This window comes from Pagrus major, chromosome 10, assembly GCF_040436345.1.
Source record: "Pagrus major chromosome 10, Pma_NU_1.0".
NCBI lineage: Eukaryota > Metazoa > Chordata > Actinopteri > Spariformes > Sparidae > Pagrus > Pagrus major.
The window spans coordinates 8,471,601-8,680,373 of NC_133224.1; the positions used below are offsets into that span (position 1 = coordinate 8,471,601).

The 208,773-nt window shown below is 43.1% G+C and overlaps 27 protein-coding genes across 28 annotated transcripts; 9 read left to right on the forward strand and 18 right to left on the reverse strand.

Annotated features, from left to right (window-relative positions):
- Positions 1-753: 753 nt before the first annotated feature.
- Positions 754-22,771, forward strand: slc7a8a (solute carrier family 7 member 8a). The gene is made up of 11 exons (XM_073475159.1): positions 754-1,551; positions 7,564-7,768; positions 11,541-11,692; positions 16,825-16,950; positions 17,890-18,043; positions 18,458-18,581; positions 18,790-18,893; positions 19,738-19,834; positions 19,969-20,118; positions 20,448-20,625; positions 20,780-22,771. Exons 1-11 carry the CDS (start codon positions 1,425-1,427, stop codon positions 20,932-20,934), a joined length of 1,572 nt encoding a protein of 523 aa, XP_073331260.1. The 5' UTR covers positions 754-1,424; the 3' UTR covers positions 20,935-22,771.
- A 1,347-nt stretch (positions 22,772-24,118) lies between these two features.
- On the reverse strand, positions 24,119-27,529 carry nedd8 (NEDD8 ubiquitin like modifier). The gene is made up of 4 exons (XM_073474950.1): positions 27,167-27,529; positions 27,009-27,056; positions 26,830-26,912; positions 24,119-25,935 (listed from the first exon to the last, which is right to left on the reverse strand). The coding sequence occupies exons 1-4, from the start codon at positions 27,182-27,184 to the stop codon at positions 25,809-25,811; spliced, it is 276 nt and encodes a 91-aa protein (XP_073331051.1). The 5' UTR covers positions 27,185-27,529; the 3' UTR covers positions 24,119-25,808.
- A 110-nt stretch (positions 27,530-27,639) lies between these two features.
- On the forward strand, positions 27,640-32,420 carry gmpr2 (guanosine monophosphate reductase 2). The gene is made up of 10 exons (XM_073475171.1): positions 27,640-27,698; positions 28,165-28,302; positions 28,553-28,672; positions 29,210-29,293; positions 29,399-29,572; positions 29,677-29,758; positions 30,053-30,159; positions 30,719-30,761; positions 30,849-31,008; positions 31,122-32,420. Exons 2-10 carry the CDS (start codon positions 28,216-28,218, stop codon positions 31,309-31,311), a joined length of 1,047 nt encoding a protein of 348 aa, XP_073331272.1. The 5' UTR covers positions 27,640-27,698; positions 28,165-28,215; the 3' UTR covers positions 31,312-32,420.
- On the reverse strand, positions 32,417-35,285 carry LOC141003729 (tripartite motif-containing protein 16-like). The gene has a single exon (XM_073475170.1). It carries the CDS (start codon positions 35,086-35,088, stop codon positions 33,502-33,504), a length of 1,587 nt encoding a protein of 528 aa, XP_073331271.1. The 5' UTR covers positions 35,089-35,285; the 3' UTR covers positions 32,417-33,501.
- Positions 35,286-38,603: 3,318 nt separating this feature from the next.
- Positions 38,604-41,405, reverse strand: LOC141003847 (uncharacterized). Its single transcript, XM_073475322.1, has one exon. It carries the CDS (start codon positions 41,248-41,250, stop codon positions 39,703-39,705), a length of 1,548 nt encoding a protein of 515 aa, XP_073331423.1. The 5' UTR covers positions 41,251-41,405; the 3' UTR covers positions 38,604-39,702.
- A 603-nt stretch (positions 41,406-42,008) lies between these two features.
- LOC141003848 (uncharacterized) lies at positions 42,009-44,182 on the reverse strand. The gene has a single exon (XM_073475323.1). It carries the CDS (start codon positions 44,033-44,035, stop codon positions 42,494-42,496), a length of 1,542 nt encoding a protein of 513 aa, XP_073331424.1. The 5' UTR covers positions 44,036-44,182; the 3' UTR covers positions 42,009-42,493.
- Positions 44,183-45,227: 1,045 nt separating this feature from the next.
- On the reverse strand, positions 45,228-46,962 carry LOC141003832 (uncharacterized). The gene has a single exon (XM_073475303.1). It carries the CDS (start codon positions 46,812-46,814, stop codon positions 45,273-45,275), a length of 1,542 nt encoding a protein of 513 aa, XP_073331404.1. The 5' UTR covers positions 46,815-46,962; the 3' UTR covers positions 45,228-45,272.
- A 1,355-nt stretch (positions 46,963-48,317) lies between these two features.
- On the reverse strand, positions 48,318-50,212 carry LOC141003859 (uncharacterized). The gene has a single exon (XM_073475336.1). It carries the CDS (start codon positions 50,107-50,109, stop codon positions 48,568-48,570), a length of 1,542 nt encoding a protein of 513 aa, XP_073331437.1. The 5' UTR covers positions 50,110-50,212; the 3' UTR covers positions 48,318-48,567.
- A 1,690-nt stretch (positions 50,213-51,902) lies between these two features.
- Positions 51,903-53,616, reverse strand: LOC141003308 (uncharacterized). Its single transcript, XM_073474634.1, has one exon. It carries the CDS (start codon positions 53,442-53,444, stop codon positions 51,903-51,905), a length of 1,542 nt encoding a protein of 513 aa, XP_073330735.1. The 5' UTR covers positions 53,445-53,616.
- Positions 53,617-54,342: 726 nt separating this feature from the next.
- On the reverse strand, positions 54,343-55,978 carry LOC141003849 (uncharacterized). The gene has a single exon (XM_073475324.1). It carries the CDS (start codon positions 55,976-55,978, stop codon positions 54,389-54,391), a length of 1,590 nt encoding a protein of 529 aa, XP_073331425.1. The 3' UTR covers positions 54,343-54,388.
- A 1,754-nt stretch (positions 55,979-57,732) lies between these two features.
- LOC141003309 (uncharacterized) lies at positions 57,733-59,446 on the reverse strand. Its single transcript, XM_073474635.1, has one exon. It carries the CDS (start codon positions 59,272-59,274, stop codon positions 57,733-57,735), a length of 1,542 nt encoding a protein of 513 aa, XP_073330736.1. The 5' UTR covers positions 59,275-59,446.
- A 724-nt stretch (positions 59,447-60,170) lies between these two features.
- On the reverse strand, positions 60,171-61,808 carry LOC141003823 (uncharacterized). The gene has a single exon (XM_073475290.1). The coding sequence runs from the start codon at positions 61,806-61,808 to the stop codon at positions 60,219-60,221; it is 1,590 nt and encodes a 529-aa protein (XP_073331391.1). The 3' UTR covers positions 60,171-60,218.
- A 1,310-nt stretch (positions 61,809-63,118) lies between these two features.
- Positions 63,119-65,304, reverse strand: LOC141003753 (uncharacterized). Its single transcript, XM_073475196.1, has one exon. It carries the CDS (start codon positions 65,152-65,154, stop codon positions 63,613-63,615), a length of 1,542 nt encoding a protein of 513 aa, XP_073331297.1. The 5' UTR covers positions 65,155-65,304; the 3' UTR covers positions 63,119-63,612.
- Positions 65,305-65,935: 631 nt separating this feature from the next.
- On the reverse strand, positions 65,936-67,696 carry LOC141003839 (uncharacterized). The gene has a single exon (XM_073475310.1). It carries the CDS (start codon positions 67,684-67,686, stop codon positions 66,094-66,096), a length of 1,593 nt encoding a protein of 530 aa, XP_073331411.1. The 5' UTR covers positions 67,687-67,696; the 3' UTR covers positions 65,936-66,093.
- Positions 67,697-68,976: 1,280 nt separating this feature from the next.
- On the reverse strand, positions 68,977-71,162 carry LOC141003762 (uncharacterized). The gene has a single exon (XM_073475205.1). It carries the CDS (start codon positions 71,012-71,014, stop codon positions 69,473-69,475), a length of 1,542 nt encoding a protein of 513 aa, XP_073331306.1. The 5' UTR covers positions 71,015-71,162; the 3' UTR covers positions 68,977-69,472.
- A 791-nt stretch (positions 71,163-71,953) lies between these two features.
- LOC141003311 (tripartite motif-containing protein 16-like) lies at positions 71,954-73,552 on the reverse strand. Its single transcript, XM_073474636.1, has one exon. It carries the CDS (start codon positions 73,550-73,552, stop codon positions 71,954-71,956), a length of 1,599 nt encoding a protein of 532 aa, XP_073330737.1.
- A 678-nt stretch (positions 73,553-74,230) lies between these two features.
- On the forward strand, positions 74,231-76,802 carry homezb (homeobox and leucine zipper encoding b). Its single transcript, XM_073475108.1, has 2 exons — positions 74,231-74,296; positions 75,270-76,802. Exon 2 carries the CDS (start codon positions 75,285-75,287, stop codon positions 76,563-76,565), a length of 1,281 nt encoding a protein of 426 aa, XP_073331209.1. The 5' UTR covers positions 74,231-74,296; positions 75,270-75,284; the 3' UTR covers positions 76,566-76,802.
- A 14-nt stretch (positions 76,803-76,816) lies between these two features.
- Positions 76,817-80,189, reverse strand: cideb (cell death inducing DFFA like effector b). The gene is made up of 5 exons (XM_073475109.1): positions 80,085-80,189; positions 79,557-79,671; positions 78,251-78,409; positions 77,971-78,161; positions 76,817-77,572 (listed from the first exon to the last, which is right to left on the reverse strand). The coding sequence occupies exons 1-5, from the start codon at positions 80,108-80,110 to the stop codon at positions 77,431-77,433; spliced, it is 633 nt and encodes a 210-aa protein (XP_073331210.1). The 5' UTR covers positions 80,111-80,189; the 3' UTR covers positions 76,817-77,430.
- A 1,333-nt stretch (positions 80,190-81,522) lies between these two features.
- tinf2 (TERF1 (TRF1)-interacting nuclear factor 2) lies at positions 81,523-85,905 on the forward strand. Its single transcript, XM_073474410.1, has 10 exons — positions 81,523-81,837; positions 82,179-82,381; positions 82,510-82,617; positions 83,032-83,127; positions 83,270-83,380; positions 83,496-83,619; positions 83,700-84,531; positions 85,122-85,180; positions 85,278-85,357; positions 85,447-85,905. The coding sequence occupies exons 1-10, from the start codon at positions 81,810-81,812 to the stop codon at positions 85,564-85,566; spliced, it is 1,761 nt and encodes a 586-aa protein (XP_073330511.1). The 5' UTR covers positions 81,523-81,809; the 3' UTR covers positions 85,567-85,905.
- A 510-nt stretch (positions 85,906-86,415) lies between these two features.
- Positions 86,416-90,316, reverse strand: dhrs4 (dehydrogenase/reductase (SDR family) member 4). Its single transcript, XM_073475272.1, has 9 exons — positions 90,215-90,316; positions 89,795-89,910; positions 88,494-88,671; positions 88,295-88,396; positions 88,044-88,114; positions 87,905-87,956; positions 87,230-87,364; positions 87,049-87,104; positions 86,416-86,962 (listed from the first exon to the last, which is right to left on the reverse strand). Exons 1-9 carry the CDS (start codon positions 90,224-90,226, stop codon positions 86,848-86,850), a joined length of 837 nt encoding a protein of 278 aa, XP_073331373.1. The 5' UTR covers positions 90,227-90,316; the 3' UTR covers positions 86,416-86,847.
- Positions 90,317-90,772: 456 nt separating this feature from the next.
- On the forward strand, positions 90,773-100,472 carry efs (embryonal Fyn-associated substrate). The gene is made up of 8 exons (XM_073475256.1): positions 90,773-90,860; positions 91,342-91,554; positions 92,378-93,700; positions 93,936-94,055; positions 94,845-95,789; positions 96,537-96,602; positions 97,814-98,068; positions 98,194-100,472. Exons 2-8 carry the CDS (start codon positions 91,543-91,545, stop codon positions 98,377-98,379), a joined length of 2,907 nt encoding a protein of 968 aa, XP_073331357.1. The 5' UTR covers positions 90,773-90,860; positions 91,342-91,542; the 3' UTR covers positions 98,380-100,472.
- Positions 100,473-100,702: 230 nt separating this feature from the next.
- Positions 100,703-122,188, forward strand: acin1b (apoptotic chromatin condensation inducer 1b). Of its 2 annotated transcripts, none has more exons than XM_073475189.1 (17): positions 100,703-100,873; positions 102,502-102,567; positions 102,789-102,900; positions 103,140-103,213; positions 103,455-104,882; positions 105,213-105,295; positions 110,303-110,423; positions 115,211-115,256; positions 116,018-116,163; positions 116,631-116,777; positions 116,878-117,055; positions 117,239-117,384; positions 118,308-118,415; positions 118,832-118,939; positions 119,580-119,961; positions 120,484-120,581; positions 120,669-122,188. In XM_073475189.1, exons 1-17 carry the CDS (start codon positions 100,739-100,741, stop codon positions 120,987-120,989), a joined length of 3,699 nt encoding a protein of 1,232 aa, XP_073331290.1. In that variant the 5' UTR covers positions 100,703-100,738; the 3' UTR covers positions 120,990-122,188. The 2 variants fall into 2 exon arrangements, with proteins under 2 accessions (XP_073331290.1, XP_073331289.1); XM_073475188.1 differs by having other exon boundaries at positions 100,739-100,873; positions 103,452-104,882.
- Positions 122,189-122,233: 45 nt separating this feature from the next.
- ajuba (ajuba LIM protein) lies at positions 122,234-131,200 on the reverse strand. Its single transcript, XM_073475644.1, has 8 exons — positions 128,554-131,200; positions 125,726-125,827; positions 125,494-125,561; positions 125,328-125,390; positions 124,332-124,462; positions 124,054-124,105; positions 123,767-123,835; positions 122,234-122,799 (listed from the first exon to the last, which is right to left on the reverse strand). The coding sequence occupies exons 1-8, from the start codon at positions 130,115-130,117 to the stop codon at positions 122,668-122,670; spliced, it is 2,181 nt and encodes a 726-aa protein (XP_073331745.1). The 5' UTR covers positions 130,118-131,200; the 3' UTR covers positions 122,234-122,667.
- Positions 131,201-135,532: 4,332 nt separating this feature from the next.
- Positions 135,533-137,864, forward strand: mrpl52 (mitochondrial ribosomal protein L52). Its single transcript, XM_073475216.1, has 5 exons — positions 135,533-135,610; positions 135,979-136,048; positions 137,081-137,148; positions 137,386-137,450; positions 137,551-137,864. Exons 1-5 carry the CDS (start codon positions 135,577-135,579, stop codon positions 137,701-137,703), a joined length of 390 nt encoding a protein of 129 aa, XP_073331317.1. The 5' UTR covers positions 135,533-135,576; the 3' UTR covers positions 137,704-137,864.
- Positions 137,865-147,622: 9,758 nt separating this feature from the next.
- mmp14a (matrix metallopeptidase 14a (membrane-inserted)) lies at positions 147,623-164,197 on the reverse strand. The gene is made up of 10 exons (XM_073474927.1): positions 163,780-164,197; positions 154,190-154,338; positions 153,878-154,000; positions 153,363-153,670; positions 153,118-153,279; positions 152,617-152,756; positions 152,018-152,156; positions 151,709-151,859; positions 150,451-150,566; positions 147,623-150,066 (listed from the first exon to the last, which is right to left on the reverse strand). Exons 1-10 carry the CDS (start codon positions 163,861-163,863, stop codon positions 149,747-149,749), a joined length of 1,692 nt encoding a protein of 563 aa, XP_073331028.1. The 5' UTR covers positions 163,864-164,197; the 3' UTR covers positions 147,623-149,746.
- A 2,114-nt stretch (positions 164,198-166,311) lies between these two features.
- Positions 166,312-175,610, forward strand: lrp10 (low density lipoprotein receptor-related protein 10). The gene is made up of 10 exons (XM_073474938.1): positions 166,312-166,349; positions 167,870-168,032; positions 168,193-168,225; positions 168,490-168,634; positions 169,149-169,342; positions 169,468-170,057; positions 170,174-170,610; positions 171,973-172,167; positions 172,687-172,816; positions 173,684-175,610. The coding sequence occupies exons 2-10, from the start codon at positions 167,984-167,986 to the stop codon at positions 174,326-174,328; spliced, it is 2,418 nt and encodes an 805-aa protein (XP_073331039.1). The 5' UTR covers positions 166,312-166,349; positions 167,870-167,983; the 3' UTR covers positions 174,329-175,610.
- A 1,727-nt stretch (positions 175,611-177,337) lies between these two features.
- LOC141003312 (ciliated left-right organizer metallopeptidase) lies at positions 177,338-181,835 on the forward strand. Its single transcript, XM_073474637.1, has 14 exons — positions 177,338-177,746; positions 177,861-177,954; positions 178,243-178,294; positions 178,383-178,532; positions 178,644-178,769; positions 178,858-178,924; positions 179,840-179,961; positions 180,046-180,223; positions 180,374-180,443; positions 180,557-180,653; positions 180,898-181,005; positions 181,090-181,227; positions 181,449-181,558; positions 181,637-181,835. Exons 1-14 carry the CDS (start codon positions 177,338-177,340, stop codon positions 181,833-181,835), a joined length of 1,920 nt encoding a protein of 639 aa, XP_073330738.1.
- The last annotated feature ends 26,938 nt before the right edge of the window (positions 181,836-208,773 follow it).

Consider the following 208,773-nt stretch of genomic DNA (forward strand, 5'->3'; position numbering starts at 1 on the left):
GCTGTCCCTTTTGGTATAAGGAAATTACTTATCCTCTCTCACAACATATCCTGATTGGAAGGCAAATCCACTTTGACACTTATTTCAGGGAGTCACAAGGGCTTAAGTTTCCGCCAGAAGATGGTGTCGCGTAATTTCTGCATGGAAACAAAAACACACCTGCAGGCATAGCAGGGAGATAACGAAGGACACACTCAGTATCTCCAGGGATACCCAAAACATTTGTGTGCAGACAATGCAGATAGAAGACTCTGTCACTTTGACACTGAACAGGCTGGAATGCTCCTATTGACTGTCAAATCCTTATTAAAGCTCACGGCAAAGGGTCACAGAGGAAGGTATAGAGCTTATTTGTAAAAGCGACCTATTTATAGCAGCAATAGGCGCAGCTATAGGACTGTGTGCATGCATGACAGAGACACCAGCAGCATGCACAGTGAGGGGGAGGGCTAAATTTAGACTTCTGCATTTTGAATACTAAGTGTGAAGCAAGGCAAGAAGAAAGGCAGTGATAGTTGCAGGAAGTGGTGAGGAGAGTAGAAGACAGAAATGAAGGCAAAGTCAGGCTGCTGCAACCCTCTAAGCTGCCTTGTTTGGGTTTCTGGGGGTGCACGGACTGAATTTGGAGGAACAGCTGATGGAAGTAAAGATGGGAGTGTCCTGGAGAGGCTGAGCGAGGAAAAACAAGGAGGAGGAGGAAGAGGAGGAGGAGGAGGAGATAGGGGGGAGACAGGAAAGGGGCGGGCTTACTGTACTCATATGAAGGACACCGCGTATATTTACTCAAATGCAACCTCCCCGGTCCAAACCAAACACAGGTCGGATGTTTGTGAGGCAGACCTGAACGACTTTACTCTACGAGACGTCTCTGTTGTGCTGGTGCCGGGAGCAGCGTCTGGTGTTTGGAGAGAGGATGCTTTTGTCTCTTCAGCTCACACCTGGACCACGGAAACAGTGAGAGCTTGTTTTGGTCTCGGAAGGACGAAGTTATTTCATTGGAATATGCGCTTTTCGCTCGGTTACAGGACTAGTTTGTGAGCAGCTGTGACAGCAGCACAAGAGACAGTTCGGTCGCCAGCTGCGGTGAATCCTTGAAGAAACGTCACAGTCGCAGCTGCAGCAGGATTTTGCGCTCCGGACGCAGGAAGCTGCACTTATCCTTCGCTTTTTTTTTGTATTTTCCTAATCTTTTTCTAAGTTTTTTTTTTAAACATCCGACATCGTCACAAGTTGCTGACCGTGCAACGACAATCAACTTTCCCCATCAGATAAGCGCGGCACGTTTCAGCGAACGTGGTTTTACGCACAAGGGTGACGCACAAGCTCGAGGCGAGACAAGCCGGCATCAGGTGCTGCGAGGCGGAGAAGAAGATAAAAAAGGACAAAACCAAAACAAAGAAATAAACACAAGTCCAGACATCACAATGACGGACGGTCCGAGACAACGGGGCAGCACGTCGGGCTCTGCCAAGGATGCCGGCGAGGAGTCAGGAGAGGGAGTCGCGCTCAAGAAGTCGATCGGGCTTGTGAGCGCCTGCGGGATTATTGTTGGTAGGTGAAACTGTCATTTAGACACATATCTTCCATATTATGAAACTATTTAAACCCACAGCTCAGTGTGCGTCTGAGAATGTGGAAAAAAGAAGTGTATTTGTGAGTGTGAGCAATGAGGAGCATATGGAGGAGAAAGAGTACCACCTGTGTTTCAGAAGTCACTCAAGGCTGCACTGGGATCAGATCCCATCATTAAGAGAGGAGCATTAAGTTTATGATGATCATGTGGGTGTTTAAAGATGAGGGCACGCAGTAAAAAGGCGTATGCTGCCCCTAAAGTCTGTAACAGTAACTTAGTGCCACGAGCCCTCTCGGCCACAGCCTCGTGCCTGCACCCTTTAATGCCTGCTGCCTTTCATCAGTGATGATGATGGTGATGTCATCACCCTCACTCGTCTCTCATGCTTCATTCAGACCAATCTATAGGCTCACATGACTTGGCAGGATAGTCATAAATGAGCCCTGCAGCTCTTATATTTGTCTAATATGTAAGAATAGTTGAAAGAGAGATGCAACTTTAAAGGAGCAAAGCTGTTTGACATGTCTTTCTTTTTTATATCTCTTGCAAGCCCCTCAATTTCAGATCTAAACCACTTTGACTAACTCACTTGAGTAACCCTTCATACACAGAGTGCCACCATTAGTATATTTGCTTTCTATGCTTGTATACTTTTAGATTTTTATGATTCGCTGATAAGATTCAACAGTTGCTTACATGTATGGAAAGGGTATAATAGGAACTTACATTAGGTGCATGAGGTTAGGCTTAACATGAATGAAAAGTGTTTTTTTTTTTATTCTCCATATAAAGAAGTTATTTTCACACATAATAAGACAACAGATGCAAACAGATGTAGCAGGAAAGGTCAAGAAGCCATGTGTCTTAATACCAGGGCTGCACCTAACAACTATTTTCATTATCATTTAATCTCAGAGTAAGAATCAGCTTTATTTGCCAAGTATATGTTCACATACTCCCAGTGTATTTGCACAGAAAGAGACATACAGTTCGGAACAAGGACTAATAAGTCAAAGAATGGTAATGAATGATGGATGGTCAGGACCGCAAAGTTCGGTTGATTATTTTCTTGATAAATGATTAATCGCAAATGCCTTCAACAATTTCCAAAAGCCCAAGGTCACAACTTTAAATGTCTTGCTTTGCCCAACCAGCCCCCCAAAAACTTAAATATATTCAGTTTATTATCACAGAAGACACCGAAAAGCAGCAAATCATAACAACAGAGAAGCTTAATTTTAAGAATTTTTAGGTATTTTAGCTTTAAAAAACATTTAAATGAAAAACCAGCTATCAAAATAGTTGCACTAATGAATTAATCAACTATAACGGCTCAGCTTTATAAAATACTATTAGTGTTAAAGGTGCAATATGAAGAAATACAGCTTATTGAGCTAACTAGCTAACCTTGACTTGAGTATGAATTAGATAGATGGCAAATTCTTACATATTGCACCTTTAAACTCACCAGCCTATCAGCTAAGTCAAAGCTTAAAGCATGCTTGACCATATCTACATAATAATGGGGGCAATTGTCACAAATGCAGTGGCAGGGCTGCTCAGAGGCCAGTCGAAGGCGGCGAAAGAGGTCATTTTCATTCAATACAGGCAACAAACAAGCCGAGATAAACCCATCAGACGACACATCGATCGGTGCGAACACAGCGGCGGTGGCGAAATACGGCCCGGGTTGTCCAAGACAGACAGGTTGTGGGTGTGTGTGGTCTTCGTGTTGACCTTGACAGGTTGAGGAGAAGTGACTCATTCGTTCATGTGTTTCCACGGTAACGGGAGGGAAGAGTGAGTGAGAGTGTGAAAATTGCCATGAGAGAGAGAGAGAGAGAGAGAGAGAGAGAGAGAACAGGGAGATGAAGATCAACCTTAGCATTATTTTAGAGAAGGCTGTGTTCTTTGTCTTTGTCAATGTGTAACTTACTCCCTAAATCCTTGAGGTTTTAACTGGAAGGACCTAATCTCCAGCACAGAAGAAGCTTAGGCCAAGAAGAAGGAATTTATTGATAGAATACTGTTTATTGCACCTTTCCAGGGCAACAATCACAAAATGCGTCGTAGCAACTAATCCCTGTGCACACTGACATCTTTTCTCTTCAGCCTGATAGTGCAGCACAATCGTTTTTATCTCTCCATTCATCGGCTGATTATAATGAAATAAGTTGGCAGCGTTCTCGTGCCATCTGAGAGGATTTTTATGGTCGTCCGGAGTCCATGCGCCTCTGCGTAAAGAGTCACCAGACTGTTCTCTGCTGGCGGCTTTTCGTCCCTGATTCCATCAGCTCACACTATCATGCGCTGGGGGGACGTGGGCTCAGGTGACTCGTCTGATCCTTTTCTTATTGTGAGCGCGCCCCCGCTGGGTTTCCATGAAAAAGGGGAGTAAGGAGGAGGGAGGAAGGGGGGGTTGTGTGCACGAGGACATCAAATGGTTTTACGGCCTATTGTGCAGTACAGGCATTTATCACTCACACAAGTACAGGAACGTGCAAAGCCAGGAATTGGGATTAGAAGTGAACTTTTGGCCACTTGGAAGAAGGCCCCACCCTGATTATGCTGTTTTATTAGCTCGCCTGGCTTAGCCCTGTCTGAGCTGGACTCCAATCTCTGTGTTTTCTAATTGAATAGACTCAAATTCACTTCACTTTGATGCAATATCGAACTCGGTTTGATCCAATCACAGCAGCTTTTTCTCTTAAAATTGAGCCCCAAAATCTTTGGCTTGCAGGCACAATCATGACACAAAACACATTCGCAAAATATCTTCAGTGTAATGAATTGCTAATAATAACTCACACGCATGCATGTACACAAGCACACGGGCCTGCAGGGTCTGCGAGGGTCTGGCTTAGGGCCAAGCAGCAGGTTGCCTCAGCTTGGTGGCTGTTTGAACAGGGGATTTAACACTGGGAGGAAATGCAAGAACTAATCCTACAGGGCTTTATAAAGGCTGATTAGGGTTATGTCATAATGCTGCACAAATACACACATGCTCGTTAATATTCATCATCTGCTGCTGCTGGTAGTGGTGTTCAGTCAGGTGTCATGGAGGCCCAAACAAAAGTCAATTTCTTCAATTGCCGTCTTGACTTTTTTATGAATCTCTATTGTGTGTCTCCATGTAGACCTGTGAGTTCAGATGTTAGAAATGTCTTGGTTTTGTATACAGTATTTTAAGTAGAAATGTTCTAATGTGCCAATAATCGTTCACTGCAAACGTCAAAATCGAAATGATTGATTTTTCTCGACCTTCAAGCCTCATAAAAATCTCGTTGTCAAGAGTATCCTGCCCAAGATAGCTGTCAAAACGTTAAGTCTATATATAAATTCCTGGACAGATAAATGTATTATCATATAAATTAATCAATGAATCATTCAGGGAATTTTTCCAGCGTCTCACTTTGGGAAAATGTGCCTGTTTTTCTTTGTCTTAAGCGACAGGAAATTGATATTGTTTTACATTTCTGGACTAGAAGTCGGACATTTGAGCATCAACTTCAAATTGAGATGACTGTAACTATTCTCTGACATTTTACAGATTATCTAGATTATAATCAGCAGTTTAAAGCAACAAAATGTAACTTCCTGCAGAAAGATAGTTGGTGTTGGAGTCTCATCCCCAGGTCGTCAATTACTGATGATTTGGCCTGACGCCTTGGGTTGATGTCCGACACAAGGCGTCAGTATTTCACGACGTAGCGATGAGACTCGACAATCAACCATCTTTCTCCAGAAAGTTAAATAAAAAATATCTGATACAATCAAATAAAAGAGAACCAATCTCAACGAGATCGTAAAAGAACCTCATAGTTGTCTAAGACCATATGATCCTAAATAAACTCAACCAGTTGCTGTCAGAGGACATCAAACAGAGTCCAAGAGGATCAGTAATGTGCTCACAGAGCATGTCGGAGACCAGGCCTCTTCCTCTGTGAAACAACAATCCAACAACAGAGCATATCAAAATATCCTGTTCTAAAAGAGGCCGAGGCCTGCAGAGATTTGTTACAAGAGTCAGATTTGGTCCGGAAACAACAGTTCAGACTTTTTCTCCACTTGATCCAAAAGAGTAGATCAAGGTCAAGAGACCAGCCAGCTGTTTTTTTGGGTTTTTTTAAAACCTCTCTTCCCCTTTGGCCTGTTTGGAGGCAAAAGGATGTAAAATCCACCAGAAGAACAGGAAACTTGAAGAGATTCCATGTAGTCAGCATGTCTCACACACTGCAAAGATGCACGTGACGCGAACATGCAAGCGTGCACATTTGCTCTCGCCTGTAAATCAGCATTTCACCCTTATTTGCCTATTGAAACTTTAGAGGAGTGTCAGGGAGTCAATGCATGTCGAAGATGTCAAAGGTCACGCACCGAAGACCTCTGCAGCCATAAAGATGTCCACATAATCAGCTCTGTGATGTTTCTTTGTCGTCTTTTTAACCTCTCACCTGCAACTGGAGTTACATAAGTGGGCGACCGTCCTGACCACTCGCACGTGATGCATATGGAATCTGTTAAAGTTGAACTAATATGCATGTCCTTGGCTTTACGTTGAGCACGTGGTTTGGCATATGGTCAGATTTGCTTCAGATTTAAGTGATCGGAGAAGCATGCACGATATTTTTATGAAGTTTTGAGCTTTTTCCTTTAAATGTTGGATGATGCAATATCAAGATAACCTCCATCGACTGCTGAGAGAGAACAGCATGATGTGTTTAAGCCTTCAGTTAAACATTACTTTTATCAAGTTTATTGTTTATATTCGTTTGGTCCAGTGGTTCCCAACCTTTTTTTGTTTCGACCCCTTAAAATGAAGCTACTTCTGCCCCCTCATCCCAGGTTATGACCTCAGTATGGACATGAGTTTTGAGGATTTTGAGAGACGTGAACGATATTCAATTTTAAAGGATGTAAAACTGAGAAAAGCAGCACATAATCAATTTGAGAAGCTAGAACCAAGAAATATTTGAATGTTTTACACAATAAAAGATCTGGATTGTCACTTGTGCACCTGGCTGAATTACCTACAAGCTATATATTGTAGTTCATTGGCAGTTCATTCATACCTTTGACTTTTGTACTGTAAAATGCCACTCAGCCTATCATTCAGTCAGCCAGTTATGATTCAAAAACCTTCAACCTTTGAACCTGACGCCTTTTTTTATTCAAGCACAGTCAGCTAAATCTGATCGGAGGCTCCTGACCTCTGACCTCGGCTTTGTCACAGAGCGAATCCGTCCGGGCGGCCTCTTTCATGTCAGACCAGAACCCGGTCATCTTTCAGCTCCTGTGTAAACTGCCAGGCACGCTGATGCTCATTGAACCTGTCAGGGCATTACTCTGCCCCCCCATCCCCACCTCTCATCCCTCCTCCTTCTTTGCACTCTGTTACCCCGCTCTCTGTCTTGCTCCATCTCCTCATAACTCTGTGCAAAGTCAGCACATTACAGGTTCCCCCTCCATCGCTCTTCTGCTCTCGCTCACTCTCATTTTTTTCCTCTTTGTCGCTCACTTTCTACTCATGACCTCATTCCTTTTCCTGCTCATTTTGTCGGTCTGCCCTCAATGCTGTTCATGGAAATCACCCAGCGACTATGACAAGTGACATTTCACTCACAGTGAAAGCACTACAGACTAAGCAGCTGCACACTTAAAGGACCATGTGAGTGTGTTTTAGCTCAGTTAGCATGTTACTGCATACACAAACAGAAATGTAAAAAAAAGAGCTATAGAAGATAAAGATGACATTATAACTGTTATCTCAGGCTGACTTGTACTTCTCAGGACAACTAAGCTGATCTTGGTGCATAAAAATGGTGTAATGCCCCTTTAAATGCACTCAAAAAGCACATTCAAACCTGTTTGCTTTCACCTCTGCTGCGTCACTCAAGTAAACACCAGAATTTGTGACTACAATGCTGACAATAACTCCTTTTTCAATCTGAAACCTGACTCCTCGCCTCTCCTCTCTCCCTCCCCACCAGGTAACATCATCGGCTCAGGTATCTTCGTCAGTCCCAAGGGAGTGATGGAGAACGCCAGCTCCGTGGGCGTGGCCCTGGTCGTCTGGATCATCACAGGCATCATCACTGCCATCGGAGCGCTGTGCTACGCCGAGCTGGGCGTCACCATCCCCAAGTCGGGGGGAGACTACTCCTACGTTAAGGACATTTTCGGAGGGCTGGCTGGGTGAGTGAACACGAGACAGAAACTCCAGTCAGCTTGAAACAATCAGTGGGGCGTTTAGGTGTACATTTATACATTTGAATGGGTGATTTGAGTCACTGTTACATCATACAAGAGACTGACATGACAACGGAGGCGTTGAAATATGTGCCATGTGCAGGAAACCACGAGTTTGTGTTTTTTTCCGGTTAGGTTGGGTTTTTTCTTAGAGTGACATTTAGAAAGTCAATATTGTTTGTCTTCACTCCTGATCTGAAACATGATTTTGAGTTTGGCTCAGATATTTCTTCTTAATGTCTCAAGTTTACACAGCAAGAAGGAAATGCCTGTGTTTTTAAGATTTAAAGGACTGACTTATTATTTTGTTGATGAGAGACGTTAAAGGAGACATATTATGCTTAACTCAGGTACATGATTTTATCTTGGGTTACAAATAGAGTAGGTTTACATGCTTTAATGCTCAAAAATCACATACATTTTCTCATACAGCAGCACTGTATTCCCCCTCTGTCTGAAGCTCCTGTCTCTTTAAGGCCCCGCCCCCCTGGAATACCCAGTCTGCTCTGATTGGTCAGCTCACACACGCCTGAGCCAGCACTGCTCACCTTGTCTCCGGTCGGTTCTGTTGTGTTTTCAGCTTCCAGTTAGCCTCACTTCTACTATGAACATAGGCATAAATTATGCAGATGTGTGACACTGTGATGTAGTCTACGTCAGGAAGTCCTGGAATTAAAGGCGGGACTACTGACGAGGCGTTTCAGGAGCAGTGTTTTCTGTGGGAGAGAGGAACTCCCGTTGGCGCTGACTTTGGGCTTCTTAACTTTCAAGACCTTTCACATGCACAAGAACATATATAATACACTGGTGGAAAGGAGGAAACCGAAAGAGTTTGTTGAGGCATCATATTTTTATTAGATGGACTTATTTATGGTCAGATCTGTCACTTTTGAGGACAGGCATTTTTCTCAGGTCACTAAGGTCCGATAAACCTCCAGCTGACCCTGCTCAAAAGTATTGTCTTTAAAGCGTATGACCCAGTTTTCAAGAAGAAGGGGGCCTCCTGAACAATTAAAGTGAATTTGACATGGATTTAGGTGAGCATACCAACATGTCTAGATTCTTCTCTTTATCCTGGTGGATGAGCTCGCCGATGTAGGTCAGACATCTTGATCCAAAGCAGGGGGTCTTTTTGCTGGTAGTACTTTTGCTCGCAAAGTTACAAATGTCAGGCTGCTGTGGGTTTTTTGGATTTGTTCTACGCCCCCCCGCCTTCTTCCATTCATCCATAAATGGTTAGCTTTAAGGTGTCGCCTCTTACAGTAAACGCATGGGAACCAGGCTAGGTGTATTTCCGAGCAAAACAATATCGTTTGTTAGCGTAGATTTCACACACACTGTGCCTTTGCTCGGAATGTAAACACAGATTAGACCATTGTTTATTTTCAACTATCCCGAGGATACATATCGGGGGGTATTTTGAGAGAGGAATTCAACCAGACATAACAGCCAATGATTGTTTTTGTCCCTTTGTACAGGAGCTATCAATACACTTCAATGAACTGTTGGGTTTGAAGTGTTGGGGCCACGCTGTTTCCCTGCGCCCTCGCTGTTCAACTGGTGTTTGTTGTTGTTGTCCTGCTCCTTTTATCCCAGTGTGTGTGTAGGTGGGCGTGAAGGGGCGCAGCTTGCGTTTGCATGTGACGGAAAATACTTATGTTAGCGAGCTCGTGGAAAGAGTGGGAAGAGCTCGTAAAGTTGTACGCTCAGACACAACTTGAATGGACAATGTAATCCGAGCACAAAGGCTCTTTGTTATGTCAGACTAATGATGGTTGTGTTACACCCATATTGTGCGGTTTATAGACTAACGGATACTACAGGGGATCATTGTATACAACTGGTTAGGGCGGTGTTGTGATATTTGGGCAAATAAAGTTAAATACAGTGGAATTTATTTAGTTGGCCAATCCAAACGTGGAGTTACTCGTGTGTCTACCAGTGGTTGAAAGTAACATTCATCACTTACAAGATACATCTGCGATAATTTTCAGAATTAATTCATAATTTAAGCCAATTTTTTGAGGAAAAATGCCTTTCAAATGTGAATATTTGCTGGTTTTCTTTGTCTTCCATGAGACTTAACTGAATATCTTCAGTTTTGGACTGTAGGTCATGCAAAACATCAAAGTAAATATGACTTCAAGAAAGTGGAATATTGTTTTTATGGTAAACAAATAGCTTTAAAAAAGTAATTATTTGCAGCCCTTAAAAGAAGTAATGCCACCAAATCCTCTATTTGTCCTCCATGAGTGTTTAAGTCAAAGTAAAGAAGTATTATCAGCCATATTTAATGTACTACATCTACTCTGATTCTGCCTCAGTGTATAGCAGCACATCATATCATATGCTAAGCATGTGAGACATAATCTGCAAAGTAACTAGTAGCCATACTTAAGCTTTCGGGTTGATATACTGAAGTAAAAACTTCAATATTTCCCCTGAGAAATGTAGTGGTGTAAAATACAAAGTAAAGTAGAAGTACTTGAGGGAATCTTACTTTCTACATCGAGGTTTCACGCAGCATCGTCCTGCATTTGAATCTACATTTTTTTTTACATTAAACACACACACACATTCCAGCGAGACACAATCCGGTTAACGCAGTCAGCTGTAATGATCCCTCTATAAGCTCCCAGAGAATTTCACTCAGTATGTACTCAGTTCAACCCTCCTGCTCTCATTCAACCCCTCGCCTGCTCCCTCTGTAAATTAGTGCAGTATGTGGCTCATCCTGTCAGCTTCTAACACATTAAACATCCTCAGTGTTTCAGTGCAAGGCTGACATTAAGTTCTGAGTGTGTTTTTTTAGCAGTATAATCAGGTTCAAGCTCATATTGAGCCTTTATTAAAAATGATCCATCAGTGTCAGCTACTGTCTGGAAGCATTGATAGGTTTTTTTAAGCTTACCGATACTTAAATATGAGTTTTTCCTTATGTAACTGTTTAGTTTTTAAATGTTGTATTAAAAAAAGTCTCTTATAGGGAAAAAGATTGCATGCAGTAGAAAAGCCAAAGTCATTATAGTGCAATCAGTAATATTTGGCGATATTGCATCAGGATGTTCCTGCGTGACTAGGGCTGTCCGTTTGAAAGGTTGCATGAGTCATCCCGGTGTAACAAGCCGCCAAACTGAAGTTTCAATTGTCTGGGAGGTTCCAGTGGAGGTGTTACAGAAAAATGTTTCAGTGGCTTTGGGGGAAATCACAGATGTTTGTAACTAAACATAACAGAAGTGAAACTTTGGTGTGAGCCATCAAGTTTCCATATCAGTCACCACGTACAGCATGGCCTTTCCCCTTTGCTTTGTCTGAAGGGATGTTGCAAGGAATTACTTGTATTGCCTCAATCTGTCGAGTCTTTTTTATCTATTGTTTAACCTGTAAAACCTTACAAATAGGAAAAAATGCCCAATGTGACACATTGTTTCAGCATTACATTACAAACAAAAGCAGTAAAGTTGTTATTCTATAACCAGACGACAGTGGATTTAACACTATGAGAGGCTGAGCATGGTAAAAAGTTGAGTTTACATTTCAACCAAAAATAGCCTGCTTTTGAATGGGACTCTGCAAATGAAAGGATGTATATGTACCATGTACCTTTGTGATGTACTTCCTCCTGTTTGGGCCCACCTGTGTGTGCTCCTGACACCCTACTGTGTCTCTCATGCCACTGTGATTGTAACCGTGTCACCCTCCCTCCTGTTCGCCTCAGGTTCCTGCGTTTGTGGATCGCCGTGCTGGTGATCTACCCGACCAACCAGGCTGTGATCGCGCTGACCTTTTCCAACTACGTCCTGCAGCCTCTGTTCCCCACCTGCTTCCCGCCGGAGGGTGGCCTGCGTCTGCTGGCTGCCGTCTGCCTCTGTGAGTAACAGTAACTTAAACTGGCTTAAAGCACAGTATAGTTTAAGAGTACGACTTCACAAACTAGGTCAGATTCATCAGGACCTGCAAGGTCACAGACAAAAAAGAAATACCTGTTAGGTTAAACACCTCCGTCTGCTGTGTGTCATGATGGTGATGAAAAGAATATTAATCCTCATAATCTTTGCGTCTGCTCAAGAGACAACTCATCCGCTTCAACTGTTCCCCCTCAAGAGAAACTGGTTTATCTTTGTTGATTTTAATGTTTGGTACTCAACGTGCTATGACAACACTCTGACTCAGGTCTGTCTAAAGTAGAAGCCGGTCAGCTTAGCTCTGCCCAAAGCTAACAAATAATCCACCCTCCAGCGCCTCACTATTTAACACAATATCTAAATTATTAATGATTGAATATCTGAAGTTTTAATAATTTACGTGCAATCATTTTTGACAGGAAGTTAGCTTACTGGTTGCAGCCCAGAAAAAGTCCAACAAGCACACAGAAAAGCAAATTGTTGTTTTTACACTTTATACTTTGCAGAAATTAAACAAGTAAGATATAAAATGTTAGCTAGTGAGCTTTAGAGGTGCTGGTAGGTGGGTTTTGTCAATTCAGACAGAGCAAGGCTAGCTAACAGTTGCACTAGCCTAGCTCTGTCCAAAATCCACCTACCAGCACCTCTAAAGGTCAGTAATGAACACAATATATCTCATTTGTTTAACCCGTGGAAACATTCAATTGTGAAAGCAGCAATTCACTGTTTTACAGGCTTTATTTGTGATATTTTTTGACAGGAAGTTTAACTATTGAGCTTAAGAAATCCTGGTAGGTTGATTTTGTCATCTTTGGACAGAGCCAGGCTAGCTATTTGCGCTAAGCTAATCTAAGCCAAGCAGGTTGTAGCTTCATATTGACCGTACAGACATAAGAGTGGTATTTTCTTGTCTAATTCTGGGCAAGAAAACAAAAAATTACTCAAATAAGTTAAATTTCCAGGATTTCTGCCAGTTTTCCCAACTCATCGTGGAGCAGTGGTTTCTTTTTAGCGATGCCTACTAGCTGTAAGCAGTCTCTTAGCATTGTCACAGTTCGTGTAAGAGCAAAAACATGTCCATCTCCAAATTTGGTGATATTGAATTTATCATTCAAATGTCTGCTGACAGCGGCTACAGCATTATTCAACTTTTTACAGTCATGATTAAACAAATCAGTGCCGTATGAGCGTGATATCCTGGAGACAGTGGAATGAAACATCCTACATGAGAAACATTTTACAAATTGAACTCTCTGTACTTTCCTGTTGAAGCAGCCCACAGCTCAGACTCGACACTGATTCAGTTTTGCAGAGATAAAAGAGTGCAGATAGCCTAAAGAAATGGAGCGAAAAGGACTCAAAGTTCTTTCCGAGGGTGCTTGTTGAGACAGGCTCAAATTTGACAGAAAACTGCCACAAACTCCACTGTCAAAAGACTTAAAACAAATGAGAAACATTGTAATTCAACAAAAGCAATGGGTACATGAATGCTGACACAGTTACAAGACCGTTGAACATTCTGTGAGATACAAGTTTCAGGACAAAATGTAAAAGACGCTCGCATACTTTGTCGTGCAAAGGCTGAATAACAGCTTGATTTATCCAGTGTATGTCACCCTCTGTCCCAGTTTTCCGTCTTTTTTCTCTGAAGCTCCTCTGCTCTTTCACCCTCAGCCAGAGGTCATCTAAGAGAAGGACGAAAACAAGAGATAGCAATGCAACTAGAGGAGTGTAGCACTGAGCAGCGAACGTGTGAAGACGAATGGATAAATGCGTTGCCGCAGACATGACAGCGGTTGATTTGAATCCCTCAGCAAAGTTCACACACACAGGCCAAATACTACAGGCAGCCTTCAGACAGACAGACCGGCATGGGCAGCGGAGAAGAGTGTGTGTATTGTATGTGTATGAAGCGACAAAACAAAATCTGTCAACACCTTAATCTGACCTGTCAAGTAAACATCCAACCTTGTGATTCACAAAAGTATGCCACAATCACTGCAACTTCCTGCAACATAGTGAGATTTAGAAGGGAGTAAACATTATTCTAGTCAACCTTTTAAATTGCAGCTAGAGAAGGGAGAAAGAAAAATACTTTTTTTAGCGCACAACAGTCAATTTTTCTGTATTTCCACTCCCTGGAACTGAACTCCAAAGGGTTTTTCTTTCCTAGAGGACGTCCTGTGACATGCTGTTCAGTGGCAGATGGGCACAGTTGGCTGCCCTGTTTGGCTTGACAATGTGGAAACCTCCCGCTCCCAAAAGGCATGCGCGATAACAGGCAACACATTTGTACCCGGTGAACCAAGAGGGCCACTCCATAATTACCTCTGCCAAAGAAATCATGTCGGTCGGTCAGCGGGATATCAGAGAAACATTTCCACAAATTTCACGTGTCATTCGAACGCGGCTGCAGTTACTCTAGTTTATGCAGATTAGCTGTGCCCTGAAGGTCTTCTTTTTCGGGCTTCTCCAACTGTCTTATGCACCAAATTTGGTCATGTTAAGATGAAAGTTTGACAAAAACTGCAAAGAGACAGAACATCTGTCTAGGTGGATATGAGTGAGGTGTACTCTGATAGTTCCAGCTCCAGGATAACGCAAGAAATGTAGAAAACAAAAACAGAAAATCTCTTCCATTCCTCATGTAACATCCTTCATAAATGACCACATGTTAGAGTCTACACCACCTGCCCTAACATTCTCCCACTTCTTTCTTTGGGATGATCTATTAACCAATGCACAAACTAAAAGAACATATTGTACAACCTCGGCAGAGGCCTGCGCTCTCTTAAGGCTCTGCAGCATTTTTTTGGGGGGATTACAGGCACATTGACCTACATTTACCTGTCCCTCTCGTCCCACTTCCACGAACGCCCTGAAGCAATATGAACTCAGTCCAGACAAGAACTGCTAGCAAACATAACTCGTTTCGTGTTAATTGGACAGATGTTGTCAGGCAGTTTTCAATGACGAAAACCAGACTGAGTGGAGTTTATAGATGTTTTGTCCTCGTTTTTCTGTTTTTGTTGTTGAGGGAAGTGGGTGAAAGATGAGCTGTTTCCCCTAAACTTTGATGTCATCCTTGTTGTTTATGAGAGCATGTGTTTATATGCTTACACATTTCCCCTGCCAGAACATTGTATAATAGTGTGCAGGATATACCCTTTCTTATTTCTAGAAAGTCCAGTCATGATGACAATATGTGACAGTGAAACCAGACGCCGCCAGATCTGGTCTTAAAGGTTTTCCAAGGTGTACCGTTTCAAAAAACACGCGATCCTCCCCTGGGTCCGTCTCTTCTTCCTACATATGGCGGACTGCGAGGTCATAACTCCGTCGTGTTTTCCAGGCGGCCTCGCGCTTAACTCAGCAAGTTTCCACACACCCGTTTTGTATACTCAGCTTACGGACAGCTGAGCGGCCCCACAGCTCCGTGTCTCTGAGAATGTGGCCTCAGGTGTTTATTCGTAGCCTCTGCCTGTCAACAAGAGGGAGAAGGAGGGGAGTGGACGCGTTGGCGAAAGATCATTTTGTTCCTTAAACAACTTTGTTTACCGGTGGTTGTGTTAAGAGGTTTAAGATGTATATAGTCAGGGCTGCGTGAGGAAAAGTCTTTTGTGTGCAACTGTGAATGCAAAGTTTCTCATTTCCTGTTTTTTTGTGGAGGGAGTAGCAGCAGCAGCAGCTCCGTGGCTCTCCCCCTGACCACAACTCCTTTTCTATCTGCTGCAGGAACACACGCCTCGAACACACCCACTCACCTCCTCAGAACATCATAAACTCTGCGCACCTTTGAGCCTCTCATGTTTGCATCCAGCGCACACATCTCTATAGTGAGTGCGAATTAGTGCAGACCCTGTTCAAGTGCATCTGCCTTCGTCCCCCGCGGTGGCAGCTCAGCTCAGAGTTATTTAATGTGATGAACTTAATCCCACAGAGTCAAACAGGCCGATTATTTAATGGCACCCTATTGGCCTGAACCCGCTGGCCCGTTGTACCCAGCAGTACAGATCAAATCCATTATCTTTGTCCATGTTATGTCAGCCTCAAGTCGAAGTGAGTCGAGTAGCATTTTCCAAATAGTTTTTAACGGATGTTTGAGGGCAGTCCGCTATAAAACATGACAAAAAAACGATCCGTTTATCTGCCGCCTTTATCCGTCACTGTCAAACTCAGTGAGCTTGTGATTTCTAAAAGTATTATCTGTTTATTATCTTATCACGGCAACAAACCCGGACATGAAATTACAACCCTGATTACAAGAAAGTTGGGGCGCCGAGGTTCTTCTCACTTTGCATCAAATGAATAATGAGTGTACATTTACAAAAAACAATAAAGTTGATTTGTTTGAACATTAAAGGTGCAATAAGTAAGAATTGTAAGATGCATTGATGAGATTATTATTATATTTACAGACGCTAACTTGAAGCTCGAATACCAGCAGTGCTTAGGTAGAACACAGAAGTACAGCAGGTATAGTAAGACATGAGGTGTACAAGATAACGGGTGAAGTTCAACGCGACGATGCGGCGGCAGAGTCAAAGGTCGCTGCCATGTTAGATGTTCAGACACGTCAAAAATGCTCAAGTGTGCAGCTTTTAATCTTTCCCCACTCGCTGACCTCAGATCAGTTCACTTTCTATCAAGTAAAACTTCAAGGCCCGGGTTATCAGCGGCAGTAACCGGTGTCGTAACTTTTCCTTCCCTTGGGAAATAATCTTAGTGCTACTACTACTCCAAATGACATAATGGCAGTTCATTTACAAGACCAATAAAACAGTCACACATAAACCTTTATCTACTAAATTCACTCCTTATTTCCCAACCTTTCAGCACAGTCAGCACAAGCCCATCATGTGCTGCCATACAGAGTTCAGATTTTGCTTTAAATCAATTGCAAAACCACTAAAGATTTCTATATTTCAACTATATTTAAGTGGAAATTTGTATGAAATGATGCACATGACATCTGATAAGATGGTTTTGGTTTGCATATTGGTTTGTCTAAACATTAAAGAGCTTAAATAAAGAGTTGAAACTTGATTTTAAGGGGTAAAATAAGCTCTAACTCGTTGTTCTCCTGTGTTTCTCTAGTGCTGCTGACATGGGTGAACTGCTCCAGCGTCAGGTGGGCCACCAGGGTGCAGGACATATTCACCGCCGGCAAGCTGCTGGCCCTCGCCCTCATCATCGTCATGGGCATCGTGCAGATCTGCAAGGGTGAGCGACGCCATCTGTGCTCCCAGAATGCCTCAGTCCATAGCACCTTTGTCTGTGTGTGAAAGGATAAACCCGCTCGCGGTCACTGGGGACATCTTCAGTCGCTCGGGACAGTATAGACTCCCCGTGGATACCGCGGGGGTCAGCGAGGCGCTGGGGCCCTCACATAGCTAATATCAGCACGCCTGTGTGCTCTCACAACATGGCTGAGGGCCAGTTATTACAGGGGCCACAGAGAGTAGGCCCCTGAAACAACAAAAGGGGGGGATGTCTGTGCGAGCGTTTGAAGATAAATGAAGAGTCCGGTGGCTGATTTGATGGGACTTTAGGTCATATATGAGGGGTGGGGGGGGACAGTATGTGAGCGCAGAAATACTTTAATGCTCTCTGAAAACATGCCTGAAGAGGGGATTTCACGAACCAGATTCCTAAAAATCATGGATTATTTAGATGTTACCCCGAGCAGCATTTGATGGTTTCTCGGTGGGAACGCAGGGATCGCAGTCACTCTACAGAACTCCTTTTACAACTTGTTTTACACACACTGATTGCATTGGATAATGGTTTTCAGATGCAGACTGTAGCGGAAAGCTTGTTTACGCTCACAGCCAAACAACATTAGGTAACCTCAGAGAAATGCTCAGGAACAGGTCGTACAGATTTACGTAAGGAGCGCAGTAAACCCTGAACAAATGAGACGGTTTTAAGTAGGGCAGTCGAAAAAGGAGTATTTTGATAATTCTGGTTATTTTTCAAGCAAAGATGTCAAACATGTGTTGCTTACAGCTTCTTAAATGTAAGGATTTGCTGCTTTTCTTTGTCATTTATGACAGTAAATGAAGAATCTTCTTCAAAAAGAAGCAATTTGAAGATGTGAAAAGCATTTATTATGATTAAACTACAACTTAAACTTCCTTTTGCATTCTTCCCCACCTGTAGGAGAGTACTACTGGCTGGAGCCAGCCAACGCCTTCGAGCCCTTCAAGGAGTACGATGTGGGTTTGATAGCCTTATCGTTCCTACAAGGCTCCTTCGCCTACGGAGGCTGGAACTTCCTCAACTATGTCACGGAGGAGCTGGTGGACCCCTACGTGTAAGACTCTTTATTCTGCCTCTCATATCTCTGGAGATACTGGTGCCATAGGAATATATAGCTAATGTTAAAGCTACCTGCAGCTATTTGAGTGATTAGTCTAATCCCTGATCCTTTCTCTTAAAGCTCTCTAAAATTTGATAACATAGCATGGGAGAAATTCTCACCATCATCCCCAGTGTCTGGTCACTGACTTAGAAACATCTCTGGTAGAATAAAACGGTTTATTTCTTCATTTCCGCTGCATTTTCTGTCTTTTTAACAATCCCACATTTTTAATAACCTTAGTATCCATTAATACACCTCCCCTAAGGTACAAGCTTTAATTTCCTACCTTAAATCCCCCCCCTCCCCCCAACCTCCTTCTCTTTAGCTTCTCTGTCTCCTAAACATTGCTGTTTTTATCGTCTCCAGGAACCTCCCTCGTGCCATCTTCATCTCCATCCCCCTCGTCACCTTCGTGTACGTCTTCGCCAACATCGCCTACGTCACGGCCATGAGTCCCCAGGAGCTGCTGGCCTCTAACGCTGTTGCCGTGGTGAGTAGCTCGGAGCATGACACAGGGTGGTCCCGCGACGTCATTCATCACACACACACACCTCAGATAGCAGAATGTCTCCCTTTAGTGGAAGACAGACATGTTTGTTGTACCTAATTCATTGCATTGCACATTAAAAAACATGATGAAGTGAGCATCTAACCATCATCCGACCTCTAACCTTCATCCTCCCACTCCTCCATCCCAGACGTTCGGTGAGAAGCTGCTGGGAGTCATGTCGTGGATCATGCCCATCTCTGTGGCTCTCTCCACCTTCGGGGGAGTCAACGGCTCACTCTTCACCTCCTCACGGTTAGTTGGCTTAACAAGAAAAAATGTTTTTATGTTATGAGAAGTTTGTTGCTTTGTATTTTGACTCTTTTAGACATTTTTTTTTATGTTTACCCCCCTCGTCTGTCTAATATAACACTTTCTGTTGGATTCTTGTCTGTATTCCAACAAATGGGGCCTTACAAGGGGTCAGGGAAAAATTGGAGGGTATCTCAAATATTGATGTATTTTTGTGAAACAATGGAGGTTTTTCCATCTGAAAGGTGCATTATTTAGTACTACTTTAATTGTATTTGGCGGACCCTGCCACCTTTCTAGCTTCAAACAGTGTTCTGGGGACCTTATTTTCCTCTGAGAGCAGCTTGTTTATTCAGTTATGGTTTGTGTTATTACCTCATTAATAATGTAAATATTAAAAATTCTGAGTTTGAAAACTACATAGTGCTCCTTTAAGGTAAAAAAAAATTGTTAAGTAGGAAACATCACTACTTGATCAAACTCCTAAAAGCTCACAGACATGCAATCTGTCACAAAAATCATAATGTATCACAAGAAGCTGTGCGTTACCTTTTCAGCATGTTAAACTCACAATAAATCATACTGTTATCTCTTTTATGACTGACTTTCACTTTTTAACACACTGGCTATGCTTTACAATCTTTAATCGAGGTCTGAACATGTGTATGATTATACATTTCCACTTCCTTTGTGCTCTAAATTTAACTCTCTTCCCTCTCTGCCATCCTCATCTTAACCCTCACAAATCCACTACAAGCCTTTCCTTTATTCTTGAATAACATGTGGAAATACTGTAGACTTACACGCATTAACTGTTGTTTTGCTGCTTTGCCTCTGCCTCTCACAGATTGTTCTTTGCTGGAGCCAGAGAGGGCCACCTCCCCAGTCTGCTGGCCATGATTCACGTCAAACGCTGCACTCCCATCCCCGCTCTGCTCTTCACTGTGAGTCCTGCTCTCACCACACTCATTTATATTATCTCCTTTAGATAAGTCATTCTCTTGACACTGAGTCAAACCTCAGAGCAAGACAAGAAGCCGCAGACGAACCGCTAACTCCTTTTCTTCTCGTTCCTCAGTGCCTGTCCACCCTGCTCATGCTGTGCACCAGCGACATGTACACTCTCATCAACTACGTGGGCTTCATCAACTACCTCTTCTATGGAGTCACTGTCGCCGGGCAGATTGTGCTGCGTTTTAAACAGCCCGACATGCACCGACCAATCAAGGTGTGTTTTGTGGTATACGTACTCAAGAAGTGCAAGAAAATGTGTTTTTCTTGCATCAAATCCGTTGTTTATCACTTTGAGGAGAGCTAAACATGTTTCAAAAATGGAAATCCAACGGAAAAACAGACATGATGTGCAGTAATGCTACCTTCAAGCAGCCACAAACCTTCGGAAAGCTGCTCTCTTGTGGTGTAAAAGGTGTACTATCACAGACTGATGTCAGAAAAATATTGCAAAAATATGCAAAAATGATCAGTCAAATCATATTTGAAAGAGAGAAACTGTCTCTGTGTGGGTGTACTAAGTCGTTGCTTTGTTCTGTCTTACAGATCAGCCTGATATGGCCGGTCATTTACCTCCTCTTCTGGGCCTTCCTGCTCATCTTCTCCCTTTACTCCGAGCCTGTGGTGTGTGGCATCGGCCTGGCCATCATGCTGACTGGCGTCCCCGTCTATTTCCTGGGAGTCTACTGGGACAATAAGCCACAGTGCTTCGACGCCTTCGTTAGTAAGTTCGCTTGACGTGGGCTGGGTCACGTTTTGTCAAGAGAGTTGTTTGACAGTTTTGTTTTATCTTATTTTATCTGTTTGTACCATGTCATATATCATTTGAAAGGCCATTACTGCACATGTCCTGAAACTTTGTTGCTCTCTTCTTCCAGATAAGATGACCTACGTGGGCCAGAAGTTCTGCATGGTGGTTTATCCAGGCGTCAGCAGCAGCAGCGGGAGCTCAGAGGAAGGAGAGGAGATGAAGGAGGCCAGGTCTCCTCTGTCCAAGGAGGACGGGGACAACCACAAGTCAGCGGACTGCTAGAGCGTCCTCGCCTCCCACCCGCCCCACAAATAAACAGACATGTGCGAACCGAACGTGGGTGCGCAAAACAAACAAACAAGGCAGTTTGTAGTGGATTTCACTGATCAACACTCGTGCCCCCACACTTCCTGTTTTTAATATTTTTATTTGGTTTTAGCAATGTTTCAATCAATATCTCCTGTGCCAAATATAGTATGAGATGTTTAGAGTAACATGACCTCAAACTTGTCGGACTGGGGTCCTTCAAAAGTGCAATAAAGAAAGGTTAGCGCCTTCCAGCTCCTCAATACACACGCTTAAACACACACTTACGACTCATCGTCATCATCATCCTGCTTCTCCTCCTCCACATACTCCCTGCACAGTCCTACTGTAAGAGCGTCTTTTGTTTCTTTATTTTTTTTTTCTAATGTTTTATCAAAAGACTCTTACTGTGCCGTGATACGCAAACACTTTTTTTGGTTCTTTTTTCGTTTCTTTTTGTAAATTTTGTTCATCCATTCAACACACCAAAGCTGTATTTGATTGTCAGATAAATCAGTTTCAGATCAAGTCATTTCATGTCCTGACGTACACTAAGTACTGTGTGTTGTTTTTAACAGTGACTGTGATTCCGAAATGTTCCTCTCTTTTTTTGTAATTGTGATAATTGTTTATAACATTTGCCTTTGTCGTTATTTTAGTTCGACTATGTTAATTTTTAGTTTTGTTGATATTCTTTTTTCTATTCGACATCATTTACATCTGGGCCTATTTTTTTTTTTACTCTTGCAACCCTGGAGGTGTACACCTGAAAGCTGATGTGTGATCTGTGCTTTGTATTGGTAGATGTGCTGGAAAATGGTGCACAGTTCTTTATTAATTGCCTTAATTAGATTATATTCTGTGTTCGGGTGCCATTGCAGCTCTGCTCTGACTGATGTGGATATTTGGTTGGGGTAGTTTTTAATGTTTATGGAAGCAACAAAAAAAAAAGGTGTCAGTTTTTTAAATTTGAGAGCTTTGGATTCTTGTATGGACGCTACACAGATAGACATAGATGACTAGAAAGAATAACTAGGCCAGACTTGATAGTTTCCACCGCCACATTTGCATCGTTATTGTGCAAATCCCAACACCGACACATGTGAATGCCTGTGTGAAAAACAGTTAACGGCAGAAGTATTTTTTTGTAGCCTACCATCTAGTTGTGCTTAAATATTATTTGTTCTTTATTTAGCGTGTAGAAATGAGAGCTTTACACACACAAAAACTACTAGTGCAATATTAGTGCAGGCACCAGCAAAAGAAACTAAACGCTCACCCCTGAATGAACCCATTCTGTGTCGTCTGGTAATCGTTATGTATCTATACTTATGCTGTATATTATAGTAACAACACTCCTGCACACATAAAACACACATTGTGTACTTCTGTGTCTTTCTATATAATCTATTAGTGTCTCAGGGCATCCCCACTGCCTTCTCCTTACATACACACTGCCGAAAAAAGCAACAGTTCTGACTAATTGCCTCTTTGCTACATGCCTGTACTGGTGCTTTTAGAGATTTATTTCCTCAGGAAGCTCAATCTTACGAGATATCCCAAAAGAAAAATACAGGCATTGGCAGACATGCATAAATAATTATATCAATAAAGTAAAGTTGGGCCAGTATTGTAAAGGTTTCTCTTGTTAAACTGTAAGGGGAACAGGGTGTCTTGGATGTCTTTACAAGTACAATGATTGTGTTTTGTGCCTGTACGGTTATTGTGTATTTACAGTATACACAGGTGTCATGACAGTCTGTATATTGTCTCTTAGTAAATAAAAACCACTGACTAATGTTTGAACTTGTAATTCAGGGCCTCATTTATATATCTTTATCTTTATTCCAATGTGTGATCATTTCGAAGAACGTGATTCGATTCTTATCAGAAGACATTTCCCTCCATTTTTAACACATTTCTCATCAACACCCTGACTGTACATAAATGAGGCCTGAATGTTTCCACCTCAGAAATCAAATGCTGCAACTTTATAAATGTGATAAGCCAACTGAAACTTCACAAGTTCAGCGTATTTCAAATTGTGCTTGTTTACTGCTTAAAATCTTCTTCTTTTTTTTTTTTAACTCTTGTCTTACTTTCTTGCTGCTCAGTGTTCCCTAATAAGCTGCAACCCTATTCAGACCAAAACAGGCCTTCAATGTGGTGGAAATATGAAGTTTTCTATGTGTGCTGATAATCTAAGCAATACATCATGGCACTACAATACTCTCCCTGATGTTGTTTCTAAATCATTTTGTGTACACATTGGTCTCTAATTTAAGTTGCCGTTTGCAGTCCACCGAGAGCCATTTTTGACTGACGCGGCTCTCGAACTTAAGTCTATTTTTGTGTCAAAACTGTAAATGTACATACTGGTTGAGAGTGTGTGACGACAATAAAAAAAATGTCCATAAGTGATAAAACTTTTCACGTCTCTTTTGTACGGCTGTTTGGAAAAAAATTATCCTCTTCACACATGTATTAAAGGTGCATTATGTAAGAATTGGACACCAAATATTGGCTGAATGTCACCAAAGTAACTGCTAATGGATGCTAACTTTAGCAGCTAGTGCATTAGCTGACTGCCCGGACTGGAGCGTCTGTGATGTTTACCATCGGACTACCACCTCTTGAGGTACAAACTAGCCGTGGGCTAACTGGTTAGCATGCTAACTCCAGTCAATATCTCTGCAATGCCATACAAATATGTCTTACATCAAAACTGCTATTTCTTCACATTCTGTTTAAACTAAAATTCTTACATATTGCACCTTTACGGACGGCATACAAAACCGTGTGTTTGACATGGTTTAACCGCTGGACACAAAATGTCTCCTACTCCACTGTGAGGTCCATTCTCAGAGTATGAGCACTGGAGAATTCAAGTTTTCACACAATGGACCAGGATTGGCTTTCAAACTATTTATGATGTCATAAGTCACACTGCATTTAGATTCTCAGTGAGCACAGAGTAAATTCACACTGTGAGCATATGAATGTGAAAACAGCCCTCTAGTGTCAAACTCTGCACATACATCATCCCACACAGTGAAGCTTCAAACATTCAACTGCAGGAGCAAGAAGGAAGACACATTTTAGACGAGAGGGGGACTTAACTAAATTAATTTATGAAGAAGGCAGAATGGGAGAAGTGAGGCATTTTTCAACACAAGTTTATTCTACAGACAAAGTATTTGGCAGAATAGGTTAACTGGGACATATGTGAACTGACGTATCATCTCAAACGTCTCTGAACATACAAACAACCTAAATAATCCATGTAAACTGAATCCATTGTCAGACAAACAGCCTTATTTGGTGTCTTCTTAACCAAAAAACATTTACTGGATGTATTCGGCATGTATAAAGCAATCTCTGCTATATGATTTAGGATTATTAACACATTTTTCCTCATAGAGATGGTTTGACATTTCAGGAAAACCACGTATTTGCTTTCTGGCAGAGCGTTAGATGAGGAGATCAACACCTACGTTTCACCACTATGTCCTTTAGAGGTAAGGCTGCAACCAGAAGACGGTTCGCTTAGTTTAGCTTACTACAAAAAGTAAAAACAGTTAGCCTGGCTCTGTCCAGCGCCGGTAATAACGCCTCTCCAAAGCTCATTAACTAACACGTTACATCTTGATAACAATATTGTTTTCTTACTCTGACTGTGTTGCGCTCCACTTATTGCATGTCTTGCTCTTAATTGTCACATTACTGGTGTTTTTACTGATCCTTTGTTGTTTAAATATTTGATTTTTATAAATGAATGTGACCTTAAGTGCCATGAAAGACGCCATTACATGACATGTATTGTCATTGTTCAATCTGTACAAACACCGAAGTGTATTACCCACAATTCCATATTTTAGAGGCTGTTATGTAGCCGATTATTTCTTGGCTGTGATCAGTAACTTCTTAGGGTCTCCATTTGTTTCCTGCCTTAGAAGCATTCAAGAATCCAGCATATAAACTCTGGAAACCTGCAAATTGTCATTTTAAAAACTGTTTTTTTGGACAGATTATAAAAACAAGATATAAGTTGTTAATAAGTGAAGCTTAGAGGTGCTGGTTGTTTCCCTTGATCAGAGCTAAAATAGCTGTTTCCTCCTCTTTCTTTGTGCTAAGCTAAGCTAACTGGCTGCTGGCTGGCTGTTGCTTTACATTTAACAGACAAATATGAAAGTGGTATCAATCTTCTCACTTAACTTTCTGCCAGAAGGTGAAAAGATGTGTTCAACACACTGTTCTCAACATTGGTGCTCCTCAAGAGGAGTTTTGTAACACCCAGTAGCCTCAAATAATTATACTAAGTGAGTTGGGGAGAAAAGTTCTGTGTCACATTGTGAAGGCAAAGACTGTAATCCAGGGATGGGTTCCCCTGAAGCATCTTTAAGATACAGTCGTCTCTGTTTTACCAGCAGAGGAACAAAGAAGACGTCTGTGGTTTCACACAGAGCCGCGGAAAGAGACCGGGAACTGCTTGAACACTGTACAGTAGTTTTCTGTAATGTAGCAGCCAAATTAGCTTTGGGCTGTAAATCTTTAGCCAAAGCTTTGTTTAATTCTGAGAAAAGTAAGCCTTTTCAGCTAGAGCAGCTTTAATATGTGGAGTGTATTGCTGTGGCAATGAAATAACATGGAGGAAGTGTTTGCAGCCAGCACATTTTTGGCTGCAGGGAAATAGCTGCCACAAGTAGAACCTGATCTAACTCTTTCTACCAATGGCTCTGTGTTGCCTACAATGCTGCGAGGTGACTCTGCAACCCCTGGCTATGTGTCTTCTTCAGTGTATCCGCTCAGCGTAGGCATCGCAAAGGTTAAGGCTTGTCTCCGAGTGATTGCTACAATGCAGGCTTGGAGCGTTGGCTTCTGGGAGAGTGGAGCGCTTGTCCTCCTCGCAGAGCAAGGACCAGATGGAGAACAGAGCCTCCCTGGATTTTGTAGTCTGCCGCTGTTTTCTCATCGTTCCTGAGAAGAAAGACAAAGGGAAAGCAGGAAAAAAGGCGTCAGATAGTGGAAATACCTCTATTGAAAAATTTCATGGAGTTTTTTTTTTTTATGACAGAACAGTTGTACTGACATTGCCTGACACGCTGACACAAACATAAGCTGTTTCTACAGAGCTAAAGATAAGCAATTTCTTCCTAAACTAGTTTAAGCATACTGTATATTTTTCCATATAAACCTGGTGGATGATGATTGGGTTGGATGATGATGGCCGGGTGTGCTTTTCATATTTTTATACATGTTTTCAGTATTTTTTGAGCCTTTATGAATCTCATGTTTAGGTGAGGTAAAAGATACATTTCAATTTTACAATAAAGTTGATGTTGAGATTGATTATTTTTCAAATTCCCTTCCCTGCCTGTCTGTGGCATTTTCCCCCAGCATACTCGTTCTTTATAACCTTCCAAACCAGCCTTGAATACCCAGTTTTATTTTATTAAAGGTTGAGTAATTTCCAAAAACAGCTGGGTGGTGTAGTGTGTAACAAACCCTACTAAAACAAGGAGCACAAGTCACAATTGTTTGGGACTATTTTCAGCTGTATATTAATACGCATTTGGGGGAATAGTCAGTATTTACGCCATCAGGATGGTCTACAGTGTGTTGGATCGACTCAAAATAAACCACAGTGCCTCTGTTCATCATAATAAATGAATGTACGACAGTATGGTTTACTGATTTTTGAGTTTTAAAACAACAACGGAGAGGTCAATGTCACAGAAGAATAATCTGCATCAGGTTTGGATACAAAAATGCAGAATATCCCACAGATTAACAACACATCACGTCTACAACATCCCTCTTTTATCCATTTAAAGAAAGATAAAGAAGACAAAAGAGCATTTTTAATCTCACATCTGTTTCCCACTGTAGATCAACCTCTGCTGCTGCGGAGGGATCCCTTCTTTCTCCTCCACCCTTTCTTTAATCCGCTCCACCTGTTTGAGAACAAAGATAAAAACATATGGGTCAATTCTCAAACGCACACTGAAAAAACACACAGAACAAATGAGGAATTAATGGTGATTATATACCTTATCTGTGGGCTCTATGTCGATCTCTATCTCCTTGCCTGTGAGTGTCTTGAGATTAAAGGAAATGTGGTCATTGAAACTGGACAACAACTCAGTAATAACTGTTCAAACACTTGGCTAACTGTGAACCGAGCTAATTGCTGCTTGCTTTGCCTTACCTTCACTTTAATGAGCATCTTTGTTGACTTGTTTTTTTTATCAAATAAACTATAGTATAATTAAACGCTTACCGATCTATGATTTCACAATGATACTACGTTATTTTGGAGAGAGAACTCGAAATTCAATGGTTACTTCCTGTGTTCCTCGGTGAATCCTACCGCCTCATTCCCTGCGTGTCAAAGGTTCCGCTTCGACTTAACTTCGGACTTCGCATTTGCTTCACTCACCGTCGAGAAAAAACACTAAAATGCCTCACATATTCTCTTACAGCAGCGTGAACATCGCCGCCACATTAGTAAATCAAAAGGTGTGTCATGAATACCTAAAACCGCCCTTGCGACACTAGCGCAACGTGGCGTAAAGCGAGTCTCGCATTTGTAGTTTTTTGCTGCGTGTCGCCCCACTCGCTGAAGCCCTTAAAGAACTACAAAACGTCTGTTAGTTGGTGTCCGCCCCCGTAACGCTTCCCGCGCACGCAGTGGATAAGGAAACAGCGGCACAGACAAAATCAGTCAGACTTTCCATAAGGTAATACATACTGTCTTTTGCTAAATATACAAGATGATTAATGTCGTTAGCTAGTTAGTAGCTCATGCTTAGGTAACCGGTTTGCTATGCTAATCAAATGTCTTCAGTTTTGGTACTTTCAACCGATGTAACCTTGAATTATGACATCGTAGTTAAATAAGCAACGCTGCTCATATCTTTGTGGTATGGTTTGTTTTGTTTAGCTGCAGAAATAGCATTTTTCAGCCGGCTAGCTAGGTAGCTAGCTAAGGATATGCTTATTACAATTCCACATTGTAGTAATTACAGTTCTGGCTAAATCTGATTTATCTTTTTAATGCATGTTTTTGGGTTCCTTCCTCACCCCACAGCACACCAGCTCATAGTTGCTGACCATATGTGTGTGTGAGTGTATTAAGGGGTTATTAAAAAAAACGAGAAAAGTCACAAAAACACCCATCCTGAAATGTGATCTTCTGTTTCACAGGTTCCTTTCAAGTTTTTTTTTGTTACACTACCTGTTCATCCTGTTTCCAAAATGCCTCGCATTGAGAATGACATCAAGCTGGACTTCAAGGATGTCCTCCTCCGTCCAAAGCGGAGCACACTCAAGTCTAGGAGCGAGGTGGGTAAACAGCTGTGGGTTTGATTTTCCACGTGAAACCTGACTGACCTGAGTACAGATGTTTTCACTATCTGGACCTTAAGGTATTTTAGCATGTGGTTGGAGAACTGAAGCCACAAAATATAGGCTCCTGCTGCCCTATGACTGTAGTTATACACTGTGCACCACGAAGAAGACTTGAATTGGCTAAAATAATCCTTTATAATTGAACAAATCTATAAAACTGTCTCACTGTCTTTGCCTCGCTCAGGTGGACCTCATGAGAAGCTACACCTTCAGGAACTCCAAGGGCACTTACAGAGGGATCCCCATCATCGCTGCAAACATGGACACTGTCGGGACATTTGAGATGGCTCTGGCTTTGCACCAGGTAGATTATGCACTACATGGGATGCGTATAAATCACTTTTGCTTCATTGAGGACTTAGGGTTTGAATCTATTATATGTTATTTTTTATTTTCTCTTAAGTTAATTGTTTTGTCAGAAGGAAAGGTGACTGAACAAAACTGGGTGTACCTGAATTTAATCTAAGCAGTGACCACTTTAATGCTTTATAATCCCTATGTTACCTACCAGACTGATACATGAGGACAGGGCCTACTTTCCTTGTCTCCTTCGCCAAAGACAAGATTAAAAACAAGATGTGATTAAGACTTTTCAGTTGTGGTTCCCTTACTCCACTGTTGGTGGCTAATAAGTAGCATCTTTTAATATACCCTTGTAATGATAATGAATGACTTAGTTCAGGATCCTCTCGGCCTTTTAAGACAGGAAAAGATAAGAAACTAAACATCAATCAAAAATGTGACCTTTGTATTGTTTAGTTTATTGTTTTCTCCATTAGATGCCATTGTGTTACCCACAGGTGACGTTTTGTAAACCAGAATGTGTTGTCTCTTCCACTAGTTCACTCTCTTCACCACGATTCACAAGCACTACTCTGTCGACGACTGGGTGGAGTTTGCGACCAAGCATCCCGAATGTGTAAAGGTACTTGGAGTGTTTATTATTAAGTAACCCTTTATTTCAGGGAGTTTATTAATTGTTCTATTTGTTGAAACACAACTCCCTCTCTCTTCCCTGTTTATCTCGCAGAGTGTAGCAGTCAGCACAGGCACCGGTGAAAGTGACTTTGACAGGATTTCAGCCATCTTGGCGGCGGTGCCAGAGCTGCAGTATATCTGCGTCGACGTGGCCAACGGCTACTCCGAACACTTTGTTCACTTTGTCAAAGACGTCAGGGAGAAGTTCTCCTCTCACACTATAATGGTCGGTAAATGTCTGTCTTTAAACTGCCAGTATGTTGGTCTGAAAAAGGAATGGATGCTCACAGGTTAACATTGACTGAAATGCGTTACTTTTATTTTGCTCAGGCAGGAAACGTCGTGACAGGGGAGATGGTAGAGGAGCTGATCCTCGCTGGCGCTGACATCATCAAAGTCGGCATCGGACCAGGTGATCACAGTGCAACACATTTCTACGTCTATACAGAGCATTCTCATATCTTCACCTCAAACAGATGTCCACTTTAATGTTTTAAATACACCTCAAAGTTATCGAATACTCTTTCACTATTGTATACATTATTCACACCGTGTATAAGAACCAAAATTTACAGAGCTGTGTTTGAAAATAACTTAGCTGCACATACAGAACAAACGGATCACACACGATGCTTTCAAATGCGGCTTTCTGCAGGCTAGAAGAAATCTTAACACTCATTCCCTGCCCCTGTGTCTTCCTCCACAGGCTCTGTGTGTACCACCCGCAAGAAGACAGGGGTGGGGTACCCTCAGCTCAGCGCTGTGATTGAGTGTGCAGATGCAGCCCATGGCTTGGGCGGTCACATCATCTCTGTGAGTGACCCTTAATAGCATGTCCACCTGGGTGTCATATTTCCTCACTGCTGATCGAAGCTAAAGTCAAAAGCCAGATGTTAGTGGGTGTTAGTGTTTTTTTTATCTAGTGTTAAAGGACTTTAAATGAGCTTAAGAGGTGCTGGTGGATGAAATGTGTTACCTTCAGACACAGGCCAGCTGTTTTTCTCTGTTTCCAGTGTTTATGCTGAGCTAAGCTAACCAGCTAATGGCTCCAGCTTGATATTGATTAGACAGTCTAGAATTGATCTTCTTAACTAACTCTAGGCAAAAGGGACTATTTCTTTACACTGATACCTAAAATAGCAGCTATTGATTATTCATCTATCTTTAATTTCTTTGGTTAGCTCGTAAGATGGTTCATAGCCTTTCTTCCCCTCTTCTCTGCCCAGGGTCAGTGTGATTTGTTGTTGTGTATTTCCTGACAAAGTACAGCTTTATCTTTTATCTCCAGGCTGTATATGTACATGCAGCTGTGATAAACACTCACAATACGGGGCTCTGTTTTGTCTTTCCTCCTCTCGTCTCTTTCACACAGGACGGGGGGTGCACTTGCCCAGGAGATGTCTCAAAGGCATTTGGTAGGTTTGAATGTTCTCTTTGAGCGATTTCTTTCTGTTCAAACAAGTCCTCTCACTGTTTTTTTGGCTCCTTCTGTGTGCACTCAGGTGCTGGAGCAGACTTTGTGATGCTGGGCGGTATGCTTGCTGGCCACTCGGAAAGCGGAGGCGAGATTATTGAGAAAAACGGCAAGAAATACAAGCTGTTCTACGGAATGAGCTCCGACACGGCGATGAAGAGACATGCAGGAGGCGTGGCTGAGTACAGGTCAGATTCAGTTATGTTTATGGGTGTCTGTATTAACCGCCAAGCTTATAATGCAGAGTGGTGATTGGTGTTTTCATACTATACCACGTTTAAACCACCTCCTCTGACTCCAGAGCGTCGGAGGGGAAGACAGTCGAAGTTCTTTACAAAGGCCCGGTGGATGTGACAATACGGGACGTCCTGGGCGGGGTCCGATCCACCTGTACCTATGTTGGGGCCGGCAAACTGAAGGAGCTAAGCCGCAGGACCACCTTCATCAGGGTCACCCAACAGCTCAACACTGTCTTCGGCAACGACAGCTGAGTGTAGCGCGGTCGATGCATAAGTCTGCAACACTGCCTGTCGGACTCCCAGATCCCGTTTGTGCATTGACGATGTGTAAACACAAGTGACCAGACATATACTTAAATACTTCCCTTTTCCTATCCTTATTAGTTATTTTTGGGACTTAGGGTTCCTTGACTTGTAATTTTGACTGACATTAACAGAAATACTTTTCTGAGTCGCTTTTGACTCTGAATGTCACTTCTTTCATATAAGCCACAAAGTGTTTCAGGGGTCAGTGTGTCTCTAGACAGAAAGATGTGAGCCAGAGGAGTAAGGCGTGTCTGCTGTCGCATCATTCCAACGCAAGGTCCTTAGTTATTCTTTTAAAATGTATGCAAATCTGTGGCTGTCTATGAAACAGTATCTACAACATGGTCTATGCTCTGTGCCGACATTTTACTGTAAGCCTTTCTATAAAAGTATAGCTAATGTCTTAAATTATTTAAAAACCCTACATATATATGCAGCAGCTGTGGCTAATCAGAAAACTAAACAATTTTTAGAAATACAATCATTCCGTTACTTGGTAAGTTTTGCACTTTAATGATTTGTAATTTGATCTAATAATTAGTTTCTGTTATTGTCTCATAGATATGTTTTGTCACACAGTCATTACATAGTAGGTGAATTAGATTTGGGAGAATTTATAAATGGACCAGTATATGCTGAATGCTAGAATTCAGTGCCAGAGCACAGACAGTACATAGTAAGCAAGTGCTGAATTCATAGCAGAGGTGTTACTCAGTATGGACGTATATGCAGCTTTTCTCTGTTCCTGACCAATACCAAAGTCTGTGTGGGTTAATGTTGGTGATGTGCATATTTAAATAAATTCATGATTTGTGATCGCCTTTAAATAAAGTGGTGATTCCTTGGAATTAGCCTTGGAAGTTTTACAGCCTCAGTCTCGGGTTTCACTTCACACAGTATCTGTTGTTACTCCATTTCAAGCTGACTTGTCTTATTTCATGTTTTACCGTCACTTTGGTGTGAAAATGGCCAAATGTAAAATCAGAATGCAGTTTTTAAATTCATTTTTCTTTCTTCATGTGTTAGCCAGTCAATAAAAACATTCCACAACTTAACATTTTTCTGGCTTTATTATTAAGCGGATCATTTAAAATGTATGTACAATACCAAAGACACAAATTCCTTGTTGCCTTTCTGACCTTATAAGACCACAAACTGTACGACATTGGAGCAATTACCCATTCACCACCAGTAGATGGAGACAAACACCTTTCAGTGTTGTGCCATAAAAAGTAGAAACATTCAAATTAAAACAAAATGACCTGTCGTGTATATTAGAAGCAATATAAGCAACTCCCAAAAAGATATTCACTTGAAGATATTACATTGCCTATAGTGTGTATGATGTGTATTATGAACATTTGCCCATTACTGATATTTGCTGTAATAGTACTATAATTGCAGAAGGTATGTGTAGCCATGCACTTCTTAACACTTTAACACTTTTGTCACATAATCCAATAGTCCAGTCAGAGTCTTGGGAAAGACTGACCATCCACCTCTGGAAGTTAGGAACTGACTCCGACAGCTACGAGCTCCTGATGGTTCTCTGGGTCAACCAGAGTCAACTGGGATCCCCAGAAGGGGCCTTCTTGCTCCACCATCTTTTCACCCTTCTCTCTTAACTCCTGAATCAGCTTGTCACGATCACTGCCAAGGTCCAGCCCTTTTCTCAGATCCACAGCCTCATTTTTTTGGCCATATGTGAGCGGACTGTAAGGTGACGTGAAAAATGAGACCTTCCCTGTCTCTCTCAGTTGCCTATACAAGCCTGTGGACGATATGTTTACATTGTTTAATGCCGCTGGAAGGTGAATTTCTTTGCGAAGGAATCGGGTGGGATTTTCCACAACAGTCCAAAGGGAGAGAGCAAAACCAAGGAAGTCCCATAAGCCCCTTTAAACTTTCTCTGCATTATGAATATTATTGAGATCTTTGCTGTGACAGCACTATATATCTAATTTACTGTAACTTAGCACTAGTCAATGTCATTTATACTCACCGAATAACACAAGAAAAAACATATTCTGGGACTGATTCATAGGCATTGACATTCATATATATATTCACATATGATTCCCAATGTGTCAGCAGGTACATGGTGATGTGGGCTACAGACAACAACATGGCTGACGACTACAGAAGTTCACAGAGCACCTTTGTGATGCGCAAGGCACCGAGAACTTTTCCACAAGAACAGGTGACTCGAGAAGACTTTTGGTAAGAGCACCCTCCATAACTGTATGCATTACTGGTCTCAAAGTAAACTATCCCACATGAGCATTTCCATTGATCCTGGCTCTGTTGGTGACTTCCACCTCCAAATGTGAATCCACCTGAGTTATATGGGCTCGTCTCTGTTCCTTCCTCTTCCAAGCAAACAAAAGGAGTTGGGTTCCAGTTTTTGGAGCTGATCGTTATTGTGACTATTTTTCTTCTCTGGTGCTGGCCAGTCACACTGAAGAACGATAATGAGTAAGGAAAGCTCCATACCACTTCCACTTTCTGTGGTTGTGCCACATTTTCACCTGGATGGTTGATCACCTGAGACCTAACACTCCTCCTTTTCTCTAGTCCAGGCTGATTAGCCATCTGCCCCCAGCCAAATACAGTTTGAGCTACAGGAACCTCTTGATACTCTGTTGTGAGAGAGCTGAGCTGGTTACCTTTGCAGCAAAGACCATAGACATCTCCCTCTATCAACCCCTTCACATAGTTTTTGTCACATAAACCAATGGTCCAGTCACAGTCGCTGGAGAGGCTGATCATCCATTTATGGAAGTCAGGAACAGACTGTGAAGGGTCAGAGCTCTTAATGTAAAACGTGTGAGCAGAACTTTTCCCCAGCCAACTATTGTAGACCTTCCTGTTGTCATCGGACAGTGACATCTTGGGGTCCAAAGTCTGTGGGTCAAAGATCAGGTTTGGATTAGTAGCAAAAAGCTCCTGGTGGTTCTCTGGGTCAACCAGGGTCGACAGGGAACCCCAGAAGTGGCCTGCTTGCTCCACCATCTTTTCACCCTTCTCTCTTATCTCCTGAACCAGTTTGTCACGATCACTGCCAGGCTCCAACCCTTTTCTCAGGTCCACAGCCTTGGCCTTCTCCACATCCTGATGCACCTGAGAATACATCTGCAGGAATCTGAAGGTGTCCTTCTCGTTCTGTGCTGCTTGCATGCTGGTCTTGCTGGTTTTGATGGACACCATACGAGCAGAGACTGAACTCTGGACGCTGGTCAGGGCAATGTCACGCAGGTTCGTCACAGCTTCAATGAGACGCACACTAGAGCGACCCAGCTTCTCTCTTTCACTCTTCTCCCACTTTTCCAGACTCACATTGTCACCATCAGTTTTCACCAGTAAGGCCTGCTCAGTGTTGAGCTTTTCCATGAGCTCTTTGTGGGCTGTGGAGAAGGTCTTCATATTGTGAAGGCGGTGCTGGTCTTCAATGGCGCAGGAAACACACACACAGATCATGTCATCCAGGCAGTAGTACTCCAGGAGTTTGCCATGTTGGGGGCATTTAGTGATGGCACATAAATCCATGGGTTCAGACAGAGGATGAGTTTTTAGTAACACAGGAGTGGTCAGGTGGGCCTGGAGGTGCTGGACGCACATGGAGATCTCACATTTCATGCAGGTCTTCCGGGCTGGTTTCCTGTCCTCCTCTGTACACATGTCGCAGAGGATAAGTTGCAGCTCCTTTGGTGTTTTGTCAGACATGTTTTCAGAAGCAGGCAGTCCTGTTTGGATCTTTCTTGAATATAACTGGACAAATGATCTTCCTTCTGTCTCTTGCTCTTATTTTGCTAAGTTGTTCTGGTCCCTCAGTCTCTCCTCTGAATGTCTCGCCACATCAACATTGCACAACAGATTTGTTGTCTGCTAAAATTCAGGGAGTGGCGTCGGACAGATCTGACTGCAGCCCTGTGGTTTGGTTTCCTGATACGTTTCATTTCACAGATCATTCGAGACACATCCACCAGGGCAGTGATCGTGTGTGTATCACTTGACTGCAAATGCACTGTGAAATATCTCTTGGTGTGTAAAAAGCAATAGAACTTACAATTAAATGCAAGGAAATTAGGAATCAACTGCTCTTGTCTTTCTGCGTAATAAACTCCTTAAAGCTGGGGTCGGTAAGTTGGAAAAACCGTCCAGCCCAGGCCAGATATGAAAGTATCCGGGCAGTAAACTCCGCCTCCTGCACTCAGGCCTCTCTCCACCGCCGCTCCCCACAGACCCTGAACGCACCATCCGACAACTGCTGGATACCGGAGTCTGAGTCACATTCATCACAACATCTAACAACAAGGAGCTACCTCATGTCTCATTCACCTGTAAGTAAACCCCTAATATCATCAAACTACACGTAAACAACCACTGCTAGCACTGATAGCTGTCAGGCTAGCTTTTTTTAGCATTCAGACATTGTTTTGAAAGTGTATGTTGATGTTGTAGCTCATTGCTGGTTAGCTAGCAGCAGGTCGCTATGGTAACATTAGAAATGGAAAAGCTAAAATATGAAGATGAGTGGTGGGCCTGCTACATGTTTTATGTTTTTGTTTCAGACGAACGTGAATATTGTATTGGACTCACGATGATATGATGTTTTGTTTGACAGCATCGTTGACTCTGATGATGGAGACACGCCAGAGCGACGCACATCATCCCGGCAGAGGACGACACGAGTGGAGGCGGAGGCCGTGGACGTGAGGGCGACAGGTCGAGAGGCAGGTGTTCATAGGTCGAGGAGAAGATGTTCAAGCTCAAAGGACTGCACATGAGCAGGTCAGCATCTAAAGTGGAAACATTACTGGTGCTTTTATCCTGATCAACACCACCCACAACTGTTTGTGTTTGTACAGTATATTGATCAGGCATCATGTAACTCGCCCTAATCAGAATCACATGTTTTTGCCAAGTAGTTTTTCACCATTTGAATTTGTGTTTTGGTGCATAACAATAAACACAGTAAGTAGAAAAATGTAAAGATAAAGGGCTGGTAATTTTTTGTTTATATAAACTGGGACATCTGTACAGTTTTGTCCAGGAATGTCTAAAGTATTGACCATTGAAAGTGTATATGTTCACAGTATGCTGAGGACAGTCGAGCTCTGTTCCATAAAAATATCTGATCATGTTAATGCCTTTTCTTTACACTTCCAGCATAAACAACCAACCCATTACAGTTCTCACACTTTACATGATGCACTGATAATAACAACTGAATTAGGCAAGACTCTTGTTTATTCCATTTCTTGGAACACATGTAAATAAATAACACTACAAAAACATACCTTTTATCGTTTAGACAATATACAGTACAATTAGCATAGACAACTATATACAGGAAGGACGTCCGGAGGTTTCTTGACTGGTTATGCTGTTGATGTCGGTGCTGTCTCAATCCTCTACTGTTGTGGCAGTGATTGTCCTGTAAAAAGAACAGCACAATTACTTATCTGACAGTAAATGCAGCTTTTCGAGGACTTTGAAATTACTTTCAATTTATTATAACACCACAACTTGAGTTGCATTTTATGCAGTGACAAATATTCCTGAAAACAACCAGAATTAGCCTCTGTTACATCAGAATTGTGCCATTTACAGTCATTTCATAATAACCAATTCTGTTTGGGGGGCTAGCAAAATGTCACTTTCAGAGTTATTTACATAGTTTCATTTTCTCATTATTTTTTCTATGCATTTTGACAGTAGTGTGTACAAGCTCTACTTGCTGGACTTTTTGAAACACATATTACAGAAATAACAGTGGTCTGATCCATGTTGCGATCAGCATCAAGTTACACTCACCTGTCAGAGAGAGAGACTGCAGAAATAGTGGAAACATCAGGGCATGGTCCTGCTGTGAACTGAAGGCTGGAAGTTGATGCGTCCCTCTCATAACTATAGGACACGGACATAGGCAACATCAGCACATTTGTAAAACATCTAGCTCAAAGTCTATATGAATGAAGTCACATAAATACCATCTAACAACATTGGCTCACAAATACAATGCAAACCATATCCACAGACAGACAGTGGCCCTGACCAATTTGGTGCCCTAGGCAAGATTTTAGTTGCATCGCAGTCAATTTCACAATCAATTTTCAAACACTCGCACGGAAACTGCATGTATGTATTCAAGATCTTATTTCTTTTAAGTCAAAAATATCACACGAAATAAAAACTGAAGAAAGAAACAAGTGATCAATGAAAAATACATTATAAATAAGGCATTGCACAAACATGAAAGAATATTCTATTTACATACAACATAAAAACAGTGAACATGAAAACAAGTGACATAAAATGAATTCAAAATACAATATAAAGAAGGTATTGCACAAACATATTAAAGAATATTGTCACTCTGCTGTGCTGAGGTGGAGGGGAGGAGCACCTGATGCTGTGTCACTGGCGGTGGTGGTGAAATATTTTAAAAGTGCATCTGAAGAGATAAGAGAAGTATATGTGACCACTGGATGTTACATTTTAATAAAAAAACATGCTTGGTGTGTGCTATACATAAGACTAATATAGACTAATAATGAAAATACGATAATATTCATTCAACTTTATCGTCATTGCAATGCAATTCAGTCTAACCAGAGTGCAAAACCAGAAAACAAAATCAGAAAGCTAAACATTTTTTTAGAAATTCAATCATTCTGTTACTCGGTAAGTTTTGCACTTTAATGATTTGTAATTTGAGATTTAAAATCTAATATTTAGTTTCTGTTATTGTCTCATAGATATGTTTTGTCACACACTGTCATTACATAGTTGGTGAATTAGATTTGGGAGAATTTATAAATGGACCAGTATATGCTGAATGCTAGAATACAGTAGTAGTAGTAAGCAAGTGCTAAATTCATAGCAAAGGTGTTACTCAATATGGACGTATATGCAGCTTTTCTCTGTTCCTGACCAGTACCAAAGTCTGTGTGGGTTAATGTTGGTGATGTGCATATTTAAATAAATTCATGATTTGTGATCGCCTTTAAATAAAGTGGTGATTCCTTGGAATTAGCCTTGGAAGTTTTACAGCTTCAGTCTCGGGTTTCACTTCACACAGTATCTGTTGTTACTCCATTTCAAGCTGACTTGTCTTATTTCATGTTTTACCGTCACTTTGGTGTGAAAATGGCCAAATGTAAAATCAGAATGCAGTTTTTAAATTCATTTTTCTTTCTTCATGTGTTAGCCAGTCAATAAAAACATTCCACAACTTAACATTTTTCTGGCTTTATTATTAAGCGGATCATTTAAAATGTATGTACAATACCAAAGACACAAATTCCTTGTTGCCTTTCTGACCTAATAAGACCATAAACTGTACGACATTGGAGCAATTACCCATTCACCACCAGTAGATGGAGACAAACACCTTTCAGCGTTGTGCCATAAAAAGTAGAAACATTAAAATGAAAACAAAATGACCTGTCATGTATATTAGAAGCAATATAAGCAACTCCCAAAAAGATATTCACTTGAAGATATTACATTGCCTATAGTGTGTATGATATGTATTATGAACATTTGCCCATTAGTGATATTTGCTGTAAGAGCACTATATTTTTGCCATTATTGCAGAAGGTATGTGTAGCCATGCACTTCTTAACACATTAACACATGTTTGTCACATAATCCAATAGTCCAGTCAGAGTCTTGGGAAAGACTGACCATCCACCTCTGGAAGTTAGGAACTGACTCCGACAGCTACGAGCTCCTGATGGTTCTCTGGGTCAACCAGAGTCAACTGGGATCCCCAGAAGGGGCCTTCTTGCTCCACCATCTTTTCACCCTTCTCTCTTATCTCCTGAACCAGCTTGTCACGATCACTGCCAAGGTCCACCCCTTTTCTCAGATCCACAGCCTCATTTTTTTGGCCATATGTGAGCAGATTATAAGGTGACGTGAAAAATGAGACCTTCCCCGTCTCTCTCGGTTGCCTATACAAGCCTGTGGACGATATGTTTACGTTGTTTAATGCCGCTGGAAGGTGAATTTCTTTGTGAAGGAATCGGGGGGGGATTTTCCACAACAGTCCAAAGGGAGAGAGCAAAACCAAAGAAGTCCCACGAGCCCCTTTTAAACTTTCTTTGCGTTATGAATATTATTGAGATCTTTGCTGTGACAGCACTATCTATCAAATTTACTGTAACTTAGCACTATCAATAACATTTAAACTCACCAAATAACACAAGAAAAAACACATTCTGGGACTGATTCATAGGCATTGACATTCATATATATATTCACATATGATTCCCAATGTGTCAGCGGGTACATGGTGATGTGGGCTACAGACAACAACATGGCTGACAACTACAGAAGTTCACAGATCACCTTTGTGATGCGCAAGGCACCATCTTTTCCACAAGAACAGGTGGCTCGAGAAGACTTTTGGTAAAAGCCCCCTCCTAACATGACTGCTTTCCTGGTCTCAAAGTTAACCTTCCCACATGAGCATTTCCATTGATCCTGGCTCTGTTGGTGACTTCCACCTCCAAATGTGAATCCACCTGAGTTATATGAGCTCTTCTCTGTTCCTTTCTCTTCCAAGCAAACAAAAGGGGTTAGGCACCAGTTATTGGAGCTGATCGTTATTGTGACTATTTTTCTTCTCTGGTGCTGGCCAGTCACATTGAAAAACGATAATGAGTCAGGAAAGCTACATACCACTTCCACTCTTTGCAGTTGTGGCACATTTTCACCTGGATGGTTGATCACCTGAGACTTAACACTGCCAAATACAGGTTGACCTACAAAAATGTCATGATACTCTGTTGTGAGAGAGCTGAGCTGGTTACCTTTGCAGCAAAGACCATAGACATCTCCCTCTTTCAACCCCTTCACATAGTTTTTGTCACATAAACCAATGGTCCAGTCACAGTCGTTGGAGAGGCTGATCATCCAATTATGGAAGTAAGGAACAAACTGTGAAGGGTCAGAGCTCTGAATGTAAAACATGTGAGCAGAACTTTTCCCCATCCAACTATGGTAGAAAACCTTCCTGTTGTCATCGGACAGCGACATCTTGGGGTCCAAAGTCTGTGGGTCAAAGATCAGGTCTGGACTAGTTGCAACAAGCTCCTGGTGGTTCTCTGGGTCAACCAGAGTCAACAGAGATCCCCAGAAGTGGCCTGCTTGCTCCACCATCTTTTCACCCTTCTCTCTTATCTCCTGAACCAGTTTGTCACGATCACTGCCAGGCTCCAACCCTTTTCTCAGGTCCACAGCCTTGGCCTTCTCCACATCCTGATGCACCTGAGAATACATCTGCAGGAATCTGAAGGTGTCCTTCTCGTTCTGTGCTGCTTGCATGCTGCTCCTGCTGGTTTTGATAGACACCATACGAGCAGAGACTGAACTCTGGACGCTGGTCAGGGCAATGTCACGCAGGTTCGTCACAGCTTCAATGAGACGCACCCTAGAGCGACCCAGCTTCTCTCTTTCACTCTTCTCCCACTTTTCCAGACTCACATTGTCATCATCAGTTTTCACCAGTAAGGCCTGCTGCTCAGTGTTGAGCTTTTCCATGAGCTCTTTGTGAGCTGTGGAGAAGGTCTTCATATTGTGTAGGCAGTGCTGGTCTTCAATGGCGCAGGAAACACACACACAGATCATGTCATCCAGGCAGTAGTACTCCAGGAGTTTGCCATGTTGTTGGCATTTAGTGTTGCCACATAATTCCATGGGTTCAGTCAGAGGATGAGTTTGTAGTAACACAGGACTGGTCAGGTGGGCCTGGAGGTGCTGGATGCACATGGAGATCTCACATTTCATGCAGGTCTTCCGGGCTGGTTTCCTGTCCTCTCCTGTGCACATGTCGCAGAGGATAAGTTGCAGCTCCTTTGGTGTTTTGTCAGACATGTTTTCAGAAGCAAGCAGTCCTGATTGAATCTTTCTTGAATATAATTGGACAAATGATCTTCCTTCTTGCTCTTGCTCTGATTTTGCTAAGTTGTTCTGGTCCCTCAGTCTCTTGTCTGAATGTCTTACCACATCAACATTGCACAACAGGTTTGTTTTCTGCTAAAATTCAGGAATTGGTGTCGGACAGATCTGACTGCAGCCGTGTGGTTTGGTTCACTGATAAGTTTAATTTCACAGATCATACAGGACACACCCACCATGGGAGTGATCATGTGTGTATTACTTGGCTGCAAATACACTGTAAAATCTTTTAGCGTGTAAAATGCATTACAACTAGCAATAAAATTCAAGGAAATTAGGAATCAACTGCTCTTGTCTTTCTGTGTAATAAACTCCTTAAGTTTCCCTTGTTAGCAAAAGATTGATTCTGAATCAAGTATTATGAAATGGCCTTGGTTTTTGCCTGTCACTGGTCACTCAGAGTCTGCAGCGATAGCTTTTAGCTGTACTCAGTAGTACCATTTACTTGGAAATAAACTGTCCACAGTGTACACATAAACTAGTCTTTTATAGCTATACAACAGTCTCACTTATCTTCTTACTGCTCATAAAAAAGTCTTAGTCACCAAATGGTTTTGAAATTGTATTTTTGCCAATAAGCTCTCCTGTTTATTCAGATAAAGCAGATGTGGACGTCCCACTTCATAGATAAACCAGGGATGATTTACTTTCAGTCAATAACAACATTCCACACCTTCAAATTCAACTGGATTTATTACTGATCTGAGCAATTACAATGTATGTTCAATACGGAAGACACAAATTCCCTCTTGCCAATCTGACTTTATGAGTCCATGAACAGTAAGATAACTGTATTATTTGACTGTAGTGACACATTTACCACCAGTAGATGGAGACAAACACCTTAAACTCTCAAGCAGAAATAAGTAGAAATGTTACAGTTACACTAAATGATCTTGTTGTGTATGGTAGAGGTAAATCCCAAAACAAAATAATTAGAATTAATACAATAAAAAGACATTCAGAACACAACAAATAACAACTTTTGCCAGTATTAATAATTGCAAAACCAACACTACAACTTCATTTGCAAGGAACTTAACATTAATCAATGAGATTTAAAATCATCCAAAGAAAGCAAAAGACATCATTACTGTGGATATTTGTATGCAGCTTTGAATAATCATTAGCAATGATCAGTGGGGTTAAATACTACCAATTATATAAGTTCACAAAACACCTCTGTGATGCGTAAACCACCAATAAATGCTCCACAGGAACAATTAGCCTGGCGAGAGTACTGGCCCCTATAATCATTGAATTCAAAGTCACTATTGTAGTAAGTCTTCCCACAGGTGCAATTCCATTGCTGCTGGGTCGTATTTTGTGTATTTTCCTTTTGTAGCTGAACAAAGGGGGTCAAATCCCAGTTGTTGAGGCTCGTCTTAATTGTGGTTATTTCTTCCCTCTGGTGCTGTCCGGTTCTGCTGAAGAAGGACAGCGAGGAAGCAACAAAGTTCCAAAACACTTCCACCATTTCAAATTCTGGTACTGTCTCGTCTCCATTTTCATCCAGATATGTGAGTGACTCAGAGGAAACCCTGCGCTGCTTCTCTTTATTGTCAGTTTTCTTCTTGCCAACACCTTTTGGATTGGTTGATGCATCACAACAATCATCATACTCTGTTGTGAGAGAGCTGAGTTTGTTACCTTTGAAGGACAGGCCGTAGACGTGTCCCTTCTTCAAGTTCTTTGCAGACTTTTTGTCACACAATCCAATGGTCCAGTCAGAGTCTGCGGAAAGTCTGACCATCCACCTCTGGAAATTTGGAACTGACTTGGTACTACTGATGAGAAGAGTGGCAGAACACTGACCCATCCAACTATTGTAGAAAACCATCCTCTTGTCTTGGGACAGTGATATGCTGGGGCCCAAAGCCTGTGGGTCAAAGATCAGGTCTGGACTAGTTGCAACAAGCTCCTGGTGGTTCTCTGGGTCAACCAGGGTCAACAGGGAACCCCAGAAGTGGCCTGCTTGCTCCACCATCTTTTCACCCTTCTCTCTTATCTCCTGAACCAGTTTGTCACGATCCCTGCCAGGCTCCAACCCTTTCCTCAGATCCACAGCCTTGGCCTTCTCCACATCCTGTTGCACCTGAGAACACATCTGCAGGAATCTGAAGGTGTCCTTCTCGTTCTGTGCTGCTTGCATGCTGCTCCTGCTGGTTTTGATGGACACCATACGAGCAGAGACTGAACTCTGGACACTGGTCAGGGCAATGTCACGCAGGTTCGTCACAGCTTCAATGAGACGCACACTAGAGCGACCCAGCTTCTCTCTTTCACTCTTCTCCCACTTTTCCAGACTCACATTGTCACCATCAGTTTTCACCAGTAAGGCACGCTGCTTAGTGTTGAGCTTTTCCATGAGCTCTTTGTGGGCTGTGGAGAAGGTCTTCATATTGTGAAGGCGGTGCTGGTCTTCAATGGCGCAGGAAACACACACACAGATCATGTCATCCAGGCAGTAGTACTCCAGGAGTTTGCCATGTTGTGGGCATTTAGTGATGGCACATAAATCCATGGGTTCAGTCAGAGGATGAGTTTGTAGTAACACAGGAGTGGTCAGGTGGGCCTGGAGGTGCTGGACACACATGGAGATCTCACATTTCATGCAGGTCTTCTGTGCTGGTTTCCTGTCCTCCTCTGTACACATGTCGCAGAAGATAACTGGCAGCTCCGTTGGTGTTTTGTCAGACATGTTTTCAGAAGCAGGCAGTCCTGATTGGATCTTTCTTGAATATAATTGGACAAATGATCTTCCTTCTGTCTCTTGCTCTGATTTTGCTAAGTTTTTCTGGTCTCTCAGTCTCTCCTCTGAATGTCTTGTCACATCAACATTGCACAACAGAGTGGTGGTGTGGTGTCGGACAGATCTGACTGCAGCCGTGTGGTTTGGTTCACTGATAAGTTTAATTTCACAGATCATACAGGACACACCCACCATGGGAGTGATCATGTGTGTATCACTTGGCTGCAAATACACTGTAAAATCTTTTAGCGTGTAAAATGCATTACAACTAGCAATAAAATTCAAGGGAATTAGGAATCAACTGCTCTTGTCTTTCTGTTAAATAAACTCCTTAAGTTTCCCTTGTAAACAAAAGATTGATTCTGAATCAAGTATTATGAAATGGCCTTGGTTTTTGCCTGTCACTGGTCACTCAGAGTCTGCAGCGATAGCTTTTAGCTGTACTCAGTAGTACCATTTGCTGGGTAATAAACTGTCCACAGTGTACACATAAACTAGTCTTTTACAGCTATACAACAGTGTCACTTATTCTCCTACTGCTCATAAAAAAGTCTTAGTCACCAAATGGTTTTGAAATTGTATTTTTGCCAATAAGCTCTCCTGTTTATTCAGATAAAGCAGCTGTGGACGTCCCACTTCATAGATAAACCAGGGATGATTTACTTTCAGTCAATAACAACATTCCACACCTTCAAATTCAACTGGATTTATTACTGATCTGAGCAATTACAATGTATGTTCAATATGGAAGACACAAATTCCCTCTTGCCATTCTGACTTTATGAGTCCATGAACAGTAAGATAACTGTATTATTTGACTATAGTGACACATTTACCACCAGTAGATGGAGACAAACACCTTAAACTCTCAAGCGGAAATAAGTAGAAATGTTACAGTTGCACTAAATGATCTTGTTGCGTATGGTAGAGGTAAATCCCAAAACAAAATAATTAGAATTAATACAATAAAAAGACATTCAGAACACAACAAATAACAACTTTTGCCAGTATTAATAATTGCAAAACCAACACTACAACTTCATTTGCAAGGAACTTAACATTAATCAATGAGATTTAAAATCATCCAAAGAAAGCAAAAGACATCATTACTGTGGATATTTGTATGCATGAACTTCTCAGCTTTGAATCAACATTAGCAATGATCAGTGGGGTAAATAACTATCAATTATATAAGTTCACAAAACACTTCTGTGATGCATAAACCACCAATAAATGCTCCACAGGAACAACTAGCCTGACGAGAGTACTGGCCCCTATTAGCCCTGTATCCATACTCGTTCTTGTAGTAAGTTATCCCACAGGTGCAATTCCATTGCTGCTGGGTCGTATTCTGTGTATTTTCCTTTTGTAGCTGAACAAAGGGGGTCAAATCCCAGTTGTTGAGGCTCATCTTAATTGTGGTTATTTCTTCCCTCTGGTGCTGTCCGGTTCTGCTGAAGAAGGACAGCGAGGAAGCAACAAAGTTCCAAAACACTTCCACCGTTTCAAGTTCTGGTACTTCCTCATCTCCATTTTCATCCAGATATGTGAGTGACTCCGAGGAAACCCTGCGCTGCTTCCCTTTGTTGTCAGTTTTCTTCTTGCCAACACCTTGTGGATTGGTTGATGCATCACAACAATCATCATACTCTGTTGTGAGAGAGCTGAGTTTGTTACCTTTGAAGGACAGGCCGTAGACGTGTCCGTCCTCCAAGTTCTTTGCAGACTGTTTGTCACACAATCCAATGGTCCAGTCAGAGTCTGCGGAGATACTGACCATCCACCTCTGGAAATTCGGAACTGACTTGGTACTACTGATGAGAAGAGTGGCAGAACATTGACCCATCCAACTATTGTAGAAAACCATCCTCTTGTCTTGGGACAGTGATATGCTGGGGCCCAAAGTCTGTGGGTCAAAGATCAGGTCTGGACTAGTTGCAACAAGCTCCTGGTGGTTCTCTGGGTCAACCAGGGTCAACAGGGAACCCCAGAAGTGGCCTGCTTGCTCCACCATCTTTTCACCCTTCTCTCTTATCTCCTGAACCAGTTTGTCACGATCACTGCCAGGCTCCAACCCTTTTCTCAGGTCCACAGCCTTGGCCTTCTCCACATCCTGATGCACCTGAGAATACATCTGCAGGAATCTGAAGGTGTCCTTCTTGTTCTGTGCTGCTTGCATGCTGGTCTTGCTGGTTTTGATAGACACCATACGAGCAGAGACTGAACTCTGGACGCTGGTCAGGGCAATGTCACGCAGGTTCGTCACACCTTCAATGAGACGCACGCTAGAGGGACCCAGCTTCTCTCTTTCACTCTTCTCCCACTTTTCCAGACTCACATTGTCATCATCAGTTTTCACCAGTAAGGCCTGCTGCTCAGTGTTGAGCTTTTCCATGAGCTCGTTGTGAGCTGTGGAGAAGGTCTTCATATTGTGAAGGCGGTGCTGGTCTTCAATGGCGCAGGAAACACACACACAGGTCATGTCATCCAGGCAGTAGTACTCCAGGAGTTTGCCATGTTGGGGGCATTTAGTGTTGCCACACAATTCCATGGGTTCAGTCAGAGGATGAGTTTGTAGTAACACAGGAGTGGTCAGGTGGGCCTGGAGGTGCTGGACGCACATGGAGATCTCACATTTCATGCAGGTCTTCCGGGCTGGTTTCCTTTCATCTTCTGTACACATGTCGCAGAGGATAACTTGCAGCTCCTTTTTTATCTCGTCAGACATGTTTACAATAGCAGGAAGTCCTGATTTGCTCTTTCGTGAATGTTATTAAGAGTTGAACAAAGGATATTTCGTGTTGGTCTTCGGTTGACTTGGCAAATAACTAAAAGTTAAAACTTATTTTGCTAAGTTTAGTTGTTCTGGTCTCTCAGTCTCTCGTCTGTATGTCTCGCCACGGCAGCACTGAACAACAGTTTAGTTGTCTGCTAACATTCAGGGGGTGGAGTCAAAATGATCTGACTGCAGCCCTTTTGTTTGGTTAAATGTTAAGTTTTATTTCACAGGTTATAAAAGCAACACCCATGGGAGTGGACATTAATGTATGACTTGCAAACATACCCTAAAGAAGGCTAGAACAATAGGAATTAATTGCTCCTTGTAAACAGAAGATTGGTTCATAATAAAGCATTATGAAATGGCCTTGGAATTCACTCAGTCTGAAGCGATAGCTTTTAGCTGTACTCAGAAGTACCATTTGCTGGGTAATAAATTGTCCACAGTGTACACATAAACTATACAACAGTGTCACTTATTGTACTACTGCTCATAAAAAGCCTAAGTCAACAAAGATTAATAATTTACCTCAGGTAAAGTCTTCACTCAGTTGTAAGTCTGAAAGGTACACCGAGCTAAAACTAATGTGATACCTTCATGAAAGTTATAATGTTTGGCTTTTGTGGAAACTTTAAACTTTATAGACTTTGTGGAGCTGTTGAATTGTATGATCATAAAGGTGGAACAGCATCTCTCAAAACACAACAAAAATTAAATATCACCTTAATGACCGTTGGATTTATTGCAGGGCTGTTGGACTGGCAATTGTTATAAACTGGAAACTGCTATAAACTGGCAAATGAGGGTAAATCTTATTAAATAATGCACATTTTCATCATCTTGTATGGCTTGAAATTGTATTTATGACATAAAATCTTCCTGTATAATCAGATACAGCAGATGTGGACATCCCACTTCATAGATAAACCAGGGGTGATTTACTTGATGAGAATAAACTGCAGTCATGAAGATGTGATCATTTACTTGACTTTTACCAAACAAACTCTAGCTCCAGCAGTATTGGGTTTCACTTCACATATTGTTGTTACTCCAATTCCAGCTGTTCTTACATGAGCTGTGTTTTTTTTTTTTGTTTTTTTTTTCACATTTGTGTGAAAAGGGTAAAATGCTTAATTAAAAAACACAGTTTGTAATTTTACTTTTTCCACTTTTTGTTTAAGCCAGTCAATAACAACATTCCACAACTTAAAATTAAAATTTATTTATTACTGATTTGAGCAATTACAATGTTTGTTCAATACAAATTGAAGAAGTTCCTCCATGCCATTCTGACTTTATAAATCTTTGAACAGAAAGATAACTGAACAATGCAAGTGTAATGATACATTTACCACCAGTAGATGGAGACAAACACCTTAAACTCTGAAGCAGAAATAAGTAGAAATGTTACAGTTACACTAAATGATCTTGTTGCGTATGGTAGACGTAAATCCAAAAACAAAATAATTAGAATAAATACAATGAAAAGACATTCAGAACACAACAAATAACAACTTTTGCCAGTAATAATAATTGCAAAACCAACACTACAACTTCATTTGCAAGGAACTTAACATTAATCAATGAGATTTAAAATCATCCAAAGAAAGCAAAAGACATCATTACTGTGGATATTTGTATGCATGAACTTCTCAGCTTTGAATCATCATTAGCAATGATCAGTGGGGTTAAATGCAACCAATTATATAAGTTCACAAAACACTTCTGTGATGCATAAACCACCAATAAATGCTCCACAGGTACAATTAGCCTGGTGAGAGTACTGGCCCCTATTAGCCCTGTATCCATACTCGTTCTTGTAGTAAGTTATCCCACAGGTGCAATTCCATTGCTGCTGGGCCGTATTTTGTGTATTTTCCTTTTGTAGCTGAACAAAGGGGGTCAAATCCCAGTTGTTGAGGCTCATCTTAATTGTGGTTATTTCTTCCCTCTGGTGCTGTCCGGTTCTGCTGAAGAAGGACAGCGAGGAAGCAACAAAGTTCCAAAACACTTCCACCATTTCAAGTTCTGGTACTTCCTCATCTCCATTTTCATCCAGACATGTGAGTGACTCCGAGGAAACCCTGCGCTGCTTCCCTTTGTTGTCAGTTTTCTTCTTGCCAACACCTTGTGGATTGGTTGATGCATCACAACAATCATCATACTCTGTTGTGAGAGAGCTGAGTTTGTTACCTTTGAAGGACAGGCCGTAGACGTGTCTGTCCTCCAAGTTCTTTGCAGACTTTTTGTCACACAATCCAATGGTCCAGTCAGAGTCTGCGGAAAGTCTGACAATCCACCTCTGGAAGTTCGGAACTGACTTGGTACTACTGATGAGAAGAGTGGCAGAACACTGACCCATCCAACTATTGTAGAAAACCATCCTCTTGTCTTGGGACAGTGATATGCTGGGGCCCAAAGTCTGTGGGTCAAAGATCAGGTCTGGACTAGTTGCAACAAGCTCCTGGTGGTTCTCTGGGTCAACCAGGGTCAACAGGGAACCCCAGAAGTGGCCTGCTTGCGCCACCATCTTTTCACCCTTCTCTCTTATCTCCTGAACCAGTTTGTCACGATCACTGCCAGGCTCCAACCCTTTTCTCAGGTCCACAGCCTTGGCCTTCTCCACATCCTGATGCACCTGAGAATACATCTGCAGGAATCTGAAGGTGTCCTTCTCGTTTTGTGCTGCTTGCATGCTGGTCCTGCTGGTTTTGATAGACACCATACGAGCAGAGACTGAACTCTGGACACTGGTCAGGGCAATGTCACGCAGGTTCGTCACACCTTCAATGAGACGCACACTAGAGCGACCCAGCTTCTCTCTTTCACTCTTCTCCCACTTTTCCAGACTCACATTGTCATCATCAGTTTTCACCAGTAAGGCCTGCTGCTCAGTGTTGAGCTTTTCCATGAGCTCTTTGTGGGCTGTGGAGAAGGTCTTCATATTGTGTAGGCGGTGCTGGTCTTCAATGGCGCAGGAAACACACACACAGGTCATGTCATCCAGGCAGTAGTACTCCAGGAGTTTGCCATGTTGGGGGCATTTAGTGCTGCCACACAATTCCATGGGTTCAGTCAGAGGATGAGTTTGCAGTAACACAGGAGTGGTCAGGTGGGCCTGGAGGTGCTGGACGCACATGGAGATCTCACATTTCATGCAGGTCTTCCGGGCTGGTTTCCTGTCCTCTCCTGTGCACATGTCGCAGAGGATAAGTTGCAGCTTCTTTTTTTTCTTGTCAGACATGTTTTCAATAGCAGGAAGTCCTGATTTGCTCTTTCGTGAATGTTATTAAGAGTTGAAAAAGGATATTTCGTCTTGGTCTTCGGTTGACTTGGCAAAAAACTGAAAGTTAAAACTTATTTTGCTAAGTTTAGTTGTTTTGGTCTCTCAGTCTCTCGTCTGAATGTCTCGCCACGGCAGCACTGAACAACAGTTTAGTTGTCTGCTAACATTCAGGGGGTGGAGTCAAAATGATCTGACTGCAGCCCTTTTGTTTGGTTAAATGTTAAGTTTTATTTCACAGGTTATAAAAGCAACACCCGTGGGAGTGGACATTAATGTATCACTTGCGAACATACTCTAAAGAAGGCTAGAAAATTAGGAATTAATTGCTCTTGTCTTTCTGTAAAAAAAAATGTAAACAGAAGATTGATTCAAATTAAGTATTATGAAATGGCCTTGAAATTCACATTTGGTCACTGGTGACTCAGAGTCTAAAGCAATAGCTTTTAGCTGTACTCAGAAGTACCATTTGTTGGGTAATAAATTGTCCACAGTGTACACATAAACTACTCTTTTATAGCTATACAACTGTGTTACTTATTGTGCTACTCCTCATAAAAAGTCAAATAAGATTAATAATTTACCTCAGGTAAAGTCTTCACTCAGTTGTAAGTCTGAAAGTTACACCGAGCTAAAACTAATGTGATACCTTCATGAAAGTTATAATGTTTGGCTTTTGTGGAAACTTTAAACTTTATAGACTTTGTGGAGCTGTTGAATTGTATGATCATAAAGGTGGAACAGCATCTCTCAAAACACAACGAAAATTAAATATCACCTTAATGACCGTTGGATTTATTGCAGGGCTGTTGGACTGGCAACTGTCATAAACCGGAAACTGCTATAAACTGGCAAATGAGGGTAAATCTTATTAAATAATGCACATTTTCATCATCTTGTATGGCTTTGAAATTGTATTTATGACATAAAATCTTCCTGTATAATCAGATACAGCAGATGTGGACATCCCACTTCATAGTTAAACCAGGGATGATTTACTTGATGAGAATAAACTGCAGTCATGAAGATGTGATCATTTACTTTACTTTGACCAAACAAACTCTAGCTCCAGCAGTATTGGGTTTCACTTCACATATTGTTGTTACTCCAATTCCAGCTGTTCTTACATGAGCTGTGTTTTTTTGTTTTTGTTTTTTTCACATTTGTGTGAAAAGGGTAAAATGCTTAATTAAAAAACACAGTTTGTAATTTTACTTTTTCCACTTTTTGTTTAAGCCAGTCAATAACAACATTCCACAACTTAAAATTTAAATTTATTTATTACTGATTTGAGCAATTACAATGTATGTTCAATACGAATTGAAGAAGTTCCTCCATGCCATTCTGACTTTATAAATCTTTGAACAGAAAGATAACTGAACCATGCAAGTGTAATGACACATTTACCACCAGTAGATGGAGACAAACACCTTAAACTCTGAAGCAGAAATAAGTAGAAATGTTACAGTTACACTAAATGATCTTTTTGCGTATGGTAGACGTAAATCCCAAAACAAAATGAGAATTAATACAATGAAAAGACATTCAGAACACAACAAATAACAACTTTTGCCAGTATTAATAATTGCAAAACCAACACTACAACTTCATTTGCAAGGAACTTAACATTGAGCAATGAGATTTAAGTTCATCCAAAGAAAGCAAAAGACATCATTACTGTGGATATTTGTATGCATGAACTTCTCAGCTTTGAATCAACATTAGCAATGATCAGTGGGGTAAATAACTATCAATTATATAAGTTCACAAAACACTTCTGTGATGCATAAACCACCAATAAATGCTCCACAGGAACAACTAGCCTGACGAGAGTACTGGCCCCCATAATCATTGAATTCAAAGTCACTATGGTAGTAAGTCTTCCCACAGGTGCAATTCCATTGCTGCTGGGTCGTATTTTGTGTATTTTCCTTTTGGAGCTGAACAAAGGGGGTCAAATCCCAGTTGTTGAGGCTCATCTTAATTGTGGTTATTTCTTCCCTCTGGTGCTGTCCGGTTCTGCTGAAGAAGGACAGCGAGGAAGCAACAAAGTTCCAAAACACTTCCACCGTTTCAAGTTCTGGTACTTCCTCATCTCCATTTTCATCCAGATATGTGAGTGACTCCGAGGAAACCCTGCGCTGCTTCTCTTTATTGTCAGTTTTCTGCTTGCCAACACCTTGTGGATTGGTTGATGCATCACAACAATCATCATACTCTGTTGTGAGAGAGCTGAGTTTGTTTCCTTTGAAGGACAGGCCGTAGACATGTCCGTCCTCCAAGTTCTTTGCAGACTGTTTGTCACACAATCCAATGGTCCAGTCAGAGTCTGCAGAAAGTCTGACAATCCATCTCTGGAAGTTCGGAACTGATGTGGTACTACTGATGAGAAGAGTGGCAGAACACTGACCCATCCAACTATTGTAGAAAACCATCCTCTTGTCTTGGGACAGTGATATGCTGGGGCCCAAAGCCTGTGGGTCAAAGATCAGGTCTGGACTAGTTGCAACAAGCTCTTGGTGGTTCTCTGGGTCAACCAGGGTCAACAGGGAACCCCAGAAGTGGCCTGCTTGCTCCACCATCTTTTCACCCTTCTCTCTTATCTCCCGAACCAGTTTGTCATGATCACTGCCAGGCTCCAACCCTTTTCTCAGATCCACAGCCTTGGCCTTCTCCACATCCTGATGCACCTGAGAATACATCTGCAGGAATCTGAAGGTGTCCTTCTCGTTCTGTGCTGCTTGCATGCTGGTCTTACTGGTTTTGATAGACACCATACGAGCAGAGACTGAACTCTGGACACTGGTCAGGGCAATGTCACGCAGGTTCGTCACACCTTCAATGAGACGCACACTAGAGCGACCCAGCTTCTCTCTTTCACTCTTCTCCCACTTTTCCAGACTCACATTGTCATCATCAGTTTTCACCAGTAAGGCCTGCTGCTCAGTGTTGAGCTTTTCCATGAGCTCTTTGTGGGCTGTGGAGAAGGTCTTCATATTGTGAAGGCGGTGCTGGTCTTCAATGGCGCAGGAAACACACACACAGGTCATGTCATCCAGGCAGTAGTACTCCAGGAGTTTGCCATGTTGGGGGCATTTAGTGTTGCCACACAATTCCATGGGTTCAGTCAGAGGATGAGTTTGTAGTAACACAGGAGTGGTCAGGTGGGCCTGGAGGTGCTGGACGCACATGGAGATCTCACATTTCATGCAGGTCTTCCGGGCTGGTTTCCTGTCCTCTCCTGTACACATGTCGCAGAGGATAACTTGCAGCTCCTTTTTTATCTCGTCAGACATGTTTTCAATAGCAGGAAGTCCTGATTTGATCTTTCGTGAATGTTATTAAGAGTTGAACAAAGGATCTTTCGTGTTGGTCTTTGGTCGACTTGGCAAAAAACTGAAAGTTAAGTCTTATTTTGCTAAGTTTAGTTGTTCTGGTCTCTCAGTCTCTCGTCTGAATGCCTTGCCACAGCAGGACTGAACAGCAGTTTAGTTGTCTGTTAACATTCAGGGGGTGGAGTCAAAAAGATCTGACTGCAGACGTTTTGTTTGGTTGAGTGTTAAGTTTCATTCCACAGGTTATAAAAGCAACACCTGTGGAGTTCCAGGATCCTCTTTGGTTGACTCTGTTTGTCTGTGGTTTATATGCTGTGCCATAGCAGCACTGTATATCAGTTTCAATTACTGCTAAACAAAACCAAGTCGGACAGACTGGGCTGCAGCCTTTTTCTTTGGTTGTCAGTTAGGTTTCATTTCTCAAAAAAGAAATGAGCAACACCTATGAGAGTTGGAATTTATTAACTTGCCAACACATGTTTGTGTTGCTCTTGGAGTGTAAAAGACAGTACAACTTGTTGTAATAGACTGCAAGCAAACTACGGATTCAAATACTTTTCAGCTCATGATAGTCTATCACAGAATTTTAAATTAATTCATCATATTCATTTACATGTTCTTGAGTTATATTCAATCACATTTGCCTCTTCAGATTTCCTCCACTTATCTTGAAATATCTTTAACCTTCCTTGCATGTGTTATAAATATTAACAAGATCTTTGCCATGACAGCATTATATATCAATTTTACAGCAACTTGGCACTAATCAGTGACATTTAATTTTCCCCAGTTAATACAAAGAAACAAATTCTGGGTGTGACTCATAGGCATTGAAATTAAAATGTTTAACAATGTGTCAGCGGGTACATGGTGATGTGGGCTACAGACAACAACATGGCTGATGACTACAGAAGTTCACAGATCACCTTTGTGATGCGCAAGGCACCAATAACTTTTCCACAAGAACAGGTGGCTCGAGAAGACTTTTGGTAAGAGCACCCTCCATGACTGTATGCATTACTGGTCTCATAGTAAACCTTCCCACATGAGCATTTCCATTGATCCTGGCTCTGTTGGTAAACTGAACGTCCAAATAAGGATCCACCTGAGTTATATGAGCTCGTCTCTGTTCCTTCCTCTTCCAAGCAAACAAAAGGGGTTGGGTTCCAGTTATTGGAGCTGATTGTTATTGTGACTATTTTTCTTCTCTGGTGCTGGCCAGTCACACTGAAGAACGATAATGAGTCAGGAAGGCTCCATACCACTTCCACTTTCTGTGGTTGTGCCACATTTTCACCTGGATGGTTGATCACCTGAGACCTAACACTCCTCCTTTTCTCTCGTCCAGGCTGATTAGCCATCTGCCCAAAACCAAATACAGTTTGAGCTACAGGAACATCTTGATACTCTGTTGTGACAGAGCTGAGCTGGTTACCTTTGCAGCAAAGACCATAGACATCTCCCTCTATCAACTCCTTCACATAGTTTTTGTCACATAAACCAATGGTCCAGTCACAGTCGCTGGAGAGGCTGATCATCCATTTATGGAAGTCAGGAACAGACTGTGAAGGGTCAGAGCTCTGAATGTAAAACGTGTGAGCAGAACTTTTCCCCAGCCAACTATTGTAGACCTTCTTGTTGTCATCGGACAGTGACATCTTGGGGTCCAAAGTCTGTGGGTCAAAGATCAGGTTTGGATTAGTAGCAACAAGCTCCTGGTTGTTCTCTTGGTCAACCAGGGTCAACAGGGAACCCCAGAAGTGGCCTGCTTGCTCCACCATCTTTTCACCCTTCTCTCTTATCTCCTGAACCAGTTTGTCACGATCACTGCCAGGCTCCAACCCTTTTCTCAGGTCCACAGCCTTGGCCTTCTCCACATCCTGATGCACCTGAGAATACATCTGCAGGAATCTGAAGGTGTCCTTCTCGTTCTGTGCTGCTTGCATGCTGCTCCTGCTGGTTTTGATGGACACCATACGAGCAGAGACTGAACTCTGGACGCTGGTCAGGGCAATGTCCCGCAGGTTCGTCACAGCTTCAATGAGACGCACACTAGAGGGACCCAGCTTCTCTCTTTCACTCTTCTCCCACTTTTCCAGACTCACATTGTCATCATCAGTTTTCACCAGTAAGGCCTGCTGCTCAGTGTTGAGCTTTTCCATGAGCTCTTTGTGAGCTGTGGAGAAGGTCTTCATATTGTGAAGGCGGTGCTGGTCTTCAATGGCGCAGGAAACACACACACAGATCATGTCATCCAGGCAGTAGTACTCCAGGAGTTTGCCATGTTGGGGGCATTTAGTGTTGCCACACAATTCCATGGGTTCAGACAGAGGATGAGTTTGCAGTAACACAGGAGTGGTCAGGTGGGCCTGGAGGTGCTGGACGCACATGGAGATCTCACATTTCATGCAGGTCTTCTGTGCTGGTTTCCTGTCCTCTCCTGTACACATGTCGCAGAGGATAAGTTGCAGCTTCTTTTTTTTCTTGTCAGACATGTTTTCAATAGCAGGAAGTCCTGATTTGCTCTTTCAGGAATGTTATTAAGAGTTGAACAAAGGATATTTCGTCTTGGTCTTCGGTTGACTTGGCAAAAAACTGAAAGTTAAAACTTATTTTGCTAAGTTTAGTTGTTATGGTCTCTCAGTCTCTCGTCTGTATGTCTCGCCACGGCAGCACTGGACAACAGTTTAGTTGTCTGCTAACATTCAGGGGGTGGAGTCAAAAAGATCTGACTGCAGCCCTTTTGTTTGGTTAAATGTTAAGTTTTATTTCACAGGTTATAAAAGCAACACCCATGGGAGTGGACATTAATGTATGACTTGCAAACACACTCTAAAGAAGGCTAGAACAATAGGAATTAATTGCTCCTTGTAAACAGAAGATTGGTTCATAATAAAGCATTATGAAATGGCCTTGGAATTCACTCAGTCTGAAGCGATAGCTTTTAGCTGTACTCAGAAGTACCATTTGCTGGGTAATAAATTGTCCACAGTGTATACATAAACTATACAACAGTGTCACTTATTGTACTACTGCTCATAAAAAGCCTAAGTCAACAAAGATTAATAATTTACCACAAGTAAAGTCTTTACTCAGTTGTAAGTCTGAAAGGTACACCGAGCTAAAACTAATGTGATACCATCATGAAAGTTATAATGTTTGGATTTTGTGGAAACTTTAAACTTTATCGACTTTGTGGAGCTGTTGAATTGTGTGATCATAAAGGTGGAACAGCATCTCTCAAAACACAACAAAAATTAAATATCACCTTAATGACGGTTGCATTTATTGCAGGGCTGTTGGACTGGCAACTGTTATAAACTGGAAACTGCTATAAACTGGCAAATGAGGGTAAATCTTATTAAATAATGCACATTTTCATCATCTTGTATGGCTTTGAAATTGTATTTATGACATAAAATCTTCCTGAATAATCAGATACAGCAGATGTGGACATCCCACTTCATAGATAAACCAGGGGTGATTTACTTGATGAGAATAAACTGCAGTCATGAAGATGTGACCATTTACTTTACTTTGACCAAACAAACTCTAGCTCCAGCAGTATTGGGTTTCACTTCACATATTGTTGTTACTCCAATTCCAGCTGTTCTTACATGAGCTGTGTTTTTTTTGTTTTTGTTTTTTTTCACATTTGTGTGAAAAGGGTGAAATGCTTAATTAAAAAACACAGTTTGTAATTTTACTTTTTCCACTTTTTGTTTAAGCCAGTCAATAACAACATTCCACAACTTAAAATTAAAATTTATTTATTACTGATTTGAGCAATTACAATGTTCGTTCAATACAAATTGAAGAAGTTCCTCCATGCCATTCTGACTTTATAAATCTTTGAACAGAAAGATAACTGAACAATGCAAGTGTAATGATACATTTACCACCAGTAGATGGAGACATACACCTTAAACTCTGAAGCAGAAATAAGTAGAAATGTTACACTTACACTAAACGATCTTGTTGCGTATGGTAGACGTAAATCCAAAAACAAAATAATTAGAATTAATACAATGAAAAGACATTCAGAACACAACAAATAACAACTTTTGCCAGTAATAATAATTGCAAAACCAACACTACAACTTCATTTGCAAGGAACTTAACATTGAGCAATGAGATTTAAGTTCATACAAAGAAAGCAAAAGACATCATTACTGTGGATATATGTATGCATGAACTTCTCAGCTTTGAATCAACATTAGCAATGATCAGTGGGGTTAATAACTATCAATTATATAAGTTCACAAAACACTTCTGTGATGCATAAACCACCAATAAATGCTCCACAGGAACAACTAGCCTGACGAGAGTACTGGCCCCCATAATCATTGAATTCAAAGTCACTATGGTAGTAAGTCTTCCCACAGGTGCAATTCCATTGCTGCTGGGTCGTATTTTGTGTATTTTCCTTTTGGAGCTGAACAAAGGGGGTCAAATCCCAGTTGTTGAGGCTCATCTTAATTGTGGTTATTTCTTCCCTCTGGTGCTGTCCGGTTCTGCTGAAGAAGGACAGCGAGGAAGCAACAAAGTTCCAAAACACTTCCACCGTTTCAAGTTCTGGTACTTCCTCATCTCCATTTTCATCCAGATATGTGAGTGACTCCGAGGAAACCCTGCGCTGCTTCTCTTTATTGTCAGTTTTCTGCTTGCCAACACCTTGTGGATTGGTTGATGCATCACAACAATCATCATACTCTGTTGTGAGAGAGCTGAGTTTGTTACCTTTGAAGGACAGGCCGTAGACGTGTCTGTCCTCCAAGTTCTTTGCAGACTGTTTGTCACACAATCCAATGGTCCAGTCAGAGTCTGCGGAAAGTCTGACAATCCACCTCTGGAAGTTCGGAACTGATGTGGTACTACTGATGAGAAGAGTGGCAGAACACTGACCCATCCAACTATTGTAGAAAACCATCCTCTTGTCTTGGGACAGTGATATGCTGGGGCCCAAAGCCTGTGGGTCAAAGATCAGGTCTGGACTAGTTGCAACAAGCTCTTGGTGGTTCTCTGGGTCAACCAGGGTCAACAGAGATCCCCAGAAGTGGCCTGCTTGCACCACCATCTTTTCACCCTTCTCTCTTATCTCCTGAACCAGTTTGTCACGATCACTGCCAGGCTCCAACCCTTTCCTCAGGTCCACAGCCTTGGCCTTCTCCACATCCTGATGCACCTGAGAATACATCTGCAGGAATCTGAAGGTGTCCTTCTCGTTCTGTGCTGCTTGCATGCTGGTCTTACTGGTTTTGATAGACACCATACGAGCAGAGACTGAACTCTGGACGCTGGTCAGGGCAATGTCACGCAGGTTCGTCACACCTTCAATGAGACGCACACTAGAGCGACCCAGCCTCTCTCTTTCACTCTTCTCCCACTTTTCCAGACTCACATTGTCATCATCAGTTTTCACCAGTAAGGCCTGCTGCTCAGTGTTGAGCTTTTCCATGAGCTCTTTGTGAGCTGTGGAGAAGGTCTTCATATTGTGTAGGCGGTGCTGGTCTTCAATGGCGCAGGAAACACACACACAGGTCATGTCATCCAGGCAGTAGTACTCCAGGAGTTTGCCATGTTGGGGGCATTTAGTGTTGCCACACAATTCCATGGGTTCAGTCAGAGGATGAGTTTGCAGTAACACAGGAGTGGTCAGGTGGGCCTGGAGGTGCTGGACGCACATGGAGATCTCACATTTCATGCAGGTCTTCCGGGCTGGTTTCCTGTCCTCTCCTGTACACATGTCGCAGAGGATAACTTGCAGCTCCTTTTTTATCTCGTCAGACATGTTTTCAATAGCAGGAAGTCCTGATTTGATCTTTCGTGAATGTTATTAAGAGTTGAACAAAGGATCTTTCGTGTTGGTCTTTGGTCGACTTGGCAAAAAACTGAAAGTTAAGTCTTATTTTGCTAAGTTTAGTTGTTCTGGTCTCTCAGTCTCTCGTCTGAATGCCTTGCCACAGCAGGACTGAACAGCAGTTTAGTTGTCTGTTAACATTCAGGGGGTGGAGTCAAAAAGATCTGACTGCAGACGTTTTGTTTGGTTGAGTGTTAAGTTTCATTCCACAGGTTATAAAAGCAACACCTGTGGAGTTCCAGGATCCTCTTTGGTTGACTCTGTTTGTCTGTGGTTTATATGCTGTGCCATAGCAGCACTGTATATCAGTTTCAATTACTGCTAAACAAAACCAAGTCGGACAGACTGGGCTGCAGCCTTTTTCTTTGGTTGTCAGTTAGGTTTCATTTCTCAAAAAAGAAATGAGCAACACCTATGAGAGTTGGAATTTATTAACTTGCCAACACATGTTTGTGTTGCTCTTGGAGTGTAAAAGACAGTACAACTTGTTGTAATAGACTGCAAGCAAACTACGGATTCAAATACTTTTCAGCTCATGATAGTCTATCACAGAATTTTAAATTAATTCATCATATTCATTTACATGTTCTTGAGTTATATTCAATCACATTTGCCTCTTCAGATTTCCTCCACTTATCTTGAAATATCTTTAACCTTCCTTGCATGTGTTATAAATATTAACACGATCTTTGCCATGACAGCATTATATATCAATTTTACAGCAACTTGGCACTAATCAGTGACATTTAATTTTCCCCAGTTAATACAAAGAAACAAATTCTGGGTGTGACTCATAGGCATTGAAATTAAAATGTTTAACAATGTGTCAGCGGGTACATGGTGATGTGGGCTACAGACAACAACATGGCTGATGACTACAGAAGTTCACAGATCACCTTTGTGATGCGCAAGGCACCAATAACTTTTCCACAAGAACAGGTGGCTCGAGAAGACTTTTGGTAAGAGCACCCTCCATGACTGTATGCATTACTGGTCTCATAGTAAACCTTCCCACATGAGCATTTCCATTGATCCTGGCTCTGTTGGTAAACTGAACGTCCAAATAAGGATCCACCTGAGTTATATGAGCTCGTCTCTGTTCCTTCCTCTTCCAAGCAAACAAAAGGGGTTGGGTTCCAGTTATTGGAGCTGATTGTTATTGTGACTATTTTTCTTCTCTGGTGCTGGCCAGTCACACTGAAGAACGATAATGAGTCAGGAAGGCTCCATACCACTTCCACTTTCTGTGGTTGTGCCACATTTTCACCTGGATGGTTGATCACCTGAGACCTAACACTCCTCCTTTTCTCTCGTCCAGGCTGATTAGCCATCTGCCCAAAACCAAATACAGTTTGAGCTACAGGAACCTCTTGATACTCTGTTGTGACAGAGCTGAGCTGGTTACCCTTGCAGCAAAGACCATAGACATCTCCCTCTATCAACCCCTTCACATAGTTTTTGTCACATAAACCAATGGTCCAGTCACAGTCGCTGGAGAGGCTGATCATCCATTTATGGAAGTCAGGAACAGACTGTGAAGGGTCAGAGCTCTGAATGTAAAACGTGTGAGCAGAACTTTTCCCCAGCCAACTATTGTAGACCTTCCTGTTGTCATCGGACAGTGACATCTTGGGGTCCAAAGTCTGTGGGTCAAAGATCAGGTTTGGATTAGTAGCAACAAGCTCCTGGTTGTTCTCTTGGTCAACCAGGGTCAACAGGGAACCCCAGAAGTGGCCTGCTTGCTCCACCATCTTTTCACCCTTCTCTCTTATCTCCTGAACCAGTTTGTCACGATCACTGCCAGGCTCCAACCCTTTTCTCAGATCCACAGCCTTGGCCTTCTCCACATCCTGATGCACCTGAGAATACATCTGCAGGAATCTGAAGGTGTCCTTCTCGTTCTGTGCTGCTTGCATGCTGCTCCTGCTGGTTTTGATGGACACCATACGAGCAGAGACTGAACTCTGGACACTGTTCAGGGCAATGTCACGCAGGTTCGTCACAGCTTCAATGAGACGCACACTAGAGGGACCCAGCTTCTCTCTTTCACTCTTCTCCCACTTTTCCAGACTCACATTGTCATCATCAGTTTTCACCAGTAAGGCCTGCTGCTCAGTGTTGAGCTTTTCCATGAGCTCTTTGTGAGCTGTGGAGAAGGTCTTCATATTGTGAAGGCGGTGCTGGTCTTCAATGGCGCAGCAAACACACACACAGATCATGTCATCCAGGCAGTAGTACTCCAGGAGTTTGCCATGTTGGGGGCATTTAGTGTTGCCACACAATTCCATGGGTTCAGACAGAGGATGAGTTTGCAGTAACACAGGAGTGGTCAGGTGGGCTTGGAGGTGCTGGACGCACATGGAGATCTCACATTTCATGCAGGTCTTCCGGGCTGGTTTCCTGTCATCTTCTGTACACATGTCGCAGAGGATAAGTTGCAGCTTCTTTTTTTTCTTGTCAGACATGTTTTCAATAGCAGGAAGTCCTGATTTGCTCTTTCAGGAATGTTATTAAGAGTTGAAAAAGGATATTTCGTCTTGGTCTTCGGTTGACTTGGCAAAAAACTGAAAGTTAAAACTTATTTTGCTAAGTTTAGTTGTTATGGTCTCTCAGTCTCTAGTCTGTATGTCTCGCCACGGCAGCACTGGACAACAGTTTAGTTGTCTGCTAACATTCAGGGGGTGGAGTCAAAATGATCTGACTGCAGCCCTTTTGGTTGGTTAAATGTTAAGTTTTATTTCACAGGTTATAAAAGCAACACCCGTGGGAGTGGACATTAATGTATCACTTGCGAACATACCCTAAAGAAGGCTAGAAAATTAGGAATTAATTGCGCTTGTCTTTCTGTAAAAAAAAAAAAACTCCTTGTAAACAGAAGATTGATTCATAATAAAGTATTATGAAATGGCCTTGAAATTCATATTTGGTCACTGGTGACTCAGAGTCTAAAGCAATAGCTTTTAGCTGTACTCAGAAGTACCATTTGTTGAGTAATAAATTGTCCACAGTGTACACATAAACTACTCTTTTGTAGCTATACAACTGTGTTACTTATTGTGCTACTCCTCATAAAAAGTCAAATAAGATTAATAATTTACCTCAGATAAAGTCTTCACTCAGTTGTAAGTCTGAAAGGTACACCGAGCTAAAACTAATGTGATACCTTCATGAAAGTTATAATGTTTGGCTTTTGTGGAAACTTTAAACTTTATAGACTTTGTGGAGCTGTTGAATTGTATGATCATAAAGGTGGAACAGCATCTCTCAAAACACAACGAAAATTAAATATCACCTTAATGACAGTTGCATTTATTGCAGGGCTGTTGGACTGGCAACTGTTATAAACTGGTAACTGCTATAAACTGGCAAATGAGGGTAAATCTTATTAAATAATGCACATTTTCATCATCTTGTATGGCTTGAAATTGTATTTATGATATAAAATCTTCCTGTATAATCAGATACAGCAGATGTGGACATCCCACTTCATAGATAAACCAGGGATGATTTACTTGATGAGAATAAATTGCAGTGGTGAAGATGTGACCATTTACTTTACTTTGACCAAACAAACTCTAGCTCCAGCAGTATTGGGTTTCACTTCACATATTGTTGTTACTCCAATTCCAGCTGTTCTTACATGAGCTGTGTTTTTTTTTTTGTTTTTTTTTTCACATTTGTGTGAAAAGGGTAAAATGCTTAATTAAAAAACACAGTTTGTAATTTTACTTTTTCCACTTTTTGTTTAAGCCAGTAAATAACAACATTGCACAACTTAAAATTCAACTGTATTTATTACTAATTTGAGCAATTACAGTGTATGTTCAATACGAATTGAAGAAGTTCCTCCATGCCATTCTGACTTTATAAATCTTTGAACAGAAAGATAACTGAACCATGCAAGTGTAATGATACATTTACCACCAGTAGATGGAGACAACACCTTAAACTCTCAAGCGGAAATAAGTAGAAATGTTAGTTACACTAAATGATCTTGTTGCGTATGGTAGAGGTAAATCCCGGAAAAAAAAAAAATAGAATTAATACAATGAAAAGACATTCAGAACACAACAAATAACAACTTTTGCCAGTATTAATAATTGCAAAACCAACACTACAACTTCATTTGCAAGGAACTTAACATTAATCAATGAGATTTAAAATCATCCAAAGAAAGCAAAAGACATCATTACTGTGGATATTTGTATGCATGAACTTCTCAGCTTTGAATCATCATTAGCAATGATCAGTGGGGTTAAATGCAACCAATTATATAAGTTCACAAAACACTTCTGTGATGCATAAACCACCAATAAATGCTCCACAGGAACAATTAGCCTGGTGAGAGTACTGGCCCCTATTAGCCCTGTATCCATACTCGTTCTTGTAGTAAGTTATCCCACAGGTGCAATTCCATTGCTGCTGGGTCGTATTTTGTGTATTTTCCTTTTGGAGCTGAACAAAGGGGGTCAAATCCCAGTTGTTGAGGCTCATCTTAATTGTGGTTATTTCTTCCCTCTGGTGCTGTCCGGTTCTGCTGAAGAAGGACAGCGAGGAAGCAACAAAGTTCCAAAACACTTCCACCGTTTCAAGTTCTGGTACTCCCTCATCTCCATTTTCATCCAGATATGTGAGTGACTCCGAGGAAACCCTGCGCTGCTTCTCTTTGTTGTCAGTTTTCTTCTTGCCAACACCTTGTGGATTGGTTGATGCATCACAACAATCATCATACTCTGTTGTGAGAGAGCTGAGTTTGTTACCTTTGAAGGACAGGCCGTAGACGTGTCCGTCCTCCAAGTTCTTTGCAGACTTTTTGTCACACAATCCAATGGTCCAGTCAGAGTCTGCGGAAAGACTGACAATCCATCTCTGGAAGTTCGGAACTGACTTGGTACTACTGATGAGAAGAGTGGCAGAACACTGACCCATCCAACTATTGTAGAAAACCATCCTCTTGTCTTGGGACAGTGATATGCCGGGGCCCAAAGCCTGTGGGTCAAAGATCAGGTCTGGACTAGTTGCAACAAGCTCCTGGTGGTTCTCTGGGTCAACCAGGGTCAACAGGGAACCCCAGAAGTGGCCTGCTTGCTCCACCATCTTTTCACCCTTCTCTCTTATCTCCCGAACCAGTTTGTCACGATCACTGCCAGGCTCCAACCCTTTTCTCAGATCCACAGCCTTGGCCTTCTCCACATCCTGATGCACCTGAGAATACATCTGCAGGAATCTGAAGGTGTCCTTCTCGTTCTGTGCTGCTTGCATGCTGCTCCTGCTGGTTTTGATAGACACCATACGAGCAGAGACTGAACTCTGGACGCTGGTCAGGGCAATGTCACGCAGGTTCGTCACACCTTCAATGAGACGCACACTAGAGGGACCCAGCTTCTCTCTTTCACTCTTCTCCCACTTTTCCAGACTCACATTGTCATCATCAGTTTTCACCAGTAAGGCCTGCTGCTCAGTGTTGAGCTTTTCCATGAGCTCTTTGTGAGCTGTGGAGAAGGTCTTCATATTGTGAAGGCGGTGCTGGTCTTCAATGGCGCAGGAAACACACACACAGGTCATGTCATCCAGGCAGTAGTACTCCAGGAGTTTGCCATGTTGGGGGCATTTAGTGTTGCCACACAATTCCATGGGTTCAGTCAGAGGATGAGTTTGCAGTAACACAGGAGTGGTCAGGTGGGCCTGGAGGTGCTGGACGCACATGGAGATCTCACATTTCATGCAGGTCTTCCGTGCTGGTTTCCTGTCATCTCCTGTACACATGTCGCAGAGGATAACTTGCAGCTTCTTTTTTATCTCGTCAGACATGTTTACAATAGCAGGAAGTCCTGATTTGCTCTTTCGTGAATATTATTAAGAGTTGAACAAAGGATATTTCGTGTTGGTCTTCGGTCGATTAGGCAAAAAATTTAAAGTTAAAACTTGTTTTGCTAAGTTTAGTTGTGCTGGTCTCTCAGTCACTCATCTGAGTGTGTCTCGCCACGTCAGCACTGGACCACAGTTTCCTTTTCTGTTAACATTCAGGGGGTGGAGTCAAAAATATCTCACTGCAGACGTTTTGTTTGGTTAAGTGTTAAGTTTAACTTCACAGGTTATAAAAGCAACACCCGTGGAGTTCCTCTTTGGTTGACTCTGTTTGTCTGTGTTTATATACTGTGTCATACCAGCACTGCACATCAGTTTCGATTACTGCTAAACAAAACCAAGTCGGACAGACTGGGCTGCAGCCTTTTTTTTTTAGATGTCAGTTAGGTTTCATTTCTCAAAAAAGAAATGAGCAACACCTATGAGAGTTGGAATTTATTAACTTGCCAACACATGTTTGTGTTGCTCTTGGTGTGTAAAATACATTACAACTTGCTGTAATAGACTGCAAGCAAACTACGGATTCAAATACTTTTCAGCTCATGATAGTCTATCACAGAATTTTAAATTAATTCATCATATTCATTTACATGTTCTTGAGTTATATTCAATCACATTTGCCTCTTCAGATTTCCTCCACTTATCTTGACATATCTTTAACCTTCCTTGCATGTGTTATAAATATTAACAAGGTCTTGTCCCTGACAGCATTATATATCAATTTTCCAGCAACTTGGCACTAATCAGTGACATTTAATTTTCCCCAAGTAATACAAAGAAACTAATTCTGGGTGTGACTCATAAGCATTGAAATTAAAATGTTTAACAATGTGTCAACGGGTACATGGTGATGTGGGCTACAGACAACAACATGGCTGACGACTACAGAAGTTCACAGAGCACCTTTGTGATGCGCAAGGCACCGATAACTTTTCCACAAGAACAGGTGGCTCGAGAAGACTTCGGATAAGAGCACCCTCCATGACTGTATGCATTACTGGTCTCATAGTAAACCTTCCCACATGAGCATTTCCACTTATCCTGGCTCTGTTGGTGAACTGAACTTCCAAATAAGGATCCACCTGAGTTACATGAGCTCTTCTCTGTTCCTTCCTCTTCCAAGCAAACAAAGGGAGTTGGCTTCCAGTTATTGGAGCTGATCGTTACTGTGACTATTTTTCTTCTCTGGTGCTGGCCAGTCACACTGAAGAACGATAATGAGTCAGGAAAGCTCCATACCACTTCCACTTTCTGTGGTTGTGCCACATTTTCACCTGGATGGTTGATCACCTGAGACTTAACACTCCTCTTTTTCTCTAGTCCAGGCTGATCAGCCATCTGCACCATGCCAACTACAGGCTGACCTACAAAAATGTCATGATACTCTGTTGTGAGAGTGCTGAGCTGGTTACCCTTGCAGCAAAGACCATAGACATCTCCCTCTTTCAACCCCTTCACATAGTTTTTGTCACATAAACCAATGGTCCAGTCACAGTCGCTGGAGAGGCTGATCATCCATTTACGGAAGTTAGGAACAGACTGTGAAAGGCCAGAGCTCTTAATGTAAAACGTGTGAGCAAAGCTATGCCCCAGCCAACTATGGTAGAAAACCTTCCTTTTGTCATCGGACAGTGACATCTTGGGGTCCAAAGCCTGTGAGTCAAAGATCAGGTTTGGATTAGTAGCAAAAAGCTCCTGGTGGTTTTCTGGGTCAACCAGGGTCAACAGAGATCCCCAGAAGTGGCCTGCTTGCTCCACCATCTTTTCACCCTTCTCTCTTATCTCCTGAACCAGTTTGTCACGATCACTGCCAGGCTCCAACCCTTTTCTCAGGTCCACAGCCTTGGCCTTCTCCACATCCTGATGCACCTGAGAATACATCTGCAGGAATCTGAAGGTGTCCTTCTCGTTCTGTGCTGCTTGCATGCTGGTCCTGCTGGTTTTGATAGACACCATACGAGCAGAGACTGAACTCTGGACACTGGTCAGGGCAATGTCACGCAGGTTCGTCACAGCTTCAATGAGACGCACACTAGAGCGACCCAGCTTCTCTCTTTCACTCTTCTCCCACTTTTCCAGACTCACATTGTCATCATCAGTTTTCACCAGTAAGGCCTGCTGCTCAGTGTTGAGCTTTTCCATGAGCTCTTTGTGAGCTGTGGAGAAGGTCTTCATATTGTGAAGGCGGTGCTGGTCTTCAATGGCGCAGGAAACACACACACAGGTCATGTCATCCAGGCAGTAGTACTCCAGGAGTTTGCCATGTTGGGGGCATTTAGTGTTGCCACATAAATCCATGGGTTCAGACAGAGGATAAGTTTGCAGTAACACAGGAGTGGTCAGGTGGGCCTGGAGGTGCTGGACGCACATGGAGATCTCACATTTCATGCAGGTCTTCCGGGCTGGTTTCCTGTCATCTTCTGTACACATGTCGCAGAGGATAACTTGCAGCTCCTTTTTTATCTCGTCAGACATGTTTACAATAGCAGGAAGTCCTGATTTGCTTTTTCGTGAATGTTATTAAGAGTTGAAAAAGGATATTTCGTCTTGGTCTTCGGTTGACTTGGCAAAAAACTGAAAGTTAAAACTTATTTTGCTAAGTTTAGTTGTTCTGGTCTCTCAGTGTCTCGTCTGAATGTCTCGCCACGGCAGCACTGAACAACAGTTTAGTTGTCTGCTAACATTCAGGGGGTGGAGTCAAAATGATCTGACTGCAGCCCTTTTGTTTGGTTAAATGTTAAGTTTTATTTCACAGTTTATAAAAGCAACACCCATGGGAGTGGACATTAATGTATGACTTGCAAACACACTCTAAAGAAGGCTAGAACAATAGGAATTAATTGCTCCTTGTAAACAGAAGATTGGTTCATAATAAAGCATTATGAAATGGCCTTGGAATTCATATTTGGTCACTGGTGACTCAGAGTCTAAAGCAATGGCTTTTAGCTGTACTCAGAAGTACCATTTGCTGGGTAATAAATTGTCCACAGTGTACACATAAACTAGTCTTTCATAGTTATACCACAGTGTCACTTATTCTCCTACTGCTCATAAAAAGCCTAAGTCAACAAAGATTAATAATTTACCTCAGGTAAAGTCTTCACTCAGTTGTAAGTCTGAAAGGTACACCGAGCTAAAACTAATGTGATACCTTCATGAAAGTTATAATGTTTGGCTTTTGTGGAAACTTTAAGCTTTATAGACTTTGTGGAGCTGTTGAATTGTATGATCATAAAGGTGGAACAGCATCTCTCAAAACACAATGAAAATTAAATATTACCTTAATGACAGTTGCATTTATTGCAGGGCTGTTGGACTGGCAACTGTTATAAACTGGCAACTGTTATAAACTGGCAAATGAGGGTAAATCTTGTTAAATAATGCACATTTTCATCATCTTGTATGGCTTTGAAATTGTATTTATGACATAAAATCTTCCTGTATAATCAGATACAGCAGATGTGGACATCCCACTTCATAGATAAACCAGGGGTGATTTACTTGATGAGAATAAACTGCAGTCATGAAGATGTGACCATTTACTTTACTTTGACCAAACAAACTCTAGCTCCAGCAGTATTGGGTTTCACTTCACATATTGTTGTTACTCCAATTCCAGCTGTTCTTACATGAGCTGTGTTTTTTTTGTTTTTGTTTTTTTTCACATTTGTGTGAAAAGGGTGAAATGCTTAATTAAAAAACACAGTTTGTAATTTTACTTTTTCCACTTTTTGTTTAAGCCAGTCAATAACAACATTCCACAACTTAAAATTAAAATTTATTTATTACTGATTTGAGCAATTACAATGTTTGTTCAATACAAATTGAAGAAGTTCCTCCATGCCATTCTGACTTTATAAATCTTTGAACAGAAAGATAACTGAACAATGCAAGTGTAATGACACATTTACCACCAGTAGATGGAGACAAACACCTTAAACTCTGAAGCAGAAATAAGTAGAAATGTTACAGTTACACTAAATGATCTTGTTGCGTATGGTAGAGGTAAATCCCAGCACAAAATAATTAGAATTAATACAATGAAAAGACATTCAGAACACAACAAATAACAACTTTTGCCAGTATTAATAATTGCAAAACCAACACTACAACTTAATTTGCAAGGAACTTAACATTAATCAATGAGATTTAAAATCATCCAAAGAAAGCAAAAGACATCATTACTGTGGATATTTGTATGTATGAACTTCTCAGCTTTGAATAATCATTAGCAATGATCAGTGGGGTAAAATGCAACCAATTATATAAGTTCACAAAACACTTCTGTGATGCATAAACCACCAATAAATGCTCCACAGGTACAATTAGCCTGTTGAGAGTACTGGCTCATATTATAATCGTATCTATTGTTGTTCTTGTAGTAAGTCTTCCCACAGGTGCAATTCCATTGCTGCTGGGCCGTATTCTGTGTATTTTCCTTTTGTAGCTGAACAAAGGGGGTCAAATCCCAGTTGTTGAGGCTCATCTTAATTGTGGTAATTTCTTCCCTCTGGTGCTGTCCGGTTCTGCTGAAGAAGGACAGCGAGGAAGCAACAAAGTTCCAAAACACTTCCACCGTTTCAAGTTCTGGTACTTCCTCATCTCCATTTTCATCCAGATATGTGAGTGACTCCGAGGAAACCCTGCGCTGCTTCCCTTTGTTGTCAGTTTTCTGCTTGCCAACACCTTGTGGATTGGTTGATGCATCACAACAATCATCATACTCTGTTGTGAGAGAGCTGAGTTTGTTACCTTTGAAGGACAGGCCGTAGACGTGTCCATCCTCCAAGTTCTTTGCAGACTTTTTGTCACACAATCCAATGGTCCAGTCAGAGTCTGCGGAGATACTGACCATCCACCTCTGGAAATTCGGAACTGACTTGGTACTACTGATGAGAAGAGTGGCAGAACACTGACCCATCCAACTATTGTAGAAAACCATCCTCTTGTCTTGGGACAGTGATATGCTGGGGCCCAAAGTCTGTGGGTCAAAGATCAGGTCTGGACTAGTTGCAACAAGCTCCTGGTGGTTCTCTGGGTCAACCAGGACCAACAGGGAACCCCAGAAGTGGCCTGCTTGCTCCACCATCTTTTCACCCTTCTCTCTTATCTCCTGAACCAGTTTGTCACGATCACTGCCAGGCTCCAACCCTTTTCTCAGGTCCACAGCCTTGGCCTTCTCCACATCCTGATGCACCTGAGAATACATCTGCAGGAATCTGAAGGTGTCCTTCTCGTTCTGTGCTGCTTGCATGCTGGTCTTGCTGGTTTTGATAGACACCATACGAGCAGAGACTGAACTCTGGACGCTGGTCAGGGCAATGTCACGCAGGTTCGTCACAGCTTCAATGAGACGCACACTAGAGGGACCCAACTTCTCTCTTTCACTCTTCTCCCACTTTTCCAGACTCACATTGTCATCATCAGTTTTCACCAGTAAGGCCTGCTGCTCAGTGTTGAGCTTTTCCATGAGCTCTTTGTGGGCTGTGGAGAAGGTCTTCATATTGTGAAGGCGGTGCTGGTCTTCAATGGCGCAGGAAACACACACACAGGTCATGTCATCCAGGCAGTAGTACTCCAGGAGTTTGCCATGTTGGGGGCATTTAGTGTTGCCACACAATTCCATGGGTTCAGTCAGAGGATGAGTTTGCAGTAACACAGGAGTGGTCAGGTGGGCCTGGAGGTGCTGGACGCACATGGAGATCTCACATTTCATGCAGGTCTTCCGGGCTGGTTTCCTGTCCTCTCCTGTACACATGTCGCAGAGGATAACTTGTAGCTCCTTTTTTATCTCGTCAGACATGTTTTCAATGGCAGGAAGTCCTGATTTGCTCTTTCGTGAATATTATTAAGAGTTGAACAAAGGATATTTCGTCTTGGTCTTCGGTCGATTAGGCAAAAAATTTAAAGTTAAAACTTGTTTTGCTAAGTTTAGTTGTGCTGGTCTCTCAGTCACTCATCTGAGTGTGTCTCGCCACGTCAGCACTGGGCCACAGTTTCCTTTTCTGTTAACATTCAGGGGGTGGAGTCAAAAAGATCTCACTGCAGACGTTTTGTTTGGTTAAGTGTTAAGTTTTACTTCACAGGTTATAAAAGCAACACCCGTGGACTTCCTCTTTGGTTGACTCTGTTTGTCTGTGGTTATATGCTGTGTCATACCAGCACTGCACATCAGTTTCGATTACTGCTAAACAAAACCAAGTCGGACAGACTGGGCTGCAGCCTTTTTTTTTTAGATGTCAGTTAGGTTTAATTTCTCAAAAAAGAAATGAGCAACACCTATGAGAGTTTGAATTTATTAACTTGCCAACACATGTTTGTGTTGCTCTTGGTGTGTAAAATACATTACAACTTGTTGTAATAGACTGCAAGCAAACTACGGATTCAAATACTTTTCAGCTCATGATAGTCTATCACAGAATTTTAAATTAATTCATCATTTTCATTTACATGTTCTTGAGTTATATTCAATCACATTTGCCTCTTCAGATTTCCTCCACTTATCTTGAAATATCTTTAACCTTCCTTAAATGTGTTATAAATATTAACAAGATCTTTGCCCTGACAGCATTATATATCAATTTTACAGCAACTTGGCACCATTCAGTGACATTTAATTTTCCCCAAGTAATACAAAGAAACAAATGCTGGATGTGACTCATAGGCATTGAAATTAAAATGTTTAACAATGTGTCAACAGGTACATGGTGATGTGGGCTACAGACAACAACATGGCTGATGACTACAGAAGTTCACAAAGCACCTTTGTGATGTGCAAGGCACCGATAACTTTTCCACAAGAACAGGTGGCTCGAGAAGACTGAGGGTAAGAGCACCCTCCATGACTGTATGCGTGACTGCTCTCAAAGTGAACCTTCCCACATGTGCATTTCCATTGATTCTGGCTCTGTTGCTGAACTGATGCTAAACCTCTAAATCCAACTGCACCTGAGTTATATGGGCTCTTCTCTGTTCCTTCCTCTTCCAAGCAAACAAAAGGGATTAGGTTCCAGGTATTGGAGCTGATCTTTATTGTGACTATTTTTCTTCTCTGGTGCTGGCCAGTCACACTGTAGAACGATAATGAGTCAGAAACTACCCATACTATTTCCACTTTTTGCGGTCGTGCAACATTTTCACTCGGATGGTTGATCACCTGAGACCTAACACTCCTCCTTTTCTCTAGTCCACGCTGATGAGCCATCTGTCCCCTGCAAAATACAAGCGGACCTACAGCGAATTCAGGATACGCTGTTGTGAGAGAGCTGAGCTGGTTACCTTTGCAGCAAAGACCATAGACATCTCCCTCTTTAAACCCCTTCACATACCTTTCGTCACGTAAACCAATGGTCCAGTCACAGTCGTTGGAGAGGCTGATCATCCATTTACGGAACTGAGGAACAGACTGTGAAGGGTCAGGGCTCCGAATGTAAAACATATGGGGAAAGCTTTTCCCCAGCCAACTATGGTAGAAAACCTTCCTGTTGTCATCGGACATTGATATGCTGGTGTCCAAAGTCTGTGGGTCAAAGATCAGGTCTGGACTAGTTGCAACAAGCTTCTGGTGGTTCTCTGGGTCAACCAGGGTCAACAGAGATCCCCAGAAGTGGCCTGCTTGCTCCATCATCTTTTCACCCTTCTCTCTTATCTCCTGAACCAGTTTGTCACGATCACTGCCAGGCTCCAACCCTTTTCTCAGGTCCACAGCCTTGGCCTTCTCCACATCCTGATGCACCTGAGAATACATCTGCAGGAATCTGAAGGTGTCCTTCTCGTTCTGTGCTGCTTGCATGCTGGTCTTGCTGGTTTTGATGGACACCATACGAGCAAAGATTGAACTCTGGACACTGGTCAGGGCAATGTCACGCAGGTTCTTCACAGCTTCAATGAGACGCACACTAGAGTGACCCAGCTTCTCTCTTTCACTCTTCTCCCACTTTTCCAGACTCACATTCTTCTCCTTAGTTTTCACCAGTAAGGCCTGCTGCTTAGTGTTGAGCTTTTCCATGAGCTCTGTGTGGGCTGTGGAGAAGGTCTTCATATTGTGAAGGCGGTGCTGGTCTTCAATGGCGCAGGAAACACACACACAGGTCATGTCATCCAGGCAGTAGTACTCCAGGAGTTTGCCATGTTGGGGGCATTTAGTGTTGCCACATAAATCCATGGGTTCAGTCAGAGGATGAGTTTTTAGGAACACAGGAGTGGTCAGGTGGGCCTGGAGGTGCTGGACGCACATGGAGATCTCACATTTCATGCAGGTCTTCAGGGCTGGTTTCCTGTCCTCCTCTGTACACAGGTCGCAGAGGATAACTTGCGGGTCCTTCTGTATTTTGTTAGACATGTTTTCAGAAGCAAGAAGATCCTGGAATTAATTACTCTTGTGTTTCTGTTTTCAGGTTGCCCTTGCAAATAAAAGATCTGTTCTGAATTGAGTACTCCTGCCTGTTGCTGGTCTCTCAGAGTCTCGTGTAACAGCATGAGCTGTACTGTCCAACTCTTTTATAGCAGTACAGGAGTATCATTTTTCTGCCCTACTACTCATAAAACGCCTTACTTATCAGTCAAAAAAGATTAATCATCGACAGTACGTGAAATCCACACCCTGTTTAATATGTACAACAGGCAAAAACTAATTCGGTCAATCTATCCCTACCTTCATTAAAGTCATGATGATATTATGTATATTTTGTGGATATTGTTTCAGAGTTTGTATTATTTAATGTGTTTCTGTAAACAATTTGTGCATTAATCAGACCACAGAGGGTAACTACAGCCTCAAAAAAGACCATAGACTTGAATCAACATGTCTTTAAAACACACTATCTTGCATGAAGGTGGGGTTTATTGTTAGGCTGTTAGAAGTCACAGCCAGGTGTACCCAATGAACTGTCACCTGAGGATAAATTGCATTAAATGATACACATTTTCGCCATTTTGTATTATTTTGGAGGTGTCACCCCATTTTATAAATGACCCCTGGTGGAATATGAGATAACAAGTGCATTGTCCACCATCTCTAGTTCAAGCAGTGTAACTTTATCTGGGCGCATTAGCAGAAAAGAAAAGACATTTTTGTGGCTTACAGGTAAGAACTCCAAACCATTCGTTACCTGAAGCGAGTGACGATGTCGGTGCCTTCTTAATACCACCATGAAAAGTGTGAATCGTTACAGGAGAAGAAAAAATAGCTAAATTAGCCGTGTTTTATAGCCACTCGGCGAGCTAACCTGCCTGCTCTGCGCGCGGTGTAGCTAGCTAGCGTTAGCGCGGATGCTAATGCTAATTAATCACCAATGTTGACATGATTCCTCGCGTTAATTTCATATTAACCATTTAGCTAGTTGATATGAAATTAACATGAGGTGGTTTATATTCAGATTATTCATCCCTCTTTCTATGTGCAGCAAGACAATGGAAAGGCATTTACCCCAACTGTTTATAAGTATTCATTTTAAAGCCTTATTTATTCTTCCACTGCATTTAAGACGCAAATGTACCAGGTATTTCCTCACTCACATCATATGCATTTGTGAGTTTCAGTCCTTCTGCTACTAAACAGATGTTTTACGAACCAAACTATGCATTATAGATGAGGTCCAAACAAGAAAAGCTATGGCCTAAGGTCATATTGGCTCTACCAATCAGATTGAAATGCTGAAACCACATTAATACACCTGCAAATACAACGAACAAAACTCTTTTATCGTGGTACAATAGTAGGGACATACATAGTACTTTTTCTAGAAGTTCAGTTGTGATGGTTTATAGATATTGCAACTAGATCACATCTGAGGACAATCTAGTGAAATCAGTGTCTGACAAATCAAGTACTTTATAAGATTGACATGACAATTATTCTCTGTACTGGTTTGCGATGTAGGCCAGAATCACCAAATACACTCAGAAATATGACTTTATAAACAAAGATTTATATTCTGACAGTATACTTCATGTTGTCTGTGACTATGAAAAAGATATGAGTGTCTTCAGGGTGATTACCATTCATTTTTTGTGGGTTTTTCTTAAATTGAAAACATGTCTTTTGGGTATCTTTACAGGAGTCATTTCCAGAGATGAGGCAGATGAAGCAGAGAGCTGATGAAGGACTCCTCAGACAAAAGACACCTGACGCTCGTGGAGGGGCAGAAATGAACGCAATGAACCAGATCAGTGCTCTGGTCCTCCCCCTGGTCTCCGATAGTAAGAGGCTTATGTGGGTCCAATCAAACCAGATCAACCTACAGCTGGATGGAGCAACAGAGCTGGAAAAGGCCTTCGACAGGTTTCCATACTTGAAAGAGGACCAGACAGCTGCACTGGCGCAACGCTGCTCCCTTCACCCCGACCAGGTGAGGGTGTGGTTCATTGTGCAGAGGCTCCGCTATGGCATCAGCTGGGACTATAAAGACATCCTCAACGTTCGAAGGAAGCTCAAGGCAAGTCGGGGAAAGGAAGAGCTGCAAAAGGGTAGAGGAGAGAATAATAAATTCAAAAGAGAGGTAAAAGAGAGAAAAATGAAGCAGGAGCAACCACTGAAGGAAAACAAGGACAGAAAAGTAGAACTAGAGGAAGACAAAAGTAACACACAGAAAAAGCGGAAAAGGGTGACAGTGAAAGACAAGATAGCAAAGAAGAGCAGGGTAGATGAGGGTGTTGTGGAAAGAGCAGGAGAATTAAACAGTGATGAAGTCAAGAAGACAGTTTTCACCAGAATGAAAAAGAAAGCAAAAATAAACAAAAGATTACTGTCCGATCAAGTGTGGCCTGACCACAAGAGCCTTGTGGTGCAAGATGAGACACTGGATGTGCTACCTTCACTCATACCCCTGACCCAAACTCAAGCCCAGACCCCAGATACTCCCAGTACCCCTGTGAGAAGCGGCTTTAAGGGGAAAGCAGAAATGGAGGCTAAGCTGGACGGAGAAACACATGCAGCATCAAAAAACCCCAACGTCACTGATGTTGGCAGGCCGAAGGTGCTTGTGAATCTGCCCAATAATCCTGTCGTTGCAGACGGTTCGGCTCGGGTCCACTTCCACACAAAGACGCGGAGTCAGTTGGAGACGATGAAGGGATTTTTCTCAAACTGCCAGTATCCAGACAATGGCGACTACGACCTACTGGCGACGCTTGTTGGCCTCCCCCGCAGCAGGTTGGTTCAGTGGTTCGCCGACATGCGCTATTACGTCAAAAAACTAAAGCCGAGCTGGCTGACTCAGGAGCAGCATCAACAGGCGCTGGCCAACATCAGGTACCGGCAGTACCTGAGCACACTGGCGAGGGCACTGAAGCTGGAAAGGAGCGGGGGCCGTGGCGAGCAGGAAAGTGTGCAGGTGCCTCCAGAGAAGAAATGAGGCGGCAAACTCTGCACCTTCAACACCACTGATGTGGATCAAATGTTAACGTTTGGAAAAAAATGCACCAGGAGACGGTTTTCGTGCATTGTTTGGGTTCAAGTTGTTTGTTACGTGGTTAATTCAACTTGAGAGACATTCTCATCTTTTGTATGCAATGTGTTGTTGCTACACTGTTTGTGTAAGTTAACATGTTTGTAAACGCATATGCACAGTTTTTTTTCAAATGATACTCATAGATGCCTGAGGAGTCACTATGTGCTGTGCAGATTTTTATTGTCATTCAAGGAAAACACTTGAATTGTTTGTTGTTCAAACACAACTCTTCTTAGTTACATTAAAACCTTCGTAAACTAAAAAATGATTGAAAGATTTTTTTCTCCGTACTGCAATATTTCATCTTTCAAATGAGAAAACTGTGTTTCATGTCAAATAACCACATGATTTATCACCTGAAATCTCACAGCCAATGGAAACACACAAGTTAATTCACATCAGATTATTAAAAATGTAGAACAACTCTAGGATATTACGTAGAATATATTGCACAAAAATAGATAAAACTACATTAATATCTGTGACACACATTTGTTTCTTTTTTCTGTTACATTCAGTTTACGACTTGAAGTAAAGTCAGAATAATTAAGCCTAGAAGAATATGGTATACATTTATACAATCACCTTGCATACCACTATCACTGTTCACATTTACAGACAGTATCTTACAGATGTTCATGCCAAAAAAAGTCTTCTTCCCCCCATTTTAAGGAAGTAAAACACAGAAGAATTATACAATACAATGGCTACCCAATGAGATACTAGTCACTCTTTGTTACGCCTAAAATGTGGGTCCGTCTTGGCTGCGTCAGTTCCAGTTGGCGTTGTACTCTGCCCTCTGTGGCTGCCAAAGCTCAGTGCCTTCGATAATGCGGCGGATCATGGAGGCGGAGGTGATAAGCAGGTGTCCAGCAGCTTGGAGGAGGGTGGAGGCTACACGCAGGGCTTCTCTGAAAAAACAGGACCGAGATAAAGTGTCATCACTTTGATAAGTACGTTTTTATCTCTGGCATTGTGCAGTTACTACAGACTTTGAAAAAGCATATTGCACTGTCATTTCTCATATATTTTGAGGGAGAAAAATAAAGTTAGATTAACAAAAAACACAGCCATGGAAAGTACATTTACTCGTAAAATTTCAGGGTACATTTCTTTTTTATGCAACTTTACACTTTTCAGAAGGAAATGCTGTTGTTTGACAGAAGTAATACTTTTCAAATTAGGATTTTACATAAAACAGATTAAGAAAGAGTAAAAAGAAAGAGTATTTAAGACACTATCTTTTCTATGTAGCTCCTCTGTTGTGTCTTTTTTTGTAATGACCTTCACCCCCTTCCCCTTCGCTTACCTGAGAACTTTCTTGGGCCCCAGACACTCGAAGTTAGCACTCACAGAGTAAAGGCCTTGAAACGTGGCCTTCACATTCAGGGAGCCAAACACATCCTTTGGGCTCATCCTGTAAAGGTCAAAGGTGACACGAGCGATGTCTTTCCCAGTCCGGGGCTTGCTGCGGTCTTGAGATTTGGGCACAAGTGAACCCTGGGAGATCAGAGACAACAGTCACATTAAATGAGCCTGTGCAGGGTATTTGGCTGTATCATGAATTACACTGATTTGGTCAAACATACTGGTTGTGGTCTCCATGTCTGTCCAGGCGTCAGGGCCATGAGCATGGTGTTGTCTGGCAGGGTCATGAAGAACTCGTCGGAGTCCACCTCTGTACCGTCCTCCTCACACACCAGAGACAGAGACAGTGCAGACAGGGACAGCAGCAAAGCCTGGCATACCTACAGCACAGATTCAAGTTGCTCTGGATTAATGTGAGAAAGCGAGAGAGATTAAATTTAAGACTCTTTCAGTACATTTAAACGCCTTTTTTCAGGGGAACTGGACTGCTTTTTAAGACTTTTCAAGACCTGCAGATACCCTGTTTTGTGATTTGTAGTGCTTAAATGGACCATGAATTCATGATGTTTGGTTTCCTTACATATGTTGATAAGGATAAAATATATCATGCTTGTTTATGCCATGTATATGCTCATTAAGTGTGCCAGTATCATGTGCTATGTTTATTAATATCTTATGCTGAACTTTCCCTGCGCTTAAGAAACACCTCACCACCTGTTTTTTAGGAAGTGTCTCACTCAAGACTCGAGTGTAAAACAGGAAGTGAGGAGGCGAGACGCTCTAACTGTAGTATCTGTGACAAGAGGAACGGTGATGTTGATGTCTATGTCAGAAGATGTTTTTGTCTGATAAGAGGATATAGACACTTGAACTTTAACTGCCCCCTGAAAGAGGAACAGCGCTCCCATGTAAGCTTGAACTTTAGCTGATCTCTGAAAGAGGAACAGCGCTCTGTGTAAAAGTTAACACCCATTTTGCTTAATAAAAAGAGAGGAGACGGAAGGGACGAGCAGAGCGTTTTGGGGATATGTAACTCTGCACGTCTCCTGCCGCTCTCCTTGCATGTAAGAAATCGAACGCCTTGTCTGACTCTCTTTGTGTGTGTTTCTAATAATGTTTCAGGTGATTAAACCTGACATATGTGACAACAAATTAGCTAGAATCCAGTTACATATAAAAATCAGCTTCTCAGAAACCAGAACAGGTCGGTTATAGAAATATAAAGCTGGTGGTCAGATGTCAACACCTACATATCACCCTTTAACTCCAAATAATGGGAACTTTAACACGCCATAAGTTATCAAGTTGTATGCTTTATTCTAAAGAAATTGCTAATGCTTCCCACTACCAATTCAAATTGGCCCCTTTTTTTATCATTAACTCTTATTTTTACATTTGTTCCTCTTCTTTTTTACTATGTTATAATACATTGTTTACTAAAGTTGTATACAGTGCAGGCATTTTTACCCCGATCATAACCATTTCTTGTATTTCTTTCTGTTATTTATGTTTTACAGTCACTCTCACCCTCTCTTTCAGCTCCTCCAGGGTCCCTGCTGTGATGCCCTTCCTGGTCTCCCTCTGGTGACAACACACTCTGAAGGGACGCTGTGGTGGAGACCACACTCGCTTGGTTACAGATCTGAGGAAAGACCAGAAAGCCATGACAATGTGACAGTGGGCCAGCATGCACCTTAGACATAATTGATTTTGTTATTTACACTTGTCTTTTTCAAAGACTTTACAAACATTCATTCTCCTTTTTTCACCTGTATGATCGTCTCTACATTGGATCAGATTCTCTCATTTTTTCCTACCTTACTGAAACTGTTTCCACATTACCCTATCCACAATGAAAGTTAACCCATAACACTTGAAAATCTCATAAATACTATATAGCTTACAATGACATGTTGTCACTGATCCAATTACTTAGTTAGAGCCTACATTGATTTGGGGCTCCAGCAGTGGCACAATGTTATTTGGGTTGGTGATCAAGCAGAAGGATCGTGAAGCAAATTAATATCAACGAGCCAAAACTAATTCTTCACTTACTTGATAAATGTAGATGTGGTATCCATGTTCGTCAGTCTCTTGTTGTCTCTTCTCACAGGCTTATTTTTTTGTAAAGCAGCTGGACTTTGCCCCGAACATGGTGATAAGTCAGATACTGAACAACACACGGCAAAGTTCATCTCGCCTGCCTGTGTGTGTGCGAGACATCCTGTCTTGATCTGACAAGCTGAATTATTATTACCCCTAGAACTTGACTGATAAAGGATATTTGAGGTTGATACCAATATTTATATTTGAGGGTTTAGAATATCCAATAGTCATATTTTTATATGAACATGTGACATGAATAAACAGTTTTTGATAAGGATTCCTTATATTTATATTGTCTTTTAGGAAGGTGGTAATGGATACTGTTTCTATTGCCTTCAGACATATCTATTCTGCACCACAATCTTTCGTTTCTTATCGGCTGACATAAACAATAATACTGATATTACTCTGATATTAACCTCAACAAGCTAACATCAGCTGATACATTGGCCCAGGCAATGTTTTTTTTCGGCATGGCTCTAACAGAGGGGTGCCCAAACTGTTTCCCTTGGCGGCCCGAAACTAGAAACTCAAAATATTCTGCTGATCCATTTTCTAGTATGGAGTATGGAGTATGATCTTAACTGTTTTCTGACTTAAAAACAGGTGAAAAAAATGCTTGATGATCTCAAGTTCCTAACTTCCTGTATTAGTCAGTGAGAATAAATAATAATAGTTAGGGATTCTACATATTTAAATGAATGAGCATTTGACCTCACACAGTAATAATTAGAACAGCATGAACAGTGATTCATATAATTAAAACAATATATAATATTTATATAATTTTTTGATATAAACAACATCTAGTGGGCCAACTTAGGCCCACAGGCCCCAATCTAGGCAGCCCTGCTTTAATACTTATAAATATAAATATAACAGTATACAACCTTTAAATATTTTTAAAAATGTAAACTTTTCTTTAGTCCCATTATACGGACATTAACTCATACTGATAGCTTACCTGCCATGGTTGGTAAAAGCCTACACTGTTTCTTGTTTATGTTTTTAACCTTTTCTTTTACACTGTACTAGTTTGTATTGGCACATAACAAGTGTTCAAATGCTCCTTAAAATGCTATAACATTCCTCACATAATTCACGCCTTATTTTGAATAGTTTTTGTTGTTTTTATACTATTGTTTAACCATCAAAACACATTTAGACAAAGCGGCAGAACAGATCAAAACAACGGCAGGCGGGTCTGCTACGTCATATCCAGGAAAACAACACCGGGCGCGCTTCTTTTTCTATATTCCGCTGTGCGCGCGGGCGGAGTTTCACGGTCCAACCGCTTTGTTTTACTCCAAATGCGCGAAGCACCGCCCATTCGGCACAAGCGAAGCGATGTTTTAAGCGAACGACATGTTATTTCAGTGAAGGCGGGAGGATGAGAAGCAGAAGTTTTGGGAGAAGTGTTGCTAGCTTTGTTTCCTCTGACGGGTAAACAACTGAGGCCACACTGGTGTTTATCGATAGGAATTTACAGGCATCACCGGAGCTAGTAAACATCGTCTCAGCAGTATTTCCTAAATAACCTTGCCTGGGTAAACTGCCAGTTCCGCCTCTGAAGCTTACTCGGGGAGCAGTCTTGTCTAAGTTGCTAAGCTAACGCTGCTAACGTCAAACTCTGGTGATTTAACCCCCCTTAGCTTAGCTGACTGACTGAGGGGAATGGCCACAAGAAAACCCAAGGAAAATGGTGAGTTTTAATAGCTGGGATTAGGTTTAAACTTCACCTAAATGTTTGATTTGCTGGAACTGTTTTCGTCGTATTTTGTATAGTGGGTGTGATTTAAGTTGGTTGAGATGTTAAACCAGGTAGAGGCAGCTGTGACATCACCACCACAGCAGACACAGAGGGGTAGATCAATCAATGTAGCTGATGGGAGACTCCTGCATCACTTATATTGTAGCATCACTGATCAACAACAACATTGGAAATGTTCATCCATGGAGACAAAAGCAGTAGACTCTCAACCCTGCGTGATATAGTCACGTTCATAGTTGTTATGAATGAACCAGGCTTTGTCTCCTGCACAGATGCCAGCCTCCCTTTTGCTGCACTCCAGCTCCTGGCCCCGCCTGTGCGTCTGGTCTCAGCAGCCCTCTGGAAGGTGATGAAGCAGAGGGATGTGATGCAATATGGGGTTGTGGAGGAATTTGTGACATCAGCCTGCGAGACTGTCCCCGGGCTGCTCACCGTGAGACACCAGGGCAAGCTGGTACTGGGGCTGAGAGGACGGGTGAGTGTGTAACCCCCATGCTCCCACTCTCTTCTATCTTCCTCTCCTATCTCAGTGTCAGAGTGGACTATCTTCCCTTTTGAGATATGCATTGTTACCCCTTTGACTCTACCCATACTTCTTTTCAGTTAATCCTGGAGCTGTGCTGTAAACAGCCAGATGAAAAGGTGATTAAGCCACATCTGGAAAGGCTCTGTGCTCCGGCTGCCCTGCCATCCCCCTCTGCTCCTACAGTGGTAAATAAGATCTGATGCTCATTGCAATTTCTGTTACTGTAATCAGATTGTAGGCTCTTACACCAAACAAAAACTGCAAACTCTTTTTATGTTCATCGGCACGTTGCTGCATTTCAACCAGCACCAAAGCTTGGAGTTGATTACAGAATTAAACAGCACAGTATTTATGACTCCTTATCTTGATACTGATGATATGAAAATGTCTTGAGCATTACTATTGGTGCGTTCATAAGGTATTTAAACCAAGGGGTGGAGGTTACCTGGTCCGTGAGGAAACAAAATCATTAGTGATGTGTATCGATATGTGATGTGCTGTCACTGAGAAGTTGTATATACTGTATATACATTTGTGTGCATTCCTGAGGATTCTGAACGTTCTTAAAATCTGTATGGATTTGCTATTTTGTTTCCTAGAGGAGGGATGTAAAAATTCTGAAAACAGTGGAAAGTTTCCATTCATTGGTTCACACACTGCTAACGGACCCAGCAGAGAGAGAGCACTTCTTCAAGGTGAGTCCCTCTACTATTTTTGTTTGTTGGTCATCCCACAGCAGCAGTAGCAACTGCAGATTCCAATCTCTGCAGTGCTCATTTCTCAGCTGATGTGCACAGGCATGGCTCGGCCTACAATTCTTACTTTCTCTCCTGACAGGAGGAGTTTCTTGTGGATTACGGTCCAAAGTTTGATCAGGAACTGGAGAAGCTGCTGTGGGAGTTTTTAATTCGACTGGACCAGTTGCTTCCAGTTCCCAGCCTCGCTCAGGTAGTGGGTGCTTTTGTTTTTACAAAATAATCATCTAAAAACGACTGTCAAAATTGGACTCAAGGCTATTAAAACCTTGAAAGAAACTGGATTGATAATAATAATTTGTCCCTAGACTGTGTCATGGCTCAGTGATGCCCCCCCTGTCCTGGAGGAGTGTGCACATGCAGCCACCCAGCCACAGCTCCTGAAGATACTCCTTGAGCATCAAACCTGTCTGGGTCATCTGGAGGCTGCAGGTAGAACTATATCACTTCTTAGCTTTTTCCTAGAGCAACTGATTTGATGAAGATCCATGTTAATACTTATCTTTTTACAGCATCCCTTCCTCCCAACATGGGTGACTCCATCCTGGCTTCCCTCTCTCTGCCACCCTCTGGAAGAGTACCTTCTAATCAATCAACAGGTACCAAAAATCCTGCTGCAGACCAGTCCAATGGCACACAGGCAAGCGACGAAGCACCATTTGTTACACCTGTTATTGGATTAATATCTAATGAGGAGGTACCGGTTATGATCTCTGCCAAAAAAAGGACACAGAGAGGTGAGGATGCAGCAAAAGACAACTCAAAATTCACTCTGATTAAACCGAGACAAACCGCCAAAGTTGATGGAGTGAAAGACGACGGAGAACAAGTGAAAGAGGAGAGGAAAGCTTCAATAAGAAGCAATGGAATGAAACGCAAGCAAGCTGACAGAAGTGAATCTGATGAGGAGGAAGAGGTTTTGGGCATTATCAGATCTGGGCATAAGAGGACAAGTCAAAGAAGTGGAGTAAGCGGGCTAAGGCAGGGGCCAGATCGCCAGGGGAGAAATGAGAACAAAGATGATGGAGCAAAAACGACAAGAAACGATAAGTGTAACAAAGCAGTCCTGGAAAACTGTATGACCCAGCTGGGTGTCAAGATGCTGCACCTGCCCGAGGATCCATCCCTCTGCTCCATTTTTCTGTCTTGTCTGAGCAGCCAACCCAAAGTTGTTCTTCAAAAACTGTCAGTGACTTCTGCTAGTGCTAACAGGACTGGTAGTGGAGGAAAATCTTTTTATGTGAAACCGCAGAATAAGAGGAGGAGGCCGCCAGTCAAAGCTCCAAGCACGAGCAACCAACCACAAAAGCCTGACCTGGATTATACTGGCCTGGACGACAAAGAGTAAGAGACATGGAAATACTGTACGCATGGTGTAAAGCATGCCCTGTCGAGTTTGTTGTCAGCTTAAAGGGTTCATCCCAATTTAACCCATTAAAATGTTTAAAATTGGTGGAGATACCCTTTGAAAACCTGCTAAATTACATTATGTCTTTGGATTTCTGTATCTTAAAGTTTTAAACCAGCGATCACTGTAGTAAAAATGTTTGCATATTTGGACAAAATTATACCATATATATTTTGTATATGTTTCATATGAAATGTCTTTTAAATCAAATAAATGGAGAAAGTTACATTATAGGTTGTTGACACTTTACTGACAGTGGTTACCCCTACAAATACAATAAAAACAATTGATTTATTTAAATGTTTTCTGCTTTCATTTGTTTTTTCTGTCTCTGTGAGATATTAGTTATTTTGATAGGCAAGTGCTCTATAGTGGCCTTTAAAACATGCAGGTAGTAGAAAGAACTTCATCATTTAGATTACATTTCAATGTTTCACTGCTGTCTTTAGACTTAAAATTATGAGGCAGATCAGTAAGCATCTTAGTAATTTGCCAGCTAATGAAACTTTGACTTTCTCCTTGACAGAAATCATCCTGTGTTACCAAGTATAAGCAGCTCTCCCGCTCAGCAGAGGAGTAACACAGGTGAATTAAATCATGTAAATTGAATGCAGGGAATTGGCAACAAGGGAAAAATCATCTGCTGAGGGTTAAGTTTGACTGTGTTTACTTTTGTATTTAGAGACAGCGGCCCTTCCAGGAGAGAGTGAAGACTACGTAGCTGATTCAGAGGATGAGGCAACAAAGAACTTCAAAGTCAGAGTATGTATTCTCAAAATGTGTGAAAATAGGGTTACTGTAGCCAATTTGCTCTGTCACCAGTGTTTCCTAACTGACTCTGTCTCCCTCAGCTGTTTATGAAGCGCTATTACAAGACCAAACATGGCACTTATGTCCCCACTCTGAGGGAGTACTTTAAACCTGGGATGACTCGGCGGGACCTGTCGTCCGCTGGCATCAAACGCAGATGATGAAATGGATTTTTCGACACCTAGTTTGATGTCCAAAAAATGCCAGAGGACTTTGACTCGGGCTACGTTGGTTTTCGCCACCAACTAGAAGGGGTGGGGGGGGTGGTGGTTGGGTTCAGTTGAGTTAAACTTAAATAAGTGATCATCATGGAAAATAAAATGTTATTTTAAACTGTTACTTTATAGATTGTTTGTAAATAGTCAGATGAATTTTCTTTTTTAAACATTTTAAGCCCTTAATATGATATGCTTAGCTAATAAAGTTTTTGATGTTGCAGTCATATTGTTGCAATCATATTGTGTAGATAATGGCAAATGATTAAAGTGAACTGCTCCTGGTGTTCGACTAATGCAGTGTGTGATCATATTTTTTATGTGCTTGAGCATTCATCAGATATCAACCATGAACATGTCTCAATGACAATCCCCCACTAACATTTTTTGTCCCTTTTATTCGTTGACAGTAATATGATAGATGTAACCCTAAATGTTATCTTAAATTACTTTTTTATTAGTTGTCTCCCCACATATGACAAACGAATTGGCACTTGAGTCTGTGAACTAAACTAAATCAAAATTTTCTGTCAAAACACTGCTGAAAACCTTACCATTTATTTAGAAATTGAAATTGTCCGTGGTGTGTTATCAAGGAAAAGATGTTTGTATAAATGCTTGTATCTTTATTAGAAATCTTAACTCAGAAATTCACAGGGTATCATAAACAAACTTCATCCAGGAAACTTATTAGAACTCAAAAAGTAGCTTTCATATTAAAGGTCCCACATTATGCTCATTAATGGGTTATAAAATGTCTACACTTAAATGTTCAAATAACACATTATCCCATCATTATTTTTCATTATTTTTATTGCCTGTCTCTTTAAGGACCCCCCAATGAAAAATCCAGCGTGCTCTGATTGGTCAGCTCTCACAAGCCTGAGCAGGAACAGTCCACCATGTTTCAGCATCACCTGCGACAGTGTTTTTGTAGACACAAGGGCGATGACTATAGTTGTGACATCACAGCCTTATGGATGTCCTGACAGCTTGTTTAAAGACACAATTTGTGAATCTGGGCTGTTGGCATTTCTCTGTGGATTGAGTGTTTTGATACTTGCACAGTAGTTAAACAGCACCTAGGCACATTGTAATCTCACTTTCTACATAATGGGTTCTTTAAAGTTTCTCAGGCATTATTCAGATGAATAGCAGAAGTAATCAAAATATAATCAAGGTGTATATCTACACAGGAAGACACACATTTAAGTGCAAGTTTGAAATTCAGAGTCGACAGCCTATCCCTCCAGTCACTGTGATGGTCTCCCCTGTGATGTAGGAAGCCTCGTCAGAGCACAAGAAGGCGATCACTACACCAATTTCCTCAGGCTCTCCAATTCTGAAGGGAAAGATGAAGGAAATATGGTATTCATACATTTGTGCGTACTATGGTATATTCGTGACAAACTTGAGTATGAGCTGTACCTTTTAATGCTGAGCTGCCTTTTGAACTCGTCCATGACGTCTTCATTCTGCCATAACTGAGTGAATTAACAAAGAAAACATGACGTGAAATGTAATTCTGTGAGGCTGAACACAAGAAAATATATCCCCAAGATGTAAATAAAGGGATCTGAGGAGTGGACTGTGTGTTTTCATTCCTCACCGCCTGGCTGAAGCGGGTCTTGATGACTCCGGGGGCCACGCAGTTCACTCTGATGTTACTTTGAGCCAGCTCAGGAGCCAGCGCCCGGGTCAGACCCAGCAGTGCTGTCTTACTCACGCTGTAAGGACCCAGGGCCTGCAGAGACGGAATTATTCAGTTACGGAAAAGATTCATATTTCTGAGTTTGTATTATTACCTCGTTAATATTGTCATTATTAAAATTCTGAGTTTGAATTCCTTCTCTAAAACTACACAGTGCCCCTTTAACTGAACTGTAGTCTGTTTTTACACAATGCTTGGATGTTTTTCATGTGTATTGGATGTGTGTTGTTTGCACCTGAATATCATTTCTATAGCTTGTAGCTGTTGGATATAATTGTATTTTAGTATTTTAAAGTCATGTTGCAATGTTGTTTCCTGCCTTGTGTTGATATTAATTCTGTGTGATGAAGCCAAAGACACACTATTTCACAGATAGCTACTACTATGCAACGGTAAATGAAGGTTAACAAGTAAAATATGCATCTTTTTCAAATGCCATGGTGCAATTTGTCTTTATTAAAGCCTGTCATTTGCAAAGGTTTGGTGGGAATTAAAGAGCTAAATTAACCCTGCTCCTATTTATCTTAATTTAAATATGTTGAGGATAATCATTCTGCGTATACTCTCACTGACCTGCATTGGTTGGTATCCAGCCACAGATGACACAAACACTACATTTCCCCCTCTAAAAGAAAAATACAGATGCATCAAATATACAGTGGACGGTTTTATAGTGTTTAGGTCCATTTTTCTCATGTTATTTGTCTCTCACCCCCTCTTCTCCATATGAGGCGCCACCAACTTAGTCATGAGGAAGGCTGATTTCACATTTACAGCCAGAATCTGGAAAGAAATATTCAGCATTAAAATGATCTGATAAATGATCCTGTATCCGAATAAATGAAAGGAGGAGGAAGAATTGTTTGCCAGAGACAGGAACCACATTCTGATTTAAATAATTCTTAATATTTTTTCTGACTTTTGCTTTATAATGAGAGCTGGGACTTTATTTGTTGTGTGTACCTTGTCCCAGACATCCTCTGTGGAGTCCATGATGTTTCCAAAGAACGGGTTGACCGCTGCGTTGGACACCAGGATATCAATCCCCCCGCACTGATCCAGAGTCTATTCCAAACACACAATGAGACTATTATTGTGCTTTGAAGTCAAATCTTGTATGAGATCCATATAATCGGCATTGCTAAAATGAAAAAACAGTCACCATCTGAACCAGTTTTTCTCTGTCTTCTCCCTTGCCAACATTACAGGTGGTGCCAGTCACTTGGATGCTCTGGCTCTGCAGCAGCGCCACGGCCTTGTCCACGTTGGCCTGCCGCCGGCTGCTCACCACCACGTGGGCTCCTCGCTTTCCCAGAGCCTGAGCGGCAGCTAGACCAATCCTGAGGAGGAGAGGAAGCATCTCAGTAAGGGATCAAGTGTGTTACAACTCAATATTATCATCAGTGTGTTGTAGTGGTTTTACATGAGGCCAATAAGAGGTGAATATGTGTTGCAGTGACAGTTCAGTTAGTGCGAAGCTGAGGATCCCAACTAGAGCAGATTATATATCAGCGAAAGGAATGTGCTGTTTCATCAGGACAGCAGATAACTATTTCCAAAGCCAATTTTTGAGTTACTGGTCTCTGTATTTTAGGCATTATGCAACAGAAACATGTCTTATATATATGTATATTTTATATATATATTTTCATTATTTGTAGCAATTAAACAGTGTTATGATAATATTTTGATCATGTACTTACATATTATGCTGATATGAAGAGTTGACACAGGCTTATGTTTGAAATTAGTGTCATCTTCACATATATTGACATATATGTTTAATGTACTTGCCATTTTAATTGCCATTTTTCTATGTTGTAAAAAATATTGCCATGCACTTTCGGAAAAATATATTATGTAGTAATATATGCAAATACATATTTTAAAGGGGCACTATGTAGTTTTAGAGAAGAAATTCAGACTCAGAATTTCAATATTTACAATATTAATGAGGTAATAATACAAACTCATACATATTTATTTTTCCAATAACTGAATAAACAAGCTGTTCTCAGAGGAAAATAAGGTCCCAGAACACTGTTTGAAGCTAGAAAGGTGGCAGGGTCCGCCACATATAAACAATGTAAAACAGTATGAAAGGGTGTTGTCCTTTAAGGTCAGTTTGTTACTCAGTTTATTCAGTCATGAAATCAAATTGAGTTTGTTTATTTAGTTTGTTTAGGCATAATAAATCAGTAACTGAAGATCTTTCTTCTCTGATTACATTTTCTTCCCCAAAACTACATAGTGCACCTTTAAGTGATCAGTGAGTATGTATTAGAAATGAATTATCAAAATGTACATTCATTTTATTTTGTAATATATTCAACGCAAAATGACAATATGTTGGCATATTTAGTCAAATATGTGGACTCCTTATAATATTTTTAAGTATATGTCAATATATGCTTGTTCCTTAGGGAGGGCAGTATAGACAAAAGTCAATCATGTCATTCTTACCCATCTGTGGAGGCAGTGACTATGGCTACCTTCCCTGCAAGGCTGCTTTGAGACATACTCCTTTGGCCAGCAACAGGATTGGTCCTAAGGCACCTGAATACACTCCTCAACATCACCTATGGACAGAGGATTTTATGAAAACACTGGGTAACTAGGGCAGAGGTCATCTGGATTGACAGAAGTGGTGCACAAGCTGAATCTCGAGTGATATAACTTAAGTTGACACCCACTTTTTCATCATTCACTTAAACTAACAATACAGCTATTTATACGTGATGAAGGAAAAGCATTAATGAAACACTTGATCGGTATATTTACAGAGGCAGACAACTTTATGCAAGTTTATGCTTTAACACAGTGGACTACATTGTACAGGCAACTAATGCAACCACGAAAGTATGATGTAAAGCATTATCTCACCCTGCAGTTCATGCAAAACTGAACACGAGGTTGTACATAAGTAGGATTTGTCGAAATACTCTCAAGTCTACAGCCTGGACCTTTGACTACCGAGGATTCGTGTGTCGCTACAGTCTACAGTATTTTCCGGGTAGGAGTCCAGCTGTCAAAATAAAAGCATCCAGTGAACACCCGACGCAGTTTGCCGTTTTTAAACTCAATTGCACGTCCAAAATATCACACCATTTGTTTAGCAGATTTAGATGTTTGCTGTACCGCGTGATGCTAGTCGCACTACGAGGCACATATTTAGTTTATTTCTCAATTTACAGCTCAGCGTTCTGGTTAACGGATACATTCTGAGGTCCCTAAACGCAACCCGCAAAAACGAGCCAATCACAAAGGCCGTGTGCGTTCCGGGCTGCGGATACTTCCGCGACTCCACAGCTGCTGGATCGGTCTAAAGCCTGGCGCTGACACCCATCCTCCGCTATCACATTAGCGGGCTACGTGAGCCTCCGAGGAGGCGGAGGGAATTTTGTTGTCATCGCCAAAGATGATTGAACGCCGATGGCCACAGATTTTCACGCCTGAAAAGAAGTGATTTCACGTATCACGGACCGTACGCCGATGTGAAGTTTGTCGGCGAAAAGGAAAAAAAAACAAGGTAATTATTTTAAAACGACCGCTTTTGATGCTGATGTAGGTTGGTAAATAAGTCGGCGTTCAGCGGTTTTACCCGGCGGTGCCATTGTTGTTTTGAACTGAACTTTAGCGTTAGCAGCGATGAAGATAACCAGCGTTAGCTAGCTAGTGTTAGCAGCTAGGCCGCGACAACACTGCTAACATTACTCCTGCCAGCGTACGTTCAAATGAACTATCATTTAGCCGAGGCAGCAACTACACACTCAACTGTTTGAGATATCTTTGATAGCGAGTGCACACCGCTTATTTATCCGCGATGCTAAGCTAACGCTAGCTTTCGCTGAACGGGCTGCGTTCAACGTAACGTTACTGGGCGTGGAAATCCCAGACAGGTGTTGCCGCTGCCCGCCTGGCTGCGACTTCACATGTCTCTCGTAACGAAGTGAGTTGAGGTAAACGTCATGTGTGAGTCGTGAAACGCGTTTCTGCGTGGATTATTACAGGATCCCTATGAAGGCTGAGACGACGAGGCGCCCGGACTTGGAGATGTGTCCTGCCCAGACCCAGCTGTGCCTCTGCACCGAGCCGAGTCTCTGGCGACCAGCACGTCCGTGAGATCCACAGCTGATCTCGATGGATGACCCAGACTGACCGGGACACTCGAGTTATAGTTTCTCTGAGACATAACTGTGAACTTAGCAACGATGTCTGTCTCTGTAAGTACAGTAAATTGTCTCTTTGTTTGTGTGAATTTGCATATGCTGGTTTTAATAATATCACTTTGATGGACAAATGTAAGATAAACTAACTTGATTTAAAAAAAAAAAATCATTAGTTGCTGACTGTTTTCACCTATTTAATATTATCCCACCTTATCTGTATATTTTATCACTGTCCTCATTGCCTCCATGTCTGTTTTAAGGGGGTCCCACATGGCTCGATGGAGCCTAGCTGTCCCCAGGGGGTGGGTATAGAAAATGAAAGGGGGCTTGACTCCCTGGCTTTGGGTTGGCAATTAAGGCCTAAACAGCAAGGGACAGATGTGCCTCTCATCCCCTCCCCCTCCCTCTCATCTCCCTCATTACCATTAAGCCCTTGTGTCCATTTGATCATTGATCCTCCCTGACTGTGCCCCTCTTTCACTCTGCCTCACGCTTAATGACCCAGCTGTGAATTTTTGATTTCGTCATGATGCCTGGGTTTTACATTTTAAATATTTTGGTGTGCATCCATCCTCTCCCCCCCCCCCCCTCGCTCTCCCATGCAGACGTTTTACGAGATCTTCCCTATTCACTCCTATTCACTCTCCATTCAACAGCTCCAAACAATCAACCTTTTTATGCTCCTGACTTGGCACTGCTGTGTCAATGTAGTTGTTTGTTTGTGGTGTGCAAATGTGAGACACTTGCTTGTGTGAGTTTAGGCTGTCGATTAAAACCTACTTTCATTTGGTGTGTGTGTGTGTGTGTGTGTATGCGCATTACTGAACAAGAGGGTCCGTGTTTATGACTTCTACTCTTGTCTCGCCCTCTCTCTCAGACGGTATTGGCAAAGGCACTGTTCGACAACGCGGCAGAAAGCCCGGAGGAGCTGGCCTTCCGGAAAGGCGACATCCTGATGGTTCTTGAACAGGAGCAGAGTGGCGGGCCGGGCTGGTGGCTCTGCTCCCTTCATGGCAGGCAGGGAATTGCCCCTGCCAACCGCCTTCGACTTCTTCAAACCGCCCCAAACCCAGGCCATGTTGAGGACTCTGTCTACCTGTCGCCTGGTTCCCCACTGGCACGGACTGCTGTCAGCAGCAGTGCAGAGGACATAGATGGAGTGTATCGCTCCCCGCCAGGCGTGGGTGAAGGACGAGGAGTTGCAGCAGCCTCGAGGCCTGGGGAGCTGCGCAGAGTCGAGGGTGGGCGCCCCCGCTCGCACTCCAGCTCTGGCACCCGGCCCAGACCTGACTGGGATATTGGGGTGGCAGGACGTCCTCGCTCACCCTCTCTGAGAGGAAGAGGCACGGAAATGCCAGGAACACTTTATCAGACTCCTGTAAGTCCCATGCCCTCAGCCGCTCAGCATGCCAGGCAGCCAGGAGCTCTCATGGCTTCAGAGTCTGTGTACCTCTCCCCCACTGGAGTGCCAAGGGCAGCTGATGAACCAGATGACACTACATATTTAGTCCCTAGAGAAACACTAACAACAGGACACCTGGACGACTGTTACTTGGTGCCCAAAGGTACCCCACTCGCAGGTGACGATGTTTACCAGTCCCCAACAGGAGGAGTTGTGGCCCCAGCTGTCTGCTCTAATGGCCCCTCTGTTGTGGGAGGAATACCCGGAAGCCCCCAGCCCAAAGTGAGCCAAGACACACCTGGGATGTACCAAACACCCACCGCTGTGGGAGCAAGCCTTCACAGGACTCCGGCCACAGTTTTGGCCCATCAGCACCCATCTCCATTAACCACAGCCCAAGCATCTCCCAGACCTCTGCTCAAGGGAGTTTCACCCAACCCTGTTGCAACCAGGGGCAAACCCGGCCTGGCATGTCACCGGGGCTCCCCTTTGCTGGTCAGAGCAGGACAGATCAGGGTTCCCGGATCACCAAATTTTGCCCGCAAACCTCCACCACCGGCACCTCCGGTGAGGGGAGTTACGAGGAAAGGTGCACAGCAAGCAGCACTGTCATCAGATTCTAATTCTGTGCCCAAACCTACTGCTCAGGTCACTCCTGCAGGCCTGCAGCAAGAAGTGGACAAACAGAGCGGAACTCCCCAGAATAAGGAGGAAAGGATGAACAATGGCCTGGAGAAAATCCGAAATGTGCAGAACAAAAAAGGAAATCAGGATTACTCAGATCCTGTTGATGATCAGGTTTGTGATGGCTACTACACTTACTGTACCATTGTTGAAGCAGTTGTTGGTTCATATTATTGTTTCTTTGGCAGTTTTATACACATTTAAATTGCTCCAAAAAATGCATTTTCTCTTATGGAGTTTTTGAGTGTAGTAGATTTGCATGTTTCATAAGCATGTTAGAAAAAAATACAAAGTTTGGGAGACCAGGACCTGCAAATATAATTCATTTTTGTGTTTGTTGCCTTGGTAGGTGTATGACACCCCTCCCAGTGGCAGGTGGCAGCGTCCAGTCCCATCTGCCCTTGGTGAGGATGATGGCATCTATGACACCCCTCGCAGTGTCCCACCACAAGCTGACTCTGAGACAGAGGTAAAGAATCTTTATTTGACCAACCTGTTTTAAAAGTGATTGTTTTTTTTTTTTAAATGGACTTCCTCTTAGATTATGACTTATATAACATGCATTGTTCATTTTGACAACTATTGATCTTTTCAGGTCAGATTTTGACCTCGTAAAGTTTTGATTTTGTGTATTTTCATAAAATTAGTTGTTTGAAGAGTTCAGATTTGAACTGTCATTGGTGCTGTCTTCTGAGGGTTTTGCTCCTGCATGTGATATCCATATAATTAAGCTCTCCTTTATTGAAAGTGACAGTGAAATCACAACCCTTATGAAAGTTATGATTTACCAAAAAAAAATGCTGGGAACTGGGGTAAACCGTTGTGTTGGATTCATGTCTGTACACGTGAAGCGCTTCACCAACAAAAGATGACTATCAAACACCCTGTCACCATTTCTTCCCACATTCCACCATCAGTCTGTGTCCCTGCCCCCCTTCAAGGCTTGGCCACACCTGTCTCTGTCTGCTGTGGGAGCCTGTCTATCCAGTCCAAATGCTGCTGCTATTTTCTCCCAGTCACACCCATCTGTCAGGGCCATGCCAAGGCCATACCACAGCACCCTGCCCCCAGTGGTCTCCCCTTTAATGTTGCTTGAATATGTCTGCCAGCTGTTGGATTATTTTTTCCTCTTTGCCTGCAGTTACTGTGTGTGGACTGCAGACTCACTGCTTTTGCATGTAGCTGTTGAAGTAATGACCCTCTGTACACACAATGCACATTTTCAAAATATTCCCTCTGCCTTCTCCCCCACTTGTAGGTCTATGATGTCCCCACTATCGCTCTGAACATGTCCACATCAGATGTCCAGCCTGATGAAGTTGATGACGATGTATACAGTGTCCCCACACTTCCAGGTGTGCCTCTGGGCCCAGGGGAGTCCACCACCAGCCTCTCTACTGAGGATGCGTCCCAGGTTGGACAGGTCTATCGTGTCCCCGGACACGAGAAACGAGCCAGTGGCGGAAGTCATAAGCGGGACTCCTCTGAGCCTGACTGTGGCATCTATGACATGCCTGCTTTGACTGTCGAAGCGCTCCCTCACTCTTTGTCATCCTCCTCCACCTCTACTCGCCGCCTCTCCGTCTCTAGTAACGGTTCAGGCGATGTGCAGTGGAGAGCCTCGCTTTCCAGCCTCGTCCATTCGGTGCTGAGCACAGTCTCCTGCTCGGCCTCCACTCTGTCGTCACGGGATCTGGCCACTTCGCTGGCTGAAATCCTGTCGACCTGGAAAGCCAGTCACTCGGATGATCCTCCACCGCCTCTTCAGCAGGCATGGGCTCGCTTATCGGACCTCCTGCCAGCGCTTTCTGCTGTTGGAAATGCTCCCCCATCTGAAGGGCTCTTGACGCTGGTCCAACGCTCCCTTGAGGAAAGCGCTCTCCTCTTGCAGGCTCAGGGCCGCCCCCGCCTGCCATCTCAAGACTCCTTGTCCCGCAGACCATTGCCCGCGCTCCCCGTGCCTGACGGGAAGTCTTCAGGGGGTGGGATGGGCTCCCGTAAAGGTAGCTGGATCCAGGAGAGGCCACTGCCCCCAACCCCTCAGCCTGCTTTTCCTTTGCCTCCAACTCCATCGACTGTGACGCTGACAGTGGGCCCTGTTGATGGAGAGGATGACCCCAGCAATGAGTACGCAGGGATTGGCCTAACTCCCATTCCTGCCCCAGTACCTACTGGAGACAGTGTTGGATACGTCAAGCTGCAGGTCTGTTGTCATGATGAAATGAATTTATTGTTAGCCAGCACTCGGCTCCAGAATAACTTATTTCACGTCCCCAAACCTTTTTTTTAACCATCTCGAAGTAAACATAAACCGTCCCAAAATCAAAATGTTGTGTCTCTACTTTATCATTTACAATTGTTAGTCAAAAGTGTTAGTATTTATACTTTTACCTCCAAACTGCAGTTCACTGTTAAACGCTTTGTGTCCCTCTGAATACTGTTTTTATTTTCGTTGGCTGATAGCTCTTTGGGTTCCATTAGCTTTTAGCTCAATTAGCCTGTAGGACCCTGTTGTGGACTGGCTGCTAACTGGTAACTGCTAACTAGCTCTCTGCCAACTGTTTTCCAACACAGATTTGTTGTACACTATCGAGCAATTATCAGTGAAAAAAATAGGGTATGTTCCTGTTTATAGTGAGTTTACAGCGTCTTCTCAGATTTTAATGCATCACATTTTTTGTAGGTCTCGCGGTGAGGTGCCAGCCAGTGATGATAATACTGTAGTAACAGCATGAGAAGACACGCCTGTTGTCAGCACTCGCTTCTGTTTTTCAATTGCTTTGTTAAGCTTACATATGTAGAAATCTTCTAGAAACACATTTTCTATCCTCCCTAGACAACGAGTGTTTTTTGTGCTTCAACACATCATGTTGTGTCATGGTTACAATACAAACATGGCTGCTAAATGTGTCTGTAAACATGCTCGACTCTTCTCTCCCCCCCACACTAGGGTAAACCTGAGCCACCTCCTGACAGCCTGACTGAGAACGGACAAACTATCACTGCAGAGCTGAGGGTGAGTCTCTTCCTCTGCACACAGTCCTCACTCCTGCAGTCCACAGGCTGTCATGCTAAGAGAGTTTTTGTTGTACAGAACCACACACAGCAAGTCTACACAGATAAGTCATTGATTCACTCTGTGTTCACAGTGCACTCTGTTTACTAATGAGCACTGTGACTCATTAATCCAGTTTGCAGCAGCTCTTTGGCTACCGATGTAGTCGAAACCCGTTTTCAGCTTACACTTAACATGCTTTCTCAACACTACCTGACCTAACTATCATATTAAGCCATGTTTGTAGAATGTGTTGTTTATCTCAGAGTCTTTGTTCGTTGTTTCTGAGAGGTCAACAGCAGGGACTACAACTGGAGGCTTGAAAAAACACACATAAGCAGAGATTACAGTCAAGTATTGTCTAGTGTTATCTCTTAAGTCAGTTCTGCCTTCTGCTGCCTGAGACTGAGGTCATGGTTTCTTATCACTCTGCATTTCTTCTACTCCTTGCTAGATTCCTTGGTTGCGCCATAGATGACCAACAAGAGGTCACTTGTAAATCTTAACAGTCTTGCCTCACATAGACTGGAGGCTGCCGGACAATAAGTGACAGAAAAGCACAGTAATTCTTTCAACAGTGGCACTTGGCTGACGTACTATATATGTGTTTGTGCCTGACTTTCTCTTGCTAAGTTTAGTGTCTCAACAAATAGAGAGTTGACTGCACATGTTTTGCATTTCATTAACATAGTCATAAAACTTCTGCATCAGTGAGAAGGTGCAGCTTGTGCTCTCCAAGTGGTTTTCCCCGTTTTGGCGCATTTAGGATACTAATAACCGTTTTCCAAAGCAAACCTCACTTATTACTTACAAAATTGTTATTATTTCCTGCCGCCAATGCAGCTGTTAGTTACGCAGCAAAAATGTACTTTATCAAAGTTGTTTTTTTCTGCTTCTGGTATGTTTACATGAGGAAGCTCCGATATTCAGGAGTTAGATAAATGGTTGTTTAAAATTCAGGCTGTGACTCAAATGTCAGTTATTTTCTCTGTTAATCATTTGCTCCATAAATTATCAGAAAACAGAGGAAAGTTACCGTTGTAATATCCCATAGCACATGCAACGTCCTCACATATCTGGATTTGTCCAAAAGTAGAGAACTTTGTTTACTATTTGATGCTGTAGCATAACTTTCATTTACAAATACTTTGTTTTCATCTTTCCTCATACAGTTGAACCAAACCCCCCTCCCGGTGTCCCTCTCCCTGGAGGATTCGGAGCTGCTTTCCTTTTACTCCTCTCAGAGCCTCGCTCACCTCTCCTGCTTGGCCGACGCCATCGATGTGCTCTTCAGCAGCGTTCAGGGCAACCAACCGCCACGCATCTTCGTCGCCAGAGGGAAGAGTCTCATCGTGACGGCGCACAAGCTGGTGTTCATTGGGGACACGCTGTCCCGCCTTCTCAGCTCTGCCGACCTCAGGGCCAAGGTATGTAGAGAAAGGCCCTCTGCGAGACATGATATGTAGCCTGGAAGACAAAAAATGCTTTTGCAGTTTTAAAATTGATCAAAGCTGTATAATAATTCAGTTATTAACTCTTTTCTCTACTTCAGATCACGACCTCGGGGGGACGACTATGCCAGGCCTTGAAGTCCGTTGTCGTGGCAACAAAGGGAGCAGCACAAAACTACCCGTCGGTATCCGCCACTCAGGAGATGGTGGACCGCGTCGCCGAGCTCTCCCAGCAGGCAGCTGGCTTCTCCACTCTGCTCCAGCGTCTGGCAGAAATATCTTCATGATATTTCATATCGCTTGCGTAAAAACTTTGTTTACACTACACGTATATTTTCTCCCTTTGAAATGCCTTATTTGTTGTTAGACTCTTTCATTACCTTTTGTTTGAGTGGGATTGAAGCAAGTGAAGTTGAGCCCTGGAACGAGTGTTCAGCCTTGCTGCAGCTGTTACGAGGCTGGGTTTTGACTGTGTTGGTCCTGTCCTTCAAGTGTGTGTTGGTTTGCCTTTGTTTATATACTGACCTCCGTGCTTTGATGCCATGCACACTTGTCTTTTTGAGTGTTAACTTATTGAATATTTGAAGCCCCGTCGTGGCTTTGAGCATCCGCGCAGACTGCTTTTTTTGGGAGCTTTGCTTTATTGTGTTTGCCATATTTTCTTCCCCTCACATGATAGCCACTTTTCCTTCCTTCCTCTATTTATTTAGCCATCCCCCCTATTCCAAAAATAGCACAGGAGGAGGCCTTACATCCTGGTTCTGGCCTACTTTTTACTGTGATACCTGAAAGGCCTTTTGTGATTATCATTCTGAAGCTGTTGAAGCTGCATATTGAGTGTTTGGGGCTTAATATGGGAGAAATGGAATAGGGTGTGGAAAAGGAAGTTTGCCCGACTTCCATTCTTAATCTGTGCAAGTATGTGTTGTGTTTCGTGTAGTTCCCATCTCCACTAGAAAACCAAGATTAACTGCAGTACGGCGTGTAATCCCTTCGTGAGGATTATAATAAACATCTCTCAACACATTACATTCATGCAGTCTTACACACCTCATGAAGAAAAAATTGGAGTCCTGTCTGACAGAGAGAGATAATACTTGAGAAGTGATGCAATGACTGAGAGTGAATAATGATAGTTGGGTAATCCTGTTCTTTCCCACAGTCACTTGTAGCCTGGCAATGGATAAGAAACCAGTTGACCAAGCTCACCTGTCTCCACATGTCTTCTTATGATCTGCATGCTTGTTTCTTTGACACTCTTTGCTTTTCATGTTAATTTCCCGCAAATATGTTGTCACCACTGTCAACAGTGCTTACTCACACCTGCTTTGATAGTTTTACGACTTTGCTGTGAGGGCTGGGTGTTTAAATATATCTAATAAGGACAGTCTAGTATAACAGTGGAATACATTTCACTGCACGTGTACTTGATTTTTAAACATATCACCCAGCCTAAGTAGAAACTGAAAGGAAGCATATCCCACTTTTTGATTGAAGTAGGAGAATTTTGCATTTTCTAACAAAATCCATATCTGTTTTCCATTTGAAGTATTTAATTTTCGGGATGAAGCTGTGGTTGAACACGTAGTCGAATGGAAGCTGAACAAAAATTTACACTACAAATATTGACTGTGTAAACACTCGACCAGCTTCATCTTTGGGGTGCTCTGCAACGTTGGATTTTAAGTGTTAGGATCTATTGTCCGTATCGTCAATCATATTGCTTAACTTTATAATCAAGTTTTATTTTTCAGATCCGAATCGGTGTCGGCATCAGGGCATTGCATAATCATCCTCTGTGTTGTGTGGCTCAGTTTAAAATTATTCTTTAAGGAATACTTTATCTTCTTCCTTTTACATTTTCTCTACTGCAGTGCCACCTTGTGGAGGTTTGAAGTATTAATGAATACCTGCCTGCCAAAACAGGCTCTATACTGTTACGTATGAAGAGAGCATGTAACCTTTTAGCTCTTTATTTATTATTGTCAGTTTTTTATGTTCTTTTGCTTTCCAGTTTGCATGGCTTTAAGTTGCTTTATAACTTTATATATGCACATCCTTCACCAGGGGTGATGTTTCTGGGTAATTTACAACAAACAAGAAGGTTTCTACCTGTTTTTGTTTAGTTGTTTGTTTTTGTTTTCATAAGAATATGTGAGCTCAAAGATATTGCTGTATTTTCTTTTGTACAAGAAAAGGTTTTTACACTATGTGAACTCATTATGAGGCTGTTATCCATATTTGCTGAGGTATAAAAGTGATTTTTTTTCCTCCTCCCACAGTAAGCAGACCTAAACCACTTTACTTTTAACACTACATTTGATGTCTGTCTTGTATTCCTGTTCAGAATGCACAAATACATCTTTTGCAATTAAACAAATGTGTTTTTTTGTGATTTTTATGTGAATAATTAGCCAAAAACAACTCCAGAGACAGTAAATTTTAGTCCAAAATAAAATAAATAAACTTTTAAAATGTCGTATTAAAATTGTGAGTCTAGGGGGCTTAAATCGGCCCCAATGTTGTTTTCAGTGCTGTTTATGTGACTCGGGGACGAGCCGAGCTCAGCCGGAAGCTGCCGAGCTGTGACGCCGAGCAGCAGCCGTAGCGACGCTTGTTGGAGTTTAGACAAGCGGAGGGAGCAAAATGGCGGACGAAGATATTACGCTTGATGGAAAACCTCTACACTCGCTCCGAGTCGCGGATTTAAAAGCCGCCCTGGAGCAGAGAAACCTCTCGAAGAGCGGGCAGAAAAACACGCTCGTCAAGCGGCTGAAGGGGGTGAGTTTTGGCCCGTGTTGCGGGTCGCCTGTCGAGTCTGGCTAAGTTCAGCGGCGGGCGAGTGACGGCGGGGGTTAACAGTAACGTTAGAGGCCGTGTCGGTGTGTGTGGGCTCGGGAGCGGGAACACATAAATCCTCTGCCGCTCGTTATTACACGCAGACAACAGTGTTTTGTTCCCGCTCGTTTGTGACCGACGGCACGACGAAACTGTTAAACCCACCGAGTTGGGACTTAAATCGCAAGTACTCGCGGCGCACCGTGTTGCACACAGTTGAACTGTGCACCTGTCAAGTCGAGGCCTAAGCCGAGTGTAAGCGAGCGCACACAGTGTACAGTACACGGCCGTGACCGCGCTCCGTGCGAGTGTGTGTGTGTGTGTTTGGGTTACGGGGGCGCGCATCGCCATGTAAACACAATTTTTTTTTTTTACGAGCGTCACCAGGAAGTAAATACACAATTATTCGATGTTGTGTGAAGTTATTTTCGTGAACACTGTCCTTGTGTTTGGCACGAGGCGGTCAGCCGATAAACAACGATAGGTTTCAGGGCCGTGGACAGGATTTGAAAAAGAGGGAGGTCATGAGTCTGAGTCCCCCTTCCGCCAGGAAAAAAAAGTGCAGACACTGCAAATAAAACACTTTTTATTTGTTTATTCAGATGGTTTTATTTACTCACTTTACTATTCTGTTATATATTTTTTGAATTTAATTTTTTTTTTTATTAAAAAAGCCTATCCAGGCTGCCTAGAATAAAATACGGTGGAGGATAATATTTATTTATTTACTTTACCATACTAGTAGTATAGTCATTTACCATTACTCCAACTACCCTGAATTGTTAATATGAAATTGTTGAATTTAAACTCCATCGTGGTTGCTTGAAGTCCTACAGAGGATGTGAACTGAGTGTCAGTGGTTGTTATTGCCCTCAAGGGTTGCTGATAACACTTTTTAAGGGTAAGGTATTATTACAACTGCAGAGCCTTGTTATTGCACGCATATCTACTTTCACACCATCAGTATGAAACCTGTCCCTCTGTGCTCACATTGTCGACTAAATGTTATAATATATACTTTATTAACAAACATTTGGACCTCATATTTTACTATATTGTATTTTATTTTTAAAATGGCTGTTTTGCTTGAATAAAAACATCTTCATTAAAAAAAAATTAAATGCTTAAGACAGTGATGTTTGTTGATGAATATATATTGAGTACCATATGTTTGCCATGAAGGCACAAGGGAGTTCCACTGAAGTCTTTTAAGTTTCTGTAGGTGGAGAGTGGAGAATATCGTGATTTGCATACATTCAAAACGCTTACCTTCGTTGGGCCGGGGTGCAAAATGGCCATCATACTGCCTGTACAAGCTGTTTTGGTATTATTACAGTCAATGGTCTGTTGTTGACGTTTTCAACTTTGTACAATGTGTGAACCCATGTTTACTATTTAAATGCGCAATATTTCAAAAGTGATCATTTAAACAAAACTATTTAAACAAGTTTTCAGACAAATACAAATGTATTCATGTAGTTGTGAGTAAAAATTATCAGGCAGCCGACTCACTAAATCATCTCCCATAAAATGTATGCAACCACTTTAATCCCTTTCCTTGTTCCCTGCAGGCTCTGATGCTGGAAAATCTTCAGAAGTCATCCTCTTCCCACAGTGGGCTGCAGCCCAACTCACAGGTATGAAGAGATTTTAAAAGATGAGTTACGTTCTAAGGCTTTTGTCAACATATGTGTGGGCAAGTGCTTTTGGCAAGCCCAATATTTTATTAGCATGAAATCAAACCCATTTAATATTCCCTACTAAGACGAACAGTTCTTCTCATAAACACTTGGTCTGTGAATGTTACAGTGCAGAAGTATTAACAAAGTGCTGTTTTATGTACTCTTTTGTGTTGTAGATGGGTGAGGAGATGAGCCAGAATAGTTTCATAAAACAGTACCTGGCCAAACAGCAGGAGCTCCTTCGCCAGAGGCTGGAGAGAGAAGCCCAGCAAGATGACGAGGCAGACGGTATAACAGTCACACGAACACATGCAATCTCATATTTGACACAGTCTCTGCCACATGGACATATACTTTGGCTCCAAATAACTGCAAGATCTTTGTGTCTTTCTTTACTACACACTCATTCTTTCAGCAGTCTTGTTAATTTACTTTGTTCAAACATCTGTACTCACCTAATTTCATGTTCGTTTATATGAACATGCTCAGAAACCCCTGAACCCCTGTCTCGTGTCCCTCTCCGACAGAAAGCCCAGCGGTGCCAGAGGAGGATGAGGACCACTCGGATGACAATGACAGCTCTCCGTATGTCCCTGACAAGGTCAGTAACTGCCACACACTGCTTAGTGTGTCCCTCAGAAAAGGGATACACAAAGCTGCTGCACATTGATCAGAGAATATTGTGAACATCTAGGTAGTGCTTTTTACATTATACAAAATTGTTTTTAGTGTTTCATTGGTCATCATACCATTCATTTTCCTCGCTTGTAAATGCCTCAAAACATGCTACTGACTGTATAGGAAAAAAAATAGTCACCTTGGCCATTATTTTTGCCCAGCAGCACCGCTCCATGCTCTCTCAACCCTCAATGACCAGGGTGGAGCAGGGAGGGGGAGATTCATTGATGGGTCATAGGATGATGGCTTCCTGCCCTGACATGGGCCCAGGTCCTAACCTGCACCCTCAGGAGTCGCTTGAGGCTCCAGGAGCTAGGATGCAGCGAGCCACCTTTCATCAAGGACATAAGGAGCCACCGGCACCCTCTCCTCCCCGTGCTGTAGCCTCCCTGTCAGTGCGTGTCCTGGGCCAGCCTGACCGCCAGGGCCTGCCCCCTGCTGTACCACGAGCCCAGGAGAAGGAGGGCACTGCACCGAGTGAACCTGGATCAGCTCATCCTGTGCTCCACCTGAGCCGATCTGCCGGGGTCTCGGCAGGAGTTCACGTCCATGAGGAGAATGACGAAGATGACAGCGGTGATGATGAAAGCGAGGATGATGACGACTGGGGGCCTGGTCCTGGCGGGGCACGGAGGGGCAACAGAGCGCCTCCCCAGTCGCAGCAGATGCCCCCTAGTGTCCCATCAACAGTTGCAAGATCCAAACGCAAGCTTCAACCTCCGCAGCACATCCCACCACCACAGGCACACCACACCCCGATGCAACTGCGCCATCCCACTCCTCCTCCCTCTCCACCTCCTGACCTGTTTCCCCTGCCTGACACTCCTAAGCAGAGCCCACCAGATGACCGGGAGGGAGAGGGCCCTGAGGCTGCACGTGGTCCAAGGGTGGCGCCTTTCCCAGCTCCCAATGTGCAGCGTCAAGACTCAGATTCAAGCTCTCGTTCCAGCAGTCCTGAGCCTCCTGTGAAGCGCAGGCCAGGGCCCCTGTCTCTGCTCGTACACAAGATGGAGTCAGAGGGGGCTTTCCGTGCAGGGGAGGCCACATCAGCAGTAGATATGTCAGGAGAGAAGGCACACTCCTCTGCTGGGCCTGCCAGTTCCACTCAATCTCCACTGCAAAAATTAGAGAAAAAGAGGCTTCAGGAGAACAGAGAGATGGAGGAAGAGAAGCGACTGAAGGAGGAGAAGGAGAGAGAACAACATCAAGAGCAGGAGAGGCAAAGAAGGAGGCTACAGGAACAGGAGAGAGAGAAGAAACGACTGGAAGAAGAGAAGGAGAAGGAGAGGAAAAGACTGGAGGAGGAGGAGAAACTGCGTCAGAAAGAGGAGCGAGAAAAAGAAAGAAAACGTCAGGAAGAGGAAAAGGAAAAAGAGAGAAAACGCCAGGATGAGGAGAAGAGGAGAGAGGAGAATCTGCAAAAGGAGAAGTACAAGGGAGAGGAGAAAGCCAGCAAAGGCAGAGTGGTTGTGACTGAGGCCCAAGATTCAGATTCCTCATCAGATTCTGACTCCAAATCAGACTCCTCTTCACGCTCATCACAGTCCTCCTCTTCCTCCCAGGATAAAACGCGCCCTGCCAGGCAGCTGAAGGTCAGTGATCAAACTGATGTCAGTGTCCGAACCGATGTCATTTACTACAGCAACAGTAGAGATCTGTGAGCTACGGTTATATTGAACTTGGTGCCATGCAGAAGCACTCGTAGAGAGTTCCTGAGTGTGCTTCATTTCCGGTGTTTTTGCCATTTTGCCATGCATCAGGTTGATCGAGCATGTAAATGCACATAGAAACATTAACATGAAGAATCATTGGATGATTGTATGTATCCATGGCTTCTATTTTGATGCACTTATAAGATGAAAGATCTTTCGGCATTACTGCTATTTGTTTTTTCATTGTTTTAACTCTGAATAATTTCACAGAAGTCTGACCAAGGACAAGAAGCAGAGGATGAGAAAAAGACTAACCTGAGTAAGGGGGCAGAGAAACAATACCTCTCAAAAAGGTCAGTAAACATCATTAACATACAGTTAAACTCAGTAACAAGTGAAACAACACATTGCCACCTACTACGTTTGAGCGAAAATGATCTGTTGATAGTCATATTGACTTCACACCAGCAACGTAACACCTTTCACTACAGTACAGTGACTGTGTATATGTCTATATATGGTCTATATCTGTAGAATATGCCACAGACATGCAACACCTTGCTCCCTCTGTTACTCTTGTTAATTTTATGCACTGTGCTGCTCAGTAATGTGATACATTTCTCCAGTGGCGCACTGTAATATTGAACAACAATGTTGTGTGTTTGAAATTCATTGAGTGTTTTTTTCAGTTAATTCAAATATACTCTCTATTTTCTCTTTATTTTGGATATCTCAACTTGCTTTTGACTTTCCTGGACGGGCTAATTATACGTCACATTTCAGGATTTCTCCTCTTAGAGAAGCTGATGAATTAAATGGAAATTGGTAGACAACAGGGACTAAATCACTGAATTTTTGGGATATTGAGGATGATGACTGCATTTTTCTAGATGTGATCATGCCCCTGTACACTTTGCTTGTATTAACTTTCAGAGGAAAGAGCAAAAGCAATGTGTATTTAAGGTAAGAGACAATTCCCACTAAAACATGTCTTAAAATCGATAAAAACATATTTTATTTTTTCTTAGCATATCAGCTAGTGTAAGTTGTTATGGGATCATCAATAGATAGAGGTCATGGTTAAATCAATGTTATGCAATGTTTACTTCTAAAACAGAAAGCAGCATGTTTCTGCACCGACGTTAGGAATCAACTGGATGTTTTCACCAATGTCCGTTTGTTGGTTGGTTAGTTTGTCCGCAGGATTACACAAAAACTACTGAATGGAAACTTGGATCCAGGATGGGAATTTTGATACAGACCCAGATAAATGGATGGAGGGTTTTTAATGAAAAAACATTGTCTGGTGTCTATGAATGAGTACAATTCTACTAGATCCTAATAAAAATCTGGATCAAGCGGATTTAAATATGTTTTCATATAGGTAGTCTGTTTTCAGCCATTATACTGTAACACATTGGATATTGGATTAGGCTTGATTGTGTTACAGGGGACTGTTGGGCCTTGGAGGAGGTATGCACTAGTGTTTAATATACTTTTCACCTATCCTGTCTCATCTTTGTGCCTTGGCTATGCTTGGAGTGAATTGATTGGTCACATAAAGGGTGGAAATAATTCACCATTGTATATCGTTTGTCAGCATGGGAAATTCGTGCTAAATATCGCTTCCTATTAAAATGATTGGTTGGTTAAAGAGCTGACAGCGTGCCTCCTTAAAGCTTGAATCTGTTGTAAACACACCCCACGGTTTTTCTGGCTCGTTTCTAATTATAGCACGTTGGCTTTCTTGTCAGGCGTTCAATGCGGCAGCCCCACGAGCCGCGTGGGTGATGCTGCTTTTCTCTTGAGCAACAGGGTCCTCTTTCCACGCTCGCTCATTTTCTTGTTGTCTTTATCTCGCATTTTCCTTTTGATGCTGACAGCAGAGACCGTGTTTTTCACTCCTTAATTAATCATTATATGTGGCTACATTTCGGAACGAGCGTCTCACTGAGCTTTTATTTTGGAAATCATCGACCGGAACATCGTTTTTTTTCCCCTCTCCACTCCGGTAGACTTGACACTGCTCTCGCTAGCCAACATGGCCGTCATGCATGCATTGCATCCCTGATACCGACGCAGTGCACGGCTTATTCAGCAGCAGAAACAACCGCGACCGGATCTTTTTTTATTCCGCGTCCCCGATTTCAACCCACGCCTGACCGGAATAACCATCAGCGACAAGGGTGTTATCTTTTATCCCCGGGGGTTCCCTTTCGAGGCCGGCCGTCATGCTGTCCGAAGGCAACAAAAACGGGTAAGAGTGAGCCAGAGGGCGACTCAAGGCTTCAGGTTGCTGGTTGTACTTTTACACCCCTTTTTATCCAGATAGCAACGGGGGGATACATCAGCCGGTCTCAGCCTGTCGTGTCCTGCCGTGAAACCGGCTGTACATTACGATAATGGTTTAGCTAGCAGCTCCTTCCTGCCTGTTTAAATATCATGTCATCAGTTCACGTTGGCCTGGTTGGGAGCGTGTTACATGCTCGCCCATGTGAGGAGGACCGGGGGTGGGGACAGTCGGTGAGAGCCTTTTGTTGAGTGAAGGAGCAGGGGAGATATTTTTCAGGGGGAAAAGGGGGTCTCCTCTCTATTATCAATGCCTTTAAATAGCTTCAGTCTGAAGGAACACATTGATTAATAAATAATGGGCTCAGATTTCATGGTGTGATGATGACATCCAGACAGACAGTGGTTTCACCCCCTCTCTGCTTTTCCTCTTCCCTCACACATGCACTCGTGAGACTGGGCTTTTTCTTATTTCAGAATGTACATTTTTCTTATGAGATCCTCATTTTGTTGTCAAGTCCACAGAAGTCTATATTTGTGTGTTTTGGGGTTGTGTTGCTGTAGCTGTTAATGATCTCACTGTTGTCAAGGGAGATCATTAAAGCAGACATCTGTTAACTGTACAGTCGGTGTGAATGGGCCCTTATGGTGTGATATAATTCTCCCAGCTGGCACCAGCACTCACACTCTCATCCCATGGGAGCTGACTGCATGTCTGATTTGACCAGTGACAATATTCTGGTCTGATTTATGAGTCCAGGTTGTTTATTAGGACACGATTTGAGAACGTCTGTTGAGCAGCCATGAATGAGAATTGCTGCCTCGGGTCAATACCATATGTATGTTCTCTTGTGAGAAGTTTAAACAGAAGTAATGCCTAATGGTCCATTGTTCAGATTGTGTTATTGTTCCTCAGGTTCAAGTTGTACTTCCAGCTTGTTCGTATGAACACAAAGCTGTTTGAAATGCACGACAAGAGGGCTTCAAGGCTGTTATTTGAAAAGAACAAGCCGAGCATCATTCAGACGCACAGTTAGTCAGCCATTATTTCTTTCAATGACCATTACATCACCTTGGCCTGGCCTTTACTCCTTCACTGATCCTAAGGGGTTGTATTTCCAGTTGACACCTGTCTCCCTTTATAGTCTGTGCAGGTGTGTCTCTGGCCTTGCCCAAAAGGCACACACACACACACACACACACACACAGACATTGACATCCACACCTCGGGCAAATGAGGAGATTCAGCGTGGCGTGGAGGAGGGGAAAATGCTGTCCTCCTGCCTACACTCCTACCAGTGACTAATCTCCAGAGAGGGAGGCTGAACAGGCTCCCCTGACGCTCTGGGATAGATTTCAGTAGTACAGGGACTAACATTACAGGCTTTCCTATTTTGCCAGTGACCATGTTACATGTCATGAAGAAAGAGAAAAGCTGAGGTTAGGTTGCCTGAGTCACAAGTTTTGAAAGAGACTTTTACAGTTACTGTTGTCAGTCTCAAAAGGAAGTAAAGGGCGTGGGTTTTATTAGGTGCATCCAAGAGCCAGAGGGATTCTTCGGAGGGTCAAATTGGCTGCTTACCACCTTCATCCTAGAGGTCAATCGACTAATCACTGCAACAATTCAACGATTAATCAATTAGTCGGTAGAAAATACATTTTTCAAATGCATTTTCAATCTTCTCAAATACCAGAATTTGGCGCTTGCCCTTGTCTTGCATCATTGTAAGGTGTGGTGTGGTTTTGAATATTTAAAGAAGTCACCTTGGGCTTGAAGGAATTTTGATGCACCTAGCTGTTCTCTGATGTTTTATAGACGTACATCGAAAATAAACCGCAGACTAAAAACAATGGTAATCACATGCACTACTGATTATGTTCCTTTTTGACTGTGTTGCTGCTTTAAAGTCCGAAATGTCCTGCTATACCTGGTACGAAATTACCAATGAGTTAGGGACAAAATGTGTTCCAGAGATTGTTATTGGCACCTTGAATTCACTGACTGACTATCAAACATTTCCTTGTTTGATAGTTTTTTCAGAAATGTGCCATTTACTCCCTTTTCCTGTGAAATGCTCACTATGAAATGCAAAGCATCATGTAATGGTTTAAACAATAGAGGAGACTGTGCACTGTAATAGACTGAAGGATGCTCGAGGTTGCGATTCTCCCACCTACAGGGTGCTAACTTGATGCCTGTGTCGTCACACGGAGGCAGCGGAGGAGACTTTTGATAACGCTAGAGGGAGAAGTTGAGGGTGTAGCTAAAAATATAATAATGACATCTGCTTTTATTTGCTCTGTCTTAGATAACAATGATTAAATAAAACAATGTGTGGAGAAGCTGTGTGAGGTCTGACTCATAGTGACTACAAAGCATAGCAGAGTTTTACTAGCTGAGTTAGAGTTGAGTTTTTCTCAGTAATGACCCCAGCAGGGATCAAATGTAGACCACACACATGGAGTCAGCTGTGAGTCTGTGTCTTGGACTTTGATAGTTAGATTGAGGGGTGTTTGTGACCCTGGGTATCCGTTAGCTCGTGAGCTATTTATAGCAGGAGTGACCCAGATCACTGCCCCTCAGCACCCTTTCTCTGAATCTTCCCACTGTAATCCTCTGCCTTATTGTACACATTGTTTTTCCCCGGATTGTCTTTTAATAAGGCTGCAACTAGTGATTATTAATCAGCTGATTGTTTTCTTGATTCATTGTTTGATCTCTAAAATGTCAGATGATAGTGAAAAATGGTTATCACTTTCATTTCTGATAGATCTTCTGTTATGCAATATCAAAAAAATAAGGAAAAGCATAATTTACAACTTTTTCATAAATAAAGATATTTTTACCACTGCGATTCACACTTTAAAATGTCACTGCCACAATATATATCTTAATAATGCAGATTTAGCATCAGAGATTGATTTAGAAAACATACACAGGGCCAGGTAAAGATAACAAGCTTATCGCCAGTTCCTGCCCAGTGTTGACCCTGAGCTCTCATACAGCCTTTGCCTTGAAATCCTATTTTGTCCCACCCTCCTCCTCACCCTTCTCTCTCTTTCTTCTGCAGGGAGGTGTCGGAGCCCAGCGCAGCCGCCGTGACCGAGGTGGAACCGGAATCAGAGAGCTCCATGGCCCAGCAGCCGCCCTCTGGGGCTGAGCCAGAGAACAACGAGGGCCGCCTGGAGGAGGTAAGGTCACTGACAGGATGGGGGTGCCCGGGTCTTTGCTCTGTCTCTCCCACTAACCTGCATCCTCATTCATATAAAAGCATGTGTAGAACAGAACAAGTAAAGAGGGTCACTTAAAACCAACACAACCCTATCGTTTGGCTCCTGTGGAGATTCTGTTCTCTCGATTCTGACTCTTTATGCAGTTTTTGCATCCTTTTAACCTCTTAAATGCTTGTTAGATCACCCAGTCGGAGGTTTCTACAAATGCTCACAGGTGAACGAACAGGGTTTGAGTTGGAGTTGGGTCCTGGGGTAAATAGAAATGAACTAATCTCTTCCATCTGCGTTTAATGGAAATAATATTTCATAACCGGCTCATTCACTTACATGATCTCTCACACACACTCTTTGTCTGTCAGGTCCATGTAGTGGGGATGTTAAGTACTGATACCGCTTGAATGCAAATTGTGATAGTAATGGTGTGCTAGATTATGCTGCAGAAAGTGCATGCTTCTCATATCGCTGTTCTTGTCTGTGTGTGTTTTGTTCAGGAGGGAGGAAGTGAAAAAGAAAAGCATTACTTCAAGGCCCTGACACACAAAGCTGATTATTGATCGCTGTGTAACCCTCTGTGGTCGACACTGATCAGTTTGCCTAATGCAGCTCAAGTTCTTGCATGTGGCGTGTCAGGGTCTTGACAAGAGCCATTGCACTGGATCAGAGTACTGCATTTTATGCCATCACAAGCAGTTTCTATTCTTTAAATAGTTACATAGTGTGCATTTTCACACAGTTACACCTTCGAGAATTGTTGCTGGGTCTCATTATGGAGCTACTGTTAGTGTTACATGTGACATTCAGCCTTCACTTCTTGCTGCTGTATAAAAAAAATGATGCCCACGACCATGCATTACATTTAAGGCATTGAGATTTTGACTTTCTTATCCAGAGTGCCTTATTTAAATTTGCTGGTGAGCTGCTAAGCCATTGGAGTTATAATCGGCATGTGTCTCTTTTTGTACTGTGTGTTTTGTGTGTGTTTTGTTTCCCCCTTGGGTTTGCATGAGTAATGGACCCTGACAGTGTGTGTAGAGATGCATCAGGGCTTGTTTCTGCTGTTTCTTTCACCCTGTTTTCATTCTCTGCCCTCTCGCTTGCTCCTTTCACAACGCCTCTCTCTCTCTCTCTCTCTCTTCAGTTCACTCTCTTTCACTGTCTCTCTCCCCCTCTTTGTCCCCCTACTTTCCATCTTTGCCTTTGTATCCCATCATGAACGCTTCTCTCTCACTATATATATTTATGGTGTGATTGCTGTTTAAAACCCCATTGATTGCTTTGTTATGAAGGTGCCCATGCCTCTTCCATTGCCCCTAATGGTACCTGCTGCGTACTACTACTACCACCACCACCACCAACACCAACACCTCCTCCACTCCTCCTCCTACTCCTCCTGTCCCGCTATGTTCAAGTGCGTCGCTGGTACCTGAATTAGGCCCAGAGTCTGCAAACCAATGGCACTGAGTAAAGCCTGCATGGCCTCCCATGTAGCCCTGCAGTGGCGTGCTGAGCCAGCAGGAACTGGAGCTTGCTTCAGACCACCACAGACAGCAGCGGCAGCCATGGTGACTGCAGCAGCACACAGTTGTCATGGAAAGCCAGCCTCAGGGGTTGGATGCCTGCTTGCTAACCTGAACCGGACTGGACTGTGCTGCTCTGTGCGGTGGTGATGAATGATGGGGTAAGGGAAGGGGAGTGCGTCTCAAACGCTCTGTGACGCCTCCGCCTCTCCCTGCCTTTCCCATCTGCCATTTTGAGGACAAGGACAGTCTCACAAAGTGTTGCCCTCCAACACCAGTGCCTCCATCCTCCAGAGGCAAAGTACAGACCCTTCGAGAAAAGACAAAACTCTTCAGCTTTTCAGTTTTGTTTTTATCTCACCTTCAACCCCACACTGCCACCTGCCTGTGGGGTGGAGTTATGACGTTGGACTGATAACCACTGCAATAACCCATACAGTGTTTGTACGATTACTGTTTGGGGTGAGCAACTTATGATCATTGGACTTTTTCTTGGATTCTATGACATGATGATATGGACTTCTTCTTACACTGTGAAATCTGGAAGACTATTATTGGTTGAGCTTGTAAGCTAACAGTCATCCTCTACCTTGACAAGATTACCTTTTTTAAAAGTGCACTGTTTGACACTTAACATCTGTCAACGCGCTCGACGGCGTCATTCATACAAAAACTGTTGCCTGAGCTCTTCACCAGCTCCACTGCAGGACAGACTTTCAAAGGACATAATGCCAAGGACAAGTATTATGCACCAAGATTTTTTGTGGGTGCACAGTGTCATTGATCACCCACAGTGAGAGCTGGATATACTCAGCAAATCATCGCCTGCCTTCTTCTGCAGCCACACTGTCAGTGAACTCCAGTGTGACTCAGTGGATGTTTGACCAGGAAGTCATGATATCCTGCTTGCATGGAAATGGATAACTGCTGCTGCTGTTTATTTATCTCCACATTCATCTCTTTGCTACACCCACATCTTGGCATCTCGTATGATATCATGTGAGTGGTGAGACATTCACGCCAGCAACTACACTCAAGATTGATGTCCATCGACTCTCTCATTTTGACTACTTGTCTGGACTATAATTTTACAAAGACAAATTCTTCTGGATTACTTTTTACCCCCTTTGTCCCAGTGAAGAGACTTTCCGCCTGTGCTGACAATTTGCAAAACAAAATCATGAACTGTGCGGCGAACCTTCTGGCTATGGAGACTTCATGAACTGCTAAAGAGAGCAACAACAAACACTTCACAACCTGCTATCGTTTTTGAAATTTTTGATATACAAAGGCTTTCAGGACGGTACACTGGAGAACATGGACAACTATAATAATTAAAGACAATAAACTCAAGCATCACAAAATGGATTTTTTTCTTTAAGATGATCATGGACTAACAAAGTACACATCAACCCCCTCCCCCTTCAGAATCCATCTCAAGGCTTCCCAAAAGACTGAAACCTGACTGTGTGTGATCAGCAGTCAATCAAGAAAAGTCCTCCCCAGCCCCATTCAAGAAAAAAGTCCAATCCAGTGATCAGTTCCTGCCTGGTGGCTTATCTGCACACTCAAATCGAGCCCCGTCCTCACTCCTCTGCCTACTCTGATTGGATCCTTGTTGCCTAGATACAGTACACACTGTCGTGAGGTTGGGCCATAGTCGAGCCAGTAAGGAATCAGGTGTCAAATGGTACCAGGAAATGACTTGTGATTATGCCTCTATTTAAAATGTTTACAATTTTTTTAAAGGATTAAGTGTTTAAAAAAAAAAAAGAAAAGAAAAAAAAAATCTCTTTCCTCCAGATCTTTTTTGTAAACTAAGAGGAATGAACTCTTTCCCTCTTTGTAATTTCGTACAAATGTTTTTAACTTGTCACGTGTGCTGCAGTTTTAATTTGATATTTTGACACCAAAACTTACACTGTTGGTCTACAGCTGTGTGTTATTATATACGGTAAATCATCAAGGTGAATTTGAACTGCAGCACCGATCCTGACAAACCTTTGAGTCTTCAGCACTCTGTTCTTCACCTCTGCTCCACAGAACTCATCATCACTCACAACATTCACCAATGTTAGTCAACTACAATACTTGATTCAACTATATGCCTCATTTTTTACTTTAAATGAGCACTGTGGCAGTGTTGGCACCACACAAAAATGATATTAGTAATGCAGTCCTTTGATAATGAAAGTCAATATTTAATCTGCTATCAAATTACAGGAGCTGGTCTGATAGTAGAGAATGATTTGCAGCAGGAAAGTCATGTAACTATTTAGCAGTAGTTTAGCATTTTTTTAATGTTCATTAGATTGTGTGTTTACAGAAAGAGAGAGACTGTTATCTGCAACAGTTTTTAATATATATGGCAGATCAGGCATAAAATGAGTTCAGCTGTACAAAGGTAGACCGGCAAATACACAATTACCTGTTACATAACCTACAACTTCAATTTTAAAGAGTTTGTGGGGTCATAAAGTTCATCTCTACTTTTTCCTTCGCTGTCAGCATTGACTGATGTTAAAAAGTGATCTGTTAGATTAGCAAAATCCTTTTCTACTTCTTCAGTTGTCACATTGTGTACTGAGCTCATGAAACTCAGGATTTATATCATGGAAGGAAACGTTATTAGAGCCGTTTATAATAACTGGATTGGGAGGCAAAGAAATCTCAGACATATAGCCTTCAGACAGGTTTAAAATCACTAACCGGCACAGGTTATATTAAAACACCCCACCTCCTGTAGCGAATATAAACCCAGTCCAAATGGGACTTGAGTCTTATCTATCACACCCTTTTCCCCTCTATTCTAAGAGTCTCTGATGGACATTATCTTGTAAAAACATACCACACTTGGATACGACCCAGTCTGAGTTACAAGCAGGTCTACTCATGTCCTAATGCACATCATGTACTTTCCTTGTCTTAAGAGTCTACCGCACACACACAGTGTAGCATAATGATTTATCTGAGTGTCTTTGAGCAGAGGTGGAAGGCAGAGATGTGTCTGGAGTCGCTCTGTATCGACCAACATCCCTCTCTATAATGTGGTTACAATTGGAGCCTCCAGGCCTCTGTTACTTTAACCCCCTGCCCCGACCCCTCCTCCACTTTTCCTGTTTCTCCTCTTCTCTGTTTGTTGCCCGTTTGGGTCTGGACTCTTGGTTCTCATCTTGCCCCGCACCCCTGGGGTTTCTGTATGTTCTCTCTGTCTCCCTCTCTTTCCAGAGCACCACTCCTAAGGCTTTTGCTGCTCGCAAGATATCCTTGACCAGTGAGTATACCAGTTACATCTTTCGTCCTACATGAGGAAACGAGTGGAACAAGGACGAGAGGGAAACATCATCCTTTTAGCATTTAAATCCTCATCATTATTGTCGATTAAACTGTCAATCAAGTAGTTGTGAAATATCCAAAAAAGACCTTAGAAAATGAGCTTGCCTGACTGAGCTAGATTGAAACTAAATAAATTCACACACACTCCTTTTGGACTATAATGTTGATTGGAAGCAAAAATCTTTTTTGTTGTTCTGGAAACACAGTGATTAAAAGTCATATTTAAACAAAACACTTGAATTAATGTGCTGGTTCTGTCCAGCAGTGAGGAAACTGTCCACACAAGGACACGGTCACAATATGCTTTATGGAAGCTCACACTACATTATATTTATCTGCTGCATAGTTCCTATTATTTTTCATTGCATACAGTACTTCACATGACCTCTGTGTGGCAGAAAGCACTTCATTCTCAACAAATGTGCAGCAACATGTTGAATGCTGTTTAACGTAACCTGGTGTGAAAATGTTCCTGAAATAGTTTAATCTCACAGTTCCATTTACAAACTCCTTATAAACTTTACTTAGTCACTGCCACCTTTTGGAAAAACTATTTAGGTTAAAGCATTTAAGCAATTATTTCTGCTTTCGGGCTGTGAGCTTGCAGTAACTTGTCACTGAAGTTCTGCTCAGCAGAAAGTAGATCATCCATCTGGGAGTATATTTCCTCTCCTCAGTGTTATGTTTTGACTCCTGCAGGCAGTAAGACGTCGCCAGCCACCACAGATGGAGGCGCGGGAGATGCCGAGACAGGAACCGCAGCAGGGCGGAAGAGGCGATGGGGCTCCAGCACGTCAGTCACTGCTAAGAAACCATCCATCAGCATCACCACTGACTCACTGAAGGTACTGACACAGCACAGGGCCAAGGTGTCCTTTCAAGGAAAATGTGGAAAATAAATGTGATGATTCACATAATTCTTTTATAGGAGCTGCTATTTTGGGCTGTGGGGTAATATTTATTGATTATTTTTCTGTCTAGAAGCAGATCAGAGCTTCTGAAATGACAAAGAATTTTATTTTTCAACCAAATGTTCATCAGTCAAACGGATCAAGTTGCTACACCCAGCTTTTAAGATTTATCTTAGTCTGCCAACTACTGGTTTGATTACAGCTTCCCCAAATCCCAGGATTTATAATCAAACCGCTCATTATTTACATAAGTTAAACCCTTTCAGAACAACTGAGGAACAACAAAACCAGTGTCCACTTTTTCTTGCTGTGTATCAGCTGACAGATTTATTTCTCTCCTTCTCTTGTCCCTATTTTTTCTTTTCCTCCCATCATCTCCTGTCTGTGTCTGGATCCCGCAGTCTTTGATCCCAGACATCAAAGTGAACCAGGAGGCAGTGGTGGAGCTGCACCCAGAGGAGCTGCAGCTGTCTGGGGACGAGGAGAGCCTGGACGCCAGCAGGGATGACCAGGACAAAGGCCTCAAGATCCGACGCACCGTCACACAGGTCCGAAGAGGCTTACTGTGAACCAGTCTCGAGAAATGGTGCTTTTGTCAGCAGTTTGAATTGTCACATTAACATTTTTCCACCTGTAATTCCTCCCCAGATCGTCCCAGGTGACAGCCAGGAAAATGGACGGACAAATGAAGAGGAAGAGGAAGAGGTGGAGAAAACAGAGAAAGATAAACAGCGCAGGACTTCCAGAGACAAGAGGAAGAACAGCGTCTCTGAGGAAGCCTCAGAAACACAGATATCTGTCAACCTCGATGGAGAGGCAAAGAAAGGTAAACGACCTCACTGAAACGTTTGTGGTTTTTTAATTGCTGTAGATAATTGGGTAAAAATATCTTCTCTCTTCCATCATCCCTCTGGCAGTGCTTCATCTTTCTCTCTTTATTACAGACATTCCTGTTCTTATTTTTCCACCCATCACACTCACTCTTCTCACCTCTTCATCTTTTCCTCAGTTACCCCAAGCGACAGTGTGGTGCGTCGCTCCATAAGTCAACAGAAGTCCGGTGTGTCCGTCACCATCGATGACCCCGTCCGTACGACCAGGCAGCCCTCGCCACCTCATGGAAAAATCTCAAATATCATCCATGTGACCAACCTGGTGGGTTTTTACCTCGGTGCACTACATTACAAGGCATATAGAAAGTGATGTTTTTCTTCCACGCTGGCAAAATGTATTCATCGAAAAGATTTAGTTATACTCCCGGTCAAGTTGGAGCCTTAAACTTTCCACGCTTACAAAATGATGTCAGGACAATGGTTTGTACAGAAAATTCCCGCATTTCTAAATGTACCCTACAAGTTTGACATGAATAAGGCATATTGCGTTGATGCCAGTGGCAACCACATCACCATCGTTCCCGTAATTAGAGTCATGAACAGTTACCCAGGTATTATGGCTGTAGTCAAGCATCACCTTTAGTTAGGGGCACACTGCATGACTAAACAGACTGTGACAAGACTAGACATTACACATTTAATGACTAGCATTTGCAGATTTTTTTGTACCTGCGTCATAAGAGCAAGACTTAGAGTTGCCCGTGGATCAAAGACTACAAGATCTCTAATGCCACCCAGCCTCACTAATCTCAGAAAAACAAGAGCTCTCAGACTACACTGACAGAATCTAGAAAGACTAAACGTGTAAGGCTCTGCTGTGTAACTGCAGGTCACCATAATGTTGTCCAAATAAACAGAACTGATGGATTTAAAATATAGAAACAGCTTTGCTTTTCTTTGGAAAAGATATGGACTTTGGCCTGAGGGAGGCGCCAGAGGGAAGACCATGTTGTTAGCTAAGCTAAAAGTTCTCAACTTAAAGACGAGTCTCTGTTTGACGTAGTGTTCATTTCAAAGTACAGATCAAACCAGCAGGCATTCTGACATTAATTTTTTTCAGATATCATGTCATGAGGCGTTGCTGGTTCTAGACAGACAGATTCTAATGATCTTCTTCTTGTTTATTCCTACTTTACATGAATTGAAAATGACAGGTAACCGTGATTGTTGGTGTGTATCCCATAGGTACGACCCTTCACCCTGGGCCAACTCAAAGAGCTGCTGAACAGGACGGGCAGCATGGTGGAAGACGGCTTCTGGATCGACAAGATCAAGTCTCACTGCTTTGTCACGGTGAGTTCCAACAAATCAATATTTTCATATTGAGCTTAGCATGTTGTCAGGCTGGAAGTGATTACCAGCTACTTGTGGAATCTGTCTGCTGCCAAACAGACACATTCGAAGCGGGTTTTACCAAATGCTGAGCTATTTTTAAGGATTGGTGTTGCTTTATAGAACAGGCTCAGCTTCCACCACACAGCAACTGAGAATGGGAGTATTGTGAGAGGTGGACTTGTTGGAGTCTGCTGTTGAAAATGTATATAAAACCCTCAGTATATAGAGACAGGAAGACACATTTTATCTGGAGAATTAAAACCTCTGTGTTCTCATCCATCTCGCTCCATCTGTTCCTTATTTTTTCTGTGTTTTGGTTGAGATGTTTTACAATTTTCAGCCTGATCAACCTTCCTCTTCTTCTGTCCTCGTAGTACGCCACGGCAGAGGAGGCAGTCGCCACCAGAGCTGCCCTCCACCGGGTCAAATGGCCTCTGAGCAACCCCAAGGTCCTCACCGTCGACTTCTGTGAGCAGGATGAGGTAATGATACACTTGATGGAATACAAATTGCATTACAGTAGATGGTGAGATGAATTTATTGTATTTTGATGGGGAAAAATACCTAAATACTTAATGTTCCAAATTTCAAATGCATGATGGAGAAAGTGCATTCCCTGTCTTCTTTATTCTCTCTTTAAAGGTTTAGAGGGGAAATATACAACCTTTGTACGAGCATACACTGTCAATTAGTAGGCCATCCACAGTAAAAGCATGAGAAATTAAATATTAATCGGTTTATTTCTGGAACCATTTCAGATCAGCAAACACATACTTAGTCTTGAGTGGTGTCAGGGATGTTGTTAAAGCTGCAGGCGGTGTCATTTCTTCCATCACGTTTGATTATTGGTACAACTGGGAGATTTCAAGAGAGTACATTATTTAAAGGGATGAGTGCGATCAGTCGACGAGTCGATAAAACGTATTATATTGACAGAATTTGCACTGAAATGTCTTTTTGTCGAATGTTACTTTATTAAAAATGAGCATCCATTACTAATGTTAACAACACTGGTTAAGTAAGATGTGATACACAATATTATATAATAATATAATTAATCTTTTGGCAATCTCAAATTATGTTACCATCATACTTATTATGATGCTTTTCTGTTTCCTCCAGGTCGACTTCCACAAAGGTGTCCTGAAGCCAGAAAATGAAAAGGACCATGTCACCCAGCCAGTCGGTCCTCAGAACCGGTTGCCCCCTCTGATGCCCGAGCGAGACAAGGACAGAGAAAGGGAGCGCGACAGAGACAAGGACAGGGAGCGCGACAGAGACCGGGAAAGGGACCGAGGCGTGGTTGGAGTGCGGGACCTGTGGGCGGAGCGGGAGAGGGAGATGCAGCGCAGAGAACGAGCCCGTGGCGAGCGAGAGTGGGACCGGGATAAGGTCCAGGAATTTGCCAGACCGGGAGAGGATGGACGACGATCTCGATCCAGAGAAAGAGAGAGGAGGAGGAGGGAGAGGGGCAAGAGCAAGGAGAGGAAGACAGATAAGAAGGGTAACACACACTTTAACTAAACAAAATATTAACTAACAATCCAATCCTTTTTTCATCTCCATCTCACTTTATTTAACCTTTGTATCATGTTTAGTTTTGTTGGCTATTTTTGAATCATATAGACTTTCACTGAATGATATATAACTTGTCAAATGGCAAATATTACAGCCTCTCACCCTCAATTGGGGCCTGAGCAGGTGCCCTCCACTGTACTTTGTTTTACACAGATGTGCGGTCGCTTTCTGTCTACTAACTGGGAATTTACATGCTTCTAGCTAGCCAAAATAAAAGGTACAGCTCTGTGAGTTGATTTGGTATTTGGCCAGCAACAATTTTAAAAAAGTGTGCCATTTTTAAAAAAAACTTTGTAGGCTTCAACAAAAAAGGTGCGATGCAGTGCACCTCACATTTTGCAAACTGCATTCTGCACTTAGCAGTGATAATTTAGTATATGTCAACACACAGTTGAGTTGTGTAAAACTTGAGGAAAACATTCACCTATTTGTGTTTTCTAATTAACAGAGAAAGGAGACGAGCCTCCAGCCAAACTGCTGGACGACTTGTTCCTCAAGACCAAAGCAGCTCCATGTATATACTGGCTTCCCCACACTGAGGAGCAGGTTGGTGTTATATTTATATGTTTTTCTCTCTCAGTGGGTGTTTGAGACATCATTTTATCCAACTAAACCTTTGTTCATGTCCACCAGGCTGCGCAGAGGCTTTTGGACCGCACCGAGCGGCAAAAGGAGCGTGAGCGAAGACACAAGGAGCAGCAAGAGGAGGAGGAGAAGAAGCGCGAGGAGGAGAAGAAAGAGAGGCTCAAGGGTCGAGAGAAGGAAGGCGGCTCGACAGCGAGCGGCGCAGCAGCCGGACGAGGAGCCGACGGGGATAGAGAGAGGGACCGCGGCCGAGACAGGGAGGTGGACAAGAAGAGGGACAGCAGCCACAGGCCCAGACGACCCTCGGCGGGCGCCAGCGGGGGACGACGCTCTCGTAGCCGTAGCAACCCGAGGGACAGACGCCGCTGAGAGCCGAGTGGCTGTGGGGAAAGCTGAAGAGAGAGACGGGGCAGAGGACGCCGCAGACAGGAAGTCTTGGGAGGGAGTGTTTCCACTTCTGGAGATTAATTTCTCTTTCCTCCAGTTCAGGACTTGTGTCTGCTCCTCGCTACCTGCCCCACCGTGCTTTAATACGTCCACTTCGACGCCAGCGTTGTCTTCCACACACTTCTGCCATTTCCCCCACACCTCGTCCACGTCAATTAACGCAGAAAACATTTATTACATGTTTTATTAGTAGTAAAACTATGGTGCATCTAGCTCCAACCCCCCCCCTACACTCTTTGGTTCTCTCTCTGTCTTCCAGATGCAAAATTCAGTCCTCTCCCTCCTCGTCTTCGTGTAGTGCTGTTAATTCTCTCTGTTGAAGAAAAGAAGCAGAGAAGGGTGGTGTTTTTTTGGCTCGCCTCAGCATTTTGTCCCTCTGAGGTTTAGGAGCCCGCCTCTTTATTTTAGTTCTGCGGGTGCACAGTTCCTTCCGCCTCAGAGCCCTGTAATAAAACCAGTCCAAAATAGATCCCTGACCTACACATATTTTCTAGGATCAGTTTTAGTGTTCTTCTCTTCAGCACTGAGATTTTTTTCTTTTCTTTTTTTTTTTTTTATATATTCACGACAAAATTTACCGGCCGTCTTTGTCGAATTGAGGAAAGCTGTTCTGTTTTGAAGTTTTAATGAATCCTGTTAATTTTTTCCAGCCTTGGATGGTTGTTGTGTGCTACAGCAGGGGATGTTTGTGTGAGTTCATCTCCCACGAAGATACAACTGGTACTGAAGTCTCAACACTGTAGCCTAGAAATGTGTGCGATAAGAGGAGACGTTATCTTACATGTTGTGGTGATGAAGGAGAAATGCACATGCTTGAGTTCATCTTCTCCGGAAGACTGAAACTCTTGTCGAGTGGAGGTTTATTCTGTAATAATCTCGGGAAGCTGACGTTCCCTGCACTGGTGTCCATGTGGAAATCACTCCTCTGACCCTCCAATCATAAATATGTAAGAGGAGGTACAAATGAGTTTACCTTCTAATAGAGTAATAGTTACAATTTTAATATCTTTAATCTTATGTTTTTAGTTCAAAGCGGTTATCTTGTTTTTTTTTTCCTTCCTCCTGCAAGTGCTGAATGTACCGAGAATTTAAAAAATGAATAAATTTAAAATTGGTAACCAGCTTGTCTGTTTGGATTTTTTTTCACAGTGAACTTGTTTAAACCATTGACTTGAACACAAATGAAATATTTATTACAGCATACAGAAATTACAGTAATGTTTTTACCCAAATTGTACAGATTCACGTAACAAATCTCTTACAGTAAAGTCAAATTTAAGTGCAAAATGTTTGCTAGCCATAATATATATACAAAATAAAAGTTTAGCAAAAAATCCCTTGTTCTTCTACAGCAAACAGTAGCCACATTGGGGTAAAAAAGCAGTAGTTTCTTTCCCGTTCCCTTATAACTATGGTACAGTAATAGTACAAGAAGTACAGCAGGCAGTACATGTGACAAAGGGGACTGATCCAAGACCAAATGAAAGTGAATCAGTGGAGAAGTCTTAATATCAGCAGTTTCATTTTGAAGAAAAAAAAGAGCAGAAGCACGAGAGAACGACAGCATGTCGAGACCGGCGTTTTCATCCAAAGGCGCTGATCAGTGTGTGTTGTGAGGGGGAATGTTGTGTGTGGTGCACACTCTGCCCATGTGACAGGAGTGGCAGAGGAGATGAGAGTCCAGGGGGAAGCACTGCGAGCCGGGCTTATCGGAGAGCTGCTTACCACACTCCTGAGAGAGAGGGGAAAAGATGCAGATAAGGACAGGAACACACAGAGGAAGTGAGGTCAAACATCAAGGACCTTCGTTAAAAAAAAAAAAGTCTGATCAGAACAATGTGGCCAAATCCCAATGTCACTCACTAATGCGAGTGCCAATGGGCCGGACGTTCACATTTCTCATGTCTGACATGTAAAGCTTGGAATTTAAATGTTTAAAAACAAGTTGTCAGTTTAATCCTCCTAAATCCCCTGTGCTTTCACAGCCTGCGTTACAACTTCTTAATGAAAGCAAAAGTATTTTTGTGTCATAACTAAAAAATGGGCTAATTAGCCTGCTAACGAAATGATCAAAGAACTGACAAGAGGTTGATAAAAGCCAGCATTTGGCCCACGAGAAATAGGAATGGGCCAGGATTAAAGTTTAATACCAAGAAATGGCTTGTTGACACCTAAAAATGTGACCAGTGATGCTACTTTTATCCACCCGCATCATCTGATCATGGATTTTGCCCTGTCATGTAATTTAACTGTATTATATTTTTTATTTTTTAAATCAAACTGTAATATGTTTTCAAACTACTGTACATGTGATATTATTTTTATTTATTCTAGGATGCCCATTAACATCAGGTGACAGGACAGCCAAAGAAAACTACTTGGGTACATTTAAATTTGTTAGATTATTTCATTGTTTGATTAATGGACACCGTCCCTTTTCAAAACTAAAGAATTAAAGACTCACAACACTGAACTGTGGGTAATTCCCTCAGGCAAAGTATTCCGAAATATGGACTTATGGAAAGTGGCCATAAAGGGCTCATGCACTTCACGATTTGACAATGGGAAAGCCCAAAACCCACGCAGATTTACTGCGAACATGCCTCAGAGTCTCTGAGTGTAGGCCTTGTTATATTTTAGAAAACAGAGGGAACAAAATAAACAAGTTTGTGCTTTATTTGTTTTGAAAGATGACTCACCTCACAGTGGTAGCACTCAAAGTGATAGTCCTTATTCATAGACACGACCCTGAGGATCTCTTCACTGCCCTGAGACACAAAACAGGAGAAAATGGAGAGGTCAGATTCAGGGTAAAGGGAGGTTGTTTTGACTTTTTTGGCACACTTTCAGTTTTGTTAAAAACAAATGTGAATCACCAGAAATATATGCAAGATAAACAGATTTGATTGCCTTTATTACACTGGTTGTAAAAGCAGGAACACGCCTCCAGCCAGCTTGTGCACTGGAGACGAAAACACGTACTCACCTCAGTAGGTAGGATGGGTTGTAAACAGGCAGCGCACTTTGGGGCGAAAGTCCTGCGGGACGAGAGGAGAAAGTTTATTTACTGTGGAAACCAGCGGCACTCGCAGCTGAGTAATGTCTCTGAAGGACGTGGGATGAGTAAGGGACATTCTTCAAGTGTTACACATGCAAAACCTTACTGTTACACTTAAACACTGATGAATAGGATAAAATACAGGCAGACATTATAAGAGTCACCCGACGCCTAAGTCATATTTTTAACAAATGAGTAAGTCTCACTTGTTGTAGTCTGCCACGCAGTAGATGTTGCTGTGATGGTCCACGGTGAAAGGCACCCCATCCAGAGCCTTGGAGCACACCACACAGCGAAAACAGCCGGGATGGTACGAGTTCCCGAGAGCCTGCAGGATCTGAGAATGAAGACCGAAATATTATTTAAGTCACTGATTTTCTAATTTTCCTTTAAAGTGGTTCATTTTCTCCTATACCTATGTGTATGCAGAAATGTGAGTTGTGTTTTCAATTGTTACTACTGTGATTGTAATACGTAGCAGGATTTTAAGGTACAAAAACCAACTTCCAGACTTAAAAATCCTTCGTCACCACATCTAAATTGCTACAATAAATGAAATTATGAAAAATAAAGTTTACAGAATTAATTTATAGCCACAGTAATTAATGTTTACTATCAATTTATTTTACCAGCGGTTCATATTAACTTTGACAGTACTGGTTAGCTAATAATTTCCCCTGTAATGTTTCCCTTGAATGCCTCCGTCTTTTGCAGGAGTTTGTTTTGCAGTTATTTTCTAGTAATCATTAAAGCAGGAGACGAGAAAGTTGTAATAATTCCAATGTAGCTACATCAACACACTTTCGAGCATCAATCATGTGTAGTCCTTTAACTTCACTGTGATTAAGCCATTCAAACGATGCAGAAAATGGCCCGTTGTTCACAGACCCGCTGTAAGCTTTCTATTTATATTATGGGTATTATGTGGTTCAAATATGGTAAAAAGTTTTAAAGCTAATCACTACAGGTTCTTATTCTTTATTTATTAAAAAACCCAAAGACAAACATTCCTCTGAGAATCGGCTGTGGGAACCCGAGGAGGAGCCAACAAAAAGACGTCACTGAATTCCTCTATCCTCTGGGGGAAAATGGGACGCATGAGACTAAAAATATTCCCTTTAAATCTAACATAAGTCTTGAGAGTTTAGAGGCATTTGTGGTTTTCTCCATGAGGCATGTTCACACACACACACCGCCCTCACCTGTTCGAGAATAAGGTGGCCACACACACTACACTTCTCAGCAGCAGCCTGGAATCCTGAAAACTGTAATTACAACAAAGAGATTACCATTAGCGGAAAATCAATCCTCCGACTCTGAAAATGTCTGAGACGGATGACAAAACACGCCTTTGACCTCGACTCTTACCATGTAATCCTCTTTACAGTACACAGAGCCACTGACATTGTAGAAGTCCTTGTTTCTCAGGGTGCGTCCTGCAGAGGGAGGGAGATAAAAGCGTGAAAAAAACATGGAGATTTTGGAGAGTAAATGGTTGAAAATGGTGTTTGGAAAGGGTGTTGCTGGTGACAGAATTTAAGCTAAATCCTCACTGTTGTGTCTGGGGGGTTGAGGAGGGGGCGGGGGGGGGTATACTCACCACAGGACACACAGGTGAAGCAGCGTGTGTGATAGAGGCTATCCAGAGCCTGGCAGGCATTATCCGCCCCGTACACGCCTTTCCCACACTTCACACAGGTCCCTGCCGGCACAATGGGAAAAGAAACACAACGGGACACAAACACGCATTAAGTCGAGAGTTAATCGCTCGGCGGCTCTTAGCACTTCGTTTACGACGCATACCGAGAGGATGTGTCTGAAATCCAACTCCACACAAAGTGTCAACACTTGTAAATCCTCTCGTTCGCACCACCTAGGGGATTTTCACACAGTTAAAACCCGGTTACCCATGCCAGCCTGTTTGCTCATCCACTCGAGTGTCTCTGTTGAAGCCCTGTTATTAAAAGGGAAACTCCACCGGATCTGACTTTTTGGCAGTCGTTCCAGAAAATAAGATGACTCTTTCTTCAAGGGTTTTTTTTTTTTTTTTAGCTGAAGACTTTCCTTTAAATTTGACATTACACCCTGCAATTGGAGCAATTTGAAGATTAAAAGAGATTGCACTTTCCTCTGCTTTTAGGAGCCTGAACTACCTCAGGAGACAACAAAAGTAACACATTTAAAAAGGGATCACTTCTATCTGCTTCTTTCAAATCATTATCTAATGTTTTTGTCTATTTAAAATAAATGAAACAAAGACTAGTCAGCTCATTTTTCTCATTTTTTTTAAAAGTCAGTTGTAAAAACTTGAACAGACCCGAGGGTGGTTTGCAATTGCTGTGTGGTATTGTACATATATGTCCTCGTGCATGTAAACGATCCTGAAAGTTAAAAAGGTCACACAGAAGCTCCTTTCTCCCACCGAAAACACTGCTACTGAAACGCCTTGTCAGTAGTCCCGCCTTTAATTCTGTGTCCTCGTGACATCACACTTCATCAGTCACACACTTGGCATATTTATGCTTATCGGCTTAATTGGCACGTAAGAATTGATTTTATGAAGTTTACTTTTTTGAACATCGATCAATCGTTCTTCAAGCAAAAAATGTCAAACATTTGCTGGTTTTCTTCATCATTTATGTAAGTAAACGAAGAGTCTTAGGGTTTTGGACTGTGACTGTGATCAGGATTTTTCACCATTTTTCTTGATATTCATGATTAATTGTGAAAATAATCAGCAGAATATTCAATAATGAAAATAATCATTGCAGCCTCCTCTAAACCCACTTCTCTGTATTCCTCATCAAACAGAATACAGTTCAGTCTAAGTACACATCCTGCACTAGATGTAAAGTGGAAAATGTGGTGTGGTGGTCCGAGCTGCAGCGTTTCTTGTGATCTATTTAAAGGGTCTGCCTGCGTTTTTTCCTTTCTAATGTGGCTGAGGGAGTGCCACGCAAAAACGAGAATTCCTACACTCTTGGACAGTCCCTTCGATATTTAGGAACAGGCGCGAGTCTCTGCCAAAGCCAGAAACCAAAAAGGGGCGAGAAGACTCGACCTCGAGGGCTTTAAATTTAACCTCCGAAGCAGCTACATATAGAGAAAGTTGGGAGAGAATTTGTTTAAGTGACTGGGATTGTGTTGAGCCAACGATACACCAAATGGTGAAAAAGTGAGGTTAAGCACACTTTGAATTAAAATATTAGTGCATCTATGGTAATCTAAGAGCACAACGGGACATATTACCTGAATAGTTTTGTTTTTATACACGATTCTTTTGAACTTGTGGGAAAAAATCCCTGTTTTTCTTGTTTTTTTAAGTATTAGCGCTGAATCTACTCCTATAGTTTCTCCGTTTATGGGACAAGATTTTTAATTTTCACTTTCCTTTTTAATTCTGTCTTTACTCAGCACAAAACTTTAATACAAGTGCGTCGGCTGAGCACAGAGCGTCTGTCTTCACACCTCAGAGCCTCTGATTTCGTCCTAATGGCTGAGAGGAGTACAGTATTGCATGTCCCCTCCGGGCACACATACCTGAGCAGAAAAACAGGCTACAGCACACCGCCCCTGCACACGCCAAGGCAGCATTACACACACACACACACACATGACTCACACACGCTGCGTTACTGTGGCCTGAAGTCACTCTGGGGGAAACACACCCTGCCACAGAGAAACAATACACACATATTCATCCAGCCACCGTAACACACTCCTACCCTGCTACACACACACACACACACACACACACACATCCTGAGCCCTAATCTTCTGTGACTCACAGTAATGGTCGGAGCTGTGTTTATATGGAACCATGTAATTTGTGTCTGAGTGTTACAGCAGAATTTTGCAGTCTAATGGCCATGTAGCTACGCTGCATTAGCCCTCTATGTGCACCACACTGTAGCAAATTGGCAACGTCTTCAAACATCTTTCCCTGATGTTTTGTCTACAGGTGTGAGCCTGAAGAAGTATATACATCTCTGTCCTGCTCGTCCTTTTTTCCTTTCTTCTCTTCAGCCACACATATCTACCTGTCTGGATCAGTTTTTTTTTGAAGACGGAGCGCTCTCTTTTCTCTTCTTCTCTGTGCTCTGCGTGCTACAGCCCTGCATGTCTCTACAGGTTCCATCCATCCATACGCTCTTTCAACTATTAATCTGTCCGTGCATCCATCCATACAACCCTTTCATTTAGAGAGAAACCTGTGATCTGACACCAGGCAGTGAGGAGGACAATAATAACACGCCGAGGGCGGATGCTGGCTGACCTGGCGCTCTATTATTGAATGCATGGGATGCCGTGCATGAACAGTGACGGCACTGGCTCAAATTAAAGATGTGATTTTGCAATTTAACTTGCATCCTGGCCACCTTTCTCCTCACTTTCCTGCCTGAAAACTATTGTTAAAAATCATCTCACCAAAGAACTCCTGCCGGTTCTCCGTAGCCTCCCTCCCGGCTCCGACTCCTGGGTCCTCCTGAGGTTTGACCGGCCCTCCGGCTGAGCAAGGCCCCATCGTTGCCGTGTTTGGTTTGGAAAGAGCCGTCAGAGACTCCTTCAGCATCAGGCCCTCCAGGAGCACCTCGCCTTCCATCGCTGCATCTCTCAGTAGAAGTCGGGTGAGCTCTTCCTGGTACCTGGTTCCAGGTAGATCTGAGTATCGGGCCCTCTCTCCCATCACACCCCCCTCTTTGCCTCTCACTGCCTGCTGCTCGTCCCACCACTCTGGTCCAGCCTGGTAGCACGCTGCTCCTGGACTCCCAACAGCAGGTGGGTAGGAGTGTCGGCTATCGTGGGCCCCAGAACGCATCCCTCCGTCCAGGTACTGATTCCAGGCCTCCACAGGAGTTACCGCGGCCCTGCCTGGAGCCCCATAACCAGCCGCAGAGCCCACTGTCTGCATGGAGGGGGATTGCTGCTGTGGAGGGAGGCCTCCAGAGGCAGAGTGGCGGGAGTCGTAGCCCAGGCTGATGCCACTGGTCCGGTTACTGCTGCAGCGGCTCCCCATGGGGCTCCCTCCTCCGCCGCCACTGGCCGTGCTGGAGGCAAAACTGGACCTGGGGCTGACCAGCACCGACTCCTGGAGGCTGAACGATGAGCATGGGCTCAGGGTTGGTCCAGGGGGATAGAAGAAGCCTCCTCCTACGCCTCCTCCGGTCACATCAGTGCGATGTGGTGGATGAGAGAGGGACGCAGGCCTGGGGGTCTCCCACAGTTCACTGCCCGTGCTCAGGCGTTTGTAAAACAGAGCCTCCTGGAGGGAGAGGCGTTTGTGCCTCTCAGGCTCGGCGAGGTAACCAGACTCTGCCATGCCGCCTCCACCACCTCTGGGAGCTGACCCATAGCCCGCAGCGGCAGGGTACGGCGGGGGGACAGAGAGCGGCGGCTGGGAGAGGAGCTGCTGCCGTCTGACCAGCTGCTGGAGCTCCAGGGAGTAGCGCCGCTGATTGAGGGACGCCTTGGAGCCAAACGCCCCCAGCGGGTCACACTCTGGGCCTAGACCTGACTCACGCCTCAGGTGGGAATCCACGCCTTCGCCCAGGTAACAGGAAGCTCTCTGCTGGGGGGAGCGGCGCCTCACTTGTGCCAAGGTCGAAGGGTGAAGTGGCTGCTCGCCATCTGAAGGTATGGCACCCACCGTGGCGGAAGATGGCGATGGGGTGAGGAGCTGAGGGGGAGGCATTCCCATCCCTCCTCCTCCTCCTCCTCCTCCTCCTGCTCTCCCACTGGCTGAAACACATGCATCGCTTGTGGTTGCAGAGGCAAGCGAGAACTGGCCTTGTCTTGAGGGCGAGGCAGCTGCAGAGCTAGGAGCTGGTGGCAGACCGCTGCCCCCACCGCTGCCTCCGGAGATGCCAGTGTTGGCGTTGCTGTTATTAGAGTTGTTGGCAGAGTCATGTTTTTTCTTTGAACTGTTGAATTTCACACTGCCCGAGTCCGTTAGCTTTAACTTCTCCAACAACTTGCTTATCGGCCTGTCCATGATGAAGCCTTGTCGTGTTTTTACCTGCCTGGGCGAATTCAAGTCCTACAGGTCCCCTCTATAAGTTACAGATTAATGTGCTTGAATACAGTGAGAACAAAGGGTGTTCAAGTAAATCTACAGTTTACACTACGATAAATGAAATGTCAGTTTTCAGATCATTACACAGAAATTAAAAACTGGCCTTGAAACTAGCACAAAGCTAAAAAAAAAAAAAAGGACCCCTTATATACACACACAATAAATACAAAACAGATAAATAAGACCTTTAAGACATTTCAGGGTGGTTACATGACTTAAGTCCTCTGAGTCATCCGATTTGCCCTCATGTGGAAAATCCACAGGTACAGGTAGGCTGTGGTGAGGAAGAATCCATTGGATTAGACAATTAGTTCAAGTCAATCCAGCCAGGAAACAGGAGAAACATACATCCAGGACACTCCGGCGTGACCTATGGTCGTGGAGGGCCTCCTTTGTGGACCCTCATGTGGCTCCACATCTGCATCTCCTCTTCAAACTTAAAACTGTCCGAAAAACACACTTCAGCAAAAGTTGGTTTCTTGGTTATCCGGTGCGGTGCGGTGTGTTGGTGTCTCTCCGTTTGAATTTCTCCTTTTTTTTTAAACACACACACACACAAAGCGGAGAGGTTCAGCGGGATGGAGGATCTCTCCACTTCATGTGGGTCCAGTGTAGACAAGAAAATAAATCCGCTCGTGCACCGATAGTCGACTCACCCGACTTCTGCCATTCATCTCAGGACGAAATAAGTTCAGGAAAAGTTAAAAAAAATAATAATAAAGCGATTAACTTTAACTCGGGCAACGCAAAACACACACACACACACTCGGCACTCGCTGGACTCCTCAGTCCGTCCGTCCATCCGCCTGTGCTCGGCTGCTTTTTAACATTCCCGTTTTCAAAGCAGAAATCCTGTCCGGGACTCGACCAAAGAGTAGCGGAGAAGTTTGGAGGGAGAGAAGGAAATGGGGGAAAGCGCTGCTCCGTTACAGTTACATCCCAGCAGACCGGTGCTGGGTTAAACGAGTCGCTCGAGATAAATAAAATCCCTCCCCGTGTGCATTGCACGGTCGACAACTTTGTTTCTTTCTTTCTTCCCCCTAAATAATTACTTACCTCCCCCCTCTTTTTTTACAAGTGTCGAGTTAGCCGTGGAGGACACAGCTAGTTCCGGTTACGGCTTTTCAGAATTAACTCTTTCCCAGCGACTGTTAGGCCCTACATTTAAACTAAACATACGTGTTAACTATCCGTGGTGCGGCTTTGGTTTCCGTTCACTTAAATTACTTACTCTTGATGAATACTTCAACACATCTTTGTTGTGCGTGACCCCTAAATGGTTATTTATTCGCTTCCGTTTCGACAGCGGCGCTACACTCGCTTTTATTTTGAAGGTACAATCACCGAGCGACCGCTACTTCAGGTTCTGTCGGACTTTTCAGCTTGACGCAGCACGGCTCCTTTATCAGTCAGCGGCGGCTCGTTTCCCCCACCAGGCCGGAACACCTTTCCACCAGCCATGGCTGTTTCGTCATTCATACGCAAAAGTCCCTCAGAGGATGTGCCCACTCCGCCGAGACCTGCTCTCCACAAAAAAAATAATGATTTTAAATAAAAAAATTAGACATTCGTGTTTACTTTACTGGGCTTGGGACTATTTGTTTGGGTGGGAAATAACGTCAGAAGTTTTCAGCCACATGGTCTTGAGTCAACAAGTGTCAAACCAAAATAAAAAAATGTTTCCACAGAGTTTCTGCCATTTTAAATTAAGACTTCAACCCACGCAAGGCCGTGCCCTCTACTGAGGTCATGTCTTCAGTAGGCTTATTTTTGGCTTAAAATATGTATGAGTTTGACAGTGGTGGAAGAAATGTTGAGTAAAGTAAAAGTATCAATAGGCCTACCACAGTTTGGAAATAGTAACTAAGGCCATACCAGTACTGGGTTACATTCCACACTGGGGTTTAAGTCTCCCAGTTTGACAATGTGACTTTCTAAAAGCTCTCAAAGGTCTTTAAATGAGCTTGTTTTAGGAGGGGCGAAACTTTTTATCATGTTCAAACAGACATATGAATGAAATCATAAAAAACAGAAAACAAATTTGCTAAATTTGGCTATTTTTTGTCCAAGAAATAAAACAGAAAACTCAGATTAATAAATGTAAAGACTTATTCTGCAGCACCTGGATCAGCCATCACAAAATGCTTCACAATTTCCTCTAAAAGAACATTTTCTCTTTATGTTGAACATTGACTATTTGTCATCACATTTTGTGTGATTTGCTCAAAAACACATTGATTTGTTTTGCAGAGATTTCAATAAGCCACATGCAGTTTGAGCTGGACTGTCAGAATACAAGAAGATGGTGGTGGTGAGCGAGGCTTGTCAGAAAACTGGTGTCCTTATGCACAGAATACATACGACAGCTTCTTAAAAGGCTGAATCTGATATTTTTTGGGGGTCAACATACTGAAAGGGACGTTTTATGGCAAAAAGTTTGTTAAAATCTGAAGAAAAGAAAAAGTGAATTGCACATTTATTTGTTAAAGCATAAAAACTGGGGGCTGTAAGTCAACACCAGCCTTATCACCTGATCTTCTCAAGGGCACTGACCTAAAATCTAGTTTTAAGGACTTTAATAGTTTAGTTTATACAACATGTTCATAAAATGCCACAAAATGAATATGCAGCCTACACATAATACATCAATAACAATGCAGTAATGCAATATATGATACAGCAGCATGACAGGAGATGTTATAATGTGTACTTTTACTTATTAGGTCCTATTCTGTTAATATAGTTAATGTTTATTTTATTTAAAGAAGGGACAATGCACATTAATTAACATGAGCACCAGAGTCTATGTGCCAGATTTAGCCACACAGGCTCATTTTCATCTGCAGGTTGATGGCATTGAAATAACAAACAAACAAACAAACAAAAAACACAACAGCACATCTTTATATAACACCCAGCAACACTTCAAATGCATGACTTTGAACATTTACATTGTGCTTCTGCTTCTACTTTAAGTTAAATAAAAGATGCGGGTGCTTCCTCACACTCAAAGAAAATCATTTTAAAAAACTGCGTCGTTTGGGCAACGGCACTACTTCATTGTACCACCAGCCTGTGGAATGCGCGGAGGGACACGGCGGAGTGACGCGGCGGGTGAATTTTTTCGGCGTGTCTGAGTTCTCCAAGGAGGATACAGGGTAAACATCCCGCGACTATTTCAGGACTGGCCGGTATTAGTCAGGCCCCGATTCCGGCAGTCTGTGGCAGTTCGCGGACACACCAACACAGTCAGCAAACCGTGATCAAGTCAAACAGTGTTTGTGAGGCTCGTCGGCTCTCTATCTGCCCCGGAGCCCCCTCCGCGCGGAGCCTTTCATGGCCCCTGCGGTTCACCGGAGTCCCTGCAGCAGCCTCTGCAGACTCCAGCGTTTACCTCACAGGCTGCGAGTGGGAACTTGTCTGAAAAGCTAACAGAGAAATTCTTCTGGGCTTAGTAGCGGAGCAGTTCATACAAAAACAATACTTTGAAGAGCTGCGGCTGGCCTCTGTCTGCATTGCTGCTCCGGCGAAATCATAAGAGAGGCGCATCAAGCCCACTTCTTCATCCCTCTCAGTGTTTTCCAGCCGAGCGTGTGTTTGTGTAATTATTTCCTCAAACACAATTTGACATAAACACAATTATCCTCTGTTTATTATTCCCGGAGAAAAGTGACGTTTTCTGTTTTGAGTATTTTTCACTTTAAACTTAAAGAGGCACTTGAGTATTGCACTTCTGTAAAGTTTGAGGACTCATGAGAGACTTAATTATGCAAATAATGGTGACAACGTAAGCAAAATAGGCTCTGATATCCTGGCTTTGAGTCCAAAGTCTGGGCCAAGCGGCCAAAACACCTGGATCATGCTCTTCATGTAATGTAACTCTACAGGATCCTGCATTAAACCGGTCTAAAGATGAGTGAGGATGGAACAAGACAGAAAATATCATATATCTTTTGTTTTTTCCCTAATGTCGCTTTTTCAAACAAAAGCAAAAACAACAAACAAATTCTTAGGCTGAACAAGTCACAACATTTAACCTGTAAAGAAAGAAGAGTCACTCCAGTCAGGCTGATAACCCGTATGACATCACAATGACATCATCAGGGATTTGTTTTCTCAGACTTGACAAAGCTCACCCAGAGCCTCGGGGGACAATGTACAGCTGTTTTCAAACTACACATCACGGGAGTGTTCCTTTAATGCTTTAATGAAATGAAATACAGGTCAGCTTTGGGGTGAAATGCGACACAAACAGATAAAACACAGGGAAGTGCGACTGCAACAACACTGACAAACATGTACGCGCACATAAAGGGAATGTTTGCAGTTTCTTCCAGAGAACAGGATCAAAAGAAACTAAATGACCACATCTGGATCTCAAGCCAAGTACAGTAAGATTACTCCTGAAGTCAGAATAAGCAAAGAAAATGAGTGAAGACATTTCACCCTCGCCAGAGGGTGTAATCCATCATTTTATCAGATGCCTTCCACTGGCAGAACCACCCATAAATTAGATGACAGAGGAGAAAGTGTACAGTAGGCCTTCTCCGCGGCAGACATTTTGACTTACAGCGGTCGAGCGTGACCCTGCGGCCCTAGAAGGTCTTAGGCCCCCGGTGCTCTCGTCCAGCCTCACACAAAGGAATCCAATTGTCTTAATCATCTCAATGATTCAACAATACACAGTCAAATTATATCTGTTTCCAGTGGAAGCAGTGCTCAACACTCTTTTATGTAACAACGTCTTGTGAAAAGAGAACATCTGTTTGTCCCTAACAGGTGTAATAGTAATAGTCTTGCCATGTGTGATTGATTTGACACTTTATTTATTTGTAGTGCTATTATTATTGAGTGTAACTGCTCTTGAATAGCTTTCTATTTTTATTTCCACTCTTATTATAGTTTATATAATTCTATTTCTGCTATATCTGTACTAATTTCTGTCATTGTGCTGATGCAACACCTGATTTTTCTCCCCAGGAGATCAAGAAACGCTTATCTTCTCTCATCTCATCTTATTATCTTATTATTTTGACATATTTCATATTATAAGAAGCTTTGGGAGACCATAAGGATGCCTGTGACTGGTGTTTGTTGATTGTTGAATCTAAAAAATGAATGGAAACTGGTTTGAATGACCAAATAAAGAGGGAAAAGTGTCATAACAACAACAACAAATGTGCAAAATCAATGTCAGATTTAACCCAAATTAGAAAAAACACAAACTGAGAATTTATAGTTGCTTTTATAGATGTTTTAAACTTTATTTTAAGTCACAAAACACATCAAACTCCCCTTTGAAAATAAAATGTGCAGTGTTGTCCTCTCAGTGTGTCTTCAGCGCCCCCTGCTGGCCAACACTCACCTGTGCAGACAAGATGGCGGCCCCCGTGAGGACGTTGTGCTGTTCAGGTGAGACAGAGGTTATTCACTAAATCTGTTGTTAATGCCACTCGTTAAAAACCTTAAAGTTGAGCGTCGTCGCTGTGAATTTCTTCTTGTACCTGTCGCTACATTTGACACAGCTGCATGTTTTAAAAACCACCGTAAATTCAGCTAACGAGGACTATCCAAGCTAACGATGCTAACAGCTCTGTCAAGTAGCATTTAGCCTCACAGAGGAGATAAAGTAGCCACATAAATGCTTTTAAACTCGTTGACTACAGATCTGTATGTACTTATGAGATGATGATGGAGTAATAGAGTGTATCTTGTGCTTTTGAGGTGTTTGTGGGAGTCTCAAGGTGTCTGCTTTTGCTCCTGTACTTGTTGTTTTCCAGTGTTTAGGCTCTCCAGCAGGCAGTTCAGCACTACATGTGGAGTTCAGGGTGGAGAGCAGTGGAGGAAAGAGTAAGTTCACTGTTTGGGAATATGCACAACTACAACACCTATACTGACATGATGAGGGGCATTAAAAAATGACAATCTCTGGCTGTTCTGCATTGATTTTCATATCTACCTACAGAAATCGACCGATATGTTTTTTTGGGCTGACACCGATAATTAGTAATCAAGGAGGCCGATAACCGATATCTGTAACAGATCTACATTTGCAGCAAAAATGCAGATTGTATGTCAACATTTAGAATAACCACTGATGAAAGTAACTAAGTATAATTTACTCAAGTGCATTTTTGAGGTCCTTCAGAAGAGTATTTACATTTTCTGCTACTTTATACGTCCACTGCATTTATTTGATAACTTCGTGGTGCATTCCATTGTACTCGACACGGAAAAGTGCAATGAAACGGCCATTCAAGTCGGATTTCCAAATTGGAAACTCGGGCAAGAGCCGCGTAGTCCGAGTACACTGACATACACAGTTGACATCACAGCAGTATGATGGCAAACAGAGTGAACAATTACTTTTTACCTGATAAATTTAACTTCATGTAGTGATTGTTTGCGTAACGTGCAGTATGTTTTTCCACGCAAATGCCCTGGAATGCTTTTAGATTGGAAGTTGGAAATACAGACTCGGAAATTCCCACTTCCAACTTGCAACTCAACGCACAATTAGTTACTAGTTATTTTCTACATTCAGTGTTGATAGGCTGTTACTCATGACATCTAACAAATCAGATGGTGTTGTGGGCGGGACATTGAGTGGGACCAGAAAACACTGAGAAGGATAATCGGAAAAAAGCTGAATATCTCCCCCCAATAATCAGCCAGGCCAAATCTATCACTCCTGTTTTATAGTAGCCATATATGCGAATGCTAATTTGCTAATCAGACAATGATAAATCTGTGTCTTAGCTACTCGCCAGCACAGTAATGAATTAATCACACATTTGCAACCAAAACAAACAGCTTTGAGTTCAGTCCTCCCATTCTGTGTGCAGTTTTATGAGGCTTCATAACGCTTGTGTTTGCTTGCAGACATGGAGTTGCCAGAAGTGGTACAGAGTATGGCCCTCTGACGGATCTGCCTGACTGGTCGTTTGCAGGTATTATTTACTTTACTTTTAATTGTAGTTTCTGTGGAGTCACAGATATTAGGTGATAATTTCATCCTTTTTTGTGTCTAAGTAATCCAGTTCAGTTGACGTTGATTTTATCAAATTCACGGTAATGCAGTTAGTGCAAAAACAAGTTTAATTCCCCTTCTTTGCTAGCGATAGTTGGAGAAAAGGGTGACACTTCTCATGTGTGTTAACGTTTTCTTTTGCTGTGTATCTGGACAGATGGAAGACCAGCACCTCCGATGAAGGGACACCTGAGAAGAAAACAAGAGCGGGAAGTTTTAGCCGTGAGTATCAACACTTGTTTTCCTTCTTTTCCCTTCTTATCACTCTTTCTGTGCTTGCTACAAGCACTTTTGTCTGTAACCTCTGCGTTCTTTCTCCCAGAGACGTATCGTGATGCTGAACAATGAGGTGGACACAGGAATGGAGGCGTGGAGTGAGAAACAGGAAGAGGCCAAAAGGATGGAGGAGCACAAGAAGTCCCTTTTACTGAAACCTAAAGGGAAGCTATTAATAAAGAAAACATCTCAAAGTTAGAAACAGATTGTCATCGTAATCATGTTGCTGTATGATTGATCTGAGTGATATATAGTCAGACTATTGATTATATTTATGAGGATTTGTGGGTTTTCTTCTGCTTTACAATTTGTGTTTTTCACCTTTCATGGATTTCTGCAATAAATGTTCGTTCTGTTTCATATGAATCTCTTATGATTGTGTATTTTTGGGCTGAAAATAAACATTTTATAGCTCGAATGGTGAGTTAATGTCTCTCAGCTTCCACTAGAATGCAGCATTTCTCCTTTTTGTAAGGCAGTGTGGAGGCTCGAACGCCATTTTGTCTGGTGTCGGGCTCGGAGAGGAGTTTTGTTGGGCAGGCAGAGGAAGGGAGGAGCTGACAAACACGAAGTAGCTCTGATCCAGGACCTTTTACTGCGTATGAATATGTGTGTTAAAGAGAGAGAGCGAGGGGTTCACACCTTGGCATGCCGTAAAAACTCAATGTTATTACTCGAAAGACATGGCGAATGTTCAGTCATGTCCACATCAGTGCAGCAGCTCAGTTAAGATTAAATGGAGAGCCAATAAAAAGAAACCTTGTGGGAGTTTTTCACAGAATAAAAGTGAGAAAATACGCATTGATTTCTTGTAGACAGAGAGGGGTGTTTCTGTCAACATTTTAGCTCATATCAAGTTTTAGTTTACTCATTTAAAGCGACTTATTTATTTTTTAATGGGGCATCTCTACCAACAAAGAGGAAAAACTTATAATTTCGACTGCGCCATCCCGCTGCCTGCTGTCTGGAAAGACGATTAGCTGGCTGCAGCCAACAGCAGCCCACAGAAAGCGATACTTGCTGGTATCGGCTCAGAATTTGAAGCCGGGTGAAGTCTTAATCAAGCTGTAGAAACACTTGTCTCTTACATCATCTGATTTTCAAAGCAGAACACATAAATCAGCTGTGTAGAAGTGGCAGGAAATCTCATTCCAGCACTTTTTATGTGTCTTTAATGTGGTTTTGAGTGCAGGGATCTTTTGTGCCCCTTACAAAGCATCATTACCACACTGATGAACTATTTCAGGGTATCTGCATGACTTTCCATCGGCATGGGGGTAAGTAGACAGTGACCCAATTTTCATATTTGGGTGAACTTTAAAGGTGTTATATGTAAGAGTCGTGCATCCAGAGATATCTACATAAGTTAGCATGCTAACCAGCTAGCCCTGGCCCATCTTGTCTTGTAATAACACTCCCAGGAGCTCCTAGTCTGGATTGCTAGCTGCGTGGCTAATTGAGCTAACTAGCTAATGGCAGCAGTTGTGGGTTTCTTGATATGGTGACATGGCCAATTCTTCCATATTGCACCTTTAAATAACCAGATTCTGATGTAAGACTGCAGGGACCCTTATATATAACTTTATTCTACCTGCAACGCTGGAATTGGAAAAAGATAATTTCTGAGAAATGAGTCTTAAATTTGCTTAACGGTGATCATGAAAAGGTCTTAAAAAGCTTTAAATGTAAGAGTCTTGCACCCTGTTTTTGAAGAGAATCAAACTGAACTTGCCGCGTGCATTTATAGTGTTAAGGGACATTTTGCTGAGACGCTGTGCAGCTGTGCCTTTGTTAAGTCAGCACTAATTTAGAGTGACTTTGACTTATAAACAGACTGTTTACAAAATGAGGTAAGCCTCTCCTCCTCCTCCTTACCCCCCTCTCGCCCTCACTCTTGCTTTCTGCTCCCTGCTCTCCCTCCATCTTTTTCTCTCTTTGTCTTGTTGCAGACTTCAGCAAAGCCTCACTGTAATTAGGGCTGCTAGCCGCTGAGTTGCAGATTCTTTTCTGTGGAGATGGGAGTTTACCCTCACTCCCCCCCTCCCCTCCTCTCCTTGTCTTAACATTTTCATACAGTTGACCAAAGGAGCTGACTGCTTGAAGTGTGGCAGGACGTTGAGCAGGCCACGGAGCCTGTTGTTAGAAAATGTCAGAGTGGTTAACGGGGGCGACGTGCTTCATTCACACACACACACATCCTCACACCTGGACCTTCAAAGACCTCCGGCTGCACCCACAGTGAGAAATGTAACCCCTTTCTCTCGACGCACCATCTTTTCACATCCTGAATGCCTCTCTCCTCAACAACCTCTCCTCCGACTCCTCCCATCCTCCCCCACAGCTCCCTTCCTCTCCTCCTCGTGTTGTTTTGGTTTTGGGGAAATGAGAACCAGATGTTGCTTATTGTGCAGAAGTCAGCGATGGAGGAAGGGAGGGAGGGTCTGTGGATGTTTAAGAGAGGGGGGGGTAGTGTGCGTTAGGTGAGGTCAGTCTGCTCGGATGAGGATTAGCTGACAGGCCTTTGTAGTTTCACCCACAGACCAGAAAACAGGGAGGGTTTCCTGGCAGATATGACTGGGATGGGGCAGCAGGAGGACGAGCAGTGCCCCGGTGCAGCAGAGTCGAGGGGGGGTTTGTGGAGGGTCTGATTCAGCAACTTATTCCCAAAGACCGCTTCCTGACCTGGGTGTTCCTGGAGTGAGGGGCACCCTGGGCAGTAGCGTGTTGGACAACATGACACAGCCTGAACATATTGAAGTGAATTGCATGACAGTATGAGAAGCTGCACTGTTGGCTTCAATTATCTTTGTGTGTTGCTAGTTGGACAGTAAAGCTTGTGGCTTCCTCGAATTTTGGGCTTTTTGTTTGCTTTTTATGCTGCTGAATTATCTTTTTTGCATCATTGACAGATTATTTTCACTCTTGTGTCGTGTTAGTTTGCTCCTGCTTAATAGAGAGTTTCTTTCTGTAGAAGGTAAAGATGATGTCTCTTTTGGTAGCACTGCTAACAGCTCAAAGTGAAAATTCTGTCATTGTGTAATACTATGGGTGAAAATTTGTAGTCCATAAAACATTTCTGGAGCTTCACAGTAAAACAGTGTTGCAGCATTCTCCTAAACATCCAAAGTAGATGTGGACTAAAATGTAAAAAAAAAACAACCAAAAAAACCCTCCTGAAAATGTCTTCATACAGTTTGTCCAGCTTAATCCAAGTCTCAGGAAGCCCAGAGATCCCAAATTGATTTGAAAATAAATGATTTACACGCTGGACACGTGGTCGAGCTCGTGCACCCACTTCAGTCGGTCGCTTGCAAATGCTTGACCTTAGTGGCTACAGTGAAGACTTCAACTTAAAATAGAGTAAATAATGTCTTTTTAAGAGAATGCTGCAACGCTGTTTTGCTGTGAAGCTCCAGAAATGTCTTGTGGACTACAAAACTTCACTCAACTTTCCATTGGCCTGGGGGTGACTAGACATTGACTGAATTTTCATTTTTGGATCCTATCCTTTAAGTTCCAAGTAGATATTTTTTCATTACAGCTGTCTGATAAATACATTGGAGTTAAAAGCACAATATTTGTCTCTGAAATGTAGTGAAGTAGACATGTAAAGTAGCATAAAATGGAGATACTCAAGTAAAATACTTGGAAACTGTACCCAGGTAAAGCATTGAGCGAGTTTATTTAGACACTTTCCAGCAGTGGAAGTCGGTCAAAACTAGAAAATGAAGAGAAAAAGAAAAGCTACAGTAGAAAAAGTAAATGGTGCCATAATGTAGGTCACCCAAACAAAGTCTCAGGTTGAATTGCAAGCAGCTGTCCTGGCCACTTCCTGCCTGGCATGGAGAAGGAGTGCTGAGCCCGATGGTTGTTCCTGCACCGCCCAGCCAGACTGTATGAGTTCAGCATTAAAATGGCTGACAGGGAAGGGGAGAGAGAGAAAGACAGAGGGAGAAAAAGAGGAATAGAAGCCAACATGGCTGCCAAAAGTCTCATCTGCGTTCATGTCCGTGACCTGCAAGACAAGACGGAGGGCAGATGCTTGGCAGGGTAGCACCTCCAAACAGAAATCCAGATTACTGTGAGAGATGAAGTGAAACATGTGACTCAGTCTGTGGAATTTGATTTATTTTCTCCCTCCCTTACTGATCAGCAACGTCTTTTACAACATTAAACATTATGGGCTCTTATCCTGCTGTTCATCTGTCTGTCTGCCCACCAGGATGGAATCACCATAATATAAAAGTAAAAACTTTCTTTAACACGGCACAGAGGAAGGTTTCTGGCATCGTTATACTTAACACGTCCAGTAGTTTCCTAATAATTTCACCAGAAATTTACTGTAACTTCTTGGGAAATTCCTGGAAAGAGCTACAGTGTGAAATTTTGTTACCATTATCAGGAGCATGGAGATGGTTAAATTGGTACATTACCATTTAATTAATCCCAGAACCTACATCATGTCATCCAAAAGATCATCCAATAAATCTAAGTGGTTGTGGGAGCAGAAAAACTGAAAATCAAATTGATTTTCCGTGGGATTTTTAAAAAAAACTGACCCACTTTTACTTTTTGTTCGACTTGTTCATGAAAATGAAACAGACTAGACATGGCTTCAATTAAAGAGGTCGCAACCAAAATGTTGGGAACCACTGACTGAGAGAGCGCTTGAGTCAGTGCACAGCATTCACCAAATATGGAGGGTAAAGGTCGCAATAATAAATAAATTACTCAGGTTTAAATGATTTCCTGTCATTAAGATTTTTGTAGCTCTTTCAAGGTAATTCCACTGAAAACTGCCTATAAACACAACTCAAATTCCTGCCGCAGAGCAGGTCTTTCCAGGAAACGTACAGTACCATGAGATTATTAAAAAATTACATGACTGTCTTTTTTTGTGAAATTGAACCCATGCAAGGATTGAAGGACAGTTTCTGCAGACTTTCAGTCTTTTCATGCACGGTGTCCACCGCAGGAGACAGATATTCGGTGGAGATATGGAATCATAAATTCAGAAGGGGCGGAGGGAAGACGAGATGCACCAAATATCTCTGAAATAACGATTAAATCCTCTTTTTTCCCTTTTCTTCTTTTTAAACTATATAATAATGTTAGTTATTTGTCCTCTCTGTGAATTAACTGAACACCCTTTACAAAGGCTTTATAAATTGTAACTAATGACTTTATCAGTGGTTAATAAATCATTTGATAATGCTTATTAGATCTGTTGTAAACCAGATGATAATGTTGGTAATCAACATTTTATCCAGAAGGTAAGTGGCCGTATGGTCCGTTGGTCGAAAGGAATTTCACAACCTGGCAACCCAGAAACTTTGCTCACTAAGGGCTCATAACTCAGTTGAGCCAGTGGTTAGATTACAACTTATCACTCTTTATATTGGGGGCTTTAATAGAAAGTAGTTCCCTAAACTCATTGATGAGTTATTTTGTGAGTATATCATCAAGTTCACTTCGTATAAGTGTTTAGCTTTCCTGCACAGCTCGCGAGCATCCATCTGTTTGTGAAGCAGTCGAAGTTTCTTTAGAAAGACGGATTCAAAACAGTTATTGTGCATGAGAGAGAGCCACTGAGACAAATGGAAACACCAGTTGACACAGACAGAGAGAAAGAGAGACAGAGACAGTTTGGCCAAGTGGAGGAGGAAAGTGGCTGAACAGATGTGAGTAGCAAAAAAATAGAAATGGTCGGGTCAGTCAGGTTAGTTTACGGTATAATCATGAATCTTCAAGTCCACAGCAGCAACACACAGCGCTGTAACGCCTCTTCTAGTGCCTCATTACCCGACATAGTAGTGTAGTTGAAGTCTGGCCTGTTTGTATTCAGTTAAACCGGCAAGCTAGTTATTAAATCTCTAAAAAGAAAGATTATTTTGTGCAATTCGCAGATGGTGGCTTTGAAAATACTCCACTACAAGTTGAAGTCATGCATTCAAAACCTTAGGTCAAAGTATGTAAGTGGTATCGGCATGTATACTTGTACTTGTACAATCACCAGATTTGGATTTACATGGTTTTCCCTAGTGTCAAAAGTACAGATATGGCAGAAATATTAGGTTGTATAAAATAGAAATACTCAAGTCAAGTACAGGCACCTTGAATTTGTTTTTCTGTACAGCACTTAAGTCAAAGTATTTATATTCCACCACTGTTTATGGACAGAACGGTTAAGATTCACAACACTGTCTGAATGTCCTTGTTTTTCAATATAAGCCACTTTTTATACCCTAATTTAACGGTAAACCCATAAGAAAACCCATCGTGACGTCATCCATTGGTTTTGTGGGTTTTGAAGCCTCGAGTTTGGCATTACAGCCGTCGCCATCTTGTTTTTTTGGAGCCAGAAGTGACCATATTTTTTTTACAAGAGGGTGGAGCTTGAAAGAAAATACGTATGTGGCGCCTCTATCCTGATTGGATCTGGCTATTTTTCCTCTAAATGGGACCATAATTTACAAAATGAACATCATTCTGTATTAAAGACGATTTCAAACTAAAAGTTGAGACCATAAACTCATTAGGAAACTGTGTACTGAGGTAATAAATCAAGAGAGCAGTAGGACCATTTTCTCATAAGCTTACATGCAATTGTAGTTATTTTTGAAACCAGTGGTTCGCCCCCTGCTGGCCATTCAAAGCATCCAGGTTTAAGGCACAGAAAGCTTCATCCAGACTTTACAGTCGATGAATATGACACAAACAGTAAGAAGTTCTCAAAGGTTGACTGTTTGTGTGTCAGCAAAACCTAATTCATGTCACGAACACTTGAAAAATGTCGTTTACATGAAAATAGACTTTATCAGCAACTAAACCGCAACTGCATGCCAGCCATGTTTTCAGCAATTTCTTTACATGCGAGTCTTTGTTTGTCTCGATCTTGTGGTTTACTGAGGTTGTTGTTGCTGTTTACACTGAATCATTTTTTCAGTATGTGAAGAGTTAAAACCGAGCAGCATGAGGAGAAGAGGTTGAAGGAGGGAGGAAAGAGCAAAAACAGACCAGAGATACTTGTGGTGAGAGGAGGAGTGGTTTGAGACTGAAGCCTCATAAAAAGAACAATTTTGCAGTGGGTGAGGAAATAAGAGAGAGAGGGGGGGAAAGAGAGGGAGGGAGGCAGCTTGTTTTTGGTTTAGTTTTTGGGATAGAAATGAGCGGAGGGAAAAATATCCCCCAAACCCCATAAAATGCCATCACACACTTTTTTTTTTCTTCACACGTTTTCAAAAGTCATTTTAAAAAGGAGAGAGAAAGGGCACAAACATACATTTTGTATAAACCCGAGCACACACACACATACAGTACACATACATAGAGGGAGTGCAGTCTGGCTTGGCTGAGAGCTTCAGATGTTTCAAGAATACCAGATGCTCAGCTGGAACGCACTTCTCAGAAAAATGCGACCGTTCCATCATTTTTTCCGACTCCTTCCTCGGCACATGACTGCTGGCTCCACGTCCAAAACAACCGGCCGTGGTGTAAGTGTATCCAGGCTGCTCCGTCTGAGGCCCCTCTGGCAGCCCAAAACCTGGTCTGTCCTGGTCTGGAGGCAGATGCTGTCACCTTGTCACACATCTACACTCCTATTGTTGGATCCTGTCCGTGTTTTTAATGTTGTAATGGACAAAAAGTACGATCTTGGGGAGTTGTACTGAAAATGTGGGGGACAAAAAGTAGTATAAAGCCTTTTGTGGCTCCAGAGGAAGCTGTATGTAATCTGATAAACTAAGTGGCTAAGTTGCATTGTGGGTAATGTAGGCACCATATTTAAGGAGCAGTCTTACTCTGTTGGACTCATTATGGATGAAAACACATGATCAAAATCAATACAGCAGAACCAGAAATATCACCTTTTTTATTCCACACATTCTTCCTTCTTTTCAAAACCTGGGGCCTACATTTCCCACAATGCAACTTAGCCACTGAGTGGAGGCAGTTTATCAGATTACATGCAGCCTCCTCTTCAAGATGCGTTATGCTGCTTTTTTCAAATATGTTGTAGTCCTCCCCTAGACCAGTAAACACGCTTCAATTTTACTTTAGTTGAGTATTTCAATTTTTACTTTGCAGATTCAGATGATGAATACCATATAAAAATCAACAAATAAATTATCATGTGTTATTATGGATCAAGAAACCCAGAGATACATTAAGTATTTCAAATTAGTTGCACTTTCACTACAGTCTAAATTTTAAAGGTTGACTTTGATTGACAAAAGTCAGGAAACTGATTACCTCAGAATTACCAAATAAAGTAGACTATTAAATGTAAGTACGAGCTAAAAAGTTTTAACTGCTAACAATCATTTGTCTACTTTAATTGGTCATTTTGGGGTAATCAGTTTCCTTGAAGTAAAGTCCCCTTTGTCAGATTTTCCAGTGTAGCAACATATAACACATAAATGCTGCACTGATTAGAATCCGGTGATATAATATATATCATTCTGAAATGGACCATTCTGAATAATGAGTACTTTTACTTATGGCACTTTATATATCTTGTTTTTGAAAGCAGGACTTTTACGAGTTCTTTTACGCTGAGGTGTTTCAAACCCAAGTTTACAGAACTGAGTAATTCTCCCACAACTGGAAGCAACTAAAGCTTTTGTTTTTCTTAAAGTCAGACATGCAAACAAAAAATGGAAAAATCCTGTATGGCGAAATTGGTCTGGTTGTGCAAAACTCACACTCCGCCAAAATACAGCAATGAATTATGGTCAAAAGGTGGTCCAGATCTGGTAATCAGAACCAGAAGACCATCTGTCCTCTTGTCGACCTGAGGTTCATTTCTGAGGAAGAAAGAAAAGAGTGATGTGTTTTACTGCTGAGGATGAATGCATCTCTAAAGATCTGTCCGGCGATCCAGGGCCGGCTATAGTCATACGGTTGGCTGAGATGTGGCTATGGGTCATATGTGGCCTGTCACTGGGCCAGACCAACTTTACTACGTGGGAAAAGGTTTTGGGAAAGGCAGCATGAATGCTCGGATCAGCTGAGGTTTGTTTGTATGATTTTATGATGTCATTCTGTGATATTGTTTTAATGGGTGGAGATGATTGCGGTAAATGTGGTACGAAATCAGGTTAAAGTGTAAACATGCTGTTTTATACTGTAGGAGGGGCAATTGTGATAAAGGTAACAACTAACAGGGATTCACATAAACAATGAACAGTGTATCTACAACCACTTGATTTTTAAAGTGTAATGCTGATGGAGATTTTTTTCCTCCAGAGCAGCACATATTGGACGGAAGACGAGGAAAAAAAGGAAACAAATAGCAGCTGTTGGTCTGGTTTGCGACTGTCTAAACCATGATTATGTGAATGATGCAATAATCCCAAACAACCGTGTTTTATAAACACGTTTGCCTCCAACTTCTAAACAATTCAGTGCAGAAACTGTGGTGAAAGACTCTGTAATTGTGAGATTTTCAAAATAAAATATGTTTCAAAACTTCAGCTGAGAACATCTGTCCCTGTTTAGCACAAAATTAGCTTTCGCACACTTACTGCCAATATAGTGTACAAATACAATGTAATGTAATGTGCCAGTTTTTGTTGTCGCTGTCAGAAATGTGATAATTCTACTTTATGTTTATTACTGAGGTCAAGGGGAGTATTTTGCCCCCTTCATGTATGTAAATGGTAGCCATGGGTGAGGATAGTAGTTTATAGTTTTATCATGTATATATAGCATTAAGTCAGGATGTGGTCTAAAGCAGATATTTGCCTAAATTGAGACTTGAATCCAGGTATGCCAGCCTGTCAAAATAAAAGCTTTTTACTGCCAAAATGTAAATTTTTCATGAATTAAGCAAACAGATGTGGGTGATGGGGTTTTTAAATGGATCCATAAAAGCAAGGGTAGTTAATAAATCAGCTTTGCCTTCAGAATAGTTAAGAATGACAATTTATGGATTAATAAGAGTATTACAGCTGCATTTTTACTTCAATATCTGGTCAAATCTTCATTATATATATTTTTTATCGTCAGGGGAGTAGAACAAGTATCAAAAATGTGTTTGGCTGAAGGTTGCATGACATGGAGTGTTTATGAATAGTCAGATGAACAGATTATGAAAGAATGGGAAAAAAATGTCTAAATATTTGTAGAAAATAGTTTAATTTCACCTTATCTAATGAAATACAAAAGTGAAAACAAGCAGGAACAAAAATCTCATTCCATTTTATTGATATGATCATCATTATAAATATCATTACCATTATCATTGTTATGATCTAAATTAATTCACCTTCAATTTTGATTTGTGTAAAAAGAAAAAAAAAAATCATTGAGCACCATCAAAAGTTCATAAATAGCATCGCTTGTTATTCTGTGCCAACATCTGGGTGATTTCGGGGAAAACTCCCTGAAACTCACATTTACCCCCCTGATCTGATCTAATTCAACACACACTGAGTGTAAACTGGGATTCATCTCCACCATTGTCATGTTATGCCTCTGTCCAGCAGGACTCCAAATGACAATGTACAAAATAAAATAAAAAAAATCATTGCAACTTTACCAGGAGAACAATAATAACAATAACCATACTTATAATAACAACAATTTCCCATAACGACGATAATAATTAAAAAAAATTGCACAATATTGTTGGAAACTGTACCGCTTACTGACACAAGCAGCTCTGCTCATATTCGACAACTGGAATGTGAGATTTTTTAAAAGAAATATTTTTCCCGTCTGACTGCTTGCACTGAAAGAGTGAAAAGAGTTTTGCCTGTTAATCGAGTAACAAACGTAAAAAAAAAGGAGTTTTTGTACCAGAAGGACCATCTGCTAAAGCTACACCATCCTGGGGGAACCGCCTCCAGCAGCCTTGTGTTAGGTCTGGCATTTGTGGACATAAACCTGGTTAAACACACACTAATCTGTGCATGTTCAAAAGTCTGCATCAATCAATACTAACACTGTGCATAAGGGACTTTTTTTATGATAGTCAGCTCTATCAAATCTGTCCGAAATGTTGGCAGGTGATAATAACTAAAGCTGGACGTGGTCATTCTTAGATGGGAGACAATCCTCTTAGCACTTCTCTACACTGGGGCTGATCTTTAAGTACCTTACTTTGAGAAATATGAGCTTTCTTTTCCTACAAACCTGAAGCCAAAGTTCTCAAACATTAATGCTGGCAAAACATTGGCAACAGTACAAGAACTTTGCCTTAACAAAATTGGCAACATTTTGCTTTAAAGGTGCAATATGTAAGAACTTCGGTTGAAAACATTCAAGACTATGACGTCGATGTGCTGTGTTGCAATGTTTAGCATGCTAACCAGCTAGCCCCGTCCCGTCCGGGTTCAAAGCTCCCGTGCGCCGAGCTCCCAGCCTCCATCGCTAGCTGTATGGCTAACTGAGCTAAGTAGCTAACCGCAGCTACAGTTGGCAGTAGTTAGCGGTTACTCTGGGCACACACTGTGAGCATGAATTTAAGTGGCCAGTTCTTACATATTGCACCTTAAAATATGGAACCATTTGATCAAAAAGTACAAATCTGACCAGACATTCGATACCAACTCGACAGTTTGTAGTACAATGTGCAGACGCAGTTCAGGTAGTACTTCTACAAGTATGAGGTTCGATACCCGGCCCTACTTCTTGGTGAAAAAGAAAATGTCAAAACAATTTATTCAAAAAATGTCACGCTGAATGACTTTTAGAGTAAAATTCCCCCAAACCCCAACAGACTTTGGACAGCAAATGTATTTCAGAGCAAAAACTCTTAACAGAGAAGATGAATTTCTGAGCAAAAACCCAAAGTGAGACACAGATTTTAAAGTGAATCAGACAGCAGTTCAGCTGGAGTCGTCCAGTTAAAGGAGAGGGAGGAAGGAGGGATGTTTTTTAAATACATGTGAGAGAGGGAAGTCGCTGATGAACATGAGTCTCTTTGTATATCTCCCTCCTCTATGTGAGATTGTGGGTATGTTTTTAATCTCTCGACACAGAACAGTACATGTAAATCGTTAACATACAAATACACATTTTCCTGATTTCAGTTTCTAGGGCCTTTTTTTCTCTCTTTTGTGGCACATACAAACCACCCACACTTCTTCCCACTTCTTTCCCCGTTGTCTTCTGTCTTTCCTCCCGTTGCTCTCTCCTCCTCCTCTTCCATTTCTTCCCCGCTCTCAGTTTCCATCTTCACCCTCGGCCCTCGTTCTCTGTCCCTCTGTGGCAGTCTGTCAATCCCCCCGTCGCTCTGTCTACACCTTGTCCAGGAGGGATCTCTGGCAGTAGAGGAGGCGTCGAGGCGTGCCGTACTTCCTGAAGAACAAAAGCGCTCCCAGAGTGACCACAACCAGCACCAGCAGGAGGAGAGGGATCACCACGGCGGCTGGCCCGGCGCCGCTCTGCGATTCGTCCACCTCGATGATGATCACCTCCTCTTCCCGACCCTTCTTGGGCTCGTCGCTTTCGCAGCCCATCCAGTCACTGAGTACGGACTTGGGGTAGCCGGACTCCACCTTCATGTACTGGTTGTTGAACTTCCAGTACTTGTTGGCTTTGTAGAAGTAAGTGTAAGCTGAGGAAAGTGGAAAGATTAAAGATCAGAGGTTAGTTTAATGAGATATAACAGTTGTGAGTGTTTATTTAATTTAAAACACATCAATACAACTGTTGTTGGGTCTGCAAAATGTCAGAAAATAGTGAAAAATAACACAATTTCCTAACGATGACAACTTTAAAATGCTTCTTTTGTCTGACCAACAGTCCAAAACTCAAAGATATTCAGTTTACTGTCACATAAGACAAAGACAAGCAGCAAATCCTCACACCTGAGAAGCTAGAACAGTGAAATCTTTGGCATTTTTGCTTGATTATGATCAATCGATATTTTAAAAAAGTTGCCAATTAATTTTCTGCCCATCGAAAATTCAATAATCGACTAATGAGATGGGAAACTTACATCCATCTTCGCTCATGATGGCAGCTTTGATGTTATCCGGGGCACCGCTCCACATGTTGATGGGTTTTGGATAGCCGCTGTCCACGGCGCGAGTCTGCTCGTTGAAGCGGTAGTACCTACAAACGACAGGAAGACACAGAACTGTTAAAGATCTACGGCAGAAGCATTTACATTCTACAATTACACAGAAATTTGGCTGATTCTGATCTTTTAGTATCTTTAATTCAACTGAAGTTAAAGCAGCTACAAGGAGCGTTCACTTTTGTTGATTCTGGCGGCCCCTGTGGACAAAAGTGGTACGAGCCCCACCACCTCCTGCCTTAAAGATCTTGATCTGGCCAGCATGTGTTGTGTATTTGTTTTTGTAAGCGAGTGAAAGAAAGAGTCTACATATTTTGAATACCATTTTACTTTACTTTTAGAAACACAGCTGTTAGCATTTAGCTAGCATTTTGATAATGTATTTATGTATTCAAGTGACATCACTTTCATCCAACTTTCAGGTGTAAAATCAGTGTAGTTCTCCTTTAAAACATCATTTTTAAGGGCAGTAATGTTTCAGGGATTAAAATATACAGAAATGAAAGTGAGGATAGTCTATATTTGGACGTTAGTTAAAAAGGAGGATGAGGTTGGAGAAATTTTGACTCATGACCTCAACTGCTGTGTGTCTCAGCGGTTTAGGCATTAATCGGTTTTACTGTGTAATCGCCAAAGTTCCTGTTTCAAGTTCAGTCAGGGATTGTCATCCCTCTTCTCTCTCCCTTCATTTTCTGTTTCTTCTCTACTGTTTGCTATCTAAATACAGGCATAAATGCACAAAAAATATAAGAAAAAAAGAATATGTGCGACTGAATTAGAGACAGGAAGGACAAAGTGTGAGTTAGATGACTGAAATGTGGAATGCTTCACAACAAGCTCACAGATAAGCAAGGTAAACATACAAGTAATAACAAGTTACTACAACCGAACAAAAAGGGAAATAGATTAAATCTACGCATGAATGTATACGTGCTGCAGGAACATTTCAAAGAAAAACTAGGGTCAGACGTGTGTGCTTCTATCTGATCTGTGAGGGTGAAAGGACGATGGAGAAAAAAGAAGTATGCCCATTCATTGGTCCTTTGAAATGAGGACCAAATTGAGAAAATAACTTGTTTTAACCTGCCTATTTCTCTTAAAAACTGGATTGGTACAAATAAAATGTACTTAACATATCAGATTATACACACAAAACTTGAATAGAGGAGAGACTCACTTGTTGCCTCTGAAGAAGTACGTTTGTCCTGTTGGCGTGTAGAACAGAGCAGCATCGATCTTGTCTTTGGGTAGACCGGTGCCCAGGTCTTTCAGGCTCTTGGGGGAATCCTTGTCCATGCTGGACTCACTGAAAACCCAGTACCTGTCACCTGGAAGGACAAAAAACACAGAATGAGAAACCATAAAGGAGGAACAATCAGAGGGAAGAGAAATCACAGATAATAATTACGGCAACACATGAAATTAATCTCGTGTGCAGCTGAAATCATTGCAAATCTTGTTTCAAGCCAACTCAGATGGGACCTACCCTTGAAGAAGACAAATTTCCCATCATCCCTCTCGTAGGCGGCGTTGATGTTTGAGGGCAGGCCCTTCCAGAAGTGACTGATGGTCATCGGGTAACCTGTCAGCACCTTGTTGTTACGCACACGCCAAAACCACTTGTCCTGCAAACACACACAGGCAGAAAGATTAGAAATACAGCAGAGCGTTTTACAAAATGGGACTTTTTTGGCGTTAATTTGCCTGAAATAATGCACATTAGTGCTGAAACAACTAGTCAATAAACGTCAGAACATGGATTGACAGAAATCTTGATAAGTTAAAAACAATGTCGGCTTGTTTCAGCTTTTCAAATGTGCAGATTTGCTGTAGTAGTAGCAGTATTTGCTTCAAAACCGGCAAGAAGTTCAAGCAATGGTATTTATTCCAGAGATCAAAACCCGCCTTTATTTTGAAGGAGCACTATATTGTGCAGAATGACTAGTTTGAGAAGCTCCACAAGACAAACAAACACATCTTATGACATCATGTCACAGTAGGAAAAGCACAGGTGAAACTAACGAGAATAATGATGACTGAACTCCTCTATGACTTGGTCTCTGAGAACGAAAGGGTCTCCTGTACCTTAAATACAAACTTTTCCCCTCTGAGGATGGCGATGGTGTCGAAGTGTCCCTCGCAGATGTCTGGGCCGTGGTCTGGGGTGGATGACTTTGTGGGTCGAGGAGGAGGGGGAGGAGGAGGAGGACCCCCGGACTTGGTTCCTGTGGGAGAGATGTTGTGAGAGAGAAGAGCGAGCTTATTTTTAATGTACGTATCAACGCTATGTTGACTCATGTCCAGCATTTTGGTCCGGACGTAAATATCTCAACAGCTACTAAATGGATTGCCATGAAATTTAGTACAGACGTTCATTGTTTCCACACTGACTGGTGATCCCCTGACCTTTCCCCTGAGCATAAGGCTCTTCCTTGGGTGACATATTGTGAATAATCCAACATGAGTTAAAGCTAGCAATATGGTGGATAATTTAAAAACTAAATTTAGATATCATTTAGTGATAGTGAGAGGAACATCGCTGCAAATATATCCGACAATCGAAATTCCTCTGGGAGAACAACGCACCGTAGATGGCCTGGATGCCTCTGCGGTCGTCGTCTGGCAGCTGGAAGTTTTCGGTATCAAACCACTGGTAGAAGGGGGCCATGATGGCAGCGGGGTCGTTGGAGTGCTCCAGACCCAGAGCATGACCCAGCTCATGGACCGCCACCAGGAAAACATCATTACCTTCAGAGAGACACAGAAAGAAAACATTTAGTTTCTGTTTCTTCCAGGATCTACATCTGACCGTCTAGTCTTTTCTCTCTTACCCCCTTGGTCGGTGTTCCCGGTGGTCCAGGGTTCGGCGAGGTCAAAGTGCGTGTCTCCCCCGATGCCGTTTCCTGGGAAGTAAGCGTGGGCCAGGAAGCCGCCCTCGCCGTCGAACGGCGTGCTGTCGCCATGGAAGCCCTCTGCGAAGGACAGCATGATGTCTGCGAACTTGTCGACCTTGTCTCTGATGTGGCTGTAGGGGATCTCTCTGAAGGTGAGCGGGATCACGCTCTCCCACACTTTGAAGGCTCTTCGAATGGCTTCATACGTGGCTCGTTCGCCGATCTTGGGGGTGTAGTTCTGTATGCTGTCATAAAGAACGGAGAAAAAGGGGAATTAAGGCAGGAATGGAGGAATTTTTCAAACATTTTCTCGGTCACACAATCATCTCGATCAATCGATAAAGCTGAATTAATAATGAGAATCATCAGTTGCAGCTGTAAGTTTATCATCACTTCCACAAAACAATCATATTACATGTGCAACTTTAGCAGTAGGCAGTATTGGCGTGTACCTGAAGGTGACCTCAGACTTGTCCCACTTCAGACCCTGCACGGCGTATCTCTTCCTCCTCAGGTTGGTTTTCAGCTGCGGGCCAAACTTGTCTGCGACGCCACACCGCGGCCGGCCCATCGCCCTGGCAACAGCAAAATAAAACTCTCAACTACAGTATGTAAAATATTCAGACTCATGTGAAGGACACATTTTTTTGTAAATAGTAACCTTGTTTTTTTTTAGACTGTTAAATCCTCTTTCAATCCCAAATCCCTAAATAATCTAAAGTCCCTGAAACTTTGAAACCAAGTAGTTGTCAATCAGGACTTACTCTATCGTCTCGGGGTCTATGGCGCCGGTGACTTTCAAACCATAAAACCTCTGCATGGCTATTATCGCTGTTACAACGGACTTTGGCGAGCGGATGGCCTGGGCTCTGACATCGCCTGGAGGCAGGTAGCCATACTGCTGCAGCCAAGCCTATAAGAGAGAGAGAAAAAAAGAAATACATTTATTTAGATATTGACTGAAGCACGGTTTGAAAAAGAAAAAGTTTCAAAGGGAAAAACTTCTTCAAGGCTTTGTTTAATCCTCAAAATAAGCCTTCCACATTAAGTTCACAGCTTATTGACTACTAAATCTGAAAGATTGTAGGATGTTTATACTCTAAATTATACAAAGCAATATACATTTATTCATCATATTCTGCAGAGAACAACGAAGTGATGAATGAATACATGATGTAATAATACAGTGTTTACTTGTGCGGCATGTATCATTATATGATTATTCTGTTTTAGAAAAACATGAGCGTCTCCAACACTGATGCAGATCTGCTTCAACAGCTGAATAACTTCATTATGTAAGTTGACATTATGAGATGCTGAGGCTGAAACTACTAAAATATGCATTTACAACATGTAACTCGAAATTTAGAACTTTTCTGCTCTATTTTGACATGTTTTAGACCCAAAACAGAGAAAATATAGGTAATAAAATAGCTTATCAGGCAGATAAGAGACTTTATTTATGGGGGAAAATGAGGTGGGATGACTGCCTGGAAAACACCACTGCATATGTCAGACTGTTGTCATTTCATATCAAGATAGAAGCAGCAAAGTCAAATCCTGTGACATGTTAAAGACACAACAAACCTCCTTTATCTTAGCTGCTACATTGAGTATACAGTGTTTTGTTATATTTCAATTAAATACAAGACAGACAAACAACTAAAAAAATGACATTTATCTGCTAAAATACAATGATAGTCTTTTATTTCATGCTAAGCAGTAATTATGAGTGTTGCAACACATAATTAACATCTTTCTGTCCTAGTTTCTCAGTGAGTTACTCAGTCTGCTCTTAGTCAGACATGCCAGAAACAACACAAAAAGTACCTGAAAACATGTTACAGAACGTCTTAGTCGACAAAATATAAGGGATTGGCCACTTGTGTGAACCTGTGGGTGTTTTTGTGCTTCCAGTCAACTTCCAGAGCTTGTTTGGACCTGCTTTCTCTGAGTTCAGATGTGTCACACAGATTGGAGATGGTGAATAATGGAGACAAATGGAGGGAGGACTAGAGCTATACTATAGTTTGTCTAAGCAGACCTACAAACGCTCCACTCCGCAGCAGCCAACACACGCTGAGGTAACTCAGCGTGTCAAATTTATTGTCGTTTCTTCATGTGACTGTGACATTATCCCGTTTACGAACTCTTATAAACCAACACCAAATCCTCACATGCCCCCTTGATTTATGCTGAGCTCGTTATGGGAAACTTTGTTGTGGGGTCATAAGGAGGGATGAGAGAGGAACTGAAAGCCAAATAAAACACACAATCTGAAAACACTGATGTCATTTCAGTCACGATGACCCAGAAGTCTGTCTAGACTATCGCAGCCAAAGACAACTGGCGGTCATAAGACTGGAAAAAGGAACATTTTCAGCAACACTTGGGTCCTTCAAAGCTTGAGTTTAAGATCTCCCCCGCCACTGTCTATGTCTGTCCTCCTCCTCTTTCTCTCTGTCTGCCTTCATGTCAACCAAAACCACCACTATTTATCTTTACACATGAAAGACTAGCCTATTCTTTCCACTGCCTGCTGCTGGTGGTCAGCTGGACTAAGACTGTCTTTAAAGAGGAGTACTAATACGCTTTTATTCGCTGTCTTGCCTAGAGTGAGATGAAAAGATTGATCCCATGATATCTGCCTGTAACCTGAGAAACAGATTAGCTCTGGATAAACAAACGTTAGATAAGGCGCACTCGTAAATGCTTAAGGTAGCATTAGTTGAGAATCAAGAAGTAGAAGTTCTCATGTCACAACAATGTCTAATGTTATGTTAAGTTTGCTAACTTTCATGCAAAGAGTTGGACAAGATAATTGATAGTTTAATAAGCAAAAAGGACTGGAAACAGGTGGAAACAGCTAGCTTTTTGATGAACAGTAGCATAGCAATAGTTAATGTTCATAATGGACAGATATCGCAATGGCTCTGGAGCTCGGAGATGGTTAGCTTAGTTAGCATAACAGACAGCAGCTACTGGGGCTCAAATGACGAATAAGGGATAGTAGTAGCCTAAATGCTAACAGTAGCACAAATAGAGATGGGTCCAGAATTCACAACATCTATGTAAAGTCTGCTAATATTAAATAACTTTCTTGCCTCGAGTTATATGAAAAGATTGATACTGTTTTTCATATATAGGCTAATGGACAGATATCACAATGGCGCTGGAGCTAGGAGATAGTTAGCTTAGTTAGCCTAACAGACTGGAAATAGGTAGCCTTTGGGTAAACAGCGGCAACTGTAGACAAAATGACAAATAAGGGATAATAGTAAATGTTATGTTCGGCCTAGGCTTTAGGCTAAATCTGCTGATTGACCTGTAGCCTGTCTTTCTTATTTCCTTTGTTCAAAAGTCCAAAGTGTAGAAATGACTCATTGTTTTACAGGGAGGTTTCAGTGTGACAGGCGCTTGTAGGTTAATATTTTCCCCTTTGGAAAGAGCCAGACAAGCTGTTTCCCCCTGTTTCAAGTCTGTGTGCTAAGCTAAGCTAACTGGCTGCGGGCTGTAGCTTCACATTAACGTACAAGCATAGGAGTGGTATTGATCCTCTCATCTCCTGGCCCCTTTTGTTGGAGTTGTAGAGGTTTAAATGCACCTTGAACTGTGTTTCCACATATGTATCTGCACACAGAGAGCTACTAACACACATCTTCATCCCCACCACAGATTAAGTTGGTGGAATTACCCCGAATTCCTACATTAGCGTCATCTAAACCTCAGATATCTCTCTTATTCCACCATTACTGCTGTTTTTCTCTTCAAGCCTTCCCCCAGCAAGTGAAGGGGAAAGCAGAGGGGGAGGGATGGAAATGTAGCAACTGAATGGGCAGGACTACCTGGCCTTATACTGCCTGGGCACACACAGCCACTGTTAGCACTGTGGTGGGCAGAGAGGCCAGAGAACAAGGTTCACTTATGACGACGTGCAGAGAGGCAACATATCCCCCCTCTCTCCATCTCTGTTTACTCCCCCCTCACAATCTCTTTAAGATTTCTCTGGATTATTTAAGCATCTAGTTAATCTAATTTATCCCCTGACTTTCTCCTGAGTCAATCAGCCTCTAACACCAACCAAAATTACTCTCTCCGCCTCTCCGCTGACTGCTGCTAGTGTGTGCTGTGGCTCCAGTGTGGTGACGCGTCTGCTTCTATAAAAACACCCCCCCCTGAAAAGTCTCCCCCACACCGTCAAGACCTCCACTTCTCTCCTCTGGTTCTGAAACTACTCCACACACCACCACCACCTCCGGTTGGGACGCCAGGTATCCCAGCATGCACCCCTCCTCCCTGGAACTCCCAGCAGCCACCATCAAAGCTTCTATTTATTGAGACTTGTACATGGCTGGTATTGTTGGCCTCGGGGAGGCTAGGTAGCTCGGTGCGTGGCCATGTGTGGTCAAAGGGCTGACTGCTGGTTTGGTAAACACACCCCTGGGTCTGTGCAGCATTGTGTGTGTGTGCAGTGTCTTAAGGTCTGAATGTATAGTGCACAGAAACTGAAACACAACCAACGTGATGTGAAGTCGGTAGAAGAAGAGGTCGTTTTGGTGGAGCTGTGTGATGTATACATGGTTTCTGTGACCCTACTTTGACCTTTCTATTTTATATAGAGCTAAATAGATGGATTTTGATAATCTATTAAAAAAATGTTATCAAGAAAACAATCTACAGGTTAATACATAATAAAAATAATCAGTTGGAGCTCTTAATTTCTTAAAAATGTAGAATCACTTGCGAAATTAATTTTATTTTCATGTGAAAATTGTAGAGGTAAAGCCAAAATATTGGACAAAATGATTCATTCATGAATTGAAACAGAAATGTTAAATAATCATTAGTTGCAGTTCTAACACTGGACAGTATGTTTATTGACAACATCTAAACTGAGGCAAGTGTAGTACGCTGCCTGCAATCATCTTCTTAAGATCAGAACAGCAAAATCAAAATCTTTTGACAACAAAATCCTCAAAAACAAACTTCACCACGGCTGCGCTAACTTGTAAGGGAGCCCTGGGGCAACAGTGAGCTGCTGGGCTCCCCCCATTATACCCCCCTCTATGTATTTCTGACATTTGATATCCCCCTCAAGCTACAGTCTCATGATCAGGATGCCAGATACACATTTTTAATTAATTTAGCACAAACCAGTTGATTCACAGTAAACCTGGAGCCTTTAGGGCCCATGCGAAGTTGCCTGGTTGATACTTCATGACACAAAATCACTCAAGCGATTATCAACAATTCAAAAATGTGACCACAATGCCGGGCAGCGTGCATCTCACCCGTCACAGGACATGTGGTTGCCACATATTGTAACGCACGCTCTTACTCACATTCTCATGAGACTAAGTTGGTATCTATTTTCCGGATGCACTATAAAAAAGACTGACCACAAGTTCCTGGACGAGTTATAAACAAAACAATCACAAAAAAGTCCCTTGTGCAGTTATAGGTGCTGTGGTAAAAAACAAAAGGACAGTGACGTTTTCAGAGGAAGTGAAAATGTCACTGCGTCCGCACATCTGTCATGTGGGTATAGACAGTGAATTAAATAGAAATAAGGATGTGAGATTTAGTTTAACACTAAAAAGTTTCGGTTCCAAAGACTGTCTTTTTTTGTTTATAGCAATGCTGCCAAGTTTCAAAGCACAATTTGTTTAAATTGCCTCTATAAACATGCACTGTTGTTTTTTTTTATTGTGAATCTTGTTTTCGTCGGTCAGACAAATGAGCTGGTGGGTTAAATCTCACCAGGACGGAGGCAAGAAAATGGACTGACGAGGGAATGAAGGACAGAAGAAGATGATCTAAAGTGCAGAGTTACATTAGCGAGAAGAGAGGTAAAGACATTAGTAGGAAGAGCGGTAAAAGAAAAGTGGGGAAAGAGAGAAAGAGAGAGGGGGGGTTTGAAGCATGGCTGAATTTAAATTTGAGGGACTGAGTCAGTTGTTCCTCTCGCTCGGTGCCAACGGAAAAAACGGAGAATTCTGCTCATGAGTGGCTGAATCTCACATTGCCTTCATTTCTTGGCGTCTCTGACCCAGTTAGCACCCACACCAGCGCCGTGGCATCGGTTTCCCTGCATTTACATTTCTGCTGGGTCAAACAGGTCAAGTTAAACCACCCGACAGTTTCATTCTGATTCAGTCAAACGTTGTTTAACTGGTGCAAGACAACAATAACTGGTGCATCCATATGCAGTTTATATGGTGGCTGCAATGGAGTGATAAATAGCTTTAAACGGGCTGTATTTCACCATTATAAACTGCTTGTTGAGCAATAACTCCACTAAAACAACTAATTACATTTAGTCAAGCTATTTTATTATATATTTCCATTAAATGTTACTTGTCATTGCATTACACTTTACAAATCTGGTTTCTCGTTAGACCGATGTCTGTGTATTACTTTCTAATAAGGTATACTTAAACTTCATTACTACTTATTACTTTAATGGCTAATCATTAGGTAACAGATTAGTCATTACAAGGGACTGTTATTGTGTTGCCAGGTAATAAAAAATCCATTTGGCGGGTTATACTTTTTTGTTAAGCTCCAGTCTGATAGTTAGTTAGATAGTTAGTAGACGTTGAGGTCAAACTGTGCTTGTTAACTATCTGAATTTTGTTATGACCCCGTGATCATATATAGGCTACTTTGTCTGACAACAATTATTTTATATATAATGAGCTTTAACTACTTTATATAAATTGGGTAGATTAGTATAATGCATCATATTTTATATGCTACACTATCATTTATAATGTATTTTTCTATATAAAATCTACTAAGTAACAGATACATGTCCTGGAGTCAAAAGTGCAGTATTTCCCTCTGACATGCAGTGGAAAAAACTGCACTTGAGTAAATGTACTTAGTTACTTTCCACCACTGCTGCCTGTAGTGTTTTCAAAGGGCTCTAGAGGTTTTTATCTCTACCAGGAGGTTGCACATCTGGCCTCTAACTTTAGTCAAAATCAACCAGCTGAACACCTGACAGTAAAAACTTTTGGTCAAACTGAGGGTAAAAATGCATCTGTACTGGAAACTTTCTCTCTTTGATGTCCTCTATTTCAACATGGTGGACCACTTTCTTGGCTGTGGAGCAAAGATAAGCTCCCTCTCTCCCTTGAAGTCCATCAGTTTCTCATTAAGTCCGATCCAGCTGATTGTTTTGACATTTCTTAAGTGACAGCCGCTGCCTGTCGGAGCAGCGTGCACCAGATCCCGAGCAAGCCTTTTTCTTTTGATGCTACATCAACAGCCACTCCATAGTGGAGATAAAGAGAATTGAACCCAGATGTGTTTTGAGCAGATCTGCTGGGATCACCAGACATGTGTCTCCAGATGGCAACGGGAAATCTCCTGAGTTTTTTTTTTTCTTTCAGCCAGATATGGAGAGATCCTGTTTTAGACCATGTTGTTTTCACTGCTGCCCACTTCCTTTGCTCACAAAGTCCAACTAAGCTTTTTATTCAAGTAAAGAAAGGTTAGACAAGGCAAAAGCCATGAATGAAAACAGATGCCGGAGGCCACAGAGGTGCTCGACTTCGCCAGAGGAGTCTTTCAGAGAATAGTGGAAGTCCTTTTTCTCTTTTGGTGGGGCTTCTCTTTTCACTCAGCTTGGATTAACTGGGTTTAGTTTGTCGGAGTGAAGTCAGAGAGGGATGTTCACATGTTGAGCAACACTGATAAACCACAAAAATTCCTCCAGACTCTGAGTTCTGCTTTCTCAACCCCCCATAAAAGGAAACCTCGTTGGCGCTTATTAAACATTTGTGTCCCTCAGTTGTTGTTTTGTCTTTTTTTTCCCCAGTCGTCGCTGTCCCAGTTTTTCTCCACACACACTAGACACGTCTATCTTTTGATCACAGGGTTCATATACAGCTCTCAGGTGATGTAATCCTGAACTTATAATTAACTCTCATCCTGTTTCTGCATCGGGACTGACTGCTATGTCTGACAACACCGAGCACACGACCTGCCTCTCTTCATCTGATGCATCTCATATTAAATCCTGCACTCTTGGTTATTATTAGCTTAGCACTGAGGTGATACACTGCTACAGTGATGTTAGAGATATTGTCCTGCAGCTGCTGAAGACGACTGCCGGACTGCCGTGTTTTCTCACTTTGTTTACAGACATTCATCACTGCGCCGGTGTGTCCGCCACAGGAGCGCAGCTGCCTGCGGCCTCTTATAAACCGTCTGACTTATCCACCATGTCTGGCTTTGACTCACACGCCAGCATCTTGTGGTCAGTGACTAAGGTCCTCCTTCTCTCCTTCGTGTGTCCTGTCCACCCAGAACTACAGTGCAGACTCTTGTATATCTGTTTTTTTTGTGGACCTTTTGCTCTGTGAATCAATTTCCTGTGACAGCTGCCCATTAGTGGTGCATCCTGTGTTTTGCAGAGAAACACCTTGAGTCCGCAGTTATGACTGGATGTGACTAAACGATGATGCAAAGTAAAATACTCATATTAAACAACCTTAAAGCAACATTATGTAGGAACTGGTTCTTTGTGCTATTTGAGTGCAACATCATGCCGTGAACACAAACTCCAGGTTTCTGTCACTATATCATCAGATGTAATGTCAGATGAGCTAACCAGCTAACAGCAGCTACAGTCAGCAGCAGTTAGCGGTTACTTTAGCAACAAGTAAAGCTATCTGTTCACCAGGAAACTCTGTAGGCCACGAGAGATGAGACTCTAAAGGGAAAACCACAAGTTTTCTCTGTAAAACTTTTCACTTTTCCCAGAGATCCTAACCGCCTGGAGTGCAGTGCCAGTCAGCGTACCATCAAAATGATTTTGAAGTTGTGATTTTAAGATGAAATAGGTCCAAATGACTGCTTTAAAGAGCTGTACAGATAAGTCCATTAAGCAGTAAGTGGATAGAAAGAAACTTAGTTGGCAACTATTTTGATAATCGATTAATCGTTTAAGTCATTTTTCTGGCAGAAATGTTAAAAATCTGCTGTTTCCTGCTTCTTAAATGTGAAGATTTGCTGCTTTTGTTTGTCATTTATGATTGTAAATGAAGTCTGTTTGGGTTTTGAACAGTTGCTTGGACAAAAAAAGCACTTTGAATTCATTTGACATTTTAAACCAAATATTGAAAGTTACTCGCAGCCGTGCAGTCGGAGCCAACTTCTAGTCAGCCTTTGCAGAGGAGCAATGGAAAGCCTTCTGACTGGAAACACCACAAACTGCCATGCTTCGTGCAAGACTAAGATTAAAACCACCAAGAACATCATTGGTAAAGTGCCCTCTAGGGGCTGTGTGCTGGTGCCCTTTCTTATTTTTTTCCGCCTCTGCCCCTCAGACATCCTGAGTCTGACGCTGATTGGTATCCATCTGCAAAGCATCAGCTGCCATCTGCCTAAAGATACAGAAGTATCCACTGCCATACCACCAGACTATGGAGCGTTTACTTCAGCTCACATTTAGTTCTACAATCCCGTTGTTGTAAAATGACTATTACCTTTACCTTATGATCACCGAGACTACCTATAGAGCAAATGTGACACGGCTCGAGACCGGCGGCGCCCAGTGAGCTCGTACCCAATCATTTACAAAGCTGCACGGGACATGATGACAAAATATGTTGTTCAGTCCTTCACTAAACTGCACTTTAGTGTCTCCAGGCTGGTGGGTCTCATCGTCTGACGCCTGAGGCCTACAGTTTCCCACATGGAGCCCTCATGTCCAGCTTGTTGTGACCAGCTTCAAGGCCTGTGCAGTCTACAGATGAAAACCATTAACCCCCTCCCCCGTCAGCACCACCAGAACAAAGCAGCTCAGCTGAGGTTTCTAAACTGTGCACTGCCCACCCCCCTCCTCCTCCTCCTCCTCGTCCTCCTCCTTCACAAGCCACAAGAGTTTAGACTCATGACATTTTTTCTCTGGATGGAGTTTCATCTCTTGTTACAGTTTCTACTCAGATCAGATGGATTCTTTCAAGCAGCTCTTTGTCAGGAGGGAGAATAAACATGAGGGAAAGATAAACAGCTCCTCCCTTGCTGTTGCGAGATTAGAGCAAACCTTGTAAACATTAAGAAGATATCAGTAAAACTATAATTCCCTGTAGTGATCCACAAAAAGATTAAATTATTTGGACTTTCTGCTGGAGAACACTGTAAATCTCCAATACATCTTCCATTAATATTATAGAAACTGTAAAAACAAAGGAAACCACACAAAACAACATTTAAAAGTTGATAAAAGTATAAGAAAACAATATGATGAGATATAAAAGCTTATATGACACACTTTAAATTCCTCTATACATCAATGTGCATGGTTTAAACTAAATGAAGTGTGATTTTCCATGAGACTTACCTCTGCTTTCAGTACATTTGCAGAGACGGAGGTAAAACCAAAGCAGCACAGACCACAGGCCAGGGTGAAGAGCTGGGGCAGCATTCTTCTATCTGCAGACTGCCCCACAAAAACTTCAGGAAACTAACTTTCTACACAAGTCCCGCCGTCCTGACAGCAGAAGACGAAAAAACAAACAAGGATCAAAACCGATGCTACTCCGTTATGCTTTTAAAACGTGGCAGAAAACTTTTTTTCCGGGTCTCCGCATGGACGACGAGAGCGCAGCAGACTTGCTTCTCTGCGTAAAAGCGAGTCAGGAGTCAGTCAGAGCTGAGGGCGCAAACACCGGACGAAACGCAGAAATCACCGGGTGGCTCAGCTGGTGTTAACTAAAGCTTCATAGTTTGGCTTCCTGTCCTCTGGTGGGGTTTGTCTGCAGCGTGTGTGGACGTGGTCAGGAGAGAGAGAGAGACACACACACACACACAGAGGGAGAGAGAGAGATTTTCCTCTGGGTCCTCCTCCAGATGTGCAGACGTCATTTTGTTGGACGACAGCTGACATGGTTTATCAATGTACTCATCACTGATACTTTAAAGCAGGGCCGTAGACAGGATTTTATAAATACTGATGCCCCCACCCCATACATCCAGAACATTATAAGACTTTAGTATAAATCTGTACATTCCTCTGCATCTTGACAGGAACAATTATCACTTTGGAAATGATATCAGTGCCAGCACATAGATGACAATTGGACTTAAAATTGACTTACATTTATTCAACGTATTCAACTTCAATTTCTATGCTAAAAATAACTTATTAATATAGGTAACACGATATAATAATCATCATTATTAAATGGTGAATTTATAGTTAATTAGATATTGTTAAGTCATTTTAGTGTTAAGAAACAATGAAATGATTCATAAAACATTTATCAAGCAATTGTAAGGGTTAAAAACATCAGTTGCAACTCTCTAATGCCTATAATAATTATAATAATAATCATGTTTATCAGTGAACTACACAGTATTCATTTACCATTTACAAAGTATTATGAACATCAACTTTCCAATAAACAATTACTAATAAATAGTTAATAAAACCATTGAATTGCTTGTTAACAGTTTAATAACAATTAAATAAAGTTTAATCAACTATAAATTTGCTGTTCTTAATTATCTATGATTGTTTATTTTAATGATATAATAAATATTATAAGGTGTTATCAAAAATATATATTAAGATATCAAAGAGCCAGAGAAAATACAGAGGACATGACCTCAGTGTCGTCAATGATTGCTGCTTTTAAGTAAGCCGAGCTTTAAAAAATAGCAATACCACAGTGAAGAAATACTTTTTTACAAGTAAAAGTCCTGTGTAAGTATAAAGTATGTCTAAAAAAGTATTCCTTTTGACAAAGTACTTGAGTAAAAATAGTTACTTTCCTTCAAACTAAAGGGATGCTATAGCTATGTCCATGAGTCCAATAGTGATATTTGAATGCAGTGCTCGACCAGTGGACTGTTTTGCAAAGCCAGGCGCCTACGTTACCCACAATGCAACTTAGTTAATTACTGATAACACTTTTTTACTTTTAACTGGAGTATTGTGGCTTTAACTTAAAATCTCCTTCCAATCAAACACATGTTTTGCTTACTGTTCTCTTGGATGACGGGGCTTCATCTGGCAGATGAATGTTTATTTAGTTTGACAGCAGAAGACTGTTTTCACATTCATGTGCTGAGGGAAGAAAGCTTGGTCACCTTGAATCTGAGTTCAAGATGTAGGCGTACAAGATGATTTTGTGACATCCCAAATAGTTTGGAAGCCACTGAAGGTTTAATATGCATTACAGATGGGACTTGAGATAGGACACATCTTGCATCCAGCAGTCAACCTTATGAAGTGAAAAATACTTGGATATTCATAGACTTTTATAGACTTTTCAATGAGGAGAAGGAGGAGGTCTTTTTACAATATATTTTGTGGAAAAGCTATGTAAAACCCAAATTCATATTTAAAGCAGAAACGTGTTGGGAGAAGCATTCAAATGCTTTGAGTGAACACGAGTAAATTTACTTTTAGATTATATCTTATGTCCTAAAACATGGAGATCTTTGAGTAAAGGATCTGAAAACTTTTTCTCCCAAAGCTGATATGTAGTAAAGAAGAAGTAGACCTAAAGTAGCATAAAATAAAAACACTGTACTTCAAATAACTAAGCACAGTACTCGTGTAAGTGTACTTTGTTACTTTTAGGTATCACAAGTGGTTCCTCCTCCATTTTTGTGAATCAAAACTGATGTTGAATATTTGTGCGAACCGACACTGACACCTTGTGTTATAGAGGAAACATTTCACCAGAGCTATTGTTAAACATTTATCGCGCTATATGAACGTATATGAACATATGACTTTACAGGATTGTGGATGAATTTGGTGTGAAACTTTTAAAATGAAGAAAAACGAAAGTGAAGTTTCATGAATGGCAGAATAACAACTAAGCCCCGCCCCCTCGCGTCATGAGCTAAAATATACGGAAGTAGCTCAGAACTTGTCAACAAGAAAGGCCGACTGACATGGTAACGTACTCGGCTCTTGTCCTTTTTACCGTTTAATTACGTTTTTACCGCTTCTGGCCTACGTGTTGTGATTCATTCGGGTACTCAAACCTTCCGTGTCGCTCTCGGAAACATTTTCTTGCGGTGTCGCCGCCGAGAAAAAGCGTCTAAACCGAGACCGAAGTCAGGATGTTAGCATTAGCAGCTAGCTCGTCGGGGAGCTAGCTGTTAAAGCTCTTGTGACTGAAGGAGGCGAGCAGCTGCTCCTTCTCCTTCAAAACGAAACTATCTACCAAACGTTGTCTTAGGACATTATGTAATCATTGTAGGGAACAGAATGAGGTGTTTATCGACAGGAACTCGAGCATCCTCATAGTTTTACATTACGAAATAACAGATAGACTTTGAAACTATTTGTTTGGCAAGGACTTAGTCTCGGAAATGCTAGCGTTCCTGGCGTCATTGTTGAGCAGATTAGAGGAAGGAAATCGCTTTGTGTGTGTGTGTATGTGTGTGTGTATGTGAGTAAACACGTACAAGATCAAAACAACGTCAACTTCAAAAGACCCACGTATTGTTTTCCTATCCGGATATATAACAATATTAGATTAATTATGGATACTACTGCATTGCACACTGTTTTAAGGGCCAAAGTAGCTGCTCCTGAGCAAAAAACCTCACTCTTTGAGTCCTTATCTGATAAATACCTTTTAAAAATGTTGTGAAATAATATCCCTTGAGAAGGTAAACAAAAAAAAAACTGTCTGAAGTCAAGTGCCACACAAATAAGAAGTTTACAAAATGAATCAGGGGTCTAGTTAATTTATCTGAATGAAGGCTTCATGAGTACTTTCTTTGTCGATTAATCTGTTGATAACTTCCTTGGTTAATCGGTAAGCAGTTGTGGTGAAAAATGTCGACCAGGGTTTTTTCCCACAGCCAAACATGACGTCTTTATGTATATCTATATATATATGTCTTATATGTATATTTAGTTCACAGTCTTGTGGAGTAAAGAAACCAGAAAACATTCACATTTAAGAAGCTGGAATCAGAGAATAAAAAAAAAATTTACTCAAACCAAGTAATCGATCATCACAATAGTTTGCCATTACTATAATAGCTGACAGTTAATTGATCAATCGTTAGGGCTCTAATCTGAATTAAGATGGAATAACATAAAGGTTTATATTTTTCAACTAAATTTGTGTACAGTCATTTTCCCACTGATGTCTTACAATTCCCTTATTTTCACTATTAGTGGATTATTTTGTAATTGTTTGGTTAAAAAAATCTAAAAAATAAAAGATAAGCGTCCCCAGTTGCAGACTGTGTTTTTGAAATGGGCTTTTTGACCCATTGGTACCTAACTTTAATACTTAACTTGGCCATAACTATGATAATAACTGTTTTGATGTTTATGTTAGCTGTCCTATTTGTTGTCAAAGTAGTAGAATGATAACTTAATGAGGCTTAAAAGTTAACTCTTAACAGCCAGATCTAACATGCATCTCAATTATCTTCTCTTCCTCACTTTGCAGGTGAAGTCTTCCTGAACAAAACCACCTAAAATGACGCCTCTCTGACATTTTTTTAAAAGTTTCATTTAAAAAAAAAAACAACAACCAACATTTTAGAGGAGATTCACTACCACAATGACAGTCACTTACAACCTCTGTGCCCTCCTAGTTTTCACCATAACAGGTGAGTGAATAAATACACATTCATAAGAGGCAGTTTGTGTATCTTCTTTAAATGTTTATCAAGCAAAGGTTATGTTTGCACTTCTCATGTCATACAACATTTTACGATCTCTGTTGGAGATAAAACACTTCTGTTTTGTTTTTGCTTTTTTCCTCTGCAGCATGCAGCCATTTTGAGCCTGCCCTCTGCTCTGGTAAGGAGACAAGCTTGTTGGCACTTAATCTCATGTTTTGATGTCATCAAAGGTTTTTTTTTAATGTCACATTCTCATTAAACTTTTGTCTAATGTGTCACAGTGGTGAAAACTGATAGATATCAGCCTGAGCAGGTCATATTAACAGTACTTAACGTTGTTGAGGTTAAAGCAAAGATAGTAATTTTCTTTAACAATGCTTTAAAAAAACAGGGTCTAATTTTGGTTTCTTTACAATTGCGCCTTTGTCTTGCTGTTTCTCAGCCCGCTGTGGGCATGCCCTCCAAGTCTTGGACACTAAAGTCGGAGAGATCAGGAGTTCTGCTTACCACAGCTGGTCCTACCGCTTCGGTTCCACCTATGACTGCTGGGTCATTAAGGGTTCTGAGGGAGAACCTATAGTTCTCAGGTAAAGACGCTGAGGGACAGACTTGCTTTTGAGTCTTGTTTCTAAAATGTGTAAACTATAAATCAGATGCTCTATACAATCTTAAAAATGCACTGAGTTTAACTGAATATCATGTTAATATGAAAAGTATTGAATGTTTTGCAACACAAAAAACTATTGCAGGACCCAGTGTTGCCCCATCATGTTCTGTGGTGAGGATGTAATACGGATTAAGCAGTTGAGAAACTGTTCATAGATAAAACAGTCAGACAGGAGGGTTTGTTTTTGGATAATTCAGCACACCAAATACCAGATGGAACAAAAAACTTGATCACATTAATGTCAGAATTAAATAACCTGTCCTGCATATTGCTACATATCGATATGCAGGACAGGTTATTTAATTCTGGCGTTAATGTGATCAAGTTTTTTGTTTTCATTACTCAAAATGTCAAAATTTTATAACAGTTGACAATTCATCTTCTTTGTTAATAAGCTTCTCATCTCACTGATCTTACTTTAAATCCTTTCCCAGCTTCTCCCAGTTCTCAGCCCGGTGTAGGAAGGAATGGGTATCTATAAAATCATCAGCTGGTGGTGAGCCATTTGTACTTTGTGGCTCCAAGTTGCCACAACCGATGGAGTTTCCTGGTGGAAATATCACAGTGACACACCACTTCCTCCCACATCTGTTTCCTGTGTCATCTTTTCTGTTGAATTTCGCCAGAGGTATGAGAGCAGGGTGTTATTTTCTTTTCATTTGTATCTTTTTATGGACATTTTGAAAGGAATTAAATCAACATCTTAATTCCTGTCTTCATATCTTTTATTTCATTTTATTTCTATACTTCCAGACTCTGGCGAATGCCCAGTAACATCCTTTGAGTGCCTCGGGGGCCACTGCCTTCCTCTCTCTTGGCGCTGTAATGGTCAGGTGGAGTGTCTCGGTGAAGGTGCCGGCCTAGGCAGCGATGAACAGGGCTGTGATGCAGAAGCAGAAACCACAGAACCCCCAAAGTTTGGCAGCACAGATGAAGAAGAGAAAAAAACAGAGACGTATGTAGAGAGGAAAAACGATAGGGACTCTGAGAGACGTAAGGTTGCAGATAAGTCACCCGACAGAGATATGGAGTCTGATCTGTGGGCGCTGCTGAAGGAGAGGGCGGAGGAGGAGGCCCAGGTGGATCAGGAGCAGCCTCAGACTCAGAGGGAGCACGCTGTGACGCCTACTCCCATTGAGTGGCCTTGTGGAGGGCTGCTCCAGACCTTCTATGGAACCTTCTCCCCTCCAGCCATCCGGGGTCCTGCAATGTACTGTGTCTGGACTCTGGACCCTCAGGACTCGAGGCCGCTGAGACTGGACCTGCAGCAGCTGGTGCTGGGGCCCGGGGACAGACTAACCGTGTACAATAGAGAGCAAGGCAAAGGAGACGTTATTAAAATTGTGAGTTTCTGATTAAGAAATCTCTCCAAATTTTTATTAAAGCCTAAAGCATAAATGTTTTAAGTATTTTAAAAGGCGTTTTGTTGACATGATGTTCCCTTTCTGCAATTCGACAGATCACCAGCGCCTCCAATTACAAATCAGTCCAAGTTGAATCCCATACTGGCCTGCTGTCATTGACCTACGAGACTCTTCCGAGCTCGGAGGGAAGCGGATTCAATGCCACGTTCCACGTTGGAACGTACTGCCCCCCTTGGGAGGGTCGCTGTGGGGGAGCAGCAGGAGGCTGCTTTACCCAGGAGCAGCGCTGTGACGGGAAGTGGGACTGTCCAGAGACGGGGAAGGACGAGGAGGGCTGCAGGGGCTGTAGTCTGAACCAGTTTGCCTGCGGGGTAGCAGGGCAGAGAGCAGTGGCGTCCAGTCATTTCGCTAGTAGGCCGGTGTGTTACCCAGTCACAGAGAGATGCAACTACCAGCTGTACTGTGCTGACGGCAGCGACGAGAGGGACTGCACCGTGTGTCAGCCAGGGACCTTTCATTGTGACAGCGACAGGTCAGTGTTTAAGAAAGTCTCTGGCTCAGAGAGGACATTTTTGTTCACAGGTTTAAGAGATTCAAAGTTCATTCTTGACTTTGAGAACAGCAGTTGAACAAACAATCTTACTTCAAGGTCCATTTAGATGCTTTTCCAGAGCTTAAGACCGTATCACACAGTCTTTATTTTACTGAGAGACTTTATGAGCACCTCAGACTCATCCAATTTGACTAAAAAGTTCATGTTCAGATCTTTGTTCTTGACCTTGGAAGCAGCAGTCAACAAAACAGTCTCTCTTCAAGATCCATTTTGTAGCTCTTCGACTACTCTTGTTTTGTTTTTATGACTGTGTGTCTTTATTGTGGTCAGGTTTGTTAATTATCTGGGCTAGGTGTGTCTTGGTTATAAAGTGTTAGTCAGAGGGTGTATTCAGAAATGTGACTATCTAAGAGTTAAAACAGATTTTTCTGAAATGTATTGTGTAGTAGGACTCGATCAATCATTGACTTATTGATAAACTTTGATAAACGGTTTGTAAATGTTCCTGAATATTTCCTGGTTTCTTTACTCTGTGACAGTAAACCGAATGTCTTTAGTTTGTGGACAAAATTAGACATTTGAGGACGTCATCTTGTCCTCACTAGGAAAACACTAGTCTGACATTGTATAGACCAAACAAGTATTTGGTTAATCAAGAAAAAACTAAAAGATTAATTGAAGAAGAAAAAAAATTGTTGCAACCCTAGGGTTTAAGCAAAATTGACATTGTAACTGAAATGTCAAATCAAATCGAGACAGTAAACCAGTGGCGACACCCGTCACTAGTGTTTTGTGGATTTACAGTTGTGTTGCATTTCAAGAAAATGTACATCATCTTGCGCTGTAATGTTTTAAAAAAATACTTGAACTAAATTTAGGTTTTTTCAAAAGGCAAGCACTGAGAATCTGTCTTATGTTTCCATTTCCAGTGTAATATTAGATAAATTAATACATAGCTGATTTAATTAAAGAATAACTGAAAATTAGGACTTACATTGACCCATTCTGAGCTCTTGTAGCTCAAAAAAGAGAACCTGAATAAATAATAAACCAATTAAGACTCATCCCATGGGCCTAAATCACTGCATTGTAAATCAGTATTTGAATAAAATCCATGGTTAACTGTTGGATGTATTATATACATCTTTTTGATAAAATGATTCATACATAACATCTCTTCAGCCAGTTGAATACACTATTACAGTATCTGATCATGTGTTTTAAGACTGCACCTTGTGGTTTTAATACAATGCTCAGAATGCAGCTTCATGTGAAACTGAGTCTCTCCTGAGTTATTTCTGGACGCTCTGACACACAAACGCCCCATTGTTCCGTCTGCAGGTGTGTGTTTGAGAGCTGGCGCTGCGATGGCCAGGTGGACTGTAAGGACGGCACAGACGAACTCAACTGCACCGTCATCCTGCCCCGCAAGGTCATCACCGCGGCAACAGTGGGCAGCCTGGTCTGCGGGCTTCTGTTGGTCATCGCTATGGGCTGCACCTGTAAACTGTACTCGCTGCGGACCAGGGAGTACAGGTAACTGTTTAGTACATCTTGTCTCTGCTGTAAGCAAAGGATTTCCTGTGACTTAGCTTCTTCGTCTTCTGCCGGGTTTTGTGCCAATAATGTGAGATAGTGAGTCACGAGTTGTTTGTCTTACTACTAGCTTCAGTTGTTGCCAGCACTACCAGACAGCACCTCTCGAACACAGAGCAGAGCCTCTCACAACACAGCCAGTACACTGCGTACTTCTCTCTTTTTAATGAGAAAAACCAGGTTGTTGTAAAGTGTGAGCTTCCCACGTGCAATTTGTCTCAGCCAGAGTGGGTTATGTCATGTTTACTCTTCCAAAAAGTGTACACACAGCACCTTTTCTGATGAAGTAAAAACCTTAGTTATCATATAACAAAACAACGTATGAGTTAGTTATAAAAGATAATATATAAAAAAGATGCATCAAGTGCTTCACAACAAAAAACAAAGTGTTTTAACAGTCTCAAGCAAATTGGAAGTGTTTGAGCGTGAATGCGATTTAATGTGTCTGTTTTCCGGCAGCTTGTTTGCTCCAATCAGCCGCCAGGAAGCAGAGCTGATCCAGCAGCAGGCTCCTCCCTCCTACGGTCAGCTGATTGCTCAGGGAATCATCCCGCCAGTGGAGGACTTCCCTACAGAAAACCCCAACGAGGTGAGAGAAAAGGGCACTACACGAACTGTAAACTGCCTGCAGTGAAGCACATTGTTTACGTTTTTTTATTCATTTTTCAAGGTGTGTTTGGTGTTCTAGTTGATAAAAAGTCGGTACATGTCAGAGTGGAAAAGGATAGTGCATGTATTCATGTGTTGGGTTAACTTCTAAAAACTCAAAATCAGAATTGTCTGTAAGGCCGACTGGCACCCCGAACAACATATGATCAGTCCAATACAAATTAATATTAACAGCTGGTAAATGAAACAAAGTGATAATATACATTGAGTACTATTGGTATAAAGCAATTCTGTAAACTGTGTCTCCCTTCCATTTATAGTAACAATTAAGATTTGGTATTGGGAGTCTGCAAATTGTCGGTTTAGGTACCTTGAAAGTGCTTGAATTTTACTCTTAAAGCTGTCAAAGCCTGTTCTATTCATTCCTGGGAAGAGGCCACAGAGATGCTCATCTCACGGTCATCTATAGTTGGCCCTGTCTTTAAGCCATGTGCTCCATGTTAGCAGCCGTATTAAGTAGGCTGTGTGGGCTGAAGTAGGCAGACTTGTTAAGATAGAGCTAATGTGCTGTTACCATGCAGGTTCACACTGAGGTGCTTTGTTATTAGTTGGTGTTGACAGCTGAGGTAGAGGAGGAGGAGGAGGAGGGATTAAGTGTGTAAAACAAAGCCTGCTCTGTCTGATGGGATCAAAGATACAAACTCGTACCTTCAACTTGACTCCAAGTTTTGTGAATATTATGTTTGGTGTTTCAAATGATTTGTTAAGATATTGACCGGATTTGCAGAAGGTATTTTAACTGACTTGCTCTTTTCTGCTCTCCATTTCTTTTCATACTCCTCCTCAGACCTCGTCTCTTTCTCTGAGAGGAATTCTCCAACTGCTTCGTCAGGACGCTGCCAACTCCCCACACCGCAGACGCAGGCCCCGATTCGTCCGCCGGGCCGTTCGTCGCATGAGGAGATGGGGCCTAATCCCCAGACCTCCCTCCAGGCCGAGTCAGGCGTCGAGCTCCGCCCAGCAGCAGTCGGACGCCGCTCCTTCTGGCCAGGAACCGACTCACTCCACTCCCACGAGCTCCTCGTCGGCCGTGGAGGCGGTCAACCAGCCGGTGCCTCAGAAACTTGGCTTGTTGGCTCAGACGGAGCAGCAGCAGCAGCAGCAGCAACAGGGAGCACCAACTCCTCTTCTGCCACCACCTGTCGCGTCCCCACCTCCACCTCCGTACGCTCCCCCAGCTCCACCCTCGGCCACCCCCAACACTCCTCCTGTCGCCGTCCCCCCGAGCAGCCCCTCTCTGGCCTCCATCTTCCACACGCTGGGCCTGAGCATCTCCCTCTTCAGAGCCTCGCCCTCCTCCTCCACCAACTCCATGCCCCTCTCCGCCTCCCCTTCTTTCTCCTCCTCCTCATCCTCATCCGATGACGACGTGCTGCTTATCCCCCTGTCTGAGGACACCACTTCAGAGGATGATGTACCCATGCTCACCTGAATGACTTCCCCACCCACACACCAACCCTCACCCCTCCTTTATCTTCTCACTGATAAAAACTGAAACCCAGTCTTTCCACGTTTGTTTGAACTTCAGCACAGGAGCGAGACTCACCCTCACTGTGCAAGTCTGGTGCCTTTTGAAATTGAGTTGGATTTGTTGACTTATGGAATCAAAGTATTTGACCATTTTTTTTTTTTTTTTTAGAAAAAGACCTTGAGAAAGTTTTAGCCGAGCAGCATGGCTGACGTATGTTTGACAGGAAGTGTAGGTGAGTATTGGATGTGCACTTAATGAATGCCAGGCTGCACGTTGAAGGTAAACTTTTGCACAGAAGAATCTTCCCTATCCAGAAACTGAGGCAGGCTACTGTCAGGTTGAATGATTAGAGTTTTTAGACGACGTGATGGAAAATATTGTGTTTGTATGACTGTGTGAATGCATTTGCGTTTTAGTCTTACATTTGACGGTGGAGTATGTCTGTAGATGTGGATTGTGTCCACATACTTCTGCATCCAGTGTCATGTAATATCACAGATGATTATATATAAAAAAGAAGAATCATTTCCCCTATTTAAGTGCCTTTTGAGGAGATTCCTGTAGGTGGTAGGTCGAAGAGGTTTCGATGATACACACTGCACACCAAAACACACAGAGGCACATGTTTTCTCACACCATAGCACGCATTGACACATCAGTCGCTTTATTATTAAAAAAACAAAAACAAACTGCATGTCTACTCTGCAAGCTGGCAATAACTTTTCGGGACCCCTATTTTAGTGCACATTGATTGCAACATAACTGCGTGTTCACTCTTCAAATGAATGTATGTAATCTAAGCAAACTGTGTCAAAAGACAATCTCTTTGGTGCCTGATTTAGGGATGTGTGTGTGTGTGTGTGTGTATGCGTGTGTGTAGTGTGCACAAGAAGATGCGGTGCCCCGGTGATGAAAAGGGGGCCCCCGAATTCACAAAACGACCTCAACTTGAATCTTCAACCCTTGAGGGGAATCGATCGCATTCTGTCATATTTTTGACACAACAGACTTGTGGTGTGCCATTTGTATTATTGTACATTTTATGGTGTTTTTATTTCAGCAAGTTACTTCTTTTTTTTTTTTGCTCTAAAGTTCTGTTTAGCTTTGTTGAATGTATTAGGGTCGATGTGGAGTAGCCGGAAGTTTTAAATTTGCAGAGAGAAAGTGATTTTATGGTTTATTAGGGTCAATTTCACTGTATATAAGTAAAAATGTGGCTGAGATTAAACAATTTGCACTTTTAGGTGCCGAGTGTTTTGTGTGTATTTGTGTGTTGGGGGGGTTGGGGAGCAAAATACTGTAAGAAAACACACCTGAGCCTCAGTGATGTCAGAGCCATTGTGCTTTGTATTCAAAAGTCCTATGGAAATTCAGACTTCTGAGAGAGCTCCTTTAGTGGAAGGAAAGCAGAGGTTCAGATCATCACTCTGGTATGCAGGATGACTGGTTGCCACTGAAGATTGTGAATACATGGATGGACTGAGGTTTCAATCACCTACAAGGTAATTACAAAGAACAGAGAGTTGATTAAACTGATGGATAAATGCTGCAGGAAAGTGATAATTGGAGCTCAAATTCACTCTACATTTCACGGCCACTCCAGCAGTTACATGGCCTTAATCCTTGTGGCAGAGTCTTTCAAAGTGGGCTAAAATTTGCCCATAATTACCTTTGATTTGGCCTGGGAGATGACAATGGAAACAAATGAGCTCATTTTGTTTTTTTATATGTTTTTTATATCTGTAGAAAGTTTGGCGGTTTGCGATTACAGTACATTACATCCACTTTTAAAGTGACCTCATTGGCTGTAAAAGTATACCCTTTAATTACATTTCACATTCAAGGAACTGAAAGTTTCCTTCAGTCCATTATTGTCTGTTTCCACCGTGGTCTAAAGACCCACAAAGATTAGATAAATTAGTCCCCTGATGTATGAAAAAGCACTCCATGTGTCATATGCTTTCTTCTTTCTACTCCATGATTATCTGTTGACGCACAATAAACAGAAACAAACTTGTTTGCGACTGCAGATTTTTTAGGAACAATAGTGGAAATAAAATGCTACAAGTACTCAACCAATCAAAAAAAGTTCAGCGTTGCAATCCTCACCAACAAAGTTTCTGGTTGTTTGGAAAGTACTACCTCTTGAGCAGGGAGTTTTTAGGGTGTGGAAAACCAGTGATTTCCTCCAAAGGTTTGTATACTGTGTACCATTTTGACCAGTGCTCAACATTGGAAATGTGATGTACAATACAATTAAATAAGTAAACTAATAAGACTGACTGGGATAAGAAGTTGAACTCTTTCGGTTTATGTGGAGGCGCAAACAAACGTTATCTGCATTTAGTTTCACATCATCTGTTGAGTAGGGAAAAGTCATCTTTGCATGTAGTAGTTTAATAGCTCATATTAGTCAGAGGACATGAGAATAACTAGTCAGGATTGTAAAAAATACTGAGGTCATGTTCCACCTAACATTCATATTTAATTCATTCACTTATCTTGTTCTTGAGTTTTTGAGTTTTATGTGCCAACATGAAGGTTGAAACCGCAAAGTCAGGAATACAGGAACATGTCGGGGTAAACGCTGAATACTTTATTCATGTATGTATCTGTATTTATTTGAAATTTAAATATAATGAACTCACAGTGTGTCTTTTGGTTGTCAAATATCCTCCTTCCCGATCCAAATAGGGTACTTTACAAAATAAAATACATTTATTGAGGAGTAGAAGGGATAAAACTTACTTAAATCATGGAATAATCAATAAAAATGCATTTCTGAACCTTAGCTTTTACACCTGAGTATGATCTAAATGTATATTTAACTGTAAAGGGTGTTTCTGTTAGTTTGATGTACACAGCCACGACTGAATGTATCCTGCAGCTTAGCAAAGCTCCTCAAACCAGAATGTCTAACAGCTCATCATCTTCCTCGCTGTGACCCTGACACAGGTCCCACCTATAATTATGGTTTTACCTCCATCCCAAAGACTCTGGGTGGGGATGCTGGCGGTAATGGTGACGGTGGTTGTGGAGTTCCCCGGAGCCCTGCAGAAGTGCATCTTTGATGAGGTCCAGGCTCAGAATGGGGTGGTCCGAGCTGCACCCATCCACCCAGACGGCCCACCCAGACTCGGATCCCAGGCTGGGCAGCAAACTAATAATCCAGGATGGAGGGCATCACCCCTGCATGGCCGGTCAGTGAGGCACAGGAGAAGCCTGAGAAAGATATCCCCGCCCACTCCCACCTCACTACAGCCAATCAGGATCCGGAGCTGGATTCCAAAGGAGAGCAACAACCTATCAGAGGCTGAGGAGGAGAGAGTGGCGGCAGCAGTGGAGGAGGCTGTGAGGATGGTGTCTTCTTTACTGTCAGGTGAAAAACAGAACGCACACACACACACACACACACACACACACACACACACACACACACACACACACACACACACACTAAAATGCACAATAATGAACTGTCGACCTTTAACAGTGGACAGAGGGACGGGTCCGTTGCTGCTCAGCAGAGACATCAACAAATACTGCAAGTTTCTCTGGAGGAATTCTAGTACTGCCAACTACAACAGGTGTGTATGTATAGTGTGTGTGTGTGTGTGTGTGTGTGTGTGTGTGTGTGGCCTCAGCCCATGAAACACACTCCTTTGGACTATTTTGTAGAAAACAAGGTGTCTGGCAGATGATCACTTATAAAAACAAGGTGTATTGAATATCAGCACTTAAATGCTTGGTGAAATTCATATAGATTGCATAGTCAGCTTGTATTTGATCACCCATCCTTTCTCTTTCACTTGGCACTGTAAAACAAAGGAGAAATGTTGTGAAAATTAATTAAAAAGTCAGTTTTCTTCCTGCAGGTGTGGTCGAGCCAACAACAACTACAGATCTGAGACCTGTCTGGATGTGACAGTAAGCATCAGCCTGATTGATTTTGTTATAGGAATGTAATCCAGCACCTAATATGTTACGCATTGTTTGCTATCCTCGTTATCAACAGATCCCAGATGATCACCTGGCTGGGTGTCATATTTACCCAGAGGCTGATTCACCTCGCGGGACTGAGCTCCGTCCTGAAGGTGCTGGACTCCCTGACACCGACTTCCTGCTGTACCTCCAGGTACAGGCCACTGACAAGTGTAGAGCCGAGGTAGAGAGCCACTGAATCTTAAAGCATAACTGAGAAGTGAATAGAAATTAAAAAGTTAAATCACTTTTAAGAAGAGAAACTGACAAAGTGTTACAATGAAACGCCCCACAGCCTAACGTGTTGGCCTACGCCGTCCACTGCCAGACGGACACCCATGGACGACCTGTAGCTGGGGTGGTGGTGATCTGCAGGGACAGACTGACAGGAGCCACATACAGCCACCAAACTTCTGTACAGGTACCAACAATAACATTCATCATTATACTTACATTATGTGAGTTTTTTTAATCATGTGTTGAATTGTGTGCTCTCATCTGTTTCCCAGACTGTGATCCACGAGCTGTTTCATGCGCTTGGTTTCTCTAAACATCTCTTCCACACCTGGAGAGACTGTTCGTCCACCGCTACAGGTTTTAAATACATTCTGATATTTTTTTATGTCCATTAAGAGGCATTACATCAATATAATGTGGAATTTGACTCATTTTTTAGGTTCTTTAGTGTAATTATCTAAATATAAATGGCCATGAAATGATGAAGGGACAACTGAATCTACTTGTGGGTTGTGTGAATTTATTATGGTAACAAAAACAATGACATGTCCTTTTTTTACTTTTATACTTTGGGATCAATAATCTTTTTTGCAAATGTGGAAGGCTTTGATGAGAAAGAAGGAGACAGAAGAATTGCAGAAAACTAGTTACAATATAACAATTTAATTTAAGCTACTAAAAAAAAAGAGTAATATAAATACATGAAAAATGGTTTAATAACAATTATATCCCAGTAAACCATTTGGAACTAAAGATTAAAGCATGTCTGCCCTACAGATGAATAAAATCAGCTGGACAAAGTATATAAACAAAGAAATTCTCAATAAAATTAGAGACAAACATAGGCAGAAGACTATAATAAAATTAAAAAAATACGTTATCTGTGGATTCTGGCGGCCCCTGTGGAGGCCTTCAGAGAAAGTTACCCTTGTTTTAGTGCTGTACCACCAGACGAGAGAGCAGCTTCTTTCCTCAGGCTGTTCATCCTCAGCACTCTATAATAAAACATAGTTATATTTTTATGACTTATCCAACCCGTTTAGGTCAGAATCTGAACTGGTGACAGGTATTAAGAGTGACTATAATAACTATTTAGACAGAGCTATTCCTCTCGCTAACATCAGTAGAAAGAGGCATCAGTAGTACAGAAGCTTTAACTCACATTAAAGATCATAAGCATTGGTTCAAAATCAGTTCTTCTAATGAGATTTTCTTTGAATTGTTCTCCAGTTGGAGCTGCCTGTTCTCCTCGAGGCAAAGTGACTCACTCTGATGGATCAGGCCAGATGAGGATTTACACCCCATCCGTCATCTCAGCCCTGCAGAAGCACCTGGCATCCACTGACCCTGAGCTGGGAGCGCCGCTTGAGAACCTGGTACTAAGCGGCTCCGGCCTAACTCCTTTTCAGATTTATCATATGCTCTCCTTACTGTAGAAGTTAAATGCTTTCTGTCTTCAGGATCCAGGCAAACTGTCCTCTCACTGGGAGTCCAGGGTCCTGCAGGGCTCCATCATGGCGGCGGTGATGGGGGACCCCACCACAGTTCGGATTGACCCGGTCACCCTGGCTGCACTACAGGATACAGGCTGGTACAGTGTCAACCTGAGCCGGGCACAGAGTCTAGTCTGGGGAGACGGTGAGGAAGATGAAGATGATAAACTTATAAAAATAACTACATGGAACATCTGGATGATTGCAAACAGGAAGAAGACAACCTGACTCATGTGTCTTAAGATTGTTTGCAGGAGAACAAAAAATATAATTCAATAAATGTGTGTTTTTGTAGGTGAGGGAGCCATGTTTGGTTCTCTGTCAACCTGTCGGGACAAGTCTTCACCCTTCTTCTGCACTGGCAGGTTGATTTATAATAATATATTTGTTTTATACACAGCAACTTCTGTTACTAAGGTCACTTTTTTCTTTTCATACCACATTTCCAGCACATGTTTGCATTATTCCTTGCTTTCAGTGGAATTGGGTGTCATTATCTTCACCTCCACAAGGGGGAGTGCCAGACTGATGAATACCTGGAGGGATGTAAAGTGTACAAACCTCTCAAGAATGGAGTAAGTTTTATTTCCTCTCATGTGATTTAATAAAAAAACATCTTCACCAAACAATATTCTTCAGATTATAGAACAAATTAAACCCTTATTTTACTCATTTTCCTCTGGACTTTTCCTTTTTCCAGTTCTGTAAAGCAGAAACATGTCTGTTTATTTCTATTTCTTGTACCCTACATTGCAATTTTTGCCATTTTTTCCCATTGCAGCACCAAATTTCCTCCCTCTTCTTCCTTTTGTCCTTTAGAGTGAATGTTGGAAAGAGGAAAATACCTGGAGGTCAGCTGAAGAGGACTGGAGTGGGGAAATATTTGGTGTCGACAGCCGTTGCTTCTTCTCCAGCCTGACCAGACAGGTGAGTGCTTGCGTGTGAATGCTTGTCACCAACTGTTTTGTTCTTTTTAACATTACTTTCTTTTTCTACTTGTCTTTCTTTTAGAACCACAGTGAGTTTATTTTGTTCAACAGCTCCGTAGAGGGACGTTGTTACAGACACAGGTGTGCTGGACTGAACAGATACCAAATACAGGTGTCTGGCTCTGAATGGGTGGACTGTCCAGCAGGGGGCACTACTCAGGTAACACGACACAAAAACATGCAGTAGCCTATGTGAACTACAGTTCACTGTGAATCAGTAGGGTGTTATCAGGGACAATGTGTAGGTGTATTGTTTTTAAGTGCTTCTTACAATTTGCAACATTAAGAATAAGAAGAGTGTTTATAGTGATTTCATTATTATATCATAATGGATGTGACGATGATGCTTGATCTTGATGTCTTTGCTGTTTTAACCCTCAGATAAAAGGATATCACGGTTTAGTTTCCTGCCCTGACAGGAGGTTATGTCTCTACGCTGACATCACTCCTCCCTCAGGTGATGTCGTTCCATTTCCTGCTTCTATCACAAGGCAAGTATGACTTTAAACAAGCACCTTCTTCCTTTACTGTAACCTTTAATCATACTAACTTTATTTCTTTTTACTCAGTGATCCCTATGAGACTCTAACCTCAGCCCAGAACGAGACCTGGTCGCCGCTCAGACCTCCTGCAGAGCTCACTGGAGCCTCAGCGCTCTGCATCACTGCCGCTCTGTGTTTCCTGGCTGCAGTTGTGGCGACTTACAGGAAATGTTGCTCCCGCAGGGTCAGGATCCACTCTGCCCCAGAGGAGCACAGTGATCTGTAACAAACACTGGCAATAAAAACTTTGAATGTAAACTTTCAGCATTGAAAAACTTGAATAAACTGTGATTTGTATGTCTTTTTCTTGGTCTAAATTGTCATTTTCATTCAAACAAAACATTAATTTGTATGTGAACTTTTAGTTGGTTTTTCATCAAAACTGCAATAAACACTACGTCGGAGAAACAGGGCACACCATCCTCACCAGACTCCAGCAGCACCTTTACGACACCGGGGAAGGCAGACTTTCCACCCACCTGGTCCACCTCTTTCAAACCCCTTCCAGCAATAACTTAATCATCACAGGGGTATAAAACAATGACCACTGGACCAGCAGGCAGAGAAAGAGAGCAGAAAGACTCAGGATCCAGAAGCTGGACACCATTTTTCCCAATGGCCTCAATGACCATTAACCCAACAAACCCTAACCCCAAAACAAAAACAACCCCCAGCACTTATATTTATACCTTTATTACACATAGTCTTATATTCACACATGCATGCTCATGTATTTTACAAGAGTTTATGCACTTGCACTTATATTCTAACAATTTTATGCCTAGATGTTCTACTAACTTTAATGCACTTACTGTCTATTACTTTTTATGCACTTACTTTTTACATTTTATACCTGTGTGTTTTTATGTGTTTTATTGTTTTTTTATGCATTCAATTGTGTTTTATATGCACCCATTTATTACAACACATAACACATAAATTATAGACAACTGCTAGTCTTACCTGTGTGCCTAGGTGCTTTGATTATTTATGTCTTGTCTCACAGGCACTTATATATTCATCTATTTATTTATTACTAACACACATATATAAATACATTTATGTTGCATTACATTATACACGATGGAGACTGTCTTTAACACCATATTAAAGAATAAAATGTTGTTTGCTGAATTTCATGGACTTTTGCATGGTTTCTTATGCATGCAGCACATGCCGTTTACATGTGATTGTCTTCACCATGGGCACATTAAGCCTGTTCTGCCTTGGCACAATTTCCCTCTCCCATGACAAAACATGACAAAATATGAAATAAATATGAGATTAACTGAATGAATAAAGACAGAGATAATCAAGTAACAATATACAACAAAAAGCACACAGAAACATAAGGCTGAGATAAAGATTGTTGATGTGCAGGATGTTGTTTCAAATTTCTATATATTATACACTGGCAGACTCCAGTTGGGTGGGTGGAATACAAAAATTAAGAATCACAGTTGATTAATAACGCTAAAAGCTGTCATCTTGATATCAAGTTGCTGTTTGACATTTCTGAACCCACGTCCAGTGCTGACATCACGGGTTCACTGCTCTCTCTATCAAGGTTGGTTTGGAGTTGATAGAGTAATAGGAAGGATCACAATTAATGCAACAACAACAAAACCAACAATGATGAGACCAATAACAAGAGGATTCTGTGGCCAGAGTTTTTCACTATTCCTTTAAAACTGGGCAGACAAACCCTATCTGCCGAAGACTTTATGAAGCAATTGAAAGCTCTGACACCTTGTGGTGATGTTGTTTTGTGAACTATGTCAGACTTGATTAAATGGAAATATTTGAACATACTTGTGAGTCCTGGTTTCTGCAAATGGTTGTTGACCCCAGATCCGAAAGTGTCCGTACAGAGGGTTGCCAGCACGCGCCAAACGGCCTGAACCACAAAACACGCTCCTAAACACCCCCTGGAAGAACAATTGAAAATTTTTGCCCCTGACACTTAGTCATATTTCACCTCTGATCCATCCCATTCACTTTGCAGGCCTGCCTCTAACCCTATCTCCAACTATGAGATCCAAAAAAGTGTCCCTGCAGGCCTGCCTCTAACCTTCACCACAGACCCGAAAAAGTGTCCGTACAGAGGGGTGCCAGCACGCTCCAAACGGCCCAAAACACGCTCCTAAACACCCCCTGGAAGAACAATTGAAAATTTTTGCCCCTGACACTTAGTCAAATTTCACCTCTGATCCATCCCATTCACTTTGCAAGCCTGCCTCTAACCTTGACCACAGACCCGAAAAAGTGTCCGTACAGAGGGGTGCCAGCACGCTCCAAACGGCCCAAAACACGCTCCTAAACACCCCCTGGAAGAACAATTGAAAATTTTTGCCCCTGACACTTAGTCAAATTTCACCTCTGATCCATCCCATTCACTTTGCAAGCCTGCCTCTAACCTTGACCACAGACCCGAAAAAGTGTCCGTACAGAGGGGTGCCAGCACGCTCCAAACGGCCCAAAACACGCTCCTAAACACCCCCTGGAAGAACAATTGAAAATTTTTGCCCCTGACACTTAGTCAAATTTCACCTCTGATCCATCCCATTCACTTTGCAAGCCTGCCTCTAACCTTGACCACAGACCCGAAAAAGTGTCCGTACAGAGGGGTGCCAGCACGCTCCAAACGGCCCAAAACACGCTTCTAAACACCCCCTGGAAGAACAATTGAAAATTTTTGCCCCTGACACTTAGTCAAATTTCACCTCTGATCCATCCCATTCACTTTGCAAGACTGCCTCCCCCTGGAGGAACATTCACATTGCAGGCCTGCCTCTAACCTTGACCACAGACCCGAAAAAGTGTCCGTACAGAGGGGTGCCAGCATGCTCCAAACGGCCCAAAACACGCTCCTAAACACCCCCTGGAAGAACAATTGAAAATTTTTGCCCCTGACACTTAGTCAAATTTCACCTCTGATCCATCCCATTCACATTGCAGGCCTGCCTCTAACCTTGACCACAGACCCGAAAAAGTGTCCGTACAGAGGGGTGCCAGCACGCTCCAAACGGCCCAAAACACGCTCCAAAACACCCCCTGGAAGAACAATTGAAAATTTTTGCCCCTGACAGTCAAATTTCACCTCTGATCCATCCCATTCACTTCGCAAGACTGCCTCTAACCTTGACCACAGACCCGAAAAAGTGTCCGTACAGAGGGGTGCCAGCACGCTCCAAACGGCCCAAAACACGCTCCTAAACACCCCCTGGAAGAACAATTGAAAATTTTTGCCCCTGACACTTAGTCAAATTTCACCTCTGATCCATCCCATTCACATTGCAGGCCTGCCTCTAACCTTGACCACAGACCCGAAAAAGTGTCCGTACAGAGGGGTGCCAGCACGCTCCAAACGGCCCAAAACACGCTCCTAAACACCCCCTGGAAGAACAATTGAAAATTTTTGCCCCTGACACTTAGTCAAATTTCACCTCTGATCCATCCCATTCACTTTGCAAGACTGCCTCCCCCTGGAGGAACATTCACATTGCAGGCCTGCCTCTAACCTTGACCACAGACCCGAAAAAGTGTCCGTACAGAGGGGTGCCAGCACGCTCCAAACGGCCCAAAACACGCTCCTAAACACCCCCTGGAAGAACAATTGAAAATTTTTGCCCCTGACACTTAGTCATATTTCACCTCTGATCCATCCCATTCACTTTGCAGGCCTGCCTCTAACCCTATCTCCAACTATGAGATCCAAAAAAGTGTCCCTGCAGGCCTGCCTCTAACCTTCACCACAGACCCGAAAAAGTGTCCGTACAGAGGGGTGCCAGCACGCTCCAAACGGCCCAAAACACGCTCCTAAACACCCCCTGGAAGAACAATTGAAAATTTTTGCCCCTGACACTTAGTCAAATTTCACCTCTGATCCATCCCATTCACTTTGCAAGCCTGCCTCTAACCTTGACCACAGACCCGAAAAAGTGTCCGTACAGAGGGGTGCCAGCACGCTCCAAACGGCCCAAAACACGCTCCTAAACACCCCCTGGAAGAACAATTGAAAATTTTTGCCCCTGACACTTAGTCAAATTTCACCTCTGATCCATCCCATTCACTTTGCAAGCCTGCCTCTAACCTTGACCACAGACCCGAAAAAGTGTCCGTACAGAGGGGTGCCAGCACGCTCCAAACGGCCCAAAACACGCTCCTAAACACCCCCTGGAAGAACAATTGAAAATTTTTGCCCCTGACACTTAGTCAAATTTCACCTCTGATCCATCCCATTCACTTTGCAAGCCTGCCTCTAACCTTGACCACAGACCCGAAAAAGTGTCCGTACAGAGGGGTGCCAGCACGCTCCAAACGGCCCAAAACACGCTTCTAAACACCCCCTGGAAGAACAATTGAAAATTTTTGCCCCTGACACTTAGTCAAATTTCACCTCTGATCCATCCCATTCACTTTGCAAGACTGCCTCCCCCTGGAGGAACATTCACATTGCAGGCCTGCCTCTAACCTTGACCACAGACCCGAAAAAGTGTCCGTACAGAGGGGTGCCAGCATGCTCCAAACGGCCCAAAACACGCTCCTAAACACCCCCTGGAAGAACAATTGAAAATTTTTGCCCCTGACACTTAGTCAAATTTCACCTCTGATCCATCCCATTCACATTGCAGGCCTGCCTCTAACCTTGACCACAGACCCGAAAAAGTGTCCGTACAGAGGGGTGCCAGCACGCTCCAAACGGCCCAAAACACGCTCCAAAACACCCCCTGGAAGAACAATTGAAAATTTTTGCCCCTGACAGTCAAATTTCACCTCTGATCCATCCCATTCACTTCGCAAGACTGCCTCTAACCTTGACCACAGACCCGAAAAAGTGTCCGTACAGAGGGGTGCCAGCACGCTCCAAACGGCCCAAAACACGCTCCTAAACACCCCCTGGAAGAACAATTGAAAATTTTTGCCCCTGACACTTAGTCAAATTTCACCTCTGATCCATCCCATTCACATTGCAGGCCTGCCTCTAACCTTGACCACAGACCCGAAAAAGTGTCCGTACAGAGGGGTGCCAGCACGCTCCAAACGGCCCAAAACACGCTCCTAAACACCCCCTGGAAGAACAATTGAAAATTTTTGCCCCTGACACTTAGTCAAATTTCACCTCTGATCCATCCCATTCACTTTGCAAGACTGCCTCCCCCTGGAGGAACATTCACATTGCAGGCCTGCCTCTAACCTTGACCACAGACCCGAAAAAGTGTCCGTACAGAGGGGTGCCAGCACGCTCCAAACGGCCCAAAACACGCTCCTAAACACCCCCTGGAAGAACAATTGAAAATTTTTGCCCCTGACACTTAGTCAAATTTCACCTCTGATCCATCCCATTCACTTTGCAAGCCTGCCTCTAACCTTGACCACAGACCCGAAAAAGTGTCCGTACAGAGGGGTGCCAGCACGCTCCAAACGGCCCAAAACACGCTCCTAAACACCCCCTGGAAGAACAATTGAAAATTCTTGCCCCTGACACTTAGTCAAATTTCACCTCTGATCCATCCCATTCACTTTGCAAGACTGCCTCCCCCTGGAGGAACATTCACATTGCAGGCCTGCCTCTAACCTTGACCACAGACCCGAAAAAGTGTCCGTACAGAGGGGTGCCAGCACGCTCCAAACGGCCCAAAACACGCTCCTAAACACCCCCTGGAAGAACAATTGAAAATTTTTGCCCCTGACACTTAGTCAAATTTCACCTCTGATCCATCCCATTCACTTTGCAAGCCTGCCTCTAACCTTGACCACAGACCCGAAAAAGTGTCCGTAAAGAGGGGTGCCAGCACGCTCCAAACGGCCCAAAACACGCTCCTAAACACCCCCTGGAAGAACAATTGAAAATTTTTGCCCCTGACACTTAGTCAAATTTCACCTCTGATCCATCCCATTCACTTCGCAAGCCTGCCTCTAACCTTGACCACAGACCCGAAAAAGTGTCCGTACAGAGGGGTGCCAGCACGCTCCAAACGGCCCAAAACACGCTCCTAAACACCCCCTGGAAGAACAATTGAAAATTTTTGCCCCTGACACTTAGTCAAATTTCACCTCTGATCCATCCCATTCACTTTGCAAGCCTGCCTCTAACCTTGACCACAGACCCGAAAAAGTGTCCGTACAGAGGGGTGCCAGCACGCTCCAAACGGCCCAAAACACGCTCCTAAACACCCCCTGGAAGAACAATTGAAAATTTTTGCCCCTGACACTTAGTCAAATTTCACCTCTGATCCATCCCATTCACTTTGCAAGCCTGCCTCTAACCTTGACCACAGACACGAAAAAGTGTCCGTACAGAGGGGTGCCAGCACGCTCCAAACGGCCCAAAACACGCTCCTAAACACCCCCTGGAAGAACAATTGAAAATTTTTGCCCCTGACACTTAGTCAAATTTCACCTCTGATCCATCCCATTCACTTTGCAAGCCTGCCTCTAACCTTGACCACAGACCCGAAAAAGTGTCCGTACAGAGGGGTGCCAGCACGCTCCAAACGGCCCAAAACACGCTCCTAAACACCCCCTGGAAGAACAATTGAAAATTTTTGCCCCTGACACTTAGTCAAATTTCACCTCTGATCCATCCCATTCACTTTGCAAGCCTGCCTCTAACCTTGACCACAGACCCGAAAAAGTGTCCGTACAGAGGGGTGCCAGCACGCTCCAAACGGCCCAAAACACGCTCCTAAACACCCCCTGGAAGAACAATTGAAAATTTTTGCCCCTGACACTTAGTCAAATTTCACCTCTGATCCATCCCATTCACTTTGCAAGCCTGCCTCTAACCTTGACCACAGACCCGAAAAAGTGTCCGTACAGAGGGGTGCCAGCACGCTCCAAACGGCCCAAAACACGCTCCTAAACACCCCCTGGAAGAACAATTGAAAATTTTTGCCCCTGACACTTAGTCAAATTTCACCTCTGATCCATCCCATTCACTTTGCAAGACTGCCTCCCCCTGGAGGAACATTCACATTGCAGGCCTGCCTCTAACCTTGACCACAGACCCGAAAAAGTGTCCGTACAGAGGGGTGCCAGCACGCTCCAAATGGCCCAAAACACGCTCCTAAACACCCCCTGGAAGAACAATTGAAAATTTTTGCCCCTGACACTTAGTCAAATTTCACCTCTGATCCATCCCATTCACTTTGCAAGCCTGCCTCTAACCTTGACCACAGACACGAAAAAGTGTCCGTACAGAGGGGTGCCAGCACGCTCCAAACGGCCCAAAACACGCTCCTAAACACCCCCTGGAAGAACAATTGAAAATTTTTGCCCCTGACACTTAGTCAAATTTCACCTCTGATCCATCCCATTCACTTTGCAAGCCTGCCTCTAACCTTGACCACAGACCCGAAAAAGTGTCCGTACAGAGGGGTGCCAGCACGCTCCAAACGGCCCAAAACACGCTCCTAAACACCCCCTGGAAGAACAATTGAAAATTTTTGCCCCTGACACTTAGTCAAATTTCACCTCTGATCCATCCCATTCACTTTGCAAGCCTGCCTCTAACCTTGACCACAGACCCGAAAAAGTGTCCGTACAGAGGGGTGCCAGCACGCTCCAAACGGCCCAAAACACGCTCCTAAACACCCCCTGGAAGAACAATTGAAAATTTTTGCCCCTGACACTTAGTCAAATTTCACCTCTGATCCATCCCATTCACTTTGCAAGCCTGCCTCTAACCTTGACCACAGACCCGAAAAAGTGTCCGTACAGAGGGGTGCCAGCACGCTCCAAACGGCCCAAAACACGCTCCTAAACACCCCCTGGAAGAACAATTGAAAATTTTTGCCCCTGACACTTAGTCAAATTTCACCTCTGATCCATCCCATTCACTTTGCAAGACTGCCTCCCCCTGGAGGAACATTCACATTGCAGGCCTGCCTCTAACCTTGACCACAGACCCGAAAAAGTGTCCGTACAGAGGGGTGCCAGCACGCTCCAAATGGCCCAAAACACGCTCCTAAACACCCCCTGGAAGAACAATTGAAAATTTTTGCCCCTGACACTTAGTCAAATTTCACCTCTGATCCATCCCATTCACATTGCAGGCCTGCCTCTAACCTTGACCACAGACCCGAAAAAGTGTCCGTACAGAGGGGTGCCAGCACGCTCCAAACGGCCCAAAACACGCTCCTAAACACCCCCTGGAAGAACAATTGAAAATTTTTGCCCCTGACAGTCAAATTTCACCTCTGATCCATCCCATTCACTTCGCAAGACTGCCTCTAACCTTGACCACAGACCCGAAAAAGTGTCCGTACAGAGGGGTGCCAGCACGCTCCAAACGGCCCAAAACACGCTCCTAAACACCCCCTGGAAGAACAATTGAAAATTTTTGCCCCTGACACTTAGTCAAATTTCACCTCTGATCCATCCCATTCACATTGCAGGCCTGCCTCTAACCTTGACCACAGACCCGAAAAAGTGTCCGTACAGAGGGGTGCCAGCACGCTCCAAACGGCCCAAAACACGCTCCTAAACACCCCCTGGAAGAACAATTGAAAATTTTTGCCCCTGACACCCTGATCCATCCCATTCACTTTGCAAGCCTGCCTCTAACCTTGACCACAGACCCGAAAAAGTGTCCGTACAGAGGGGTGCCAGCACGCTCCAAACGGCCCAAAACACGCTCCTAAACACCCCCTGGAAGAACAATTGAAAATTTTTGCCCCTGACACTTAGTCAAATTTCACCTCTGATCCATCCCATTCACTTTGCAAGACTGCCTCCCCCTGGAGGAACATTCACATTGCAGGCCTGCCTCTAACCTTGACCACAGACCCGAAAAAGTGTCCGTACAGAGGGGTGACAGCATGCTCCAAACGGCCCAAAACACGCTCCTAAACACCCCCTGGAAGAACAATTGAAAATTTTTGCCCCTGACACTTAGTCAAATTTCACCTCTGATCCATCCCATTCACTTCGCAAGACTGCCTCTAACCTTGACCACAGACCCGAAAAAGTGTCCGTACAGAGGGGTGCCAGCACGCTCCAAACGGCCCAAAACACGCTCCTAAACACCCCCTGGAAGAACAATTGAAAATTTTTGCCCCTGACAGTCAAATTTCACCTCTGATCCATCCCATTCACTTTGCAAGCCTGCCTCTAACCTTGACCACAGACCCGAAAAAGTGTCCGTACAGAGGGGTGCCAGCACGCTCCAAACGGCCCAAAACACGCTCCTAAACACCCCCTGGAAGAACAATTGAAAATTTTTGCCCCTGACACTTAGTCAAATTTCACCTCTGATCCATCCCATTCACTTCGCAAGCCTGCCTCTAACCTTGACCACAGACCCGAAAAAGTGTCCGTACAGAGGGGTGCCAGCACGCTCCAAACGGCCCAAAACACGCTCCTAAACACCCCCTGGAAGAACAATTGAAAATTTTTGCCCCTGACACTTAGTCAAATTTCACCTCTGATCCATCCCATTCACTTTGCAAGCCTGCCTCTAACCTTGACCACAGACCCGAAAAAGTGTCCGTACAGAGGGGTGCCAGCACGCTCCAAACGGCCCAAAACACGCTCCTAAACACCCCCTGGAAGAACAATTGAAAATTTTTGCCCCTGACACTTAGTCAAATTTCACCTCTGATCCATCCCATTCACTTTGCAAGACTGCCTCCCCCTGGAGGAACATTCACATTGCAGGCCTGCCTCTAACCTTGACCACAGACCCGAAAAAGTGTCCGTACAGAGGGGTGACAGCATGCTCCAAACGGCCCAAAACACGCTCCTAAACACCCCCTGGAAGAACAATTGAAAATTTTTGCCCCTGACACTTAGTCAAATTTCACCTCTGATCCATCCCATTCACTTCGCAAGACTGCCTCTAACCTTGACCACAGACCCGAAAAAGTGTCCGTACAGAGGGGTGCCAGCACGCTCCAAACGGCCCAAAACACGCTCCTAAACACCCCCTGGAAGAACAATTGAAAATTTTTGCCCCTGACACTTAGTCAAATTTCACCTCTGATCCATCCCATTCACTTTGCAAGCCTGCCTCTAACCTTGACCACAGACCCGAAAAAGTGTCCGTACAGAGGGGTGCCAGCACGCTCCAAACGGCCCAAAACACGCTCCTAAACACCCCCTGGAAGAACAATTGAAAATTTTTGCCCCTGACACTTAGTCAAATTTCACCTCTGATCCATCCCATTCACATTGCAGGCCTGCCTCTAACCTTGACCACAGACCCGAAAAAGTGTCCGTACAGAGGGGTGCCAGCACGCTCCAAACGGCCCAAAACACGCTCCTAAACACCCCCTGGAAGAACAATTGAAAATTCTTGCCCCTGACACTTAGTCAAATTTCACCTCTGATCCATCCCATTCACTTTGCAAGACTGCCTCCCCCTGGAGGAACATTCACATTGCAGGCCTGCCTCTAACCTTGACCACAGACCCGAAAAAGTGTCCGTACAGAGGGGTGCCAGCACGCTCCAAACGGCCCAAAACACGCTCCTAAACACCCCCTGGAAGAACAATTGAAAATTTTTGCCCCTGACACTTAATCAAATTTCACCTCTGATCCATCCCATTCACTTTGCAAGCCTGCCTCTAACCTTGACCACAGACCCGAAAAAGTGTCCGTACAGAGGGGTGCCAGCACGCTCCAAACGGCCCAAAACACGCTCCTAAACACCCCCTGGAAGAACAATTGAAAATTTTTGCCCCTGACACTTAGTCAAATTTCACCTCTGATCCATCCCATTCACTTTGCAAGACTGCCTCCCCCTGGAGGAACATTCACATTGCAGGCCTGCCTCTAACCTTGACCACAGACCCGAAAAAGTGTCCGTACAGAGGGGTGACAGCATGCTCCAAACGGCCCAAAACACGCTCCTAAACACCCCCTGGAAGAACAATTGAAAATTTTTGCCCCTGACACTTAGTCAAATTTCACCTCTGATCCATCCCATTCACTTCGCAAGACTGCCTCTAACCTTGACCACAGACCCGAAAAAGTGTCCGTACAGAGGGGTGCCAGCACGCTCCAAACGGCCCAAAACACGCTCCTAAACACCCCCTGGAAGAACAATTGAAAATTTTTGCCCCTGACACTTAGTCAAATTTCACCTCTGATCCATCCCATTCACTTTGCAAGCCTGCCTCTAACCTTGACCACAGACCCGAAAAAGTGTCCGTACAGAGGGGTGCCAGCACGCTCCAAACGGCCCAAAACACGCTCCTAAACACCCCCTGGAAGAACAATTGAAAATTCTTGCCCCTGACACTTAGTCAAATTTCACCTCTGATCCATCCCATTCACTTTGCAAGACTGCCTCCCCCTGGAGGAACATTCACATTGCAGGCCTGCCTCTAACCTTGACCACAGACCCGAAAAAGTGTCCGTACAGAGGGGTGCCAGCACGCTCCAAACGGCCCAAAACACGCTCCTAAACACCCCCTGGAAGAACAATTGAAAATTTTTGCCCCTGACACTTAGTCAAATTTCACCTCTGATCCATCCCATTCACTTTGCAAGCCTGCCTCTAACCTTGACCACAGACCCGAAAAAGTGTCCGTACAGAGGGGTGCCAGCACGCTCCAAACGGCCCAAAACACGCTCCTAAACACCCCCTGGAAGAACAATTGAAAATTTTTGCCCCTGACACTTAGTCAAATTTCACCTCTGATCCATCCCATTCACTTTGCAAGCCTGCCTCTAACCTTGACCACAGACCCGAAAAAGTGTCCGTACAGAGGGGTGCCAGCACGCTCCAAACGGCCCAAAACACGCTCCTAAACACCCCCTGGAAGAACAATTGAAGATTTTTGCCCCTGACACTTAGTCAAATTTCACCTCTGATCCATCCCATTCACTTTGCAAGCCTGCCTCTAACCTTGACCACAGACCCGAAAAAGTGTCCGTACAGAGGGGTGCCAGCACGCTCCAAATGGCCCAAAACACGCTCCTAAACACCCCCTGGAAGAACAATTGAAAATTTTTGCCCCTGACACTTAGTCAAATTTCACCTCTGATCCATCCCATTCACTTTGCAAGCCTGCCTCTAACCTTGACCACAGACCCGAAAAAGTGTCCGTACAGAGGGGTGCCAGCACGCTCCAAACGGCCCAAAACACGCTCCTAAACACCCCCTGGAAGAACAATTGAAAATTCTTGCCCCTGACACTTAGTCAAATTTCACCTCTGATCCATCCCATTCACTTTGCAAGACTGCCTCCCCCTGGAGGAACATTCACATTGCAGGCCTGCCTCTAACCTTGACCACAGACCCGAAAAAGTGTCCGTACAGAGGGGTGCCAGCACGCTCCAAACGGCCCAAAACACGCTCCTAAACACCCCCTGGAAGAACAATTGAAAATTTTTGCCCCTGACACTTAGTCAAATTTCACCTCTGATCCATCCCATTCACTTTGCAAGCCTGCCTCTAACCTTGACCACAGACCCGAAAAAGTGTCCGTACAGAGGGGTGCCAGCACGCTCCAAACGGCCCAAAACACGCTCCTAAACACCCCCTGGAAGAACAATTGAAAATTTTTGCCCCTGACACTTAGTCAAATTTCACCTCTGATCCATCCCATTCACTTTGCAAGCCTGCCTCTAACCTTGACCACAGACCCGAAAAAGTGTCCGTACAGAGGGGTGCCAGCACGCTCCAAACGGCCCAAAACACGCTCCTAAACACCCCCTGGAAGAACAATTGAAAATTTTTGCCCCTGACACTTAGTCAAATTTCACCTCTGATCCATCCCATTCACTTTGCAAGCCTGCCTCTAACCTTGACCACAGACCCGAAAAAGTGTCCGTACAGAGGGGTGCCAGCACGCTCCAAATGGCCCAAAACACGCTCCTAAACACCCCCTGGAAGAACAATTGAAAATTTTTGCCCCTGACACTTAGTCAAATTTCACCTCTGATCCATCCCATTCACTTTGCAAGCCTGCCTCTAACCTTGACCACAGACCCGAAAAAGTGTCCGTACAGAGGGGTGCCAGCACGCTCCAAACGGCCCAAAACACGCTCCTAAACACCCCCTGGAAGAACAATTGAAAATTTTTGCCCCTGACACTTAGTCAAATTTCACCTCTGATCCATCCCATTCACTTTGCAAGACTGCCTCCCCCTGGAGGAACATTCACATTGCAGGCCTGCCTCTAACCTTGACCACAGACCCGAAAAAGTGTCCGTACAGAGGGGTGCCAGCACGCTCCAAACGGCCCAAAACACGCTCCTAAACACCCCCTGGAAGAACAATTGAAAATTTTTGCCCCTGACACTTAGTCAAATTTCACCTCTGATCCATCCCATTCACTTTGCAAGCCTGCCTCCAACCTTGACCACAGACCCGAAAAAGTGTCCGTACAGAGGGGTGCCAGCACGCTCCAAACGGCCCAAAACACGCTCCTAAACACCCCCTGGAAGAACAATTGAAAATTTTTGCCCCTGACACTTAGTCAAATTTCACCTCTGATCCATCCCATTCACTTTGCAAGACTGCCTCCCCCTGGAGGAACATTCACATTGCAGGCCTGCCTCTAACCTTGACCACAGACCCGAAAAAGTGTCCGTACAGAGGGGTGCCAGCACGCTCCAAACGGCCCAAAACACGCTCCTAAACACCCCCTGGAAGAACAATTGAAAATTTTTGCCCCTGACACTTAGTCAAATTTCACCTCTGATCCATCCCATTCACTTTGCAAGCCTGCCTCTAACCTTGATCACAGACCTGAAAAAGTGTCCGTACAGAGGGGTGCCAGCACGCTCCAAACGGCCCAAAACACGCTCCTAAACACCCCCTGGAAGAACAATTGAAAATTTTTGCCCCTGACACTTAGTCAAATTTCACCTCTGATCCATCCCATTCACTTTGCAAGACTGCCTCCCCCTGGAGGAACATTCACATTGCAGGCCTGCCTCTAACCTTGACCACAGACCCGAAAAAGTGTCCGTACAGAGGGGTGCCAGCACGCTCCAAACGGCCCAAAACACGCTCCTAAACACCCCCTGGAAGAACAATTGAAAATTTTTGCCCCTGACACTTAGTCAAATTTCACCTCTGATCCATCCCATTCACTTTGCAAGCCTGCCTCTAACCTTGACCACAGACCCGAAAAAGTGTCCGTACAGAGGGGTGCCAGCACGCTCCAAACGGCCCAAAACACGCTCCTAAACACCCCCTGGAAGAACAATTGAAAATTTTTGCCCCTGACACTTAGTCAAATTTCAGCTCTGATCCATCCCATTCACTTTGCAAGCCTGCCTCTAACCTTCACCACAGACCCGAAAAAGTGTCCGTACAGAGGGGTGCCAGCACGCTCCAAACGGCCCAAAACACGCTCCTAAACACCCCCTGGAAGAACAATTGAAAATTTTTGCCCCTGACACTTAGTCAAATTTCACCTCTGATCCATCCCATTCACTTTGCAAGCCTGCCTCTAACCTTCACCACAGACCCGAAAAAGTGTCCGTACAGAGGGGTGCCAGCACGCTCCAAACGGCCCAAAACACGCTCCTAAACACCCCCTGGAAGAACAATTGAAAATTTTTGCCCCTGACACTTAGTCAAATTTCACCTCTGATCCATCCCATTCACTTTGCAAGCCTGCCTCTAACCTTGACCACAGACCCGAAAAAGTGTCCGTACAGAGGGGTGCCAGCACGCTCCAAACGGCCCAAAACACGCTCCTAAACACCCCCTGGAAGAACAATTGAAAATTTTTGCCCCTGACACTTAGTCAAATTTCACCTCTGATCCATCCCATTCACTTTGCAAGCCTGCCTCTAACCTTGACCACAGACCCGAAAAAGTGTCCGTACAGAGGGGTGCCAGCACGCTCCAAACGGCCCAAAACACGCTCCTAAACACCCCCTGGAAGAACAATTGAAAATTTTTGCCCCTGACACTTAGTCAAATTTCACCTCTGATCCATCCCATTCACTTTGCAAGCCTGCCTCTAACCTTGACCACAGACCCGAAAAAGTGTCCGTACAGAGGGGTGCCAGCACGCTCCAAACGGCCCAAAACACGCTCCTAAACACCCCCTGGAAGAACAATTGAAAATTTTTGCCCCTGACACTTAGTCAAATTTCACCTCTGATCCATCCCATTCACTTTGCAAGACTGCCTCCCCCTGGAGGAACATTCACATTGCAGGCCTGCCTCTAACCTTGACCACAGACCCGAAAAAGTGTCCGTACAGAGGGGTGCCAGCACGCTCCAAATGGCCCAAAACACGCTCCTAAACACCCCCTGGAAGAACAATTGAAAATTTTTGCCCCTGACACTTAGTCAAATTTCACCTCTGATCCATCCCATTCACTTTGCAAGCCTGCCTCTAACCTTCACCACAGACCCGAAAAAGTGTCCGTACAGAGGGGTGCCAGCACGCTCCAAACGGCCCAAAACACGCTCCTAAACACCCCCTGGAAGAACAATTGAAAATTTTTGCCCCTGACACTTAGTCAAATTTCACCTCTGATCCATCCCATTCACTTTGCAAGCCTGCCTCTAACCTTGACCACAGACCCGAAAAAGTGTCCGTACAGAGGGGTGCCAGCACGCTCCAAACGGCCCAAAACACGCTCCTAAACACCCCCTGGAAGAACAATTGAAAATTTTTGCCCCTGACACTTAGTCAAATTTCACCTCTGATCCATCCCATTCACTTTGCAAGACTGCCTCCCCCTGGAGGAACATTCACATTGCAGGCCTGCCTCTAACCTTGACCACAGACCCGAAAAAGTGTCCGTACAGAGGGGTGCCAGCACGCTCCAAACGGCCCAAAACACGCTCCTAAACACCCCCTGGAAGAACAATTGAAAATTTTTGCCCCTGACACTTAGTCAAATTTCACCTCTGATCCATCCCATTCACTTTGCAAGCCTGCCTCTAACCTTGACCACAGACCCGAAAAAGTGTCCGTACAGAGGGGTGCCAGCACGCTCCAAACGGCCCAAAACACGCTCCTAAACACCCCCTGGAAGAACAATTGAAAATTTTTGCCCCTGACACTTAGTCAAATTTCAGCTCTGATCCATCCCATTCACTTTGCAAGCCTGCCTCTAACCTTCACCACAGACCCGAAAAAGTGTCCGTACAGAGGGGTGCCAGCACGCTCCAAACGGCCCAAAACACGCTCCTAAACACCCCCTGGAAGAACAATTGAAAATTTTTGCCCCTGACACTTAGTCAAATTTCACCTCTGATCCATCCCATTCACTTTGCAAGCCTGCCTCTAACCTTGACCACAGACCCGAAAAAGTGTCCGTACAGAGGGGTGCCAGCACGCTCCAAACGGCCCAAAACACGCTCCTAAACACCCCCTGGAAGAACAATTGAAAATTTTTGCCCCTGACACTTAGTCAAATTTCACCTCTGATCCATCCCATTCACTTTGCAAGCCTGCCTCTAACCTTGACCACAGACCCGAAAAAGTGTCCGTACAGAGGGGTGCCAGCACGCTCCAAACGGCCCAAAACACGCTCCTAAACACCCCCTGGAAGAACAATTGAAAATTTTTGCCCCTGACACTTAGTCAAATTTCACCTCTGATCCATCCCATTCACTTTGCAAGCCTGCCTCTAACCTTGACCACAGACCCGAAAAAGTGTCCGTACAGAGGGGTGCCAGCACGCTCCAAACGGCCCAAAACACGCTCCTAAACACCCCCTGGAAGAACAATTGAAAATTTTTGCCCCTGACACTTAGTCAAATTTCACCTCTGATCCATCCCATTCACTTTGCAAGACTGCCTCCCCCTGGAGGAACATTCACATTGCAGGCCTGCCTCTAACCTTGACCACAGACCCGAAAAAGTGTCCGTACAGAGGGGTGCCAGCACGCTCCAAATGGCCCAAAACACGCTAATAAACACCCCCTGGAAGAACAATTGAAAATTTTTGCCCCTGACACTTAGTCAAATTTCACCTCTGATCCATCCCATTCACTTTGCAAGCCTGCCTCTAACCTTGACCACAGACCCGAAAAAGTGTCCGTACAGAGGGGTGCCAGCACGCTCCAAACGGCCCAAAACACGCTCCTAAACACCCCCTGGAAGAACAATTGAAAATTTTTGCCCCTGACACTTAGTCAAATTTCACCTCTGATCCATCCCATTCACTTTGCAAGCCTGCCTCTAACCTTGACCACAGACCCGAAAAAGTGTCCGTACAGAGGGGTGCCAGCACGCTCCAAACGGCCCAAAACACGCTCCTAAACACCCCCTGGAAGAACAATTGAAAATTTTTGCCCCTGACACTTAGTCAAATTTCACCTCTGATCCATCCCATTCACTTTGCAAGACTGCCTCCCCCTGGAGGAACATTCACATTGCAGGCCTGCCTCTAACCTTGACCACAGACCCGAAAAAGTGTCCGTACAGAGGGGTGCCAGCACGCTCCAAACGGCCCAAAACACGCTCCTAAACACCCCCTGGAAGAACAATTGAAAATTTTTGCCCCTGACACTTAGTCAAATTTCACCTCTGATCCATCCCATTCACTTTGCAAGCCTGCCTCTAACCTTGATCACAGACCTGAAAAAGTGTCCGTACAGAGGGGTGCCAGCACGCTCCAAACGGCCCAAAACACGCTCCTAAACACCCCCTGGAAGAACAATTGAAAATTTTTGCCCCTGACACTTAGTCAAATTTCACCTCTGATCCATCCCATTCACTTTGCAAGACTGCCTCCCCCTGGAGGAACATTCACATTGCAGGCCTGCCTCTAACCTTGACCACAGACCCGAAAAAGTGTCCGTACAGAGGGGTGCCAGCACGCTCCAAACGGCCCAAAACACGCTCCTAAACACCCCCTGGAAGAACAATTGAAAATTTTTGCCCCTGACACTTAGTCAAATTTCAGCTCTGATCCATCCCATTCACTTTGCAAGCCTGCCTCTAACCTTGACCACAGACCCGAAAAAGTGTCCGTACAGAGGGGTGCCAGCACGCTCCAAACGGCCCAAAACACGCTCCTAAACACCCCCTGGAAGAACAATTGAAAATTTTTGCCCCTGACACTTAGTCAAATTTCACCTCTGATCCATCCCATTCACTTTGCAAGCCTGCCTCTAACCTTGACCACAGACCCGAAAAAGTGTCCGTACAGAGGGGTGCCAGCACGCTCCAAACGGCCCAAAACACGCTCCTAAACACCCCCTGGAAGAACAATTGAAAATTTTTGCCCCTGACACTTAGTCAAATTTCACCTCTGATCCATCCCATTCACTTTGCAAGACTGCCTCCCCCTGGAGGAACATTCACATTGCAGGCCTGCCTCTAACCTTGACCACAGACCCGAAAAAGTGTCCGTACAGAGGGGTGCCAGCACGCTCCAAACGGCCCAAAACACGCTCCTAAACACCCCCTGGAAGAACAATTGAAAATTTTTGCCCCTGACACTTAGTCAAATTTCACCTCTGATCCATCCCATTCACTTTGCAAGCCTGCCTCCAACCTTGACCACAGACCCGAAAAAGTGTCCGTACAGAGGGGTGCCAGCACGCTCCAAACGGCCCAAAACACGCTCCTAAACACCCCCTGGAAGAACAATTGAAAATTTTTGCCCCTGACACTTAGTCAAATTTCACCTCTGATCCATCCCATTCACTTTGCAAGACTGCCTCCCCCTGGAGGAACATTCACATTGCAGGCCTGCCTCTAACCTTGACCACAGACCCGAAAAAGTGTCCGTACAGAGGGGTGCCAGCACGCTCCAAACGGCCCAAAACACGCTCCTAAACACCCCCTGGAAGAACAATTGAAAATTTTTGCCCCTGACACTTAGTCAAATTTCACCTCTGATCCATCCCATTCACTTTGCAAGCCTGCCTCTAACCTTGATCACAGACCTGAAAAAGTGTCCGTACAGAGGGGTGCCAGCACGCTCCAAACGGCCCAAAACACGCTCCTAAACACCCCCTGGAAGAACAATTGAAAATTTTTGCCCCTGACACTTAGTCAAATTTCACCTCTGATCCATCCCATTCACTTTGCAAGACTGCCTCCCCCTGGAGGAACATTCACATTGCAGGCCTGCCTCTAACCTTGACCACAGACCCGAAAAAGTGTCCGTACAGAGGGGTGCCAGCACGCTCCAAACGGCCCAAAACACGCTCCTAAACACCCCCTGGAAGAACAATTGAAAATTTTTGCCCCTGACACTTAGTCAAATTTCACCTCTGATCCATCCCATTCACTTTGCAAGCCTGCCTCTAACCTTGACCACAGACCCGAAAAAGTGTCCGTACAGAGGGGTGCCAGCACGCTCCAAACGGCCCAAAACACGCTCCTAAACACCCCCTGGAAGAACAATTGAAAATTTTTGCCCCTGACACTTAGTCAAATTTCAGCTCTGATCCATCCCATTCACTTTGCAAGCCTGCCTCTAACCTTCACCACAGACCCGAAAAAGTGTCCGTACAGAGGGGTGCCAGCACGCTCCAAACGGCCCAAAACACGCTCCTAAACACCCCCTGGAAGAACAATTGAAAATTTTTGCCCCTGACACTTAGTCAAATTTCACCTCTGATCCATCCCATTCACTTTGCAAGCCTGCCTCTAACCTTCACCACAGACCCGAAAAAGTGTCCGTACAGAGGGGTGCCAGCACGCTCCAAACGGCCCAAAACACGCTCCTAAACACCCCCTGGAAGAACAATTGAAAATTTTTGCCCCTGACACTTAGTCAAATTTCACCTCTGATCCATCCCATTCACTTTGCAAGCCTGCCTCTAACCTTGACCACAGACCCGAAAAAGTGTCCGTACAGAGGGGTGCCAGCACGCTCCAAACGGCCCAAAACACGCTCCTAAACACCCCCTGGAAGAACAATTGAAAATTTTTGCCCCTGACACTTAGTCAAATTTCACCTCTGATCCATCCCATTCACTTTGCAAGCCTGCCTCTAACCTTGACCACAGACCCGAAAAAGTGTCCGTACAGAGGGGTGCCAGCACGCTCCAAACGGCCCAAAACACGCTCCTAAACACCCCCTGGAAGAACAATTGAAAATTTTTGCCCCTGACACTTAGTCAAATTTCACCTCTGATCCATCCCATTCACTTTGCAAGCCTGCCTCTAACCTTGACCACAGACCCGAAAAAGTGTCCGTACAGAGGGGTGCCAGCACGCTCCAAACGGCCCAAAACACGCTCCTAAACACCCCCTGGAAGAACAATTGAAAATTTTTGCCCCTGACACTTAGTCAAATTTCACCTCTGATCCATCCCATTCACTTTGCAAGACTGCCTCCCCCTGGAGGAACATTCACATTGCAGGCCTGCCTCTAACCTTGACCACAGACCCGAAAAAGTGTCCGTACAGAGGGGTGCCAGCACGCTCCAAATGGCCCAAAACACGCTCCTAAACACCCCCTGGAAGAACAATTGAAAATTTTTGCCCCTGACACTTAGTCAAATTTCACCTCTGATCCATCCCATTCACTTTGCAAGCCTGCCTCTAACCTTCACCACAGACCCGAAAAAGTGTCCGTACAGAGGGGTGCCAGCACGCTCCAAACGGCCCAAAACACGCTCCTAAACACCCCCTGGAAGAACAATTGAAAATTTTTGCCCCTGACACTTAGTCAAATTTCACCTCTGATCCATCCCATTCACTTTGCAAGCCTGCCTCTAACCTTGACCACAGACCCGAAAAAGTGTCCGTACAGAGGGGTGCCAGCACGCTCCAAACGGCCCAAAACACGCTCCTAAACACCCCCTGGAAGAACAATTGAAAATTTTTGCCCCTGACACTTAGTCAAATTTCACCTCTGATCCATCCCATTCACTTTGCAAGACTGCCTCCCCCTGGAGGAACATTCACATTGCAGGCCTGCCTCTAACCTTGACCACAGACCCGAAAAAGTGTCCGTACAGAGGGGTGCCAGCACGCTCCAAACGGCCCAAAACACGCTCCTAAACACCCCCTGGAAGAACAATTGAAAATTTTTGCCCCTGACACTTAGTCAAATTTCACCTCTGATCCATCCCATTCACTTTGCAAGCCTGCCTCTAACCTTGACCACAGACCCGAAAAAGTGTCCGTACAGAGGGGTGCCAGCACGCTCCAAACGGCCCAAAACACGCTCCTAAACACCCCCTGGAAGAACAATTGAAAATTTTTGCCCCTGACACTTAGTCAAATTTCAGCTCTGATCCATCCCATTCACTTTGCAAGCCTGCCTCTAACCTTCACCACAGACCCGAAAAAGTGTCCGTACAGAGGGGTGCCAGCACGCTCCAAACGGCCCAAAACACGCTCCTAAACACCCCCTGGAAGAACAATTGAAAATTTTTGCCCCTGACACTTAGTCAAATTTCACCTCTGATCCATCCCATTCACTTTGCAAGCCTGCCTCTAACCTTGACCACAGACCCGAAAAAGTGTCCGTACAGAGGGGTGCCAGCACGCTCCAAACGGCCCAAAACACGCTCCTAAACACCCCCTGGAAGAACAATTGAAAATTTTTGCCCCTGACACTTAGTCAAATTTCACCTCTGATCCATCCCATTCACTTTGCAAGCCTGCCTCTAACCTTGACCACAGACCCGAAAAAGTGTCCGTACAGAGGGGTGCCAGCACGCTCCAAACGGCCCAAAACACGCTCCTAAACACCCCCTGGAAGAACAATTGAAAATTTTTGCCCCTGACACTTAGTCAAATTTCACCTCTGATCCATCCCATTCACTTTGCAAGCCTGCCTCTAACCTTGACCACAGACCCGAAAAAGTGTCCGTACAGAGGGGTGCCAGCACGCTCCAAACGGCCCAAAACACGCTCCTAAACACCCCCTGGAAGAACAATTGAAAATTTTTGCCCCTGACACTTAGTCAAATTTCACCTCTGATCCATCCCATTCACTTTGCAAGACTGCCTCCCCCTGGAGGAACATTCACATTGCAGGCCTGCCTCTAACCTTGACCACAGACCCGAAAAAGTGTCCGTACAGAGGGGTGCCAGCACGCTCCAAATGGCCCAAAACACGCTAATAAACACCCCCTGGAAGAACAATTGAAAATTTTTGCCCCTGACACTTAGTCAAATTTCACCTCTGATCCATCCCATTCACTTTGCAAGCCTGCCTCTAACCTTGACCACAGACCCGAAAAAGTGTCCGTACAGAGGGGTGCCAGCACGCTCCAAACGGCCCAAAACACGCTCCTAAACACCCCCTGGAAGAACAATTGAAAATTTTTGCCCCTGACACTTAGTCAAATTTCACCTCTGATCCATCCCATTCACTTTGCAAGCCTGCCTCTAACCTTGACCACAGACCCGAAAAAGTGTCCGTACAGAGGGGTGCCAGCACGCTCCAAACGGCCCAAAACACGCTCCTAAACACCCCCTGGAAGAACAATTGAAAATTTTTGCCCCTGACACTTAGTCAAATTTCACCTCTGATCCATCCCATTCACTTTGCAAGACTGCCTCCCCCTGGAGGAACATTCACATTGCAGGCCTGCCTCTAACCTTGACCACAGACCCGAAAAAGTGTCCGTACAGAGGGGTGCCAGCACGCTCCAAACGGCCCAAAACACGCTCCTAAACACCCCCTGGAAGAACAATTGAAAATTTTTGCCCCTGACACTTAGTCAAATTTCACCTCTGATCCATCCCATTCACTTTGCAAGCCTGCCTCTAACCTTGATCACAGACCTGAAAAAGTGTCCGTACAGAGGGGTGCCAGCACGCTCCAAACGGCCCAAAACACGCTCCTAAACACCCCCTGGAAGAACAATTGAAAATTTTTGCCCCTGACACTTAGTCAAATTTCACCTCTGATCCATCCCATTCACTTTGCAAGACTGCCTCCCCCTGGAGGAACATTCACATTGCAGGCCTGCCTCTAACCTTGACCACAGACCCGAAAAAGTGTCCGTACAGAGGGGTGCCAGCACGCTCCAAACGGCCCAAAACACGCTCCTAAACACCCCCTGGAAGAACAATTGAAAATTTTTGCCCCTGACACTTAGTCAAATTTCAGCTCTGATCCATCCCATTCACTTTGCAAGCCTGCCTCTAACCTTGACCACAGACCCGAAAAAGTGTCCGTACAGAGGGGTGCCAGCACGCTCCAAACGGCCCAAAACACGCTCCTAAACACCCCCTGGAAGAACAATTGAAAATTTTTGCCCCTGACACTTAGTCAAATTTCAGCTCTGATCCATCCCATTCACTTTGCAAGCCTGCCTCTAACCTTCACCACAGACCCGAAAAAGTGTCCGTACAGAGGGGTGCCAGCACGCTCCAAACGGCCCAAAACACGCTCCTAAACACCCCCTGGAAGAACAATTGAAAATTTTTGCCCCTGACACTTAGTCAAATTTCACCTCTGATCCATCCCATTCACTTTGCAAGCCTGCCTCTAACCTTGACCACAGACCCGAAAAAGTGTCCGTACAGAGGGGTGCCAGCACGCTCCAAACGGCCCAAAACACGCTCCTAAACACCCCCTGGAAGAACAATTGAAAATTTTTGCCCCTGACACTTAGTCAAATTTCACCTCTGATCCATCCCATTCACTTTGCAAGCCTGCCTCTAACCTTCACCACAGACCCGAAAAAGTGTCCGTACAGAGGGGTGCCAGCACGCTCCAAACGGCCCAAAACACGCTTCTAAACACCCCCAATTTTTGCCCCTGACACTTAGTCAAATTTCACCTCTGATCCATCCCATTCACTTTGCAAGCCTGCCTCTAACCTTGACCACAGACCCGAAAAAGTGTCCGTACAGAGGGGTGCCAGCACGCTCCAAACGGCCCAAAACACGCTCCTAAACACCCCCTGGAAGAACAATTGAAAATTTTTGCCCCTGACACTTAGTCAAATTTCACCTCTGATCCATCCCATTCACTTTGCAAGACTGCCTCCCCCTGGAGGAACATTCACATTGCAGGCCTGCCTCTAACCTTGACCACAGACCCGAAAAAGTGTCCGTACAGAGGGGTGCCAGCACGCTCCAAACGGCCCAAAACACGCTCCTAAACACCCCCTGGAAGAACAATTGAAAATTTTTGCCCCTGACACTTAGTCAAATTTCACCTCTGATCCATCCCATTCACTTTGCAAGCCTGCCTCTAACCTTGACCACAGACCCGAAAAAGTGTCCGTACAGAGGGGTGCCAGCACGCTCCAAACGGCCCAAAACACGCTCCTAAACACCCCCTGGAAGAACAATTGAAAATTTTTGCCCCTGACACTTAGTCAAATTTCACCTCTGATCCATCCCATTCACTTTGCAAGCCTGCCTCTAACCTTGACCACAGACCCGAAAAAGTGTCCGTACAGAGGGGTGCCAGCACGCTCCAAACGGCCCAAAACACGCTCCTAAACACCCCCTGGAAGAACAATTGAAAATTTTTGCCCCTGACACTTAGTCAAATTTCACCTCTGATCCATCCCATTCACTTTGCAAGCCTGCCTCTAACCTTGACCACAGACCCGAAAAAGTGTCCGTACAGAGGGGTGCCAGCACGCTCCAAACGGCCCAAAACACGCTCCTAAACACCCCCTGGAAGAACAATTGAAAATTTTTGCCCCTGACACTTAGTCAAATTTCACCTCTGATCCATCCCATTCACTTTGCAAGCCTGCCTCTAACCTTGACCACAGACCCGAAAAAGTGTCCGTACAGAGGGGTGCCAGCACGCTCCAAACGGCCCAAAACACGCTCCTAAACACCCCCTGGAAGAACAATTGAAAATTTTTGCCCCTGACACTTAGTCAAATTTCACCTCTGATCCATCCCATTCACTTTGCAAGACTGCCTCCCCCTGGAGGAACATTCACATTGCAGGCCTGCCTCTAACCTTGACCACAGACCCGAAAAAGTGTCCGTACAGAGGGGTGCCAGCACGCTCCAAATGGCCCAAAACACGCTAATAAACACCCCCTGGAAGAACAATTGAAAATTTTTGCCCCTGACACTTAGTCAAATTTCACCTCTGATCCATCCCATTCACTTTGCAAGCCTGCCTCTAACCTTGACCACAGACCCGAAAAAGTGTCCGTACAGAGGGGTGCCAGCACGCTCCAAACGGCCCAAAACACGCTCCTAAACACCCCCTGGAAGAACAATTGAAAATTTTTGCCCCTGACACTTAGTCAAATTTCACCTCTGATCCATCCCATTCACTTTGCAAGCCTGCCTCTAACCTTGACCACAGACCCGAAAAAGTGTCCGTACAGAGGGGTGCCAGCACGCTCCAAACGGCCCAAAACACGCTCCTAAACACCCCCTGGAAGAACAATTGAAAATTTTTGCCCCTGACACTTAGTCAAATTTCACCTCTGATCCATCCCATTCACTTTGCAAGACTGCCTCCCCCTGGAGGAACATTCACATTGCAGGCCTGCCTCTAACCTTCACCACAGACCCGAAAAAGTGTCCGTACAGAAGGGTGCCAGCACGCTCCAAACGGCCCAAAACACGCTTCTAAACACCCCCTGGAAGAACAATTGAAAATTTTTGCCCCTGACACTTAGTCAAATTTCACCTCTGATCCATCCCATTCACTTTGCAAGCCTGCCTCTAACCTTCACCACAGACCCGAAAAAGTGTCCGTACAGAGGGGTGCCAGCACGCTCCAAACGGCCCAAAACACGCTCCTAAACACCCCCTGGAAGAACAATTGAAAATTTTTGCCCCTGACACTTAGTCAAATTTCACCTCTGATCCATCCCATTCACTTTGCAAGCCTGCCTCTAACCTTGACCACAGACCCGAAAAAGTGTCCGTACAGAGGGGTGCCAGCACGCTCCAAACGGCCCAAAACACGCTCCTAAACACCCCCTGGAAGAACAATTGAAAATTTTTGCCCCTGACACTTAGTCAAATTTCACCTCTGATCCATCCCATTCACTTTGCAAGCCTGCCTCTAACCTTCACCACCGACCCGAAAAAGTGTCCGTACAGAGGGGTGCCAGCACGCTCCAAACGGCCCAAAACACGCTTCTAAACACCCCCAATTTTTGCCCCTGACACTTAGTCAAATTTCACCTCTGATCCATCCCATTCACTTTGCAAGCCTGCCTCTAACCTTGACCACAGACCCGAAAAAGTGTCCGTACAGAGGGGTGCCAGCACGCTCCAAACGGCCCAAAACACGCTCCTAAACACCCCCTGGAAGAACAATTGAAAATTTTTGCCCCTGACACTTAGTCAAATTTCACCTCTGATCCATCCCATTCACTTTGCAAGACTGCCTCCCCCTGGAGGAACATTCACATTGCAGGCCTGCCTCTAACCTTGACCACAGACCCGAAAAAGTGTCCGTACAGAGGGGTGCCAGCACGCTCCAAACGGCCCAAAACACGCTCCTAAACACCCCCTGGAAGAACAATTGAAAATTTTTGCCCCTGACACTTAGTCAAATTTCAGCTCTGATCCATCCCATTCACTTTGCAAGCCTGCCTCTAACCTTCACCACAGACCCGAAAAAGTGTCCGTACAGAGGGGTGCCAGCACGCTCCAAACGGCCCAAAACACGCTCCTAAACACCCCCTGGAAGAACAATTGAAAATTTTTGCCCCTGACACTTAGTCAAATTTCACCTCTGATCCATCCCATTCACTTTGCAAGCCTGCCTCTAACCTTCACCACAGACCCGAAAAAGTGTCCGTACAGAGGGGTGCCAGCACGCTCCAAACGGCCCAAAACACGCTCCTAAACACCCCCTGGAAGAACAATTGAAAATTTTTGCCCCTGACACTTAGTCAAATTTCACCTCTGATCCATCCCATTCACTTTGCAAGCCTGCCTCTAACCTTGACCACAGACCCGAAAAAGTGTCCGTACAGAGGGGTGCCAGCACGCTCCAAACGGCCCAAAACACGCTCCTAAACACCCCCTGGAAGAACAATTGAAAATTTTTGCCCCTGACACTTAGTCAAATTTCACCTCTGATCCATCCCATTCACTTTGCAAGCCTGCCTCTAACCTTGACCACAGACCCGAAAAAGTGTCCGTACAGAGGGGTGCCAGCACGCTCCAAACGGCCCAAAACACGCTCCTAAACACCCCCTGGAAGAACAATTGAAAATTTTTGCCCCTGACACTTAGTCAAATTTCACCTCTGATCCATCCCATTCACTTTGCAAGACTGCCTCCCCCTGGAGGAACATTCACATTGCAGGCCTGCCTCTAACCTTCACCACAGACCCGAAAAAGTGTCCGTACAGAAGGGTG

Excerpts from the sequence above, each read along its gene's own strand:
- slc7a8a (XM_073475159.1), top strand. The coding sequence starts at position 1,425 with ATGACGGACGGTCCGAGACAACGGGGCAGCACGTCGGGCTCTGCCAAG. Across the intron at positions 16,951-17,889 it reads CATCGTGCAGATCTGCAAGG|GAGAGTACTACTGGCTGGAG; the intron begins GTGAGCGACGCC and ends CCCCACCTGTAG. Across the intron at positions 20,119-20,447 it reads ACATGCACCGACCAATCAAG|ATCAGCCTGATATGGCCGGT; the intron begins GTGTGTTTTGTG and ends TCTGTCTTACAG.
- nedd8 (XM_073474950.1), bottom strand. Across the intron at positions 26,913-27,008 it reads ACATAGAGCCCACAGATAAG|GTGGAGCGGATTAAAGAAAG; the intron begins GTATATAATCAC and ends GTTCTCAAACAG. Across the intron at positions 25,936-26,829 it reads ATCTACAGTGGGAAACAGAT|GAACGATGAGAAAACAGCGG; the intron begins GTGAGATTAAAA and ends CTTTCTTCTCAG.
- gmpr2 (XM_073475171.1), top strand. The coding sequence starts at position 28,216 with ATGCCTCGCATTGAGAATGACATCAAGCTGGACTTCAAGGATGTCCTC. Across the intron at positions 28,303-28,552 it reads CACTCAAGTCTAGGAGCGAG|GTGGACCTCATGAGAAGCTA; the intron begins GTGGGTAAACAG and ends TGCCTCGCTCAG. Across the intron at positions 29,573-29,676 it reads TCTCCTCTCACACTATAATG|GCAGGAAACGTCGTGACAGG; the intron begins GTCGGTAAATGT and ends TATTTTGCTCAG.
- LOC141003729 (XM_073475170.1), bottom strand. The coding sequence starts at position 35,088 with ATGTCTGACAAAACACCAAAGGAGCTGCAACTTATCCTCTGCGACATG.
- LOC141003847 (XM_073475322.1), bottom strand. The coding sequence starts at position 41,250 with ATGTCTGACAAAACACCAAAGGAGCTGCAACTTATCCTCTGCGACATG.
- LOC141003848 (XM_073475323.1), bottom strand. The coding sequence starts at position 44,035 with ATGTCTGACAAAACACCAACGGAGCTGCCAGTTATCTTCTGCGACATG.
- LOC141003832 (XM_073475303.1), bottom strand. The coding sequence starts at position 46,814 with ATGTCTGACGAGATAAAAAAGGAGCTGCAAGTTATCCTCTGCGACATG.
- LOC141003859 (XM_073475336.1), bottom strand. The coding sequence starts at position 50,109 with ATGTCTGACAAGAAAAAAAAGAAGCTGCAACTTATCCTCTGCGACATG.
- LOC141003308 (XM_073474634.1), bottom strand. The coding sequence starts at position 53,444 with ATGTCTGACGAGATAAAAAAGGAGCTGCAAGTTATCCTCTGCGACATG.
- LOC141003849 (XM_073475324.1), bottom strand. The coding sequence starts at position 55,978 with ATGTCTGACAAGAAAAAAAAGAAGCTGCAACTTATCCTCTGCGACATG.
- LOC141003309 (XM_073474635.1), bottom strand. The coding sequence starts at position 59,274 with ATGTCTGACGAGATAAAAAAGGAGCTGCAAGTTATCCTCTGCGACATG.
- LOC141003823 (XM_073475290.1), bottom strand. The coding sequence starts at position 61,808 with ATGTCTGACAAGAAAAAAAAGAAGCTGCAACTTATCCTCTGCGACATG.
- LOC141003753 (XM_073475196.1), bottom strand. The coding sequence starts at position 65,154 with ATGTCTGACGAGATAAAAAAGAAGCTGCAAGTTATCCTCTGCGACATG.
- LOC141003839 (XM_073475310.1), bottom strand. The coding sequence starts at position 67,686 with ATGTCTGACGAGATAAAAAAGGAGCTGCAAGTTATCCTCTGCGACATG.
- LOC141003762 (XM_073475205.1), bottom strand. The coding sequence starts at position 71,014 with ATGTCTGACGAGATAAAAAAGGAGCTACAAGTTATCCTCTGCGACATG.
- LOC141003311 (XM_073474636.1), bottom strand. The coding sequence starts at position 73,552 with ATGTCTAACAAAATACAGAAGGACCCGCAAGTTATCCTCTGCGACCTG.
- homezb (XM_073475108.1), top strand. The coding sequence starts at position 75,285 with ATGAGGCAGATGAAGCAGAGAGCTGATGAAGGACTCCTCAGACAAAAG.
- cideb (XM_073475109.1), bottom strand. The coding sequence starts at position 80,110 with ATGGATACCACATCTACATTTATCAA. Across the intron at positions 79,672-80,084 it reads ACCACATCTACATTTATCAA|ATCTGTAACCAAGCGAGTGT; the intron begins GTAAGTGAAGAA and ends GTCTTTCCTCAG. Across the intron at positions 78,162-78,250 it reads AGACATGGAGACCACAACCA|GGTTCACTTGTGCCCAAATC; the intron begins GTATGTTTGACC and ends CTGATCTCCCAG.
- tinf2 (XM_073474410.1), top strand. The coding sequence starts at position 81,810 with ATGGCCACAAGAAAACCCAAGGAAAATG. Across the intron at positions 83,620-83,699 it reads GGGTCATCTGGAGGCTGCAG|CATCCCTTCCTCCCAACATG; the intron begins GTAGAACTATAT and ends ATCTTTTTACAG. Across the intron at positions 85,358-85,446 it reads CAAAGAACTTCAAAGTCAGA|CTGTTTATGAAGCGCTATTA; the intron begins GTATGTATTCTC and ends TGTCTCCCTCAG.
- dhrs4 (XM_073475272.1), bottom strand. Across the intron at positions 88,397-88,493 it reads GAGAAAAACTGGTTCAGATG|ACTCTGGATCAGTGCGGGGG; the intron begins GTGACTGTTTTT and ends TGTTTGGAATAG. Across the intron at positions 87,105-87,229 it reads AGACCCGCTTCAGCCAGGCG|TTATGGCAGAATGAAGACGT; the intron begins GTGAGGAATGAA and ends TAATTCACTCAG.
- efs (XM_073475256.1), top strand. Across the intron at positions 94,056-94,844 it reads AAGCTGACTCTGAGACAGAG|GTCTATGATGTCCCCACTAT; the intron begins GTAAAGAATCTT and ends CCCCACTTGTAG. Across the intron at positions 96,603-97,813 it reads CTATCACTGCAGAGCTGAGG|TTGAACCAAACCCCCCTCCC; the intron begins GTGAGTCTCTTC and ends TTCCTCATACAG.
- acin1b (XM_073475188.1), top strand. The coding sequence starts at position 100,739 with ATGGCGGACGAAGATATTACGCTTGATGGAAAACCTCTACACTCGCTC. Across the intron at positions 100,874-102,501 it reads TCGTCAAGCGGCTGAAGGGG|GCTCTGATGCTGGAAAATCT; the intron begins GTGAGTTTTGGC and ends TGTTCCCTGCAG. Across the intron at positions 118,940-119,579 it reads ACTTCTGTGAGCAGGATGAG|GTCGACTTCCACAAAGGTGT; the intron begins GTAATGATACAC and ends TGTTTCCTCCAG.
- ajuba (XM_073475644.1), bottom strand. The coding sequence starts at position 130,117 with ATGGACAGGCCGATAAGCAAGTTGTTGGAGAAGTTAAAGCTAACGGAC. Across the intron at positions 125,828-128,553 it reads GAACCGGCAGGAGTTCTTTG|GGACCTGTGTGAAGTGTGGG; the intron begins GTGAGATGATTT and ends TTGTGCCGGCAG. Across the intron at positions 125,562-125,725 it reads CTTCACCTGTGTGTCCTGTG|GACGCACCCTGAGAAACAAG; the intron begins GTGAGTATACCC and ends CTCCCTCTGCAG.
- mrpl52 (XM_073475216.1), top strand. The coding sequence starts at position 135,577 with ATGGCGGCCCCCGTGAGGACGTTGTGCTGTTCAG. Across the intron at positions 135,611-135,978 it reads GAGGACGTTGTGCTGTTCAG|TGTTTAGGCTCTCCAGCAGG; the intron begins GTGAGACAGAGG and ends GTTGTTTTCCAG. Across the intron at positions 136,049-137,080 it reads GGAGAGCAGTGGAGGAAAGA|ACATGGAGTTGCCAGAAGTG; the intron begins GTAAGTTCACTG and ends GTTTGCTTGCAG.
- mmp14a (XM_073474927.1), bottom strand. The coding sequence starts at position 163,863 with ATGCTGCCCCAGCTCTTCACCCTGGCCTGTGGTCTGTGCTGCTTTGGT. Across the intron at positions 150,567-151,708 it reads TACTTCTTCAGAGGCAACAA|GTACTACCGCTTCAACGAGC; the intron begins GTGAGTCTCTCC and ends TGTCGTTTGTAG. Across the intron at positions 150,067-150,450 it reads CATCATGAGCGAAGATGGAT|CTTACACTTACTTCTACAAA; the intron begins GTAAGTTTCCCA and ends CACTTTCCTCAG.
- lrp10 (XM_073474938.1), top strand. The coding sequence starts at position 167,984 with ATGACAGTCACTTACAACCTCTGTGCCCTCCTAGTTTTCACCATAACA. Across the intron at positions 169,343-169,467 it reads TCTGTTGAATTTCGCCAGAG|ACTCTGGCGAATGCCCAGTA; the intron begins GTATGAGAGCAG and ends CTATACTTCCAG. Across the intron at positions 170,611-171,972 it reads TTTCATTGTGACAGCGACAG|GTGTGTGTTTGAGAGCTGGC; the intron begins GTCAGTGTTTAA and ends TTCCGTCTGCAG.
- LOC141003312 (XM_073474637.1), top strand. The coding sequence starts at position 177,338 with ATGGTTTTACCTCCATCCCAAAGACTCTGGGTGGGGATGCTGGCGGTA. Across the intron at positions 177,955-178,242 it reads AGTACTGCCAACTACAACAG|GTGTGGTCGAGCCAACAACA; the intron begins GTGTGTATGTAT and ends TTCTTCCTGCAG. Across the intron at positions 178,770-178,857 it reads GCCACCAAACTTCTGTACAG|ACTGTGATCCACGAGCTGTT; the intron begins GTACCAACAATA and ends TCTGTTTCCCAG.